The sequence below is a fragment of the Culex quinquefasciatus genome, chromosome 2, assembly GCF_015732765.1.
Source record: "Culex quinquefasciatus strain JHB chromosome 2, VPISU_Cqui_1.0_pri_paternal, whole genome shotgun sequence".
In the NCBI taxonomy this organism is placed as follows: Eukaryota; Metazoa; Arthropoda; class Insecta; order Diptera; family Culicidae; genus Culex; species Culex quinquefasciatus.
The window spans coordinates 210,717,719-211,002,367 of NC_051862.1; the positions used below are offsets into that span (position 1 = coordinate 210,717,719).

The following is a 284,649-nucleotide window of genomic DNA, read 5'->3' on the forward strand; positions in this document are numbered from 1 at the left end:
CCTACAAGTTTGTCTTTGACCACTTTTTGATACGACGCAACGGCTTCGAGATACAGTAATTTTTAAATTGCAAAATACAAAAATATTTAAATACTTTACGCCCTTCTCAAATGTTATTTTCGAGTACTATTGGCTCCATATACACAAAAATGGCTTATATATGCCTATGATAACATGTCTACAAAGTTTCATTGAAATCGGAGAGGGTCGGGTACAAAAGTACCACAAAAAATCCTGATTTAAGCTGGAATTGCTCTATTACCTCTTTAATGATGTAATTTTATCAAAAACATAAAAAAATGTATACAGTAAAAAATGTGTAAATTTGGAAGGTGTAATTATGGATGGTTTAATATTACCTCTTGAATGATGTAATTTCACCTCAATTTAGACTGAAAAAGCGACATTATACCAGAATATTGGTAAAATTATACATTTTTATAGGTAAAATTATACATATTTATAGGTAAAATTACTCATTTTTTCTGACATCTTTCCAGATGTAATATTACCAGGTTTTTTTTTACTGCGTATGTTTATTTGTATTATATTATTTTTGAAATTTTGAACTGTACTTATTTTAGTTAAAGATAACGTAAGATAAAGTTTCTTTTTCTTATAATGTAGGAACATCTTTAAGAATTTTATTACCATGAAGTTTGTAGTTTTGCACATAACATTCTAGTTAGATTAAAAAAACGAACAAAAGACTTTTCCCCAAATCACGCGAACAGACTGTAATTTGTGATGAAGATGACGACGGCGGCGGCGAGGAGGAGTCTGAACTGAACCGAACTGGACCGCGATATGATGGGAGGTTGGTTGGTTGACTGACCGGTCGTCGGCTCTTCTGGCTGTGGGCCGATGACGACGATGTCGATCATAGTCGCATCGTCCGTCGTCGTCTTCATCAGTCTTTACAATTTACCGAGATCCGAGAGAATGGGGTAAGGGGGTTGGGCAGGGAGGCGAAGGGATTTTACACTTCCTGTGTAAATGTTTCCCATAGCAATGATAGCTTTGCCAATCAATCGATGCCGAATCACAACCGTCGTCGGGCTCTGAACATGTGAGACGATTGGCTGGGCAATAAATGCTAATGGGTGAATCTTAGCTTAAGTAGTCGCTTTTAATGATTTTACTCATCTTTTACGTGGCAGTGAAATGAAAAATTGAAAATCACATTGTTTTTGATAATTTAATTAAATAAAAAACTTGTTTGCTAATTTTATACAAAACTTTCAAGTGTATTAAACTATTTTTTGCAATTCCGTCGTGAAACTACTTACTTTTCCTGTCATTCTTGAACGACGAAATAGCCTACTTTTCTGTACCAAAAATAACAGAATCGAATAGCAACACTTTTCAAAATAAATGCTGAAAAGTTCTACTTTTCAGCACTCAAATGGGTGCTGAAAAGTTAAACTTTTCAGCACTTGTTTCGAAAAGTAACACTTTTCAACATTTTTTTTTGATTTAAACGATTTATTGACAAAATACATGAAAATTTGACATAAAATTTCACTCAGTGTGTGTTTTTTGGAATTGCAAAAAATGTTGTATGGAACTCGTTGCAAAACTTGATTTTTTCAGCACTCTTCGTATTTATCCAACTCGGTGAACCTCGTTGGATAAATGTACGACTCGTGCTGAAAAAATCCTCTTGGCGGCCATTTTTGTTATAGAAAAACATTTAAATCTTGATTCATAATGTTTCAATCAAAAAATGGTTGTTTTGTGTTGTTTTTAGAAGCATTTTACATATAGTGATTATTTTTAATTTAAATTTACTATTTCTGGACCCTTAATTCAGAACCATCATTGACAGTCATTGCCCCAAAAGTGAAGGACACCATCTACCACCTTAATTAATGATGAATTGAATATAGGGTATTTGTGGTAAGTAATGACTTGAACCCAGTCTTTTTAATTTTATTGAATAAAAAAGAAAATATTTAAAGCGCTGGGCAAAAATCTAAATCTACTAAGTCTGAATTTCGAGACCAAAATTTGATTTTTTGTCGATTTCGGGAATCAACGACATACAATATAAAAAATCCCGGAATTCGGGAACTCCCGGTTTTGGAAAAATCGCGGGAATTTTGTTCCGGGAATGGACGCACTTAAATTGATTCAGAAGTTCCAAAGTTATCATTTTTTTGAAAATTGTGGATTTAACGAAATTTTTTCAAAACGCGATTATTTGGATAGGACCACCCTAATTGAAAACCAAAATATATGCTTAATCGTTTTGACCATGGAACTCCAATGAAAAATTTAAGCCAAATCAAGAGCCAAATCGGAGCAATTTTGATCTGGATCCTACTGGTTTGACGTGGAATTGATGATAAATAAATATATTTTTGATTTCATCTATAGCTACACTCAAAACTGGGCAGTGCCCGTCCGAGAGAATAATGGCATCGAGCTGAGAGAATAGTGGTACCATTTACAGACACAAAAACACAGCTCGAGATAGGCGAGAGGATTATTCCTTCGAGGTTAATTTCTAGAGTTTTTTTTAATAGTTCCTGTAGGCATAAGAAACACAATAGCTTATAGGACCTTTAAAAAAACTCTAGATTTGCAAAACAAAAGATCATCCGCTAAAAAAAATAACTAAAAGTGTCGACTACGGGAATCGAACCAGAGACCTTCGACAGTCCAACCCAATGACTGAACAGCCTCGGCCACTACAGTTTGATGAACAAGGAGGAGTGGTCGGAAGTCGATGCATGTCACTTGTTGAAGATTTTTTGTTTCAGTTTACGAACGATTCTCTCGGCTCTGAATTGTGGGTGTAGAAGATCTCTTAAATTTTTCATTAAAGATGGATAATCTATGTTTGAAACATTCACACAGTCTAAAACAAATTGAATTCATTGCATATTTTCAAGGCATTTCTCAACAATTCAGCATCATTTAATGGAACAATGCCCGGGAAAGGAATCAAATTTATCCCTCTACACAGCGCTCAAATATCATTCAAATTACCATCCTCGATTAACAGCAGTTCCATGATTATTCAACTGCCGCCGGTCCAGCTCAGTGGTGAAGTTTTCGCGTCCCGCGTGCTGAAAAGACTGAACAGCCCGCACCGGCCATCAAAAGCCAGAAGTCCGTAGAACCATGAAGCCTCAGCCTCAAACCCCGAAAAGTCTTTTGTTTTCCGACCGAGCCCCTTCCGTTTGCATCTCCCGAAGGGCCCCATGTTTGGATGAGCTTTTACTGCTTCTGCACATTTTTCTGTAAGATGTAATTTTGTGCCCCCTTGCCCCCCCCCCCCCTCCCTACCAACCAAACTCTTTTTTTATGCCAAATCGTTCAAAGATGGGTTTTTATGCACCGCCGGCCGGCCGACCTCAGAAAACGGCAGCAGCAGCAAATGCAGCAGCCCCGGGTGCGGTTTGGTTTGCAGTTTGGCTCTGGCCATGGCATCATCATCATCATCGTCGTCGTCGTCGTCGCGGTCGAGAACGAAGGAAGCAGAAGCGCACAAGTTAGGGCCCGGGGTGAGGCCCCCTCGAGGAGTCCGATCGCGGTCAGGTTCGCGGCTATAAAAGAAGGAAGGAACCACACGGAAATCATTTCGGGAGGAGATTGCCTTGGCCGTTTTTTTGTTCTTTCTTGCTTTTCTGTCTGGGCTTAAACCCGCCAGCTTGATGCACAATTCTGCATTGCACTTTTGTTAAGTGAGAGACGGTACCGCGGTGAGGTGGTTGCTACTGGCTTAAGTTGTGTTCTTCTTGGTGATGAATACAGTATTGTGAATTATTTGATGATTGTTTTATGGAAAAATAAATAAAATAAATAATAGTTGATTCGAATTAGTTGCTTAAAAAACGAAACTTTAGAAGTAGGCTTAGTGATTTTTCACGCTAAAAAATGCAATTTTCACGAGGACCCCTATCCGAAAACACAAAATTTCACGGAAATGTCTCGGAGCGTGAAAGAAGCTTAAATATGATGACTTTTGTATATTTAATTCTATATTTAGCATAAAATCTAAGTGTTTTTTCAAGCTGAAAATGTCCAGTTTTAACGAGGACCATCAAATCAAATCAGCAAGTTTCGTGGAAATATCTCGGGATTAAGAAAAAACTAAAATATTCCAAAAAAACAATGAAATTAATGATTAAATAATATTGGAAAGCCGTGTTTTAATCTTCAACATTTTGAATTAAATGGTTATCAAATTGTTACTGCACTGAATTTACTTTGCACATTAAACATTATCATCATTATTCAAAAAGATTTCACAAAAAGGGGAAAAACACTTTACCAACTTTACATTCAATTTCACTCATATTATAAATGATTTTTAGAGAACCCTATCGTGCTAAAATTGACAATAAATACAGGAAAAAACATTTGTACCCAGTTAATTGCACATCTACTTTTACTAAACGTTTCAAAGTATTTTGAATAAATATTGTTTTCATCCCTGACAATAAAATAAAAACAACTAAACATAGAATTGAAAGCTATTTTTAATTTAAAGCAAAAAACATCCATAAATGATTTATATTTTCTACACATAGATGATAATGTGAAAAAATTAGAGCGTCCAATTTCCCGGGGTTACAAAATTCCCGGGAAACGGGAAATTTGCAACAAATTTCCCGGGAAATCCCGGAAATTCCCGGGAAATTTGACATTTAACGAAAATTATTCTATTCCTGTTTCTGATTAATCTTTTGCAACGAAATTGTATAGAACAGCAACTTTAATGGTCAAATGAGTGTTAGGATCAATTAATGGCTTGACTGCTTGTAAAAAATCATGCATCTAAATATATAAACTGCATTCTTTGGGTAAATTTCATATGATACGAAGTTGTTTTTGATAGTTTTTCATGGTTTTATGATATGATTTTAGTTATATGGTATTCAGCCTAATAAATTAATTAGATTAAAATAATTTTGAGTATTTAAAAGTGGTTGTAATTCAACAATATTTTTTAATATATAACCCTCTTACGCCCTTGGTAGCTCACGTGCTTCATAAATTTATTACTTTAATCTGTAATTTCTCGAATACTTAGAAACAAATTCTTCTCACACAAACCTTTTTTAAAAATTTAATTATATCAGTTAAATTTCCATCCAACATGTTCAAGGTAAAAAAAAGTCAAACAAATCTCCATGTTGATCTTGGCCGAAAGATGTAAATATCTTATTTTCAAATGATATTACAAAAAAAAAACATTAAAAGAGGTTGTCAAAAATAAAATAGTTTATATTCATTCCATAACAGCGTATGTTTTGTGGTCCAACATATAAGCAAACAATATTCCTAGTGGTGAATGTTCAGAAATAAATATTATCTGAATTTAACCTTGACATGAAATAAACAGAAATAAATAAAATCAAATCAGGTTCTCCAATAACTTTTTTTTGTATAATTTCAGAACATTGGTGCCAAACAGGTAGGAAAATGTATACTTCTGCTTGTATTTCGGGAATTCCTGGGAAATTTACAAATTTCCTACTTTACTGGACAATTTTGAAGGGGAGAGACAAAAACATTAAATTTACATTAGCCTAACTGCCATCTGACTTTTTTTATTTTGGTGTCATTTGATGGTTCTAAAAATAAAATATGTTTTTTATTAGAATATTTATTAGCCATTCATTTCATATCAAATGTGATAACAATTATACTATAATATTTGCGTGCCTTTCAAAAATTAGATTTGAATCCAAAAGTTCAAAAAGTAAATATCATGTTTTTCAATTGAAAAATGTCTAAAGTTACGCAAAAAATCATTGTGGATAAAATATTTGATAATTTTTTATTTTCATGCTTTGATTTACAAAAATCCTTGAATTTTCGTGGAAATTGTGGAATTTCACGAATTTTACGCCGTCCGCGAAATCGTGAAAATTCACTGACCCTACTTATAAGCCTCGATTGCATGCAGGATTACCAGGTTTGGACCGAAAAAAACTCCTGCATAGCCATCTAGAAAAATCAGGCAAGCCACTTTCCTTAAAGCCATGAGTGTTCCATTTTACACGATGAAAATAAATATGAATTATGGGAGTTATTACGAACAAACGTATTTTTTGCATTTTGATTAATATTAAAACCAGGTTCGCAAAAAGCTTGAAACTCGAAAAGGTGCTCATCAGTTTTCTTAAGAAAATACATACGAGAATTTCTCCTAACTTGTTTGAAGCTGGTGTAAAATGTTTGTTTGCACTAAAATCAAGTTTTACTCTGTTTTGATGCAAAAAATATAACTTTTCATCTAAAAATATCTGAATCGGTTGTTAGCTGTTTGGAGTAAATTTTACAAAGTAGGGGAAAGTGGGGCAAGTGTAACAAGCTAAGGAAATCCTCATTAAAACCCATTAAAGCGTTAAAACATCTGTCAGATTTTTCATAATCACCTTATTTCAGGTCTTGACTAAGACTTTGACAGAACAAATTTTGAAAAAATCCTGTTTTTCAATGTTAAAAATTGATTTTAAAATTTCTGATTTTCCGTACGTTCTACTCAACTAGTGGGGCAAGACGAACAACCCGTTGGGGCAAGAGGAACGATGCATGAAACAACATGTTAATTTGCTAACAAGTGAACTGCTATCACTTTGAAACATCAGATTAGAATGTATTTAAAACGTTTCTTTCACTTTTAGGTTTAATAATAATATTTTACTAAAAATTTGATCGTTTTTACGAAAACAAATTATTGCTTAGATGATAAATAGTAAATTTTCATAGTATCACTTTATTTTGTAGGAACTTTTTTAAACAATTGTTTATCAGTTTTTAAGAACTTTTTGTATTTATTTCCCAATAAAATATGTTGTTGCAGAAATTCGTATTTTTCCATACTAAAAATCCATATGGTACACTTGCCCCACCTGAACAAGATTTCTAAAAGCTCTCAACAAAAAAACCAAAAGTTAAATCATACTTTCTAATAGGTGCAAATCATTGGTTGGAACACTACTGATCTAGGAAAAATAGGATTTTGATAAAATGAGCCTTAAAACGAACCGTAAGCCTTATTTTGTACTTTCCAAATATTATAAGAAAACAAAGGTTTTTAAAAAACTTCATTAAATCTTATGCTCCGTGGCGTTTACGTCGTTTTGGCGGTTACGTGGTAGTAGAATTAGTTAATTGCACTGCTAGCAACAATTCCTCATACTGGAAATAATCAAAATTGTAAAAATTACGGCCGTACGAGCGATTGTTCCTCTTGCCCCATATGGTCGTCTTGCCCCACCTTCCCCTATGTAATTCATAGTTTTTAAGCGGTTTTATCCCTTATCCCCGAATCCCACTTTCCCGAATCCCATATCCCCGAAAATCATTTCACCGAAAATTCCACATCCCCGAAAATCATTTCCCCGAAAGTGCCACTTCCCCGAAAATCATTTTCCCGAAAATTCCACATCCCCGAAAATCATTTTCCCGAAAATTCCACATCCCCGAAAATCATTTTCCCGAAAATTCCACATCCCCGAAAATCATTTTCCCGAAAATTCCATATCCCCGAATGTCATTTACCTGAATGGTAATTTTACCGAACTGCCGTGTTCCCGAATTTACATATACCCGAATGGTTACTTCACCAAAAAATCATTTTTTCCGAATGATGACCTAGATATAAACTAAATTGTTATTTAGGGATTTTTTTTTATAAAAGTATGACGTTAATATTAAATTTTCCTACGTGTTTTGTAAGATAAAAAAAAAACAAATAACCGTAGAAGGCCATTAATTAACCACGCGGACACTTCAAGAGTGCGGGGTATTGAGATCATCCACGTTCCATAAAAAAAGATTTTTTTTTTGTAGCGGCCATTTTCAGCAAAGGACAATTTTCCAAAACGGTATCTACACTCAAAGTAAAAAGTACCCTTTTTTAAGTTCACCCGTCGTCACCCTTTAAAAGGGTATCGAAAATGTACTGAATTTGACATACCCTTTTCAAAGGGTGACGCCGGGTGAACTTTAAAAAAAGGATGGAAAGTATCCTTTTTGAGGATTGAAAGTACCCTTTTGAGGGATACTTCTGACTTTGAGTGTACGTGGTAAGGATAGAACAGCAACGATAGCTTCATGCGACGACTCGATGCGCAGGATTCAGTTTGTTCTAGATTTTGTTTAACTGAACTAATTTGTCTTTATCAATTTTGGCTGGATGAAGGCTTTGAACAATTATTTTTATTTTTTACGTTCAATTCGAGTTCTGCGACCAACACTTTTAATCAAATCTAAATAGTTGATTATTGAATTACAAAAGCATTTTTGAATATTTCATCACCGTTATTTTAGATTCAAAATTACTAAATCACTTTAAAGTAGTTTAGGGACTATACTTAAGCTCGACAGTTGATTTTGGTTGCCAAGATCCCGAGTAACAATTACAAATTTTTGCGGTAGTCGGGTCTGAACGTGTGTCAAACACGTTCTGACCTGAAATCCCTTTGGCCAGTTGTCGCACTTACATCAATTTGAATATTCAAAATTCAAGTGAAGCTCGGTTTTTTTTGAACGTTCAATAGAGTAATCTACGTTCTTTCGTATTGCGTGTACGTACACAAAAATTAAGTGAGGTTAAATTTTGTCAGCCAGCAAAATCAAATGGTGCACTAGTGTGCGTACGCGAAACGTCATAAAGCTCTATTGTGAACATGATACTTTATTGATCGCTACTTCCCCGAACCCGGTCAGGCGGGTATGGCCGTTGCCCAGAACCGGGTTCGGGGAAGTGGCGTTCGGGGAAATGGCCGTTCGGGATTATGGTCATTCGGGAAAATGATTTTCAGGGATGTGGAAAATTAGGGGAAGTGGCCATTCGGGAAAATGGTTTTTAGGGGAAGTCGCCATTCGGGGATGTAGCCGTTCGGGGAAATGGATCGTTCGGGGAAATGATTTTCGGGCAAATGACATTTCGGGAAAGTGTCTTTTCGGAGATGTGGCATTCGGGGAAATGTCTCTTCGGGAATGTGGGTTTCGGGGAAATGTCATAGATTCTTTTTAAGCAAATCTGACACTATAAAGCAGGCCTGACCAACCTTTTTGGTTCAATATTCACAATTTACATTTGATTTACATTGAAGAAGCTGGCTCTTAGATGACCTAAGAACATAACCTTTGCAAAAGTTTGCCAACAAATCTTTGCAGGTTATTTATATCTGAATCTTACGTCAACAAAGATCAACTCAAGCTATTATGTGCAGTGGGATCTGATAAGCGATTTCATCAATGAAATTATGAAATTTTCAAATCGTGTTCTTAATGCCATTTTGAGAATCCACAGAACTTCACTGTCATAAATTGCTCACAAAGTATCAAAATCGACCGCACACACACACACACACAGGACAATCGCGCCTTTTTGCCGTCGTTGCGGCTAATCGCAAAAGATCGCACCACCAAGGCTAGTTGGCCGGCTGCCTGGCTGTTGCAAGTCATTTTATTCAATAAAGTGAAGGAAAACCTCAAATATCTGATCCGCGTTGAACCCAGTGGTGTGACAGTGCAACTGCAATTGAGGAGGAGGAGGGCGGTCGGAGAAGCGAGAGGGCAAAACTGCACATTGCCGCGGTAATTGAACGGGGCGAAAAAACAAAATCGCTCTCTTCAACTCGGGAGGCAGCAGGATGACAGGACAGGACCATGGGGAAAGAAACAGATGAATTCGATTCGATTCCCGGGCGCGAACTTGCCAGGATTCCGTCCAGTCCAAGGGCTGGAAACTCTTAGAGCTATAATTATTATGTTAACCAGTATATCAAAATATATGTTAGTATACTTATTATTTCCTTCACATATCGCCAGTATACTTACCAATATACTGAGAGTATCTTAATATACTGACAGTTTATTGCTTTTCGGTTAGTGTACTAATAAGTATACTGGAATATCGTTAGTATACTCAGTATTCTTAAGTAATATTAGAGTTTCCAGCCCCTTGGTCCAGTCACAAAGGGTGATAATCGTGGCATCGAAAAAGGAGCGAGCTCCGGCGAGAAAACGCGCGCGCCCGCAATCCGCGAAAGAAGGAGTCCCAGTGTGTGAGAGAGAGAAAGAGAGAGAGAGCGTAGAGGAGAAGAAGAGTTACGACGACGACGGCGACTGTTATGCTGTGAAGACAGTTCCTCCAAGAGATAGGTCATGGGCAGCGGTGTACTTAGGGATCAAGCTTTTATTCTAGGACTAAAGAAGACATTTTGTACATTAGTTGGTCCATACAAGGCTCCATACCATATCGACAGCTGTCCATACCGCTATCTGTATTTGTAGAACTTTTGATAATGAGAACTATACTCGAGTTATAGAAAGTTCAAATTTCAAATTTGACCATGATAATGTTTGTTTCGAGAAGATCGGAAAATAATCCTATAAATTTGCTTATAGAACATTCAAGATTGGACCATTGCAATTTTTGATGACATACAGGGGTATTCCCACCTGCCCGGGATTTAGCCCACAAGCTTATATGAAACGAAACTATTGGCACTACGCCCCCCGGGGCATGGCCTTCCTCTAACGTGGGATTTCTGCTCCAGCGCCTCTGACGAGACAGGAGAAACCGGGACCAACGTTTTACTTCACCATCCGATAGAAGCTCAGTGGATAAGGCGGGAATCGAACCCGCGTCTCATAGCATCATCGGGATCGGCAGCCGAAGCCGCTACCCCTGCGCCACGAGACCCACAAGCTTATATGTGATCAAATTTGACCCGCAACTCAAAAACTTTGAGCACTCCTGACATAGATTCATTTACAGCCAGTAGTCATGCGGATCGCATTACATTTAATTTTGTTTTTAAGAGGAAATTTAACATGGAGTTGAACCAGTTATCTCATGATATCTGCGCAAGATCACAACTTTTTTCTTACAAAGTGCACATATGTTCGACATACGTTCTCTTAGTCGTTTCTGGTTGGCCATGCTGAATCTGGTGTTCCGGGACCAACAGAATATGCAACTATTACTTTTTTTTACTATATATTTATTACTGAAACCATGACTTTGAACTGTCAGGTATAACGATTGCAAGTTTACGTTGATAATTTGCTAAATTAATTTTCAAAAAATTTCCATAATTTTTTGTTAAACCCCCTGCTACAGATCTGGCGCGAGTACCAGCCAGCATCCTCGACGGAGCCCCGTGTAGACCCCATCAGTATCAATAGAATGAACTGAATATCATTGCTTCGTGCAACTTCGTGGCCTTCATGGTATCAGAACGAGAGAAAAACGTCTGTTCAAGGAGGAAAAACTGGGAGTAATCGCACTAAAGTGCGATTTCAAATGTGTTTATCTCCATAGAAAATTTATAAAAATTACGGTGATTTTGTGAAGAATCATTGATATTTGATGAATAATTTTGAAATTTGAACATAAAAACCAAAAACATTTTTCGCTGGATTCTGGCAAGAAAGACAACCGCGCACGGTTCCTTCACTCTGAATGATATTCCGTTTTCATCTCCCGTCCGTCCGTCCGATCCGAGATCCATCCAACTGTCGTCAGTCGTTCTTTAGTTCGTCTTGAGAGGATATTTTCCCGGCCAAGCCGCGATGGAAATGGAGGCTGCTGCCGCCGCCGCTCTAGAATCAACGTCGTTTCCCCTTCTCCTCTCATCGTCATCAACAACGGGTCCAAGTTGGCGTGGGGAAAAGGTGCTCCAGGTTCGTCATCGACTCTTCTCGTCTTTTCGCGGTGTAAACTGATGGGTTTTTACTCCAGCTTCGTTGCAGCAGTTCGTTTTCACCAGGGTGGTGGAAGAGGTGATAGTGGAAGTGTTGGCAGATCGTTTGCTTAATTTACAGTGATAGAAATCTAAAATAATTAAGGTCCAAAACATGAAATAAATTCATAAATTCATGAACATTCAAAGAAATGTTGAGCAGTTTCGTTTAATTTGTTATTATTTGAATTTGTTAATTTTTTCGAATTTGTCTTAGAGTTACATCTGTGTTGTACAATCTGGCAACCTTGAGCTCTTCGCTATCAACGCCTTTGATTCTTCCCTCAATGCCCGCTGTCGAGGTTCTCCCGGATAGTACAACCTCAGCCTCGCTGCTGCAATCCCGTAAAGACGCAAAGAACAAAATAAATAGCAGCAATGATTGAATATTGGCTTTCTTCTCAACTCTTCCTTCATTTTCTTCCTTACTTAAAATACTTAAAATATTTAAAATACTTAAAATACTTAAAATACTTAAAATACTTAAAATACTTAAAATACTTAAAAACTTAAAATACTTAAAATACTTAAAATACTTAAAATACTTAAAATACTTAAAATACTTAAAATACTTAAAATACTTAAAATACTTAAAAACTTAAAATACTTAAAATACTTAAAATACTTAAAATACTTAAAATACTTAAAATACCTAAAATACCTAAAATACTTAAAATACTTAAAATACTTAAAATAATTAAAATACTTAAAATACCTAAAATACCTAAAATACCTAACATACTTAAAATACTTAACATACTTAAAATACTAAAAATACTAAAATACTAAAAATACTAAAATACTAAAAATACTAAAAATACTAAAATACTAAAAATACTAAAATACTAAAAATACTAAAAATACTAAAAATACTAAAATACTAAAATACTAAAAATACTAAAATACTAAAATACTAAAAACTTAAAATACTAAAATACCTAAAATACTTAGAATACTTAAAAATTAAAATACTTAAAATACTTAAAATACTTAAAATACTTAAAATACTACTTAAAATACTTAAAATACTTAAAATACTTAAAATACTTAAAATACTTAAAATACTTAAAATACTTAAATACTTAAATACTTAAAATACTTAAAATACTTAAAATACTTAAAATACTTAAAATACTTAAAATACTTAAAATACTTAAAATACCTAAAATACCTAAAATACTTAAAATACTTAAAATACTTAAAATAATTAAAATACTTAAAATGCCTAAAATACTTAAAATACTAAACATACTTAAAATACTCAAAATACTTAAAATACTTAAAATACTAAAAATACTAAAAATACTAAAAATACTAAAAATACTAAAAATACTAAAAATACTTAAAATACTTAAAATACTTAAAATACTTAAAATACTTAAAATACTTAAAATACTTAAAATACTTAAAATACTTAAAATACTTAAAATACTTAAAATACTTAAAATACTTAAAATACTTAAAATACTTAAAATACTTAAAATACTTAAAATACTTAAAATACTTAAAATACTTAAAATACTTAAAATACTTAAAATACTTAAAATACTTAAAATACTTAAAATATGTGTAATTTGAATTTCGGATGTATTTTGTGATGCTTTTCATTACTTTCATGTTTGTTTGGTTTCCTGAAATCAGCATTTATTTCTAAATGGAGAACTATTTTTATGAAAAAGAAACATGAATTCCGTGGTTTGTTCGATTTGCTAAAGCAAAATCCAAATCTTCTAGAGGAAAATTGAAGAAAAAAATAATTGAAAATTGGAAGAAGCTTTTATTCTTATTGAAATTGTTCCCCTTAAAATCTAGTCGATTTCTACTCCCATAATTAGATCCAACCATGCCGTGTCACTTTGATCGCATTCAAAGTTGCATGATTCGTCCCAATTAATGCGGTGTCTCCGAAATTCTGTGAGTCCCGGCCCCGTTAGCTCCAAGCCTTCAAAAACCTGTAATTTGTCGGTTTTAGTTTCGTCTAAGACCTGTTGCATATTTGTTGTGTACGAAACGACATAAAAAAGCTAAAGCAACAGTTTTTTCTTGCTGGTTCATAACAGCTATAAGAAGTGTGAGAGAGAAAAAACTTGGTGGAGGCGATCAAATTCGTTCATTGTTGATGTCCATCTGTATCATCATCATGCAATTATTCCATGCCAACGCCGTCAAACAACCCCTTTTGGAGGGTTCTAATTTTTCATGCAGTGATGTTAAAGTGTCCTGCAAAATGTTCAAATTAATTTATTTTTCAAAGCTTGAAGAGATTTTTTTGAAAAAGAATGTTCGTCCTTTTCAAAGAAACTTCTTGTATTCTTCTGCAACTTTCTGAATAAGCCGTCTAAGTCAGCTTGTTTGCTGCGCTCCGGTTCGATTATTAGGTCTATTCCCGTACTTGCAGAATTGCAGAATTTCTGCAGCTTCTGCAGAATTCTGCAGCCAGCATAAGTCACTTTTTTGCAGCACGTTCCCGTATACGTGTATACTTTTCAGCTCGCTCTCTTCATCTCTCTCTTTGCAGAAGTTCTGCAAGGAGAGAAGCCATAAAACTTTTGCCTGGATGGGTAGCGCGTTCCAGTACTTTTCTGCAATATGGTACACAGTTGAGTGGATTTACTCAAATTGGGTATTGAAGTTTTTTTTAATTATTTCAAAACAATTAAAAAAATGGATTGACAAAAATTGTAATTGAAAGAAGTTTACCTCTAGAACGGGGACTTATTTTTTATGCAAATCAACATTTTATCTAAAAAATCAAGCATGTACCATTTATTAAACTAGAAATTAATAATGCTTAGGTAGACATTTTATATTAGAAACAACTCAAAACTTTACATTAGGTAAACAATTTAAGAAATGAGATTGGCAGATACGTTTAAAAACATGATTAAAAAAGAAAAGGTTAAATATAGAAGGTATATTTATATAGACCATAAATACACGTTTTAATAGCAAAATGTTTGAAAGATAACATAAATAAATAATGATTGGATTTCACATCGAAGAACAACGGTGACGCAGCGAAATTGACAAATAAAAAAAATGAATCACAAACTCTACAATTTTGAAACTCATAAATTTCTAAATCTGAAAATTAAGAAATTCGTGATTAAAAATATAAAAAGAACTATTTTCAAATTGAGGAACTTGAAAAAAAATCGGATATTAGGGAAATTTAAAAATGCAAATATTTATTTCAGAAAAATAACAATAAATCAGAAATTCAAAGCTTGAAAATTCAAATAATTTAAAATTAAACATTGAAAATTTAAAAAAAAACTTAATTTTCAAAATTTGATATAAAAAAATAAAGGTTTCTAACTTAAAAGTTCCTAAACTTAAAAATTCAAATATTTTTAAATTCTAAATAAATGAATCAAAAGTTTTCAATATTTCAAAGTTCAGAACACCAAAAATACAAAAGCTACAGTTTAAAAAAATAATAAAAAATTTAAAATTATGTACATAAAAAAATGAAAACTCAAATATTAAAAAAATAGAAACAGAAACGTACTCTATTTTCCGAAGAACTCGTCAAAATGTTCAATCTCTAAATCCTCTAAACCTGATTTTCTAACGACTCCAAAAAAATGTACTTTTTGTGATTCAAGATGGCGCATTTAAGAATTTCCGAATTTTACAATTTAAACTTCCTAAAATTTAAGAATTCGACTTAATTACATCACATTTATTGGTTCAAATAAGAATACAAATTGGTAGCACCGTTAAAGGTACAATTTATTATTTGGCAATTAAATTTACCTATTATTTATACAAACATATTTAGTCTATTCAAAATGTTATCATTTTGACACTAAAAAAATATCGCTATTTCATTTACATTAATGAACTAAGCATGAAATCGTTAACACAAAAAATCGTTCTCAATAAAACCAGACATAAAAAAAACTAACTACCCAAAAAATCCATCAATTCAAAATATACAAACGTCTCTTCAAAAGACTAATTCAATTTAGTAATAATAAAACAAAAAAAAATATTACAGCTAATAATAAAATGCTTGATTTCACCCAAATTGCAAACTTTATGTAAGCGTGTACTCAACATCCATCACACCAACTTGCAGTCACTTTTCAACAAGAAAGAGAAGAGAGCTTGCAGAAAAGTACGGGAACGGTTTTGCTGCAAGTTCTGTCTCTCTCATTGCAGAAGTTCTGCCTGGGAAAAAGTTACTTATGTTGCAGAAAAGTACGGGAACGCTCTGCTGCCGATTTCGTGCAGAATTGCAGAATTCTGCAGTACGGGAATAGACCTATTGTCTCTGTTTGTGCTTATTTTTGGTATCATTTTCCACTCCTTCTGCCGGTGCTGATGTTTGCACTAGTCTCTATTCGCAGAAAAGCCATGCACAACATGGAGCCTAATCAACTGTAATTTGGTCAAAACGCACCTCCGCCAACAGCATGCTAATGTTCACGTGTTATGCGAAATTGATGAGCATGATTGGGGTGTGACTGTGGAGTGGAAGCGCCCCATTGGCCCCAGGAGAGGAGTTATGGTCAACAATTTGCTCAAAACCAAAGGAAGAATTTGCTAAGCTGGATGATGTGTTGGAGGGTGGTTCTCAAAAAAAAAAAAAAAAATTCTGAAAAAACGAAAGAATCTTAGGCGAGTGTGCGTGAGCGAGAAAAAGAGAAGGAGTGATAGAAAGAGAATGCTCCTGCTGGCAATCAAGAGAGAACTCATAAGCTATGTCGCTGTGCGGCTGTACCCTTTGATATCTTGGTGCAGGAATCATCAAATGATAGTTTTTTCTATCACTCATTTTCAGCACTTGTTGGCGTTATGATTTTTTGTAAAAACATGTCATAATTTCTAGTATATTTTCCTAACATTTTACCAAAAAATTATCGGCCATAATTAAATTGTAATTTTATTGAAAACTCTTTGTACCATTACCAACCCTAACCACGAAATTTGAAACGATCGAGAAAAGCAAAACCCACAAAACCAAACAAACCAACATCTATTCAAGGAAACGTCCGAAGAATCAACTGCGATAACAACTGTGCACGGCCTGCTGGCCATTTGATTCCACGAGAAGTGGGCAACAAATTAGAAAATGAGAGCACGCCACGTCCCTGAGTCACAAGAAGAGGGGAAAGGGGCTAAATAAAAGTTTATCCATATAATCAGAGTGATACGGAGTGGCAAAACAGGGAAAGGACGAAGTAGGGGGTAGTCAAAAACCAAAAATTACGATTGCATGTTTTCTGCCTCGAAACCACGACGACGACTTCTCGAAAGATGATGGTGGTTGATGGTGAAGACCTGGTGGTTGGCCCCTTGGGAGATGTCTTTCCGCCGGTCTGCTCTATCGGTGCCAGAGGGAGGTTTAGTCGTTTTGAGGTTAGGCTAGGCAATTGGTGGTTTAGAGCATTCTTCCTGCAGCTTTTTGTTTTATTTAGAAAGTATTGACGCAAATGGGCGATAACGCCCTCCGGTGGATATCGTGTCAAATGCGTTGCAATTTTTGTGTTGTTTTTGCTAAGTAATTAATTCAAATTCCAGGAATCTGAGCCTGCTTCCAAACATGCCACCATAAAAGCATCCCTAAAAATTTGAAAATTAAAAGGTGTGAAATTCTTCCAGAAGCTGTTCTACCATCGTATTCTTAAGGTGGCGGCACCTTCTGAACTTTTCCAAATCTGACTTCTTAAAGCCGACTGTTCGACTTCTTGGCTGTCTGCTTACCCACTTCTAGGATATCCCACCACCTTTGGGTATAAGTTTACCGGCTAAGCCAATCCCATTCATGTAGTACAAACTCGCGCTTTACTTTCCAGTCTTACATTCCCCTGTCTTCACTGGAACTTGCTGGGCTGGTGGCTTACTTAAACAATTCCCCTGTGGAAGAAGTTTGCTTAGTTTGTCTCTGCACATCGTCGTCGTCGTTGTTTGAGTAAGCAGCAGCATCTAGGTTTGTTGTTTTGTGTACTCAACCTGTCCTGGCGCGTTCAAACCTTTCACGGTGTGCCGGCCGTGCATCAGCCACTAGAGCAGGTCGTGTTTATGCTGGCGGTGCAAACATGGACATGTTGGACTTGTAGCGAATGTTGGGTTTTTTGGAAAAGTGCTGGTTATTTTTATTTAGAAATTTGTTTTATTCTTTTATCAAACTTTGCCATGGCCTTCCCGTTTTTAATCTTGTTTAGATAATATTTTATTCAAAAAATTATAAAAGTTTTTGTCACCCCTTCAAAATTAACCCAAAAATCAAGAGGAAACAATATTTTTTCAAAAAACTTAAAACAAGAATAGAGTTTTGGGTGCAACCAGCTGAAAATGATTTAAAATGCATTTCCCATCATTCAGAATCATTTTTAAGCATGTTTGGGCTTTTTCAGAAATCTTTTGAATGTTTGAAACTTTCGATGTACAGTACCACAAAATATTTTTTTTGCTATTTTTTTGTTTTCGTAACAATTGAACTAATGTAAAATGTATTTTAAAACACTTTTTCATTCAAATATTGAAACAATAACTTGCCATTTTTTTTAAATGTTATGAACTTCTGAATGATTGATACAGAATTTTCCAAAAGTAAAAAAATGTGTTTTCTCAAATACCTTACTTTAAAAGGCACATTGTCATTTACAATTTATATACGTTATCATTTATTTAAATTCATTAGTTTTTTTTATTTATTCATATAAATTTATCAATAGGCCATTATGTTTTAAATAAAAATTAATCTATATGTCCTTTTAAAGCTATAGCATATCATATCAGAAATGTTGCCAAAATAAGAAAGAAGGTGTTGCCAAAATTGGTGGTAGACAAAATCGACTGTTGCTTAAACAAAGGCACTGTATAACAATTTGTGGTTTAAATTCTCATAATAAGTTACAAATGATTTTGTTCAATCTGGTCTGAACTGAACAACAACAAAAAAATCGTTGTTTTTTTTAAAAATAGAATTAAAAGCAGATATAATTCTAAAAAAAAAACATGTTGTTTATCTATTTGGTGTTATCTTTTACGGATAAAACACTAATTAAAAAGAAAAATAACATTAACAAAAAGTCAAACAAAAAAAACTAAGAATAAAATAAAAAAAAAATAATCAAGTTATCACGTTATAGGGACACTGTGAAAATAAATGTAAGCAATAATCTAATTACTCAATTTGGACAATTTATCTAACGATTCGATTATCTAATAACTATATAGAAATCTTCAGATCATCCAATTTCGATAAATCGATCGTTTTTAAAAACTCAGTTTTGGGGAATTTCAATGTCAATCAAAATGTACCAATTTTAGATTTAAAATGGGAAATTATGATGAAATACCAATCAATTTATTAAATTAAAATGTTCAACACGTTTGAAATGATTTTTTAAGTTTTTTCTTAAGCTATCATTGTCTTTAAAATAGCAAACAATTCCAGACTTTTTTTTATTAGGTTTTTTCAACAAATATAAACATTGAGTGTAAAAAAATGGAGAAAACCCATTTGGTCCAGCCTATCTATAAAAAAATTCAAATAGCACTGTTTTTTTGTAATTTTATAAAAAAACGTTACTTAATCCACCTTTAGGTGGTTGGTACCTTCCTCACATTCATAAAGTGAACACACGGCCTCAAAAAAGTCTAAAATACCACTTAAGTGCTTAGAACTTCTGATAGGGTTGTCAGATCTTCAATAATTTGGGTTCGTTGGAAAGGTCTCTTGATTACCCATCCAGCTATGGGTCGCATGATGGATTCGGACATCATGTTTATCAAAATATCTAAGAACCGGCCTCTGAAAAGTGTACAAAATACACTGTGCTTATAACTTTTGATAGGGTTGTCAGATTTTCAATCTTTTTGACTCTTTGGGAAGGTCCTTTCATTACACATCAAACGATGGGTCGCATGGTTGATCCGGACAACGTTTTCATCAAAATATCTGAGATCCGGCCTCAAAAACTCAGACTTTCAATGTCTTGGATTCGTTGGAAAGGTCTTTTAAATACCTTTCTAAAAATGTATAGCATGACGGTGTTTCTTACAAAAACCACCCTTTTTACAATCTTCCGGACTTTAGCCTGAATCATTTTTTAGCATAACTTTTAAAGTACTTTACTAAACTTCACAATTTATAGATAGTGACTTATGGGACTACAAGAAGGATCGAATGAGAACAAAATGGTCAAAATCGGTCCAGCCAGTACCGAGATAATCAAGTGCAATTATTTTGATCAACATCCAACCACACGCTCAGAATTTGATTCTGAGTCGATATGTATAGGTGGGTCTACGAGGTCAAATAACGAAGTTCATTTTTCGAGTGATTTTATAGCCTTTCCTCATTGAGGTGAGGAAGGCAAAACAAAAAAAAACAGTGCTGCTAGTTTCTCTGTGCCAATTTTGGGCGAATTTGGTAATGATTAACCCATTGATAGCCGTAGGTGAAAAATGATGTTCATTCATAAATTACTTTTTTATTCGCGAATATATCTTTAGGATCAAGCTGCACAGCTTCGGTCTCTTCTACTAAGTTAAAAGAATTTCTATGAGAATCTCACCGTGGAATGGAAACATAAATAATATAACTATATAGCTAGTTTTTCTCCGAGGTTAGCAGCATGTTTATTAATAAAACTATATAACTAGATTTTCTCCGATTTTAGCAGCATATTGATTAAATATGCTGCTAAAATCGGAGAAAACTAGTTTCTCCATACTTTTTGGTTTTTCTCATGCAAACTTTTCCCTCGAGAATCAATGGAGAAATATTGACCAATACTGAGACTTAAAATAGCCCAGGTAACAGTATGCAACTTGTGGAGCGAGATTTTGAACAAAAGTCTGGGAACCCTAATGTGCATTCATGTTTGTTATTATTAGTTACTTAATGATTATTATTGAATTGAAAATTTTGAATTGGTAATGGTTTTGGTTTTGCTAATTTTTCCCCCATTCCCCCTATTGAAGTCTCTCTCGAAGAGCTGTAACCCAATAGTTCGGCAGCACTTGTTTGATCCTGCTGCTTCTGCTTCAGATGCCACCAACTGTTCAGAACACACACTCACACATGTGCAATGCGCTGCATGGAATCAAAGTGCACTTTGACTTTGGTATCTAGTCTGGCCGCGGTCTGACTGCGACTGCTGACTGGCAGGGTCTAGAAACAACAGCAACCCGGTTGGAAAATCCATCAAAGTAACCCCACTCTCTAGACCGCATGTCATGTTTACCGAAGACCCCGGAACGCGGTCCAACTCAAAGAGCGAGGATAAAACGCTGTAATTTGGTTTGTTGTTTAATTACAGCGCTATGCTGCTGGGCTGGGGACTAGGACGGACAGATTGCACCGGGGAGATCCGGGAGATCAATCAATCTGCGCACTACATGGAAAGTGCAATCCTCGCCGACGTTCGGAAATGAAAAAGTGCACGACGCGTGAAGGAAAAATGAGCTTTTAAGTGGACTAAACCGCAGTGGAATCCAACTCTGCAACTCCCTCGCAACAAGGGGGTTCAAGTCGATGACAGAAGAAGGACGGAATTGAGAGGGTACGGAGGCAGCGCTGAAACCGCGTCGATTCCGAGAGCCTGATCATGTCAATGTGCACAGTGGTAAGAGATTATTTGAAGAAAGGTAATAAATTCAAGTTTGTATTATATCTGGTTCTCTCCCACCGCGAGCGCGCGCGATCCAACGCGAACAAGCGACGAACTCGGGAACCCAAGGACCGAAGAAGTGCTGTTGCTGCTGCTGCGGCCCGTGAAGTGACACCCGCGAGGAAGATCGAAGGATCTCGCGCCCGGGTGGGGTTGAAGAGGACGGACGGAGCGTTTTTTGTCCGCGTACCTTGCGGGCGACTCTCTTACACTTCGCCACATATGCAAGATCGTTGTTGTGATAAATTTTATACTTTTTTACATATCTTTGGAAAATGTGTAGTGGTTTCTCTTTCTCTGTCTGTCTGTCTCTCTCTCCTCCTGACTTTGTGAGTATACGAGCTGTCTCTCTGCCTTCTTTTCTCTCTCCCCCCCCCAGAGGACAACGCGACTGTAGTGTAGTGCACAGTGAGTTTTAGTGAAAAACGTAATTGCACTAGTTTAAAAAGTCTAGTACAAATATTTTTCAAAAAATAAAACTTCGGGATATTTTTCATAATTTCACAGGTTTTCCGGAGATTTCTAAAATTTTGTATTTTTTATTTGTATGAAACTTTGTTCATGCATTTACAAAAGAAGCCGATTGGTTTTTCGAAAAAGGCTTCATTAAATATTGCGAGCTAATCATACTAAATGGGTTGTGAATATTCAATAATCTGTAACTTGAGAAGAGACTTTCTGATCGTTTTGGCTTCTTCGGCAAATTTGATGGATAAATTAGGACTTTTCTGGCAAATACAGGCAATAAAAAATCTCTGACTTAAAAAAAGCATCTTTTACCCATTGTTGGAAAAGAGTGAGGAAGGTACCAACCACATAGGTGGATTAAGTTTGTTTTTAATGTTAAGATCGATTTTGATTTTTTTTATTGAGAAGAACAGGATTTTTTTGTACATTGTTAAATATATAAAATTATTGGATTTTTTTCCCCAGCTAACCGAAAGTATTTTAAATTGCAAAAAATTATCTTTATTTCATAAAAATTACATTGAAATGCCCACTAGCCCGTTGCAAATATATTTAAAAGTTTATGTCGCTCCCCCTTTCAAAATCGGTCTGAAAATCAGGTACACAGAAAAAAATAATGTAAATTTGGAAGCTTTAATTTTGGAAGGTTGAATATTACCTCTTTTGTGATGTAATTTTACCTCAATTTAGACTGAAAAAGTAACATTACATCAGAAAAGTGGTAAAATTACACATTTCAGAGGTAAAATTACACCTTTTTCTGACATAAAAGATGTACCCCTTCCCAGATGTAATATTACCATGATTTTTTTCTGTGTAGAAAAACATATTTTTCAAAAAACTTCAAAATGTTATTGGAAATAGAAGTATAACCAACTGAAAACAATTTGAAATGCATTTTCCTGCTTTTAAAATCTGGGATCGATTACAAATATTTTTGTTGAATTCAATTCTACAGTGTTTCTTATCGATACTGGTACTGAAGTTCTTTATTGTTCATTGTACATCCGAAATTCGGTAAAATTTTGTGCATTTTGACAGATGGTTTACTGATCTTAACTTTACCGAATTTTCAACTACCGAATTCGGTAATGGAGTTCATTATTGTTCATCTTACTACCGAATTTCGGTTAAATTTTGTTCATTTTAATAAACGCTTTTGCCGATTTTCAACTAACGAATTTGGTAAAGAAATTTAATTGTGAAGCAGTGATATATCTTAAAAAATCCAAAGCTTAAAGTTTCAACCCAACCTTTAGCCTAAAAAGACATTGAAAGTTGAATTTCAAGTGCAATCGCATTTTATGTTAAGAATATATCATTTTTTTTATCATACCAATATCCGAGTTTCTTTAGACCTCGGCTGCTCGAAACATTGATTATTCGATTTTTTGAATAATCAAGACCCAAGTGTGACGTAGTTTTCGTCTATTCTAATTAAAAATATCCGTTTTCTTATTAAAAATATGTTTGATAAAAAGATATTCAGGTAAATGGATACGCAAACTTCAGTAAAATTTTTTTTTCCACCCCAGGATGCCACAAAGGATGCCACTGTGCACCTTTAAACAATGTTGAAGGTGCGGTGCCAGTGTGCCAGCAAAAACAAGGAGCCGAGAGGTGACTCTACCGGGGGCGCGAGAAGCTGGCACGCAAGAGCCTGCGACCAAACCTAACAAACTAACGACGATGACGACAAAAACTGCAAGCTCTCCGAACCCGAACTCGAACGCATCGTGCAACTAAGTAGGCGCACGAGGGATTCTGCTCCTGGACGAGTGTGTCACATGGGCGCAGCAGTGAAGGGAACTTCTCTACGCACATGTGTCTGTATTTGAGGAGAGAGAGGGTCCTCGCAGCATGCCATGAGTCGCGATCGGAAATTGGCTCTCAGCAGCAGCAGGCTTTGAGTGATCAACTGATTTGAAGCCACCGATCTGGCCAGCGCTGGTTGATGTGCTTTCGTCAGCTTGCTGAACTTGCTGTGTTTGTGTGTGTATGTGGGTTGGATTGAGGATCACTGTTGAAGAGAAGGGGAAAGAGGTGCGGTATTGTCAAGTGGAAGACAAAATTATCCGAATTATAGGAAATCATCAAGACTACACAAATTTTCAATTCTGGAGTTTTTTTTGAAAAGGACCAATAAACAAAATTTTCAGTTTTTGCTTTTTGGGTGTTTTTTAATACCCCTGACTCAAGGCGGTTCTAAAAACACCCAAAAAGCAAAAACTGGAAATTTGGTTTATTGGACCTTTTCAAAAAAAACTCCAGAATTAGTTTCGATTTAGTCTGAAACTCTAAAAATGTAAAAAATAAATAAATGACAAATTCAATTGTACAACACTACATCTTTGAAGTTGGACTTTGTTGCATTTTAGTGTTTTAGTGTGTTTTAAATATTTTTGTAATTCGGAATTTAAATATTTCTGTATTTCGAAGCCGTTGCATCGTATCAAAAAGTGGTCAAAGACAAACTTGTAGGAAATTTTACGGGCTTTTCGATAAAAATACACTGAAAGAAAAAAACACCCAACTTTTATGAGATTTTTTGATTTTTAAGTTTAAAAGTCAAATTTGAGGAGGAGCCCACGATTTTTTCGTTCAAAATTTTTGTGAAGATAGCCTAAGATGTTACAAAAGACTCATGAAAAATGCAGGATGGAGCAACTCACCTAAAAAAATACAAAAATCATTTACTGAAACTGTTTTTTTTTGAAAAGTGCTCTAAACGTCAAAATTTTCAAAAACCGAATACGGGAATCGATTCTTCAGACAATTTTACATAAAAGTCTCCATATTGACCATTGTCCTAAGTCCAATCCTTGTGAAGTTACAGCGGCTTTAAAAATAAAAATGTAGAAAAAATAGGTTTTTTGATGGTTTTTGGCAATTTCTATGTGACAGACTTGATTTTTCAGTCTCGTAAATATTTTTACCGGAAAGCTCGTCCAATTTCCCATAAGTTTGTCTTTGACCAAATTTCAATTGGATGTATGGGCTTACAGATATAAGCTAATTTACTATCCAGGTTACTATACTACACTGAAAAAATATGATGTTTTCAATTATGAGCAATGTAATTAGCTTATATCTGAAAGCTCATACATCCAATTTAAATGTTGTCAAAGACAAACTTATGGGAAATTAGACGAGCTTTCCGGTAAAAATATTTACGAGACTGAAAAATTAAGTCTGTCATATAGAAATTGCCAAAACCATCAAAAACCTATTTTTTCAACATTTTTATTTTTAAACCGCTGTAACTTTACAAGGATTGGACTTAGGACAATGGTCAATATGGAGACTTTTATGTAAAATTGTCTGAAGAATCGTTTCCCGTATTCGGTTTTTGAAAATTTTGACGTTTAGAGCACTTTTCAAAAAAACAGTTTCAGTAAATGATTTTTGTATTTTTTTAGGTGAGTTGCTCCATCCTGCATTTTTCGTGAGTCTTTTTGTAACATCTTAGGCTATCTTCACAAAAATTTTGAACGAAAAAAAATCGTGGGCTCCCCCTCAAATTTGACTTTTAAACTTAAAAATCAAAAAATCTTATAAAAGTTGGGTGTTTTTTTCTTTCAGTGAATTTTTATCGAAAAGCCCGTAAAATTTCCTACAAGTTTGTCTTTGACCACTTTTTGATACGATGCAACGGCTTCGAGATACAGAAATATTTAAATTCCGTATTACAAAAATATTTAAAACACTTACGCCCTTCTCAAATGTCATTATCGTGTGGAACTGGCTCCATATACACAAAAATGGCTTATATAAGCGTAGGATAACATGTCTACAAAGTTTCATTGAAATCGGAGAGGGTCGAGAAAAAAGTACCTGAAAAATTCCTGTTTTGGGCTGGAATTGCTCATTGACATTTGCATAAGCAAAACATAGTGCAAACAAGAAAAAACGGAAAAACTACCGGAAGAATATTAAAACTACTAAAAACAGACATACGATAACAATTTCAGGTTTACATTTAGGACTTTTATTACTAAAAAAATTACTAAAAACCAAACAAATAAAAAACAAGGTTGAAAAATGGTCCGAAAGTGTCAAAATCACTTTAAATACGTTTTGAAAATGATTTCAAAATTTCTTTAAATTTGTAATAGGTTATTCTCCGCCAACTCACACAGCAGTTGCCATTTGTCTGGAATCTGAGGTCCTTTTTTGATATCTCGTGACGGAGAGGCGATACGACCCCTTCCATGTTTGAACATGTTAAAAAATACGTGTTGTATCAAAGGGTCTTTTATGTAAAATTGAACGCCCGATTTGATGGCTTACCGTCATCAGGAGTGACATTGGGTCTAGGGGGTAAGATTGGGTTAACAAAAATGCGGAAATATGTATGGCCCAATCTCACCCCCTAGACCATTTTCCGTTACTCAAATGTATTTTTTAAAATGTAATTTCAAGAGCAATTTAATATATTACTAGGATCATTTTTTCATTCGGAACTAAATTTTTCTAATTTTATGTATTGTTTTTATTTCAAAAGTTCTAAATTATTTAAAATTAAAGATTCAAACAAAAACGCTGTAAAATGTGCTAGGGCGATTCTCATTATTAAAAACGTAGTATTTTATTTGCTAGATAGTAATCTTTCGTAATCTCAACAATCGAGTTCCTAAAGATTTAACTCTGACACCATCCAACTCGGGATTAATATTGCGCATTTTGCCGTGGTGTCTCTTTTTGTTTTGCGCAAATGCATTTTTCTCCCTTCGTCAACCCTTCCTCGTACCCTCTTCCGGTCCCAGTCCCATCCTTCGATCAAACTTTATTTTTATACTTTTATACGTTTTTTTCTCTCTCTCTCTCTCTCTCTGAATTGATTGCACTTTGCGCGATCCTCGAACGGCGTCTGTCTGTATGTGTGTACCACGTAGTGTACGTGTGCACACGGCGCACATGCACACATCGACTCGGTGCGGTGACGGGGTTTCGTCCCCGTCGTAATCGGATCTGATACCACCTGAAATTCAATTTGTGAACTGCGATTATCATCATGAAAGAGCTAATAAAGGCGATTACTTATTGACTGTTGAATGGATATCGGCTTTTAAAAACATCGCTTAGCCGCGCGATGGCTTTGTGACGGGTCGCGCGATGCGCCCTCAAGGCAGGCTGGCAGTCAGCTATGCGCTGAACTTCAGCGCAACGCAACGCGAAGGAAGGAGGAAGATGGCGCGCAGGAATTTCATGTCTACTTTGATGAACTGTAATAAAAAGGCAAGAGCTCGGGCTGGCTGCCAGGGCCTACTAGATCGCCAGAGGGTCACTTGCCTGTGGCAAGACCCGTTGCCGCGGTGGCAAAAATGAAGGTTCTTCTTCCTATTGGTGGGGAACTTGGTAGTACGTACACGCAGAAAAAAGTTTTGTAGAATCAGCCTGTACGAGGTTTGAATCAACAAAATTTTTGTTGAATATAATCAACGCCGATTTTGCGTTGAAACAAACCGTTGATTTTCTCGATTCCACAAAAGTCTTTTGTTGTTTTGAAAAAGCTGCTTTGACGTTTAGCGTTGATTCAACAAAAATTATGATTTTCAAATCAACAAAACGTTTTGTTGATTCAAATATGCCTTATTTTTCTGCGTGTATACAGCATGATTATAATATGCTCCAAGTCTTCTGCTAAAAAGTTGCATTCTGACGAAACGGCCTGGTCGTCCGCTTCCTCAGTTGCACTCTTTAAAGTTGGAGCAATTTTTATAATAATGATATGGGTTCATTTATTATAATATTTTGTATGTATTGTTTGCGAGAGAGCGAAGATATTTCGTTAATATCTACCTGTATTTCTGGTGGATGTCAAACCTGTTTTTTCTTCGGCAACCACCTCAGCAGCAGCATACGTACACATTCTTTCCAAGTCCGAATGCTGCTCTGTTTGTTGCCCACAGAAAGGAGTGCAAGTGAGACGGCAGAATCACCAATACAAACTAATCAAGTGGAGTTGAGGAGTTGTTGGGCATCAACAAACGCACACAGTTGTGCAGGAGGAAAAAAAACTTGGTTGGAATGAAAACTTCTTCTCACTTTGTACGATCATACGGGACAGGCGCAGCGAACAGCAGCAGGCTGTGCTGTGTTGCGCTGTTGATGGCATCGCGAGCTAGTGATCTTGCGCGTCGTCGTCGTCGACGACGGTGGAGGCATGCTCACACGGAGAAAAAAGAGTTCCCAAAATCGTGAACAAGCGTTCATGAAAATTGGAACTTCGAACAAAGTGTTCAAATCCCATGGTACGATTCTGAAAAACGTACCATGAAATTTGAACACTTTGTTCGTGGTTCCCATTTTCATGAACGCTTGTTCACAATTTTAGGAACTCTTTTTTCTCCGTGCAGGTAAAAGACACCAGTCCAAGAGTTGGACACAGGGTAGAATTTAAGGGTTTAATGCCAATTTCGAATATGTTGATTTTATCTTCAAACCCGATCGATGTTTAAAACATTTTGCAAAATTCAATTTGTTCTTCAACTTTAACTCGTGCAAAAAACAAAAACACAACTCTTTTCTTCGAAGGTAATTTTTTATGTTGATTTCTCGTCCCGATCTGTATGAATTTGGCTTCCTGAATATTTAACTACTATAAATGCCTGGCTTTTGAGGTTGAAATCTGGAATTATTTTTATATTCCTTTTTTGTTTTTTTAAGATTAAAGGTTCTCAAAAGCACACAAAACGCAAAAAATAGTTCATTGGAACTATTTAAAAAAAACTTCAGAATTATGTATATAGTCAAGGCACGAAATCGAAAAAGGGCTCATTTTCGTGTGTCTAACGGCAAATCATGTAACAGGCCAGGTTTTGATGGATCTAGACTAAATCGACCCCGCTGAGTCCGAAAATCGCGGTCACGAAGCCGAATTCCTTAAGGGAAGCGAGATATTCAAGATGGCGACCAATATGGCGGCTATATACAGAAGTTAACAATATCACAGTATAAAGGTTGTTGACGTGTCGATTTTAACTAATTTTGGGCCGCTTAACTCGAATATGACCATGAAAATCGGTCACGGCGACCCAGTAGCGTGTAATCCAAGATGGCGTCCAATATGGCGAAGAGAGAATCTTCAAGTATTTTTAAACAAGATGTAACAGGCTTGTGACCGATCAAATTTAACTAATTTGGGGTCGCTGAACCCGAATATGACCATAAAAATCGGTCACGGTGATCCAGGAGCGTGTAATCCAAGATGGCGTCCAATGTGGCGAATAATGAATCTTCAAGTATTTTTAAACAACATGTAACAGGCTTGTGACCGATCAAATTTAACTAATTTGGGGTTAATTTTAGCCTTGACTAATACAGTCGACTCTCTGGTTGTCAATATCCAAGGGACCGTCGAGGAAGAGAATCATCAGTTTACAGAAGGATGCAAGATGAAGACTCGATTGAAAATATTTTTTTCTTGATACCCAGCTGTGGGAGAGAATCATGGCAACGTCCATCAAACAAAAACAAACTAATGTCAAAAGCCCTTCAACGCTTCGTTTCGCCAAGAAAATGTCTATGCAAGCCATGAGAAAGTGAAATTATTGACAACCGGAAGACATTTTTAAAGCAAACTGAATCCAAGGGACCGTCGAGGAAAAGATCCTTCAAGCAAGGGAAAATATCGAGGAACGAAGATAATTGAAGTATGCAGATTGAATGGACTGAAGAATTCATCGATAGATGGAGAATTATTGATATCGAGAAAATCGACAGCCAGAGAGCCGACTGTATATGTATTTTTTTTTTAATTTGACGGGTAATAAACAATTCAAATTTGTCTAAAATGAGATTGCAGAGTCTTAGTTTGATATTTGAAGTAAAAAAGTAAAACTAAATGCGAGTTTGTTCTTCATTCGATTATCCAAAGTCTGTTATAAACCTTCGAATAATCGAAACTTCGGACAACTGAGGCTTCGAATTATTGAGTCTAGACTGTACTCAATAGGATGTAACAAAAATGACTTTTTGGTGGACATTCAGGGGTTTGTGTCGGTGGGCATACTGAAGCCAAATCCCAAATATGAGCTTGATTGGACGTAACAGGAGCTGGCGCTTTGCATTTGAATTTTAAATGGGATTTAACCGGCAAAAAAAGATTTTTTTAAAGCGTTTATTTTCAACATCACTGGTGCGTTGGCCAGATCCTTGCGCATCTTTCGGTATGTATTACATTGATGTTTGGAGCACCCTGGAGCTCAGTACAGACCTTCAAAGTTTGGCATTTTTCGAAAAATTGTCCCCGGCAAAAAAGATATGCGTCGCAACTCGTGACTCCCGAGACGCTATTTGATTTTGCTGGGACCGATTTTTCGAAAAAATGATAAACTTTGAAGGTCTGTACTGAGGTCCAGGGTCCTCAAACATGGACATTTTTGAAAAAATCTTTTTTACGGGTTAAATCCCGTTTAAAATTGAAGGGCGGAGAGCCAGCTCCTGTTACGTTCAATCAAGCTCATATTTGGGATTTGGGCTCAATATGCCCACCGGAACAAACCCCTGAATGCCCCCCAAAAAGTCATTTTTGTTACACTTTAGTACTCAATATCACTCCCACTCCAATAAACTTCTAAGACTGGGTTATTTTTCATCTGTGAGTTAAAAAATGTAATTTTATTCAAAACATTCCTTAAATATTTAAAACCTTACTCTTGTAGATACTGCCTTTTTCAAATTCTTAAACATATATAAAAAACGATAGTATTCAAACACTCAAACAATATTTCGGAGATGTTATTGAGCTGCTATTTTGTATGAAACTTCTGATGCCAAAAAAATGCAAAACACAGAAAAGATTCAAAATAAAAGCCATCTCTTTAAATTATTAACAGAATTATTGATGTTTAAAAGAATGCAACAACACTTAGAAATTATTTTATCAAAAACCAAATTGTTTTCAAAGAATTGGGTCTGTTTCAAAGAATGATAAAACTCATAGATTTTTTTTACAATTGATTAGAAATACTTTTTTCAAAATAAATTCATCTTTAATAAACTTGAAAATGTTTGAAAAGTTTTCAAACTCAACTAATTTTCTTAAACGAATGATATTCAAAGAAATTGTTTTGAAAATAATGCAAAGACTCCTAGAAATGAATAAAATCATCTTTCAAATTGTTTAAACAACTGATCATACAGTGGAACCTCTTTTTACGCGGTGCGTTACGTTTTCTAATTTGTCAATTCCTCATTAATGAAGCATTATTTTTGAAATCTTTTAAAAGCAATTTGTAAGTTTTGTTCACATCTACAAAACACTTTTTGAAGCTTGCAAAGATATTGTATGGTTTTAGAGAAATCGACGAAATAAAAACCATAACGCCACCGCGTAAAAAGAGGTTTCTCTGTATTTGAAAGAATGTAAGAACTACAGAAATTATTTTTTTGAGAAACCAATTTATCCTCAAAGAACTTGTAATGTTTGAAAGAATACAAAAACTTTCAGAAATAAATAAATTATCATTTTATCAATTCTGAATACAAGACAAGCCTTGTTTAAAATAAATGTTAAAACTCACATAAATGTTTCTTTTATTTTTATAAGTACTGATTTATTCTTCACAATTTCTATTCACGTTTTCTATCATTCGGCAAAATGTCCACTCGGCAAAACGTTACATTCGGTGAAATGGCCACGTGGTGAAACAACTTTAGGCAAAATATCCCGGACCCTTTGAGTGATCTATGCACGATAAAAAAAAATGGAAAGAAATAAAAAAAATAAATATTAAAATAAGGAGCTACAATTTCAACACTTCGACGTCGTCGTGCTATCTTGTCGCACCCGCCATTTTGACGTTCCGAGAAAAACGCGTTTTAATGTTTGACCTTGAATATTCAAAAACGAGAGCACGCAATGTAAACAATAACAAACACGTTTTGTTTGGCTCACCATTCTGTGCATTGTCCCGAAGTTTGGTTGAAGTTGGTTGCTGGAGTCCCGAGTTATATTTACAAATGTTTACGGTAGTTTAGCTTGTACGTGTGACAAACGCATCCGAACTTTCCTGGCCTGAAATCCCTTTGGCCTTTTGTCGCACTTACATCAATTTTCATGGAGTGACAAGATAGCACGACAATATTGAAACTACTTTCATATGTAAAGTGACAAAAATGCACGGAGTTTTTCGGTTTTTGTTGAATATCTCAGGATTGAAATCGAATTTCGGGGATCTGTGAAGGTCAAAAGGTGAGGCATTGTGAGCTGCACAAAATGGCGTTCTTAACTCAATTTGGCCCAAAATGCACGTACGACAAGTTAGCACGATGGCGACGACTTAACACTTCACAAAATATGAAAATGGTTGAAAAATGCTTCCGTTCAGTTGATTTTCAATAATTAGTTTTGATTACAAAAAAAAACAGATTCGACGAAAAATAATTGCGGAAAATTACATTTCGTAGTAATTGTTCATAGAAAATTAACTAAAATTAAAATGATTTTGGAATAAATCCAAAAAGGCTGAAGATGATTTATAACGCAGGGGACTTGGTGCTACATTGATTTCAGTAGATCTCACTAAATTTCCAATGAAATTTTGAGTTTTTTTTAATGTTCAAAAGTAATTTAGACATTTTAAATCCAAGGTGGCGATCAAAATGACCGTGAGAGAAAATAAGCTGCTAACTTTTGTAACAATTAAGCTCTACAAAGCTGATCCAGTCGTGAAGAAAGTTTAGACCTCCCGCTTCGTATTTTTTTTCCTTACGAAAATCAATTATTTAATATGGATCGTCTCACAAGCTCCAAAATGTTGGAACTTTTAATATAACTCCCAGCCGCCCCTGATCGGCTCACAACAGCATCAAGCCAACCTCGCAGCAGTCCAGCACTCACACCATCCTGGCAGGCCCCCAGATCGTCGTCCAAAACGATCGACGACGTTGCCACGAAAAATCAGCAGCCGCGGCCAGAGCCAGATCCCGAGCCCAAGGAGCGATTGAACTTTTCGCAGAAGGAATAAAAACCGTACGGCCGTACTCTGTAACCTATACTTAAGGTACCAACACAGCGAGCAAGCGAACTGGTCGGACCTCGCACGAACTCCGAGCGCTGGTGGTTTCGAGTTGCGCGCCGTCGCGAGATCGCGGAGTTGAGAGGCAAAAAAGAGCAGCCTCTCGTGTATACGTATACGAAAGCATTAAAGTCAAAGTAATGACCGCATTTCAGTGTTCTCTCGCCAGGCCAAAGGGTTTCGGATCCACACACTCACCACTACCAACCAAGTAGTCGAGCATCCAAGTTGGCAGTGACTTGAACGAGTTGAGCGACCAACTCGGCAAGAGATGAAACTCCTGGGCCAAGATGATCGAGCAGGCCATGATCACCAACTCCACCACCAATACTGCCGTAGTTTAAGGTGGGCGCACAACAGTACCAACACCAACGTGTTGTGAGGCTTGAAAAAGTGGATGGAAAGCACACGGTAGAAAATTGCTTTAATAACAAGTTGATTTGAAGCTTTTTTTTTTCTCTGCGCGGCCTTTCGGACACTCGCTCAGCGCAGAGGTTCACCTTTTTTTGTTTTTTCCTCAGATGTTGGCGGTTCTTACGGGGAAAAGGATATGTGTTCAAGTATGCGTACAAATTTTAAGGTTGTCCATAGACAAAGTTCTTGTAGTCCTCTTGCTTGGTACGGCAGTATACCCTCAGGTCTTGACTCCTGGGAGTCCCTGGAAGGTCCAGGAATTTTCTTTGTATCGACAAGATAGTCACCATACCCACTAAAACTTTATGAATCTGGTCTGAGATCAAAATCCGATGACCCCTTACTTGTTACGGCGGAAGATCCTCTTCTTAACTCCAAAAATTCTTTAGATGTTGTTTAATGAGTCCTTCAAGGAGGATTAATCCAACTTCCCAAGCACCGTGTGTTTTTTCGATCATGAATATTACATTCATCTCATCACAGCCACCAACACCACTCCACCAGGTTGATCATTCATACGAGAGAAGAAGTTTCGTTCAGGTACCCAACTCCGGTTGTATACCAAAACACCACCTCTTCATCTCTGCTGCTGCGTTGTACAACAACCCGTTCGCACACACCATCACGAGACCTGAAGAATTCCTTCAGTCCCAAGTTCCCAACCCACCAAGATCTTCGGAGTCTACCTGCACGATCACTTCTCTGTGTTATTCTCCTGGTCTTCTATACCCAGGCCGTCGTCGTGTTCCTTTTGCGCAAGTGGCTTAGGCCGAACCGCAGGTAACTTGGATCGCACGCACACGTTCAGCTCTCGTTGAGCAGGTATTTGTACGATCTGCGCGGAGTTTTCCGGAGTTGCTCGCGAGAGTGTTTGGAGAAATATTTTCCTCCACCTTGGGTTTAGTTCTTTAAACGCCGAGCTCAAGTGCTGAAGTGCCGCTGTGTGTCCGTTCCGTGCCGTTCGCGTTTTGTGTCCCCGTATTTTGAGAGACTGAGTCCGTGAAGAGTTGAAACTGAATATTGTGTGGACACTTTCGGGAAAACGTGACATCTGTACGCGTGTGATTGTGTGTTTGGACTTTAAGGAGATCTTCAGCGCTACTGATTAACACTGCTCGCGAGGAATTTGGAGATCGCAGTAGGCCGAGTGAGCAGCTCATAACTTTGGAACGAGCGGCACAGTGCAAAGTCGTCGCCAAAAGCAGCGAAAAGTTGAATGTTTGCTCAAAAAACGCTCCGACGTGTAGTGCGGTGAACAGCTCGACACACGTAGAAAGAAATTTATTTATTTTCATTTACAATTACAAACGTGTGCTCGCGGAAAGTGTGTTCCTCGCGGGAAGCTGGGAGCTCCCCCCAATCCCTCGGCCCTCAATCGAATCCTCTGGCAAGGATGGTTATTTTTTGCCTGCTTTCATGAGAAATATCTCATTATATTGTTTTACGCTCGCGGTGGAGCGAACGGGTGCGAGCGCTCGCGAGTGAGCGAGACACGAAGAGCCGAAGGAGCCGCGCGAAGAGACCTGTGTGGCGACGAATACACGGGAGGGAAGAGAGCAAGAAAGAGTGCGCGCAGCAAAGCAGCAGCGAGCCCAGAGTGTGTGGATGTAATACAAAGTGAAATACAAAAATATTTTTATAATAAAATAAAGCCAAAAGGCCCTGCAGAGCGGTGCGGCGAGAGAAGTGAAGCGAGGGGCTCGCGCAAGGTGAAGAGAAGAAACGGCGAGCGGAGAGCGAGCGATCGCAGGAGGCTGCGGAAGAAAGCGCTCGCGTGAAGAGCGCAGAAGAAAAAAGTACGAGAAAGAATTTTTTAAAAGGAAATTTTTGTAGCTGCAAATAAGAATTTTAATCACAAAATTTTTCGGATACATTTTGATTTTGCGTATATGATTAAAACAAAGTGAGATTAAATTTATTTTTAGTATTCCTCCTCGCACTCAGCTTCGCGCGAGTGGAAAAGCTGAAAGAGTTTTGCGCGATCAAAAAGAAAAAAAAAAAGCAAAAAAGAGGAAGGTTTTGTGACCGCACCGCGAAACTGAAGTCAATTTTCGGTGGAGTTTCTGCGGAAGAAAGTTTGTGTGTTTGTGTGGTGAGCTAATGGAGAGAAGAAAAAAAAGTAGCCGTGCCAGTTTGTTTGGATGGTCCCTTCGGCCAGCTATGATGAAGTGTTGATTTGTTTCGATACACAAACGAAACCCCACCAGTCAAAGTAGGCAAAAGAAGATTATAAGGAAGTGAAGATTTCAACGGAGAGAAAAAGTCAAGGCAACCCAGATCGAGCGCAATACTAGAAAGAAAAAGAGGAGAGAGGCAGCAACAGTCGAAAGAAGAAAACGAAGCAATAGAAAAGGGCACACACAAAAGAGCGGAGAAAAGGAAGAAAGTGCAACACCGAACGACCGAAGAGCTCGAGCGGAGCTCGAGAACAAAAGGCCGGCGCAGCTCAGCGCGCAAAATTGAGCGGGATTAAGGGATTATACGCCTCTTCTCACAGAGAGACAGAGCGCTGTAAAAGAAGGTAATTATCGACAGTTTTTCCTAGCAAGTGTGCCGGGAGGGTAATTGGAAGGCGCAGGGGCTTAAAAATGCCGGGATTGTAAAGATTTCCACGGAAAGGGACTTGAGCGCGGCAAGTGACGAACCTGTTGATGCTTGGCAGAGTTTTGAAAACTTTTCGGGACGATTGAATGAAGAATTTTGAAGGAGTCATGTCAGAGCGCATTTATTGCGAAATGAAAGGACTTTTCATTGGTTTGGGATACCGTCCTTTTTTGGGCGGTAATTGGTTTAAGGTTTATGTGGTTTTGAAAGTGAGCTTTCTGACGAGCATAATTTTCGACTTTTTGCAACGTTTCCTTTTGTTTGGGAGGCATAAATTACAGCGTAACTTGTTTTCTAAATACAAAATACTCAGTTTCAAATTTCGCTCATCTTTTATTACCAATTTCTGCTAGATTTTTTTTTTAAATCAACTGTCGAAACTTGTTACATTTTATCGTTGATATTAACGGTGAACCTCGTTGGATAAATGTACGACTCGTGCCTCTGTTTTGCAACTTGTTGCATAAACTACTATTTCAGCATCCATTTTAGCGATGACAAGCTCACTTGTATTGAAAAGTAATTTCTTTCGATACTGTTTTTTAATTTGACACTTTATCGGAGAAACAAAAGTTTCACTGAAAAAATCCAATTCAAAGAATGTACTCAACTAGTTGTTAAATTTTAATCTTTTGCCTTCCTCACTGAGGTAAGGCTATAATCCTGCTCTAAAAATGAACTTTTCATAGAAAGCTCGTAGACCCACCTTCATGTATACCTATCGTCTCGAGTTATGACCACTTACGTGATATTTATGTACTTTTTTGAGGCCGGATGTCACTCTTATGACCACTTAAGTAATATTTATGTACTTTTTTGAGGTAGGATCTCACTTAAATGTATTAAAACTATGTCCATAATCATAAAACCTTTCCAACGAGACCAAAACATTAAAGATCTGGCAACCCTGTGTCGAGTTATGACCACTTAAGTGATATTATTTGTGTACTTTTTTGGCGGACTTTAAGAAAAACTGGATGAAATTTGTGTCCAAGCCCATCTAATCACCAATTATTGTTAAAGACTGAGGAAGGCACCAACCACTTAGGTGGATTAAGTTAGTTTTTTTTTGATACTTGTTGCATAAAGTGCTATTTGCAGTTCCGTCGTGAAACTACTGACTATCTGAAACGACCTACTTGTCTTTAACAAAAATAACAGAATCGAAAATCGATACTTTTCGATACAAGAGCTGAAAAGTTATTCTATTTAGCACTAAAATGGGTGCTGAAAAGTTGAACTTTTCAGCATTTAAGACAGCATTTAAGCATTATACGAGTGCGTCTAAAACAAAATCTTAAATTTTCATCTAGTTCTACCTCCATGGTTTCTCCGTGATTTTTACTAAAAATTTAAACGTTTTGAGTTAAATGTGACATTTATTTAAAGGCAAAACTAAGTTTTGTGCTTTCAAAATCAAATATGTTGGTGCTTGAGAAAGTTAATGTAATAAGTTAATAAATATAATGAATTGATTGCATTTTGTTTTTGAGGAATTTGGGAAAGATTTGCCTCATAGCTTTTTCAGCACATTCCTCATTTTTATTGCTATTGTAGAATAGAATTTTGAGATAGGTTCATCACTTGATGTGAAAAAGGGGAAAATTCAATTTTGGAAGTCAAAAAAAGTTTAACATGGCTCTTTCTAATTCTTTCCGATGAAATATGTTAATCCGATTAATTAGAGGTTTGTTAAACAAGATCTGTTTATCATCTAGCGATATGCACAAAACACAGAAAAAGAGCCGACATCCAGCGAGCTAAAATTACTATTTCGGCTTTAGGCTAGATGGTTTGTGTAATTTCATATTTCCCAAGGGTCAAAAACACTAGAATCACTCTTGCATTCAAGATTGAACTACAGCTCAGACTTTATTGTGATTGTTCACGTGAATAGCATTATTACACTCAAGTTTCATACCAAAGAGTTGGCGCTACAATCAAGCTTCCACTGCTGTAATGAACCCATCTTTAAGTGTTCTTCCTTCAACTAAAAAAAACCTCTTTTATGATTATTTGCTGGCATGATCCTCACCCCCCTTGTCAGCAGCTCTTCCTTTATATAGTGCAATTAAGGGTGCAAACTTTGGACCACTTTTAGTACACCTCAAAAAACAATCCCCAAACTCAACAACACTATAAATTGAACCCCGCGTAATTGTTCATTCTAGACCTTTTGATGGTCCTCCTGCCCGAACCTGCCTCGACAATGATGGAAGCTCGATCCCCATAATTAAGCTCGAATCTCGAAGCCGCTTCAATGCAGGCAAGCTGGGGGTCGTATAACTCATATAAAACTTTATTCTTATAGACCGAAACAGTATAAAATCAATTAGGCGACCATAATAAAGTCAAAGTCCTAACCCCGCGTGCGGGTGCCCGGCTGTAGCTTGGTGCAGCAGGTTTGCTCCGGAGGGGCTGCAAAAGGCCACCTCGCGGGATTGGGTTTCAGACCGCAACAACAACAACACCAACTATGTTGTCAAATCGATGTGCGCTCAGCCAACAACAAAAAATCAAGCAAAACGAGATCAGTACAACTCTACGTACAGTGGAGGTCGGTTTAAGGTTTTAAGTCAACGAAACTAGCCACCTTACGCGGCCAACTCAACGCTATCGTAAAATTTACGATTATTTTAATTTGTGTAGCTAGGCCGCAGTTTGGCTGCAAGTCCTGTCGAGGGACGACGGCGAAAATAAAATGTGGCACTCATTAAACAGACGGCTTTGTAAGGAAACAACACGTTGGTGGGTACGTGCTCAAGTCCGAGCTAGAGATTCAAGTGTTGAGCTGGTGAAGATTTCCATACTTTAGAATCTCTTAGTTTCAAAAGAGTCCAAAATCATGAAAATCTACCAGAGATTTTACCGAGTTTCACCTTAAAATTCAGACCGTCTGTTGCGTGTCTTGCTCCTCATGTCCAACAAGTAGGTGACTTACCCTATAGATAGGCAACCTCTGCTCTGCATGTTTTCCCCAAGTCGGAACAGGTTCATCACCAGCAACATCCCATGTTGTGTCGAGCAAAAGAAACACAACTCTTTAGCACACTTACTCTCATTCACTGGCTGGTTGGTGAACATACCGACACACACACACACGTGAGGTGGGCCCCCTCGAGCTATTTGGCAATAATAGTAATAATAACAGTGCGAGCGCGCGCGGGACCAACAACTACCACGTGAGCGAGAGTGTGGTGTGTGAATACATTGTAAGAGCCGCACAGCCTCCAGTGGCTGAAAAGTACACAACTTCGGGCGCGCGCGCGCTATCCAGGTAGGCTCTGGACTTGGTAGGCTTTGGCAAAGTACTTATGAACTATTATCCTGGATTAGCGACAGCCAGTCAGTCTCGGCGGCAGCTGGCTGGGCGGGGTGTGGTGTGTGGCGTAAAAAATACAGATTTAGAGGCCTACTTTGTGGCAGGTTCGTCGCCTGCTGGCGTTGAAGTCACTACGCGTTATTTTGCTTGGGTGCACGTGGGAAACGTTGGGAGGCCTTGACTCTTGGCTAGCATTTAAAAGCAGTATTTAAACGAAACAAGTTTTTCATGAATCTGAGCCTTTGCCTTCCTCACTGAGGTAAGGCTATAATCCTGCTCCAAAATTGAACTTTTTATTTTAAGCTCGAAAACCCACCTTGATGTAACATATCGACTCAGAATTGAAAACTGAACAAATGTCTGTGTGTATGTGTGTGTGTATGTGTGTGTGTATGTGTGTGTGTATGTGACCAATAATGTCACGCAGTTTTCTCAGCACTGGCTGAACCGATTTTGACCAAACCAGTCGCATTCGACTTAGTTTAGGGTCCCATACGGTGCTATTGAATTGTTTGAAGTTTCGATAAGTAGTTCAAAAGTTATGTATAAAAATGTGTTTTCGCATATTTTTGGAAGTTGAATAAATGGCAGTAAACTGAACCAAACATCATCATGCTATACATCGTTAGTTAGGTAATTGTAAGACCTTTCCAACGAGTCCAAAACATTGATAATCTGGCAACCCTGTCTCGAGTTATAACCACTTAAGTGATATTTATGTAATTTTTTGTAGCCGGATCTCACTTAAATGTATGTAAACAATGTCCAGATCCATCATCCAACCCATCGTTGGTTGGGTAATCGAAAGACCTTTCCAACGAGTCTACAACATTGATAATCTGGCAACCCTGTCTCGTGTTCTGACCACTTAAGTGATATTTATGCACTATTTTTGTAGCCGGATCTCGCTTAAATGTATGTAAACAATGTCCGGATCCATCATCCGACCCATCGTTGGTTAGGAAATCAAAAGACCTTTCCAACGAGTATAAAACATTGAAGATCTGGCAACCCTGTCTCGAGTTCTGACCACTTAAGTGATATTTATGCACTTTTTTGTATCTGGATCTCACTTAAATGTATGTAAACAATGTCCGGATCCATCATCCGACCCATCGTTGGTAAGGTGATTGAAAGGCCGAGTCTAAAACATTGAAGATCTGGCAACCCTATCTCGAGTTCTGACCACTTATGATGCAACTTATGAGCCCTTGAGTGATATGTGTGTTTTTTTGTGTTCCGGAACTTAACGAAATTAGACGAAATTTGTGTCCAAACCCATCATATCACATATCACCCATTGTTGGAAAAGAGTGAGGAAGGCACCAACCACATAGGTGGATTAAGTTAGTTTTTTAGGATCTTTTCTCACTCTTTTCAAAGTACAGATTTGGTCCAAATTTTTAGCAACGTTCATTCGAAATGCTTATAATAAATATGTAAATTGCATTTTTTTATGCTTTCATTAGGTAGGTTTGTTGACCTCCAGCGATATTTCACATTATATATTGACAACTTTGAAAAAGGCTAAAAAAAATCATCCATGGTTTCGTAATTAAAAAATGTCCAGTATTTTCTGTCATGCGTCAGATTTTTAATATTGAGCGTATGTTTCAAAATTTCAATAAAACGCAACTCGAAACTGTTTCAAATAATTTTTAATAGTTTCGAGGTACGTTACATTTCAATTTTGAAATTGAATTATTAATTTAATTGTTTTATTATATCAAATCTAGACATTAGTTTTAAATCAGTGGTAAAATTTTCATTCTAATACTTTCGTCTCAGCAACGAATTCCTGCCAGACTGTTCAACTTTTAAATTAGAGATTATTATGATTCGATAGTTTTCAAATTTAAACAGCTTTTTAAAATGTTCCTAAAACTATGAAACAGAAGTAATATTATTCCATCTTGTATTTTTTTTTGTTGATTACTTTAGAATATTGGATTCACAATAGTAATTGAAATTTTAAGCAGTTCATGACGTGTTTTAATATTGAATTATATGCTTTTAAAGTGATTTGAGTGTTAATTATTAAAGGTATGGTTCTCCAATATTCTTAAAAGTCGTTTTTGTGATATTTAAGCAGACGTTGTTTTGTCAAGTTTAGTTTTTTTGAAAAGTACCAATTTTACCGATTTTCACAAATATATTTAAAATATTTTTTTAGCTTCTTAATTCTCCTTTACTTAACAACAATGTACTAAATGTTAATTAATTCGAATTATCGAAATCTATGATTTTTTTCTTCAATTAAACAATATTGTTCGTTGTCTTACAAAGGCAGTGGTAAGATAAGGTAAAATTTTAGTCAGGAATTTTGCAACAAATCTCACAAATTCCGTGAGAACAACCTAACCTCAATCCTCCCAAATTATTCATTAGAATCAGCAGAAAATCACCTACCAATCAGCCCATATGTTTGCCCAAAATATCCCTGCGCGCACAATTACAACCTGGGCTACCGTTTCTGGCTGCAATCATCATCTCCAGAGAGCATGAGAGAGCATCAATTTCACCGTATTAATTCACGTTCATCAAGAATCAAAACCACGAGTGAACTTTCAACAGAGCAACGTCTTCCAAATCTTCTAGCGTGGAGAGGTGAACCGGGACCTCCTTCGAAATTGTGGGATGCGCGCGAACCTGCTCTCTATAATCACCTGGAATTTCGACTAGGCCAATCAAAGGTCCAATTGAGAGAGCTCCCCTCCCCCTCCACCCGCCCTTGCGGTGAGGGAATCCCTGTGAATGACAGAATGGTGGCAAATGCCTAGTTCTACGAAGCGTATACTTTGAGGAATCTGGCGCAAGTTCATACCTTCGCGCTGAAACACGAAGAAGGTATGCGCCGCCGCGCTCACGTTGAGCTGAAATTAAAGTTGACTTGTCTCCCGCGACGACGACCCCGAGGTCCCCGATGGTCCTCACCACCCCGTTTTCGAAGGTGTTATTTCGTCTGCTGTGCGTTCATGAATCAACAGATGTAATGCACACACACAACACACACTTCGTTGAGACCCTCGCATACACACAGAGACTCGTAAAAGCAATTCAAATGTGACGCCATCATGGGCGAAGAAGAAGGTGTACTCCGAAAAATAAAACAGACAGAGGAAAAATTTTACACCGGCGAAACCATGCCACAGGTAACCATTAGGGTGTCGGCTTATGGCTCGGAGCGCAGCGAGAGAGACCCCCGGGGGAAGAGGACAACCGAGAGTTGATTTACAGATAAAAATGTAAAGCGAGGTTCGGAGCGAAGAAGGTTGAGGCTGTCTAAGCAGGAGTAAACATTCGATGTTTTAGAAGGGTTAATTTGGTTGAAGTTATTTCAGCGTAATTTTATTTCAACCAACTGAATATAAAGTCAATAATTTCATCCCGTGTTTGGCAACACGATTATTTCAAAGATTTCTGCTTGCCAAAAATCAACTATTCTCAAAAGTAGAGGGTGACTTGAATCTCGGAAATTATATATGTACTAGCTATTGTTCAACTCAACAAAAATCTAATAACAAGTCTATGCAACAAAATTGTGCCACTTTTGAAAAATCACTCAGAGCGAATAAAGATTCTTAAACATGTTTAACTATAATTTTGAGTTCAAAAAAGCTCAAAAAACGACCCTGTATTTGCAGATTCAGAAAAAACCATAAGGTAGAAAAAGTTCCTCACAAAAATTAGGCTACTTAAATTAACGTTTCATTGAATAAATATTTATTGATTGTAATTTAATTCATTGAAAAGAAATAAATTTATTACTTTTCTTTTTAAATTATTGGCACTATTGGCATAGTTAAAATAAATCCCGGGTCCAGGTAATTCCAGGGAAATTACAAAATTTAACTCTCGATTCCCGGGAAATTGAAAATCTCGAGAATTGTCACCCTCTACTCAAAAGTTATTTTTCGTCAATACTTAGATATTTTAATTTGCAATGGTTGCAAAGCAACTGGAATTGTGTAAAACGCATTTTAAAGCAATTTTTTCATTCAAATTTTTAAACCTTGGCTTGCTATAAATTGTTTTGTACCTCCCTCTTCTTTTACAATTATCATAGTCGAGGGACATAAATAAAAAATAAAAAATTGCTGCGACCTAAATGTTTTTTTAATTTTAAGTAAATTTTCACAATTCATCATTTTCATTCGGTACCAGTATCTGGAGCGAATCAGGACAAATGTTCCGAATTGGAACAGCTATTGAAACCATATTTCTGAAATTATTGATATTGACCAAAAACCCATATAGGACGGCCGAGGAATCCGGAATATCTCCGGCAAAGGTAGACCGTATTTGTCCCCCACCTGACAATTAAAAATATAGACAAATTTGGATCTTTTGCAGTTGGAAGCATCCAAATTGGTCAATTCTACCAAAAGTTACGAGATTTTAAAGAAAAAATAGGGGTCAAATTAATACCCGAACGTTTGAGTTTTAAAATCGGTTAAAACCGTTAAAACAGGATTAGAACAGTAAACTAGTTTGCCAAATTTAAAGCTGTAAAATCGTTGTCGTTAATAAAAATGTAGTCCTGATTTTCAAAGTTGGCAGTACTCAGTGGTTAAAAGGCTGTTTTGACGAACTTAATTGATTAGAGCAAAAAATAAGCATTTTCGTGCTTCGACATGTTCTACAACTTTGTTCAGCGTTGTCATGGCCTACTTTTGATGCAATTTGTTTCTCAAAGTACTCATCACAGTAGGCTATGAAATTTCTAACTTTTGACAGTTGAAAGATAGAGCTTTGGAGTCTTTGGCAAAGTTGTAGGGCTGAAAATTTCCACAAACTTTGTCGAAGACGCCAAAGCTCTATCTTTGCGTTAAATACCAGTTTTGGAACCTTTTTCATGAATCCCTACCAAAAAACAGTTTTTTGACAAAAACTATGTTGAACTTTGATTTTAGACGATTACAATGTTCAGAAGAGTTGTCAGTAATATCAAAACAAACAACTTTGTCGAAGACTCCAAATTGATCGGAGCTATATGTGATGAGTTCTAGCAAGATTTCGTGATAATTTAGTTAGTTTTTGAGCTCGGTATACAAAGCCTCGGGCAAATTTTCACAAGAGTCTGGCCTACACGTCTCGTGTGTCCGAATAAATCGCAAAAATGGCTTATGTGCCTAAAATGTGTCCTAAATGCATTTAAATAGTCATCAAAAATAAAATAAATTAAAATGCTTGGAAATCTATGACCGTAAACCTTCGGACGAATGATTCACCCGACATTTTGTAGTGGAATAATCATACCTGAAGCCTTTTGTATGGGTTTTTGCCCAAATTTGCCCGAGGCTTTGTATACCGAGCTCAAAAACTAACTAAATTATCACGAAATCTTGCTATAACTCATCACATATAGCTCCGATCAATTTGGAATCTTCGACAAAGTTGTTTGTTTTGATATTACTGACAACTCTTCTGAACATTGTAATCGTCTAAAATCAAAGTTCAACATAGTTTTAGTCTTTTTGAATATCTATCTCTTAACTGTCAAAACAAATTGCATCAAAAGTAGGCCATGACAACGCTGAACAAAGTTGTAGAACATGTCGAAGCACGAAAATACTTATTTTTTGCTCTAATCAATTAAGTTCGTCAAAACAGCCTTTTGAACCACTGTGCAGTAGCGACTTGAAAGGAAATAATGAATAATTTGAAAAATAATTGTTATTCGAAACGAAAAATACTTAAATTTTTAAAATATTATTTGATTGGATTTTATTTTTTTTGTTTCCGTTCTGTTTCTTATTTTGTGTTTTTTGAACATTATCAAATACAGTTTTTTTTAGTTTTTGCAGTCATATAAAATAAATCAAAAAAGGATTTAATGAACATGATACTTTGCTTAATTAGATTCACATTTAATAAAGAATAATGGCTGATTTAAAATCCCACTCATCAACTAATTCTATGATTCCGGGTTTAAAAAACTTGGAAAATGCATTGAAAAAGGTTTTTTTTACATTTTAAAAGAGGAGGTTCTAAGAGGAGATTCTAAGCCCGGAAAAATCAGACGCTTTAAAAAAATATTTTTTTCTGAATCACGCTGAAGCTTGTATTTTAATAATTAAATCAGAAGAAATTTTTTTTTGAATGTGGAGGAACCGATTTGGGCCACACGCGATTGTGTTTGGGTTCTCCTTTCTTAAGTTTAAGTTATTTAAGAAATATTTAATCATTATTTTGAAAATAATATCTGAATCTGATAGATTCCTCAAATATCGTTGAAAAGTCACTAAATTTGGTGACTCTGTCCCAGTGAAATTAAAATTAATTGTTTTTAATAGCCTGATCTGCTTCGAAATAGTTTTGGCTTACATAAAATGTATGCATTTTGTGGAGCCCAATCACTGTAATTTAGATGAAAATAATCAGACTGTCGGTATCATCGTAAGAAATGTAATTGGAAGATTGAAATCGATTTTTTTTTATTTCTAGAATCTTTTCAATGAAGATCGCCCTTTTGTTTAAAAAATTGCGAATTATTGAGAAATGGATTGAGTTTCGGGTCCCAATGTTCTCAACTAATCAGCAATGATTTTATTCCTTTGAATCAGATAAAGAAGTTTGCCCAAATCCATACCACATTTCACATATTTCCGTATTGATCATCCCAAAAAGAAAATAAAAATCTCCCAGATGGTATTTCCATGCCAACGCTCCAAACCGCTAGCTCTGCCTCCCCCCAAAGGTCGTAACTCATCTGGGGGAAAAAAAGGGGGAGGTCGAAGGCACGCATCGGCGAAATGGTGTGCGGTGCCCGAAAAAAGGGCCCTGGCGAAGAAAAAGGTCAACATTCGACATAATTTGTTTTGAATTTTTAGCATAATTTAATTCTACGAGAAATCGGCCCACAAAAATCTTGAGCTCGCTCGAATTCGTTCTCTGAAAAACAGTTTTTTTTCGTTCCTTTTTTTTCCTGAGTCAGAGAAAGAGAAAGAAAGAAGCGCGCGAGTCAGAGCGCAAGGAAGAGCCCATAAAATATTACACTGACATTTGTTATTTACTGTCTGGGATTAAATATTTTATTTATAACTCTCAGCAGCTTGGAGCGCGAGCGAGCGAGCGAACGGGCTCGAACCGTCGTCGTCGTCGTTGACTGTTTCGCGGTCGTCCCTTGCCCTAGACAGTCGGCCATGGTCCCGCAACATCAACAACAACAGGAACCATCCCGGCCTTCCTCCGGCCAATTTTCAAACGGTTTCGTTTCGTTCTGGGGACTATCTCCATCGAACTGTTGACCAACATTTGAAATTGACCTATTTTGTGTGAAAAAAGTAAATTTTACAGTCAGTTATTTGAAATAAAAGAACAATAAAGATTCTTTCTCAATTCGCCCTTTTCAAAAGCTAGACCAGCTTGCTCGCCACAAAGCCTTTTCCGTTTGTATCGCGCACATTTTTGCTGTTGCTGTTGTTGCTGCTGCTGGTCCATTGCCTGGAGTGTGGAACCCCTTTCGGACCGGCTGTTGAGACTCGTTGACTGGACTGGCTGGCCGTACTACTCCAATTCAGAGAGCTTCGTGCTCATTTCCATTTTTCTTCATTTCGATTTGCCGCGTGCTGGCTGCTGGCTGACTGATATGATACCAAACGAAACGAAACCAATCGAACTCGACGCTGGCGGCTGGTGGCGTGGACGTGGACCCATTCGCAGCATCAACGGAAGTGGTGGATGGGACTGGGATGAGGAGGAGGAGGTTTGAGGTCTGACTCGTCCGCCGCGATGGTCGGAATGCAACATGACAGATTTTTCCCCGCTCGTGAGGGCACTCTCTGGGCGCACATGTTTTGGGTTTGGGTTGATGCATTTCTTTGATCTGAAGCTTGAGAAAAGACTCTAAATTTGACCATTTTTGGAGTGGAACTGGAACTTTGAAGCAAGGCTCATCAGCAAACCTCAAAAGTCACGCAAACTGTGGTAACTGGTATAAAATCTACTTATTGTTGACATCTTAACAGTAACATGTAATATGTTTTCCGACAAAACTCGTAGAAAGTTAGTTTTTGTTTGTGATTTTTGGGAACAGTTTCGTCACCTAGAATTATTGAAGTCTCTTCGTGAAACTTAACTTGATTGAACGTTTAAACGTTGTTCTCGATAAGAAACGCCTACATTACATGGTGATTTGCTGATGTTGTTTTTAAAATTGTAGATTTTTATAAATTTTAACTTAAATCCATGATTTAATTGAAACATCTTTTGAACCTTGGTTTATGAATTTGCAGCTGCTTTATCAGCTCTAAATACAATTTATTTTGAGATTAAATGTTAATTTCTCTTCAATTTAAAATTTGCTTTATTTGTAGAGCCGATACTAAAATATAAATCACAGATTCTACTGAAATAATAATACATTTTAAAGTATTCTGTTTTCCTGTTTCACGAACACGTTAATTATTTAATGTGAACAACGAGTTTAATCAATGTGCTTTGTTTTTCGATTTGATTTTATTTTAAAGAATCTGATTTAATAACATTCTATTTATTTATGTTTAGTAAATTGCTTAACTTGAACACCTTCAATAATACGAAAAATCAAGAAACAAATCATAAATAGAAACAATTAATGCATACAATTGTTAGCTATACATTTGACCTCATGGTTGTAAATCTTCACTTTTTCACTATTGTTTCATCCATCGATGGTTTTGTTCAGTTCCTTCAAACTGCATACATGTTCTCCTTGTTTCGATATTTTTGCCAGCTCGATGAATACTTCCTTTGATTGATTTTATTTGCTTTATAAAACACATTCCGATTGTCGATATTTTTTCTTTCTCTCGGCTTGTGTAGATATTTTTATGGGCAAAACGGAGCTTTAAAAGAAGTTTGAAATACATTTGTTTTCGTTTGCTAGACGTCATGATGATTTTCCTGATGATTTTCCTCAGCTGGTTGCAAAAAGATTTTTTTTAGAACGAGTTAGGGCGTCCAATTTTCCCGGGTTTTGAATTTCTCGGGAAACGGGAAAAATATTTTTGAAATCCTGGAATTGCCGGGATCCCGGATTTTTTAAACAGTCATAAAATCTGCGTTTTTATTAAATTTGTTATGTTTTGCCTTCCTCACTGAGGTAAGGCTATAATCCTGCTCTAAAAATGAACTTTTCATAAAAGCTGAATTCCCACCTTCATGTATACATATCGACTCAGAATCGAAAACTGAACAAATGTCTGTGTGTGTGTATGTGTGTGTGTGTGTATGTATGTATGTGTTCAAAAATCTCTTTCTTGTGCTTGAAAAGGCAAAATTTTTGTTTAACAAGAAGAATGCCAATGTCAATGGTGGATTTATTAATCGTTAAAAGAACTTTCCAATAGGTTTTACAATTTGATATACCATGTATCAAATTATACCTGATTTTTTTGTGCCGTTTGTGAATTTAGGTTTTCTGAAATTTTGATGAATTAACATTCATATACAGAGTTTTTTTTTAAAAGGTCCTATAAGCTAGTGTCTTTCTTATGTTTATAGGACCTAATAAAAAAAATTAGATATGGACTCATAAATCGGAGTATTTGGCATCCTAATGGTATGACCAAAACGAACTAAGAAGTTTTAATTAGATCAACAAATAACTGATGACTGTTTACAGATTTAAAAACAGGGAAACAATCATCATGTTAGTGAAAGAATCATGGATGGTTTTTTTTTGTTAAGTTTAAAAATATGTTGTTCAATTAGTTAAACTATTTTATGTTTAAGCAAACTACATTTCACATAATGTATAAATGTGCTAAATGATGTCATACTCTTCTATTTCTTTGTTCTTCCTGAATCTTTCAAATATCCCGTAACATTCCACCCTGTTTTTGCCATCTAACTTTAATTTTCTGTTTGACATTTGCTTTCTAAATTAACAACAACGCCGCTCCAGTCTGCGATACCTTTCCCAGCAGCTAGCAGCGTGTTGTTCCTTGTATTGCGTCACCTTCATTAGAAGAAGCCCCGAGACCAGCGGCCGCGGCGGGAGAGTTTTATTACCACGCGCCGGCCGCGATCGTGTACACATAAAAAACAATGCGAAAGGTCATACGACCAAACCTCGAGGAGGCCCACGAAACGAGAAGAACCTCCGTGCAAACAACCTGCCATTACCTGGTAGGCCGACTCGGTCTTTTCAGGTAGGCGATCCTATTGAAGAGTCTGGTAGATTCGATCCCTCTCTTTCTCTGGGCAGGGCAGCGTGGTATGAGCTCAGGTGACTTGAATTTTTCTCATCTTTTTCGACAGCTCATTACATCGCGCGCGCGAGTTTGATTCTCTTCGTTTAGGTTCGGTTTTCTAACGGTGCTTGACCAAATGTCGAACTGTTCGTAAAAATAAACCTACAAGAAAACATGGCCACGGAGGGAAGACGAAAAAAAATTCTCAGGCTCAACCCAATTATTTTCGTTTATTAGCGACATGTACACTCTCGGGGCCGAGCCAGCACCGGCGACGACTTCGGAGTGGCCGCGGCCGGAAACACTCCGAAACCCCATCCCATCAAATGGCGCGCCGCGGCCAAAAGTGGCCATAAAAAAAAGCGCGGGCTCGAAATGATGGACGACGGCTGGCTTCTGGCTTTGGCCGCGAACACTTTTCGAAAACTAGTAATTAGCGGCCGTGTAGCTACTTATTTCCGACAGTTTTTCCCCCTCGCCGATTTGCTGCCGGCTTTTGGTCAGTTTGTGTGAGTGTGCTCCATTTGTTCGATTGGGAACTCGGAGCGAAATTTCTATTTCCTAGAAACAAAAAAATAAAAGTGTCGACAAAAGCAAAAAGAAAAAAAAACACGACGACACGAAACGGAAAATTCGACAATCACTGGGGCTAGTTTTTGGCGGTTTGACCACCGTGGCTGAAAAGGCCGCAGGGAAAATGACATCCCATTTTCGGTTAATTGGAAAAATTGAGCGGCACCCCGCAGGGGGAAATGGAGGACCGCCGAATGGGAAGTTCTGAATGAATTCAAAATCAAAAATCGGAAAATTACAAAAACGTTTTTTTCAAAAAAAGTGAAGAAAAAAAGTCTACTTCTCCAATTTTTTTCTTGATACAAATTCTTTGATCAAAGCTCAAAAAAACTGTGATGAAATTACTTTATTAGAAGCAGCCAGATTATTTTAGTTTGGTTCACATTTTCCAATATTTTTTTTTAAATGGTCTACAATGTCTCGGAACAACAATTCAATTACAATTTTATATTTCAAGTTGCTATTGCAAACGTGATAACCATCATTTCCATGTTTCGATCGATTACGATAGTCAAATAAGGATGATTAATTTAAAAACAAAATATTTAATTGTTTATCTGAACGTCCTGCAAATGCTGTTTACTTAAACATAATAAAAAAGTTTATTTTTGAGAAAATGCAAATGAGTGCTGGAGGTTGTGATGGCTGAATGAATCTTTTGCATACTAGGGGAACTATACCCTTTCTCAGCCTATTTCTATTATCGGCCTATCAGCACTTTGATCATGAATTGCAGCTTATATAAAGTGTTTTTGACTGTTCCAAAGTAATAAATAGCTCAAATAAAAGTGAGCAAGCAACTCTCCATTGTTGAAACATCTGAAAATGTTGATTTAATAGCAGAAACGGCAAAAGTGATGAGAATTGGTTGAACGGCTTAGTGTGATTAAAATGGGTATATTTCCCCTAACTCGTGATTTAAAATTTTGAACAAAAAAATAAAGGCATATTGATGTTATTTTTATAAAACTGTACTGCTTAAACCTCGAAAAAACAATGAAAAACACATAAATCTTCGTAAAGAGTTTGCTTTAATTTTGAATGTTAAAAAACTAATGATAACATTTATTGGTTTAAAATGTTCAAACCAGAGCACAATTTTAAGGAAAAAGGGCCAATTTATAATAAAAGAAGATAAAGCATTTATCAAGGTATGATTTATGATTTTCGTGTGGGGTAACGGAAAGCATTTCCGTTTGGTTCCAGCCGTTCCGACCATGCCGGAAGTTGTTCTTAACCTGCGGATTCCTGGATTCGATGATGTTTAAGTGAAGCAACAGCATCGTATTCTTTGAAGAATCTTGGTGAGATCTTTCCATGCTTTTTTTTTGCTAGATAATTTATATTATAATCTATTTATCAAATAAAATATCCTTCATTCCCCACCTCATCTTCCATGTCCTTAATCCAAATTCGACCTCCCCCCCACCCTCCTAAAGAAAATAATAATTACTTACCAAATTTACAATTACACACCCAACCACAACTCATTCGAAACGATTGGTACGGTATGTCCACGCATCCTTCTTCCCCTGTTGATTCTGTGAAATGTGATCCGTTCTCAGAATCTGTCTCTGCTGTTAATGCAACGCAGTAGGCCTGGCCGGTTACACTCAACCTCGGTAGTTGGTCACTTTTTCGTTTGACTCTCTTTTAGTTTGTACCCCGTTGGTTGGTCAAAGTCAAACTAAAAAGTGAAGAACTGTCACTTTTTTACACGGCGCTCACGCACTTTATCAAAACAAACGTTTGGTAGTGTGTGTGAACTCCATGTAAAAGGTGTGTCAAACTAAAACGTGACCCCGTACGTTTGACAACTGTTGGTGTCAAACCATCGGAGTTTGAGTGTACTCGGATGTAATGCAATCATTAACCCTCTACCGCCCAATTTTTTTTTCGAAAACATTTATTTTTCCCGAGGTCATTTTGAGCAACTTTTGTTCTACGAAAAACTTTACTTCTCTTGTTTAATGTTTTTCTTGTTTAATTTTTAGTATTTTAATTTGCATTTATCTTGTTTAGTTTATGTTTGTTTTTGGTCGTATTTGGCCTATTCTACCACTTAATTGAATTACATTTTGCCTATTTAATTTTTTCATGTTTTTATAGTCACTTTTTCAATGTTTTGCATGTTTTTCACATTTTCTGCTATAGAATGGCACCATCATCATTTAAATTGCAAAAAAAAATGCGTAGAGGCATAGTCTGGGACACTACAAAAATTACTGCATAGGGGAGAGTGGGGAGACTTGATCCCCTTTTTTTGTATCGCATATAACTCTTTCAATTTTTCACAAAACTATGATCTTTTTGCATGAATTGAAAGCTTAAACATTCAACTATGTTTGGCTGATAATGGTATTTCATCAGATAAACTCTTCGAATCATGCCAAGCGTTTTAAAAAAATATTATAAACCGGCATTTTCAAAATGTTGGGGGTAGTTTGATCCCCCTTTCAACATTTTGAAGAAATCATAAGGAAAATGTTTTTTATTCATTCAAACTTTTAATTTTCTATAAGTTACAGCAATTTCACATTAAACCTGTACGTTTGTGTTCAAAATTTAACAAGTTTAGCATGCAAATTATTTAAAAACTTAAAATTTTCTTTTTTAGACCAAAATTGAGCATGTTTACAAAAGCTGGTAATTTTTTATTACAAAACTTATGAAAATGGTTCAAACTGCAGTAAGTTATGTACAACTATACTAAAGGAAACTATGTACGAAACCCCAGCCCAATTATTTAATCTTGAGGCTGATTCTAGTGACTGTAAAAATGCAGGGATCAAGTCTCCCTAAACGCACTTGATTGTAAAAATAGTATGACGATAAATTTAACGTCAAATACGTAAGGGTTTTGGAGTTGATATGTTTATCAAACAATTCATGTTTAAACAGTATTTTTTTGAATATTTTTGAGTGTTTTCTTTACTTATCAAAACAAAGAAAAGAGATCTCTTGGAATTTTTTTGGAGCACTTGTTAGAAAAATGTGTAACTCTATCTAAACATTTTTTAATTTTTTTCTTAGTTTTCTACAATGAGTTTTAGTCAATTTCGCACAACTTTCTAGAACAAAGCTAATTGTTTTACCCGCATACTGACGAGATACAGGCTTGGGATCAAGTGTCCCTGGGATCAAGTCTCCCACTCTCCCTACTTCATTTTACTGAAAAGGGAATGTAGGAAATGTTAGTAAAAACACAGCCAAAGTTGACCCCAAAAATAACATTTTTAAAAACATTGGCAAAGTCACATAAAACAAGTTAAACTTCCAACCCTGAAATTTTCTAAAATTTTAAAAGTTCTTCTTTCTAATGCTTTTCGAAGATCAAAAATCGGTTGGGAAATTGATTTTTGGCGATTTTTTAGATCGAACCCCGTCTAAAGGCGGGGTTAGGTTGTAGAGGGTTAATATTGACAAGAAAGGACTTGGGGCGTAATCTAACCACAAGTTCTTCCAGGGTGCTTTCTTCGGATTTTCTGCGCTTGTGTTCGATTAGATTAATGGTGCTTACGTCACTTAAACAAAATTGTTCAGAAAGAATTTGCGTACAAAATGATAGAATTGGTTTTGGCGGTAATTTTTTTTAATTGGTATTTAGAGACAAAAATGCAGGCGAAATACATCCCTTTTTCAATTCAAAAAAAATGTTCAAACCAGATTGCCAATGAAAACTGACGACTTAATGGGGCAATTTGAACGCATTTTGCAATGTTTTAGAACAAAAAAAAAATATTTTCAGTGAAAACTGACATTTTTTATTTTTTTTTTTCAATTTTTTTAATACTATGTTGTTTATTATTATCATGAGACTATTTTTCTTTTATAGTACTTTTAGTAAAAGTCACCAGAAATTCTTTAATAAAATAATTAAAAAATATTCGACAACTCTACCAATTCTCTTAAGTTGAAGTAAAACTTTTTTATGTTTTATGTTTATGGACGATTTTTTCAAGGAAATTGTTGATACTGAACCAAAAATGGCAACTTTTATTTCTGTCCAATTTTTTCCTTTAATCCTAATGGCACAACTTATTATCCTGATGTCCTTCAATTTACTCGCACCGACACCCGGGCTGTATCAATTTCCATCTGCCGCGAATCGAGATATAATTCCCCTCTCAGCTATAATAACATGCATTATGATATCCCCGCTCGTAATGACATCCGTCCGTCCCGTCAATCGTCAGGACACACACACACACACACACACACACCCAATTCAAGGACAATCATCTCGTCAAAAACTTCAAATGATTCCGCAACGTAACAAAAAAATGGCGCTCATGTCACGGGCGATCCTCCCTCAACCGTTGATGGGGTAATTTGCCACGGCACCGCCACCGACCGGTGATCATTTTCAAGGTTGCGTGCAAACCCCCGTAAGGCTCGAAAATAGACGAAACAGGAAAAAAAAACGTTGTTTTTCTCTGCACGAAATTATCAATTTCCGAGAAAAAAGGACAATCATTTGTGCGGGGTTCGCTCGTTTCGATCAGCCGGGGTCTATCAAATTTGTTGTGTGTTTTTTTATTGTTATTATTTATATTCACTGACGGATGGTTCCTTTCGTGTCAATAACGAGGGAAAAAAATTTTATGTGTCGTGGAAAGGGTCTCTGGACCACCTAAACGAACGAACGCACTGTGAAAAATCGCTTGCTTTGTTATTAGCGAGCGCAGCGTACTCGGTAAAGGCGCGCTACCAAACGTAACTTTTTTGACACATTTTTTCACTGTGCATCTCAATAAAAAATTAACAGAAAAAAAATATTTCAACTCATAACGGCGACGACTCTTCCTGTCCTGTCAGGGTCCCGATTTTTTTTTTGGTGCGGGGTGAGCGCCTCCAGAATGACAAGTGGAAATAAGAATGGGAAATTGATATGGCCACAGAATGACAGAAACCGGCTATTTGCTGTTTGGTTAGATAATTCATGACAAAATGATGGACCTTTGAGTATTATTTTTTTCGGTTACGGAACCCGTCAGCGATGTGCATAGTCACACAGTCGTCGATGGAAAGTCGTCTGCGCGCCTCAGATGAGTGCTTTTTTTCTCACACGAAAAATTTGATGCGATTCAGGGTGTGTGCTCCGCCGCGAACCCTATCATTAGTGAAATAAGTTCTGTTTCTTTCTTCATTTACTTACTTTTTACTGCCGTATTTTTTTTCGGCCCAGCCCAGCCCGGATTCGAGCCCGGGTTCTCGCCGGGTTGAAGGTGCAGACGCGTCTCGTAGCTTATCTGATCTTACTTACCCGAAAAAACAGGGTCAATTATGGTGTATCTCTGTTGAGAATTGGAACAATTAATCGTCCGGCGCTCACTCTCTTTGGAAAGTGGATGAAATTCTGTTTTTTTTAAAGAAACAATTATTACACCTGCTTACCCTATTCTTGTGGTTCCCCCCAATCAAAAAAAGGGAACAGCAGGCGTTGCCACTTTCCGGAAAATTGCACAGTACCTGACAATTTGTTGTTCTCAGTCCCCGATAGATGTTATCGCGGCGAAGAAATTCCTTCACTTCGTTCGTCACGAAGCGGGGTGGAATTACTTCCTTGAGTTTTTTTTTTCGTTCTGTTCTTTTCTTGGGCCCCAACCCGTAGTAGGCGATGGAGGTTTCTAGGAAACTGAAAGATTTTTATAGTTTTGCTCATCAAAGCAGGCTCGTAAACGCTTTTTATTGTTCTTAGTTGTTTTTTGTGTATCTCTTTGTTTTTATATTTGAATTTTATATTTTCGAGCTGGAAATTGCAAGGGACCCAAGGGACCAGATTATTTGACCTTTGATACCACTTGTTAGATACATTATAAAAAAAAGTTTCAAATACAGGGACGAACCGGGACATATGGGGCGAATAGGGACAGCTGATTTGGCCTTGTTACTGAACAATATATGGACGATATTTTAAAAATATTTCTAATTAGTTTTGTGTAGCACAGACAAAAGTAGTGCATCGATTTCTAAATTTAAAGTACAACAAAAAAAATCTAAATTTTGCATGGAACAACTATGCATTTATGAACAATTCTAAAGAATTATAAAATAGTGTCCGGTTAATGTTTAGAAACGTTGAAAAAATTTTGGAGTTTTTTTAAAGGCCTTCCCTTCTTTCAATATCGGCCGAAAAATCGGAGGGCAAAAACATTTTTTTCATAAAACTATAAAATTTCAATGGAAATGCAGGCGAAATCAGCCGAAATCAATTTATTTACATATTTCTGCATTTAAAATCATTTCTAGCATGTTTGTTTCTTTCCTTCTCTCACTCTGCATCACTCTTACTCACACAAGAATTCTCTTCAAAAGTTTAATTCAACATTTTATTTTTCCAGAATTCCGATGCGAAGATTGCGCCGGATGTTTTCAACAGAGTGAACATTAGATTTTTTATTATTGACTTTGAACATAACCTTTTTTTGTGGGTTTTGTCTCCCTTTACCTTCTGTTTCTTTTTTTTTTTTTTGCTGCAAGTTTGTGACCCTTGGAATGGAATACTGGGAGGATGTGGGAGAGGGTTTTTATTTGACATTGTTAGAGTCGACATTAAATCATCAACAAAGTAATGGTTTTATTGTAAAGTGAGAGAGAGAGAAAACGGGGGTGGAATAAAATATTAACTAAACCCTCAAATTTGAAGTACACGCTTGAGAGGTAATTAAAGGAAGACAATTTATTGTTTACATTGTTAGAATTTTATTGTATTTGTTCAAGTCTAAGTTCACGGTCAACTTTAAGTGTAAAGTTCGTATTTTGTAGAGGGGATTTCTCACGTTGCTTCGTGAACTTGAACCTTGAGCTAACAATGAAGTTTAGTTATCTAACTATGAAACTTTTAAGAGAAAGTTTCACGCAAATGAAATGTGTAAATTTTCAAAAAAAAACTCTAAATTTAAATCAATCTATGGTTTTCCTAGCAACTTTATTTTTCGCCATGAACTAATTAGCCTAACTTTTGATTGGTTTCGGCACACTTTGCGGGCTAGCCCGCATGTGATCTCTCAAGAAAAAAAACTCCCTCGCAAAGCCGCACACACACCCCGAAACTAGCTGACCGATCCAAGCAGGCCGGTCCAGACCCGAATCGAATCTCTTGAAAAAACTCCGGCTCTCACCTCGCCACGTGAGACGTGGCCTGCTTTTATGGTGCTTTTGGCCTCCATTTTCTAGGCTTCACCTCCTGCGCTCGCTCTCTTTCCTCCATGTTTTTGTCTATCCTCGGCCTTCTACGATCATTCCCGATTTGTTTCAGTGTTTGTGGTTTGGAGTGTGTGTGTGTGTGTGCGTGTGTTTTGTTGGTCGATAAATAGCTTCTATTCGGCCGCCACTGTTTGGGGGTCTAATGTCTACGGTGTGGATAGGGGCCAAATCACTCACACTGGCGAAAGAGGGAACAACACACAAAAAGTGTTCCAAACTGGGACAGGAATCTAGCTTTTACTGATGGATTATAGTTTAAAAAAAGATAGAAAATGGGAGCTTTTGCTGTAGGTGACATTTTTGTCATAAATTATAAGACAATTGTTTGATAACATTCGTTTCACAATTCTGAATCTATTCAGGTAATTTATAAACGTTACAAAGGATTTGAATCAAATCGAGACAAATAATTTATTTGTGTTTGACTAACAACAAACGTTAATAAATTTAAACTTTATTTGTATCTTGAATTATGAAAACGCACCTTGGTTTTGAACTGTTTGTACAGTATGGCCCATAAAAAATGCGACGTTGTTATTTGGTGAAAATCGGCCCTGTTTTCACTATTTAAGATGTTTGTAGCATGTGTTCATGTTAAATGGGACCCAAACAAACGAATAATGCGTTGAAACCCTTTTCTTTAGCTTTAAAAAATGTCACAACACATTTATACTTAAAATTCTCCAATTTACTCCCAGCCCAGGCCATATAAAGGAAAAATGACTTTTCTATGTTGGTCGTTCTGAAGAGCCACCTCTGAATTTTTGTATGGATTAAAAAGTAAACAGCCTCCAAGGTTACTGTTTTTGAGACGTATCACAATTAGTTTCATCGAATTTTACACATTCTATTTACCAGTTATACTAAAAAAAAAAGATCTTTTCAAAAATATCCCGATTCTGAAAATGCTTCAATTTTAAGGAGTTTTTGGAGCCTGCAATGATTCAAGGGGAAAAAATAATTCAACAAATGATGTTTATTGACTCTTACAGATGCCCTAATATGACTTTTAACAGTATAGAGCCTTTGGGCACTCTTTAAAGCCATTCGTCATAGGTTTTAAGTTATTCATTTATTTAGACCGAATCACTCAAGATGATAACCCAAATGGCATTTTCCTCTAAAATGACTGATTCTATCAAAATGTATGAACTTTTTCGATTGGGCGTATTTAAGAGGGACTTCTAACGATGCTTTGGACACAGGATTGGATATTTTAACCTGTTTCGTTTTGAAGATTTGTACCAAAAATACATAAATGTATTTATTATTTAGCCCACCAATACCCAATTTTGGCGAACTGCAAAAAACTGTCATGAAAATATCTTCAAAACATACCAAACTAGCACCATGATACATAACAAAATAAGTTTGTTAAATACATTTTAGAATGGAACAATTTTTCGGTGAAAAAATACACATGTCGCATTTTTTATGGGCCATACTGTATCTAAGGTTAGGTAAATACAAATCTAGTTTTTTTTTAAGCTTTTTCAAACTATAGAATCTCCTATGTTTATAGGACGAATAAAAATTTAGAATATTTAGAACATTGTTCAACAAAATTGCAGGAAATCCTGTTTGCCGTAATGGCAAACAGACAAAGGATAGTGATCGGAGGTTTTAGAATAAACCTGATACTACCCTCAAAAATCGAAACAAGATATAAAAATTTAAAATAAATCAAGAAAAAAATTAACGAGAATATTAAATACTAGAGCGTCATATTTCTCGTCCCGGGAAAATAATCTCGATATTTCTAGAAAAAGAATATTTCCCGTTTCCCGGGAAATTTGCAAATATTTCGGAAATTTCCGAAATTCAAGCAGAAGTATACATTTTCTAAACTTTTTGGAAAATTTTTTTTTTGAAAATGCTCTGGAAAAAAATATGTTGGCTGACATATCAGGCGGTCTATAAAAAAAACAGCTAGAAATCGCATGACAAAAAACTTTTGCTAAAAAGAGATAGCAAATCTGAAGCAAACAAACCCGCAGCTGCCATGTAAATATTCTTTTAATGTGTTGGTATGTTTCTGATAAAAATTCAGGTAGGCTTTTAAAAGAATAATTGGTGTTTTTTTTATTTATAAAAACATTTAAACTCCTTACCGCCAAAGTAAAATTGATATTTTTAACGATTGCAATTACCATCATAAAATGGGATGAAAATCGGTGCCGCTAAACATTTCAAATAGATGTGTTCAAGAAGACTTTCTTCAATATGTTTTGTTCCTAGTATTCAAGATTTTTTTAAGACAGGTTATTTGTCATGAAAAACATAATTTCTGCATGTTTTTTTATTTCAACTTTATGTGTCAAACCACACTCTCTCAAAGTTTGGGAGAAAAAAAACAGGTCACAGAGGTAAGTTTAATAGAAAATTTATAGTTGTGGAGTATCGATTCATTTTAGTAACCTTGATAAAAAATACTTCTCATCGAAAAATACCTGAGATAGTTATTAGATTTTTTGTACAATTAAGCTTATAAAATTAGCTAAAATTAAACATTTTCTTGTAGTTGTATGATTTTTTAAGTGCAGTAAAACTGTTAACTGATCTACACACTTATTTTATCCAATAAAGTCAGATCAGATCCAAAATTAGAGTAGTTTTTGATAAATTCTTGGAAAGTTGGGTGAAAATTTCCCGTTTCCCGGGAAATTTTTAACCCCAGGAAATTGAACGTTTTATTAATTACATCAGTAAACACTGCAAGATACAGGTATAATCGAAGTTACGTTAACTCAATTTTTGTAGAATGTATGAAGTCACGAAAAGGTGTTATTTTAACAAACTCGGTCTACGTTCTTTAATAGATATAACCTACATACTGTGTATCGAATCCAAATTTCATCGTCAAACATAACCTAGCATAGAGACCTGAAATATTGTGCAACACGGTTTAAGCTCCCCGGCTAATATCTGAGATCATGCTTGCAATGCACTTAGGCTGATGGCCCCCCAACAACCTTGCCAAATCATACGTCCCAAGCCTTATTTTCGATTATTGGCCGCGGTGGAGGCTCTCAAAATGATACATCTCCAACACTGATCATCGGACCCCTAAATGGACACTTGAGACGATCATCGCTCGCGAAATGCGACCTAATGTTTATTTGTGACGCAAGCCATGTGAACCCCCCAAAAGTGCAATTATTAGCGTAGTTTTTTTTTTGTTTCTGTAGTGTGATTTTCCCTCCAAAAAGAAGCCCGTTTTGTAAGGGGAGAAGGGGGAGGGGATTGCGCAATCTCCTCGGTGGCGGCGGATCGCAACGAATCGCAAATCGACTTCAACACTTCAAAGGTGATGATCCTGGCCGTCCGACCGACTTTGGCCTCGTGCAATGATAGATTTTTATGGTTCGAAACGCGCGCGCAGCCATTAAACGAAACTCGAATTGATACATCATTTCTTTTATTTTTGGCTGTTAATTTTTTTCCGTTTTACCTCGCTCGCTCTGCGTGTGATTGTGTGCGTTTGTGTTTGTTTGCTGGAATCCGGCAATCGTGATGACGAGGTTGGTTTTTCGGAAGGTGGTGGATGTTTGTTCGATCTACCGCCAAAGTACCCATCCGGAACACCCCGTCCCAACCCGCTGTGGGTGCTGCACGTGGAAAGCACTTTACCCACACCGAATGAGTTGTGAGAAATGGTGGAAAAACATCAAACGTGAACTGTCAATTGGAGTTAATTTGAGAATAATTTCATTTTCTGATACCCGAAAGTGCACTTCTTCGAATTTAACATTGAAACAATTTTTATTTGTTAAATTCAATAAATTTATAGTTTTGTTCACGACTGATCATTGTGGTAGAGTGAAAACTTGATTTCAGTTAAATTTAAATCGCTTTCATAGTTTACCATGAAAGTAGTTTTGAGTTAACAGTATCTGATAATTATAAATTTCAGAATAATTCAACCGAAATTCGGTAGTAAATTATGTTTAAATTTGTTTATTGGTTTTTGAGATGTTTACAAAACTTCCAATAAAAATAATTTGAAAAGAAATTCAAAATTCAAGTGAAGATTTCTTTATGAAAAAATAAATAAAATAAAACATTGGATTTTTAAGCTTGATAGCACATAAATCAATTTAAAAAAGAAAGGTTTTTGTTTGAGTACTGTTCAATTTTCATCCATGGATGGTACACGTGTCTCCTCATCCCAGCCCGGCATCGGCAGCAGTTTGGAAAATTGAATCGAACTGATTCGACGGTGGCGGCGGCGAGTAATCTTTAATTTTAGAGAAGCCGACCACCTCACCGCTCCCACTTCCACCCCTCTTAATCTCCCACACTCTGCTCGGGGGAATATCCCGAAAAGCGCGCTCGCGCTCAGATTAATGCATATCTGTTTTTTTTTTTTTCTTAGTGCTCACTCACGGCTCACCAGCTACGAGTGCGAGCAAGTAAGAGAGAATGTTTCTCCTCCCTTCTCTCCCCATGAAAAAAAAAGGTTGAAATTAATTTTAATGAAACCTTTTTTTTCTCTTTCTCTCCGTGCTCTTCTTTCATTATTGTTATTAAAAATGAAGTGAAAAATCACTTTGCACGCTTTTAGCCATCTTTATTTCACTTTTACTCCCCTTTCCTCTCCCCACCTAAATTCAAATTTCCCCTCGAGTAGGAGAGCTTTTCTTCGGGCCTAGGCTTTGGCCGCCACATTCCGGTTCGAAGCGCGTGGAAGCTCCCTGGGGGAAGGAAAGAGGAAGGAGGAAAACCTAGCCGCCACGAAAAGTGAATGAAATGAAACCAAATAAATTTTAAACGCTTCCAAATTACAGCCAATTGCTGGACCGAGCTAGAGAAGGAGAGAGAGAGTTGGGGGATGTATTTTTTTTGGGATAGGAATTTTGTAATCTGTTTTTTGGCTTGACGAGATTAGCTTACGGGGAGTCAATTCCCAAGGGGCAACATGAAGTTTGCCAATTTTTTCTGGGACTTTTGCCATTTTTTCTGATCTAATCTAATCTAATCTAATCTAATCTAATCTAATCTAATCTAATCTAATCTAATCTAATCTAATCTAATCTAATCTAATCTAATCTAATCTAATCTAATCTAATCTAATCTAATCTAATCTAATCTAATCTAATCTAATCTAATCTAATCTAATCCAATCTAATCTAATCTAATCTAATCTAATCTAATCTAATCTAATCTAATCTAATCTAATCTAGACTAATCTAATCTAATCTAATCTAATCTAATCTAATCTAATCTAATCTAATCTAATCTAATCTAATCTAACACAAATGCAGCCAGTCCGATGAAAGCATGCTGGAAAGTCTTGTGATTAGATTACGCCCCAAGCACTTTTCTTGTCAATATTAATAATTGCAGTACATCCGAGAATACCCGAAAATGTAATACAAAAATCAAAGCGGCCAGCCCTACTGTTTACTGTTGCGTTGTGTTTACCGCAGGGAGGATTCTGTGAACGGATCACATTTCACAGAATCTACAGGGGAGGAAGGATGCGTGGGCATACCGTACCAAACGCTCCGAATCAGTTAGGTGTGGTGTGTTAGTGTAAATTTGGCAGATATTATATTTTTAGGGTGGAAGGGGAATTGAGCAAATTGGGATTGAGGAACCGGAGAGTGGGTAGGAGGGTTATTTATTTTATTTTATAATAATATAAGAGAAAATAATCATCTAGCAAATAGTGATGAAAAGATCTCACCAAAAATCTGCATATCGTCAAAAGACACAGCCAGATTGTGCCCCAATCGCCAGCTCCTAAATCCGTATCCTTTTCAACGGCCGCATCAAATCAGGCAAAATTTCCATGGCGCGATTGAGGCTCTTACTCAGCTAAGCGATTTTTAATACATTTAATACGAAAAATAAATTAAAGATTTCCCTTCCGCGCAAAATGCAATTTTCTCCATCTCCCCAACCTGATGATGATCCTTTTTTTCGGTAGGGGCCCTCAAAACCTTTCTTTGCTGCCAAAGAAAAGCCGTTGATCAATTTCCCCCCTCTTTCATCCCACCAAAAATCCCCGTGAATTGCACCCCTTTTGTTGTTGTATTAATGCCCACACAATGAAATAGTCACGGTTGCCAATTATGTCCAAAATCATTTCCCATGAGAGATCGGTAATAAGATTCCAAATTGTTGCCCCCGAAAGTAAAAGAAAGCCAGCAACAACAAAAAGCCAAAAAAAAACAGCGGCTTTTCTTCCCTCCGTGCTCCCCACAGTGCGATGGGTTCTTGCAGATGCTTGGGATGGTGCTGATGAACATTCGACGTTTTTGCGCTGCTGCTGCCTCACTCACTGGCGATTATTTTGAGGAATTCATGCAACGAAATTGGTCTCGCGCGCGCGATCGTCGTTCTCGTTCTTGGCCGGCGTTGCTGAGGAATTGACCTCGCCAAAACTGCACTCAGTTGCGTTGAAAAGTTAAATTTAGTTTGAGCATTGCTTCAATTTTTGCTCGTGGAATGATAGTAAGCAAAAGGATAACTCTCTTTTTACCTTAAAAACGGGTGCATTAAGACAGAGAGTGAGACAGGAACTCTCTTTTCTCCAGCTTCGTCTCACTTTTTAGCTGCAAAAAGAGAGTTGCTCTCTTGCTCACTGTCATGTTGTATTCGTTTTCTGTGGGAAAAAGAGAGTTACTCTCTTGCTCACTTTCTTGCTGTTTTACAATCATTCATACATATTGATTTTTAATCTAAATAGTTTCTTTCAAAAATTATCATTAATATAATAGTTGTTTTGAAAAATATATTTTTCAAACTTTTAACTCTGCTGATAAGAAAACTGAGTGTAAAACCCCCCGTCAAATGACGAGATGACCCAAGAAGCTCCCGCTGGAGCAACAAAAACGAGCAGGTTGCGCCAAGAAAGTGATTTGGGCCTGATTGTTGTGTGTTCTTGCGACCATCAGAGCGGGAAGGGGGTGGGGGGTCAAGAAACCATCATCCGAAGGCTCCCACCACCGAAAAGGGTCCCCAAGATGAGCTTTTCGAGCACAAAAAAAAAACTTACCCACCGAACAAAGAGAGAGAGAGACCCCTTTGTGGCGGGGGAACCACAGAAGCGGGGTCCGGTAGCAGCTCAGGGACCACATCACATCACAAGGAGCAAAGTGCCCTTTGTGCGGTGGCCGATAATAATGTGCATTCAGGTTGAAGGCACTCGGGACCGGAGATCCTGGTGAGAGGGATTGGTTTTTTTAGTTGCTGGGTGAATCGTTCCGGAATATGGTCCATTCAGTAAATGGGATTTTTTTGGTGTTGTGGATTACCAAGGTCCAAAAGAAAGATTGAGGAAGATTGATTTTTCCTTCAAAACTTCTTCTCATGAGTACAAAGTTTCATACTGAGCAATATACAACTTTTATTAGAACGCCCTTAATTGTGGGTCCGTAATTTTACCCACGAATTATGAATTACGAATAACGATACATCTGGCATAACATATTGAAACTTGAACAAATCGATAAAAATCACTTCGTTTAAAATCTTAACTAATTCCTCATAGTAGCACAGAAATGACTTATGAGCGCCATGGGAAAATGTGTTTCATTCCAACCAGATAAGCATGATTTATGTCCAAACAAATGATCCCCATCCCGATATTAACGATATTTACCTCTCTAAAACACTGCACACACTATCTTCTGAACAAACATTTCAATCAGCGTTCATCTCTCACGTGTACCACTCTACAAAAAAACTCAAACGGCTCCCGAAATAGCCACATAGCCCCACAACCACCCAACTTTCCTAATAAATTCATAAACATTTGGTTCGCGATCGATCGATAGGCTAATTAAAATACACATAAAAATTCCGGACAAATTAACGACAGCGCGACAGCGAACGCTTAGCCCCTTTTTACCTCCTCTTCCATCCACGGGTTCAATCCTCTCCAACGACGACGTGCGACAAAAAAAAACAATTTGAAGACTTGGCTGCTCACGCAAAGTTGATACCGCTCTTCGCCCCCTTTTTCTTATCAGTGCGATAACACTCAACATTTTTTTAAAGCAAATTCGCGATGTCTTAATCAGGAATTAGAGCAAAAAGTTTCATTTAAAAAGCAGATAAAAAATTTTTAAACTTTGTTTTGATGATTTAAAAAAAAAATATCTTCCATTGATTATTGAACTATCACCAACAATTTTCGAAAGAAAAACTCATATCAGATTTTTTTTCAAATCTTGGCAATACTGGGATCAGCATCACCTGCTTCACACTACCTTGGCCGTGCGCACTGACAGCTGAGCTGGCACGCAACCAACAACAACAACAACAACAACAACAACATCTGCTATTCCACCAGCAGCAGCCAGCAGAAGGAACATCAACGTGCCTAGTGTTTATGCTACATATGCTACTTCGACATTGGCCCATTTACATTGCTTTGCTTGAAGTTTAAGCTCATCCTCCTGTCATTTGACAATTCGTGTGCACTAAAGCACACAGGAACAAACATTTTCACAGACACACGTGGAAAAGTGTAAACTGTGAACGCGAACTGCGAAAATTCTATCTGAAATGAAGTGGCGGGACACAGTGATTGTTTAAATGATGATTTCTTGAAGAAAAGATTATTTTTGACTGGAAAGTACTGCAAAAGTGATGAAAATAGGACTCTTAGCTTAGTAGGCTGAAGGACGTATTAGACTATGAGAAACAAACAAACTCGCATTTTTGACAGTTTGTCTGCTATAGTTTGTCCTATAGGATTGCTAGCCTGCATTTCTTGGCTGAAACGCCAGCTTTGTTTGTCGCAAACAAGTTTGCGAATTGGGCAAACTGTCAAAACGAAAAAGTGCTGGTTTGTTTGTCATACTTGAATACTTCCTTGAAAATTACAAAATTTCCTACTTTTCGTCCAAAAACCAAATCCTACTGAAGCATGCAAAAGTGAAAGATCAGTTCGCACTCACACTTGCTCACAGCCTACCACCACCGTGTGGCAGCCTACTGCGCGACCGACAGCTCGACTTTGAGAAATTTGGTTTAAAACTTTACAATCATCATGCTTCGCTAATTATAGCATCCACACTAAACATACACTCATGGTCCACCGCTCTCTTCGTGGTCGTGGTCCACCAAAAGCAGAAACTCTCCACGACGGGGTCGAGCTGGAATCTTCATCACGACATCACACCAACACACACGCACGCACCAAACACAGATGTGCGCGCGGACGGAGAAAAGTCGTGAGCTGCATCGACATGGAAATGAAGACGGCATCGGATGCTGTGTAGTGGTCCAGATGGGTGTGTTGGTGGGATCTCCAGACCAGATGCAAAGTGGTTTGTTATGGTCAGCGACTCGGCGAAATAGAGTTATCTAAGCCCGTTCTCACGAACACTAGCACGCCATTTGTTTTGCTGGCGGGTACAAAATTTAACCTCACTTTATTTCGTGTACGTACACGCAATACATGCGCACGTAGATAACTCTATGGGGAGAATGGAGAGCCACTATGACTTGTTTTTAATTGCAGATGCTCCTGGTTTAATTATAATTAGCCAATATTTGAAGTAATGAGCTGGAACAGAACGCAAACTGCGACGCAACTTGAATGCAAACTGGTACAAGTGAAACGAAAACAAGTTGAAACAAACTAAAACGTAAAGTGAAACGCAAAATTAGAACTTGTGCACTATCAATGCAAACTGAATGAACACAAATCGCAGATAGATCGTCAGTCAAAACGAACGCAGATTGGAACGCAAAGTAAAACGCAGACCGTAACGCAACGTGGAACGCAAACAGAAAAAAACAATAAAACCGCAACTGATCAAAATACAATGCAAACCTAACTGAAACGCATTCTGGAACGCAAATTGATACCCAGGTTATGGTAACCTAAATGAACCATGCAGAATCAAATCGCACTTTTTCTAACCAACTCAATCGCATTAATTGTCGCCAGATTGCGGGATTAGGGCTTCCTTCCGATAAAAACCTTAACTTGATCCTCACCTCTTGCCGCTAATCACTTTTTAACGGTTCCTGGCATGGCCTGCTTCTCGGTGTGCTGTGCAGATGTACCCTGCGTCCAGCACAAATTACTGCCTACTCCGACTACTGCGAGTGCAATGAATGCACTTTCTGACTCTGCGCTGAACCCTCTGCTCTCTGCAGGTCTATCACCAACAAATAATGGCTTAGTCATTTGCGTCCGTCCATCGGCGTAGAACTCAGCAAGCTTCAATCGAAGCCGCCGCCGATAAGAGCACCGATGTAAGCTCACACGGATTTCCTCCATGGTCCATAAAATGCCGAACCGAATTACGTTTTCGATTGCTGCCGCTCCGTACCGGGAACGGTTCTTTTGACGGCCGGGGAGAAGATGACGCCGGTGAACTCGTTTCTTCGTCACTCATACGGCGTCGGGGGAGTGGTCTCGTGGTGCAATTGACTTTTTTTTTCAATCTATGCGAATTCAGAACGCAACTAAAAACGCATTCAAAACGCAAGCAGAAACGCAAACTTACACCTGCATGTGCCATGCCAAACGCAGGCTAATCAAAACAAACTAAACGCTTACCAAAATGCACACTGACGTAAGCAAAACCTAAACGCAAAAAATGTCGTTTGCGACACGAAAGCACGATCGGTGGCGTGAAGTCGTCGTGGTCATCTCGCAAAACCTTTGAAATTCTCGTTTCTTCTCTCGATTTTGCTGGGAAGAACCTAACCTAACAGCGAGTACCATCACAAACATGGACTTCTGGAGGTTCCCCCACCCCACGACCACTCCAACCTCCCCGGGCCTCCCCGGGGTAATTACGAATTAAAATAAGTATAAATTGTATGTTTTTAATATAGACTTGATTAGTCAGCAGAATTTCAATCAAAATTACTTTTTCCCCAACCCCGCTGCTTCCTCAAATCTCAGAGTCGAGAGCGGCGGTGGGCAAACCACCACCACACGGCATTGTTCAACGAATTTCTTTGTGCGCGAGCCTTGATAAGTTGGCCGCGCCGGGGCCAGCTACCGTGGGCTGACCACCTGGTACCGAGCCACACGGAACCGTATCTGATACCGATGCCGATGAGAGTGGCTCAACTCTGCAGCAGCAGCTTCGCGCAATCATCATGATCATCATTACAAATACACCGGAGTTTCGGTGAAATGTTTGAGCGGGGCGTGCGGAATTCGGTGCAGTTTACCATTGCAAATAATGGAAGTCGAGTGAGCACTCTTTTTTGTTGGGAGGTTATTTGACTGAAAATGTACACCACAATTGTTGGGTTAATTGACGCTGGAAAGAAATTGCAGTTTTTTTTTGAGACTTCCTTGAAGATAAATTAGGTTTGTAATTGAAACAAAATTTCAAATTTGAACCCATAAGTTGTAGTTATGCATGAAAAAAAAAATTCAATATATTTGAAATTTGATTATCATTATTAGTTCTATAACCAAGCGCAAAATACTTTCAATTCTAAAAAGGTGCAGGTGGTTATGTCACACATGACCAACATGACAAAGAACTTTGCATTAAGCTCTTGGAAAAATAATCCATTTCAAATTTTAATCATCTAAAACTAAAACCCGATTTAATCCCACCTGGGGTGAGATAGAGCCTTTCTTACAAAAGGAAGTTAACGGCAGTTGATTCTTTTTAATTTTTTTTTTTCACAGAAATAGCAATATAAAGAATGGTCCATTCATAATACAATTCGAAACTCAACCATATTTTTTCATATAACTGAAAAGCGCTGGTTTTTGCCCCATTTGCCATGGCCGGTTGTAAACTGTGCTCGCACACAAGCATTTTCGATTTTTAAATCAGAACACATTGTTTTGAGACAGAGAATTAGCTCACAATTTGCGATGCTCGTAATGTTTTCTGCATATCGCTAAATTGTTCGTATTCTCTGAGTGTTTTTTTGCACTTTTCAAAATATTAAAAATTAACGAGAAAACAAAATAATTCCGTCTTGCTCCAATGCGTTAAAGTGGTTACAAAATAACTGGCAGAAAGTGTTTCAGCACCCGAGAATTTGCCGTGTTGTAAACAACGATGTAACGGTAAAGCCGCATAAATGTTCTTGAAAGCTTTGAAACGCCTACTGTAATTCACTAAACTGTCATTTAGGCGTTAGGCAAAATTGAGAGCTTTCAATAAGCAAGCATTTAGGCGTTTTGGGATTGGGAAGCATACAACGACTGAGCGCTCGGTGGGACTTCACTACGACAAACGCAAACGTACCGAATAAACCACCGTGGTGCGCTGGTACGATGAACAAAAATACTAATACACAAAAAGGCTAGTACCGAAGCTAGAAAACCAAACCCGCGATGTGCGTTGTCACTGGCACTTGGGAAGCTTGAACGCTTCCCAGAAATTCGTTCGCTCAGAGTTCGATCAGAGAATGAGCAAAACAAAAAAGAAAGGCAAAAGAATGAGCATGAGGCTTCAGAACAGATAGCTGCTTGCGTCTAGTTTGCGTTAACTGAAGCTTAGCATAGAAAATAATGATAGGCGATGTGTGATGAACGAGCAATCGATAAAGCAACTTGCACTAAAAGGGGGTAATCTAGTATCAAAACTCTATACGCGCCAGCATCACGCGCCAGCATTGCTCGCGTCTGCATGTGAAGCTCAACTTGGCAACTTGTCGACGAAGCGACGAGAATCGATCGTCCATGATTTTTTGCAGATTTTTCGAATGAATATTTCTCGAGAAATGATTTGGGAACGAAGCTTGATTTGGCGTCGGAGCCAAAAGCAAACACTATACCTTTCTTTAGTAAGAAAGGCAAAAATGGAAATTTTCTAAAATCTGAACGGTAAATCCATATGAGGTCAAATTTGTTTCAGAACATCGAGTATGGTCTAGATTATGATGTGGAGAAAAAAAATTAGATAAAATGCCAAAGGAATAGTTTTGGCATTTGGTGAAAATTGGCTTTTACCTTTTTTAGGGGTTTTTCCCCCTCACAGTGAATTAGTCCACAAGCTGTAAATCAAAAACCACATTACCGACATGGATGAAAATTTGGGAGGATGTAGGGCTGGAAAAATGCAATTTTTTGGACAAATAAACGATTTCAATACTTCAATTTTCGACCGAATTTTCATTTGAAAACCGCCTGATTTGGTGAAAACACACTCCGAGTCCCCATAAAAAATGGATAAATTCAAATTTGGTATGGAACTGGTTCAGGTTCAGCACATCCCCTTTCAAATGCGCCCAAGAGAGCTCAAATCCATAATGTGGGCTCTGAGAAACCCCCTACCACAAAATTGAGCACTTTTTTACCACACACGGACGTCACGCGTGCTCTACAGTAAATTAAGCGCCAAAATTCGGATATTGGAGGTAGACGAATTCTGTCATTGTCAATCGATCGGGCGTCGAAAATCGATCGTCCATGATTTTTTGCAGATTTTTCGAATGAATATTTCTCGAGACATGATTTGGGAACGAAGCTTGATTTGGCGTCGGAGCCAAAAGCAAACACTATACCTTTCTTTAGTAAGAAAGGCAAAACCATAAAGTTCGATACCCACATTGCCCAAACATTGACGGATCAGTACATGTCTTCACGTCGGAACACTCCTGAGGGCTTGTGAGGGCTCTGATCAATATGCTACCAAATATGGTCAAAATCGTACCACGGAAGCAGGGAGTTTAAAACTAAAAAACTTGGTAAAAACTGGTAAAATTATCACTTTTTCGAAAAATTCTGAAAACTCGTAAAAAACACATGAAATTAGGTTTACCCATCAAAATTTTAGTTTTTGTATGTTCTAGAACATTGGTACATTCTAAAATGTATCCCTGCAAAGTTACAAAAAACACGTAATTTTATTTTATGTTTTGTTCTAGATGAGAAAATGACCTGTCTGGATTATGCAAGATTAGAAAGGTACAATAAATTTCCAATTAAACATGCCCCTCGATTTTTGACATTTGAATAACGGAAAATGGCAGCGAATTATAAACTATTTTTGAACTTGTTTTTTGATGAAAAATGTTTGCTCGGAATTTTGAATACGCCATCCAATTTTATGCAAAAGTTCCAAACCAAAATTACCCCAAAGTTTCACAGAAATCGAAGAGGGGACTTTTTCCCATTTCGCGTAAGTTGGTGGAGAATGAATGCTCATTAGTGTGCCCAGAATATGGAACTTTTTTTTTTAAAAAAAAAAACCTCGCTCCACAAGCTGAATATTGTTCCTTGAGCTATTTTAGGACTCTGGGCCAAATATGAGCAAAATCGGGGGAAAAATTGTAAAAACTGTATGAAAACCCATCTAAATATTCCCAAAAGTGAGATTCTCATAGAAAATTTAATGCTCTAAAAAAATTTACAACATACCAAAGCTGTAAAACTCGATCCTGAAAAGTTTTGAGCGATTTAAAAAAGTCACTATGAAAACCTTTTTTTTCACCAACTTTAGGCTCGGGTATCAATTTCGCTCAAAATTTACACAGATGCTTTAAATAACCCAAAAAACCGTTTTCCGCTGGACCCCATAATACCCATATACATTTCCAGATTTTGTCATTAATTCTTCAGGGTACTATTTGCTTCTAGATATTAAAAAAAAAAACAATTTTCCCTACACCCAAAGTTAAAGAACGAGGGGATAGTCCTCACGAAAAGAAACGTGAGGAAAGTGCTATTTTGCGAGAGTATAGTCCTCTCGCGTGTTCATTCGTTCATTGGAACAGTTCATCCTATTGAGTGGCTTATATGGACAAATGACCGCCACTTAGTCACCGAACCATCGTGGCCCATACGGCAAAGGCACGGTTCAAAATGCCGAAGGTCTTTGGTTCGAGTCTCGGTACCGGTATTTTTATTTATGATAGATGAACTTTTTTTGAAGATGAACCCATGAGTAAAGTACTCTCGGTAATTTCGGGATTTATCCTCTCAGTCCGCACACAGTACCATTTTACTACCGAATGCTCTTTATCCTCTCGTATGCCGATGTCCAGTTCTGGGTGTAGAATGCACCTTTTAAATTTCATTAGAAATTTTAAGTTTAAATAAAGTTTTTTGTTTCTTTTTTACTTGTGGGGGTCATGAGCAAGCTTGCTTTTTTTTCGAAGAGATTTCATATGAAATTTCTTCAAGGACATTAAAGATGGGACAAATGCATATAACCAATATAGCGTCGAATTTTGAATTCACTAATTCGGCAACAATGCGTCCGATTTTTAATGTCAAAACCTAAGACTATCGTATTCCGATCTTCCGAATAGATTTTTTTCCATATTTCAAATCATCCTTAATATTTGATGTATTGTTGGTTGAAAATTCTAATCTAATCTAATCTAATCAGACCCTAGCGCAGCCAATCTTTCGAAGGGATCCTGGAGAGTGCCTTAGGTTAGATGACGCCAAGCACTCTTCTTGTCATTTATTAACATTTGCAGTGCGCCATTGCATCGGAATGCATTGAAACATCACAAGCGTTAAAGCGGCCAGGCCTACTGCGTAAAGCCGTATCGCAGAGATGACTCGTAATTGGGTTGAGTTTGAGCACTGAGTGTTCGAACAACAACACAATTCTGAATCAACAGGGGAGGAAGAAGCGTGGGGACACACCACCATACGCTCCGAGATTTTGGTTGTATTCGTTGGGAGCACCATGCTAAGAAGGCTTGGTACTCCGGGACCCTCTGGGATGGGACATTGTATTTCCACAAATGCCCTGGACACTATTTGCCGTGGTTATAGCGCCACAACTCGCTCTCTGTAACAGTATTCCTAATTCCAGTCCAAGTTCACCAAGTCGTCATGGCCTAGTAGTTAGCATTTTTGCTTACCAATCCAAAGAACGGGGGTTCGAACCCCGCCTCGAACGACTTTGATTTTTCGTTCATATTTATCATTTCTAATTTCTGTGTTCTAATCTTTCTCGCTGGGAGCAGATGGGCATCGAACCCAAAACCATTCGCTTATAAAGCGAACACCGTAACCAGTCAGCCACGGCCGCTCCTCCCAATGTATTGTTGGTTGAAAATTCGTACTCAAACTCAATCTACTTCAACGAATCATGGTAAACTTTACGCAGTTGGCCTGGCCCGGATCTGATGTCACTAATATAGTGTTCGCTAATTTAGCATTTTTTTCGCTAAATCAACAACTTAATTCTTCTGGTTTATTTTTTTAGTTTGATTTTTTACTACTATGACGGAAATTTGTTAGATATCAGCAGCTTTTTTTGCATTTTCCATAATGACCAGTTTGTTTAAAATAAATGAATTATCAATAAAATAATTTTCATGCATACAAAACAAGAAACACACCGCGCAAATTCACACAACAGCAGCAGGCAGCGTTGAATAAATCTTTTGTGTCCCGTTGATGGGTAGCAATTTTATTTTCATTTCACATCCAGCAACTGTGTGTCCAACCAAACACACTCACACGTCTGTATGTGCCGTCGTCCAGGAGGCTGCTGGACCAAACCTGGGTCCGAATGTTTGGCTGGTGGTAGCAGGCCCTGGGCAAAGCCCGTATACACACGACAAAACATAGCCGCCGCCGTCGCCGCCAACTATGGTTTGACCATGGGACTTCTCTGGACTCAGGGCGCGCAGCTACCGTCCGTCCGTCGGTGGTCGTCGTCCACGACCTCGCGGTTTTATGGCGCTCCTGAGGGTCTCCTCGAGGTTTGGGTCAGCCTCCAGAAGGGGTGACTAAGGCCCGCTGGCGGCGTGGTGGTGTGGTGATAGAAAACGGCAAGATCACGATTATCGCGGGTATAGAGTTAGTAATGTGGTGCAAAATGATTTTGAATAGCTAACTATCCGTTGAACTTTTCCTATTCTCCCCCCGCGGCTTCGCTAGCCACTTGGAGCGTTAGAAAACGTGAAGAAGTGGTGTCTTGTTTTATTTTCGGGTCGTTTGGCTCAAGTTCCACACCACACCACTTGGGGCTGCTTGGTTGATTCAGTTGGTTGGTTGGAACTGCCGCATGAAGAGACGGAGCCCCCAAGAACGGCGTATAATGAGGCGAAATTTATTCATCCCCAGCTCGAAACAGTAAACGAACCCCGCGCGGAGAGTTTGCCATTCGAGGCGCGAGCAGCTGCGTCTTGAGCGGGTATCGATCCCGGACGGACAGACCCCGAGTCACACGGTCCCGCGGAATCGTGCATTTCTGCGCTGATGAAGAATCTGGGAGAAATTGGTGGAAAGCGTTTAGAAAAGTACTCGACTCCATTTCCGGATTTTTTTAACTCTGACTTCACAAAAAATGCTGACTTTATCCAGATTCAAACTTAAGAGTCCTGAAGGAGATATTACAATTTTTCAATTTCAATCATCTGTTTCAAAAATGGCCCCAAGAAGGCAAAACGCCTGTAGAAGCAGTCGTGCCTTCCTGCTGTTTGCGCAGTCCCAACTCCACGACTATCGCGATGTTCTAAGGTTTCAACCGACCACCGGCAGCACCACCGAGTACGTGAGATATCTGCTAATAATTGTATATTCAGGAGAGGTGGTCCCCTCATTAAGATGCAACCCAAGAAACTATACTCTGCGACCATTTTGGATAGATTGTCGTCCTTCGAACGGCGCCAATCGCAGTAGCTCGCGAGTTCCTGCCCAAGTCTTGGAATTCACACGGCCAAATCTGGGAGGGAGGATCGCTTTGATCGCACAGCACAGCCTGCTATTATCGGGCTCCAAGTGATGAGAATGGAACGGCACAGCACAACAAAAAAAGCTCTCGGAGGTTCAATAAATGCTGCCTAATGGAATGGTAATTGCTGCCGCCGCCACCGCGCTAATCCAACCTAACCTTGAACAGGCTCGCCGGCCGGATCGTCCTGAACTCGCAAGGAAACACTGCGCGGGGGGAAATCGTAAACAATTATTCGTAATTTATAATTTATTTCATTATTCCTGCCTTTAGGAGGTTTAGGGTATACCGCAGAAACTCCACGCACACACACACTCGGAGCCACATTTTTGCGAGAGATTTTTTTTTTCGTTTTATTTTCGGCACTCAGCTTCCAAATTGGGCGCGCTCCAAGTTCACGCTGAAGAAGGTAATTTTCCTGCCGTAGGGGCACGAAGATTCCAGCCACCAAAAAAAATCAAGCATGGAAAAAGAGCGCGCTTCGCTAATGTTCAATTAGGCCCGGGATGGTCCACTTCCAAGACACCCCGCTATAGAGTGGGAAGAAATGGCCATTTGTTGTGGTGGGGGGAGGGGGTGTTGAGGTGCCGAAAGCGGTGCTTTTAGCACACCAACAATAATTTTTGATAAACTATCTCCCCCATCGCACTTTTTTTGTTCGTTGTTGATGGGTTGATGTGCCTAAATAGCCAGTAGCAGCAGCAAAAAAGTGAGCCGATTTGCTGAGGGTTCGTATTAGCCTACATATTTTGGGGCTGATCGATGGGAAAGTGCTTCCAGGCATCGCGCGCGATCGTTTAGCGTCGGCAATGAGGAGGAGGAGGTGGTTTCACCTGTTCAGACGAGGGGAGAGCAAGAAAATTGAACATTTTCCCATTAGCACCCAAGCGCCACTCTAGTGAAAGCATGGAATTTGGCCTAATCGATAGCAACTTTCTGGCGGGGAGAAATTGTGACCCTGAAAGCATCAGCTTCCTGTGTGTGTGCCAAATAGGAAAGTGTGAAAAATGATTTTCCGGTTGATGAATTGGTCGTTTTGGTGGTTTGTACTTTCTAAACCAAAATCATATTTATTTCCGCTTTGCTGTCCAGTTCTCTATCGAAAACTTTATATTCCCTATTTAATTCCCTGCCCGGTGTTCTAAGCGTTATTTTGGGCAATATTTTTATGCAAAAAATATAATTTCATTGCTTTATGTTTTGAAATTGCATAACGTTTAGTCGAACGTGCAAAGGTGCTTTTTCAAAAAACTTGGGCTGCAGGCCATCGAAAAGTTCGTCCGAGTTCAATCTCTTATAGTTTCAATTCAATTCAATTTCAATCAATTTTTATGCATTATATTGTTTAGTTACAATATTTGCTTACATTAGTGAGGCTTATATTGCAACCTTTTATTATATATTTTGGCCAATTTCGTGTTTTAATTGTTTTTCATTAATTTTTTACATTTTTGAGTTGTCAATATTTATTTTGAGTTATAATGAAGAGTTTAATCAAAAACCAGGGTGGTCACTGAAACCCATTTTAAAATTTTAAACTCTTCGCTACCTCTCGGGAACCAGGCATTTTATTCCCAAAGAGTATGTTGTTGTTAATTCATTTATTTCTGGAAGTTTTGACCATCTTGGTCATTCGCTGCCCTTCCCAAAGAATAATCGTGACGAACATTTAAACAATCAGTGCTAAGAAAAGTCATGCATAAAATTACTATTTTAATTTTAAAATTCACCAAACATAACATCTAATTCCAACTACTTTGATTGAGAAGAAAAGGGATTTTCAAAAAGTTGAAAATAAGGCATTAAGCAATTTTATTTTTACTATGCCGATGCAAATATTTTTCAAAGTTTTTGTCCCTCGGTTCTGGTCGTGGTCAAAGAGAGAGGGATGAAAAAAGTTTGTTTTAAATGCATTGTATACTAGGTGAGTTGTTTAGCAATCACTAGTTTTTAAAATATGTAAGATGTGACGAACATGTAAATTTCAGCGAAAAAAAACTCAGGACTGTACAAAAAATCACCAAAAAAAAACATTTTTTTTTAAGATAGCTTAGCTGATTTAGGGGAATGCATTTTAAATGACTGATGACTGCCCTTTGAATATAATTTGTACCATCTTCAATTGTTTAGTTTACAAAAAGCCGAAGTCATGATAACTGTTCTAATTATACCATAAAAATGTTGAAATATCAAACAATTTGTTTAAAAACATCTTTTTATCAAGCTTCCTTTTCAATTTTGTACATTATGAATTTAGGCTTAGTTATTTGTCACGCTCCCTATTCAAAATTTAAATTTTAAATCAATATGCAAAAATAATATATTTGTAACGAAATCGACATATTTATTCAAAATGAAAACAAAAACAGAAAAAATATTATTATTTTTAACTTTCACGGGAATCATCCACCAAAATAATCAAATATCGTTAAAATTAAACAGGACTCATAAAAATCTGAAATGTTTTTAAAAGTTGGTTTCAAAGATAAAAAGTACCCTTCATTTTTATTTGAATAAAACAAAGCTTGATTCTTGTAATTTCTCAAAAATCTATACCGTTAAAAAACAGAGGTAAATTTTTTATTACGGCAAATGAAAATATTACTAAAAAAAGTTTAAAAAAACTTAACAATTCTTCAAATGGTTCATTACAAGCTTTTCAGTTTTAAACAAATAAAATTTACTTAAATAGTCTGTATGGATGAAATATTTATTATGTTGTTATTTAAAAAAAAACAGATTTGAGAAAATTGATAAATTTTACGAATTTTACGGCGTCCACAAAATCGTAAAAAATTACTAACTCTATGTTTATGTTTTTATGCAAAAGGCAGTTCATGCATTATCTTTCATATTAAGCGAAATTTTCAAAATTGTTTTTATTTTTTGATTCTGACAATTTAATTCTTTTTTTAATTTCAAATAAATGTTAAAATTGAGAAAAATGATAGCAAAAAAATGATTTGAAATTTATTGCCAAACTAGGAAGCGTTTTTCAAACATTGGTTGTTGTTTAAAGTACACCGTTACGATTTCATTTTAATAAAAATGAAAAAAAAAATCATTACAATTTTTCGAAAAAATTGTCTCAAGTTCTTGCAAAAATGTTTTTTATCATTGTTTTTATTGCCATGATCATTCCGGTACGATAAGCGAACCCACGACCTCTGTGTATTTAAATTTTTTTTTTTTGCATTTTTGTGAAGTTTTTTTAAGCTGAAAAATGGGCTTTGATTTGGGTGACTTTCTGTAAACTCACAAGAAATTGGAAATAGTAGCCCCCGACCCCTCTTCGATTTGAGTAAAACTATGTCTCATGAGCCAACTTTGGTCCTTAATTACGAATTCGAGGTCCATTTTCCGATATCTCGTGAGGGAGGGGTGGCAAAAAAATAAATAATAGTATGACAATCCATAGTTTCACCTTGGAATTTAAAAAAGAGTTTATAATGCCTTAAAAATTCCCGTTTAGGTTTTTTTTCTAAAAATAAAAAAAGAAGGGTTGCAATAACTATTTAAAATATTTGTAATTGCCTAATTATTTTTGCTCATAAATTTAATTTGGGACATACATTTATTTTTGCTAACAAATTTAAAAAATCATTTCTTCAAATTTCAAGGCTTACTCTAACGTTTTATATTGTAGAAAATGGATGGATTAGATAAACACTTGCTAAGCAAACTTAAAAATGTGATATCTCGAAAAATATTTAAACTACCCTGAGCTTTTAATTTAATTTAATGCAAAATTGCAGATAATGTTTAAAAAATTGAAATATGTTCAAAAAAGCATTGTATGCTCTCCACTTGCAAGAAATCATCAAGACATACAATAAAAATAAGGGACCCTGCATCCCTGACGATCAATCCCAGCGAAGCAGTCCCGACTCCAAAACCGCCCAAAAAGAAAGAGGGCAACCGCTTGCTCGCTGCAACCGATCAGCGTTTCATTCTACATCACGACACAAAAAACAATGCAAGACATGTGTCACTGCGGTATTCCGTTCCGTTTTTTTTTTTTTGGTACTCGCAAATGAAAACCGCCAAAATGTCCCCAACCAGCAAAAAAATAAAGAACCTCGCGCACCCGAAAGGACCCCGGAAGGGGTCCCGGGTCGCCAGTCGTCGAATCGAAAATATCTGTCAATTTAACAATTAAGTGTATTCCCGTGAGATGGATCGCGTCTCGCGCATTTACCGCACAAATGTCCTCACTCCTCACGCCTCAGCTTCACCTGGTTGGAACCTTGGAACGGATGTCGAGAGGTGGTCAACAGCAGCAGGCTGAGTGACGTGCGTAAAGGGAGAACGACGACGGGCGCACACGAGTTCATCCAAGCAGGCTGTGTGTACGCGATGCACAAGTGCGCGCAACGCAAGAACGCGCGCAAGGCCTGCTACGTACGCAACAACAACACCAACAACAACCCGTCGCCGAGGATCGTGAAAACGATAATGATCGCTGCAGGCGAAAATATCAATTTCCAAATAATACATATCAGCGAGCTTCAATCTCTGCTTCTGCTTCTGCTGGTGCCGCGGTGGAAGCTGCTGCAGGTCGTCGTTTTATAGACCGTATTACGCACACTCTCTCTCGCGCGCGTTGGGGTGCGTTGGTCATCCGTTCATCCTCTGTCCACTCATCAATCTTTCTCTCTGCGGTGATCTTCGTCGCAGCAGCAGCGTCGTCTTGGACGACTCTTTGATTTTGATGGCTGATCGCCAGCAGATGATATTGATGATGATGATGATGCTGATGTTGATGAACGGCTTTGCGCTGTTTTGTCGCGCTTTCGTCGTCGTCGTCGGATAGCGGCTTCCGATCGTTGTTTTTCCTGAACTACTGTTCGTATAGCTGATGGCGATAAGAGGACGGATCGGGGTGCTAGTTTTTCGTTTGGGCGCAGTTTCGAATTGTGACGTTTTTTTTTCGGACTCTAGTTCCACCCTTCTGCCTCGTCAGTGCCACGAAGAAGGTAGGCCACTGCTCGCTGCTGGCTATCATCAACTCGGTCCATCCGTCTCACTCTCTCACTCCGTTGAGATGAGCTCGACATGCATTTTCACATAAATAGCTCGGCGATCGCTGAAAGTGGCGCACAGCTTCTCTCATTCCGTCTGTTTTTGCCGTGTGCTGCTCCTCATTTTATGGAGATGACCGAATCCCGGAGGGTTCGTATAACCTACTGAGTTTTATTGAATCGAAATGAAATCAATCGGGGCAGCAGCAGTGCGATCGTTTGATGCTACTTTATTTGATTTGATCGCTAAACGATCGCTCGCGATCCTAGCAGGTCGTGAGCTTTCCATCCAAGTTAGCGCTTGTGTTTTATAAATCAATATTTGAGTCACGCCAAGCTCTCCAGCTTTCTCGCACACTTGGATCGGATCGTGCGAGATCTCGCGTGCGATTTAAAATGTCGCGAGCGAAATATCATTTAAATTTATTCATATTTTAAGGGGTGTTTATGGACACAAGACGCTCCTTCTGGTTGGATGGACAGACATCGCGGATTTCGCTGACAATGCGCGCGGAATGTTTTGCACGCGAGAGATGACTAATAACGAATATAATTATCGAATGGGGGAAAAGTAGGAAAAAAAACGCCGGCCAGAAAACCAACACGAAACGGTAATTTGTATTATTCTTGTACGCGCTTGTCAAACTTGAGGCGGTAGCTGCCGTTGAAGAAGCCAGAGTTGAACGCCCCCGGTTCGAGTCTTGAGAGAGCAAACAGAGATCTTTTTTTGTTGGTTGAAGGAGGTGCTTTCGGGAATCGATCAACCCGTGCGGTTTTGGCGGGACAAAAAAGTTGGCAAACTGCAATAAAATTTAGTCATTTGACCACTTTTCAGCGGGTTCGAGCTGACCGAGCACTAATGAGATTGGCGGATATGATTAAGATGCAAAGTGGTTCTTGGATGCTGGCAATTAACTTGTGCAAGGGCATTTGTTTATGTAATCAGGGGGGCTACGATCTTGAAAGACTAGGTGTAATACGATACTATTGCTAAGCAATATAAATAGAACGTAATTTGGAGGACACGTTTTATGATCAAAAAGCTTAAAATAAATATTCAAAAAAAGGCGTCTATGTGAACTAACAAAACTCTTTCTCCTCTTCCAACAGGCCATCCCTTTGCGGGAAACCACCACAATAGCCAACCTGCCACCACCGCCGCCACACGCCCCAGAACGATGGAACCTGCCCCGGCGCAACGCGTGTCGAGCCGGCCCTGCCTCCGTCAACGATCCACAGTCGCGAGTCGCCGGTGATGATAGCCAGACTGCCGACCGCACAGAACCCGCAGCCGCAGCGCAAGCTAGCACTAGTCAATTCACATTGTCCACCGGGATGGCCTCGATCAGCGGCTGCTTCCGGTTTCGCCACAGAAAGATGTCCCTGCTGTGGTTGCTGCTTATGATATGTGCTTTTACGGGCGATCGAGGAGGAGGAGGAAGAGGGGGAATTCGGTTAGTGCGGGGGGAGCACGTGCGAGAACTGGAAGTGTCCGAGGGGGTGCAGATCGGGCACCAGATTGGGTTCATCGGGGAGTTTCTGCACGGGGTGGACAGTGGGCCACCGTACTTGATCGTGCCGGTGCCGGGCAGTGCCGTGGATACGGATTTGGCGATCGATCATACTACGGGGGAGATCCGGACGAAGATCGCGCTGGACCGGGAGAAGCGGGCGTCGTACTCGCTGGTGGCGATACCGCTGAGCGGGGAGAACGTCCGCGTTGTGATACGGGTGCTGGACGAGAACGACAATGCGCCGACCTTCCCGACGGCACTGATGAACATCGAGTTCCCGGAGAATACGCCGCGGGACGTGAAGCGGACGTTGAATCCGGCGCGGGATTTGGACCTGGGGAGGTACAACACCCAGCGGTACAATATCGTGTCCGGAAATGTAAATAATGCGTTCCGGTTATCGTCGCACCGGGAACGGGATGGCGTGTTGTATCTGGACCTGCAGATCAACGGGTTCCTCGATCGGGAAACAACCCCTGCTTATAGTCTCGTTGTAGAGGCACTGGACGGGGGAAATCCACCGCTGCGGGGGTTGATGACGGTGAACATAACGATCCAGGACGTGAACGATAACCAGCCGATCTTCAACCAGAGTCGGTACTTTGCGACCGTCCCGGAAAACGCCACGATCGGGACGACGGTTCTGCAGGTGTACGCGACGGATCAGGACGCAACGGAGAACGGGATGGTCGAATACGCGATCAACCGAAGGCAAAGTGACAAGGATCAGATGTTCCGGATAGATCCGCTGACGGGGCTGATCTCGGTCAACAAACCGCTCGATTTTGAGACCAAGGAACTGCACGAACTGGTTGTGGTGGCGAAGGATCGAGGACTGCAGCCGTTGGAGACTACGGCTTTTGTGTCGATACGAGTGACCGATGTGAACGACAATCAGCCGATAATAAATGTGATATTTTTGAGTGACGATGCAACTCCCAAGATTTCCGAATCGGCTCAGCCGGGGGAGTTTGTGGCGCGCATTTCAGTGAATGATCCCGACTCGAAGACGGAATACTCGAACGTGAATGTGACGCTGTCCGGGGGTGAGGGCCACTTTGGGTTAACCACGCGGGATAATATTATCTATCTGGTGATTGTGTCGCTTCCGTTGGATCGTGAAATTAAACCGAATTATACGTTGAGTGTTGTGGCTACGGATACGGGGAATCCGCCGTTGCACGCGGCCAAAACGATCTTCCTGACCGTGACGGACATCAACGATAACGCGCCCGAGTTCGAGAAGGAAATCTATCACGCGAACGTGATGGAGGTGGCCGATCCGGGCACGTCGGTGATCCAGGTGACGGCCATCGACAAGGACGAGGGCAACAACTCGGCGATCGCGTACTCCCTTCTGGATACGCCCGATACGCACTCGCAGTGGTTCCAGATCGATGCCAACTCGGGCCTAATCACGACCCGGGCCCACATCGACTGCGAAACCGATCCGGTGCCGCAGCTGATCATCCTGGCCAAAGATAATGGCTACCCGCCGCTCTCGTCCACCGGAACCGTCCTGGTCACCATCCACGACGTCAACGATAACGAGCCCATCTTCGACCAGAGCTTCTACAACGTCTCCGTGGCCGAGAACGAACCCAAAGGACGCTGCATTCTAAAGGTAAGTGTTTAATTTTAAATTACTTGTCCCGATCTCCCGGATCGCCGGTTCTCCCTCTCTCGCGGTCGATTATAACGCGATTTTCTTATCTCGAGAATTTTATTATATTCAATTTCAACAAATATTAATATTCATCTCCACGAGAGCCGTGCCGCGGATGCTGCGAGCTGGACCAGCTACCCGTCGATCTTTGCGTGTTTCCTCCCCTCCTCAACCATTTCACGCACACCTCTGCCCCATCCAGTGCTATGCCATTCAAACTTTCGCCTGTGTTGGTGAGGAGAAAAATTAGCCCATTGAACCCATGGAATTCCGATCTACTCTACGCGGTCTACGGGCCCCAGTCACGTCGATTTCCTTTTTGTTCTCTCCGTGCGCGCGCGCGTCTATTTCGCGCTGACATGGTTTCTTCTCCGCCTGAGTTCTTGGGTCCAAGTAGTCGTCGTCTTCGTCACCGCGCGGTCAATCTCTAGCTCGCACACTCACACAGTTGCGCAAACGAGTTCTTCTCTTCCCTCTCCCCTCTCGCGCGCGCGCATACTTTCGTGTACCTGCTGCGTCCCTCGGACCGCCTCGGCTCTCGGTGGGTCCAAACGAGCGATTCCTCATCAATTATGTGTACCTTCTTTGCCGCATTCTCTTCACACTTGGTTTACGGTTCAACACCAGGGCTCCCCGAGACAGAGAGAGAGTGAGTGAGGGGAGCAAGACACCTAGGAGGGAGGATTTAACCCTTAATAATTTACTATGACAAAAATTATGAAATTACTGTTTTCCAATTTCCTTGTGAAAAATACTGACTTGACTTGAAATTCTTGATTGAAGAAGCGGCCTACTTTTCATATCTACAAAAATAACAGAACTGAACAGTAAATTCAGCATCCATTTGAGTGCTGCAAAGATCAACATTTTAGCACTAGCATCGAAAGTAATACTTGTCGGAATTGTTTTTGATACTTGTCGCAATTGCTTACGACTATCAATAGGTTCCGGATGGAATTACGTTTTGTTCCACTTATTGGATATTATAAAAAGTTATTTTTTTTGGATTAAATGTATTTGTTGATTGTGTATAAACAACTGAGATTAATAAGAATTCTACAAAATTATTAAGATCATATTCATCGAATTCTGAGGCAGTTGAGCGAAGTAGATTGCATTTTTTTTAAATTGAATTATATTCTTTGAAATCGGATGATTTTTTTATAAGTCGATTGTTGAAATTCATCGGCAAGGTTTAAACTTTTAGAAACTTTTTTAAAATTTTCCCATATTTATCCATTGATTGATATTCATAGAAATTGATTGAACTTAAAATCATTTTTTTAGCGAGAAATCAAAATTGGCTAGTCTTATTTTTTTATTTATTTATTTTTTTCAAATAAAATAATTACACGGGGTTTATTAAATTTGATGGAAGTTGATTGATGATTTCTGGAGTTTTTTTTTGAAAAGGCCCAATAAACCAAATTTTCAGTTTTTGCTTTTTGGGTGTTTTTCAAGACCCCTGACTCAAGGCGGTTTCAAAAACACCCAAAAAGCAAAAACTGAAAATTTGGTTTATTGGGCCTTTAAAAAAAAAATCCAGATTTTGATAATTTAATTTGATTTCTAAGTTGATTTAATGTTATTGATTAGAATTTTATAATTTGTAATTGTAGTTGATTCATATTTTTCAGATTTGATATAACTTTATTGAAAATAATAAAAGAGATTATTAGTTACAAATCAACTAAAGCTATTTTTAAAGATAAAAATTTGATGAAAAATGTGATGTAAAAATTGAGATAAATAATAAAAAAGTTCGAACACATTTAGAAACATTTAAAACGGTAAACTATTGACATCAAAAAAGGAGTTGTCTCAAAACTAAAATATAAAAAAATGTCGAAACTTTCAAATATTATTGATTTCAAAATCCAAAACTGTATCCAGAATCTGAGGCTCACCTAATGATGTACCGACAATCCCTTGTTAAATATTTTCAAATTCCTCGCAATCTAGACAAAAAAAAATACAAACAACTTCTCCAGCAATCCATCACCGCAAAGATAACAACACACCAAACTACAAACTTGTCGATCGCGTTCCAGAGGGAAGAGACACCGACCGAGAGACAGCAACTTCCAGCCAACCAACAACCCAAGACAGTCCCGGGAAATCAGCATAACACGACACGACGATCGAAGACTTCAACGCTTTGACGACGACGACGACGACGAACCCAACCAAACCAAACCAACTCAACCAGCAGAGGAGGTCCGATCCGATCGTCACAGTATGCTGTGTGTGAGAACTGAGACCAAAAACACACACACCTTCACACCCAGCTGCTCCAGCGCCTACTCATGTATGCGTTAGTGCGTGTGTATTGGTGTGATCGTGGCTCTAACATCTACAAACCAGCATAGCCTACTTGGTGTTAGTTAGTCCCCCTTTACCTCACGGGACTCTCTTTTCCCCCAATTTCTTTGGAACCGAAAACGGAAAAACGGGGGAATGGGAAAGTCGGTTCAGTTCTTCGTTTGGTACAGATAAATTACCTTTTATAACAAACCTAAAGAAAACGTGTAACACGTAATTCTTTCGGCAGCGGCGACCGACGGCAAAACGCGCGGCTTGGACGATCAGACGGACGGACGGATGGGCTGTCCAGGTCTACTTGGATCTGTTGCGGGAAATGAAAGATGGAACTGTTTGTCTGCAAAAAGATGTGGGGATGTTTTGGAAACCTTAGATGAATTGAAGTTATGCGGATTATGCAAAATAACTTTAAATAAATCAAAAATAAACAAATTTTGATATTGCATATGACACTGATTTTCTCTTAACTACTGAAAGGAAAACAAGGAAGATTAAAAATGAATCGTCAACGTTGAGATATTTTTTTTTCTGTACAAACAAACTGTTTTCAAGATGCAGATAAAATGTTCCGTAAACCGATTTCAATTTATTTTTGAAATATTTTCAAACTATTAAGGTTTTTCTCAAGATTATTATTTTTGAAACATGTAGTGGAGCAGGCCACACGAAGTCCATGCACTATTTTTGAAAAACAGTTTTTTTAATAGTGCCTAAAAAATTGTTACGTTGAAAATTCTTATTTTGAATTCTGGGGTGATCAACATAGTTTTTCTTGTTGAAATAAGATTTAAGGTGATGAAAATTTATTTTTACGACAAATTTACCATCACAAAAGTTGCTAATGTAGTTTTTAAGAAAAAAATGAAATTAATATTTAGTTAAAGTTAGTTTTATTTACAAAATTATCGATTAATATTGCATTTTAAACTGAATTTTTAGCACGAATCAAAAGTTATCACATTTTATACGAAATTTAATCTATTGAAAATGTCTATAAATTTGAATATTTCATTGAATTATATTTCAAAAACTTATAAAATAAAATGCATTTCGTTTTCGTTTCATTGAGAAAATCATGACACTTATTCAAATAATGCTATTCATCGACATTTTCTTAATTATAGTTAACTATTTAATTTTTTTTAATTTTATGAAAATTTCTTCTTGAAGTGAAAACTTCTCTTTAAACATTTCTCTATCATGGTCTGTATGATTCCGTAGCATTCCGTACGTATTTAATTTCTACTTTTCATTTTGTAGAAAAATCTGAAACCTATCAAAGTGTCCCCGGCTATCAAAGTAACCCCGTTTTACGGTACCTTAAAGTCAGTGTTTTATCCAATAAATACAATCTCAATAATGACTTTTCCTGTATTATTTATGTTGAAAATCTAAACATACAATTTGTTTTTGTAAGAATTATGCAATTATTACAAATCAAAAAATTGATATCACATACGTTTTATTTAAGGTTAAAATTACCACCATTTAGTTATTTCGAAAGAAAAGAACATTTTCTTTAATTTGAATAGTTAATAAAATTCCTTTGAAATATCAGCAGCAGGGATGAAAATGAGTCTTGGGGATCATTTCAACAAATTTGTATAACCAAATCATACATATTATTTGAATCTTAAACTGATCTTCATATATATGTTGCCATTTGGGCCAAGTTTCAAAGAATAACATACATTTGAAAGTGAATTATTTGATTAAAAAAAAATAAACGTTAAATATTGCGTTTTAAATGGGTAATTCTCTACCAACTCACACGAAATCGGGAAAAGTTGCCCCGACCCCTCTTCGATTTGCGTGAAACTTTGTCCTAAGGGGTAACTTTTGTCCCTGATCACGAAACCGAGGTCCGTTTTTTGATATCTCGTGACGGAGGGGCGGTACGACCCCTTCCATTTTTGAACATGCGAAAAAAGAGGTGTTTTTCAACAATTTGCAGCCTGAAACGGTGATGAGATAGAAATTTGGTGTCAAAGGGACTTTTATGTAAAATTAGACGCCCGATTTGATGGCGTACTCAGAATTCCGAATAAACGTATTTTTCATCGAAAACAACACTAAAAAAGTTTTAAAAATTCTCCCATTTTCCGTTACTCGACTTTAAAAATTTTTGGAACATGTCATTTTATGGGAAATTTAATGTACTTTTCGAATCTACATTGTCCCAGAAGGGTCATTTTTTCATTTAGAACAAAATTTTTCATTTTAAAATTTCGTGTTTTTTCTAACTTTGCAGGGTTTTTTTTTAGAGTGTAACAATGTTCTACAAAGTTGTAGAGCAGACAATTACAAAAATTTTGATATATAGACATAAGGGGTTTGCTTATAAACATCACGAGTTATCGCGATTTTACGAAAAAAAGTTTTGAAAAAGTTACTTTTTGCGTATTTCTTCGTTTCGTCGTCCGTGTCTGTCGCGGGTGACTATGAACGGCCATGATCGATGACGACCAACTTTTTCAAAACTTTTTTTCGTAAAATCGCGATAACTCGTGATGTTTATAAGCAAACCCCTTATGTCTATATATCAAATTTTTTGTAATTGTCTGCTCTACAACTTTGTAGAACATTGTTACACTCTAAAAATAACCCTGCAAAGTTAGAAAAACACGAAATTTTAAAATGAAAAATTTTGTTCTAAATGAAAAATGACCCTTCTGGGACAATGTAGATTCGAAAAGTACATTAAATTTCCCATAAAATGACATGTTCCAAAATTTTTACAGTCGAGTAACGGTAAATGGGAGAATTTTAAAACTTTTTAATGTTTTTCGATGAAAATACGTTTATTCGGAATTCTGAGTACGCCATCAAATCGGGCGTCTAATTTTACACAAAAGTCCCTTTGACACCAAATTTCTATCTCATCACCGTTTCAGGCTGCAAATTATTGAAAAACACCTCTTTTTTCACATGTTCAAAAATGGAAGGGGTCGTGCCGCCCCTCCGTCACGAGATATCAAAAAACGGACCTCGGATTCGTGATCAGGGACAAAAGTTACCCCTTAGGACAAAGTTTCACGCAAATCGAAGAGGGGTCGGGGCAACTGCTGTGTGAGTTGGCGGAGAATTACCCAAATAGTTTACAAATAATTGTAGCAGTATTTTCAATGACAATTTAATTTTAATCAATAATTTTGGTTTGTCCCCCTGGATTTTGAGGAATTTTTGGAATAGAGGGAAAATTGAAATAAAATTTTAAATGTCCTAAAGTGTATAAAAAACTACCTAAATCAAATTTAATACAAGTCGTGTCAATTTTTATGAGCCCTAAAATGTATTCAAATACAAACAAAATGGCACACCATCATTATTTTCATTCAGTGTTTTGCCAGCCCATTAAAAACCTTCAAAAAACATTTAAACAAAAACACGATTTGCCATTGTTTTCCCTCGCACTTAAAATTTCTTCCTCCCGGAGGCTCTTTTCATCACGGGTAATTAGAAAACGAGCCTTATCATTAAAATATTTATTTCGGATGCAACTGAGCTGACTGGCTGACTACCACGACTCTGTTCGATGTTTTACGATTTGACGAACCAACACAGCTCAGCTCGTTGCTAATGAGTCTCTCTAGTCCAAGTTGAACAAAGGCACTCTTTCCAGAGAGAATGCGAAACTTCAATCGTCATCCGCGGCGGCGGTGGCGGCCGCGGCGCACTTTTAATTGAAACATAAACCTTAATTAGGACCGACCGCGGCCAAAAACCCCAAACATGGCGCTGGGAATTGTTCGACGGTATTTTCGGCCGGCCCCGCGGACATTTCTAGCTATTTTCACTTTAATCGTGCTACCGAAATGAAACTGCGGCCGTCAACGCACTTTTTTTTCTGCGGACTTTTTACGAGCTTTCCCACAATCGGATTAAACGATGATGGCCGGCGATCATGCTGGCAAGGGTTTATGCATTCCTGGAAGTGTGCAGCTTGGCTTCGCTTCGGTATGGAAATAGTGGTCTTTAACTACAAAACGTGGTTTAGCGGAAGTTTCGGGACTTGTAATGAACGGCCGTAAACGTTATGGCAACAGGTTCGGCCCGGAGTTTCATTGTTTGTTTTCTAAGTGTACAGGGCTAAATCGGGTCAACGGATTTGTGGGAATGATGATGAAGCTGATTTAACTTTACTGGTTTTGGGGTTTGTATCAGGTTGAGATGTGGGTCATTTTGAACCTTGAAGGTAATGGGTTGCATTACAAGCAATTGACTACTGCACTTCTACTCAAGTGCGCAGCCGAGATGAGCTTTCTAAGCATGTTCAGTGACAATGTTCATAGAACATCGTTATTTGTCTTTTTCTCATAAAAGCAATAGCACTAAAATGTATAAAATTGCACCATTCACCCTACTAGACCAACCAGAACCACTCTCAAGACTGTCAACCCCCAACCCTTAGACAGCGCCAAAGTGATGGAAACAGTCAACCGATCGCCGCAGCCGCCTTCGATGCCTTCATGCTTACGGGCCATTTCCTTTTACAAATGGATCAGCCAGCCAGATCAATGACTTGAAACGCTCACTCGATCTGTCCTTCACCTTCTCCCCTCGCTGGTTGATGATGACCGTCGATTGATCTTTTTGATCTGCAAAACCCAACGACGACGACGACGACGGCAGAATGCAAGTGATGCATCACTTCTTGCCGCGATTTCGCCATCCATCAAACATTGACCGCAACATCATCTGGTGGAAGAAGAAGACGACGATGACGAGAAAGGTAGATTTGTGTGGGCAATCGGATCTCTAATCGAAAGAAGTCGGGGATGAATCCCAGATGAGCTGCTGCCCCTTTGTGGATTGTCAACTACTCTTCTGGTGAGGTGGTGGCGAAAGAACTTGAGTGATAGCAGCAGCAGCAGCTCCAAAGGGGCGAAGGCTGCTGAAGCGTCGTCGTCCGGGAGATGCATTTCTGATATGCTTCCATGGACCAAGAAGACGACAGCTTTTCTGCAGCTTCTCACCCTAAGAATAGATTGATCCTAGGCGACAACGATGTCAATTGAGCGAGCAGCGATGAAATGTGAAACTCTTCTTCTTCCTCTCGTCTCGAGGTTTGGATGCGAAGGGAAATGAACATTCACGATTTCCGCCGTTGAGGAGGATGGAGTTTCAATGAGCAGCGATCAATACCGAGGTCTCTCGTCACGTCACGTGGAGACGCGCGCGCGGAGATGCACACGAGATAGGAACTGACTCGGGGTGTCATTGTTCCGGCCGTGGTGCCTTCATCTGCAGATTTGCTGTAGCGAATCCCGTGGGATCGATTTATTATCGTTTGCGGTCATCATTAACGTTTTTGGGAAGACGATCGACGAGAGATTGGAAATCGCGGGTTTGGAGTGATTTAGATTATGGGGAATCAGATTGGCAATCTTCAATTTTTATCCAAACTCATTTCCTAATTATAAATATTTGCATTTCCACGATAATTCTCACTATAAAAAGGCATCAATAGAGAGATAAATTTATTTATTTCATACATCCAAAGCAGGGCAGCTATCAAGCGAGAGGAAATGCTCTTAAATTAGTAGTAAAACGGCAAATTAGATTAGAAAATAAAGCACAGACTGTGTACAAAGTTCGAGATGATTAAGGGGATTTTCTTCTAAATTTTATTCTGTAGATGCAAAAAATAAACACATAGATATCAAAAATATATCTCGAAACCTAGAACAGACATATTCTGATCGTTAAAGTATCAACCAAATGTGCGTCTTGTTGTGATTTTACAAAAAAAAACACAATGGAAAAACGATAAAAGATGAACAGATTGATGAACTAGGTTAACCGTGCACATTAAAGCAGGTATTAGACTATGGCAAACAAAATCGCACTTTTTGACAGTTTGGCAGTTTGCCTGTTTTGATTTTTGCCTGCATTCGTTTGCAGAAATGTCAGTCTGCATACATTTTGATTGGTTTGCGTGTTTGCTGGTATTATTATGCGTAAAAAGTTGTAGAGAATTAAATTTTCAATAAGAATCTCACTTTTGGGAATATTTGGGTCGAAGTAACGCACCGTGCAGACCAAACCGTAAGAAACTTGGGTTTTCCATACATTTTTTTTCGATTTTTCCCATACAAACTTCACCTCCGAGTATCAGTGGGTAGATGATGATCGATTTTGCTCATATTTGGCCCAGACGTAGAGCGTCCAATTTCCCGGGGTTGCAAATTTCCCGGGAAACGGGAATTTTTCAACCATTTTCCCGGGAAATCCCGGGAAATTTTAAATTTATTGAAAATTGTTATGATTTTGGTTCTGATCAATATTTTGCTACAAAATTGTATAGGACAGCAACTTTAATGGTTAAAATAAGTCTGAAGATCAATTGACAGCTTGACTGCATGTAAAAATCAAAGAAAATTGATACAGCCATGCCTCGGTTTTGCACGCCTCGGTTTTGCACTGCCCCGGTTTTGATTCGTACAGCTGCCTCGGTTAAGCACGCCCCAGTGCTTAACTGAAGCACAGAGCTTATGGGATTTTGACTATATGGGAGACATTAGCTTTAAACGTATGAAAAATCATGCAAATCATGCAAAATTTAGTGTTTTGGAATCGGGATGATGTCAGCTATACATTAAAATTATAATTTCATGAAAATTTTCACAAAATACGTATTTTTTCTGTATTTTGAAAATGCAACGTTTCTCGAAAAATTACTCAACATTTCAGTTTTTACAATATGGGTATCAAATGATCAGGATTTTTTCCTACATTTCGAATGTAATAACAACATTTTTCGAAAATACTCAAAATTTTCACAAAACTACGAATTTTCGAAAAATTACTCAAAATTTCTGTTTTTACAATATTGGTATCAAACGTTCGGGATTTTTTTTCATACATTTCGAATGTAATAATAACTTTTTTTAAAATTCTCATTTTTTAACAACTCTACGTATTTTCGAAAAAAATGCTCAAAATTTAGATTTTTACAGTGTGGGTATCAAACGATCAAGAATTTTTCATGCATTTCGAATGTAATAACAACATTTTTTGAAAATATTCAAAATTTTCACAAAACTACTTACAAATGTATGAACAAATCCCGATCGTTTGATACCCATATTGTTAAAACTGAAATTCTGAGTATTTTTTCAAAAATACGTAGTTTAGTGAAAATTTTAAGTATTTTAAAAAAATGTTATTGTTACATTAGAAATGTATGAAAAAATGCTGATCGTTTGATACCAATATTGTAAAAACTGAAGTTTTGACAATTTTTTTCGAAAATACGTATTTTTGTGAAAATTTTGAATGTTTTCAAAAAATGGTTTTATTACATTCGAAATGTATGAAAAAATCTCGTAAAAAAAAATCTTATATTTTTTTCGAAAATACGTGGGTAATTCTCTACCAACTCACACGAAATCGGGAAAAGTTGCCCCGACCCCTCTTCGATTTGCGTGAAACTTTGTCCTAAGGGCTAACTTTTGTCCCTGATCACGAATCCGAGGTCCGTTTTTTGATATCTCGTGACGGAGGGGCGGTACGACCCCTTCCATTTTTGAACATGTGAAAAAAGAGGTGTTTTTCAATAATTTGCAGCCTGAAACGGTGATGAGATAGAAATTTGGTGTCAAAGGGACTTTTGTGTAAAATTAGACGCCCGATTTGATGGCGTACTCAGAATTCCGAATAAACGTATTTTTCATCGAAAAAAACACTAAAAAAGTTTTAAAAATTCTCCCATTTTCCGTTACTCGACTGTAAAAAATTTTGGAACATGTCATTTTATGGGAAATTTAATGTACTTTTCGAATCTACATTGCCCCAGAAGGGTCATTTTTTCATTTAGAACAAAAATTTTCATTTTAAAATTTCGTGTTTTTTCTAACTTTGCAGGGTTATTTTTTAGAGTGTATCAATGTTTTACAAAGTTGTAGAGCAGACAATTACAAAAAATTTGATATATAGACATAAGGGGTTTGCTTATAAACATCACGAGTTATCGCGATTTTACGAAAAAAAGTTTTGAAAAAGTTACTTTTTGCGTTTCTCTTTGTTTCGTCGTCCGTGTCTGTCGCGGGTCATTGTTATCCGAGCATTCGTTGGTGAAGGTTGTCTGAATCAACATGACTCGTCGCGTCCCGGCGCAAAACGCCGGCAATATTGCCCTACCTGCGGCTCAAGCAGGCAAAAAAGTGGGAATTTCCAAAAGGAAGGTTGAGGCCTCAACTGATGGCCAAAAACCGGGGATTTCCAAGAGGAAGGTGCTTTTGGAAGTGACATCGAACAGCAAAAAGACGAAAAAGAGCGACGGTACTGTACCGATGGATGAGGAGGAGGAGAACTCTTCGTCGCACGAGGAGCAGCTATTGAAGAACAACAAGTTTGCTGGACTGCCTGACGAGGACCAGGTAGCGGAAGCAAAGGAGAATGAAGTGAAACAGCGAAAGGAGAAACTGCCTCCTTTTTATGTGCGGCAATCAGCAGCAACGATCGACTTTCGTGCGGGGCTGGTTGAACTCATCAAGTCTGGGAAAGTCCTAGGCAACATTCGTCTGTGTCAGGACGGATTTAAGGTGCTGGTGCAATCCAGGCAGCACTATCAACTGGTCAAGGATTACTTGACCGAAAACGAGGCGGAGTACTTTACCCATGATGTCGTCATGGATAAGCCGTACAAAATCGTCGTCAGAGGTCTGTACGACATGCCAGTGGAGGAATTAGCTGCCGAGCTAAAAGTTTTGAAACTGGATGTGTTGGCCGTGCACAAAATGAGCCGACGCAACAAAGACATCAAGTACCGTGACCAGCTCTACCTGCTGCATTTGGCTAAGGGATCGACGACGCTTCCTGAGCTGAAGGCAATCCGAGCGGTTTTCAACATTATCGTGTCGTGGGAGCGATACCGACCAGTGCATCGTGACGTCACACAATGCTTCAACTGCCTGGGCTTCGGGCACGGAGGTAAGAACTGCCACCTGAAGCGTCGTTGCGCCAAATGTGGTACTGATGCGCACATCACATCCCAGTGCATCCAAGATTCGCTGGTGAAGTGCCTCAACTGCAACGGTGAGCACTCGTCAACCGACCGAAAGTGCCCCAAGAGAGCTGAGTTCGTGAAAATTCGGCAGCAAGCATCGACGAAGAATCAGCCTCAGCGTCGTAGAACTCCTCCAGCCCTGGTGGAGCAAAATTTTCCACCTCTTCAACCGCGACGCCAGGTCCCGAACTTGGCACCGTTGCCGTTGGATCCCAGGAAGAGAGCTGAGATGAATCATCCACGGCCGGGTTCCAGCCAGGAGCCGAGACCGCCACCACCGGGCTTCAGCCAGGAGCCAAGACCAACCCAAGAACCAGCAGTTGAGGAAAATGGTAATGATCTTTACACCTCAACCGAACTCCTCAATATTTTCAAACAGATGTCCGCTGCACTGCGTGGATGCAAAACCAAGACCCAGCAGATTGAAGTGCTGACCTCGTTCGTCATCCAGTATGGATCGTAGGTCCCTCAAGCTGCTGAATTGGAACGCTTGCTCCATTAGGAGGAAGAATTTAGAGCTGGTGGATTTTCTTCGCGAGAAGGAGATCGACGTAGCTGCCATCACGGAAACTCATCTGAAGCCCGGTGAAAAAGTTTATCTGCAAAACTACAAGATCGCGACGCAGCTCGATAGGACCACCTCTGGAGGAGGAGGTGTGCTTGTCGCTGTTCATCGTGATCTCAAGCCACGCCGGCTGCCACACTTCAAGCTGGACATCATCGAGGCCGTTGGGGTGGAAATTCCCACTTCGGTTGGCCCAGTACTCTTCATTGCTGCATACTGCCCACGTCAGGTGAATGCCAGAGATGGTTCAGCAGCAAAACTGAAGAGCGATATCCAGAAGCTGACACGGCGGAGCGCAAAGTACATCATCGCTGGTGACCTCAACGCGAAGCATGAAGTTTGGGGCAACAGCAGGAGGAATCGGAACGGAGTGATTCTGCACAACGATCTGCAAAACGGATACTACAACGTTGTGAGTCCGGATCGTCCAACGAGGGTGGCTCGGTCTGGGAATCACTCAATCATCGACTTCTTCATTACCAATATGGCTGAGAACGTGGCTCATCCTGAGGTGTTTGAAGAGTTGAGTTCTGATCACTATCCGGTGGTTGTGGAGGTTGGAGCTTCCGTTACTCCGCAGCGGCAACCAACCCGGAAAGATTACCACAACGTTGACTGGCAGCAGTTTCAGCAAGTGGTAGACAGCAACATCGACTATGATCAACACCCGGAAACTTCTGCTGATATTGATCGTTCGCTGGAGGTGATCCAGCAGGCTATCAACCAAGCAGAGGCTGCCAACGTTCGGGAGGTTCCTGTTAATTTTAAGGTAACTGATATTGACGTAGATACTAAACACTTGATTAGACTTAGGAATGTTTATAGGAGACAATATCAACGGACTGGGGACTATGACAAAAGATTTCAGTGAACAATTTGAACAAAATCATACAAGACCGACTTGACAATATCAGAAATCAAGAATTTTCAAAACATGTAAGCCAGCTTGGGAATTATTCAAAACCATTTTGGAAACTTTCAAAAGTTCTTAAAAACAAACCAAAGCCTATTCCTCCTCTTATTGTTGAGGATTCTCCTTTGATTACATCCGAGGAAAAGGCAAATGCACTTGGGCTTCATTTTGTTAGTTCTCATAATCTTGGCGCTTCCATGACCAGCCGTAAAGAAACATCAGTTGCCAATAGTATTTCAACAATCAATGACTCTACCTTTGAATTTCCTGCAGATTCCCATGTTTCTGGTGAGGAAGTCAAAGTTGCAGTTAAACAAATGAAAAATATGAAAGCTCCTGGCTTTGATAACATTTTAATCTAGTGTTGAAAAAACAGAGTGATCAGTTCTTTCAACATCTAGCCAATATTTTCAATAAATGTTTGCAACTTGGTTACTTCCCCACCAATTGGAAACTGGGCAAAGTCATACCAATTTTGAAGCCTCAAAAGATCCAACATCGCCAACAAGTTATCGTCCCATTAGTCTTTTGAGTAGTCTGTCCAAACTCTTTGAGAAGGTCATCTATTCAAGGCTTTTGGATTTTACCAACGATAATAATATAATTTTGAATGAGCAGTTTGGCTTCCGAAAGGGCATAATACTGCTCATCAGCTTACGAGAGTAACTAAAATCATCAAGCAGAACAAGCTTGAGTCTAAATCAACTGCTATGGCTTTGTTGGATGTTGAGAAGGCTTTTGACAATGTTTGGCATGATGGTTTGATACATAAACTGTATTTATACGGTTTTCCAATGTATCTTATCAAAATTATCCAGCACTATCTTTCGGAGAGATCGTTCAGGTTTTTCTGAATGGGATTGCTTCTGGATTATTCAACATTGATGCTGGGGTTCCCCAAGGAAGTATTCTTGGCCCACTTCTGTACAATATTTTTACATCTGATTTGCCTACTCTTCCTGGTAATGGTGTGTTGTCACTTTTTGCTGATGACACTGCCGTTATTTATAAGGGTAAAATAACCAGATATTTAGTTGGCCGTCTTCAGAAGGGTCTTGACGTTCTTTCCGAATACTTTGGCGACTGGAAAATTCGCATAAATGCAGCCAAAACTCAAACCATCATTTTTCCACTTTCCAAATCGGCCAGATTTGTCCCAAAGGATGATGTTTTGATTAAAATGAATGATGTTTCGATACCCTGGTCAAAGGAAGTTGTCTATTTAGGTCTCATACTTGACTCGAAACTATTGTTTCGGCAGCATGTAGATAAAATATTGAACAAGTGCAGCATTCTCATCAGGTGTTTGTATCCTTTAATTAACAGAAAATCAAAGCTATCTTTGAAAAATAAGCTAGCAGTTTACAAACAAATAATTTACCCCGTTATTGAGTATGCAGTACCTGTTTGGGAGTGTTGCGCTAGAACTCATAAATTGAAGCTCCAGCGTGTCCAAAACAAGGTACTCAAAATGGTTTTGAATGTTCCTGGCTGGACAAGATCAAGTGAGGTTCATGAATTAGCAGAAGTAAAAATGTTGGATCAGAAGATTCAAGAAAAATGTTTGAAATTCAGGGAAAAATGTGCTATATCTGAATACCCCTTGATTCAAGGATTGGTTTAGTTTATGGTAAGATTAAGTTAGTTTTAGGTTAGGTTATGTTTTCTTAAATTTTTTTTCCTCATTGTACCTAGTGTTACAAAAATGATAAATCATATACTTTTAAAGTTAAGAAAATGAACAGTGTTTAAATCACGAAAAGCAAACTAAAGCTGAAGAGCCACAGCTGACCACTTATTATGTAAACCAAATGTAATAATTATAAGAAAGATTCAATAAAGTATATTTAATTAAATTAATTAAATTGTCTGTCGCGGGTGACCATGAACGGCCATGATCAACGACCACCAACATTTTCAAAACTTTTTTTCGTAAAATCGCGATAATTCGTGATAGTTGTAAGCAAACCCCTTATGTCTATATATCAAAATTTTTGTAATTGTCTGCTCTACAACTTTGTAGAACATTGTTACACTCTAAAAAATAACCCTGCAAAGTTAGAAAAAACACGAAATTTTAAAATGAAAAAATTTGTTCTAAATGAAAAAATGACCCTTCTGGGACAATGTAGATTCGAAAAGTACATTAAATTTCCCATAAAATGACATGTTCCAAAATTTTTTACAGTCGAGTAACGGAAAATGGGAGAATTTTTAAAACTTTTTTAGTGTTTTTTTCGATGAAAAATACGTTTATTCGGAATTCTGAGTACGCCATCAAATCGGGCGTCTAATTTTACACAAAAGTCCTTTTGACACCAAATTTCAATCTCATCACCGTTTCAGGCTGCAAATTATTGAAAAACACCTCTTTTTTCACATGTTCAAAAATGGAAGGAGTCGTACCGCCCCTCCGTCACGAGATATCAAAAAACGGACCTCGGATTCGTGATCAGGGACAAAAGTTACCCCTTAGGACACAGTTTCACGAAAATCGAAGAGGGGTCGGGGCAACTGCTGTGTGAGTTGGCGGAGAATTACCCACGTAGTTTTGTGAAAATTTTGAGTATTTTCAAAAAAATGTTATAACATTCGAAATGTATGAAAAATCCTGATCGTTTAATACCCATATTGTAAAAACTGAAATTTTGGGTATTTTTTCCGAAAATACGTAGTTTTGTGAAAATTTTGAGTATTTTAAAAAAAATTGTTATTACAATCAAAATGTATGTAAAAATCCTGATCATTTGATACCCATATAGCAATAACAATATATTTTTGGTTTCTTCAGAGAAAAAAATCCATTTTCAAAATACAGGAAAAATACGTATTTTTGTGAAAGTTTTCACGAAATTATAATTTTAATGGATAGTTGACATCATCCCGATTATAAAACACTATATTTTTTTTATGTTTGCATGATTTTTCATACGATTATAGCCAATGTCTCCCATATAGCCCGATACCCATAAGCTCTGTGCCTCGGTTATGCACGCCCCCATATGAGGTGCTAAACCGAGGCATGTCTGTATTTTTTCTGATTTTATAAGTTAAATCGTACGATAAATAAAAAAAATATCTCAGGTATTTTTTGATGAGAAGTATTTTTTATCACAGTTTTCTGAAAGTGAGTAAAAGAATCCATACTCCACAATCATAAAATTTATTTTTAACATGTCTCCGTGATCAGTTTGAGAGAGTGTCTTTTGACACTTCAAGTTAAAATGAAAAAAAAACATGCAGAAATAATGTTTTACGTGACAAATAACTTTTCTAAAACAAATCTTACTGGATTCAGCCCTTCAGGCTTTTTAGTTTTCCTTAAAATCTAACTTCTCGTGTTTATTTTTCTTCAAACAACTCAATGTTTTCAAAGTTTCAAAGTTTCAAAAAAAAATTGTATTTTTAGGCACCTCTCAAACAACACAAAGCAATTTTTCAATGATTTGTTTATGTTTTTTAATGTCACATGATTTTCAGGTTTATAATTGACTTCGGTTGAAACTTTTCTACAGCACATAACCATGATTTAAATTCTACGATAAATTTACAACATTATACAAGCAGTCTTTTATTTTTTTCAAATTTAACCCTCTTACACCCATTTTTGCAGCAATGCTCCATAATTCTTTCATTTCAAATGGTAATTTCTTTAAAACTAGGTATTAAACAAATTAAAGTAATTCTTCATGCCCAAACCTATTTGAAATATTTAGCGATACCTATTCGATTTCATCTCATTTGATCATGGTAAACAAAAACGAAAAAAAATCTCAATTTTACTTTGGCGGTATGGATTAATATACTTTTTAATTAAATAACACCAATTATTCTTTAAAAAAGCTTACCAAAATCGAAAAGTTTATTTCTATTCGGCAAGATCTATTTCCAGTTGCTTCCGAAATAAATCTTGCTATCAACATTTCTGATCATCTGGTTAAATCTATATGGACCATAAGCAAATAAGCAATAAATTTATTTGAACAAGCATTTTCAAAAAATCCCGGGAAACGGGAAATAATTTTTTTCGGTAAATCCCGGGAATTCCCGGGAATTTTTTTACCGGGACGGGAAATTGGACGCTCTAGCCCAGAGTCCTCAAAAAGCTCAAGGAACAATATACAGCTTGTGGAGCGAGGTTTTAAAAAATAGTCCCATATTCTGGGCACCCTATTGTGCATCCTTAACACATCAATTGAAGGTTTGAAACCTACAAAAAAGTCAACATCCCGCTCGACTTCAACCAAACCCGAGTGGACAATAACTATCATTTAAAAATTGTTATGGCCTCCTGTTTTAACTAAAATAGTTTACTAAAGATTTCAAAAGCCATTTTTAAAAATCTATGAAAATCTTCGTCAAAAATTGCCCTCCTTACCCTACCATCAACGCACAGAACTATTCGTCCTCGTCGCCACTTGCGCCCGTCAACACTCTATGAACACGAAATGTGCGTCTTGTTGTGGCATAAGACTCTCTCCGGTCCTGCGCACTTCCCATCCCCCCCTCACACCAAACAGCTCTTCAAGAAGTAGCCGCCCCAAGTTCCAATATCTACTACAACCGCGATCTCTCCAGTTGGCGGGGAAGAAACTCCGGGAATGAGGTAACACACTGCTGGAAATGTACCGATTCCAAAATATGTCATCGAGACCTGTCATTTAAAAGCGAATATGGTACACAGGCCGGGGGCGCGGGGCCTATCATATAGATGAAATGCTATAAGCTCCATTTCATACTCCTCCGGAGATCGGGCCGCGGCGCGGGTTCGTCGTCTATGGCCTGCGCCGCGCCGCAACAAGTCACCAGTGTCGCCTGGTTGGTTGTACCTGTTTTTCGCTCGATCTCCCTCCCCGCAGCGGGGACAGACAATGTCCACTTGGGTTGGCTTGGGGGACCCTCGAGGAGCTTGAGGAGGAGGCAAAAAACAGAGACACAATTTATCCGCAAGTATAAATTTATATTCCGTTTCATAAGTTTAATATTGCCACAATCGATTCGATCGACGAGTCGAGACTGGATATTGGAAGGCGATTACTCCGGGATTGGTGGAATAAATGAGTCATGATGGGAATATACGATATGTGGCGGGGAGCGGCGGGTGGTGGGGAATAAGGGACAAGAAGTGGTTTTTTCTTAACTTCATAAGTATTCCATCAAGAGAGTTTAAAACAATGTTTACTAGAGTGGGCGCACTAACATGGGACCGCCAGCTAGTTGACCGTGGCGACAAGTGATTGATGTGTGTGATTTTGGTACTGAATTGAGGTTATTTTTGAGCTTTATTTTAATCAGCGTTTCTTGGCAGGTTAGTCAGTAAGCAAACATGTTTATTCTTACCTTTTTTTTAAATCCACTTGATATTACAGATAAAAATGTGCACAGTAAGTTTTATAAAACCAACTTTTCAGGACAATTTTGGAATAATTCCCACATATTCAGAAATTCAGTTTGTTTTTTTAAATTAAATATGTCTTTATTAAATTTTCTTATAACAATTACATTTCTTTTACATGCTAAGTGGTATGACTTATTGCTCTTCAACTTTGTTGTATTTTTCGTTTCAATATTAACTGTTCACATTCATTTACTAAATATTTTCAAGATTGTTCAGGTGCATACCGAAAACCCGATCAAAAATTAAAGTGGACGAATAAGGCTCTTAACTGCTTATTTAATTGTCGGTGTATAGAACGCCGCACTATTCAATCATTTTATGGCGTTCATTTAATTTTGCAGCCCAAATCCAGTTATTGAATTGAAAAAATAAAATTCTTTTTCAAATTTTCTTTTATTGATTTGTGTGCACCTACGTCAAAGACCAAGATCGTTTACTTTTTACTCTTTGGTCTGACAGCTTTATCATAGATTTTTGTCTGGTCTAGGCGAGGGATAGGACACAGCACCCTCCTGGTTTTAACATAATTTCCAAAATTTTTAGGGATTTGCAATCTTCCAGAAAGTTGTTTCTTGTCTTATTTTGCACATTTTGATAAGTAATTGGTACATAAAGCACTTTATTTGTCAAATTAAATGCACTATTATTAAAAAATTTCCAATAAATAATGAAAAAATAAAAATAAAAAATTCGAAATCGTTCTATGCATAGAAAAGCTGAGATATTTTCCAATTTTGAAAGTTACGATGACTATATTTTTCTTCTTAAGATTGCCAAGAAAACACGACGTGGTGTTTTTTGAATCCTTTCAAAACCTAAACAAAAAGTGATTAGTGATTTGTACTTCGTTTTTTTCATGAGAGCCAGATAATTTTTGACAAATATTTATGAGGTTCTTCTTTAGGAACGAAAAATGTTATATTTAAATTAAATTTCAGAATAAAGAACATTTTTGAGCAGAATTCAATGAAGTAATGACAGAGTTTCAAGATCACTGAAATATTTCTATTCTTTTTTCCAGTTTTCAAAGTGATTTTGTTTATTGTTTTTATTTATAAAGCTTGAATTTAAAACGGCATAACGAATGTTTCAAGTTTTTTATAACTGAAACAAATTTGCCAAAAATATGTCCCTCCACTACAAATTTTGCTTGTTTGTGACTCTGCTCCCAAAACCCGCGATACCGATTTCAATCAATTCCCGAAATTCCCACCAATAATGAGCAGCAAAAATCGATACATATCTGCTGGGGCTGCTGCCGCAGATCATTGACATTCCCTCCCCCCCTCTGCGGGCGGTGCAAATGTTTGCTCGGCAAAAATGAAACATTCCTGCGCTGGTCAACCTGTTTTCCCTGAAGGTCACTCACCATCGCCGAATCCTCACACCGAAATGTTCGCGACAGTGCGAGCCCGCAGTCATTAACGATAACAGCCATTAAAACCAGCCAACCAAAACTTTTTCCTTCTTTTTTCTTTTTGATTTATTTAAATTAATTAATTAACATTTTCTGAATGGTAATGATGTCCGCGCGCGTCTTTTTTTTCTGAGCAAATCCCCTCGTGCCAGGGCAGGTCCAGGGGGGAGCAGGTCGAACAAAAAATGAACGACAGCAAAACGCAACAGGGGAGTCGTCTTGGTCGTCGAGGAACCCAAAAAAAAAAAGTAGCAACATCATCATCATCTTCATCTTCGAAATAAACCCGCGGGAGAACCGAAGAAGCTGTGAAGCTCGCTGGACCACGCATAATCAGAAGCATCTCAGCACATCACTCAAAGAAGAGGGGGGGGGGGGGCTAGTAGGGTTGGGGGCTGGAATCAGCAAGCAAGCTCCAGATCACATCATCACCACTTATCTTCAGCATCGTCCAGGCCATCCCGCAAAAAAAAAAACGAAACGAAAAAAGTTAAAAATTAATGCCGGAATGGAGCCCGCGAAAAAAAAATAACACAAACAGATCTGCACACTGCACAGTGTACAACACTCCCCTGATTAAAATCTGCGCAGGCATCAGTCACAGGGGCAGCAACAAACACACAAAAATAAAAATAAAATAAAACATTTCGAGGTTTAGCGAGAGAGGGGAGTTCTTCTGTTTGGACTTGCGCTGAAAGCACAATAATATAAAAGGATATAAAACCCAACGGGGGAGGCTCCCATCCTTTGGCTACTTCCCGCGCAGCGGAAGTTGTTAAGGGACCCTCCTCGTCCTTCCTGTTGCGCGGTCACCTGCAGTGCGTGGTGGTGGTGCAACCCACCTTTTCTTGGGCACGATTTTTTTCGGAAAAGAGTACTAGATATGAAATTGAATCAATATGGAGTGAAATTTGAGCTATAAATAATACAAGTGCCTGATTGTTGTCTGAAATTTAAATTTGTTTGGATAATGTTCATTTAGAAAAATCTTGTTTTAAAACTCGGATAAGGTTGAAAATAATGATGTCAAAAAAGTGATGAGTAAAAAGTAAGATTTCGTCTGCTGTGTGCTATCTTGTGACATAGACCATTTTGGTCGAAAATGAGTTAGTGATGACGTTTTACTATACTTAACAAACACTCAAGATGCTTTCACCCATAACGGTGACCTACACCACGCTAGGGTGGTACCAAAAATGGCAATTTAAAAGATTTTTTTCGTTTTCGTAAATTTTCGCAAAAACCACATTTAAAAAAAATCATAACTCCACGCCATTTCAACCGGATTTAGCTGTCTTAGACGTTAATGAAAAGTGATTAGGTGGCCTATGGGAGCATTTTTTTATTACGTACACAAAAAACCTGATTTTTAGACCCCCTCCCCCTCCCTCGTAACAAAATTTCCATACAAATTTTAAAATTTTTGTATGGAGCGTAACACAGCCATCGACCCCTCCCCCCCCCCTACCGTGTTACGTAATAAAAAAACGCTCCCTATCAAAGAAAAATAGATTGAGGACCGAAAAGTCCAGCCTACACAGCTAAAAATGTAGTAATCCAGCTGCGTGTAAAAAGCCTGGGTGTAAAATAAATATTGCACTATTTCATGCAATTCTATGTAATTTTACACCCCGAAATATGTAGCCCATCAGTATGGGAAACCTACTTGACCGAAATGTCAAACTCATATATGCGTTTATCCCTACAGCTTTTCATCGGTCTGATGGCCGAGTGGGCTAAGGCGCCAGTCCTTACTGTTGGTGCTAGGTTTAAATCCCGTCGGTTGCAACTTTTTTTTTGTGTTTGCAAAAACTGTACATGCAGTGTGTAATATTAAGTGTTTATTTTGACGAAGGTGGTGTGCATGCTTTTGCATGCGATTTTACCATCGGATTTTTTGCTGTGTAACATTTGAATTGGTTGTATGATAATCTAAAATTCTGTTTTCACAGTGTCTGGACCAAAAGGGCCAATGTCTGGAAATGTTTAAATCGGATTCCTTATATAATTTTTCGTAATATACACAGAAAAAAAATCATGGTAATATTACATCTAGGAAGGGGTACATCTTTTATGTCAGAAAAAAGGTGTATTTTTACCTCTGGAAATGTGTAATTTTACCACTTTTCTGGTGTAATGTCACTTTTTCAGTCTAAATTGAGGTAAAATTACATCATAAAAGAGGTAATATTCAACCTTCAAAAATTACAGCTTCCAAATTTACATTATTTTTTTCTGTGCACCAAAAAATTTGAGGTGTTTATTAACAAGATTCCGAGATATGATTTTTTAAACGTAAAAACTGGATTTTTCGGCGCACCGTGGCAAAATCGGAAAAATACAAAATCGATTAAAAAACAACTTTTCAATAAAACTTTGACAGCTTTTAAATTTCAGCGATGACCTATAGTTTTTTGGGTACCAAAAGTTGCGTCTTTAAATTACGAATCTCAACATATTTTTGTTTGAAAGGCCAAATAATCACCTTTCATTTAGAGCTGGGACTTCGGATCGGATATTTTCGGACTCCGGACGGATATCCGGATATCCGGATACATTCAAAGTCCCAGCTCTATTTCATATGCGTCTATAACAACTCAAATCGGTGAAAATGGAGCAGAGTTATGATGTTTACGAAAAATGTGAGTTTTGAGAACATTGAAGAAAATTTATTTTTTTGGGACCACAAACAAAAAAAATTAGTCTAATTATGTTAGCCAAGGAACCCCCAGAAAAAAATGAGCTTAATCGGAGAAGTTTTTTTTGGTTTATGCTCTTTTCAAATGACAAAAAAAATTGCTGCATAATAAATTAAAAATTCAATCAGCTCCCTCCGTGTACGCACGAGAGCATGCAGCTAGTGCTCAGTTCTCCATCGTTTTTCCGATTTTTTTCGCCGTAATTGATTGTGGTTACCCGCGAGTTTGCTTCTCCAGCATGCCAAAGGCCGGCCGTGGCCGTGGCAGTTCGAGTGCGGCCTCGAAAAACCCGCGAAGTTCGTCTACCGGCCGTGTGCAAAAAGGTAAACAAACCAACGCCGTGTCGGCCGCCATCGCGCAGGGGAGCGTCAGCGCAGATGGAATCGATAAAAAGTTACTACATCCCGGATATGTTCCGAGATCACCAGTGCGAACCCGTTCCGGTACTTCCGGTGCCACGACCAGTGGCACATCAACATCCGCCAACATCCCCATCAGGAACGAGTTCCAGATGCTGAGCGACGACGAAGAAAATAACAACTCTGACGGTAGCAGCACTACCGACGACGACGACGACGATGATGGTCGTGCACGGAAAAAAGTGCCGACGTCAAAAAGAACAACTCTCCAGCGGAACGTAGACCACCTCAATTTTTGTTTTGGACACGTTAGCGGACGATGTTGACGAGTTGCTGGAAGGCCTCGGATATTGTCTGAAAATCGGTAAGTCGGCAGTGCAAGTGATCACACTGACCAAAAGAATTTCGACCTGGTGTTTGAAGAATTGAAGCGTAGCAACTTCAACTTCTACACATTCAACCCGAGAAGCCCCTGTTAAGGTCGTCTTGCAGGGTTATCAAGACCGTCCGATCTCCGACCTGAAGGGTCACCTTTCGGACGCCGGAATAAAACCGCGGGAGATTAAAGTGCTCTCGCGCAAGACAACGGTGACAGGTACACACACACTGTACCTGTTGTACTTCGACCGCGGCACCGTCAAGATCCAAGACCTGCGGCGGACTAAAACGTTGGACGGTTTTTGGGTAAACTGGCGGTTTTACACCAAGAACCCGACGGACGTAGTGCAATGCCACCGTTGCCAGAAATTCGGCCACGGCTCGCGGAACTGCAACCTCCGGCCCCGCTGCGTGAAGTGCGGTGAGTCACACCTCTCGGAGGCGTGCGCACTGCCACGAAAGGCGGACTTGGGGACAAGGCAGAACAAACCAAGCCGCGCGTAAAGTGCGCGAACTGTGACGGCAACCATACCGGCAATTACCGCGGATGCGTTGCGCGCAAGGCCTACCTCGAGGAGCAGGAAAAGAGGAAGAAGAAAGCGTCCCACCCTCCTCAGCGAAGTACGAGCGCAGCCGTTCCTGCAGCTGGACAGCGTACGGTTCCAGCTGAAAACTCAGCGTTCCCTCCTGGTTGGGGGCGTTCGTTCGCCAGCGTGGTCGCTGCCGGTAGCGGCAGTACGGCCCAGCAAGAAGTCACCGGGGAAGATCTCTTCACCCTGCCGGAGTTCTTTGCTCTCGCGGGGGAGATGATGACGCGGTTTCGGAGCTGCCGGAACAAGGCAGAACAATTTCTGGCCCTTGGGGAACTGATGATCAAACACATCTACAAAGGATAAATTACCTGTGATCTAGATATAAGCTTTCTCTTCCTCTATCCCCTTTCCTTTGCAATTTCTGTAAGTTTTTTTTATAGTTTTTTCTTACTCTTGCTAGTGCCTTAGTTAAAGAAATAATTGTTCCTAAATGGATTATGATGCAACACACAGCTGTAAGGAACTCCAAAACTCTGTTATGCACTTCAAAATAACTCATTGTATCTTGATTATTCACCAATAAAACCGAATTGAATTGAAAAAATTCAATAATGTATTTTTGTCCATTGAGGCTCTTTTGAAAGTATTAAAAATAATCTTGAAATCACGTAAAAGCACGGCAAAAACTTTTTTCTTGAAAAAAAAGAACTGTCAATACTTTGATATTTTGGAAACTATTGAATGCAAAACAACTGGATAAGTGTGTTATTTTAAATCAATTTTGTCATTAAAATGTTTTACTATTTGACTTTGACTTTGACTCAACATGACTTTTTCTTCATAATACAGCATCTGAAAATCGTCTTCAATTGAAATCGAGCAATAAATAGCTAATAAGTGCATTAAACAAGTGTGTTTCCATCAAAAGATAAGCAAAATATTTTTTTTAAGTGGACCGTTTTAAAGGACAATAACATGACCGAATGATATAAGAATTTTGACTACACTCTAAAAAAAAACTCTACTGTTGATGATCAAGCAAAAATCCTCACCTCACTGAGCCAAAAATTCACAAAGAAAGGGCAGCACACTCATGCAGTTGAATTTAAAAAAAAACAGTCCGCGCGCACCAAACTGATGGCAGAATAAACAATATAATTGAAATGATATATGCACCGCCAATACCCTAATTGGCATGATTGAATAAGAATACGGTGCAAAAGCAGCAGCAGCAGCAGCGACTTTAGCAGAAGGACATTTTTTGGTTCGTGCACGCCACTGCCAGTGGCGTAGCCATGCAAAGGACCCTTAAAGGGGGAGGGAAAGGGGCGGCGCAGTTGCTAATTTTCCTACCGATTTTCTGCTTCGAGACCCTTTCGAGGATGGTGGTGCCATCTACATAGGGCGCGGACACTTCTTTTCTCGAAGGTCTACCCGAGTAGGCTCGTATAATGGATTTCGTACTTTTTTTTCGGTACGTTTTCGCGAAACAATTGAGCCCCCCTTTGGGGGTTTCAAGCGGAACGGGGGGATCTCCCGATGAAAGTGATCCAAGAAAGAAATATTTAAATAGGACTCAAACCGCTGCGCGGTTCGTGTCTTGGGAACGATTTATTTAATTGTTTCAAAATTCGGCATAACTTTGGTCGGTTGGGGCGGCTCTGCTTTGAGGTTTCGCGCGGGACAGGTTCGCACGGATCTAATGACACGCGGGTGAATTTACTCCCACTTCCGTTGGTGTCCACCCCCACAAAACTTCCCTTTCGTTCCGCGCCCCGGTTTGATGCCGGTGACAAGCAGCAGCCGAAACAAGAGCACTTCTTTTTTTGCATTTCTTTTCTCGAGCCCGCTTTTTGACGGAACAAAGCGAAAATACCGACGTCGACGAAAACTGTCTGTCGACACGTCGTCGGCGTCCCCCCCCCCCTCCCTTGTCGTGGGGTCAGGTGAGGGGATGACCGTAGAGTAGCATAGGTTATTTCTTGAGATTTTATTTTTATTTATTTTTTGCATACGACATTTCAAGACTCGCTGGTAGCTTCGCTCCGTTTGTCGGAGGCCGCGTCTTTTATTGTGCCAATTTTACTTTTCTTACTGGGGAATGCAGAAAATTTACAACAAGCTAAGCTTTAGAGTTATAAAGCTTAGTTAGAGCTGATATAATGCTATTAGAACACTTGTTTGCAATAATTCATGAAACATGAAATACTATTTGCGGAGCAAACTATCAATTCAAATCAACTTCAACATCCAAAACTTAAGGTGTAAATGAGCGAAACTCCTGCTAGGTGGATTCTCCCCCAGACATTCTCGCCGTTGTTTCCTGTGTGTGTTTGTCTGCATTTGCGCGAATTCGAGCCGGCCAATTTCTGCAAATGCATGGACCACGAACGAGTCGCGCGAAGGTTGATCTCGGCTTCTCTGGACTCGACGTGCAATGTGCATGTTCTTTTGCTGTTTTGTTTGCATTTTCTTATAATTTAATTTATATTCTCTGGGGAGGAAAATTTGTACTCATTTAAATTGAGTTGATTTGGCTGGGCTGGGGAGAGGGAACGACCTCGGCTCAACTCGCTGGAAATCGATTAAATATGCGTCCGTTTCAGGCGGGCTTGAGCGCACGGGAGACATGATAGTTCCTGACTGCGCTGGAGTGTGGTTTTGCATCTCCGAGAACCTAGGAATCGAACGAACTCATCCAAGGTTAGGCCGTTTTCATGATTGTGGACCGATTTGCATGCGCGCGCTTCTGCAGCTCGAGGTACTGGGTTGGGTTCATTGCAATTGACTGTAGTTGGGACTTTCAACTCACAAGACTTGAATTAATTTCAAGTTTTCCTTCAAGTTGGAAAAATGATATCCGTAGAAACTTTTCAATAAGATAGAAACTAGCCTGGTTTCGACCAAGGTAGCTTCCTATTGAAAATTTATTATTCAAGGCTACTTTTTAATAAGCACTTGGTACGGTATGTCACCGTCTTCATCATCTCCTCGAGGTTTGCTTTGAACAATCCAGTTATTTATTATAATTTGATTTCAATTCGTGTTTTATCGCTTTTAAATTTTCCACAGCTAAACTTGACATTTTTGCATTGTATTAGGCAAATTACGTGAACAAAACTAGTTTCAATAAATAGTTGTTTAATACGCTTGAAAGAGCCATCTATTTTTAAAAAAATCTTCCTAAATATTTTTAAACACAAAAAGCCTGCTTCGATGCCACTCGTTGACATTTTTACGAACCTCTCAAACCACCAACCACATTGAATACTTTGCATACGTCCGTTTACTTTAGTTTTGTTTGTCCACCTCTGGGACCGAAATCTTTTTGTATGTAAAGTATTTCTTCTCCCGTCCCGCAAACATCCACCTTACCCGCTCTCTAATCTCTTGTTGGTTGGTTTTGGTGGTGACCAAGTGCAAACAAACCCCGCACCAAAAAAAAATCTTCACCCATCGAACCGAAAAGACACCCGGCCAAGTTTGAAATTTCGCATTTTTTTTTCTTTTCGCTGCACCAAAAAAATGTCAAGAATTGTCTTGTCTCGTTTCGAGTCTTTTGTTTTTTTTTTATTTGGTTAATTTTTTCTGCATGCCGCAACTGCGGCCCACAATCGGGTCCAATTTTATCCCCCACCCCCCCCTTTCCAAAACCACCCCGAGCATGGGCGGCGGTTGCGAAATAAAGTCGAAAAGAATTCCAGTTTTAATTTATTTATGCATATGCGCGCTGCTATTTTTCTCCATTATTATAGTTATTACAGTTGAATGTGTACACAATTTAGATTGGCCCAATGATTTTCCCTTTCTTATTATTTTTACGTTGCATTTCGTCGAATTTCGTTGGTTTTTTCGTTTCGTTTTTTTTTCTTTCTTTTTGTTCCTTCTGTCAAAAGAAAAGCAAAATCAACAAACGTCAACCTCGAACGAACGAACGAGGCCTGCTACGCGAATCAATGAGCAGAAATCATCTCGACGACGACAGATCAGCAAAAGGTACACAAACTGTGACAAAAGTGCACCACAAACACACAAACAAACGAACACGAGCGAGATTGCTGCTGCTGCTGCGGGAAAGAAATCGACAGAAAGAACGAGTTGACAAGCCGAATATGCATAATAAGCAATATTATCAAAAAGCAAAAAAAATGCCCGAAAAAAAGCCTCAAAAGGTCGCGCATGAAAATGGGAAAGGGAAACTGAGAGAGAGAGGGGAAGGGGGGGCTGTGACAGCGCACGTTCTTTCAGTTTTGCGCGATCACAGACGGACGAACTATTCGAGCAAACAAAATAAAAACAACAACAGAAAGGAAAAACAAAAACGAAGCAAGCGAACTTTTTGAAATCTATCTTCAACGTCAATCGTAAATTGAGAAAAAACGACATGTAAATGTAGCACTAAATCTTATTTTCAGATTTTCGCAAACACACTGGACGTCGATTTTTTCCCTTTTTATTTTCTTCTTTTTAACCGCTTCGTTTGTCTGTTTGTTCACTTTTTCTTCATCTTTGCGCATTCTTCCTCTGAGGAGTCCCTCCTGGGTTGGGTTTTGTCTCGGCCTGCTGCTGCCCCCTTGACGGGGATTGTTTGCAAAGGGTTTCGGGCCGAAGGTTTCGACTGCTTCTACGACCGACGTTCTTGAACCTGGTTCAGCAGATATCGGACCAGACGCTGGCCAGACCACGGATAAGGCTGGGGATAGTTGGCCATGAAATGGAACGTTGGGAAACACTAGGCTGAAGGGATTTGGAACTATCAATGGACAGGACTTAATTAAATTATTTAATCCGGTTTTATTGAATCTTGTTTGTACTAAATAATAAACATTGCCAACCATCAAAAAATTGATGAGTTGAAAGCATCATTAAATTTCTTAAATTAAGATAATCATTTTATGTAACTTTCGACTAACCTATTTTCTTTCTTTTCTTTCCAGGTAACCAACATTTCTTCAATAAACTCAAAAATGGCAAAATTGACACATGTTAAGTATGAATAACCCAATCAACTGAATATCATAATAATATGATACTGATTTTTGAACCTAACAGATAAGGGTGATGGTTCCTACCATTATAAAAACATTGATTTTATCAAATATAATCGATATCAAAAAAACATTCATTCTCAAATAAATTGCATTTTTTGTATTTTTTTTGTTTGACTCAAACTTTGTGGGAGATTTCCTTTGACAAAGAAGCTTTGTTGTATTATTTATTCACCCATAGAAGTTTTTATACAATTTTGGCAGCTTTTCATACAAAAATGATACGTACATTCTCAAAAATCTGTAAGTTATGAAGGAATTATCTGGACGATTTGGTGTTTAGGGGAAAATTGCAAGTATTGATGAGGACTATTCATAAAAAAATAGGAACACGGAAATTTGTTTTTGCTTATTTTTAAGCTATTTGTTCGTGCAAGACGGTATTTGTGTCCGTTCCATGTGTTTACTTCTGTACATTTTCGAGAACAATAAACTTATATTCTGCCTCTTCGCGCTCTGACCACCGTCCGAGACGGTTGGCTCAGCAGCCACACAAACGAGTTGTTTTATTCTTTTATTTGAAAGATTCTACGCGCCTGGATCAATTGAAGACACAACGTAGGGAATTCGAAGTCAGCCCCTGGCTGAACACTATTTTTTCATAAAAAAATCAATTTTCTGAAATCCTTATTTAGGAAATTTTTAACATTTTTTTATATGATTTAAGACAAAAACCCGCAACTTTGTGAGCCATAGAAAAAAATAGAAATTTTAGCCAACAAATTTTGTTGACATCAATTAATAATGTAAAATTTAATTTGCAATCGATGTTTTGATAAAGGGCACCATTTTCAAGATGTAGCCACTTAAAGCTTAAATTAAGCTGAAAAAATCTCGTTTTTAAATTTAAAAAAATAATGTTCATGGTTGTCCATCACCGATTTTTTTTTTCGAAATTTTATGAAAATTTTAAATTAAATTTCTTAAGAGACATTTGATCTCTGGTTATTGGAATACAGCGAATAAACAATCAGACAATATGAAAAACAACGCTATTTAAATCTCATCCAAACATTCCAACATTTTCTAATGCCAATATCTCAGAAACTGATGATTCAATTTTTAATGTTGGAAAATGAAATACTTGTGAAATTTCATGATCTTTTATAAAAAAATCTTTGAACATTTTAATTCAAGACTTACATTTTAAAAGGACACACATTCAATATTACATCCTTTTGAAATGATAGTGTTGATTCCAACATTTTCAAATATAAAGCTTTTCTAAAAGATCATTTAGTTTCAAATATGTTTAATTTTTCAACATTGAAAATTCCAGTTGCTTTTAATATTTCTTGGCAAAATGAAATTTACTTGTTTATTATTTAATGGTACACATCAACCAGACCTTTTGCACCAAGATTTGTGTTATAGACATTTTAGTATCTTTAAAACTACGGGAACTATCGACATATTTTTTTATTCATCCCCTAAATTATTGTTTACAACTTAATTTATGACAAAATTTGACTTTTTTCACAATCAGATTGTTACAGGATTGGGTCTGTAAGTTTGAACATTTTGAAATAAGAAGACAACAACTTCCTTCGTTGCTGTGCACCCTTAACTTGGTTTACAAATTTCATATTGATAAAAAAAAGTCTTTCCCAAAGTTATTCTATAAAAAAAAATCATAATTATTAAGCAAATTAATCTTGAAAAATCAGTATTGACATTAAATATAAAATTTGTTTGACTTAAAATAGTTATTAGTTTTTCAATAATTAGTATCCAAAAAAAATTAGTTGTAATCATTACATTTTAATTTCACAAAAAAAATGCATTTCGACTTATTTACAATTCACTGCACGTTTATTTTATGTGAAATGATGAAGTTTTCTAAACAATTATAATTTTATCCCCTGATTTAACTTCGTTTACGGTTCATAAACGTGTATAAATTAGCTTTGAGAAATCTTCATTTAAACCACCTTAAGGCAACCTTATAAACTTTTGAAACTGTTTTCATCGAATACCTTTGAAACCTAAATTTGATTCAAAACAAGCTTAGTTTAACTTGAACACACTTTTTCAAAAATGTAGTTCATCATTAAAAGTTGTTACATCCATGCTTTGGAGATCTTTTTTTCGAAAATTACCATAAATTGCTCGCGCTGCGCTCTGTTAAATTCATTTTCAATGTTATTCCGGCAATGCCAGCCACTTTTCCCACATTTCAACAGAACTACAAACTCAAACTCTACAAGCGAGCCAAACCCTTTGAGATTCTGGCAAGGATCGCTCGCCTGCTTGGATGGTGGTATGGAAATTTTACTTCTACTTTGCTGCTTCTTAACTCTGCTCTTTTACTTGTTTTATTTTAACTTTTTTTTCGTTTGTTCCTCCTGCACTCTGTGTTACCTTCGCGCGTTCTTCTTATGCAAATCTTATTATCTATAAAAGAATTGAACTGAAATTGTATATCTCTTTTTTTTTGCTTTCTTGCTTGTTGCTGCACTCTTTTGCTTTTGTTTTGTCTTGCAAGAGCGATTCTTTTTTTTTTCGTTCGTCTGCTGCATCCTTGCGCGAGTCCAAATTCAGAGTTTGCGCTGCGATCTTGGGCGATTCTTCCTGCGCCGTCACCGGCCGCGATTCGAGTTGATCCGCAGAAAATTTCCCCCCGTTTCCGCTGAAAATATATTTAATTTGAAGGTTGCGCGCTGGTTTGCAATCAATTCCTCAAGTCTTGTCTTGCCGACGACGACGACGGCCAGATCGAAGCAGGCGTGTATTCAAATTTTGCGCCGCCGCGAAGAACGCGAACGCGCGGGTACATAAATTATCGTCAATTGGAAAATATCGTCAAATCTTGAGACTTTGGACACATTCTGGGGTGGTGTCTCCGAAGCAATCCTTTTGTTTCGAGTATTTTTGGGGAATCGAGTGGGACCGGAGGGGTTGGGGACACATTTTTTCGTTTGTTAACGAAAAGAAGGACAATTTGACGGGCGTGTGATTTGATCTGAGGTCCCGAAGAATTGCTACGGTCGGAGCAGAAGCCCAAATTTGATGCACGTCCGAAAATAAAAAAGTGTGCTGAAAGGATTGGAAAATTTCGGACACGCTTATCTGGCAGCTCTAATCTCTGTACCGCTGTTTTCGAAACCCCAATTAAGAATAATTGGACGGAATGGAAATCCTTCCACGACTCCAGACGGATTTGACTATTGACGTTCGACGACGATTTCCCAGAAGGGCCGCCACCGCGCCCGCACCGGCTGTCAACGGGCCATCCGAACCCTGGCGGTCATTAATTGAAGTTACTTTCCATTCGCAATTCCATCAATTACGACCTGCTAATTATCTCATTTTGCCCTGCAAATCGCCCAGTGCGCGCGCACTCTTGTTTGAGTAATCGGCCACTTTCTATCAAAACTGACCGACCAACCCTAGGCGCACCATGGCGACACTATCGCGCTGTGGACAACTTCTTCAACCGGGTGACGCCATGCGGCGCGACCGGGAACTACACACACACTCTGCACTGAGACAAGATCGATGCAACCTATCATTGAGCAAATCCTTCTCGCAGCGCCTCTCCTCCTCGAAGTTAATCACGAAAAATGTATCGCTCTTTTGCCTAGAGTCGCCACTCAGCTGGAGTTGGTGCACACCGTGCAAAATTACATGCGTTTCATGTAACGAGCAATTTCATGGGATTGCAATGCACACTTTTTACAGTGTAGTGATTCGATGGTTAGGCGCACTTGCGCGCAAAAAGAAATAGAAAGTAAACTTTGTCATCGTTAGCGCACGTTGCGCATTGAAAACTGGGTAATATCAGCGTGATGAGGAAAGCACGTGTGAGTTTTAATTTTATAGGGTAATATAAAAAAAGGTTCAAATATTGTGAACAACTTTTTTTTTAATTTACGCTTGAAAATATGGTTACAAAATAAAAAAACACCATTGGGCTTAGACAAAAAAAAAAGTTCTATTTCCGACAGACACAATGGTGACAAAACTTTATCTCCGAATTCTGGATCCTTTACCCTATGTTGACGAATGCTTGCCAACAGTTCCCTGCAGGAACATTTTCCCGCCCCATTTGGTCCAAGATGGTGACGATGTCAAGCGCCGTTTCCTGTTCCTTGAATTATTTACCCGTCTGTGGAAAGACAGTGTTACAACAATTTGAAAACGCTATCTGCAAACGTGAAATAGAGCAGATTTCCTTTTGTTATTTACTTAGTGAGTCCAGAGAATACCCCTTTGTTAAGAACGTCTTTTGGACCTCACCAATCTGCCAGAAATTTTCAGAGGTTGTTTGGACATATATAACTAGCATCTGGGTCAAAATGTCTGTACACAGTAAAAAATATGTGAATTTGGAAGGTGTAATTGTGGAATATTGAAGAAAAGTGGTAAAATTACACATTTTCAGTGGTATAATTACACATTTTTTTCTCACACAAAAAATGTACCCCTTCCCAGATGTAATATTATCATAAAATCAAAATTTCCTAAACTGGCCTCTAATTTTCGTATGGTCATAAGTAGGGTTAGTGAAATTTCACGATTTCGCGGACAGCGTAAAATCCGCGAAATTTGACTTTTTTCCGCGAAATCCCGTGAAATTTTATGTTTGTGTAAAAATGTAACGATTTTTCCCAAAATAATTTATCAAACTCAAAAAGGAATAAAAATAATCTTATGAACTATTGTAGAATTAAGCGAGTGAATACCCTGGTTTATTTACTAATATATGATTAGTGATTTTTGACGATTTCGTGGACGGCGTGAAATTCGTGAAATTTGCGTGAAATTTGGTGATTTGAAATTGAGCTCACCGAGAAATTTGCGATTTTCGGGCGTGAAAAATCACTTACACTACTTTTCCCGTCATAAACATAAAAATTTTAAAAAAATATATCTGAAAAAAATAAAACTTTTAATATTTTTACAAATTTTATATTTTTTACCAAAGATGTGTTAGACGTAAAATTGAGGACTTTCGATATTTTTTGTTTCAAATTTTTTAAAATCCAGCTAGAAATTTTGTTTATGTTCACAGTAAAAAATAAAGTAAATTTTGAAGCTGTAATTTTGGAAGGTTCAATATTACCTATTTTATGATGTACTTTTAACTTTTTTGCTGTGTTCCAGTATTCTAGAATTCATCATTATTTTTCTGTTATAAAGGTGAAAATCTCAGAGCCTAACCTCAAAAAGCAATAAATCGTAGACAGCTGTAATATCTTAGCTTAAGGCGTTAGATTTTTTTTTTTTGCCTTCCTCACTGAGGTAAGGCTATAATCCTGCTCTAAAAATGAACTTTCTATTAAAAGCTCCTAGACCCACCTTCATGTATACATATCGACTCAGAATCGAAAACTGAACAAATGTCTGTGTGTGTGTATGTGTGTGTGTATGTGTGTGTGTATGTGTGTGTGTATGTGTGTGTATGTATGTATGTGACCAAAATTCTCACTGAGTTTTCTCAGCACTGGCTGAACCGATTTTGACCAAACCAGTTGCATTCGACTTGGTTTAGGGTCCCATACATCGCTATTGAATTGTTTGAAGTTTCGATAAGTAGTTCAAAAGTTATGTATAAAAATGTGTTTTCATAAATATCCGGATCTCAATTATATGCATGTAAACGATGTCCGGATCCATCATCCGACCCACCGTTGGTTAGGTAATTGAAAGGGCTTTCCAATGAGTCCAAAACATTGAAGATCTGGCAACCCTGTCTCGAGTTATTACCACATAAGTTATATTTATGTACTTTTTTGAAGCCGGATCTCACTTAAATGTGTGTAAACGATGTCCTGATCCATCATCCGACCCATCGTTGATTAGGTAATTGAAAGGGCTTTCCAATGAGTCCAAAACATTGATGATCTGGCAACCCTGTCTCGAGTTATTATCACATAAGTTATATTTATGTACTTTTTTGAAGCCGGATCTCACTTAAATGTGTGTAAACGATGTCCTGATCCATCATCCGACCCATCGTTGGTTAGATAATTGAAAGGCCTTTCCAATGAGTACAAAACATTGAAGATCTGGCAACCCTGCCTCGAGTTATTACAACATAAGTGATATTTATGTACTTTTTTGAAGCCGGATCTCACTTAAATGTATGTGAACTATGTCCGGATCCATCATCCGACCCATCGTTGGTTGGGTAATTGAAAGGGCTTTCCAATGAGTCAAAAACATTGAAGATCTGGCAACCCTGTCTCGTGTTGTTACCACTTCAGTGAAATTTATGTACTTTTTGAAGCCGGATCTCACTTAAATGTATGTAAACTATGTCCGGATCTATCATCCGACCCATCGTTGGTTAGGCAATTGAAAGGGCTTTCCAAAGAGTCCAAAACATTGAAAATCTGGCATCCCTGTCTCGAGTTATTACCACATAAGTGATATTTATGTACTTTTTTGAAGCCGGATCTCACTTAAATGTATGTAAACGATGTCCGGATCCATCATCCGACCCATCGTTGGTTAGGCAATTGAAAGGGCTTTCCAAAGAGTCCAAATCATTGAAGATCTGGCAACCCTGTCTCGAGTTATTACCACATAAGTGATATTTATGTACTTTTTTGAAGCCGGATCTCACTTAAATGTATGTAAACGATGTCCGGATCCATCATACGACCCATCGTTGGTTAGGTTATTGAAAAGGCTTTCCAATGAGTCAAAAACATTGAAGATCTGGCAGCCCTGTCTCGAGTTATTACCACTTCAGTGAAATTTATGTACTTTTTTGAAGCCGGATCTCACTTAAATGTATGTAAACGATGTCCGGATCCATCATACGACCCATCGTTGGTTAGGTTATTGAAAAGGCTTTCCAATGAGTCCAAGACATTGAAGATCTGACAACCCTGTCTCGAGTTATTACCACTTCAGTGAAATTTATGTACTTTTTTGTAGCCGGATCTCACTTAAATGTATGTAAATGATGTCCGGATCCATCATCCGACCCATCGTTGGTTAGGCAATTGAAAGGGCTTTTCAAAGAGTCCAAAACATTGAAGATCTGGCAACCCTGTCTCGAGTTATTACCACATAAGTTATATCTGTGTTCTTTTTTCCTGGATCTAAAAAAATGCTGAAATGTGTGTCCAAACCACTCATATTACCCATTTTTGGTAAAAAGTGAGGAAGGCATCAACCACATAGGTGGATTAAGTTAGTTTTGTAATTTAAAATCATAACTTATGTTTCCATTACCGGTTCTTAGCCTAATATATCGGTTCATTATCATACTGGTTGTTGAAAACATTTCAAAACAATAAAAAAAAGTCCCGGTAATAGCTATGGCAGCTGTCAAACCACTCAAAAGCCATAGAAATACTATCAAACTAAACCAATAACGGAAAAAGTCTTAAAACGAAAAAAAAATCTCGATTTGTTCAAGTTCAATGTCCATGGCCAAATTTTGTGTCAGGAAAGGTAGCTAGGCTTAAGAATGATTTAAATTAAAAAAAAATGATATTATTCAAAAAGTTTGTTTTTATATCTTAAAGGAAACATAGGTACTTTAGCATACTTTACCTTAAGACAATTGAATTTCATGAATTTGATATTATCCAAAAATCATTCAAAATCATATCTTAGCTTTTTCAAAAAATTAAGTTGAAGTTGTATCCAAATTTTTTTATCTAATTGCTAATCACGTTCCAAAATTATGTCTAAAAAAAATATTAGTTTTAAAGATGCGTTGAAAAAATGTTTCAAATTTGTTTAAATATTTAAAAATCAGTATTGAATTTTCAATCTTGTCAAAATCTACCAATTTCCCAGCATCCGTTTCAGCTCCCCCATAAGCGCAACGTCTTCAACTTAAAGGGAAGCTGGCTGATCGGTACTTTGCTGGCTGGAATCGACGTAATCATCATCGTCACGGGCACATGAGCTCATGGGCGGAGGAGTCCTTTTGCAAAATGAACCCTGAGGACGAGGGGGAGGGGGGCACTAAGAGCATATATTTAAGAGCTTTGCGCAAAATACGAGAGCACATCTCATCGGGAACGGGCGAAAAACAACAGTACAAAAGGGCCCCCAGAAGAGAGGCTCGTACGGCCCTTTTGGACGGTGGCGGCCACTGTGCGGTAGCGAAGGGGGGAAATTGTTGCTTCCACTTTCCCGTAGCCCCGCGTAAGATCTCGACGACGATCGTGCGGTCATCGAGCTCGGGACCGGGACCGGGAACCAATCAAAATCAATGAGCATTGATTGCAAGGGATGAAATATTAAATATTTGAGAAATTATTGGATAAAAAAAAGATGGCGGCCGGCCGCGCAGGTCGGTAGCCAAGGGTGGTGGTTAAGGAGGGGGCAAAATTTGCTGATGTCTGAGAAGAGATATTTTTTCCATTTTGGCTCACATCCTGCTACTGCTGCTGCCAGGTTGTGTGTGAGGTTATGTTTTCATCCTTTATTTTTCGCGATGGCGATCAGCAGCAGCAGCAGCAAGGAAAAGGTTATTTTCGTTTGGTCAGTAATTTTTCTCCTCCGTCCTCCGAAACCGAACAACGACGACGATCATGATCATGTGGAGGATCATGTGGAAGGATGCGTCGCCGTTATCCAGATGTGAGCTGCAAAAGTTTTGAGCGGTAGAGCGCGATGGGCCCTTTTCGATTGCTGGGCTCTGTGCAGTGTTTCGGTTTCTTGCGGAGGAACCCTTTGGTGGAAAGGATCAATTTAAAGGCAGGGAAGCGCCTACTGAGATGATTGCTTTAATCAGTGTGTGTGCTTGTGTGTCTGAGTTTCCTCACAGATGGCGAAATGAGTTTTTTGGTGAGATGAAATCAGTGAAATTGTTTTTGCTGTGTATTAAATAGATTATTTTTGAAAATGGATACATGTAATGACCTAAAGCAACCACGAAAACAAGCACGGATGTGCAATTTAGGACATAGTCGTGACAATGTGAAGCTCCTTTGAACTCTACAGGAAAATCAATTGATCAAGAAACATTTCCCCACAGCTTACAATAGAGATAATTGAACAACTAACACACAAACCAACTTCGTTCGCCACAAGTTCATAGATTAATCCAGCTGATGTTTCCTCCCACGCCACGTCCAACAGAGGTAACACGTTCGCACGTGTAGTGAAAGGAATTTCCTGCTGAGGAGCGCTCTATCCACCAATGGGGCAACAGTGTTGCCCAGGTTTTCACGAATTGACACCGTTTCGACGACGATCGAGCAGCGATCGAGCGTGGTAATTAATTATAGCTGAGCGCGTAGTACACAGTCCACAGCCGAGTAGTAGTCCCAACATCAGCCGAAAAGATCAACCCAGGAGGAACATGTTAATCGTGTGCGAAGAGAGCTTTCACTATTCCCAGCGACCGCCGGGGACCCCGCAAAAGGCGGAAGAGATCGACCCTATCGACAGCTCAACGCGCCGCACTCTGATGATGCTGATTGCTACCTGGTGACTACTGGCTGTCGTGTCGTAGCTAGGTTTTGTCCACACCAGCATCTCTCTAGGAAACCCTTTTGGGAAATCGAAATCACGTCGTCTGAGATACACACCTGCAAAATTGTGTGTGTGCTGCTGGGCTGGAAGTTCAACGAGCAAAGAGTGAAAGTTCAAAGGAAATTTAATTTGAAGCAGAATTTCAAAAGAATTTACAATCGAAATACAGTCGACACTCTGGCTGCAATCTTCTCGATGTCAATATTGCTCAAGCCGTCTACAATTTTTTGAGTCCCTTCAAGAAGATTGCTATGATTTTTCGTTCTATAATTTGATGTCTCGCGCTCTCGACGGTCCCTTTAGTATCGACATAGAGAGAGTCCACCATATTTCTAAATGTTGTTGTTGTTAATTCATTTATTTCTGGCAGCTTTAACCTTCTTGGTCAATCGCTGCCTTATATTTCTAAATGATTTTCAAAATAATCGATGTTTGCAAAAAACAGTCATCTTTCTGCTTGTAAATCTTTGCTCTATCAATATTTCTCCATCTGTCGATGTTTCTTGCAGTCTATTCTGTGAAAGATATGGTTTGATTAATTTGGAAGTGCGTTTTTGAAAATATTTGAGAGATGAATTTTTGAAAATCTCCTTTCCTCAACATCCTTTCTAGTTTGATGCCTCCTTTTCTCGATAGTCTCATGTTTTTGTTTAAATTGTTTAAAAAAATCACTTATAAAGGTTGATTTTTTTCAATGGATTGAAAAGACAATTTTCTTTGCAAAGCCAAACTTTGAAGTGAATGTGTCGATGCTTGGATTCTTTTTTCAAGCTGGGTATGCCCGGGCAGACGGTAATAACATAATTCATGCCATTTCAATAACAAATGCTGTTAAAATAACAGAAAGTGTTATGGAATCTTCTTGAAAAATCCATTTTTGCATAAGAGTTTAATAACAAATTATGTTATTATAACGAAATTTGTTATTGGTCTGATATTGGTTGAAAGCCTCGGGAATAACATTTTTTGTTATGGAAGAATACCGCCAACTGTTATTGGGATGATCGGATTAGTTGTTAAAATAACAAAAAATAATATCAAAGATTTGTTCGAAGAATAACTAAAAGTATCATTAGTCTGTTATTACAATAACAATCCAATAACAAAAAAAAAAACCTAACGAAGAATAACACATCTTGTTATAAATAACATAAAATGTTATTAGCTTAGTATTTTTAAATATCAAAAAATGTTATTCCCAAGTTATTTCCGTCTGCTCGGGTGGGCTCATCCATTAGTGTGATCCGTTTTGCAAAAAGTTTTGCGGATCGATCTGAACATTTGATGGTCGATTCAAAAAATAGGCACAAATAGGCCGATGGCTGTAATTCGAGCAAAATGCATACAGGGGAACTAATCAGCCAAAGGGTTTTAAGTTTTAGATCTTTTTGGAAATTGAAAAAAAAATTGCAAAGATTTTTGGTTTAATATCTGCGCAGGCGTCTTTGCCAATTGAAAAAAGGCCCTGTTGAAAAGCGAAATCGCCGCAGATGATGAATGATTATTTCTAAAGTAAATTTTCAAAATAACCTATGAGTCATGGGTTTCCTATGCAGAAAGGACCTTTTGAAAATTTAATCTAGATTTGTTTTCTGAATTCCGGTATAAATTAGTTTTATTTAATATTTATCATATTTTTTTTTACAAAATCGCCAAATTTTCTCCGATATCTCTGAAAATTTTAGCAAGGTTATGTTTTGAAACCCAAAAACGACTAGTTACTTTGATTGGAAATTAAAACTATAAATATACGATTTTCATTCAAGGAATTTTTTGTTTATTGGACCTTTTAAATTCTAGAATCATTCTATTCCGTTGTACATTTTGATCATATGCAGCACCAACTAAAACATTAGTTCATTTTTTCAATAAAACATTTTATTAAATGCAAAAAAATATATATGCGGGATTCAACGAAATATTTTGTTAGGGGGTCTAGAGTAACTTTTTTTTGAAGATTTTTTTCAATTTTATTGGATATTTCGTTAGAGGAAGGCCATGCCCCGGGGGGCGTAGTGCCAATAGTTTCGTTTCGGATATTTCTTTAGAATAGTTGCTGAAAATTGATGGGTTCATATACATATCTGAAACTATTGGCACTACGCCCCCCGGGGCATGGCCTTCCTCTAACGTGGGATTTCTGCTCCAGCGCCTCTGACGAGACAGGAGAAACCGGGACCGACGTTTTACTTCACCATCCGATAGAAGCTCAGTGGATAAGGCGGGAATCGAACCCGCGTCTCATAGCATCATCGGGATCGGCAGCCGAAGCCGCTACCCCTGCGCCACGAGACCCACTATACATATCTAGAGTTTTTTAATAAAAGGTTCTATAAATATATGGAATAGGGTGGGTCATTTTTTTCGAAAGAGCTTGCGCAAAGCCGAAACAATCCTTTAAAATCTCAGTTTTGATGGTCAGCGCATACTACGAAACTAAGATTGCATCGTGTGACAGAATGGCTTTGCGCAAGCTCAGGGTTGAACGGATGACCATGAACCCTTAGAGAAAAATGTTCCTTAGACCACCCCCGACACGGCTACCTAGTGTAAGTGTGGGTTAAAGTTTGTCGCTTAGCTTGTAGGAGCGTTTGAAGTAAAATCACGCATTTCCCATAGTAATTTCCATGTAAACTTTAACCCCCGAGCGACAAGCCAGTTTTCAACCAAATGAGCTCAAATTTGGTATGAGAGCCCCTATGGGTCCCCTCTACAAGATGGTCTTTATTTCAGCCGGATCCGAGCACTTTCGAAAAAAATGACCCACCCTAATATGGAACAAAATAGCTTATGAGACCTTTCAGCAAAAAAAAAACGTTAGATACCGTCAGTGGGGGTGACTATGGGTCAAAAAACGATACACCTCTCGTATTTTCTTAATAACAAAAACAATTCAAATAACATCGAAAATCATTCAACGCAGATTTGTTCTTAGATATTTTACTAAGACATTACCAAAATATGGTGGATTTTGATGAATACAACGATATGGTAAAAACAGTTCATCCAGCAGTGTTTCTTGTTCGAGGGAATCGTATTGACATGCTACAATGTTTGAAGTGGAGATTTTCAAACATTTGGATAGTTTTCGAGCAATTCCAACAAAAATATTAGAAAAATGATTTTTCGAGAGGTAATTTTTGACCAAAAACGTACCTCAACTTTAGACAGCTGCCTAAAAAACAGGATTTGTTCTAGGAACAAGATTTTTTCAGCAAAGTCCCCTACACAACCCTTCAAACAGAATTAAGTTTTATTGAGAAGAATCTGAGAAATGGTAGAATCCGTAAAAAATCACTTTGACCCAATTTCACCCCCAGACCCAATGTCACCCCCACTGACGGTATCTATCAAATTTATTATAATTTTATATTTTTTACACACTGTGCATCACATATTTGACCAATATTTGCAAACCAAATTTACCAGAAATCTATCTTTCTTTGAAGTTACCCCAAAATCGAAGTTTAAAGAGCCAAGACGACCGAATATAAATCTTTTCTTTGTTCAATTTGTCATCAAAATACAACAACATATTGCCCGGATACAAATTTGAGCATTAAACAATGCAAAATTCAGATTATTTCACAAAAAAAAGCTGTGTATTACTTATATTTTAAAATTTCGTAAACGTCATGATTCGAATTCCCGGACTCTTCGAAACCCGGACACTTTATCTTGTGTTATCAATTATTTGGATATAAGTTCGCATCAGGATTGTCAAAACTGTGTTATGTGATGAATTCTAACATCAACTTTCATTTTAGGTTTGTTTGAACGCTGTAGTTAATGTTAAAACAATTAAATAAAATAAAATTATAAGTTCTTCAAAAATGCGAAACATTTCACTAGAAATATTTCATACGCGTCCGAAGCACCGGGAAGGCAAAGCAGAAATTTATGGTTTTGATTACCATTAATTCTAGCAATTTTTTTATATAAAATATCGGTTGTTTTAATGTTAACAACTCATTTGAGGCCTAAAGAATGCCATTCACTAACATTTCAGTCCAAATTTGTGCGATTCATTAGAAAAATCGAGTGTCCGGAATTCGAAGCAAAAGTGTCCGGATTTCGAATCAGCCATTAACAGTGTCCGGGATTCGAAGCACAAAAAGTCATTTTAATTTTCAAATGCTGATGAAAAATTGCTAGAAAAGACATATTTTGCATCAATTCTCTTAAAAGTGACTGTTTATACAACATCCTGATGATATTTCAACATTTCCAACTTATTACATGATTTTTTGCCAGCTTAAACAAAAATGATACTCCAAAATTTCTGGATTTAATTACCTTTCAATTGATTGACACCGACATTTTAGATCTGATATTTCCAATGATTTTTAAAGATATTTTCCATTTGTAATTTTGAGAAACTAATGTTTTAGCTTTATTTTTCAACATGCAGAAAGAATTGTTAAAGCCTTACAAAACATTTTTTAAATATTTGCTTATTCTAAATTTAGTAATAATCCTTTCACATGAACGAGTTTCTCATTTGAGAAATGTGTGTGATGTGAGGAATGACTGTTTACAGCAAATCCAACAATCGATATGATAAATATCGTAATGACTAACATATTAGCAGAGTTTGCTTAAACTTTGGCAGCATTTTTCAACTTTTGAGTTAAAATGAGTCATGATTGAAACAGAAAAAAATGACCAGGACGCTCCAATCGTTAAAATTGCCCCAAAAGGTCTCTTCGTGAAGAATCTCACTGTCCTAAAATATTATGAATTCGAAAAACTTCACCCCACCCTCCCCTATTTGCACCAAAACCCATTTCCCATGACGAGCTTCGCTGCACTCTGCCTTCGGAATGATGATCTACTATGCATCACCACAACCCGCCAACCCCCCTCTTCATCGTCATCCTGAGCTGAGCCGAGGATAGGATGTTGTTGATCCACGATCACGATGACGGACGACGGACGGACGGTGAAGTGTGGGCATATAAGTATATTATCAAGAAGCACATTTCATGTTTCCCGAGTTCCATCCCAAGGAAGGTGGGGGGATCAGGGCACGATCCGCCATTGCTGCAATGCACCAGTGCACTTGCATTTCCTTGGCGTTTTTTTTTTCCTTCACTCTTGCTGGTGGGATGTCGATGGTGGTGGATCGATCTATCCCATCCCATTTGCTTCTTCGAATGGAAGGGAAGAAAAAAAAATTAAAAGTGCAAAATAATTCTTCGTCATTATAAACTTTTAATATTATACTTTATTGGATAGATAATCGATAAAAACAAAAAAAAAGAATGGAAAAATATTAATTTTATGATAACATGCATCCACTCCTCCCTGTTTCTTTGGGCTCGATATTCTTGAAGCAGCAGCAGCAGCAGCAGTTTGCATGCCTCGGCCAGAGAGTGCGTGGAAATCATGATGATGATGATGGGGAGAAGCACAAAAATGGAGTATTACCTGGAAACCTCTCCCCTTTCTTCTGATATCAAAGGAGGGAGGGGGGGAGATATTCCGAGGAGGGGGAGGGCACTTGCGCACTTGCGGCTTTTGATGGGTGTACCTCTCTATTTGAGCTACTCGCCTTGCGCCTGGGACCCTCCCCCTTTTGGGGCCATCATCGCCGAGCCGAGCCAGCCGCCATCGACCGAGACCTCATTATTACTATGTGCCAGCCCTGTTTATGTAGCGAGGCACGCAAAGAAGGTAGTGGCAACGGCGGTGGCGGCGGGAAAAAAATGCAATGTATGAAAGACACCGGGCAGCCAGCAACAATGATTATGACGATGATGATGGCCAGGGCACGAAATGCATTCGTTCTGTTGCATGTGCGTACCGTGATGTTGGGTGAAATTTGATTAGGAAATTCTTCCCATGGAGTTTTAATCTAAAATCTAGCATTGTTGTTGAAGATTTAATCAACCTTTAATCCAGCATTACTGAGAAAATATGGTAATGAAATAATTTCCAGACAAAACTGTAAGAAAGGAACAACGAAAAATACCGTTCAATAAAAAATATAAAATTAAAATCAAATTCAGTTTAAGCTATTTTTTCACTTAAACTTGATTCCTGGCCACAACTTTCGGGTTGAAATGCTACGAAATTGTTCTTTTAAAAAACAAGCGCCCTATTGAATTGATTTCGCTAGCGTGCACCGGGAGGGGCAGTTGCCCCACCATCCTCAGAAGTTTCTTCTGAAATTGGGCCTGGGTGTCCAAAGACGACAATATTTTTAAAATTCTCATATTTTTGCCCCACGTTTCTTGACGATCTGGGCAAATGATTTTCATCTAAAATTAAAGCATTTTTTATAAATGCATTATTTTTAATTTATCAATTTTTTTCAAATGTTTTTCGTTATTAACTGATGAATCAACACGTTTTACCCTATTTTAGCCGTATGGTTGTAATCTAGATTTTTTATTTGTATTGGTCAGAAACATTCAGGACGCACATAAGACGCAATAAGAAATGCTTTCAAGTGTTTCAATAAAATATGAACCAAATCAAATCAATTCGACATTGAATTTTGTAAACCAACAAAAAAAACTGATTTTTGCTTTAGTTGTGAGAAAAATGATTTATTTTTTTGTACCCTTTCAGGCCTGAATTTTCCAAAAAATATTTTTTTTATTTAATGATGGAAAAATGATTGTTTTGACCATACGAAAATTATAGGGTAGTTTTGGAAATTTCGATACTTGGGTCATATATGACCCATTAGGCCTGAAAGGGTTAATGGATCTGAAATCATTACTTGATAAATAAAAAATTGGAAATAAAAATGCAGATTCACATTAAATTTAATTCTAAAAAGTTAAATAAAAGCTTAAACAAATTTTTGAGTAGAAATTCGTCATACTTTTATGACGAATTTCTACTAATCAAAATCATAAGTTGAAAAAAAATCTGCGTAAAATCTTTTATACTAAGAAATAAAACAAAATCAAGCTAAGAATACAAAATTTAAAATGAATACAATTTTAGGTTTAGGTTTAGGCCGCAAAATATTTAAAAATGATTAAAAATACTTCAAAGTTTCGAATTCAATATTGCCCTAATTGATCAAACGATGGAAATCTTTAATTTCTGATATGTCTAAACTTTCGAGGAAATGAAAATAACAAGATTGATTAAATTTTCCATATTCCTGTAAGACCGTTGAAAATACTTTTTAAAGTTTATATCGTCTTCAATTGGTCCAAAAAATCAGGGGGGAAAAATAAATTTTCTAAAAACATCAAAATTTTAATGAAAATAGAAGTCTCAATCGCATTTTTCTGCATTGATAATCATATTCAACATGTTTGGGGTGGTTTAAAATTATTTTGATTTTTTTTTTAAATTTCGATGTACAGCACTGCAAAAACTTTGTTTTCGCAAAGAAAAATTGTTTCGCCAATATTCAAATATTTTGGAAACTACACGGAGAAAAAGAGTTCCCAAAATCGTGAACAAGCGTTCATGAAAATGGGAACCTCGAACAAAGTGTTCAAATTCCATGGTACGATTTTGAAAAACGTACCATGAAATTTGAACACTTTGTTCGAGGTTCCCATTTTCATGAACGCTTGTTCACGATTTTGGGAACTCTTTTTTCTCCGTGTAAGGAACGCATTTTAAAACACTTTTTACATTTAAATGTTAAAACCATGGCTCGTAATTTCATCTTTCATACATTTTTTTGATTTTTCCAATTCAAATTACTCGCTTTTCTATGAAGAGTAATCAAAATGCAACCCTGATACTAATTTAAGCGCAAAATTGTTTATAAATGGGGAAGTTCGATATTTTGGTGAAAATAATTATTTCGAACTTGAGAAACAGGCCCAAGAACAAGTTATATCAATAAAATATGAATACATATGCAATATAAATCGAGTAATAAAAAAATGAGGTTGAGAATGAATTCTCTCCATTTTCTTGAGTTCTCAAAATCGTGAACAAGCGTTCATGAAATTCAGAACCACGAACAAAGTGTTCAAAATAGTTGCATGAAGTTTTAGCACTTTGTTTGTGGTCCCGAATTTAATCAACGCTGGTTAACGATTTTAAGTACTTCGTTTATTCTGTCTACAATCCTGCATGGTTTAATATCGTATATTTGTGTAATTCTTTTTAATTTTAAAATAAATTGTTGATTGATCAATATTTTTTCTTCTCTATTTCAGGTAAACATCTTTAACCAATAATTGTATGTAGTGAAGCGTTAAGTATACATTTTTCAAATATCAGCCTAAAATCACCCCACGTAACGTTAAAGTGCGTCCCTCGCACCAATCTTATAGACCGAGCAGTCCCAGCAACCCCAACCCCAACGACGACGACAATGTGATAAGATTTTTCTTGCGCACTGCAATTAATAGAGGGGTATGTTTGCAGCAAGTAAGCAACACACGCACGCACGCATCGCTGCTGCATTCCGAGAAGCGGCTTATCCTGATGAAGTGTTTTTCCTTCATTTTGCTGACTGCTGCTGCTGCTACTACCCCCTTTCTGCTGTTGTTGTTGTTGTTGTTGCTGGCGAACATGGCGGCAGCGACGACTTCCCAACTTCGAAGAAACAGGTTGAGCTGGATTGGATCGCATACTGGAGGAGTGGGAACTCCATATTTGAGTCGATTCATCATACATCGGCGCACGTAAGCTGACAAATTCAATGAAATTTTGCCCCCTGCTGTTTGCTGCCTTGATGGGGTCTAGTTTTTGATAGCGAGACCCTGGCGTTTAAAAGCCAATCCGTGTTATAATGTCCTTGACCATTGTGCAATCACACCTGACCAGTTCTGGAAAAGATGGAGTCGGGACACGGCCACAGGAAGCTTCTTATCGGGGTGGAATTGTACGCGTCGAAGGTTCGTCGCTTATTGGCATTGAAGTCACTTTTCAAAGCATAGTTGTTTTTGACCTTTTTATATTGGATTTTTACAAATTAAATGATTAAAACGTTTCTAAATTCAGATTTCATTGTTTGAGTTGTTTATGAAGTGTCAATGAAATTTCAAGGCTGAGCTTTAATGCCGATATATTTGAGTTACAAAGTAACCAGTCACGAACGTCCATACATTGTCAAACCTCATTCCAGTTATCCTGATCGTTCGACCTTAATGAAACATTTTCTCTCTAAAGCCATTGCCTCGGTAATCTTAGTACCTTTAGCTTCATCCCTCCCAGATCGTTCGCCCTGAGATGCTCATCTGATTATAAATTACACACGTTCCCATTCCTGAACCCCCTCTTTCCCCCTTAACACACTTTGGACAGCCGATTCACCGATCGATTCTCGATCGAACAGCCATCATTTCATTTTTTCAATTATGACTGCGCTTGGGTTGCAATCAATGCGCGCGTTGATGATGGTTCGGAAATCGATTTTCTCACAAGATCATCCGTGATCGTAGCAGGCCTTAACCTAGAAGATGGTGCGTTCTGCGCCGCAGAGTGTAGCGAAGCATCGCGGCCTACTCTATTCTGTACGGTCGGTGAAAGAATCCGGAGCGTTTCGATACAAAAATAGAAGGAAAATCGAACCGATTTTTTCTCAATTTAATCACAATCGCTGGGCTGGGGAATCGCGGAGAACGACGGGGTGAAGTTGGTCCGAAATTACTGCGGTTGTAACGAAGAATCGAAGAGGTCGAGAAAAACGGGGTGGAGCAAAGAGCCCGGAATGATCCGCTGCTGGACATGCCGGGGATAGCATACAACACACAGAGTTAAGAACAAAGCCTTCGGAGAGGAACAAATAATGGACCGCATTCTCCAGGGTTCCGAACCCGCGAGGTTCCTCTCGCCTAGACGCACACAAGTCAATAAAACTGTTAGATTCTAACTGATTTCCTCCTCTGCTTCTTCAACGGTTTAAAGAGCTTTCCGAAACATCTTCGTTCGTTCGTTCGCTCGCTTTTATTGTTTTGCTTGTGAAAGCACTCTCTGTCCCGGGAATGTGCCCACCGCGGAATGTTTGTGGCCCGGGGTCCGGCGAACGCGAGAGAGTTCCCCCCTCATAAATTGGCTTAAAATAATCGCACAGCAGCTCCAGCTCCAGCAGCAGCAGCAGGCTCTGGTGATCGAATTTGACAAGCAATGAAAATTGCTAATGAAATGCCTCCTTCGATGGCGGCGGCGGATGCGCTCGCGCAAACCCCACCCGGCCTGCTTCGACGGGCAGCAAATTCCGCTGGCCCCCTTTTTCGGCGCGGCAATAATTTTCTCGAACTTATTCTTCGTGCTGGCTGCTCTCGATGAGCTTTGGCAGTGCGCGCGTTTTGGCTTTTTACCTTTTTTGGTCAAAGTTGATTGCGCGGCGGCGGCGGTGGCCACGGCCGGGTGTTGCGAATTGGTCCGGCAGGGCCCCAAAAGTGTGAAGCTCAGGGTCCCGCGGGATCGGCTGGATTTCGACGATGGTGAAGGGATGGGAGGAACGTGTTTGGGGTCATCAGCGCGCCTGGAACAATTGACCAGGGCGATGAGCTTTCGCAGGGATGATGTTGATGAAGGAACTTGGCCAGCAAAAAAAAAGAGTTTGCGGCGTCAAAATTGGGCTCCCAAAATTATCATTAAGCTGTGAAACATTGTCAAATGGGTAGCAGATTTTTGTTACTTTCAGTAAAACTAACTTCCGCTAGATGCTTCTACAGAACTTCAATGTTGGTTCGGGACCATCCATAAACCACGTGGACACTTTTTGGAAATCTCAACCCCCCCCCCCTCCTCCCCCTTGGTGGACAATTGTCCATACAAAAAAAATACATTTTGTATGGATCGTGGACAATTGCCATACCTCCCCCAGGGTTCACGTGGTTTATGGATGGTCCCTTCAAAATCTTATAAAATGTATTATTTTTATGCGCTAAAACGCAACTGATATTGTCAGTATTCAAAAGTGATGAATGTGAAATGGGAATGGTGCCCATACATTTTTGAATCAAATAAAGAAAATGGCAATCTTAAGAGGTTTAAATAATTTTTATATGAAAGTGAATTCTGTCTGATTTTCAAAATATCCTAAACACTGTTCTAGGTAAGTTTATGTCGTTTTCATCAATTATACCAATACGAGCAAGCCATTAAAAATCCAAAATTAACTTCCTTTTAAATCATCTGAGCGCAACTAATTACATTTATGATGATATCCCAAGTAACATTTTTTCTAGGAGTTCTACAAGAGCTCTTCAAGATAGCTACAGCATAGCAGTTTGGATTGCGGTAGGATAAAATTCTCTTCAAAACTTCTTCAGGAGTTTGGAAGAGTACTTGAAGAGAGTTTTATCCTACCGTGGTCCAAACTGCTATGCTGTAGCTATCTTGAAGAGCTCTTGTAGAACTCCTGGAAAAAAATGTTACATGGGATATTACATATGGGTAATTCTCCGCCAACTCACACAGCAGTTGCCCCGACCCCTCTTCGATTTGCGTGAAACTTTGTCCTAAGGGGTAACTTTTGTCCCTGATCACGAATCCGAGGTCCGTTTTTTGATATCTCGTGACGGAGGGGCGGTACGACCCCTTCCATTTTTGAACATGTGAAAAAGAGGTGTTTTTCAATAATTTGCAGCCTGAAACGGTGATGAGATAGAAATTTGGTGTCAAAGGGACTTTTGTGTAAAATTAGACGCCCGATTTGATGGCGTACTCAGAATTCGAATAAACGTATTTTTATCGAAAAACACTAAAAAGTTTTAAAATTCTCCCATTTTCCGTTACTCGACTGTAAAAAATTTTGGAACATGTCATTTTATGGGAAATTTAATGTACTTTTCGAATCTACATTGTCCCAGAAGGGTCATTTTTTCATTTAGAACAAAATTTTTCATTTTAAAATTTCGTGTTTTTTCTAACTTTGCAGGGTTATTTTTTAGAGTGTAACAATGTTCCACAAAGTTGTAGAGCAGACAATTGCAAAAATTTTGATATATAGACATAAGGGGTTTGCTTATAACCATCACGAGTTATCGCGATTTTACGAAAAAAAGTTTTGAAAAAGTTGGTCGTCATCGATCATGGCCATTCATGGTCACCCGCGACAGACACGGACGACGAAACAAAGAGAAACGCAAAAATTAACTTTTTCAAAACTTTTTTTCGTAAAATCGCGATAACTCGTGATGTTTATAAGCAAACCCCTTATGTCTATACATCAAAATTTTTGTAATTGTCTGCTCTACAACTTTGTACAACATTGTTACACTCTAAAAAATAACCCTGCAAAGTTAGAAAAACACGAAATTTTAAAATGAAAAATTTTGTTCTAAATGAAAAATGACCCTTCTGGGACAATGTAGATTCGAAAAGTACATTAAATTTCCCATAAAATGACATGTTCCAAAATTTTTTACAGTCGAGTAACGGAAAATGGGAGAATTTTTAAAACTTTTTTAGTGTTTTTTTCGATGAAAAATACGTTTTTTCGGAATTCTGAGTACGCCATCAAATCGGGCGTCTAATTTTACATAAAAGTCCCTTTGACACCAAATTTCTATCTCATCACCGTTTCAGGCTGCAAATTGTTGAAAAACACCTCTTTTTCGCATGTTCAAAAATGGAAGGGGTCGTACCGCCCCTCCGTCACGAGATATCAAAAAACGGACCTCGGATTCGTGATCAGGGACAAAAGTTACCCCTTAGGACAAAGTTTCACGCAAATCGAAGAGGGGTCGGGGCAACTTTTCCCGATTTCGTGTGAGTTGGTAGAGAATTACCCATATGGCCAAACATGAAAATAAAACTATACTAATAAAATCGAGAAGAAATAAATTCCAATTTTATTTCACAAAATGCAGGATTACACTACATGATGCTTTGCAACATAGTTTTTTATGCTTAATTTTGTTTTGCTTTTAGAACACAAAGCAAAAAAAACGGACTTTTATTTGGGTCAAATAATTATGCATTGTTGCAAAAATTGTATTTTTTAAAAAAGTTCTGAAAAACACTCGAAAATTTCATTGCATTTTAAATTAATTTTCAAGCTTTTATTTTTCAAATTTCAATTTCTCTAAAAAATTAATTAAATATTGATCTGATTTTTAATGACAAAAAAAAACAAAATCTTCGACATCCCTTTCATAACAATATTCTCAAAATCTCAAATTCGAACATTTCAATAATAAATATATTTTAAGTATTTTCCTGTTGCCGAAAATACCAAATCGATCAGAAAATCCTTTCTCATGATACTGATTTTTGAACGTTTTCGTTGCACTTTTATATGGATAGCTCCCAAGTTTGCATGAAGGACATAAGGAATCGAAAGACAAAGTTTTATCCAAATCAAAAAGGCAAAAATTAGAAAGAAAAAGCAAAAAGCTAGAGAATTGCTCTATACAGAATAATGAAGGCCTGAGAAGTAAATTCCTGCTGAATTTTATCCCTTTGTAGATATACTTGATCATCAGCTGACCAAAAATTTCATTTTTCAAATTAAAAAAAAGAGAAAAGCAAACTTGTTTGAAGAAAAAACTACATAAAAATGTATATCGAATTTAATTTTGAAATATTTGTTTCTTAGATCAAATATATAAAAAAATAAAAGAACAATGTTTTCTTTAAATCTTATTGTATTCTAACGCCAAGCCGATCATCATGCAGATAGTTTACTGAAAGTGAATGAACTTACTAGAAACAGCCTATAGAAATAATGAATTAATAACTAATTTTTTGTTGTCGTTTTTGTAAAGGCTATTATTTTTTATAAGATTTTAATATTTGAAGATAACGCCATAGACCAGTATAGCAAATACAATAGCTTATTGGGCTATGACTCAATCAACGTAAAAGGTGACCATTTTGAAGTACATTTTGTTTACATTTTGTTTCATTGATTTACGTTTGAAAAATCAATAAATTAATTAAAATTCGCCAAATATACGAAAAAACTCAATTTAGTCCGGTTTTATCTCAAACATTCAATCCTGGTAGCCCTACACGGAGAAAAATGAGTTCCCAAAACCGTGAACAAGCGTTCATGAAAATGGGAACCACGAACAAAGTGTTCAACCCCTTGTTCGTGGTTCCCATTTTCATGAACGCTTGCTCACGGTTTTAGGAACTCTTTTTTTCTCCGTGTACCAACTTCAAAATATAACTTATTTCCACCGCCATCTCTCCCATAAATGTCCACACCCCAATCACCAAGGCCTCCCCTGATGGATGGATGATGAATTACCTTCGGTTGCTGTGACAATCTCACGCAGCAGCAACTCCCGCGGAGGCCTATAATTTTCTAAATTTCGGTTGACAAAATTAGAGAGCCCTCAAGTGGCCGTGGCGCGATATCTTTGACACATTTTTTCGTCGTCGTCGTCTCTTTTTTTCTTGGAGTGACTGACGGACGGAATTGGGAAAGGGGAAAAGTCCGTTAATTTGCCGAAAATGGCTTCTTCACACCTTTTCTGACGTCAATTCGACCCCGACGAACGTGCTCGCGTTCCACCGAGGTCGGTGCGGGGTGGGGAGCTGGGGGGAACCCTTTGATTCTTTAATGGATGCATTTTCCTAGAAAATGGATAAATATTTTCCTTTCGCGCCCCATTGTGCGTCAAAGTCGGTAATTTTTTATTTTCTCTGCTACCGGTTAAAATTGGATGAAACCAATTGGAGAGTGAGCACTTGTTTTTTTACCCTTCTCTACTGCCGAGTGGTAAGGGGAAGCAGCCCACTAATTGAACGACGCGTTATTTTCAAAGTGTGACAAATTGGGCGCCCCCATTAACGGGGGTCCGAAATAATGATCGATCGATTATAGTTTGTTAACAACTGGTTTGGGAGGGGGGGGGGGAGTGCGCTGGGAAATAACTGTTTGTTGCGCCCAGAGTTTGACCTCCAAGTTCAGCTTCTAGCCCCGCCTGGAATGGAGGTTTCGATCGCAGGAAACCATTTTTATTGAAAATTTATTTTTTAATTTCCTACCTCGATAAGGTATAGGGACTGCAGCGCCGTAATGCAGAAGTAGGCGATGGTTAGGCACGATGCGTTACGGCCTACTAGAGCAGGGGTTCTCAATTTCATATGTGATGCTTATGACACGAAAAAGTAACGTTACAGCTTGGAAGGCACGCCGACGGTGTCGTTGATTTCACTCAACAAACTTTACTTATTTGACAACTTGTTTGTCTTTATTGATCAACAAGGTGTTCCCATTGTGTGCGGCTTGTAAGGCACGGCGACAGGTATGATTTTGAAACGCGATTATTTTAGTCCCTCTAAACCAACGTTTGTACTTTGGAACCCCCGACCTAGGTTATGATACGTCTTTACCATAAAACGCTCTCGCAAAAGTACCCATTTCTCCATCTATCGGCAACGCATGAGAAATCGCAACCCCCTTCTTCTTTCTTTCTTGCTGGATGCTGGTTCATTACAATCATCAGCGGGTTCCGTCCGCCGCCGATCGATGGCGATCGATCGTTGATCGTTGGGCCCGTCGTCGATGAAAATCATGTAATAAATATTTGCCATATTATGTGGCTTTTAGCGCACACTGCTGGCTGCGGTGAATATATGCTCAAGTTGCCTTGCCTCGTGATGAGAACGCGGTCCGCGACCGCTTCTCGGAAAAAATGGGAGTTCGTGGTTGATTAAAGGAGGACACGCGGAGCGAGCTGGGTGCAATAACAATATTCTACATACCCATACTTTGCTTTGACCTACCCGTAGGCGCGCCAGCCAGAACCTGCAGCAGAACTCTTTCCATCGTGAAGAGACGGACCCCGCCAACTGATGATAGTGATGATGCGGAAGCCTGTTTTATGCACATGCCATGCTGATGTTGCCTCAACAGGTCCGCAATTCATCTTGAACGGGAGGAAAACCAATCAATGACCTGGGTAACGGATCAAACTGGATCGTTTCTTGAACGCAAAAAAAAGCGAGGCTCGAACTCGCGAAGTCCGTATTGACAATCTGCGACCTTACCGACTGAGCTGCGCTTACCACTATCAACAAGCATGCTAGATCGAATCCCCCCAAGTTGGCTCTCAACACGCAGGATCGCCTCGAAAATCGAGGGCGTTTCGACCTCGCGACCTCGACGCATAGATCCAAGTTGTTCACGTTGAGCTCAAAGGCTTGATTTGATACAGCTTGACCTCCGTGCTCACCGCTTAATCAGCAACCCGACAACCCCCTGTTGAAAGCGGGGAGGTTCCATCGGAAACTTTACTACCAGATTTACCGGGGTCGAGGTTGCACCAGAACGACGCGAGATGCGCGATTTTACTAGCGATAGCTTCTGCCGATCGGCTAATGGATGTCTAGTGATTGATGCGCGCGTCGTAATTCATCCAAGCCGGCTTTGAACGGTCGGATTGATCCTGTGCTTGCGCGAAATATATCTGTCATGGCTTGCTGTGAAATCGGACGTAATTGACGATTTTTATGACCGATAGCTGCGGCGCAGCCGCCGCCAGGTCATAGAAAGCGTTGACCTTTCCGGTTTGTTCTCCCTGTCGGTCAACTTCAATGGCCTGCCCGGGGGTGTACCGTAGAGCGGAGGGCGACTACCGCGCCACCAACTTCCGTACATGCGTGTGAGAAAAAAAAACAGAGCAAACACAAACCGTTGCCCACCATTAACCGAACTCGCGCAGATAATTGGATTAATTCGAGCTAATCCAAAGGTATCGAATTGATCGTGAAATGAATCTTCTCTCCCCTCTCACTCTTCCCACTACCCGTCTCCGACGGATTTCATTGACGGATGGACCGAATTCTGGTAGTTCGGGCAAAACAATCACTGGCATTATCGTTCGACCCTCTTCTTCGGCCGCGCCGAAGAGTCGGTCATTATTTTCGGGGAGGTTCGTGCAAGGCAAAAAGGTTTGAGAGAGCAGCGAAAAAAAAATCTGGCAGCAGTAGCATAACCGCGAACCGGGCACATAAAAATGAAGTATAGAATTATGCACACGGCAAATAATTACCAAGCCAGATGGTCAGATTTCAAAATATTTTTCTCAACGCGAATCCGTCCGGAACAATAGAGACTGAGACGAACCGGTCATCCGAGAAATGCCAAGTAGCTGTGCGGAGAGGGAGTCTCTCACGGTTGAGGATAGTTCACCTAGAAGTGCGAACCTTTGACCAAATGAACACTTTGACAGAAGAAGTCAAAACCTCCCAATTTGTGAAGGTCATGGATTGGTCAAACAAATGCCACATAACGTAGGTATTACATTAACGGCCACTTTGCTTGAAAAGGTGAGCCTTGACTTGTTTTCAAATAAAGTTTCCCGTAAAAGAATACCTTCTTAACTAACTGACTTAACTAACTGACACCAAAATAAGTCAGTATTTTTGACAGCTAAAAGTCACAACCTTTCCCATGGAAGATCCTCCAAAGGTTAGTCAAACAAACGCAGCATAAAGTAGGTTTTTACATTGTTGTGAAAACTAGACAACCTAACAAAGTGTTATCCGGACCTGCTTTTAAACGAAGTTTCCGACAATTTACATTTAGCCAAAAAATCCTGTCAGCAAAAAATTACAAGGTTGGTCAAACGAATGCAGCATTAATGACAGCTAACTTTTGCCGTAATGAAACTCTGACAGTTAGAAGCATCATTTTTGTGCAAGTCCTGTCAAGATAAGTCAAACGGGCCCATACAACCGATGATACTAATCATTACGAAACTCTTATAAAAAATATTGAGTGTCCTATTTCCCTAGAATTTCACTATTGCTTTTACTTGCTGAACAAAATTTTGAATTTTTAAGATTTTTTTCTGTTTACAAACAGTTATAAACTAACAAAAACTTCTGACGTTCACTTGTGAGAGAAGGTTTTTTCAACCTCTTTCAATATTTTTTGTTCATTGCAGCGATGGAACTCTATCTCACCGACGAAAGTGAGATGTTTTAAAACATAGTGATGAATGTCGCTCCAGAATTTTCAAATAGTAGTTTATGCAACAAGTTGCAAAAAGACGATTTTTTCAGCACGAGTCGTACATTTATCCAACGAGGTTCACCGAGTTGGATAAATACGAAGAGTGCTGAAAAAAACAAGTTTTGCAACGAGTTCCATACAACATTTTTTGCAATTCCAAAAAACACACACTGAGTGAAATTTTATGTAAAATTTTCATGTATTTTGTCAATAAATCGTTTAAATCAAAAAAAATGTTGAAAAGTGTTACTTTTCAGCATTTATTTTGAAAAGTGTTGCTATTCGATTCTGTTATTTTTGGTACAGAAAAGTAGGCTATTTCGTCGTTCAAGAATGACAGGAAAAGTAAGCAGTTTCACGACGGAATTGCAAAAAGATAGTTTTGATTTTTCCCATTTGTTTACAAACATTGATCATTTTTGAAAAGTGGCAGCACAATGGAACACTTCCATTCGAACAGTTTTTTTCTACAATGTATTTCTTATGAGAGAACTTAATGTTTACTTCTCCAATCTGATACTCCATTAGAAGCATAATTTTATCCGCTTATATATTACATAGTGAGGTCGAAAATCTCCAAAGAATCGTGAAGTGATATTTCAAGCTCTCATTTTAACGATATTTCACGCATGAGAGAAGAGCGGATCGCTCTCTTGCGAATTTCTCCGACTCTTACTGCTAGGTGAAACCCTGCTGATGAAGATTTTTCTATACATGATTTAGTGATGATGACTTTTGTTATGACATCTTTATTTGCATTCATGAATGTATTTTTTCCCAAAAATATTTACAAAAATATCACAAAAAATTCGAAACACTCTTAAAAATCACAACTTGCCGATCAGATAATGGTTTCAAATAAAAGAGAACAAAAGATTGAGCGAACGAGAGAGGAGTGGTATTAAAATTACATGTTTTTTGCTCCGAAGACGTTCGCTCCTCGTGATCGTGATGATTCGTCTTATTCCTGGGATTGATTCGCTCTCGTCGTCGTCGTCGCTCCTTCTTCCTGAAAATGATGATGATGGCGGCGAAGTTTGCAGCGCTAATGAGAAAGTTCTTTCGTGACGTCCCTGCAATTGTGTTTCGTGGAACTTGCAAGTTTTCATTAGGGTGCGCTTTTTTCTGCGGAAAAACTTACTTTTTTTTACGTCGCAATGACAATCGCCGCATTTCCGAGTAAAATTAGGTCGGCTGGGGCTGCCAAATTAGCACCGAAATTATCCGCTGTCTATTATTAAGGCAAATAAATCCCTTCGTCGATTCTTCTTTTGTGTTTCAGACTCGAGAAGGAAAAACCACCTCTTCTAATTTCGGCAAGAAATGGCCATGTGTACGGGTCAGCTGCCCACACCCCACGCTCTCTCTCTCTCATCACTCACAGTATAATGAGCAATAATTGAATTACAATAGACAGAGAGAGAGCAGATCCCGAGCGCGCGCGCAAAAGTTGGGTTCTCCGGGAAGAAACTGGGCGATAACCTGAATCATTGGCTAACGGTTCCTAATTGTATGATGGCCACCTGCGCGCCACCCGCCCCCACCTCCCTCATCGCAGCAGGCGCCACGGAACACCACGTGTGTGTGCGAGGGTGTACTATGCCGCCTTCTTGGATGGAGCTGGTCAATTATTTTATGGTTGGTGAAAGTTACTTCTTAATAAGTAAAACACACCGTGAGGTATGAAATTAAACGATAATCGGAAATTATGGACAGCGAATAGATTAAATTAGTTAGATTAATTGAAATTCTGTATCAGTTAAATCTATTTGTTTTCTATATTTCATCAAAATTTCAGAAAATTGTATGAATTTGGATGGAGTAGAAAAAGTGTCAATACACAACATATTTTTATAATTGAACATCGAGCTCTGCATTTGAATATCCACAAATAAAGTGAATTAAACTGAATTCTATTGCTTTTGTTCAGTTCACCAAAAAAATATGATCAAAAAGCGAAATTGAAAACCTGTTCCCAAATCGACTGAAATTACGCACTATTCCCAGAAATTTCAGAAAATCGCCAAATTCAAACCCAACTCCACCCGGTAAAGTGGTCGAACCACGACCAAGGGGGTTTATGAACACACGGACTTCCCTCGCGAGCCCGGGTATAGGTTTTATGGCAATTTCGTTGCTCGTGATCACTTTAATGGCTCATCGCCGCGCGCTGGACTTCTGTCCTCGCGCTGGGCCATCATGGTTTCACATCAACGTTACCCTGCGCGCAGCTCATCACTTTGGGTCCCGTTCCCGGGGATGAGAGCACCGACGGCAGCAGCGAAACCACATCGTAAAAACGACGAACCTTCTCCTCTCTCACGTGTTAACCCCATTAGAGGAGTCATGCGGACACACACACACACACACACACATCAAGCCTTGAAAGAAAAAAGAGTAGTTGGCGGCGACTTTGGAGCCCAAGAATGTCCAAAGAATTGGGCACAGTTAAAAAAACGAAGTTACGCGAGCGGGATTTGAACCCTGACCTTCAGATGACAAGGCAAAAGGGACGCGCGCTAACAGGCGAGGCTACGAGCGTCGCTTGAAAGTGAAAAAGCTTTTCTTACTGTGCTTCAGAGTAGGCTGAGAACGGTGGAGATAAGAAGGGACGGGAGAAAAGAGTTGTATTTCGGAAATGAGATTTCCACAAGCTATAATCGAACTTCTTGGCGGCGTCTTCTTGAGACTGCTCAAAATGAACTTTTCTGCAGTTTAAAAAACAACAACCAGTTAAACGATTTTTTTTCTAACCAAAAAGTGCACATCCACTCGAAAGCTAGCAATCACGAAACAATTGTTAGTCCGGTGGTGGAGGGGAAACGGGCAGTTGATGGAACGAAATTAAAAGTAACTAAGCGACGCCTGAAAAGAAGGCCTGAACGAATCAAACTTTCAACAAAAGATCGCGCGCGAAACCAGCGGGACTTGAACCACTGGGGTAAAGAGAAAGAAATTTCGTGTAGTACAAATCGAAAACAAGCAAAAACACCTTTTCGGTCTAGAACAATACACTCTTAATGTAGAGGAGCGAAAATCTCTCACTGAGCTTGGATAGTAAAACTAACCAACACACAAGAAACCCCAAGCGAAACCCCTCTAAACTCTAAAGTGGCAATAAAATGAGGAAAGGAAAAAAATGGCGGGAGTCTCGAAATTAACCAGGCCACGCATGGTGTTAATGCCTTGTTAGAGGAGCACCAAGCTGGGGCGTCTGCTAAACTGCTGATCGGTCGAGTAACGAGAGTAGCCCTGAGATGATCCACAACCGCGGTGTGCACAAAAAAAAGCCCTGTGCCAAAGTCATTAACCTCCTATCATCATCAAACTACTGCTGCTGGTTCACGGACTGGGGCCACTGGTCATGGCAGGCTGGGACCGGACTCCAATCGCTCCGCAGGTATCTCGGCTCTTCAATGTCGCGCGCACATCGCAGTAGCCATCGAACGGATTTCGGTTGGATCAACGGGATGATCCAGCGGCCTACTACCGGGAACTTACAGCCGGAGCATGAACAAAAAATGAAACTTGAAATCTTAAGTCTTTCACTTTTGGGGCAATGACTGTTAATGATGGTTCTGAATTCATTGTCCAGTCGCTACATGTAAAATGTTTCTACAAACAACACAAAGAAAACCATTTTTTGATTGAAACATTCTGATTCAAGATTTGATTGATAAACCACCATGTTAAAATGAACAACAATGAAGATGAAAAATAATAAACTTTTAAAGAATTTCTATTAGTTTTTACCGAAATTGGTTAGTTTTAGTCTATCGAAAAAAAACAGTACAAAATTTGCCACTGTTAAAATGTTTGGAAAAGTAAAAATAATTGAATTTGAAAAAAAAATCCGTTGAAGGTTTTGAGTTTTATCCGTCTTTTTTCAATTCATAAAAAAGTACATCTAAATGAACTACAGTATAAATAATAAAATAAACTTTTTTTGTGTTGTAAAAAGAATGGTATCGTGCATTGATTATTTACTAATAAAAATAATGAAAAAACGTTATTGTCTGATTTTTGTTCATTTACAAAACCGATGTCTGAATTATGGCATTGCTAATTTATGTCAAGTTTTTATTCCCACCCTCAACCTCTTTCAAAAAATCCCCCAAAAATCCAGGGATAAAAAAATGATTAATGCTGAAAATTATATTTCTCATTAAAAAAAACCTTGTACGATTGTTTGTAAACAATTCAAAAACATTGTTTAACGTTTATTTCGTATTTTTGTTGGATTGGGTCATTTAAGACTTTTTGAAACAAAATTATTTTGTGGACAGCAAACCAAAAAAGACCAACAACTTTAGAAAAAAACGTTACTTAATCCACCCTTTGGTGGTTGGCGCCTTCCTCACATTTTAAGGGTGCTATCCAAAATGCAAAAAGTGCATAAATAACTCTGAAGTGCTTATAACTTTTGATAGGGTTGTCAGATCTTCAATGTTTTGGATGTTTGCGTTGGAAAGCTCCTTTGAATACCTATCCAACGATAGGTCGCATGAGAGATCCGGACAACGTTTTCATCAACATATCTGAGATCCGGCCTCCAAAAAGCGTATGAATAACACTTAAGTGCTTATAACTTTTGATAGATTTGTCAGATCTTCAATGTCTTGGACACGTTGGAAAGGTCTTTTAAATACCTTTCTGAAAATGTATAGCATGACGGGGTTTCTTACAAAAACCACTCTTTTTACAATCTTCCGGACTTTTGTTAAAATCGTTTTTTTAGCATAACTTTTGAAGTACTTATCTAAACTGCATAATTTTTAATAGCGACTTATAGGACCCCAAGACGGATCGAATGACGAGAAAACGGACAAAATCGGTTCAGCCAATGTCGAGATAATCGAGTGACAATTTTTTGATCAACATCCCACCACACACACAGACATTTGCTCAGAATTTGATTCTGAGTCGATAGGTATACATGAAGGTGGGTCTAGGACGTCAAATTAAGAAGTTTAATTTCCGAGTGATTTTATAGCCTTTCCTCAGTAAGGTGAGGAAGGCAAAAAATCATGAATTTATTGATATTTTTCAAATTTTGAATGCTGGGCTTGAAATTTTAAAATAAGTTTATTTTTGATCCTGGAAAAAAAACCCATAGGAAAAAAATCATGAATTTGTTGATATTTTGCAAAATTTGAATATTATTGGGCTTGAAAATTGAAAATAAGTCTTTTTTTATATTCTAATTTCTAATTTAATTCTATTTCTATTCTATTCTATTCAAACAACGTGGATTCATCAGAAAGATAAGGGAATATTACGATGGTTGAGTTTGAAATATCCAAAAAGTGGCTGCATGGTTTTTCGGTGACCCCTAAGATACATAATACTCATAAGATTAATTTTATAAAAGATGTATAAGATTCAACAGATTCATAATATTCATATGGTTAGTTTTTATTAATATTACAAAATATTTTTTTCGAGGGAATCACAAAAAAATTCAAATGCTACATTGTTTTAACATTGATATTTGGATAGTAAGTTTATGAGATGGATTAGAAAAAAGAAGGCAAAAAAATAAATTTTCCTGTTTGTTTCTTTTATCCACTGTAACTCTGCAACCAGATGTCCTTAAATGTTTTGTTAGGAAATTATCTGAACTTCTCGAAAAAAATACTTTCAGAAATGGTTAACAGTGGACACTATTTCACAAAAATCAGCAGTAAAAAAAGAGGTAAGATTTGTATTGTTCCAAAATAATGGAAAACCCAATGGTTGTGATAAAAAGTTTATTTCTGAATCGGCAATTATTTTCGTGTTTCTTTATCTCACCACCTTCAACTTTGCTAAAGGCACCAAACCGATCAGAAAACTCCATCAAAAAATTCGATTTTCAAATATTTACGTACTATTTTTGTACGGACAGCTGCCAAAATTGTATGGAGAATTGTGTGGGAGGACTAATAATTCAAGGTCCTCACAAAGTTTGAGTCAAACATAAAAAAATGCACAATATCAGTCTATTTCGTAGGACATAAAACAAGTTCTATGTACGATTCAAAGCCCTTGCTTGCTCGAGCAGACGGAAATAACTTGGGAAGGTCAGTTTTTGATATTGTGAGAAGATCGAAATATGTTATTGGGAATCAATAACAAAGATTTGTTCGAAGAATAACTTAAACTGTTATTATGTTGTTATTGCAATAACAAACCAATAACACAGAAGGAATCATGAAGGAATAACAAGATTTGTTATTTTGTGCGGAGAGGTGGAGCAGCATAATAACAAAAAATGTTATTGAACTGGTATGCAAATAAACCTGCAGTTGCCATAACTCCTCTGTACTAATCAGGGCTGCAGAGTCGGGTACCTCCAAGCGACTTTGAATTCATACTTTGATGACAACTCCGACTCTGGATGCAGGATATGACGTCAACGACGACTTCAGCTCTCCAAAAATACCCGACTTCACAGATCCCGACTCCAAGTAAAAGTTGCTGAAAATTAGCTGAATCCGATGCCGTCTCCGAGGTCTCACTCCAGCTCGAACTTCAACGTCAGCTCCGACTTCCTGGCTCTGTGAAAATAATAACAGTTTTTGTTATTCACACTTCAAAAATTCTCAATAAATAAATCAATTCCGTTAGGGAATATATCAAAATTTAAAAAAATGAACTTGAATGAAGTTAATTTTATCGGATTAATTTTAGCTTGAAACCCCATTTCATGATGAAATAAATGACCCCGATGAAATTGGTCAAAATTATTGCATAGTTCTTGCCAGTTTTAGTAAAATCCCTTAGGGGGAATATCAAAAAGTAAAAAAAATCAACTTTCAAAATTTCAACTTTTTAGAATAATTTTAGCTTAAGAACCCCATTTCATGGCCAAAATAATGACCCTGACGAAATTGGTCAAAATTATCCCATAGTTCTAACCATTTTAAACAAAGTCCCTTAGGGGGTATATCAAATAATTAAAAAAAATCAACTTCCAAAATTTCTACTTTTTAGAATAATTTTAGCTTAAGGACCCCATTTCATGGCCAAAACAATGACCCCGACGAAATTAAACAAAATTATCCAAAAGATCTAAACATATTTAACAAAAGAAAAAATAATAACAGATTGTCTTATGGACACTTAGAAACTTTTCCATTTGTGCGATTTATGGTAATTTTATTTCTAAGTCAGTATACCGAACGAATAACAAGTTTTGTTATTAGGAGAGTTTTTGAAATGTATAACATTTCCTCTTATTAGCGAGTTATTAAACATTTTCAATATAATATCACTTCAATACCAAATTTGGTTATTTTATCAGAAACTGTTATTATTTTTTCTTCTTGAAGTTGAACTTCAGGATAAAATAATAACACTTTTTGTTATTTTAACGGGATTTGTTATTGAAATATTATTAATTTTGTTATTACCGTCTGCCCGGGTGGAGCGTATTCTAAACAATGTTTTTTTTTCTCATCTGAATATTTTGTTTTTTTTTTCAACTTTTCGTGTTTCGGGTGATTTTGGTAAAATTCTTTTCAAGATAGATTTGACTCAAAAATAACTAAAAGAAAAATATCGTGTAGAAGTTTAAAGATGAGCAAAATTAAAAAGTTTGAAAGTAAAATTTTGAACTGAACAGTAAATTGAGCAAATGAAAAATATGAAAGATGAACCAAAAACAGGAGCTTACTTAAAACATGTTCTGTGCAAATACGCTGTACATTTATTTTCCCAGAGGACAGCTTCTAGATAAGCTCAAATTACATCATGAAAGCATATTTAGATAATCTTGCAACATTCAAAAATGTATATACGTTCCACTACCTTATCCCACACACCGATCGTTCACCCCGGCTCAGAAAATAAGTATAATAACAAATTCCTTTCTCTTGTTTTTAATTACAGGTAACGCTAAATCTGGCGAAATCTTCCCCAAAATCGGTTATCGTCGTGAGTAGCAAGCAACAGCATCAGCAGCAAGGATATTATTAATTTTCGCGAAAAACATGAACCCAGAGGCGTCCCCTCACGTCCACTTGGGAAAAGAGAGGGGGGGGGGAGAGTTAAAAAGTGGGAGATTTCACGGGTGGCGATAATCATCTCTGCAACTGCAATTTCTTCCCCCATCCGTTGCCAACAACTCGCACAGAAAATATTGAATTATAGCGGCAGAAGCTAAAATAATTCCGCAGCATCCCGCCCAGGTTCATCTTTCATCTGGTGGGGAGTGATTCGCGCAGAGGTCCCAGGACTTACACGTACGCGAAGATTTATTCGTGGCCGGGGACCCGGGCTTATCTACTCATTTCGGTTTCATAAATTAAATTTGGGACCGACCGACCGACGGAGTGTGAAGTTGCGAGATTCTTTTTCCTTCCTGCCTTCCTCCGGATTTTAAATATTACCTTTTCGCGCTCGCGCGCAACTTCGTTCCCGTTTTCGGTTTTGTACCCTTTTTGTTTCCGGGAGCGCGCAAATTTGCAACAAGAGAGGGAAAAAAGCCCCTCGTGGACGCGGACTCTGAAATCCTGTCGTCGCTTTCAAATATGGACACACCAATGGGACCGGGATGACAGTCGTCGTCGTCGTCGTCGTCGTAGCAGTCGTTGAGAAGGGGACGAAAGTGCAACCTCCATCAGTAAGGCTCTCGGTGGGTGAAAGCCATGGGGGATGAACTCACTTAGTGGGAAATTTCGGAATTGAAACCAACAAGTTTAAGAACAAGTTGTATAAAAGTTATGTTGACCCTTTCTTGCATAAGATGGCGTGAGTATTTCTCGTAAAACTGATACGGAGCGTTTGGTACGGTATGTCCACGCATCCTGTCTCGCCTGTAGAATCTGTGAAATATGATCCGTTCACAGAGTCCTCTCTGCGGTAAATGCAACGCAGTAGGCCTGGCCGCTTTATTGAGTGTAATACAGCTCCGGGATTCTCGAATATACTACTATCATTAACAATGACAGGAAAGGACAAGGTGCTTAGATAATTGTTGACCCTTTTTTCGCATCAAAAATTAAATCCTATCTTAAATTTAGTTTAATTGCAATACCCCGAAAAATCACACTTTTTCAGTAAATATCGAAAAATTTACCAAAAGTTCAACTGCAAATTCAAGGCCTTCTACGTGAACTAAACAAACCCAGCAAAAATCAACCAAGGAACCAATCCAATTAATGGTTAAATATGTACACATGGTAATGACAACTGGCGAAATCGGTCCCACCTTTGTGCTAACCGGGGACGGAGGAATCTTCGACGAGCCACAGTTGTAATACACTTTTTCATCCCAGAGCGAGGGACTCCCAGAGCCTCGACGACTTCAACGAAACGACACACGGCATGCTGTGTGCTGCTATCTATGTCTGCTATCAGACAGAGCGAGAGTTTGGACGAATATTTATGCAAAATCTGCGCGAGCTAGGGATGTTCACAACTCTTGTGTGTGAACATCCGGTTGAAGCAGCGCGATCTGTCAAATTGTGTGCACGGTAACGTGACGTTACTCAAGTTTGAGTTGAAATGGGCTGTTTTGCTGCATGGAATGCCAACATCCAAGTAGGCATCCCTACCTTAAAGGATCGCAGTAACCTGCTTTCTTTTCGGGGTGGATCACCACAGAAAACTGTATCACTCGAGAGGTCCAGTGTTTTTGCGAGGGTCCACAATGGCACGGATCACTCAAATTATGCGCGCACCAAATCCGAGTCGCAACAGGCCGCGGCGCGGCGCGAAATTCTTCCACGACCCGGCCACCTTGGATCGCTTCAGTTTGTGCTGAAGAGGCTTATCAACACCGTGTGGTCGCACAACACGAAAAACGCGTGTCGCCAAATTCGTGATCCGTTTGTTTTCTTCGCTTTGTTGTCTTCGTTGTCGAGTCTTTCCTCAGATTGACCCCGAAATTTGAGCGCAAATCGAACTCGATCTCACGGGAATTGTAGCGTTTCGTTTCGCGCGGGGTGACATTGCCAACTGTACAAATTGCCAACTTGACGGTATTGATTACGCGGCATGGCATACTGGATCACTTCCAACTGCCCGATATGCTGTCCAAACAGGACACAAATTGCGCGGTGGGACTCGGGCCGAAATAAAAGCAAAATAAATAATCTCAAAATACGTGACCGGACGAAAAGTAATTTACTTCCAACCATGATTATGATATCATTCTGGGGGCCCTTGCTTTCTGCAGAGCTTTTTTTTAATTTCTACCCTCATTATTATTATGACGATGATGATAAAAAGAGCTGGGTCCTCATCATCCGTCCAGAACAACAACACAACCTCGACGGAGGTTGAGTCCGGTGTGTCGCATGCGGCACAGGAAGAAGGTCTCGGCGCAGAGGAAACGAAATAAATTTCCAAACGAAATGAAGAGGCGCACAACTCCAGTCCGTCGACCGGGAGAGACCCCATAGAGTTGCCCGGTTCGGATGAAAATTGACCGCAAATGAGATAATATCGTAATCATAATGCACTTTTGCCCGGTTCTGGTCTTGGAATGAGAAACCACAACACGGCAGCAGCTCATCTCTCGAACACTTCTGCGGAGGATGTCCATCATGTTCTTCTTCCAGGCGGGTTTTCAGCTTTCGACGACGGGTCCCCGGAAAAGATGAGTGATTAGACCGGGTTGCTGATGGACACGGCGACTGTGTATAGACCCCAGACCCCGTTAATGGGATCGACCCAATTGCCGTGCTGCCCACACTGCCGTGGTTCCCAGTCGATGTTGACACACACGCAAGTCACGGGGCAAGTCACGCCAAGTCAGGTGAATCAATCGCAGCAGACCGTGCGCGGTCGTACAACATATAATCCTATTATAGTGCGGCGGCACATGGCACTCTCGGAGACACGTCAGGCAGCTGTCGTCACCTACTTGGCTGGGAAGTGTTTGTCTGGGTCTGTTGACGGAACGGCCTGCTTGGATTTGTGACCTGCCTGCATTGATTTCCTGGGGAGTGGGGGGGGGTGTGGGGCGCCCAGTTGCCATAGTTCTCCAAACAAGACAAAGCTCGCGCCGGACCGACCGTCTCCAGCCGTCACGGTCAAAGGCATTCGAGCGAAATCTGCCCGGCATTCGAGCGAAAATGATTGATGACTCGCAATTCCGGGGCTAATTATATTTTAATAACGCCACACTATCATCATTATTTCAATACACCCCGACTTGCCTTCACCACCTCCTCCTCATAGATGCTGTTCATGGCCTACTGTACCGCGCAACACACTTGTCCGCGAGCCATTGATCTTTGGCCTGCTGAAGCGCGCAGCGCTTGGCCTGCTATGTGACGAAACGTCAACGAAATCTGGATCATAGACAAAGACGCGCGGGTTGACCTATACACACATTCCTGCGCGGGGTGTGCTCCCACATTGTGCGTCCGTCCGCAGGCTTAGTTTCGGGGTCACCAGCTCCTTTTACTGCGCGCTGCTATTAGGGCCGTAAAACGTTCTATTTAAGGCCACGCACCAGAGAGAGAAAAACAAATAGTGCCAAAAAAACCCACACCGCGAGGTTCGTCGAGTTCCTGGGATCGAGCCCCGATGAGAGATTACTTTTTACGATTATTGCTGCAAGCGTCGCTTGCCCAGTCGTAGAAGCTTGATGGAATCTCTCGTAGTCGTAGTAGGCCTCGATGTAGCGGGACATTGCTCGCGCGCTCCTTAATTCCGCGAGCTCAACGCGAGATGCCATTGCACGTGATAGTACAGCACGTCTAGTGAAAGCAATAAAAAGACTTACTTTTGAAAACATCGCTCAGCGCAAACGCTTCAGTGACACACACATTGCTGCTGGAAAGCTTGGCCAGCATGGATCCATGGGAGAGTTGGGCTTGGGAACCCCCTGCCGGTGTGGTTACTTGGATTCATCTTCACAATGCTGAATTTTCTTCGGAAGAATCGGGCGCTCGCGTCGGCGTTTGACGTTTGAAGCGCTGGATTTCGTTTTGTTGCGTGAGATTCTTGCTTTTTTCCCCCTCACAAACGTAATTAGCGAAGATGTAACTATTATTTACGTTTGCTTTTAAATTGTTGCCAGCGCCTCTTTGTGGTGGCTGGTGTACGCCAAATTGTAAAATTGTAGCTTTAAATTGGTTTCAACCACGTAACGACCCTTCGGGCGAGCTAACCCCACGGAAAAGGGCTAATTGCACGCGCAGCGCGCGCGTACCGATATCGTAAACCGATCTCTTAATGAGTGAAAGTTACAGATACAGAGTGCGGCCCCGTGTACAGTTCCAATGGGCCACCCGGGTCATTAAAATGTGACCCTTAACCCTGGGCTTGAGGAGGTGCGGTTTTTTGGAGATTTCATTTGTTGTGGTATCGCGATCGTGAAAGCGAAAGGTTTATTTTTGTTTTGTTTTTGGAAACTTTATTGAACAATTGAGTTGTAATTGCGCAGGAAAATTATTTTGAAGTTGGACTGAACGATAGACTCTATTATCTCCCGTCAAAACCGAACCTACCAATATATATTTTGAGAAAAAAGTCAGATCAGGACAATTTTATTCTGAATTTACAAAACTAAATGATTTTTTTTCTAATCTGACAAATGGCCTCAAAATTAGGATAGCAACTCCATTTCTAGCTTCTGAAAATTTAGCGACTCCAACTGCAGCTCTCCAAAATAAACATGAACCCATCGACTCCGACTTTAACAACATCTCACATTCAAAGTTGTTGAAAATTCAGCCAACTCTGACTCAAACTTCTACATTTAAAGAATTCGACTCGAACTCCGACTTCGGCTCAAAACTCACTCTTGTGTAATTTAAATTTTGACGAAAATTGAGAATTTAGCGACTCAGTTTGGAAATTTAGTTACTTCGATTCTGAATCCAGCTCTTCAAAAATATTCGACTCCATCGACTTCGACTTTGACTCTGACTCAAGCATCATCTTCAATACAAATTAGGTTTTACGCCGATTCGATTTTTAGGTTAGAATTTTGACAGCTTGCCTGCACTGTTTACATTTTTACACGTGAGTCTCAGTAAATATGTGTGTGCGTGCGCACTCGTAACATCACGCTGTAAAACCTACAAGTTCTGGAATTAATCTTTGTTTACATTCTTCCATCAGCTATCAAATCAGCTTACCAAGGTTCATCAACGTTATAGGTAGAGCGTATGTTGGTTATTCAAAAAACTTTGCATTAGACTTCAAATTTAAGTTTTATGTAAAGAGTAAGACATATTGTGCTACCATCCAAACTGTATCTCACATAAGAACAGGGTAATACCTAACTTCAGTGATTCGATAATTTGAGTTTAAAAAACAAATTAATTACCCTTTTCCCAGTCACAGCCTGCCAAGATCCAAGGATGCACCTCACACACGTGTGCCCACGCAACCGTTTGATAAATGTTACCTAAATTACATTCTCCCTCTCGACACAAGCAAGGGGACTCTTTCATCGATCGCACGGGGACCATGTTCGCGTTGGACGTGTGATTTTTTATCGCCAAACTTTCACACCGGCCGCCGCCGTTCGTCCTCCAGCGCCTCTATCGCTTCTTAATCAAATCAGGTGCACCGCACACGCGGATGGGGGGAATATTTTTATCATTTAAATTCAACACCAAAGATTAACAGGTTGAGCTTCCATAAATCAATGTGGGGACTGTGGGGAGAGCCTTTCCGGAGCTGCCGGGTTTTGCGCTACCTTCTCTCCGTGCGGAATCTGCGAGGAAGTCAGCGAGCGTCAGCTCGAGGAAGAGGACGGTTTTGTGGTTATATCATCGCAATCTCATCGCGTCTAAAGTTCGCCATCGCACGCAGTATGCCATGGAGACGGAACAGCCGCGTGGAACTGGTTCTTCGCGCAGTTGCGCGAGCAAATCTTAGGGGAGACTTGGGTCACATTTCGGACTACACTCGGGAAAATGAGCGGGCGTTTCCGGAGGGGGTTAATTTACAATCAAAGTGATGCCAATTTAATTAAAATTGTTACCTTTACAACCTGCGGTTGACCACACAACTGCCTAGGGACCACCTCCGGAGAAAGCACCTTGTGGAACCATCTTCAACAACAGCGACGAGCTCGCAATGTCCCAGGTCGTCGTCGCAAAACCGCAAAACAGTGAAATACCATTCAGCATTCTTACGCTTATTTTCTTCATTCTTTTGTTAATTGAATTTTTATGTTTGAACACTAAAAACTATGTTGCTGATGCACGCGCTGCCGCGGGTTTGGCCGAGCAGCGAGGGGGTGGAGGAAAATGTTTATGTCCTTTTTGGAATACAGGCTGGCTGGCTGGAAGAGTCTGGTTGGCGTCGAACAGCACTTTGCACCATTCGTCATGGTGGGTGGATCGGAACATCGAGGCGCGATCGCGCGATGTCGTCGATTATGTATGAGTCTTCTCGCGGGGTTGTGTTGGCTGGTGTCATTGATACCCTTCAGAAAGAGATTTTAACGCTGAGTCGTGCAAAGAAATTGATGCAATTCAAGTTACAATTTTCCCCAGTGTATGACTATCCCAAAAACCAGCCTACTTCGTGCACGGATGACCCACACGTGCGAACCTCCCAATTTTCGCTACGGCCTACTTCGGCGCGGTTTCCACACACACTCGAGATTGTCCAAAACTAATGGCGGTCATTATTCTGTGCGCTCCACGACTTGGGAGGGAGGTCGGTTTGCTACAAGTGTCCCTGCGCCGGGAGGCGTCGGTGAAGCCGGGTACGACGTGTTTTCGATTATCGCACCCGGAGTCGCGGGACGTGCCGGATTACGACGATAAATTTTCGGGACACGATTGCAAATCTTTTGTTTTTTTTTTTTTTCTGCACTCTCCTCTGGCGGAGCATCGTTGAACCTGGACCACGTACTCGGTCGGAAGAGGTGAGGCTCGCGCTATCTAAGGATTGCATCTCCGCGCGCGCACGCAGGTGATGAAATATTGACCGAACGGCTCTGTTTGTGAGTGTGTTTGTGTGTGGTTGGCCCAAAACGGGACATTTCAGGACATGCGGGATTTTTGGGGGCCGTTTGTCTCCGAGGAGGTCCGCCACTAATTGGCATGACGGGTGTCGAGTGAGTAAATCGAACTGGGTGAGTAATTTGTCCAAAAAACAGGCTACATTTGTCCAGCCTGGTTGGTTGAGAGTCTTGAAAAAAAAGAAGTTTATCTGAGGCTGAAAAGTAAAGTGGACAATTTATGATGTTGATATTACGTAATATACCTGTTAAATTTTCTCAGTGCCAAAATGCTACCAGTGTACTATGACATCGTTTGACATCCTGGACTTGACAGACCAGAAACGCATACTTGGACCACGTAAAAATGTCATGAAGATGAGTAGAGTCTGTCCATTTTTCAAAAAAGGTAACACAAATCGCTTACATTTTACCACCCATGCTTGTCGAAAGTTTGATAGTAAATCAATCAGTGAAATTATTTCCACCCAAATCATTCCACAACTTTACGAGGGCCACCCCGTCAAAAATCAACGAAACTGGACCAATTGGCCGGTTCTCCAAAAACCAGCCAGGCCAGTAAAACCATTCAAAGTTCGAACCACACCGCGGCATCAATTTATTCCCTCTGCCAACAAAAAAATGTGCGCGACACAAAACTCAAAACAGAAAAAGGAAAAAAGCTCCCCACTCTGCCATGGGAATATATTTATTTAATTAGAATACGCGCCGCAGTTCATTACGATATTTCTTTTCATTAATTATAACATTTATGTTACTTTCGTTCGACGTCGCCCGGGTTCGTCGCTTGTTGTGAATTTGGTGACCAAGTCTCCCTAATGAATTGCGATATTTCTTCGCGGTTTCGGGACCGCTCGTTTTGCCCTGTGCGGCCCAAATTAGCGGTGGTATCTCCGCCGAGATCAGGTCGTCGACACAGAATCGATGGTTCACGTGAAAAGTACCAAGCTGATCTCACCCCTCCTCGGTACTGAAGTGGCATGTTAGGGTGGTTTGGTAGAAGAAAGTTTTTTTGTGCTGATTGAAGCATATCAACAATTCAAAAATACACAGCTAGAATACTAAATTTAAAATTTCTTAGTATTTTTTTTTTTTTTTTTGTCATAAAAGAAAAAATAAGAAAAGTCATGACATACTACCCTAAGAAGCTAAAATTACCGACCACTACAAGAAAAGTGTGACTCCCTTCGGTTAAGCAAACCGTGCTCAAGTTCCTCCTAAATCACAGCCTACTGTGAGTCGCTCGCGCTCGCAGATTAATAGATTTAGCGGGAGATTTAGATAAAAACTTTAATTACATTTAGATTACAACCGTGTGTGTGTGTGTGTGAGCGTGTACTCTGGTGGTAACTTAAATGCGCTGCAAGCTTAAACGAACGGTTAAAGTCTCGGTCTTTTTTTTTGCTGCTGCTAAATCAACGTTGGAATTCGAGCCTTAGCAGCGTGTGAGGTGACACAACAGCGACGACGACGACGACGAGGGGTCTCTCGAGATGTTGAGTCATATATGCTAAATAATGGTGGTTCTCAGGCGCGTTCGAAAGGCTGAATTATTTATATTTTGCAATTCGGAATATGTGCTAATGCGCGACGACGACGACGACGACGAAATTGATACGGCTTACTCGAAGGATATGCAGAGGTGTATGTGCAGTAACAGAGCGATTGATTGCAGTTGAATAACGGATTTTTGGCAAGCAGACATAAAATTATTATTGATGGTTTGGTGAAGCTGTTGTGAATGATGCGTTTACCAATTCCCGTAAAAATCTTTATATAATTCGAAATAAATTTGTTGCTTTTCCCTACATTATTTTTTACCAACGCACAGTAAAAAACAAATTCCGAAAAGTTGAAAATCGTGAAAGTCGGTGAAATTTACATAACTTTCTATTAAATTTCACGTTTTCTAAAAATCAAGCTTCCAAAATTCAACTTTTTCAATGTGCGGTAGGCAATATAAATTTTACTTAATGGCTCGCTAAATAAGTTGTACATCAACGCAAGCGTTAGAATAATATCTGGAGTTTTTTTTGAAAAGGTCCAATAAACCGAATTTCCAGTTTTTGCTTTTTGGGTGTTTTTGAAACCGCCTTGAGTCAGGGGTATTAAAAAACACCCAAAAAGCAAAAACTTAAAATTTGGTTTATTGGACCTTTTCAAAAAAAACTCCAGATATATTCATTTTTATCACCAGTGCAAAATAAAAAAATAATTGTCTTATTTTGAATTGTTGAGCTTAAGGTGGCGACTTCTATTATTGCCATGATTTTAAGTTAGACAATATCTGGAGTTTTTTTTTGAAACGGTCCAATCAACCAAATTTTCAGCATTTGCTTTTTGGGTGTTTTTGAAACCGCCTTGAGTCAGGGGTATTAAAAAAGCAAAAGCTGAAAATTTGGTTTATTGGACATTTTCAAAAAAAAACTCAAGATTTTGCTTGATTTACAATACTTTCCCAAAATTTCTTCTACAAGTTGTTCGAAATAATGCCCCACACGTGTTGATTTTTTTGGGAAAGATTTTCTTCTTCCTTGTTAAGTTTTGAAAATTATCATTAATCAATGATTGTCAACCAGGAAGACATTGAAAAAAAATATATATAACTTTTTGGACACTTTTGATTTACATCCACATTAAATACAGAGATTTTTGGAGTGATGATCAATTTTCTTTGAAAATGATTGACAGCTTCAACCTAAGTATGCCTCTAAAACTAAATATTGAAAAATTGCTTTTGGTTTTCTAGTAAGCAATCAACCATGCTAATTTGACTAAAATGGGGTTTTAGAACTTAAATTTGATGTTTTAAGCAAGAAAACAATTAAAAATGATTCCATTTTCCGAAGTCTCATACAAATCTTCGAATAATCCAACTTCAGATAATCGAAACTTCGGATAATCGAGTTTGGACTGTACCTTAAGAATACATTTATAAGCCATTTATCAATATTTACATTCGATATTAAATATGTTTTCATGACATTTTTTCAAATTTTCATTCAATTTGGCTAAAATTATAACTTTCTACATGAATGTCTATGACCACTTTTTGAAACGATGCAATACAGTCCAAATTTAATTTTTCAAAAAACTTCAAAATTTCAATGAAAATTGAAGTGCAAATCAGCTGAAACCGATTTAAAATGCATTCCCCTATCTTTAGATTTTTTGGAAATTTTCGATGTTTTGTATCGCAAAAACACTTTTTGCATTGAAATGTTGGGACTATGGCTTGTTATTTCAATTTTAATATTTTTTTAGGCCGTTGCAAATATTTTTTGAAGTTTATGTCCCTCGACTCTGACCAAAGTCGTAGGTAGGGGATTCAACATTTTAATGAAAAAAGTGGTGTAAAATGCATCATAACCTGTCCAGTCGTTTTGCCATCATTAATTTCCAAAATATCTAAGTATTGACGAAAATATTAATTTTTGCGAAAAATATTTTTTTTGTGGTGCTGTACATTGGGATTTCATACAAATTCAAAACATTTTTAAACAAGCCCAAACATGCTAAATATGATTATCAATGCAGAAAAATTTTTACATTGTTTTCAGTTCATGGAAATTTTGAAGTTTTTGGGAAAAAAAATTTTGCCCTCTGATTTTTCAGACCAATTTTTAAGGGGTGGGGGGGGCGACATAAACTTTGAAAAATATTTGCTTCGGCCTTATTTTGATGTATTTAAATTATGAAAAACAACTACATATAAATAGCTTATGCCCTCCTCAAATAACATTCTCGAATGTGACTTCATTTGCACAAAAAATGGAGTAAAAACAACAGATTTTTTTGTTGTTTTAGGCTGAATTGCTCATTCATGCAGAAAAATATTTTAGAATCAGCCTGTACGAGGTTTAATTCAACAAATTTTTTGATGAATTTTATCAACGCCGATTTTGCGTTGAAACAAACCTTGATTTTCTCAATTCCACAAAAATATTTTGATGTTTTGAAAAAGTTGCTTTGACGTTTAGCGTTGATTCAACAAAAATTTTGATTTTCAAATCATCAAAACGTTTTGTTTATTCAAATATGCCTTATTTTTCTGCGTGTTAAACTAGAGCATGTTTGAGATCTCCGTTGATTTTTTTTCAGTGTAATAATTGTTTATTTGAAATTTATTTCAAATATGTTTTGTAATTTCCAATCATGTTTTCCCAATTTGTTGAAAATTCATCTAAGCATTTCTTATTTGAATTTTTTATTCTGCCAAAACTTACTGTTTTGGGTTTGATTTATATTTTTCACAAAAAAAAAATCACAACTCCCTATGCCTCAAAAGTTTTGAGCTTTTGTCTCCAAACACATAAAAAAAAAACAAATATGAATTTTGAAGATTTTTTTTGTGAAAAAAGTTATTTTAGAAACCGGCAAAACAAAATCCCTATTTTTAACTATTTTTTCTGAACCAATTTCACAAAATGGCAGTCAAGATTGATTGATTGATTGAAGATTGAGCCATTCAAAAATACCAAAAATAAAAATGCACAAAATACAAAAGTACTCTGTTTGCAGGCACATCATACATCATTTATATCAGAAGTGTAACTTTTCTGGTGTAATGCCACTTTTTCAGAATAAAATGATGTAATATTCAATCTTCCAAATTTTCATTATTTTTTTTACTGTGTAGAAGTAAAAAATTGTTTAAGGAGTTTGCACATTTTTGTAAAATTCTAGAAAAACCCCTTCCGCAAAATTGTCCTCCACGTGGTTTATGGCTGGCCCATTTCTTTAAAAATCGTAGATTGTTTACATCTAAAATAGAAAAGTCTTTAGACTCATTATTAATGGATTCAATAATCCGTTTCCTTCTAAGCTCAATGTTTTATTCAAAAAGCTGTCAAAAAGTGATATGTAAAATAAATTATTTTGTTTATATATTGATTTGATATATTTTTTTAATAAAAGAGACTAGAAGCAGTTTTGAATATGAGACTGAATGGTCAGATAACTGATTCGTCGATACTACAAACTTCAGGAAACTGAGAATACGGGTAACCTTCACCTTATGTTCTGTGCTTGCAATGTTATAGATCTTTATAAAAGGCAAACGTTTTCCAAAACGGTAAAACAAAATTGTATAAAAAGAATCATGTTTTCTCATGATCGACATTGTTTTCTTAAGTCTGCTTTTTGAAAGCCAAGAATTCAATAACAATAGCATAATTATTCACGAATTGTAATACTTACCAGATCGCAAATCTCACAAGAATTACAGTCTTGTTTTGCATGATAAGAAAACAAAACATTCCAACGTTTCCAGGTGAAATGTGAACCTACAATTGTCCATAATTATAGCCTTGGCGCGTCAGCCCAAGTACGTTCCAAATTCCCCTGTCGTCGTCGCCTGCGTCCAATTCGGGGTGACCCTAAATCTCGCGCCCCCTTCGGTGAGTGGCCCAGCAGCGGAAACAATTTTTATGGCGTTTCGACGCCCATAAATTTCATCGAATGAATTGATTAAATCTTAGAGAGCCAGAGAAAGAGGCAAAATCGGCCTCCCGAAAAAAAAACTGATCGCGCGTTCTGCGGTTCAAATTTGGAAAAATTTCTCTAGTCGCGGTGCTGGCGGAGGGTTCTCGGAAAAAATACCTTCACCTTAACGAGATGTGGCCTTAACCCGAAGCTGCGGGAGGCAGCAGTGGCGTCCGGAAAGAGGGGGGGGGGCGCGCGCGGACAGTAATTGAGCTTAATCCAGGCCGAAATCCGTCGTAATTCGGTGCGCGGCAAACAAAAGAAAAAACAGGTCGTCATGCCTATTGTTGAACAAAAAGGAGAGGTCCTTCCGTCCGTCCGTCCGTCAAGAATCGGTTGGATCGAAAGAGGGGTAGGGTCGAGTGGGGTAAAAAATTCGACATATTTCCCGCGCCCGCGGTGGATAAAGGATGATTACCCGGGACCCATGTACATATATTATAAAGCAATAAATTGAAAGTAGCTTTCCCCCTTCCCCAGTGCAGAAGGTCCGCGGACCAATTGGCCATGGCCAAAAAATTATCCGCGCCCCGTCGATCCCGCTCTCCCCACAGACGACCCAGCTTGAAATGTCGTTTCGTGTGGACACACACAAAACGGGGCGAAAAGACCGAAAATAACCAGAAAAAATTTCCGCCAGTCAAGCACACATCTCGGGTCGTAATAAATCTTCCTTTCAGTATGAATGTCGAAATAAGTTTAATTAAAAAAAATGTCTTGATATTTCGCTTTGCGCTCTTTCTTCCCTCGCGGTCGAGTCGCGGGCCAAGTTCGGAAGAATTGGACCTGGAGATTGGGGGGTGAAAGGGGGGAAACTCCTGTCGAGAGAGTCAGAACTGGACATGTGCGGCGCACCAGATCCGTTTTGTTAGATTTCCTGCGGCTTCCCGGAGCGTTCAGGACTACCAACTACCTTCTTATTTCGGTGGATCAAAATAATATTGATGGCTTTGGGACGATTACGTGACCTGATGAGAACATAAGAAAACGGGGAAAGATATCCTTGTTTCAGTTTTTTAAACATTTATAGTTAAAAATGAAACATTTAAAACCCAAATATAAGTTAATACTTATTTCTTTATTTTCGTAAAATTTAAGTTTTTAGATTGATGATTTATTTGATTATTTGTTTCTTCCCGACAACTTTATCTCAGTTTTAATTTTAACAGTTTTCTGGTTGATGGATATTTGATAAGCCTGCTGAAAATACACTGAAATAAAAATACTATCAGATTTATAGATTTTGACAAGTTACTCACTGAATTGCCCTTGGATTTTGATGTTTGAAAGTAGAATACTGGAGCAACATTTGAAGAAGGGATCATAAGCATTTTGGCAACTAACCCGCAGTGTAAGACGCCAGCTATTGTTTAAAACTTCGAATTCTGAGCAATTCTCTGAGATTTCGGTCATTCGTTTTTTTCTGTATTTTTGTTTCCTTCGGTATGCCAAAAAAAGCCATTTTGCATCATAAGTTTGTCCATATAATTTTCCATACAAATTTGGCAGCTGTCCATACAAAAATGATATTTGAGGACATCAAATGGCAACTTTTCAGAAATTTCTAGAATGGGCAAAAAATCTTTGACCGAGTTATGATTTTTTAAATCAATACAATTTTTTCAAAAATCGGAATATTGGTCGCATTTTTTCAAGTTATAGCCATTTTTATGTAACTTTTTTCAAAATAGTCGCAGTTTAAAAAAAAATTATGAAGAGCTGAGAAAATTCTCTATATTTTGCTTTTTTGGTCTTTGTTGATACGACCCTAAGTTGCTGAGATATTGCCATGCAAAGGTTTAAAAACAAGAGAATTGATGTTTTCTAAGTCTCACCCAAACAACCCACCATTTTCTAATGTCGATATCTCAGCAAGTAATGGTCCATTTACAATTTTAAAATATGAAACATTCGTGAAATTTTCCGATCTTTTCGAAAAAAAAAATCAAAATTTTTAAATCAAGACTAACATTTTAAAAAGACCAAACATTCAATTTTACGCCCTTTTGGTATGCTAGTCTGGATTTAATTTTTTTTTAAATATTTCATGTTTTAACATTGTAAATCGGACCATTAGTTGCTGAGATATCGACATTAGAAAATGGTGAGTTGTTTGGGTGAGACTTAGAAAACATCAATTCTCTTGTTTTTAAACCTTTGCATGGAAATATCTCAGCAACTAAATGTCGTATCAACAAAGTCCGAATAAGCAAAATATAGATAATTTTCTCAGCTTTTCAAAAAAAAATTAAAGTGGGCAAACATGGGCACTACTTTTAAAAAATAAATAACTGTGACTATTTTAAAAAAAGTTACATGAAAATACCTATAACTTGAAAACGATGAACTTTATTAAAATTTTACTAAAGTAAAGATTGCGAATTCAATTTTACATCGAAAAATGAAATTGAAAAATTTGTACGACCAATATTTCGATTTTTTGAAAAAATTGTATTGATTCAAAAAATCATAACTCGGTCAAAGATTTTTTGCCCATTCTGGAAATTTCTGAAAAGTTGCCATTTAATGTCCTCTAAAACATATCAAAAAATAAAAGAAATATAAATAGAGTTTTTTTGCAAATCAAGTTTTAAGGACAAAAAGTGAAATTAATTTGTTTTACCGTGTATCATTTTTTTCAGTGTAGTCCATATCCATACCTACAACTTTGCCGAAGATACCAAATCGATCAAAAAATTCCTTCAAAAGATACAGATTTTTGAATTTTCACATATCATTTTTGTATGGACAGCTGCCATATTTGTATGAAAAATTATATGGACAAACTAATGATGCAAAATGGTTTCTTTGGGCATACCGAAGGCACCAAAAAAGTTTCAGCCGGATTAAAAAAATACAAAAATTAAAGAAAAAATACCGATTCCGTAGAAAACTGCTCTTCTGCGAAAAAGTTAAAATTACCCTGAGAATTAGCAAAACAATTCAAACTGTCAAAATGCTTACCCGCCCATTTCTCGTTTTGCTCCAGAATTACAAGGTACAAGAGAAAAAAATGTTGAAACAACAGGGTTTTATGTTTTTTTGGTATGATTTTTTTGTCATTAATATATGTGAGACTTGATTTTTCAGTCTCGAAAATATGTTTACCGGAAGCTGGCCAATTTTACTGATTTTTATCTTTATTAAATCCATGATAAAATACCTAACAAAATTGGGCGCTTACCATGTAATTTGACTTTTAAACCTTAAAATCATAAAATCTCATAAAAATAGCGTGTATTTTTATTTCAGTGTAAAATAGTACCTGGAAAATCTCTGTTTGGGCTGGAATTGCTCATTTGTCAGAAGTCATGATGGCAAAATTTAGATGGCACTGAAACATTTATGCAAAAAAAATGGTACCATCGTCTGGGGCGAATCGGAACACACGGACGAATTTGGACAGCTGTTTTTGCTAGGTTCTTGCTCTATATTTTGATATTTTTGATTGATTTCGGTTAAAACAGATACAGATCAACTAAATTAGTACCGGCATGTGTGGTGAAACGAGAAACATAGGACGAATTGTGACAACTGTTTCAGCCGAGTTACTGCATTTTTTTTTAATTTTTGATAAGTTTCGGCTAGAACAGACACAGAACAACAAACAGTGTTTTCCAAATTTCGAGATTTGAAGTGCTCTAAAAATGTATTCCCTATTTAGATTGTAATTCCGATTCGCCCCTGTTCACGGTATCCAAATTAAGCTCTTTTAAATATATTTTTGCAATTCCGTTCTGAATATTAATACTTTTTCTATCATTCTATAGTTATTAAATGGTCTAATTATCTATATAAATGTACGATTCGTGCTGGAAAAAACATCATTTTGCAACTTGTTGCAAAAACCACTGTTTCATTTTGTATGATATTTGAAGTATTTTTTTTTTAAATTTTGAAAGTGTTTTTTTTTGTACAAATTTTTACATTTTAACCTGTAAAAGTCACAGGCAAAATCAGCTTATTCGCTGCAAATTTGAAATAAATTCAACCTGCACTGAGTAATCGAATTTTCTCCTCAAAACACCAAAATTACACCTTTCCCTCCCCTTTCAATTCATGCGTACGCAATGGATTACCGGCCACATTTCGTCATATGTGCACGCCAGAGTAAACCCAGTAACCACCAACCACCCAGCCAAAACAGCTCATAAAAAATACCAGAAGGCAACAGACAAAATTGATAAAGATTGATCGTAACTGATCCGGCGCGCAAAATTGAAGCCCCGGCCTACTGCGCGAGCGGGGCGCAATTTCAATATAATTAGAACCGATTTGCATACAACATTTGCTACCGGTCCTCGATCCTCGATCTTTGATGCGCGTTTCTTCCTTCTGTTTTTGTTTTTTTTTTTTGTTTTGGCGGGTGTTATGTCTCACCTGGCGCGCGGACATGATCCGGCCGGACGATGATTTGGGGGTGCGCTCGGTGCAACACATGCTAATTTAGCCGCTAGGGATTTTCGGAACGACCTGGGCCGCCGTAACTCATCCAAAGTCTTGGACAACTCTCCCGAAAGTTCTCGAGGTGTAGGTATATGGCACAAAACGAACAAAAAAAAATCGATGAAAATTTAATGCTGATCGTTGGCTACTGATCGCGCGGGGTCTCTCTCTCCTGTCTTCACCAGGGGAGGTAGGTACAAAGCCCCCTTTTCGAGCGGACTCCTTCCTTTTTGATGGACGGGAAGAGGATGATGCATGAAATTACGTTGTTTTCTTGCGCCGATCGATCGGCCGAGGATCGTGTGTAAATAAGTTGTGCGATCATCGAAGTTTACGTAATTACAACGGCCAGATAAAGGTAGCCCCAAAGAGCTTTTAAGGTGGCCCCTCGGGAGGTAGCACACACACACAAGGTGTGTGCACGCTTAATCTTGATGAATTATTACGCGGGGATTTAAGCTCCCTGACCTGAGATGGAAGGGAACGACGGGGGCCAATCCAAAATTACGTACTTAGCGCGAGAGCTATTAATTTGCTCACACATATCAAGTTCTGGCGGACTCGCCCGGTGACATAACCTCAACCAACTGGGCTGGAAATCCGAAATTCACGCGGCAACATTTTTGGGCAACGAGAAACAAAACCAAAAACAAAAAAGACTCGTACAGCATTAAACTGGCTGACCCCCGATTTGGTCGGGGATTTGGGAAGGGATAAAATAAAAAGACACGTCGATCTTTACATGTTATCACTTGGCAATCTCGAAGTGGCGAGTTTCCCCTCCCCCTGCTCGGAAAACCCCCCGAGACGTGGAAGTCAAGCAGGCAGCAGCCTTCGTTTGCAATCCAAATAAATTTATTTATACATTCGCATAATCGCTGGGGTTTTTTTTTTCGCTGCAGCCAACGACACATTGCACTGCACTGTTGCTATGAAGTTTGGAGCTGTTGGCCACATTTTGAGAACTTGGGAGGGCATTACGTCTTTGTTTGCTCAAAAATCGAGAAGAGTTTCTGTTTGGAGTTGGGAATGACATTTTGTGAAATGAACTGCTTTAATATTTTTTCAGATTTTTGAAATTATTGATTGTTGTTGTCAAACCTTCAAATCTGGAACAAATATTTTACAAATTCCCGAACAACAGATAACTTTGTAAAAAAAATTAAGTGGTAAAAAAACTGGCCTAACCAAGCTGGAGGAGGCCGTTACCTGAGAGGAACTGATCGCCATCAAATCAATAGGAGGATATGGCGGATGCCTTTTAAAGAGACTGTGGTAGAGTCTATTCAATCATCCTGGATGAATAAATATTTGTTGGGAGTTGACATATTTGGTGCTAAAGGAACGCTTCCACTTCATCCGACCGGCCTGTGTCCTGTCAAGATCCTGGGGTCAGACTATCGGGACACCACCTTGCTGTGTTTTTGAAGATTTGCTGTTTCTTGGTGAGAGCTTTCCATCATTATTTGATATTTGATTATATTTCCCTATATTAAATATTATAAATTAAATTAACCCTCCTCCCCTCTTCCCACTTTTCCATTCCTCAATTCCTATTTTCCAATTTCCTCCCCCTCCCACCACCCTCCCCCCCTCACCCAAATATAATAATTTGCCAATTTGCACTTACACACCACACCTAACTGATTCGGAGCGTTTGGTACGGTATGTCCACGCATCCTTCTTCCCCTGATGATTCTGTGAAATGTGATCCGTTCACAGAATCTGTCTCTGCGGTTAATGCAACGCAGTAGGCCTGGCCGCTTTAATTTTTGCTATACATTTTCGGGGGTAACTCGGATGTACTGCAATTATATTGCAGAAAGGACTTGGGGAGTAATCTAACCGCAAGTTCTTCCAGGATGCTTTCTTCGGACTGGCTGCGCTTATGTTCGATTAGATTAGATTAGATTAAAAAAACTGGCCACTTCAGCAACCATTTGACACTTTGGATTTTGTAATTAGATACTTTTTTCAAAATGCTCTTTTCAAATGTTGCGTCAGAAATTTTCAATTCTAAAAAAAATAGAAATCTTGTAGAAAGGAAGGTTGAATTTCGATGAACTTAATTATTCTAGTAAAAATTTACGTATTTTTTTAGATCTTGAAGATCTAAAAAAAGGGTCTTGTAAATTTTTGTTTATGTCTTAAATAAAAAGGAGGGTGAATCTCTACGAATTTCATATTTGTTGTACAAAAATATCTAAGTTTTGAAAACAAATTTAATTTCTGCAAAAAAACACTTTTTTGCGGTACTGTACATCGACATTTCATAAAAAATCTGAATATTTTTGAACTGATTCAATCACCCATAACAAGATGATCAACGCAGGAAATTGAATTTTCAATCTTTTTCAGTTGATTTGCCTAACTTCATCAAAAAATTTAGATTCTGTGATTTTTTTTGCCCCCTGATTTTTCATATCAAAGGAGACTAAAAATACTTTGAAAATTTGCAACAGCTTTATGTGAATTTCAATATATATATTTTCTTTAAAAAAAAAAACTTTTTTATTTATATGAAAATAGACCATTGTTTCTACTACTAAAAATGTTTAATTTAAAGAATAAAAAAGGCTCTTTATTTTCATTTTTTGTTGTTGACTTATTGCTTGACAAGGGCACATGATCAATAATTGTTGATTGCATACTTAAAGTTATGCCTTTAAGGTTCATACTGCCATTTTTAGATCATTTTTAAGCATTCTGAAATATTTAAATGTAAGGGCAATTCTCCAAAGTACAAAATCTACTTCAAAATATTTTTAAGTAAGACCAATCAAATTAAATTTGTTTTTTTTTGTCTTATTCCTTCAACTCAACAATATCAAAGAATAAAAAATACTTAACATAAGCTTATAAAATTGAGTGTAAATATTTAGAATAGATTTAATACTGAGATCCATCTTAGAATAGAGATCGGGAAAAAATCCAATGATTTTTGAGATATTTTTGATTTATGGAAGCAGCACTCTACTCATGACGAAGGCCATTTTTAAAATGTGAATTATGAATTTGATACTTTTTAAATAGATACGAAATGATTCTTAATTTATAATCAACAATAAACATTATTATTAGAAATATATTATCATATCCTAAATCGAACATTTCAACCATTACAACGAGTTGATGATGTCCATTTACTCCAACTCTTGTGTTCTGGATCAATCTTAGAACTCTACAAACCAACGCGCCACCACTGCCTTACTACACCCTCACTTCCATCTTCACACCCCTTTTTCGTCGGAATAGATCAATGCAATAATTGTTATTAATTTAATTACACATTAAGACCAGCGCGGTGCGGCAAAGATCAAAGCCAGTCCCAGGACAGGACGCACGCGGTCGTGGTCGGTTCATTTGAAACGGATCTAGCACCACCACCGCCACCTTCACGATTCATTCTGTATTTGATCTGCACATTACCACCGTGAGCTTAAGCTGTACGCAGCAGCGATAGCGATCTCCTTCTGTTTTTGTACGCGCGGCGTTCTTCGCGCCCAGGAAGCTTATGCGTATGGCGGGCGCGCGCGTTCGCTCAAATTGATCCTTTTGAAACCCTCTACTCTACGACGATGACCAGCAGCAGTAGCAGCTCAACTCAACTCCTTGCCTAAGCCGAGATTGAACCATTACTAATATATGTTTCTCCCTCTACCTCTTCTCACCCCGCACGGTGCTAATTATAGGTATCCGCTACCGATCCGGACTGTGGCGTCAATGCGATGGTAAATTACACCCTCGGCGAAGGCTACAAGAAGATCACCGAGTTCGAGGTGCGATCGAGCACCGGCGAGGTTTGCATTGCGGCCGAACTGGACTACGAGACGCGCAACTCGTACGAGTTTCCGATCATCGCCACCGATCGAGGTGAGTAATTTGAGCTGAGGCGTGGAGAAAGTTTTCTGTTTTTTTCGGATGATCATGGCTTTTCTCCTTCTCGTACAGGGGGTCTAAGTACCACGGCAATGGTCAAGATCCAGCTGACCGATGTCAACGATAACCGGCCGACGTTCTACCCGCGAGAGTACAACGTGTCCCTGAGGGAATCGATGCCGACGAATTCACTGCTGTCCACGCCGGTAGTTGTTGTGGTCGCAACCGACTCTGACTCGGGTAACTTTGGCACGATCAGCTATCGGATCGTGGCGGGGAATGAAGCCGGGATCTTCCGGATGGATCGACTTACCGGGGAGATCTTCGTAGCACGACCCAACATGCTGTCCAGCCGAAGTCAACCGTACCATCGGTTGAACATCTCGGCTAGTGATGGCGGAGGGCTACGATCAACGCACGATGCTGAGGTTTTCATTAGCGTGATCGATGCTACGCAGCGACCTCCGATCTTTGACAAGCCTCGCTATACGTACTACGTAAAGGAGGACGTCAAGAAGAACACGGTCGTCGGTACGGTATCTGCTAGCAGTAGCAACTCAGGTTTGTATGACTCTGATCCCCCTTAGACCTATATATGACCCTGAAACCTACCCAACAGGAAGTCGCAGCTCGATCAGGTACTTTATCTACTCTGGAGATCCGGACGGGTACTTCGCGATCGATCCCGTCTCCGGTAACATCCGGGTTGCCAGCACGCTGGATCACGAAACGAAGCCGCAAGTCTTGCTGAATATCCAAGCGACCAGTGGTGATCCTCCCGCGTACGGTCACACCCAGGTCAACATCGACATCGAGGACGTCAACGACAACCCGCCAGAGTTCGAATCCAGCACTGTTCGGATCTCGGTTCCGGAAAACGTCGAAATAGGGTCACCCCTGTACGCTGCTAACGCTCACGACAAAGACTCCGGAATGAGTGGTGTGATCACGTACCGACTGAGCAACAACGGACCGTCCACGAGTAGCCTATTTGCCGTAGACAGCCGCTCAGGTCATCTGAGTCTGGCTCGACCGCTGGACTACGAAACCACGCAGCGACACATGCTGATCGTGACCGCTTCCGACTCGGGCATCCCACTTCTCTCAACAAACCTCACGATCATGGTCGAGGTGCAGGACGTCAACGACAACCCACCGATCTTCGAGAAGACCGAATACTCGATCAAGGTGATCGAATCGACTCCCAGTAACTCACAGGTAAGCGTTCAACCTTATTCTCAATCTTCTCATACTAACCCCAAACCCCCTCCACCAGATCGTCCAAGTCACGGCGGTTGACGCCGACACCGGTAACAACGCTCGCCTCACCTACCGCATCCTTGGAGACGACCAGCGGCAACGCTCCGGCAAGTCCACGTCTTCCGACGAGCACGTCCCGGACATCTTCGGCATCTTCCCCAACAGCGGTTGGATCTACCTCCGAACGAAGCTCGATCGCGAACTTCAAGAACGCTACAACATCACCGTGATCGTCAGCGACAACGGAGTCCCGACGCTGACGGCCACCACCCACGTGATCGTGACCGTGCTGGACGCGAACGACAACAGCCCAATCTTCCCGAAGCAGCTGTACGAGTTCGAGATCGAGGAGAACATGCGACGCGGGTCGGTCATCGGGCAGGTTACCGCCAGCGATGCCGACACCGGCATCAACGCGGTCGTTCGGTACAGCTTGATCCCGAGCAACAGCAGCTTCCAGATCAATCCGGTGTCAGGTAAGTTGCGATCACCGGTAAAGACCTTCAAACCATTCAACACTTCTTTATTCAAACAGGCGAAATCACCACCCGGGACAGCCTCGATCGCGAAACCAAGTCCGACTACGACCTCGTGGTGGAAGCTCGCGATCAGGGGACGCCCTACCGCAGCTCGCGCATCTCGATCAAGGTGAAAATCCTGGACGTCAACGACAACGCACCGGACATTGTGGACCCGCAGGAGGATGTGGTTAGTGTGCGCGAGGAGCAACCGATTGGAACGGAGGTGGTACGCGTTAGGGCGATCGATCGCGACAACGGAGCCAACGCCTCGATCACGTACTCAATTCTGAAGGGTCGCGACTCGGACGGGTACGGAATGTTCTCGATCGATCCGATTTCCGGTGTTCTTCGAACGAAGGTATCGCTGGATCACGAAGAAAAGACGATCTACCGGTTAGCGGTGGCAGCTACGGATAATGGGAAACCTCCACGACAAACGGTGCGCGTGTTGAGGATCGAAGTCCTGGACCTGAACGACAATCGGCCAACCTTCACCAGTTCTAGTTTGGTCTTCAGGGTAAGTCAAACCTCATTCATAGAAGAGCTTAACACTAATTAAAAATTTACCCCCAACAGCTTCGCGAGGACGTCGGCGTAGGTCACGTGATTGGTTCGATCAGTGGCAGCGAGCAGTCCGACCTGGACAACCTGATAACCGCCACCAACGATCTGCACATCACGTACACGCTGACTCCGCTGACGAACGACATCACCGAGGGCGCGTTCGATATCGATCGCAACTCGGGCAAGCTGGTCGTGGCACGATCACTCGATCGCGAGCAACAAAGTGAGTACCGGATGGAGATCCGTGCGTTGGACACCAGCGCAAGCAACAACCCGCAAAGTTCGGCCGTAACGGTGAAAATCGAGATCGCCGACGTGAACGACAATCCGCCAAAGTGGCCTAGCGATCCCATCAACGTGTACATCTCGGAAGATAGCCCGGTGGGTGCGATCGTGTTCAACTTCACGGCAACGGACAGTGACTCCGGTACGAACGCTGAGCTCAAGTACAACCTCTCCAAACCGGCAATTCCGCAGAAGGAGTTCTTCTCAATCGACTCACTAACCGGATCGTTGACCTTGTTGGCACCACTGGACTACGAGGAAACCAAAGAGTTCTTGCTGATCGTACAGGCCACCGATCAATCTTCGAACGCAACCGAACGAATGACCACCTCTGCTACGGCTCGGATCATGGTCACCGACGTAAACGACAACTCGCCTAGTTTTGTCGTTCCGCAGGCCCAGGATACGGTCGTTTACATCAGCGATTCGCTCGAAGTGAACCAGATCGTTGCGCATACCGTAGCAATTGATCGCGATAGTGGAGAGAACGGGAGGATCGTGTACAAGATCGTAAGTGGGAATGATGACGAACGGTTTGTGATTGACCCCGACAGTGGGTTTGTCAAGCTGGCGAAACCATTCAGCAGTAATTTCATTGCGGATAGTACGAAGAACTCGGTGACTGGCAGGTACAATCTCGTCATCAGTGCATCCGATCAGGGAGTTCCACGTTCGAAGGAAACCAAGATCAACATCCAGATTGTTATCCAGAATACCACCAACAACCCACCGAGATTCCTGGAGTCGGTGTACCACGTGAACATCAGTGAAAGTGTACCAACGGGTAGTTTTGTGGTTCGAGTCTCCGCCAAGTCATCCAACGACAACGGTAATGCCAACCTAACCTATGAAATCCCGAAGGGCGTTGGCGAGGATCACTTTGTGGTGGACTCGGTGCGTGGCATCGTAACGACACGGGGAACGTTCGATCGCGAGTCCAAGGACATGTACACGATCCCAATTTACGTGACGGAACAGAACCGCTTCAAGAGTGCCGGTTCCGGCACATCCAAGGACATCAGCCAGTTTGACATCGCAACGCTTGTGGTTCGCGTCACGGACGTCAACGATCATGCCCCAGAGTTTCTGCCCGGGTCGTGTTATCCTCTGGCCGTGCCGGAGAATAGTGATCTGTCGGTGATTCACACCGTTGCTGCCAGCGACGCCGACGAGGGATTAAACGGAGAGATTACGTACAGCATTTCTGGTAAGTTATACAACGGTAACCCTGAGGGTCATTTCTCTAACGATCGTCTCTCAACAGGTGGCAACATTGGCAACAAGTTCAGCATCGACATCAACACGGGAGCGATCACGGCTCGACCGCTGGATCGTGAGGTTCACGCGAGGTACGTTCTGCAGATTACCGCCCAAGATCGGGGATCTCCAACGTCGCAGCAGGGTCACTGTAACATAACGATCCGCGTCGAGGACGAGAACGACAATGATCCTAAGTTTGAGCTGCAGAAGTACATCGCAACCGTTGACGAGGATGCCCAGCTGGGTACGACGGTCCTTACGGTGAAGGCGGTTGACGCAGATATTGGAATCAATGCGAGGATCGTGTACTCGTTGGCTAACGTAACCGAGTGGCTGTTCGATATCGACAGCAAAAGTGGTGTCATCACTACGGCAGGGTAAGTTGATCAAATCTGGAAAGTGATCTTCAATTGCTAAGAATTTTAATCTCCTTGCAGAAACTTCGATCGCGAGCGTCAAAGCATCTACCACTTTATGGTGGTTGCGACGGACGGAGGTCGGTACAACGCCCGCTCGCAGAGCGTTGCCGTCCAGGTGATCATCGCCGACGTCAACGACAACAAGCCGGTGTTTGACAAATATCCGTTCAAGGAGCAAATCGGAGCGCTGGTACAACCAGGTCAAACACTGCTACACATTTCGGCAACGGACGCCGATCAGGGCAGCAACGGGGAGATCGTGTACAGTCTGAACGACAACCCGAACAACTCCAAGTTCCGGATCAATCCCAGTACGGGTGCGTTGAGTGCCACGCAGTCGTTGGCGAGCGAGAATGGTCGACTGTTGCACATCGAGGTCACGGCTAGGGATAAGGGCAATCCACCCCAGGTCGCTACCGGCTTGATCGAGCTAAGGATTGGTGATCTTCAGCAAGAATTGCCGGCGCTGAGATTCCAGAACAATTCGTACAAGGTCAACCTAGTTGAGAATACACCAATTGGACAAACCGTGCTGCACCTGAATGCCGTTCGTAGTGACGGCAGACGTCAGAAGATCATCTACAGCTTCGGCTCGGGTAATGAAGACGGTACTTTCTCGATCGATGCGGTGACTGGGGAGATCAAGATTCGCAACTCACAAAACTTGGATTATGAGCGATTCAGCAGGTTGAAATCTGACGGGATCGAGTTGGTGGTTGTGGCGAGGACCGACGGTAGCCCACTTCTGTACGGATATTGCTCGATCAAGGTCGAACTGCAGGACGAGAATGACAATTCTCCACGGTTCACCCAGCAGCAGTACTCTGCGTCAGTTTGGGAGGGTAACAACAAGGGTGCTTTCGTGATCAAGGTCGGAGCGTTTGACGCCGACCAGGGTTCGAACGCCCACATCCTGTACCACATCGTCGACGGAAACCACGACAATGCGTTCATCATCGAGCCCGCTTTCAGCGGCATTGTCAAGACGAACATCGTGCTCGATCGCGAAATTCGAGACAAGTACAAACTGAAAGTGATTGCTACCGACGAGGGTGTGCCGCAGATGACCGGAACGGCTACGATCAACGTCAACATTGTGGATGTGAACGACAACCAACCGACGTTCCCTCCCAACAGCGTTATCAGCGTGAGCGAAGGTAGGTGTTTAGGGGTGCTTGATCGTGTGATCATCGTTTAATCTTCAATTTTTTTTCTACTTCCTCACAGCAACCAACCTGGGTACCGTGCTGACGACCATCACCGCCAACGACGTCGACACAAACCCCCCGCTGACGTACAGCTTCGGCGACAGTCTGGACGACGATGCGGCGGCGTACTTTGCGATCGATCGCTACAGCGGCAAGGTGATCCTCATCAAACCGCTGGACTACGAGGAACGCCACGAGTACCAGCTGAGGATCCTCGCGTCGGATTCGGCCCACGTAGCGCGAACAACGCTGACGGTGCGCGTAACCGACGTTAACGACAACCCGCCGGTGTTCCAGCAGATCACGTACCACGCTATGCTGAATGGTGAGTTTGACAGGTTAATGATCGTGAAGCAGTTACTTATGGCTTCTTTGTTCACAGACGACTCCGAAAGCAACACCAACATCGCGATCATCGCCGTTAACGCGACGGACGTGGACAGCGAGGGTAACGCCGCCATTCGGTACGCGATCAGTCCACCGTCGCCAGGGTTTGCAATCGACGAGCTGACAGGGCAGTTGTTTGTCAACATGAGTCAGGTGAACCGGGCGCGATCGGGAACGCTGTACCTGACGGTCGTCGCAACGGACTCGGGTCGGCCGCAGCTCAGCAGCTCAACGACGGTTAGGTTAGAGTTGAAGTCCAAGAGTAAGGCGAATCCACACTTTATCCAGAATCAGTACAGGTTATCGGTTAATGAAGACGCCCCAACGGGTACGGTCATTACGAATCTCATCCCAAAGGCGATCGCTGATCAGCCGGACGTAAGCTCGAGCATCGCGTTCGAAATCATCGATGGCAATGAGGATGGAGCGTTTGAGATATCGTATCCGTCGGGAGCGATCCTGCTTGTGAAACCGCTCGATAGGGAGAAGATCGACTATTACGAACTGCGACTGGTCGTTACCGAACCGGGTGCTCGGATGGTGTACAAGGGTATGAACATGACCTCGGCCATCCGGGTTACGATTACGGTGGAAGACGCAAACGACAACGCTCCAGAATTCCAACCGGGTCCGTACGAGGTCTCGATCAGTGAGTCTGCCGCGATCAAGTACTCGATCGCGATGATTTCTGCCGTCGATGCTGACCTGGTAAACTCTCCCAACTCGGAAGTGGTTTACCAGATCATATCTGGCAATGATGGTGGCATGTTTTCGATCGATCTGATCACCGGTTTGCTGTACATTAACAACAACCTGGACTACGATCGTGGTCAAATCCAGTACAACCTGGTGATCCGGGCTTGTGACAGCTATGTTGTTCCGAAGTGTAGCATCCACCCGTTCATTATAAATCTGACCGATGAGAACGATAACGAGCCGCAATTCCCGGTGCCGGAATATCTCGAGTTTGTCGGAGAGAACGAACCAGTTGGGATCAGTATCTTCACGGCTCGGGCGACCGACATGGATCGAGGCATGTATGGTAACGTCAACTACTCGATCGAGAACGCGCTGGCCAGTGGATACTCCGCCATTGACGATGGCTGGAAGTTGTTCAAGGTCGATTCGATTAGTGGGGTTATCAACTCGAACGCTGTGTTTGACTACGAAGAGAAGAATCGGTACTCGTTCACGCTGAAGGCAACGGACTCGGGGGGTAAATCGAAAACCGTCAAGGTTAAGATCTTGATCGAGAGTCGCGACGAGTTCAGTCCTCAGTTCACGGAGCGTACGTATAGGTTCGTGTTGAAAACGCCGGACACGGGTCATCTACCCGTTGGTTACGTAGTTGGTCACGTTACGGCGACTGATCGCGATCGTGGCCCGGACGGGCGGATCGTGTACCAGCTGACTACGCAACATCCGTACTTTAAGATGAACCGAACGACGGGTGCGATCTTGATCAAGAAGAAGTTGGACAACTTGGCGGCAACGCTGGAGTCGGGACGGGACATAAGCCTTGTGGTTACGGCGAGTTCCGGACGGCAGGGATCGTTGACCAACATGACGGTGGTGGAGATTTCGATCGACGCGTTAGGACACAACAAGATTGATGGTGCCGGTGGAGACTACGGAAGCTCGGAGTCGGTTTCCGCGAGCAATGGTTTGGCTAATTGGGCTCTCGGGTTACTGATCTCGATCTTGCTAGTGGTCATTACGGCCGCGTCAATCTTCCTCTTTTTGCACATGCGAAATCGTCAGCAAAAGCACGTGAATAAAAGTGGTCTGAGTTCGGAGTCGGTTGGTCACTCGAACAACTACGTTGACCCGAGCGCATTCGATACGATCCCAATTCGGGGCAGTTCGAGTGGGGCGAATAACGCCGGACAGTTTGCGCCGCCAAAGTACGACGAGATTCCTCCGTACGGGGCGAGTTCGAACTCGGGAGCAGCGACCACGTCGGAACTGTCTGGGTCTGAGCAGTCGGGATCGAGTGGACGTGGGTCGGCTGAGGATGACGGTGAAGATGAAGAGATTCGTATGATCAATGAGGGAGGTCCGCTGCAACGCGACGGACTTCAGCTCGACGGTCGACTGTCGGATGTTTCCGTGCAGAACACGCAGGAGTATTTGGCAAGGTTGGGCATCGTTGATAACGCTACGACCGGGAATGCCTCGAATTCTTCCAGAAGGTGTTCCGAGAGTATAGGACTGGGGAGTTCCAAGGACGCAATGCTTCATCATACGCTGCCAATTGATACGTTGCACATGTTCGACGACGAGCATCGGGAGTCGGATTTGACCAACTTGATCTACGCCAAGTTGAACGACGTTACGAACAACAGTGATCGTGCCAGTAGTGTGGACGAGACGGTTACGAACGCCGGTAGTATAGGGGCCGCGGTTGATCATGTCATGATGGGTAACTACGGTGACGTACCAGTCGTGGGTGGCCAACAGGGCATCTCTATGAACGGTTCCCTTAGCTCGATTGTACATAGTGAGGAGGAACTGACGGGCAGTTACAACTGGGACTACCTGCTCGACTGGGGTCCCCAGTATCAACCGCTGGCGCACGTGTTCTCGGAGATTGCTCGGCTCAAGGACGATACCCTGTCGGTCCACAGTGGCAACAGTGGCACGTCCAGTGCCAAGAGTAAAAACTCCCTTCACCACACCGTGAAGAACGTCCCACCGCCACTGCTTACCAACGTGGCACCCCGGTCCATCAACGTGCCCGGGTTCTCCGCACGGGGCACCAGTGGCCACCACGGTCAAGCCCCCAACCAGTACCTGCTACCGCGGTCACCCATCAGTCACGACTCGGCGGCCGGCTTCAGCACCTCCTCCGCCATGTCCCCGAGCTTCTCCCCGTCCCTGTCCCCGCTGGCCACGCGGTCACCCTCGATATCGCCCCACGTGGTGTCGACCGGTGTTCCGGGCTCGCACCACATGGTCTCACTGCCACGACCTCCACAGCAGCGCGGCCAGCGGAAGCCCTACTAAAAACCGTCGACGCTTACTGTGATTACTACATCCCTTACCCCTACACAAAACATAAAAACACAAACAAGACTGTAAATAAGAGACGCTCAGTACGTTCCATGGCAAGCTACGATAAATGTACAGATTTTATTGTACAGTTTCCGCGTTTAGACAAAATTTTAATTAAAGCAAATTGTTAGCCCGTAAGTTTTAAAAACACTCCAACTCAAAACGAAAGTGCCTTTCAAGTACGCAGATAACTGAACTGTACATAAAGATTTTAATATAAACTATTAAATGAATTGTAAAAAAAAGAATATGTATTTTAGTAGAGCATTTGGTTCCAACGGAACCAGCCAGTGTTTTAAATCGCGAAGACAGTTTAGGGAACAAAATGTGTAAACCAACGATTTTAATCAATTTTTATCATACTTGTAAGACTGTAAATAAATACTCTCCTGTTAATATTAGCCGAAAATGAACAAAAAATAAAACGAAAAAGCAAACAGAATTTATGTAAAATATTAACAGAGATATCGTCAGCATTTTAAGTTTGTTTTTCGAGGAAAAGACTGTTAAGCATGTATAGCTTTTCGTTAAAGAAAATAGTGTGTATTCTAATAAAACAAAAGTAAGCGTTCGCCGAACAATTAAGCATTTGCGCGTAGCTCAAAACAAAGTCGCATTTAGCAGATTTTCATACTCATACTGTGAAGAGAACAAAGTACCACCACCATCATCCTGCAAATATATATCGTGTTAGGTAAACCAATTTCTTCCACGCCACTGTTTCAAAATTGTTCTACTGTGTATATTTATATATTTTTCTTTTTTTTTTTTGCATAAAGGCCATATGTAAGCAGCTGAAGCGATACAAGTTTTAAAAATAAATGTATTTTAAAAATATCAAAGAAACCAGTGTTTTTTTTCTTTATTTTCACTATTTTTTATTGTAACTTTCATTTCTAATCACATTTATCACTAGTATGAGTAAACAGGTAATAATATCACATTCTCTGACCAGGTCAGGCAAATCTACAGACTATGCTTTAAATCTTCTTCTTTTTTTTTGGTTTAGTTCAATTCACATGTTTGAATTCGCTACGGACTGTTGCAACAAGAGAGAGTGTGTGTGCACTAAATTCGGTCGGTTAGTTCTGCTTCTAAGTCTACTTCTGAAAGAGGTTGGTCCCTCCAGAGAGCTCTGTTATAGACATCGTTTTCTTTTTTAGTAAATCTGTGTGTTTTGTTGTGTATGGTGTATGGCAAATTGGTAATAGTTGTATAACATTTTTTTCAGGTGGATTATTTCATAGAAAATTTGGTTTCATTTACTTTGCAAAAAGAAAGACAAACAAACAACCTCCCTAAACATCCAATGTGGACCGTCCAGGGATTTTTCCCTCTCCGTCCAGCGTTAGCTCGTCGTCCTCGCGGTACGATTGCGGTTGGTCCGAGGCGTCGGTCTGCTTCAGCTCCTCCCGGGACAGGTGCTCCACGATGGCGGCACAGTAGCAGTCGCCCAGGAAGTTGTTGGTCGTGCGGATGCGGTCACTAATGTTGGAAATTGGTAGAATTTTTGGATTTTTTTAGTTTTATAAACAAACTATATTCAAAGAAATGAATTCCATATTTATTTAAGTTTTATCTATGCCAAACTTTGTTTAAGCAAAATGTTTGATACTTGAACATTATTGTTATAAATGAAAACCAAAAAGCACCATGCGCCACCATCAAAATCACCAAAAAATCATCGAAGGAGACGCATGGCTATTTAATAAAGTTAAATGTGCCTCAGATAAAATTTCAAAATATACTGTCTGGACTATTTGTTTTCTATTTGGTTGAAAAATACCCATTTCTAAACTTAGCCAAAAAATCGGGAAGCAAAAAAAAACAACTGGATTCTACCCCATTTGTCATAAAGACGTTTGACAAAATCAATCGATAAAAAAAAGTAAATGATAATTATGTCAGGTTTCAAACAAGGAATTACTGTATTTATTTCATAAACCTTAGATGTTATCAAGATATCCAGAGTTTTTTAAAGGTCCAGTAAGTTTTTGAGTTTCATATGTTCATAGGAGCTATTAAGGCTCTGAAAAGCATAATTCCCGATCGGCCATTTGGTGGCCATGTTTGATTCAGAAATACATTCAAATCTTGAACCAGAATGTTTCAATCAAAAAATGGGTTTCTTTGTGTTGTCTGTAGAAGCATTTTACATATCGTGATTAGTTTTTCATTTCAATTTACTATTTCTGGACCCTAAATTCAAAACAATCATTGATAGTCATTGCCTCAAAAGTGAAAGACAACATCTAACACCTTAAAAAAAATCTAGATATCCTCCATACATTTGAATATTTATTTACATTTTTTATCTGTTTAAACAGAAGATTATTCTTTTAAAAAGAGTGGCGCTGTTAAAAATTTAAACACCAATAAAGAAATCATTTTGCATGAGCTGTAAATTTTCTTCTTTTCAAAATATTCAAGAAGTAAACCAGAAAGGCAATTCTCTACGGAATCGTTTTTTTTATTTTAATTTTTGTATTTTTTTAATCCGGCTGAAACTTTTTATGTGCCTCCGGTTTGCACAAAGAAGCCATTTTGCATCATTAGTTTGTCCATAAAAATTTTTATACAAATTTTGCAGCTGTCCATACAATAATGATACATGAAAATTCAAAAATCTGTATCTTTTGAAGAAATTTTTGGATCGATTTGGAGTCTTTTTGCAAAGTTGTAGGCATGGATAAGGACTACACTGAAAAAAAATTAAACAAGGTAAAAAAAAATATCCCTTTTTGTCACTAAAACTTGGCATCTGGATTTTTTTTTTTTTGAAAAGGTCCTAAAACATTTTTTTTCTTTTTTTTGCTTTTTGGGTTTTTTAGAACCGCCTTGAGTCAGGGGTATTTGAAAACACCCAAAAAGCAAAAAGGAAAATTTGGTTTATAGGACCTTTAAAAAAACTCTAGATTTGCAAAAAAAAACTTTTAAAAATTTCCAGAATAGGTAAAAAATCTTTGACCGAGTTATTCAAAAAATCAAAATATCGGTCGCAAAAATTTTCAACTTCATTTCTCGATGTTAAATCGAATTGCAATCAAAAAGTACTTTAGTGAAATTGTGCCTACAACTTAGCCGAAGACACCAAATCGATCACAAAATTAATTTAAAAGATGCAGATTTTTGAATTATCATAAATCATTTTGTAAGGACAGCTGCCAAGTTTGTATGGAAGATTATATGGACAAACTAATGATGCAAAATGGCTTTTTTGGACATACCAAAGGCAACAAAAATGCTTCAGACGGATTATAAATTACAAAAAGAAATCGAATGGCCGAAATCTCAGAGAATTGCTCAGAAGCACAAAAAAAACAAAAGAACACTTGCCAATTGCAGAGGACTTATATTTGAAAAGGGCTGTAAACGCACAACTTCAAAATCTTGATAACATTTTTATTAGAAAAGTCTGAAAATTCCATAAAATGTTTAATTTTTTTACATTGAAAATCGATTAAATTACTCATGTTACAAAAAAAACAATTTTTCAAAATAAACACGATTTTTTACAGTTGAGTATCGAAAAATTGTACACATTTTAATGAATGTTTTTTTCGGAATTTTGAATATGCCATCAAATTAGACGTCCAATTTACATAAAAGTTCCTCTAAAACAAAATTTCCAAATTAATACCAATTCAAGATGCAAATTATAAGAGAAATACGTCCTATCGATTGTTAAAAATCGACGTCAGATTTGTGATAAGTGACGCCTTAGGACAAAATTTCATGACAGGGGTCATGAACTGCCGTTCTACGCATAATTGTCCCATTAGGGTGTAATATGGTTGTATGGAAAAAAATAAAGTTGTCCAAATTTGGCTAGCACAGCAACTTTTTGGTTCCTTATAGGGTCCTTAACAACTTCCCAAAGTTTGGGAACGATTGGTTTAGTCCTCACTTTGCGCAAAGCAATTCAATTTTCCATACAAACTTGTATGGGAAAAATCATTTGTTTGAATTTTGATATTTAAAAAATAAAAAGATACAGCGTCCTCAAAACTCGTCTAAAACGTGATTTTCGATCAAAAAACACGTTTTAGACGAGTTTTGAACACGCTATATCTTTTTATAGGAGCAAGTTAGCACCATACTCTCTTCGGGAAAGTTGTAGAGCACATTCCGGAGCATGCGAATATGAATCCGGTTTTAGTATAGCGTGAAACTTGGATTTTTTAAATATGAAAATTCAAAAAAATGATTTTTCCCATACAAATTTGTAGAGAAAATTGAATTGCTTTGCGCAAAGTGAGGACTAAACCAATCGTTCCCAAACTTTGGGGAGTTGTTTAGGATCCCCAAAGGAACTAAAATAATACTGTGCTGGAAAATCGATTTTGATATTACACCCTATTGTCCCATGTCAGTTTTTGACGATTTTGACTTTATGCCATTTTTAAGTTTAGTCTGATGTGTACTTTAAGAAAAACACATAAAATCTGGTACTTTGTTCGGAAACTCATCAAAAACAACACCAAGTCTGTTTGTCCCATCGTTGAACTTCTACGCATAATTGTCCCACCAAGTATTTTCTTACACGGAATCATTAGTTTTACTAAGCATTATGCCTTGTTTGCCTGTTGTATAGCAAGAGAATCACAAATAAGGGTTTATCCTAACTGGGGCGACTAGGGACACATAGGGTGAATACTGCCCATAATTGAAAATTCGGCTATTATGCCAAATCAAGTATTCCGAGAAAAACGCGTTTTAATGTTTGTCACAAAATCTCTGTCAAGGCAACTTCCCATAAGAGTGGCATATTAGCCGTTTGGTTTCTCACATCGGCAGCCAAGTCTAAATACTATTTCAGTGAAATTCAAGTTCCAGAAGATGCGTTGGAACATCCTCTACCACCTGGTGCTAATATCTCGTTTTTGTCAAAAGTGGATATTAGCCGTTTTTTCAATGGTGGGCAGAATAGGAACCCACGGGACAATTATGCGTAGAAACACAGAAATCGGTCGAAAAATTTCAATCGCGTATTTCTCAGTTGCACTTTTTTGAACATGGGACAATTATGCGTAGAACGGCAGTAAAGGGGTTAGGGGAAAAAATCCTAGATCGTGTGAGCTGACTCATTTAGCATTACAATTTTACTAAATTAAACATGAAAATATCAAGAAAACCAAATTTTTGAACATGTTGATGCTCTCATTTTTTTTATATGGTTATGAAATACTATAAAAAACCCGATTTAATATCACCAGAGGTGAAATAGAGCCTTTCTTACAAAATGATGAAACTCCGACAAATATATTGGTGCAATTTTTCAAAAACAAAATGATGCCACCCAGTGATAATTTGACCTAAAGCTTCGAATATTTTTAGGCTAAACCTCGAATATCTTTTTTTAAATTTCAGAGGTGGGTCGCAAGGTATTAAAAATTAATTAAGAAAAACATATTGGATTGACATTATTAGAAAAAGATAAAGGGTACTCAGTCTTTAATGTTAGTCTATGATTAACTTAAAAAATATGTATCGCTATTGGACTTTGTCGATCTATTATGAGTAGCCAAAAAGAACACTTTCACGCGCAGCGTAAAACGCGCAAGCGTAAATGTGCTGGCGTTTATGCTTGGACTTGACGATCTTTTGAGCGAGAACGGGTCGGGACTTCGAATTTGATGTTCTGTATATGATTCTGTATAAAACCAACAATGTAATAGGAAAAAATAGGGTAAAAATAAGACGAAAAAAAACACTAATATGGCTATATCTCTGGAAATACATTTTGGAAAAGCTTCAAATTTTGGGCCCAAGCAGTTTATGGCGCATGTTTTCGAATGGCTTTTTGTTTGAAACTGAATTCTTGTAATTTGATAGTGTTATCTGTAAAATAGTCCAAAAAATACCTCTAAAAATGGCTTTGACCACATTTATTGGTCGAAAATTGTGAATCGAAAAATAACTTATAAAAATTGTGGGTTTTACGAGCGGTTTTCCAGTGATGGAAGTCACAAATTTTTAAGAGCGGATACAGACATCGCTCATGTATTTCAGAAAAAGAGCTCTCAAAAATCAGACTTTGAGTTCCGGGTTTCGGGCCAAAATTCAATCGAAAGAGCGCATCTAAACCTTCAATTTAGTTATAGGATTTTTCCTGGGACGAATCCTCGCCGTGCACGAATTTTTTAAGATTTCTGAAAAAAACGTTTTTCCAAAAGCAAACCTTAAACCTTTCTTTTGTAAGAAAGGCAAAAAACTTAATAAGAAAATATTACGAACTCCTAGCTTAGTAACCCTGTAAGTGTTGAAAAAGACCACGCGTCTCCACGATACTCACACAAACCAGTCCACGGCAAAGAGCAGCGTCACGTTGTGCATCGGTGCGTCGATCGCCGTCAGGACCACTAGCAGCAACACCAACGCCGCACTCGGGATGCTGGCCGAGCTCATCGAAGCCGCCGTCGAAGTCAGCACCACCGTCAAAATCTGTCCAAAGTTCAGCTGCATTCCACTCATTTGAGCAATAAAAATGGACGCGATCGAGATGAACAGCGCCGTTCCGTCCATGTTGATGTTGGCCCCGATGGGAAGCACAAATCGCGTAATCCGGGTGTCGACCTTCACCTTCTCGTTCATGGTACGGAACGTGACCGGCAGGGCGGCGGCAGTTGAAGCCGTTGCGAATGCGGTCAGCATTGGTTGGATGAGGGCCAGGTAGAACTTGAGCGGGTTCTTTCTTAGGAATAGGAAGTAGATGACCTGCACGATGATCCACTGGTACAGAAGAACTCCAAACAGTACGGTGAAGATAAACCAAGCCAGTTGAGTCATCACCAAGCTTATGTCAGCCACGGCTAAAATCTTCCCGGCGATCACACTCCCAATCCCAATCGGCGTTAGCCACATTACACCCGTGACCATCTTCATAATGACGTCGAAGATCGCCGAGAAAAATTGAATGACCACGTATCCCTTACTGCCAATCGTTCCCAACAGAGTTCCAAACACCAAACAGAAAAACACAATTCCAAGCGTGTTCGTCCCCGGTCGATACTCAACGATCCGAATCAACTCATCTTCGTCATCCCAGCTGAAGGTGCTTCGAGCCGCCGGCGGATTGGTATTAGCCACCGGTAGCAAACTTCCATTGTTGGCACTCTCCTTCGGAACGTACACCGTGTGGGCCTGCTGCAGAGCCGCTTGAAATATATTGTCCGGAAAGATGTTTCTTGAAATAAAATATATCAAATTAGTTCAACGTTCCTCCCGAATACATCTCAATGAAAAACCTACCGTCCCAAATCCAAAATGCTGTCCATCAGCGTAACGGTCCGCCCGCCCACCGTCGAGTACTCGGCCATCGATTCGCTCATCTGCGGGTCCCCCGGATGGATCAACAGCACCAAAAACGTCCCCAAAACGGCGTTCAGCAGCGAAGTCAACGCAAAGTACACGAACGTACGCAGCGCGATCTTTCCGTTCAACTTGGCGTTCAAGCTGGAAGAACCGCTGATCAGGCTGGCAATCACCAGCGGAAGGATCATCAACTTTAGCACGCGCATAAACAGCTCCCCCGGGTAGGCGATCAGCATGACGGTGTCCGCCGAGAGTTCCAGCGGACGGAGGGCGAAACCTGGTGGAGAGTTTGAGGATTAGTGTTGGTGTGCCATGTGTCTCCATCGAAAGGACTCGATTACAATATTTTGATGCAGGTGCACGATCAATTTTGAGCGCTCATTCGCTCATGAGCGAGCAATTTTCGCTCATTCGTGAGGAGGAGTGCTACGCGAGCTGGCACACGTTTGCTCCTGCTCATGTTTGCTCATAAATTTTATGAGCAAAAATGCTCATCGCTCGCGCTCGCACTCATTTTTTGCTCATTGAGCAAAATGAGCGGTATTTTTTTACATGTAGCGAGGCTGGAATAGGCTAATCTCAATAATATTGGGTGAAATATTTTTTCAAAAAAATTTGTTTTGACGCTGGTTTAGGAGTCAGAGTTGAGATGACAAATTAGGATTATCGTTATTTGAAGAAATAATCCGATTTATATAAATAATGTTGATAAAACAGTAACACGTGAAGGTCAACGGTATTTATTTAAACTTAAAAGTATCTTTAAAGAACACAAAATTGCTTTCTAGGTAATACATCACGTCAATTTTTTTTCAAGTCGTAAACATTTTGAAGTAAACGTTTTGAAGTCTGGGCACCTCATCTTGTTTAATCAATTATTTGTAAATAATTTATCATAATGAATGTCAAATCTGTGTCTTAGATGAATTTGAATAAACTATGTTATTCATAGGAGTCTATTCCAAATAAATAAATAAATAAATAAATGAGAAATGAGCCTGCCCATAAGTAAAATTATGTGGTAATATAAAAAAAAATCGATTGCTCTCCTGTTAACAGCCTATTTAAGGTGAAGCCGTTGATCATTTTGGAAGAAATTTGATCATCACTATAAAATATTCTGTGTTAAATTCAATTTAACGAATTTCAGCACCTAAAGGAATCAGCATGTGCCGGTTGTTGCCATCTTGAAGCCACTGAAAGAATTTCGATCTAAATCAATTGTGCTTCAAAATTTATATAATTTTGTGGCACAGTCATTGACGTCCTAGTTGGCAATCATTGATTAATGACGATTTCCATAACTTTACAAGGAAGGAGCGGCTGTGGCTGAATGGTTACGGTGTTCGCTTTGTAAGCGAATGGTTCTGGGTTCGATTCCCATCTGCTCCTATCGAGAAAGTTAAGGACATAGAAAAACTTGAAAATGCTGAATATGAACGAAAAATCAAAGTCGCTTGTGGCGGGGTTCGAACCCCCGTCCTTTGGATTGGTAAGCAAAAATGCTAACCACTAGGCCATGGCGACTTGGTGAGCCTAAACTGGAATTAGGAATACTGTTACAACCAACCCGCAACGCCTTTCGAGGTGTATCCTAGGGTTTTACCTCTCCTACTAACATTGAGTCCAAAACCTCCCTACTAACATCTATACCACTAAGGTGACGTAGGGGTCCTTGCGCACTTTAGATAGGTGTTTACTAACGATCCTCCCCTTCCCTGAGGATAGCTTGGACCCGGCCTGGACCCCCTTATGCCCTGGGCTGTATTACACACTCATCAAAAGATGAAGACATGGTATCTCCCGTGTTGGATTATTATTCCGGATGAGGGTCTAACACAACCAGACCAAACAGTGGGATAAGCGTTGTGGAGCCTTCCGGTGGTGGGGCGTCCTCCAAATGCTAATGCTAATGCTAATTTCCATAACTTTACAAGGAATGGAATAATCGTTACCAAAAGGAATCAGCATGTATAGGGCACTATTCTAAACAACTTGTTGAAGGTCAAAATATTGAAAGCGACGCAAAATTTATATCTTTAAACGAAAAATCATGACAATGATGGAAGTCTTCACGTTAAGACATAAAAAATCCTTTCCTTGTCAGTTTACTCTAAATATGAAAGTTAATTAAAAAGTAAAAAGAGTGTATGAAATTCTAAGCAAATGTGTCTTGATTGCAAATCAGCAACTTTTCATTGATCGGGAATTTAATAAAAACTAGTTTTAATTATAAAGCTCTGAAAAAAAACTAAGCTGACAATATAACATGAGTACATCGTGTTGAAATTATCTCAGGAATATGAAATAAGCTTCAAAAGTGGCAATCCAATTGTCCTGTGCTAGATTCATCAACAATACAAAAAATCTACCTATTTTGCTGATGAGCGCTCATTGAGCGCGAGCGCATGCTATGAGCATGAGCGAGCACGAGCTACCTGATAAGTCCTCATGCTCATCAATGAGCGAGCACGGTTTTTAGCTCGCTCGCTCATTCGCAATCCTGCAATAGGGTGACGTTTAAAAAAATATCTTTAAGACACTACGTTATTCGATTCATTAGATAAAATTAAATATCTGGTGCCAATTGTGAATCAAATCAAAGTTAGTTAGTTACACAGCAAAAATTCCGATGGTAATTTCGTATGCAAAAGCATGCACATCACCTTCGTCAAAATAGACACTTATTATTACACACTGCATGTACGATTTTTTCAAACACAAAAAAAAATGGTGCTGCCGACGGGACGCAAACCCTGCACCAACAGTAAGGACTGGCGCCTTAGCCCACTCGGCCATCAGACCGATGAAAAACTGGAAGGATAAACATAAAAATAATGCAATATTTATTTTACAACCAGGCCTTTTACACGCATCAGGATTACTACTTTGTTAGCTGTGTAGTTAGCATTAAAATTAGTTAGATTTTGTTTGAGCGAAACTGTGCCACTTGCCGGTGAAATCCCATACAAACATCAACGCTCAACAATGGCTCTTAAACCTTAACCGGTCTCTCAAATTTTAACAGAACCTTAATTTTGCCTACGGAATCGAAAAAAATAGTATCACCTAAGCTTTTTGTTAATTTTGCATTTTCTTGTAATCCCAATGAACAATCAAACCATTTCTTCTTAAGGTAATACTTTTCCCTAATTTTTTGCTTATTTTTTGGTTGCCATGTCTATCTCATAAGATGACATTTTGAAAAATTATGTTTTCTCATTTTGCGTGACTTATTTTTTTGTATTTCGATTTTTAAAATTCTTATTTTGAATCAAATTTCAAAAACAAAACGATTAAATTTGACAAAAATTTCAAACAAATTTTAGGAACGCTATACCTTTTGACAGGAGAGCAATTCTCTGAGATTTCGGTCATTCGATTTTTTTGTATTTTTTATTCTGGCTGAAACTTTTTTGCTACCTTCAGTTTGCCCAAAAAAATTATTTTGCATCATTAGACTGTCCATATAATTTTCCATACAAATTTGGCAGCTGTCCATACAAAAAAGATGAATGAAAATTCAAAAATGTTTGAAGGAACTTTTAGATCGATTTGATGTATTTGGCAAAGTTGTAGGTGTAGGACTAAACCGAAAAAATTATAAACGGTAAAAAAAATTCAGGGGACATAAAAAGCCAAGTTTTCAGTAATCAAATAAATTTCAGCTGGGTGAAAAATACAAAAAATTAAATTAAACAAAAAATACCGATTTAGTACAGAATTGCTCAAGAGCAAAATAGCTTAACTTTTTCATCGGAAAACTTTAAGAGAATTTAAACATGAAAAGACGGTATGTGGTACGTGGTACCCAACTGAAAAAGAAGAAACTAAAATGGTGTTTGAAGTTCTTCACGCGCAAACTTCTTTGTTTGCAGTATGTTTTGATAAAAAAAATCAAATGATTTAAATTTGCTTATTAGAATGCTACTGAAAGTTAGAAACGATTAAATAAAGTTGTACTCGATAAAATATTAATAAAAATCTAGAACTGGCTCATGAGGCTGAATCTCGAAACGCAGAATATTTAATTTCCGAAAATTTAAAGGACGTATTTTGTTTTTGAGCTCATTATGAAGTAAACCAGGGGAAAAAGGAATATCAATAATCATTACATTTTCTGGCAATCAATTTTAAAATTAGAAATTTTAATCTCAAAAAACGATAAAATTGAAAAACATATAAAAAAAATAAAAGTATGAAAAAAAATATTTCTTCAAATATAAAATAAGGAAATCTAAAAACTTGAATATTTTTTAAACTAAAAATTCAAAAAAAAACAGAAAAATTTAAACTTAAAAAAAAAACACAATAAAAAATTCCATTAAAATTTAAGGATTTCATAACGTAACATTATTCAAGAATTCAAACATTTCAAAATTCATAAATTCAAAAGATCATAATATTATAATCACAGAAATCTAAAAATTACTAAATACAAAAAACAGCCAGACTTGATTATCCGAAGGCCTTTTGGAAAAAAAATTCACTGCAGATAAACGAAACGCGAAAAAAAAGTTAACGTTGTCTTATTTTTAATTAGTGAGATGCCGGCCGAAATGGCGATGTAAAAATATTGAGAAAATGCATTTGGTTATTTAATAGGCAGTCAACCATTCAAATTTGACTAAACCGGAGTCGCAGAACTCGATTTGATAACAATAAAAATACAGAAAACATTTTTTGATCCTTATTCGATTATCAGAAGACTAATATGAACAACCTTCAAACAATCAAACTTCGGATAATCGATGCAATTTAAAATTAAAACTAAATAAATCTGATCCATTCATATAAAAATGAAAAATCAGTTGAAAATTGAAAAAAAAATCATTTAAGAAATTGATGATCTTTGATATTTTGATGTTGGAAATCGAATTAAAAATCATATCCAGTTCATCTAAACCAATTCTTTGAGTTGTTAAGTCATGTAGAAACCCAATCAGCATCGAATTAAAGCACAATACAATACGTCACCAACCCACCACCACAATTACTTACCGAGCACGACGCCCAAAATGACCCCGCTCAACGTGACCAGGATCAGCTTGTTCTCGGCGACGAACCGCCTCCAGGCCGGCCCCGGCGGCTTCACCGCCGTCGGCGTGTTCCGTTTGCTTTCGTTGCGCAAAAACTGCTGCTCACTTTGTGCCATCCCGTTGACCGAACACGACTCCGGATAGTAGTTAAACTGCGGATTTAGAGAGAGAATGCGATACAAAAGTTACTCAGATATCATCATAGGCAAATAAATCGTAGTAGACAACGTGTAGTGGAGAGTGTGAACACCATCAACACCCATTGTGGCCCCGCTAAACTGGCCAATCAAAATGGGGACAATCTAGGCAGGCCACGCGACAAACTGATCCATCTCTCAAGTCTCTGCAGCATCCAAGACGGCGACGGCGTGCAGTTTGCAAACGGTAAAATTAAATTAGACGTAATAAAACGAAATGTACGCGACTCCACCACAATTGCAATCAATCAAAGCAGGCAGGCTGGCAAACGAGCAACGCGTGCTCAATATTAAGGGAGCGAGCAAAACTTTGCCGCCAACTAGGATTGATTGACACCACGCCGGAAAGAGTAGCAACTTTGAAAGGTCACGGCTGAGCCACAATTGAACTTGAACTCACTGAACCTCCGGTCTCGAATCGAATCGATGATTGATCAATAAAAACTAGAAGAAAAATGATGAGTTTAATTTCATTACCGCACGCTATCATTTTTGTGCTTATTGAAGAAAGTTTGTTCAATTGTTCGTGGGACAAAAATATCTCATAATCATAATCAACTTGTTTATCAAACACTGTTCAAGTCGTGCTTTCGAAGCAAACAACAATCGCCGTCCCCTTCTGTCCCCGATGTCCTCCTCACTGCTTGGGCTTAAGGGCCAAAGTAGGAATGCCAACACCCGTGCTTCGAAAAAATAAGGGTTATTGATTTTCCATGGGGTTTTACAGTTTACACTGCATAATGCACCCACCGTTACCACGGCAGGCTATAATGAGAGTTCATCGATACAGAACTATTGCAAGAGGCAGGGTTTCCTGAAATTTCCGTTCAAATTGGGCTCCAAGATGAGCTGAGCCTAGATATCACCTAATTTGGTTTAATTAAATTTTTTAAGAGTGAGTCCCTTTAAGATTCGACATTTTGAATTTTCACACACTTTGCTGTGATTTAAAAGCTAAAGGTTCATTTATAAAATTGACTAGAACATAAAGAAAATCAGCAACTATTGAAAAGATAATCATTGGAGGTTGTAGAATACTCCTAAAACCACAAATAAAAAGATAAATGCCTAAATAAACACTACAAAATGAAGAAAAACTTAAAAAGACAATCGATGGCCTCCTGAACACGAGGAAAATAAGAAATAAATATTGTTGTTAAAACTAACAACAAAATGCTTCATAAACATTAACAGTTAGGGTAGAAGGCCTCGTATCGCGGCTTCGGGTGCCGATCCCTAAGTTGCTATGGGGTGGGGGTTCGATTCCCGCCGAATCCCTCTTGAGCTTTTCGTTAAATGTTTGTCCCGTTTAATATTAGTACACCCAAAACTGGCAGCGCTAGTCCGAGAGAATGATGGTCTCGAGTCGAGAGAATAGTGGTACCATTCACGGACGCAGAGAACACAGCTCGAGATGGGCGATAGAACTATTCTCTCGAGGTTCATTTGCAAAAAAAGTTCATCCGTCAAACAAAAAACCAAAAGTGTCGACAACGGGAATCGAACCAGAGACCTTTGACAAACCAATCCAATGACTTAGCTGCCTCGGCCACCACAGCTTGGTGACCATGGAGAAGTCAGAAGTCGATGTATGACACTTGTTGGAGATTTATTGATTCAACTAACGAATGAACTCATTTGTTATGATGGTGTGAGTTGGTACCATTATTCTATCGATTTTGGCACTGAGCCCTCAATAAATTATGAGAGAACGATTATCTCGATTCTGAATTTTGGGTGTATTCAGTCTGCAAAGACGGTGTGATTGTCTTTTTTTAGAGTAGTCCAACAAAGTTTGTTGGAAATTTAGCTGGAAATTAAAAAAAACCTACCCATCAGAACCCCTGCCCAATAAGCATCCTTCACGAAACGACGACGTTCAAAGGTTGCACCAAGTCCCAATAGGCAACGTGCGCGCCTCCTCCACCGCCGTCATCGCGGCTGTTCAACGGGCATCACAACCCTTAGCTCAAAGGTGGCGCAATAACCCAACCCCGAAAGTGTCTCAACATAATCGCCACAGCCAACCATTCAGCCAGCCATAGGCTAATTTCGGCAGGAAGGTTAAGGACGCTAGGAAAAGTACTGAGTAAAATATAAAGGTGGGAAAAACAAACAGACAGAGTAGGCTAAGGAAGGTTTTTCGAGGAAAGTCGGGGAACGGTGGTGGCTGTGACGTTGGCACGTGATAACAACAGTTGCTTTGGCGACAATTCGTTTTCTAGCTGAGAGCACAATTTCTCATGACTATAACCGCGCACAGAGCATCGTAGTAAGCGGGTATATACGGTGTGCACCCTTAAGAACAGTCTCTTCAAACTGAGTGCATCCTGTTATGTTAAGGGTCCACTATACAGTGCTTACGGCCGCCGGCATCGCAATTGTTTTGTGACAGCCAACAATTACCTTCTCCTCGAGGCAAAGAGAGAGAGCAGGAGGTAGATGGCACGTGGGTGCCTTATTGCACATCAGACTACTAGATTCATTCGCCCCTGCCCCGAGTGATACAGGGGAGGCAATCAAGATTCAGCCCAGACCCAGACCATCAACTATACTCTGTTCTTGAGCGATATTCATACACTATTTTTAGAAAGTTATACAGAATAGGAGGGAGAAAGTACATGTGTAATTAGCGTAACCATCATAGAAGTGACACAGTGTCTCTAACGATGGTGTTAGTAAACAATAATTATGGTAATCAAATTTCTCAGTAACTTCTTCCGGTGCTCTCGTTGGTTGTGAAGAAACAATAAATTATAGTTATAATTCAGCAGTTCCATATGAAAGTTAAAGAAAAAAAAGAAAAGTGCTTCGATTTGGCTAAAAAAATTTCTGGGGGATCCTTGGCCAAAATTACTAGACCCGTATTTTATTTGTTTGGCCAAAAACATAAAAAAAATCCTAACTTCGCTCCATTTCAACCGATGTTAGCTGTTATGGGAGCAAATGAAAGATGATAAGTTTGACGTTCAAGAAAAAATAATGTGGAGTTTCAAAAATCTAGCCTCACATTTGAAAAAGTCCTATGAAAACATCAAATGCCATTTTGACGGTGTTTGGACCAAAGAACCTATATCTGAAAATATTTTTAACGGATTCCTCGGACAATTTTACATTACATATCAAAAATTGGGCGAGGTTCATTAACTGGATTCAGAGATATGATTTTTTGAAAATAACGGGAAATTGACGAAATCGGCAAAAAATCTGCGGTAACTCAAAAATTTCAACGATGACCTATACATGTTAGGGTACCGTATGCGTATTTCCATTACGAAAATTTTGGTACCCAGACATGTAATTTTCGAGTTATCGCAGTTTTTATGGAAAAAGTTGATTTTTTGCCGAATTCGTCAATTTTCCGTTTTCGCGCGAGGCGCGTCGAAAAACCCGGATTTTATTTTTTTAAATCATATCTCTGAATCCTGTTAATGAACCTCGCCCATTTTTATTATGTAAAATTGTCCGAGGAATCCGTTAAAAAAAATTCAGATAAAAGCTCTTTGGCCCAGACACCGTCAAAATGGCATTTGATGTTTTCATAAAAGTTTTTCAAATGTTTGGCTGGATTTTTGAAACTCCACATTATTTTTTCTTGGAAGTTTTTGTGAAAATCGACGAAACGGTTTAGGCCACCCTAATGGCCAAACAAAAAAATACGGGTCGAATTATTTTGGTCAAGGAACCCACAGAATTTTTTTAGCCAAATCGAAACACTTTTATTTTTTTCTTTAACTTTCATATGGAATGCTGAATTGTTATGGATTGGTACTGTCATCACCAAAAAAGCACTGTTATCTTACATTATTCAATTTATTTTGATAAAGAACTGTACTGAACAGCTATACAACACTGAAATTTTTACAACCCTGATTTAATTTGCAATTAATTCAAGTAATAAATGGCTAACAAAACTAAACTTTTTAAGGGCAAAATTAAAAAAAAAATGATCAATTTCAACAATCATTTAAGTATTCTTCCAAAAAAAAAAAATTATAAAAATATATTTTTTAAATCCTCTGCAGCCTACATTTTGTTTGTTTTATTTTTTCCCGTGTTTAGGAGGTCATTTTGAGCAACTTTTGTTCTACGAAAAACCTTTACTTACAGTCATCCCACATATTCGGAACACCCACAAATTCGGAACACTTTTATGATAATTTGTCAATAGCATGCCAAAAGTAGCTCTTCTGTAGATCTTACTATTTTTAGAACCTTCATTTGGATATTCTCTTGCTATTTCACTAGTAAAAGTAGTACTTTTTGAACAAAAAACTTCATTCCAAGACTAATTTGTCCAGAGCAGCAAAACACTGCCTCCAAATGGCCTGTTTCATGATTGTGGGATGTTATTGTGCCTCCCACAATTGTGGAACACCTGAATTTAACTGATATTTTCACAAAAAAAGTTATCAAACCATGTATAAAACATCACTAAGCTTGAGTTTCATTGGTTTCAGTGTGTGAAGTCATTATTTGATAATAAATATGTACTCCTGGAGAGATCCAAAGTTTGTTTACATTCGTAAGAAAAAAGTGTTCCGAATTTGTGGATTTCAAGGGTCAAAGTAATTCTTCAAAAACTTCATATAAAAGTTATAATTTGTAAATGTTCGATACATCATTCGAAAGATCGCAAGAAAAGCTTTCAAATGAAGGTAAAAGCGAGTCATTAAGTTCAATTATCGATTTGCTATGATTTTTTGAACATTGGCCGATCTGGAAACCGTTCCGAATATGTGGGATGACTGTATCTTGTTTTTGTTTTTTCTTGCTCCATTTTTAGTATTTTTATTTGCATTTACCATATCTACAGTTTTTTTTCATGTTTTTACAGCCACTTTTTCATTTTTATGCTTTTTCACATTTACTGCTATAGAACTAAAATTATTACCATTATTACCAATATCATTTAAATTGTAGAAAAATGCGTGAAGGACATTTCAAAAATTACTGCATACTTGTTATATTGTTAGTGAAAAACACAGCCAAAGATGACATATTTAAAAACATTGGCAAAGTCATATAACACAAACGATACTTCCAAACAACAAATGCTGAAAATGGGGTTTTGGCGATTTTTAGATCGAAACATCATGGCGGGGTTGAGTTTTATTTTAAATATTGTTCAAATCGTTTTCCAGTTAAACTTGACCCTTTAATAAGTCACAATTCCACTCAAATCCTCAAGAAATTATTTATAACAGTTTTTAGTTTTTAGTTTTTAGTTTTTAGTTTTTAGTTTTTAGTTTTTAGTTTTTAGTTTTTAGTTTTTAGTTTTTAGTTTTTAGTTTTTAGTTTTTAGTTTTTAGTTTTTAGTTTTTAGTTTTTAGTTTTTAGTTTTTAGTTTTTAGTTTTTAGTTTTTAGTTTTTAGTTTTTAGTTTTAACCGATCAATGGTTTAAAATTTTCAAAATTTGTTGAATGGTTAAAAAGCTTTTACATGATAAAAGAAAAATGATTGAAAAATAGGTATTGGTTGTTTTTACACCTTAACTATAGCTAACTATATTTTGAGTAAAAAAGAAAAGTGCAAAACAGTTATCCACCTTGTTTGCAAATAAAACCACCGCCACCCATCCATCTAGAAACAGAAACATTCAACAGCTGTGCTATTTTAGTTAGTTCTCGCGCTTCCGTTTTCCTGTACATTTTAACCTTTAAGGTTGCAAAATGTAAAATAAAATCAAATCGAAAAACAGCACGTCATCCAAGCAGGCAACTCGGAGTGTAGTTGGTGTAGTTTGTGAAGATACCTATTGATCAGTTTTTACACTTCAGCGCTTACTTTAATGCAATTCGTCACAGCATCCTTTGATGCATACTAGTTACATGAATAAGTTTAACAGAAGAACCACGCGTCTCCGCCTTGTCTCACTCCTTACATAATAAAAATTCTTACAAAATGCAATCACCTTCATTTTCAGCATCCACCGCTGCGTATAGTAATCCACTTTCCGGGCGGAAGGGCGCCTCCCCCGCTGTAATATCTCTCCAATCGATCCAAGGGGAGGACAAACAACAAACGGGTGGAAAACGCAAGAGGAAAATTGCAATCCTTGCCTCTCGCTCACTCACACGCACGCACGCACGCACTCACACACGCCCCACTGACACTAAATGTGTGAGTAACAATAGTAACAACAACAACGACAACCAACTGTGGTAACGCGACTAATCCACTTAGGAGGGACCGTAGAACCGCTGCTGCTGACGAAGAAGACGAAGGAATCGGTCGTCGTTTCCATTGACACGCCGGGCGCGGGTTACAACACCAGGCTGCTCTTCCACCACCACCACCGTCGCGTCGCCGTCTTTAGTGGGAAATGCTCCGGCGGGGGGACACACGCGCAACACAATAAATCGAACCGTTCCGAACGGAGTGCAACCACGGAATGAGAGACCAAGCCGGGGAACCCTTTTTTGTCTCACCAGGTCCCTGTGACGTCGTCCCGGCGTCGTCGTCGTTACACCAGAGTCCCCGCCGGGAGAAAATGGGTGGCCACTTGAGTTGTTTTATGAGAGAGCGCGAGCGGTGCATTTCCTTGCAGTTACAATTTTCGGGGAAATGGCTCATAAGTCAGTCTGTTATCCATCTAGTTATTATTTTGGGACAGTTTTGCTATTATTTCACAATTTTCAAGGTATGCTGTTCACTCTCAATTTATGCTTTTATCATTCTATTGCACAGTGTACGAAAATTGCAAAAAATATGAATGATGTTATCACGAAATGAACATAAAAAATACTTTTTTTATAATATTGAAAACTTGTTTTTCTCTTTTCAGCATATAAAAAAATCTAAAGTCAAAAATCAAAGTTACAACTGTTAGACTAAAAGAGAATGAGAGTGACTAAAGCATGAGAGCGAGAACGGCTTCGCGAATAGTTAGTTGGAACGTGCACCTGTTTGGATCATTTTAGATGTGCACGATTGGCCACATTGAAATCGCATAATGTGCGATTCACATATCCATATGTAACCCGTGAATTATTTGATGGCGGGGAAAACTCCTAAAAATAAACACCCGGCAGTGAGTAATGGGCAAATTATGCACGTGACACGGCCAAAACTGGTCAAGGAAGCAGGTGTAATATGCATGGGAACTGAATGAGGAGAATATTGTTTTATTAACTGAAGTTGAACCAATTGATTGACTTGGGTGCTCGACCGTATGGCCCATTAGGCAAAACATGATTGGTGGTCCGGATAGCTTTTTCGTATGAATATTTTCACATTTTTTTCTAAATTCAAAGAAATTGACGACTGGACTACATATTTGCAGCAATGACCAACAATTAAATTGCAAAAAAAACATACATTTTTAATTATTTGCCATTAATGTCTACAAAAAACTGGTAAATTAAATGTATTGCAACCATATATTTTTAACTTTTTAACTGTTAAATCAAGCAAACACCTGTGAACTGGACCGAGCCTCCGGCGGGCATGAGAATTATTCATTCATTCATTTAACTGTTTATCAAACTTAGGTTAGGATTAGTCTAGAAATGTGTACAGTAGGTTTGGAGGTTTGGAGGGACCAAAGAGCTCACAGCTAAAAATTTCGGATTTTTTGACGTAACATTACCAAAAATGGTGAATATCCATAACAGTTTTGCGAGATATTATTTGTAAAAAGGACGTAATTTTTATTACACCCTACTTAGCAACACGACAATTGAAAAAAGTGATTTGATTATCTGAAGATACGATTAACCGAAATGAAATTTGTCTAAAGCCTTGGAAAAAACAAGTCTGGACTGTACTTAGACTGTTACTTTTGAAAAATAATTATTACAAACAACTGAACTAGTTTAAATGCATTTTAAAACACTTTTTTTTATTCAAATTCTGAAATCTTGGTTTGTAACCTCATTTTTTTTTGCCCCCCTTGACTTTGGTCAGAGTCGAAGGAAATAAATTGCAAAAAATATTTGCAACAGTCTGGATATTCACCATTTTTGGTTATGTTAAGGAGCTATTACACTACGGCAAACAAACGAACAAACTCGCACATTTTGACAGTTTGCCAGTTTGCCTGCTTTGTTTGTTTGCTTGGATTCCCCGTAAAAAATTTGACAGTTCTCGACCTGACGAAACACCATACGAAATCGGGTAGTCAAAAACAACCAACCAGTTGCCAATTTAGTCGGGATGCGTCAGGAGTAAGATTTTTAGTTGCCCTACGAATAGACCGACTAAATTGGGTTGAGTCAGATTTTCTTTTTTTCACAGATTAAATCGGTAAAAAATCGGATGTTTTTATAACCGATTCCGTCGGCCGATTTCGACTACCGATTTTCCACCAGACGCTTATGTAAAGATTACACAGAATCTGTTGCCCGGTCGGCCGATTAGTTGGCTAACGAATCGGCCGAAACCACCCGACTAGACCCGACTAAGTTATGTGAATTGTCGGATTTTTTTTTACGGGGGTTGTTTGTACAAACGTCAGCCTGCATAAATTTTGCCTTGTTTGTGAGTTTGCCGCAAACAACCCCGTAAAAAAATTGACAGTTCTCGACCTAACGAAACACCCTTCCAAATCGGCTAATCAAAAACAACCAACCAGTTAGCCGATTTAGGCGGGATTCGTCAGGAGTAAGATTTTTAGTCGCTCTACGAATAGACAGATTAAATTGGGTTGAGTCAGATTTTATTTTATTCACAGACTAAATCGGTAAAAAATCGGTTGTTTTTGTAACCGATTTCGTCGGCCGATTTCAACAACCGATTTACCACCAGACGCTTATGTAAAGATCACACAGAAGTCTGTTGCCCGGTCGGCCGATTCGTTGGCCAACGAATCGGCCGAAACCACCCGACTAGACCCGACTTAGTTATGCGAATAGTCGGATTTTTTTTTACGGGGAAGTTTGCAAGTTTGGCAAACTGTCAAACAAGAAAAAGTGCGAGTTTGTTTGTTTGTTTGACATAGTGTAATAGAATGTTATTCTGAAAAATCATAAAAAAAATTTAGATGTGAGCCGGTTGGACCTGAATAAAATTTACATTGACTAAATCACATCATGTTGCACAACCAGTTATTGGCCACAAGATGTGATTATTATAGGTACAAGAGGGCAAAAAAAGAGCGGTCTTTTGGAAGAACCGTTTCAAGATCGAAAGATTTTTAAACATGTGTCTTGTTTCTAGTTTTAAACATACAATTAACACTTGTAGCCCAAAAAGGTTGGAAATGCAACTGCACCGGCTCTTTGAATCCTTGGAAAAAAAGTTGGAAATGCCTTTTTCATTGTGACTTAGGGTACACGCATCTGTGTTGGAACTACCTTGTAGTAGGTGATTCTTGACATTCTTCCGGATCGAATGCAACAAGAATGATCCAAATCGGTTGAGTTTTCGCCGAGATACAGCCGGTTGAACTTGTATTTCCAACTTTTTTGAAAAGTGGTAAAATTACACATTTCTAGAGGTAAAATTACACCTCTTTTCTGACATGAAAGATGTACCCCTTCCCAGATATAGAATTTGAAAAAAAAAAAGCAACACTAAATTTGTTTTTGAGGATTGAAAATGTGCTTTCAAATATTTCAATGCTTATAAACAAAAGAGTGCTAAATTAGTCCAAATTGGTCAATGGTGTACTGTTGTACACAGAAAAAAATCAATTCCCGTAATCGTGAATTAAGTTCACGAATGTGAGATCCACGAAGGAATTTATTCATGAGTATGGTGCATTTGCACCATAAACGTGAATATATTCCTTCGTGGTTCTCATAATCGTGAACTGACTTCATGGTTTCGAGAATTGATTTTTTTCTGTGTACATAAGAATAAAAAAACGGCAAGTTAAAGAGAGACTGTCTCCCGAAATTTTTAGAGCTGAATTGACATATTTCATTGGGGTGGTTCCATTGCAACTTTCTCATCAATATACATTGAAAAACTTTGCATTTTTGCCAATATTTGAACATCACTTAAATGTGTTCAAACCTCGGTTCAAACCCATATTTTCAGATTTCTAGTTTTCCAGTCTTCTTTGAAATAACTCCAAAAGTAAAGCTGAATGAACAAAACAAAACAAAAAACTTTTCATTGCACAATTGATTGTAAAGTTACATCAAAATATTATCCGAATACAAATTTAAGCATTTCAAAATGATTAATTTGGAAAACTTCACTATTAAACTTTTTTATTTTGTAAAAAAATAATCCTGTTACCTGATTAAACTTTACCATTTCGAGATTCTATGGAAGAATTTCGAAAATTTTAGCAGAAAAAAACGCAATTTCGTAACTTTCTCTAAATGTTCGTAAGTTTAGGTTCGAATAGAAATCATGACAAAAAGACCGCCAAGACCTATGGTTTGCAAGCGAATGCTGCCGTTTTCTCAAATAATTTATTACAATCCAACCAAGTACACAAAAATCACACAATGCTTCAAAACAGCCTTTTCATTAAAATTCAGAAAAAGGAGCGAAAGAGTCGCTCTTTTTAACGGGCGAGCAAAAATTTGCGACTCCTAAAAAAGCGATTTTGCCCCCCTCTAGATTTTTATGTTTCCAAAATCAGGAAATCTTTAAAAATTATGTTTTAAAGCGGTATATGCACTTCGGAAGGAACCGGTCAAAAAAGAAAATCAAATGGGCAGCAGCGGCAGCTAAAGCAAGCCAGAGAGGGTGAAGAAAAGCCCCAAGAAATCGCTCCCTCTCTTTTGTTCTGCTGTTCGTTAAGCTGTTTCTTGACCCTTTTCCTTCAGATCTGCATACTAGCCTTAAAGAAAGAACAACTATACGCAAGCTTTAGGAGACCAAAAATATCAAATAAATTTGGTTATTGCCAAAACCGGGGAAAAAATGTTGCCAAAATCATAGGTAGACAAAATCGGGTGTTGCCAAAAGTTATTTTTTAGTATTTTTGATTAAAATTCCAACTAACAACACTTTTTTTTGCTGCGTTGAAAACTGAAATTGGTTCCGCCTTGGGTTCAGCCGTTCCGGAGATGATTTTTTGAAAATTGTGCTTTTTACGATAATCGTTAAAAAAAACGCAAATTTTTGGACCAGCTGAGCGAACAACCAAAAAATACGGGTCTTATTATTTTGTCCAAGGAACTCCTATTCCAAATTTGAGCCAAATCGGAGCACTTACGATGGTTTTAGTTTGACGTGTATTCGCTGCATAAATGTTTTGATCTCAAAATACACGCAAAAAATCTGAATATTTTTTATTGCAGTAAAAATCACGTTTTTTTTCATTAGCATTCGTTACAATACTTCTAGGAAAAACATTTTTTTAAATGGACAATTGGGTCCTAAAATTAAGATGAAATTTGTGATACTATTGTTCACAACAATAAAGCTTATTTTTCTAAGTACAATGATTCTTTGTTCGACCGCAAACGATTAAAAAAGGATTTTTAAATCAACTTTAAAAAAATTAACTTCACTGCCCTTCTGGACAGAAAAGAATTATCTTGACAGCTTGTCCCAATGGGACCATAGTTAATCAATCGAAAAAATGTTGTATTGTCAATTTATTTATTTTTTGCATTAAAGTAAAAAAAAATATTAGAAATGGTTTTTAATCGTGATTTTTACCGTTGTACATACAAATTTGCATTGAGCTTTAGGACCCAACTGAGTATTTTTTTTCTGCATGAACATTAAAAACAATATCAGAAATGGTTTTAAAGCATGTTTTTAACGGTTCTATCTGCATGAATCCAATGTCTTGAAAATTTAATCTAGAATTTGTAATGCTTCAAAATCTTAAAATTAAAAAAAAATATCATCATTTTGGAACATCCCCTAATCTAGTACTTCCTAAACTAAAACAAAACTGGATTGTGACAGTGCTGCCAGTTGAACTACTGGAGAAGTCTGCAATTTGTTTAAAAAACATCTGTGAAAAATTACATGTTTCGTTGAGCACGATCAGGCCATCTTTGAAGCAATCAGATTGAAATTCTTGTTATAAAAATTATCAAAACTAATAAAAAAAACTATAAATCCCATTGCAATGCCAGTATAAATAAGCAGAAACCCTCGTTCAAGAGACTAAAATATCTATATAGTCGTTCAAAAATCTGCAAACATCAAACTTATCTACACACCATCACCTAACCATTCCCAAAGGGCACACGCGCTTTCAAGCTGTCAAAGCACACAAAAATTTCAGTGAAGAAAGCGACCACACACAAAAGTTTCCGCAGAAAGAAAAATCCAATTTCCACCGTAAAATCGGGCCCCGTCGCCGCCCAGAACCGTGCACGATGGAGGCTTCCGGCGACATGCTGACGATCAACAACTTTTTCGAGAACGACATGCTGGATGTAAGTGTCGGGAGAGGATTGAACACACTCTTGAACGGACCACGGCTGAAAATATGTCTGCTCCGAGGAAAATCGATCGTGTGGCAGAGCGCCCTTCCCCCTGGTGGTGGGTGGTTGTGGGAGGGGAAAAGGATCGATTTTGCTTGACAGCTGATGTTTTGTTTTGGTTTTTGCGAGTGGGTGGTGATGGGGAGGGAGAGTGGGAGTGAGTTTGTTGTTGTTTACATTTGGAGAGGGAAACGTATTGAGTTTTTTTCGTTGATTGAAGTGAATTTAGTTAAACTTTTTGGTGATATTTTCAGCCGTGACCGCTCCGTTACCAAGTCTTGAGTTACGATAATAATACTATGCTACCGTTTTACTAGTTTGATGTAAGTGACCTGAAATCAACCCAAACTAAGCGCGATCGAGGCGCCGCAGCATCTGTCCCTTCCGCAAGCCGCACTTCGCTGCGAATCTTCCTCACTATTTTGAGTTGCCAAAAACCAAACAAATCAAACCTACTGAAAACTTATCAAACAAACGAAAAATAGCATTTTGACCAACTACTACTAAGTCGAGTCACAGAAAGCGATGAGTACCTTCTTCCCTACTGTTACTTGTACAACTCTACTAAACTAATCAACATACAAGCTTCAGTTTAACACCTTCATTATGTGTATTTAACTAGATCGCCATCCAGAACGTTGTTTAGTTTCTTTCATAAGCTCTCCTGTTAGTTGTTCAAACTTCTGTGTTACTTTATCCAACCCGAGTTCAACCAGATATTCCCCCGCTAGAAATAGTCCCACTCGTTTCATTCTTGTTATGTTTCGTTCCTACATGATCCCCCCACCACAAACATACACCCCTCGTTTATGTGTAAAAAGACTGCTTCTTTGCATTTTTATATGTTTCTCATTTAATCCATTGAATTGGCTGGCAAAGCATTTCCCGCTCGACCAAATTGACACCCACACTCGTTGCACCGTGCATTTGTTTTCACAGGGAAGCAGCGGCTTAGAGTTTCCCGATTTAGACTTTGTGTACGCGGACGCCGACTCGCACGCCAACGAGATCGCGGAACTGTACAGCTACACCGAGCAGGCCGAATTTCAGCACAATGTTAAGGTAAGAGCCAACCTCCCTCTTGAATAAAAACTCAATCTAAAAGCTGATTTTCGCAGGCCTTCGAGGACCAGATGGAGTACTACAAGCTGCCGCCGAGCTGGCAGAAGCTCACCGACCGCGAGCAGCGCGGCATCATCCTCAAGCTGCTCGACCAGCTGGACATGTCCAAGAAGAGCCTGCGCATGAAGGCGGCGCGCTGCATCCTGTACCTGGCGCAGGGCTGCTGGGCCGAGATCCAGTGCGACCAGGAGCAGCAGGTGATTGCGCGGCGCAACGTGATGCTGCTGTACGAGGCGGGCGTGTTTGGCGCGTTCGTCGAGCTGTTGAACCTGGAGATTGAGTGAGGGCGCGCTAAGGCTCAACTTACAATTCTTAAAATTTAACAAAATTCCATTTTTTTTAGCAACTCATCCACGGCGAGCATTGCGATTCGCAAGGTGGCGGTTTCGCTGGCCGATTCCGTCGATTTGCGCGTCATCCTGTCGGTGCTGTACATCATTACCGAGGTGATGCGCACCGAGAAGGAGGGGGGCAGCGAAGAGTACGCCCAGCTGGTGGTCAACTTTACCAATGAGATTAGTGAGTATCGGGTTTTGATGTTCGAGGGGCGGTCTCATAACTGTCAATGCTCTGTCTGGATCTATCCAACAAGTGAAAGAGTTAAAAAAACGATTTAGCACGAACTATAACATTTCAAAAGGGCACAAAACTTTCGTAAACAATAGTGTATCCCTTTCACTCAAATGACAGTTTGCATTAGGTGTGAGAGGGATACAGTCTTGTTTACAAAAGTTGTGTGCCCTAATGAAATGGAAAGCACGAATTCAAAGATGGGCTAGATTTCCGTCAACATTATACATACATTCTAGGTACTAGACCTTCCTGTCGGTGTTAGGAAAGTGCTCATTTTGCTTGCAAATTCTCCGCATTTTTTCCCCCAAATTTTTAGAAAACTGAAATTTCGATCTTTGATTATCCGGAGCGACATTTTGGCCTGGACTTCGAACATTCGAGTACGAACTCTGAAGTTTTTTTTTTTGTTTAATAATGTAGAACGGAACGAAACGGAATCGACGTAACACCTTATAATGTGGCCCTCTTAAACCTTGCGGTTTCGTCAACGGATCCACAGGCGTGTATCGTTCTTTTTGCGACAAGACTCCGCCTCCCGGGTCTCCTAAGTGTGAAGGTATGGGCACGGGGAGAGGGCACCGAATACCTATACAGCAATTCCATTTGAAAAGAGCCTAAACCAAAAAAAAAGTTCTCCGATCGGGCTCAAAATTTTTCTGGGGGTTCCTTGGCCAAAATAATTAGACCCGTATTTTTTTGTTTGGCCATTAGGGTGGCCTACATCGTGCTAGGGTGGTTCAAAAATGGCAATTTTCGTCATTTTCGCAAAAACCACTTTTTCTAAAATCATATCTCCGCGCCATTTCATCCGATTTTAGCTGTCTTAGACGCAAAGAAAGGTGATGAGTTTGGCTATTTGGGAAAAATAGTAAAGTTCCAAAAATCTAGCTTAACTATTGAAAAGTCGTATGAAAACTTAAAATGGCGTTTTGACCGTGTCTGGACCAAAGAGCCTATGTCTGAAAATATTTTTATCGGATTCCTCGGAAAATTTCACATAACATATCAAAAAATTGGCGATGTCGAACCGTACGTTTTGGAGATACGATTTTTGAAAATAAAACTGCGTTTTCGACGCGCCACGCGCAAAAACGGGAAAATGACGAAATCGGCAAAAATCAACTTTTTCACTAAAACTGCGATAACTTTAAAATTTCAGCGATGACCTATACATGTCTGGGTACCAAAATTTTCGTAATTGAGAGACGCAACTTTTGGTACCATAACATCTATAGGTCATCGCTGAAATTTTAAAGTTATCGCAGTTTTAGTGGAAAAAGTTTTTTGCCGATTTCGTCATTTTCCGTTTTTGCGCGTGGCGCGTCGAAAACGCAGTTTTTTCAAAAAATCATATCTCGGAAACGTACGGTTCGACATCGCCAATTTTTTGATATGTTATGTGAAATTTTCCGAGGAATCCGATAAAAATATTTTCAGACATAGGCTCTTTGGTCCAGACACGGTCAAAACGCCATTTTAAGTTTTCATACGACTTTTCAATAGTTAAGCTAGATTTTTGGAACTTTTACTATTTTTCCCAAATAGCCAAACTCATCACCTTTCTTTGCGTCTAAGACAGCTAAAATCGGATGAAATGGCGCGGAGATATGATTTTAGAAAAAGTGGTTTTTGCGAAAATGACGAAAATTGCCATTTTTTGAACCACCCTAGCACGATGTAGGCCACCCTAATGGCCAAACAAAAAAATACGGGTCTAATTATTTTGGCCAAGGAACCCCCAGAAAAATTTTGAGCCCGATCGGAGAACTTTTTTTTGGTTTAGGCTCTTTTCAAATGGAATTGCTGTATATTTACACTTAGAATTTTTTGCGTCCGCCCCGGGATTCGAACCGGCAACCTCTGGATTGTGAGTCCAGTGCGCGGTCCGATTGATCTACACAGGCAGAACTGTTTGTATTTTATTTATTTTTTTGCTTTTTGGATATTTTAAAACCACCTTGACTGCCGTTCTACGCATAATTGTCCCATGTCATTTTTGAACGATTCTGACTTTTTATCATTTTTAAGCATAGTTTTACGTATACTTTCAGAAAAACACATAAAATCTAGTATTTTGTTCAGAAAATCATTTAAAACAACACCAAGTCTGTTTGTCCCATCGTTGAACTTCTACGCATAATTGTCCCACCAAGTATTTTCTGTCACGAAATCATGAGTTTTACGAAGCATTTTATCTTGTTTACCTGTTTACCTGCAAGAGGATTACAAATAAGGGTGATAAAATGTTAATCGGAGTAATTTGGGAGTTATAGGGTGAACAGGAACCCACGGGACAATTATGCGTAGAAACAAAGATATCGATTGAAAAATTTCAATCGCGTTTTTCTCAGTGGCCATTTTTTGAACATGGGACAATTATGCGTAGAACGGCAGTTTCTACACTGTAACTGAAAATCGCACTTTGCTGAGTTCGTTTTCGCACCTCCACATTGATTTTTTCAGTTTAACTACGATTACACTTTTTTGTGAAATCGCAGTCGAACTGAAAAAATAGTATGGAAAAGTGCGAACACGAACTCAGCTAAGTGCGATTTTCAATTACAGTGTAGTCAGAAATTTACTAACTCATTCAAAGTATGTTTACATGGCACCTGGATGTTTGTTTGCATTAGGTTTCCTATCTCTTTCTGGAGTTTTTTGTCAGGGAACTTCTAGCTGGTTTTGTTGACTGACCGCTCGATATGTCAGCCAACATACAGCTCGAGCTCGATCATTGTTTGCATCAAGACACTGGGACGAGAAGTTCGTCATTTTTGGGTAAAATTATATTTTCTAACACTGCTCACAGCTTTATAGTTTATACCCAAAAAGCAATAAAAATATAGGAAAAAAAAACTACAGAACTCTTTTTAAATTTTTAGATCGCATGATTTTTCATCTGTTTTTTTAAAATACTTTCTTTTGATTTTAAAATTTTCAATGTTTCAAGATTTTAAATTTTTTTGATTTTAAAATTTCTTGATTTTAACGTTTTTTGAACTTTTTATTTCGCATGTTAAAATTTTATTTTTGAAATATTCAATATTTTCAAGTTGTTATTTCCCTAATCTTGATTTTTTTTGTTTTTCAATATTTATTAACTTTAGAATTTTTGAACTCTTACATTTTAGAATTTTTGATTTTCTAAATGTTTTTTTGCCCATGGATTAGTATTTTATTTCGCATGTAAAAATTTTAGAATTTTATTTTTGAAATATTGAATATTTTCAAGTAGTTATTTCCGTATTTTGATTTTTTTGTTTTTCAATAAAAGTTTAAAAAAATTTAATTGTAGAATTTTAAAAGTTTAAATGTTTAAGATTTAATTATTTGTATTTTTATTTATTTTTATTTTTTTGATTTTCTAAATATTTTTTTCACATGGATTAAATGATAATTGTTATGGCTTTTCCCTCTTTTTTACTCCTCGTGGAACACGTGGACACTTTTTTGGAAATTCCAATAACACTATAATTGAGAGGACTTAAACCTCTACTGCCCAATTTTGAGCAACTCTTGTATTTTTTTTCTTTTTGAATTTTTTTTAAGTATTTTAATTTGCATTTATCTTGTTTAGTTTATGTTTGTTTTTGATAGTTTTTGGCCTATTCTACCACCTACTATCTTTACATTTTGCCTATCTAATTTATTCATGTTTTTACAGACACTTTTTCAAGTTTTTACATGTTTTCACATTTTCTGCTATATAATGGCACCATAATCATTTAAATTGTTAGAAAATGCGTAGAGGCATAGTCTGGGATTCTACAAAAATTACTGCATATTTATTTTCACTTAAAATGTAGGAAAATTTTAATGATAGTAAAAAATTACATTTTATAAACATTGGCATAGTCTTTCGATAGTTTTTCTTTCCAATGCTTTTTAAAGAACAAAAATTGGATGAAAAATTAATTTTTGGCGATTTTTCAGATCGAAGCCCGTCTAAAGGCGGGGTTGAGTTGTAGAGGGTTAAATTAATGTGGACCCTAAATTTTACCTTAAAGCATACTTAGCAGTTCTTTCAAGCATAGCAATCTCTATAATCTAGTTTTTTTTATTTCTTATTAATTTAATTTCGCTGTATCAAGGTTATTTCCTTTTTTGATGTCAATAAGTCATTTTGTGTTTCGCAACCTCAATACTAAATTATATTTTCGAAGAAAAAACCTCTGGCAATCTTTGTTAATTCAAGGTCCGCCAAATGTGAACATTAGGATTTTCTTGATTACTATTTCTTCAATTAATATTTAAAGTTGACCCCTTAAAAAATAAAAAATAAAACAATTTTAACAATTTTAAATTGTTGTTTTGAGTCGTTATTTATCATATTGCAAAAATCCCGATAATGGGAAATTATATATTAGCTATTTTTTACTTCACAAAAATCTAATAACAAGTTCGTACAACATGTTCTATTTGCAGATTCAGGAAAAAAATCAAAAGGTAGATCATAGTTCCCAAAAATAATGAGGCTGCCAATGAACGTTTCATATTTATAACTTTTCTTTACACATTTTTGGCACTATTGGCATAGTTAAGAACACTCCCGGGTCCCGGGAATTCCCGGAAAATTTCCAAATTCAATTCTTGCAGCAATAAAGCAATACTTTTCGATACTGTTTTTATTTTTGAGTTGGACAAACACACCGACACCAAACTATAGCGAAAAATCCCATTCAAAAGATTTTTTTCGGAATTGCGAAAAATGTTGTGAATTGCAAAAATCATAAATCATTATTTTGCAACTTGTATCTTCTTCCCAATTTCCAGCGAATCCCATCGGCGACGAGCTGCTCTCGGTGAAGCTGCTCGGCATGATTACGAAATTTTGCAGCGGCCTCGCGCCGCACTTCCCCATGAAGAAGGTTCTGCTTCTTCTGTGGAAGGTGTCCCTTGTATCGCTGGGCGGCATGGAAACGCTCAAGGAGCTTAAAGGTAAGGAAAATGGTTTGAAAAAAACAACTATGACTAATTATTGTCTTGCAATTTTAGATAAATACCGCGCCTCGGCCGGTCTGCCCCAGAACAAGGAGGACACGCTCGAAATTTCCAAAATCATGCGGGCCAGCTCGCCCCCGATCACCGCACCCTCAAACGAGGACAATCAGAACCCGAAGCGGAGCAAGCCTTTCCGAAGAGTATGTACGAACACTACTAGTCAGTTGCAAGAGGTAGTAAAGCTTTCTTGAGTACCCTTTTTTTTTCTCGATTCCTTCTTTTTTAAAAATTCCCCACTTTTTTGCCGAAAATTTGTCAAATCAACAGTTTTCCTTTTTCTTGCCAAATTTTATTCCATTTTTTTACTCCACAATTTATCGAAATGAAAACAAACAAAACAATCGAATCGCTCACATCGTTTAAGCCAAAATGAAGAGTATTGTTCTTCTTCCAAGTCCAAGTCCAAGCCGCCAGCGAGCGAGAAGAGCGATTAAATCAGTACACTTCAGCATCGAAACAGCCCACGAAAAAAAACCGTCTTCAAAATGGCTTCAGAAAAAAAAGCTTCAGTCGGAATGTTTTACCGTTTGTTTTTGGTTTTCTAGTACCACGACACGCTGCTGCTGCTGCTGCTGTTTGAACGGTTCCAATTCGCGGTGGCCGTTCACGACACACCGCCAACCCCACTATGTTTTTAAGTCCACTACAGTATCGAGTTGCGCAATGTTTGATTAATTTTGCTCAGTTTATTTGTTCTTTCAAATTTTCTTCAGTTTTCTCAAAATTATCACCCAGCCAACAACACTCAGGAGAGCCGTTTTGCTACCTTTTACTATATATTACATATATATTAGCTCAGGAAAAAAAAAACAATTAAACAAAGCTTCCGGCGCATAATGCCACTTTTTTCACGTGACTTTCTCAAAACACACATACGTAGCTCTCATCACACTATTTCGCTCTCCCTCTTTTCTAGTTAGTTTTGCATTCTATGTATAATTAAAAAAAAACATTCCTGAAGCATAAACTCTCTATCGCTCTGTCTCATACTATCGTTAGATTACTCTTCTTGTCGTCTGTCTTGAGTAGTTTTGTACAATGTCACGTCACACACAAAAGCACGCCAACACTGTAGTCGTTGTTTTACAAAGCAAATAATGTTCTGTCCAATTTATTCAAATAACAATCTCATTCGCGAAATCAAGCATCCGTCATCTGCTCATTCAATATCATAGATTTTTTTTCTCTTTATTGAAAATCTTCACTGTTCAAACTAATACAAAAAAAGAAAAGCATCGATCAAACTTTAAAAAAAATACATATTCTTAATCAAAATTTATTGTTCTCTGTTGATTGATTGTTGCACTGTTCAGTAAAAATTAAACGTTGTCATGTCGCCAATGTTTCTAACATTCATAGGAAAAGTGGCAAAAATGCACGGAGAGTTTTTTTTCGGTTTTGGTTTTTAATGAATATCTCAGGATTGAAATCGTGAGCGTTTGTGAGCTGCACAAAATGGCGTTCTCGCCTCAATTTGCGACAAGTTAGCCCGACAACGACGATATGCCGTTTAAATGTTGACATACATTTGGAAGACAAAAAAACTTAACGATAAGCTTTTTTGCAAACAAATAGCATTTTTCATTAGTACGTCTATAAGTTAAGTACGGAGCTCAGAAGAAAGTTGCGGCATCTTTCCGTGACAATTCTCAAAAAAAGTTGACAGTTCGGTTTTGGCCCGTGAAGGAGCGTGTGCTTGGGATTGTTGAAAAAATAAAAGCGATTGAAATTAAAAAATCAAATTGTTAAATTGAAGAAAATAAATCAAATATTTAAAAATTCATGATTTTTTATCAAAAAAATTAGAAAATCACAAATTTTAAAATTTCGAAATTTTAGGAATTTATAATTTTTGAAATGTTACATTTTTTAATCATAAAATATACTAATCCTCTAAATTTCAAAATTCGCTTGATTTTATATTTTCTTAGTTCTTTAATTTTCTAAATTGTGTAAATTTTTTGAAAACTTGTTCTTACTCTTAGCTAATCAATAATGCCTTTGATTGAATTACATTATAATACACAGCTGAAAAGAACTCCAAAACTCTGTTATATACCTAAATGAACTTAATGTACAAGTAAAACCGAATTGAATTGAATTAAATTTTCTAAATTATTAAACTTTCCAAATTCTTAAAATTTGTAAATTCATCAATTTTTTTAATTCTTAATATTTTTAAATTCTTATTTTTTTTCTAGTTTTTTTTTTCTTAAATTCTTCAATTCTTCAATTCTGCAATTCTTCAATTCTTCAATTCTTCAATTCTTCAATTCTTAAATTCTTTAATTCTTCAATTCTTAAATTTTTAAATTCCTAAATTCCAAAATTCTTAAATTCTTGAATTTTTAAATTCTTGAATTCTTATTGAATTCTTAAATTCTTAAATTCTTAAATTCTTAAATTCTTAAATTCTTAAATTCTTAAATTCTTAAATTCTTAAATTCTTAAATTCTTACATTCTTAAATTCTTAAATTCTTAAATTCTTAAATTCTTAAATTCTTAAATTCTTAAATTCTTAAATTCTTAAATTCTTAAATTCTTAAATTCTTAAATTCTTAAATTCTTAAATTCTCAAATTCTTAAATTCTTAAATTCTTAAATTCTTAAATTCTTAAATTCTTAAATTCTTAAATTCTTAAATTCTTAAATTCTTAAATTCTTAAATTCTTAAATTCTTAAATTCTTAAATTCTTAAATTCTTAAATTCTTGAATTCTTAAATTCTTAAATTCTTAAATTCTTAAATTCTTAAATTCTTAAATTCTTAAATTCTTAAATTCTTAAATTCTTAAATTCTTAAATTCTTAAATTCTTAAATTCTTGAATTCCCGAAAGGAACTCCAAAACTCTGTTATATACCTAAAGTAAAACCGAATTGAATTGAATTAAATTTTCTAAATTCTTAAACTTTCCAAATTCGTAAAATTTGTAAATTCATATAATTTCTTATTTCCTCATGTTTTTAAATTCTTATTTTTTCTAGTTTTTTTCAGTTGTCAATTTTTTTTAAATTCTGAATTCCTGAATTTTTAAATTCTTAAGTTTAGGAAACTGTAAATATTTGAAATTCTTAAATTTTGTAAAGTTATAACATTTATCAATTCCTAATTTTTTCTTTTTTTTTAATTCTAAAATTCTTAGATTCTTAAATTCTTAAATTCTTCAATTCACAAATTATTAAATTCCTAAATTCATATAATCTTAAATTCTTAAATATTTACAAATTTAAATACTTAAATTCTTGAAATCTTAAATTTTTAAATTAAATTAAATTCTTGAATTAACGTCATGATTCGAAATCCGGACACTTAGTACCATATTATTTTTGTTATAGCTGGCAAAAAATCATGTAATTAGTTGGAAATGAAGAAATTTCATCAGGATTTAGTATAAACAGTCAGTTTTAAGAGAATGTATGCAAAATATGTCTTTTCTAATAATTTTTCATCAGAATTTGATATTTAAAATGACTTGTTGTGCTTCGAAACCCGGACACTGTTAAAACTGATTCGAAATCCGGACACTTTTGCTTCGAATTCCGGACACTCGATTTTGCTTATGAATCGCACAAATTTGGACTTAAATGTTAGTGAATGGCATTCTTTAGGTCTCAAATATGCTGTTAACATCTAAACAATCGATAGATTATATAAAAAATGGCTAGAATTTAAGAAAATCAAAAACATAAATTTCTGCTTTGCCTTCCCGATGCTTCGGACGCCTATGAAATATTTCAGTTGAAATGTTTCGCATTTTTGGTAAACTTATACTTTTATTTTATTTAATTGTTTTGGCATTATTTACAGCGTTCAAACTAGTTTTAAATGAAAGTTGATGTTGGAGTTCATCAAATAACACAGTTTTGACATTCATAATGTGAACTTGTAACCAAATAATTGATAAAACAAGTTGAAGTGTCCGGGTTTCGAAGCGTCCGGGAATTCGAATCATGACGTTACAAAACTCATTAAGTTCCGCCATTTTAATTTACCAAAAATCAGATAAGTATGAAGCATTTTTAGAGACATATTTTGGATTTTAAAAATATATTAAAATATAAATAAGAATTTCGGATAGTCGAGTACGATCTGTTTTTTTTTTTCTTCAAATTTTCAAATCCCTAGTTTTTGGTTTTTTCGTGCATAAATCTTTTCCCTTTTTCAGTTTTGTTTTTCTTTCATTTAATTTTAGAATTCTGTGATATTTTTTTAAATTTCTGGATGTTTAAATTGATGATTTCAAAACATCAGATTTATTTTATATAGTGATTTTTAGAAACAAAGGAATAAATAGAAAAAAAAACAAAAATTACGGCTAGTCACAACATAATCAGGATTGGAAAACAGTTGTTAAAATTAGATTTTAAAAATTAATTAATTTCATGTGAGATTTGAGAAATATATGTATCAAAAACAGCATTTAAATGGCAAGAAAAGTCAAATCTGAAACACCAGTAACAATTGCTGAATCTTCAACAAATGATCTGTCAAACTGGCGCAAGAAAATTACTGAATTTTCAGCAAAATAATTTGACATTTCTTTTGCTTAAATTTCAGTTGTTTTGACAACTATTTTACTGAAATTTAATTAAATCATCTGTCAAAGTGACAAATATTAATTAACTGAGAATTCAGTAAAAAAATACTGAATCGTTTACTGAAATTTCAGATGATGAAAATTCAATAAAACTTCACTGAATTTCAGCGAAAAAATTTGAAGTTGAGCGTTTTTTTTATATGGAGTATTGCGTTACTTCCAAGCCTATAAAAAACTCTATACAGTTTTGGCAAGGCATTCTTACAAAAAAACCTTCTCAAATCGCATCGCTTCGCTTGGAGAAGGAGATTTTAGCGGATTGCAGACTGGATGTCGTTATGTTTTTGTGGCGCTTATCTAAGCTTAGAATGCATAGAAATTAGCAATTGAGAATTGTACCGATTTCACCAAAAAAGACACCCTATAAGAATTTTAGCTCTATATCTAGCCTACAACTTTGTCGAAGAGTGCAAAGCGATCCGAATTGATCTTGATTTTTGGTGTTTTTTCGTAATTTATTTTCTTCTAAACTTGCTATTTACCTCTTATATACGTTCAAGTATATACAGTATGTAAAAAAAGTATTTACACCCCTTGGGCACTATGCACATTTTGTGATGAAACATGTAAACAATTTAATGTTGACATAAACCTAGTACTACGTTTTGTTCAGAAACTCATGCCGAACATTTTGCTGCAAAAAGCTCATGAAAATATGTTTTCTATAAAAAGTTATATAACAAATACTATTACAAAAATAAAAAAGGTGCAAAAAAAGTTTGTACACCTTTCGAAAAATTAACATAAATAATGTTATTTGTTGACAAATCACCATAAATCCAGTCTCCCAACTCCAAATAGGCATCCTTGACTGATTAAAAATATAATTTGGATTGAATATAAAGTTTACTAATTACTTAGTATAAAAGTTTATATAACTCTGGAAATTCTAAATAAAACTTATCTAAACTTAATTTTGCAAACTTTCAATTTAACTAAATGTCAATATATTACCATAGAATTGCTAAATAAACATTCTGGAGTGGGTATAACACCGTTTTGGGGGTCTTTGTATCGCTAGAATAGATTTTTCGTTGGAATTTCGTACCAACCCGGAATTACGTCGTCGGAAAATCCGCCGGCATTCGAACCGGTCCACAATTAACAAGTCAACCTATGTGGCATCGGAAAGGCCATACAATTTCCGATCTTTTGATACCCAGACATCTAGGTTTTCTATAAAACCCACGTTTTTAAATACCTAGACAAAAACGTTGTTATGGTTTTGTTTGAGCAATCTAACAAAAATGTATGGAATTTCGTAATTTTTGTTCTCGTGGATCAAACTTACTTTTTGCCCAGGTATTTAAAAACGTGGGTTTTATAGAAAACCTAGATGTATGGGTATCAAAAGATCGGAAATTTTATGCCCTTTCCGATGCCACATAGGTTAACTTGTGAATTGTGGACCGGTTCGGATGCCGGCGGATTTTTCGACGACGTAATTCCGGGTTGGTACGAAATTCCAACGAAAAATCTATTCTAGCGATACAAAGACCCCCAAAACAGTGTTATACCCACTCCAAAATGTTTATTTAGCAATTCTATGGTAATATATTGACATTTAGTTAAATTGAAAGTTTGCAAAATAAAGTTTAGATAAGTTTTATATAGAATTTCCAGAGTTATATAAACTTTTATACTAAGTAATTAGTAAACTTTATAATCAATCCAAATTATTTTTTTAATCAGTCAAGGATGCCTATTTGGAGTTGGGAGACAGGATTTATGGTGATTTGTCAACAAATAACTTTATTTATGTTAATTTTTCGAAAAGTGTACAAACTTTTTGCACCATTTTTATTTTTGTAATAGTATTTGTTATATAACTTTTTATAGAAAACATCTTTTCATGAGCTTTTTGCAGCAAAATGTTCGGCATGAGTTTCTGAACAAAACGTAGTACTAGGTTTATGTCAACATTAAATTGTTTACATGTTTCATCACAAAATGTGCATAGTGCCCAAGGGGTGTAATAGTAGTTTATGCAACAAGTTGCAAAAAGAGGATTTTTTCAGCACGAGTCGTACATTTATCCAACGAGGTTCACCGAGTTGGATAAATACGAAGAGTGCTGAAAAAATCAAGTTTTGCAACGAGTTCCATACAACATTTTTTGCAATTCCGAAAAACACCCATTGAGTGAAATTTTATGTCAAATTTTCATGTATTTTGTCAATAAATCGTTTGAATCAAGAAAATGTTGAAAAGTGTTACTTTTCGAAACAAGTGCTGAAAAGTTCAACTTTTCAGCACCCATTTCAGTGCTGAAAAGTAGAACTTTTCAGCATTTATTTTGAAAAGTGTTGCTATTCGATTCTGTTATTTTTGGTACAGAAAAGTAGGCTATTTCGTCGTTCAAGAATGACAGGAAAAGTAAGTAGTTTCACGACGGAATTGCAAAAATACTTTTTTTACATACTGTAAACCGAGCACATCTCATCGCATTGCTAATCTTGTATTACATGTTCCCAGATCATATCCCATTTTGATTATATTTGATTTCAACGACTCAACATAAGACAACGACAAAAAAATCGATTATCCATCTTAAGTTTGAACGAGGACTTCAGATATTGAAGTCTTAGCTGCTCGAAGAAAACCTGTATTGATGAGAATTTTCCTGATATGTGTGTTCATACCATTTCAACATATTGAAGTGGCCAGACCTACTGCATCAAGTTTACTGTAGAGAGGAATTGTTGATTCAAATTGAGCGTTTTGAGCAAATTGGAAAGGCAAATGATTTTGATTTCATTTTTGATTTGAAACAGCAAGTTTTTCAACAAAAAGTAATGATTTTTTGATATTAAATGTACAATTAAAATAATGAAGGTAACATTGCATACTTCTCTCAAAATAAATAAAATAGATGTTTATTTTAACTATAACTCGTGCCTAGAATCTATATCTTCTTTTCGAACAGTAAAAAATTATATTCACTGCATCTCATTGTTACTTTTCCTGTATACAATACCATAATCACCATCAATATCGCTGTTTCATATTACCATACCCAACCATAACATTACCATACCACTAACTGTTAACCATAATCACCACCACCCCTCTATAAGAAATAATCCCACACTTTCCGACCCACCCGGGAGCTCGGTCCCCGCTTCTGTCCATTGCTAATCTTTCTTCCGGATTCCATGACGACCTGTTGCCGCCGCCGAAACCATCCAGGGTCTCATCAAGCAAAGCTCGCTCGACGAGCAGGAACAGATCGGGCTGGAGATGGAAACGCCCTCGACGGAGAACGAGGAAGAGCTGTCCGAGTACTTTCGCCAGTACGAGGATCCGTCGGGGCTGAACGGGTCCAACGTGCCGGCCGATGCCCCCGCCGAAGGTAGTAGGAAGGTCGAGTTTTGAGCTTGGAGGTTTGAAAAGTAAACTTTTCTTGGGTTTTTAGCGGAGACGACGCCTCCGGCGGAGGTCCAGGAGCCGGAACCGGAACAGCTGACCAACAAGCTGCCCTGGGCGCCGAAGATTCGCCGCAAGGACATTGACATCTTTCTGAACACGTCCCGGAGCAAGTTCATCGGGTACATCCTGAAGGACGACCAGCAAACGTTGGCCGGACTGCCGCAGCCCATCCAGGAGGGCTTCCACACGCTGAAGAAGCACATGTACGTGAGTCTGGCCGATGTGCAGATCAAGAAGGAGGAGGAAATTACGCGCAATCCGATCTCGACGTCGGAGGGCGAGATTGCGCAGACGCCGACGGAGATTCTGTACCAGGCGATTCTGCCCAATCTGCCGCAGTACATGATTTCGCTGTTGAAGATTCTGCTGGCGGCGGCGCCCACGTCCAAGGCCAAGACGGAGAGCATCAACATTATGGCCGATGTGCTGCCGGAGGATATGCCGTAAGATTGACACTTTTATTATTGGTCATAGTTTAATGTTTCTCTTCCCCACAGAATGACCGTCACGCAGTCGACCAAGCTCGGAATCGACGTGAGTCGCCACAAGGAAATCACGGTCAAGGCCGTCTCGGCGATCCTCCTGCTCTACCTGAAGCATTTCAAGATCAACCACATTTACCAGTTTGAGTTCATGTCGCAGCATTTGGTCTTTGCAAACTGCATCCCGCTCGTCCTTAAATTCTTCAACCAGAACATTATGAGCTACGTCGGCTCGAAGAACGTCATCCCCATCATGGACTTCCCCTCCTGCGTAATCGGCGAACAGCCCGAACTCACGTCCGAGTCGCTCATCATCGGCGATTCCGCGCCGTACTCGTGGCGGAACGTGTTCTCCTGCATCAACCTGTTGCGCATCCTCAACAAGCTAACCAAGTGGAAGCACTCGCGCATCATGATGCTGGTCGTGTTCAAATCATCGCCGATTCTCAAGCGCACCCTCAAGGTCCGGCACGCCCTCATGCAGCTGTACGTCCTCAAGCTGCTCAAAATGCAGACCAAATATCTCGGCCGGCAGTGGCGCAAGTCCAACATGAAAACCATCAGCGCCATCTACGCCAAGGTCCGCCACCGACTCAACGACGACTGGGCCTTCGGCAACGATCTGGACGCGCGTCCGTGGGACTTCCAAGCGGAAGAGTGCGCCCTGCGCAACTGCGTCGATCGGTTCAACAATCGCCGTTATCTGCAAATCAACGCCCCAGACCTAATCGCCAGCGAGTTTGACGAGCCGCTCGAACCGGACACGGTCAACGGTGGAGGAGGTGGCGTCGGAGGTCCCGGTGGAAATGGAGGCGGTCAACCCAACTCGGCCAACGGCGGAGGTGGCGTCAACGGCGGTTCGAATGGAGCCCGCAAACCGGACGAGATTGAGCTGAGCGAGGAGTTTAAGCAGAACTACGAACTGTGGCTGCAGCAGGAAGTGTACAACAACAACGTCGACTGGGACTCGCTGCTGTCGGCGAGTGAGGACTTTTGTTGAATCGTGCACGTGTTTTTTTGTGGACAAACAGCAACGTAGAGCAGCAATTTGAACAACAAAAAAGTGACAATTGAAAAAAAAAAGCTAAACTGTTACGCATAATATATGAGATCAAATAGATTTGTTATGTAACGCCAGTGCAAGTGCTTTTTCTAGTAATGTCCGAACAACCTGATTTGCTTCTATTTATATTCACAAAAAAAAAAACATTATTTTTGTATGTTAAGTTTAAACAGATGTCCGACGAACCAATGGAGCTTGGCTCGGCCACGCAAGCCGAAATTTTCGATGTGGAACGTTCTCTCGACGACTGCGATGAAGATGATACAACGCAAATTTTCCTGCGAACGGAACAGAAGTTGAAACACTCCAAGGTCCATGGCAAAGCCTTGCAAGACGCCCAACGAATGAAAGACGTGAGGAGGATCGAACACCTCAAAGTTTCATGCTGCAGCCAGAGGCTCAGAACAGAATGCTCCACAACGCAACGCTCCTGCCACAAGGGTGATTTCACTTTGCAACAGAAAAACATGTTCAGAACTACATTCGTTGACGAGGCAGACAAGCCTTTCAGTCACAAAGACAGAACGCAGCATCCGGAGATCTATGGGACCGCACATGAACGATATTACGATATTTTCATCCGAAAATGTCTGTTTGTAATTTCTAAATAAGAAACGTCGAAATAATCTTCAAGAAGATTGTATTTTTGTTGAAGAATTCTTAATTAAATTTGATCTTACACTCGACGCATTTTTAACATCTGCGGTTTTATAGATTTAATTTCTTTTGAGTTTTGAGTGATGTTTTTTTAACGTTATTTATTTTTTATTTTATACTGGATACATTCAATTGAGCACCCGATTCGAGTGGTAGAAATAACAGTTCTCCCATAAGGAATACATTGTAGAAAAAAGCAAAAACTGCTCGAATGGAAGTGCTACATTTATAATCTTGTGAACCGTTTTTCCCGAAGATCTAGACCAGGTCTGCCCAACGTCCGGCCCGCGGGCCGGATCCGGCCCGTAATGCCATTCCATCCGGCCCGCGATGGCTTTTCAAAATAGTTCTATGACCGGCCGTTAAGGCTGTTAATGAAATATTAAATAAATAAAATTATTGTTTGTATTAAAAAATAAACTTGAGATCAAATTTTAACATATACTAAGAACATTCTTCATGTTTAAATTTAATCCTTATAATTTTTATATTGATGTTTTTTAATTGAAAAATTGTGCAGGAAAACAAAGCTATCGATTTCGTAAAATTATGAAAAAACTTGTATTGTTGTCTTAAAATTTACAAAAAGAGACTAAATGTTATTTCTTTCAGTTTCAACTGAGTTTACTTCAAATTGAAGTTTATTTTCTAGTATTTTCAAATAAATAAGTAAGCAAAAATAATGTATTTTTCCAGAACAACTTTTTATTGATAAAGTTTTTTTTAAAAAAGCTTAAAAAATCAAATTATTCATACTGAAAATAGATCGCTGCAAATATTTTAAAAATATTACAAAATTTATCAAAAAATTCATAAAATTTCAATGATTGAAATTTGAATGTTTTTTATAAACAATATATCAAGGTATTTAAATGCAATTGCCAAAAAAATCTATGCAATTTTAAACAATTAAACAAAAAAAAAAATAAGTCAAATAAACACATTTTTAATGTTATCTTTGTTTTTCATTCTAAAAATCAAGATATATGAATCATATTTGCATCACTAGTTCTTTTATGTATTTACTTTAAAAAGAACTCAATCATAAGAAAATTGAAAAAAATGTGTTTACTTTTTCAACTTTTATCAAATATTAGTTCCGGCCCGCCACTGCTTCAGAAAAATTAGATCTGGCCCACAGAGCCAAAAGGTTGGGCACCCCTGATTCGGATGGGCGTACTGTCAAATTCCAAATATGAGCTTGATGTTACACACTCATTTTAGATTTTTGAGCTCGGCAGAATTCTTTCGAAAACAGAACATCTGTGTTTTTGTCATTTTTCGCACAGAATTTTGGTAGAATGACTTTTGAAGAGACTCGGCATATAGTTCTAACGAGCAATAAGTTTTTCTGATTTCAGCAGAATTCTGCCTTAGTTCGGCGTACAAATCTGAAGCTGACTTTTCACCTTTGATTTTAGTTGGGATATTACCCACAGAAAGATTTTTTTTTAATTTAGACAATCTTGGTAAAAAAATAATACATCTATTCAAAACTGAAAGCTATTCAGAAATTAAAAAAAAAACGAAACTTTTATGATTATTATATTGATTATCACAAAATAAAAAAAAAATCAATAATTTATGAAATCCGAAATTTATAAATTTAAATCTTTAATTCAAATTCAGTAATTCAAAAATTTTAGAATTTAAAAAGACAAAATTAAAAGAAAAAAGAAATTCTTAAATTCTTAAATTCTTAAATTCTTAAATTCTTAAATTCTTAAATTCTTAAATTCTTAAATTCCTCAATTCTTAAATTCTTAAATTCTTAAATTCTTAAATTCTTAAATTCTTAAATTCTTAAATTCTTAAATTCTTAAATTCTTAAATTCTTAAATTCTTAAATTCTTAAATTCTTAAATTCTTAAATTCTTAAATTCTTAAATTCTTAAATTCTTAGATTCTTAAATTCTTACATTCTTTAATTCTTTAATTCTTAAATTCTTGAATTCTTAAATTCTTAAATTCTTAAATTCTTAAATTCTTAAATTCTTAAATTCTCAAATTCTTAAATTCTCAAATTCTTAAACTCTTAAATTCTTAAATTCTTAAATTCTTAAATTCTTAAATTCTTAAATTCTTAAATTCTTAAATTCTTAAATTCTTAAATTCTTAAATTCTTAAATTCTTAAATTCTTAAATTCTTAAATTCTTAAATTCTTAAATTCTTAAATTCTTAAATTCTTAAATTCCTAAATTCTTAAGCTCTTAAATTCTTTAATTCTAACATTCTTAAATTTTTAAATTCTTTAATTCTAACATTCTTAAATTTTTAAATTCTTAAATTCTTGAAATCTTAAATTCTTCAACTCTTAAATTCTTAAATTTCTTTAAAAAAGAAACTTCAGAATTCCTAAGTTCTTAATTGTTCTTGACAATTTGACCATTTCTTTCATTTCTACGCCAGTGAAAGCCTAGATTTGATGTACAATGTTTATTTACTTCTTTCAAATTTCTTTTAATGACTTAACCTCTCCAGTGTCCTCAAATTATGTATTTCCTCCTCACCAATGTGTATGTGTGTGTGTGTTTTTTTTTTTTGTTTCTTAATGTATGTCCTTGTTGTGTTGTGTTTTGAAGCTTTTTTTGTTGTAATTCTTATTCTTCTTGTTTTGTTTGTCACTAATTTCAATTCGATTCATGTGTGTTAAAAAAGGAATGTCGGTTATTTGAAACGATTTACTGTTTTTTTTCTGCTGGTAATTGCAATTTTTGCTTAAATCTCTTTTTTTATTATTTTGTTACAATTTAACACTACACAAGAAGATAAGGGAACGGCGAAAATTAAACGTTTGCCGCGTGCGAACCAAATTCGTTTTTTTTTCTGGGGACAAATGTTGAGACGGTCAGATAATGAAGACTTTTTGACGTTTGCATTATTCATATACTTTAAATATTTGATCATAGTTTTTTTTTATTTCTTTCCTCTCTCATTAATTACTGAAAACATATTTATATAGAAAAAGATCACTTTATCAACTTGTTTTATACTCGCTCATCACACCGATTGATATCGTTTTTCTGGGGTATTTTTTCTCTCTCTTTCTCTGCGCAATCTTTCAAAAGTGGCGAACGTGTTTTTGTCCGATTTTTCAAAAATACAGTGCAGCACAATTTAATTGTTTCATTTTTTTGCCATCGTCTTGACCAAAGAGTTTGGCGTGTGTTTTTTTCTGTTACGTGTAAATGCTATAGTAGAACTCATTGAAAGTTACGGTATTTTCCTCCGGTTTGCCTCGCCAGTAATTTCATACAAATGGTTACGAACAATCATAAAATAAAAACGTTTCTTTGCGTGACGAAAAATAAACATTTTCATAACAAATATAGGGGAGAACGGGGCGGGAATCTTATCCTTTCGATAACTCTACAGATGCACAAATTGTGTAAGTTTAGTTTGTTTGTTTTTCATCTATTGTTTTCCTTTTCACCGAATTCGTTTGGTGGTATTTTTTCTTCTAGTTTTTTGTTTTGTTTTCTCTAAATACCATTTTCACACTTCGTCGTAGCTCTTGGTTGGTTGGTTTCCTTTTTTTCTGTATTTTATTGATATCGTAATGTTGTTTTTTTTTTTGTTTCATTAAATATATTCATATATTTAAGGATTTGTTTTACTTGTTTAGTTTAGCAATAAATATATTTCCACGAAGAATTGATTACATTAGAGCGTTTGTAAGGAAGGAGCGAAAAAACGTATTTATCTATCAGAGGGGGGTAGGAGGAAGGGTCAGTTTGGTTGTTTGGTGCGGAGTGGGAGTGGCAAATGAGAAAAGCAACCTCTAGAGCGGATTTGTGACTGTGTGAGTGCGGAGTGGGGGCGGGGCTAACGGAAACGGAAAAAATATCTCTCTATTCATAGAAGAAGAACGAGAACGGGAGGGAGGGGCTTGCAGCTGTCTGGCGCTGATTCTAAGTTGTTTTCAGTTGAATGAGTTGCACTATTTTTTGTTTTGTTTGTTGTTTTGTTTTATTACAATTGTTGGTAAAGTTATATTTATAAACTTTTGTTTTGCATGCCTTTGCTATTGTTGTGTTCGACACATCATCTTCTCAAACAAAGCACTAATGCTTTGCATTTGTTTTTACAATTATCCGATGATGTGAGTGTGTGTGTTGTGTATTTTTAGATTAGTGTCTAAAAGTAATGTATCTGCTTGAAAAAGGGGTTCAAATAATGTTTCAATCTTAACTTTTGCTGCAATCCACTAAAGATCTGTGTTTGTTTCTTCTGTTGTTTGTGTGAGTGTGTTCTGTGTAAATGTCTGAAATATTTAGTTGTTGTTGTTTTACTGTTGTTCTTGGTATAGCATAACTAGTTTGGAATCGGTCTTAAATCCTACTGCCAACGACGACGACGACGCCAACATCGCCATAACCACCATCATGACGATAATTTCTCCTCTCAAACATTCCTCCTTCGTGTTGGGTTTGTTGCTAACTGGTTCTACAGTTAACAAGACGGGTTCTGTCACAACAAATTTAAATTAACACGATAACAAATGAAGTGGAGATCAATTTCACTCACCAGCTGAATAACATCACTTGCTGCAGCATCCGCTGTTCTGTCGGCTCTGTTCGTTCTGAGTAGGTCTTATGTTTTGCTGTGGTCCAGTGCCCTCGTTCTTAGGCAATTTTTTAGCTGAAAGCGATTTATTTTTTGTTAGGCTTTTAGTTTCACAAAACTATTTATTTGATTTTTTATTTTTTTATTTTCTTCAATTGAAATCAAAATATCCTCTGAATATTTGTTTATCTGCTCAATTTACAACAGTGGTGACCAAAGTAAGTATGAATCCATTTTGATTGATCATGAAATATGGCTTTTTGATCAGTGATTTTGTATTTTTTTAAATGAAGGTTTTTTTTTACTTTTTAAAGCTAATAAAAATATTTTAATAATGTTTCTGATTGAAAAAATACAGTAGTTGTTCGATAACTGGGCTGCGAACGTAGCCCAGTCATCGAATGTTGCTCGTTAACTGGGCTGAACAAAAAATAACGAGGGGACCACCGATGAATAATATTTTCCAGATGAAATATAAAAATAAAAGTTACTCAAATTTATTTACAATTCTTACTTTTCATAATTCTTTAATTGTAACTTGAAATTAAACAAAAGTTTTTTTATTTATTGAATATGATTTTTGCATCCATTAACCCCTCGGTCATTTTGGTTGTTTTGGTTTTTTGACGTTTGTCTGCTTTTTAACTGGGCTACGGCCCAGCTATCGAGCGCCCAGTTAAACAACGCCCAGTTACCGAACAACTACTGTATCACACGATTCAATGTGAGTGAAAATAGTAAATTTAGTCAAAACATTCATCAAACATTTTCGGAAATATTTTTCTGAACTGAGCCTCAAACTTACTTTGCACATAGAAACCTTCCACCTCGGGATTCGAACTCATGGCAGATTAATTACCATCTGATTCATCAGTCACAAATTTGTTAAAATCGGAAGTATAAAGCTGTTGCAAATGTTTTGTCACCCTCCTTCACAATCGGACATCGGAAATCAAGGACAATATTTTTCTTCCAAAAATTTACTGAAATTTAAGTCCAATCAACTGAAATCAGTTTTAAATGCATTTCTTAACGTTTAGAATCATTTTAATGTTTTTTTTGTCAAATCTTACATTTTTTGAAACTAATGGTTCAGATCTGTACGGGCGTAATACATTTTCCTACATTTTTTTTATTGAATTGTTGAAGTTTAATACAATCATTTTCAGGTATCTAAAACAATAGTATCAACATAACTATTCAAAATTGTAATTTTCTGTTTTCTTTTATTTTCAAAATTACGAACATTTTCGCTAAAAAACTAAATTTCGAAAAACTTTGACTGGTAGATGTATTTTTGGTCTTTTAAATTAAAATATCGTAATTTCATTTTTCAAATAAACTATTTTGTACATTTGACCCGGCATCCAAAAACTTTGAGTACCCCTGATTTAAACCCAAAAACCACACAACTGTATTGGAGCGTTTGGTACGGTATGTCCACGCCTCCTTTCTTTCTTGCTGATTATATTGAATGTGATCCGTTCACAGAATCTGTCTCCGCGGCAAATGCAACGCAGTAGGCTTGGCCGCTTTAATTTTAAAGCCATTTTCAATGTTATTATTGATAAGAAAGGACTTGGATTTGAAAAACATCTGAACAGGTGTATCCAGGTTTTTAAGCGAAGATGGCGTTCGAATGTTGAACGTCCTAAATGTCAAAATCGCGCAGTAGCACCAACATTAGAAAAAAATGCAGCTGTCATGCCATGGCACACTTTTTTCGTAATGTTGGTACCGCTGCGTGATTTTGACATTTCAAGCGTTCGCCATTCGAACGCCATTTTTGCTTAAAAAAACTTCTTTCATTCAAATGTTGAAACCATGGCTCGTAATTCTAATTTTCATACTTAAGGAGGTTTTAGACTATGAAAAACAAACTCGCCCTTTTTGTGTTTGACAGTTTGCCAAACTCGCAAACAAAGCCAAATGTATGCAGACTGCCGTTTCTGCAAACAAAGGCAGACAAACTTAAAAAAAAACTAACTTAATCCACCTATGTGGTTGGAGCCTTCCTCATTCATTACCAACAATGGCTGATTTGATGGGGTTGTACACAAATTTCATCTATTTTTAGATCCGGAATAAAAAAGTACAAAAATATCACTTAAGTGACCATATCTCGAGACAGGATTGCCATATTTTCAATGTTTTAGACTCGTTGGAAAGGTCTTTTGAGAACCTATCCAACGATGGGTCGGATGGTGGATCCGGACATAGTTTACATACATTTAAGTGAGATCCGGCTACAAAAAAGTACATAAATATCACTTAAGTGACCATATCTCGAGACAGAGTTGCCATATTTTCAATGTTGTGGACTCGTTGGAAAGGTTTTTTAATAACCTATCCAACGATGGGTCGGACGGTGGATCCGGACATAGTTTACATACATTTAAGTGAGATCCGGCTACAAAAAAGTACATAAATATCACTTAAGTGACTATGTCTCGAGACAGGGTTGCCAGATCTTCAATGTTTTGGACTCGTTGGAAAGGTCTTTTGAAACCTATCCAACGATGGGTCGGATGGTGGATCCGGACATAGTTTACATACATTTAAGTGAGATCCGGCTACAAAAAAGTACATAAATATCACTTAAGTGACCATATCTCGAGACAGGGTTGCCAGATCTTCAATGTTTTGTACTCGTTGGAAAGGTCTTTTGATAACCTATCCAACGATGGGTCGGATGGTGGATCCGGACATAGTTTACATACATTTAAGTGAGATCTGGATATATGTGAAAACACATTTTTATACATAACTTTTGAACTACTTATCGAATCTTCAATCTGTATAAAACTCGATCTATGGGACCCCAAACCAAGTCGAATGCAACAGGTTCGGGTCAAATCGGTTCAGCCAGTGCCGAGAAACATAAGCTAGTTTGTTGGTCACATACATACATACACACACACATACACACACATACACACAGACATTTGTTCAGTTTTCGATGCTGAGTCGATATGTATACATGAAGGTGGGTCTACGACGTTTTTTTACAAAGTTCATTTTTAGAGCAGGATTATAGCCTTACCTCAGTGAGGAAGGCAAAAGTGCGAGTTTGTTTGTTTGTAAACTTAGTTTAATTCATAATGTACGTGTTTAATAAAAAAAACATCTTTGCGTGATGGTGCAAAATCTGGTTACGGAGATTTGATTTTTAGAAAAAAAAATCAATATTTTGTAAAATATCGAAAATACAAAAAAAATATTAAAAATAATTTTTGAAAGCAAAATAGCAATGTAGCAATACAGTAAAAGTACATCATAAGTTTTATTTTATTTGTTTAGGCCAAATATTTTTCAAAGTTTATGTCCCTCGGCTCTGGCCGGTGTCAAGTGGGGGAATATAAAATACCTATATAGGTTACGGAAATTGCTTTCCGCAAAATTGATCGACGCCACCAACAAGGTGGCTGTGCCCAGTGATTCAAGCGATCGTTCTCGAAAATCTCTTTAAATAAAATTTGTAAAAGCCTCAAGTTAAAGCTTCTTTAAGGTAAGGTTTTTTGATCTAAAAAAATATTTGAAATTTTGTATGATTTGGTCTAAATTATATATTTGAGGGCCTTTTTGATAGCAAAAATGGCCCGCCTAAGTAAAATGCGCCAAAAACCATAGAAAAACATACAAATTTGTAAATGCATTTTAGTAGGCTAATGCTTTGGGATGTTCCCTTCAATGTTGTATACTTAGTTGATGAAAACTTTTAGCTGAAAACTATTTTTGAGCAACCTAAAAAAAGTTTTTTTCGGCTACTTTTCCTGGGTGTCCCTGCGGGGCAGAATGGGTGACCTTAGAAAACAAGCCATTTTGTCTAATAAAACGTTGAATGGAGATATAATAAATGATTAAATGGACCTTTCTTACATAGTTTCCATGAAGTTAGACCACTTTTATGAAAACAGTCACTTACCTAAACAAACATTTTTGAAAATAGTTTTAATATGTTGAAATAAGACACTATTTATACAACTAAGCATCAAAACAACTAAAAAATCAACTAATGTTGCATTAAACGTGATTTGTGAACATACCAGGAGCGACATAATCCATTTAACCAAAATTTCATAACTTTTGATTGTTTGTATAAGGCAGGAAAAGGGTGGTCCATTCTGCCCCCAAGTGGATTTTAATTTAACACTTCCACCACTAAGCCTCTAAATTGATTTGAGGTTCCGATGTTGTTTGATTACCTTTGTAATAGCTCCTGGTAACATTATAAACATTGAACAAACTTTTTCAAACAATCTAACTTTCGATAAAGCTTATTTAAGAACCTCGAAATAAACAACATTTGCGTGGTTTTGTCAATAAATTGACATTTACATGCTCATAATTCGAAAAATACAATGAATTTAAACGGCGTTTTCGGTGTGGTGATATTATTTGACGTCCTTTATAAGACCCTTGCCTTACAGTTGGTTTAAATTCATTCTAAAGCCCAAAACCAAGGGTGGCCCATTCTGCCCCCATTAGCCATTCTGCCCCCTCTGCCCCTAATTGATTGTTTGTGCCAATTTTTACAAACACTTTTTAAAAATAATTGTAATCAATGAAATGTTGAAAGTTCGCATCACACCACATATATATAACGTCACCGATCCACACAAATTAGCATGAATTACATGCACCCTTTACACTGTGCGACCGTGAGCCCGCCATGAATGACTGAACTACGACCAACAACAACAAACGTAGTAGGATGGAGAGGATGAACGAAACAAAAAAAAAAACAAAAACAAAAACATTTTTGCACCTCTTCAGCACACACGCTCGCACGATGGTCGATACAGTCGCATCCACGATTGACCATCGCCGCGAAAAGAAGTCTCGCGAATGAAATCGCAAGGGGGGTTGAGAGCAAAAAATCGATTGTAACTGGCCACAGCCAGCAGCAGGTGGCAACGCGGGTTCATGTAATTTTGCAGTGCACCAATATGCCAAACGGGTGAGGGAGGGAGGGAGGCAACAAAAAACATTCCATCGATAAACCAATTATAACCGCGCAGCCAAAGCAAACTGACATTGATTCGGTCTTCCAACCCCCCCTTCTTGTGACGTCGGCAGTGAATCATACAAACAAGCAGAGAAACAGCTGTTTCTGTCGAGAAATAAAAGCACTCACCTATTGCAAGAAAGATGTCGTTCACGTTCACGGCGGTCTTGGCCGACGTCTCCATAAACAGCAGCCCGTTGTCGTCCGCGTATTGCTTAGCCTCCTCGTAGTCGACGACGCGACTGTTGGCGAGATCGGCCTTGTTGCCGGCCAGCGCAATCACAATGTTCGGCGATGCCTTCAAACAATTAACCAGAATTAGAATCATCATGATCCTGAGTAGACTGAAGTCTGGGGGAATCTCTCACCTGTCGCTGAAGCTCTTTGACCCACGTTTTGGCACGTGCAAAGCTGTCCTGGTTCTGAATATCGTAGACAACGATAGCTGCCTGAGCACCTCGGTAATACATTGGGGCGAGACTGTGGTACCTGTTTTGGGGGAAAGCAATTCATTAGTAAGGAGACTCCAGGACAACCACCCCAGCAACTCACCGTTCCTGTCCGGCCGTGTCCCAGATCTCGAACTTGACCGTCGTGTCGTCGATGCAGACTGTCTGCGTGAGAAACGCGGCCCCGATCGTGCTCTCCTGGTACTCGTGGAACTGACCCTTGACGAACCGTAACACCAGCGAGGACTTGCCGACCGCCGACTCGCCCAGCAGGACCAGCTTGAACTGGCAGATTTTGTTCTGTGTGGCGCCGTTCGGTCGCTGTGCACCACCGCCACCGGCTCGCGGACTGGACGCCATGCTGCTGCTGGTTCTAGGTCACAAAAAAACGGTTGGATGTGGACACACCGGATTCCGGATTCGGTGGAGAGGGGTTGCCGCTCTGCGTGCAACTCAAAATAAAATAAACTTAAAACAAAGCAACAAGATGTCCGTCCTTCTTCGTTTGTTCCCGTAGATCCGCGGGACGACTACGACAGCAGCAACTCTGTAAACAAAGGAAAAGGCACGACATTAACAACTCGATCGCAACGCTAATTAATTAAACAATCAGTTGGATTAGCACTCGTTATCGATTGTGTATCGCGAAATAGTAGCATCAACGACGACAACCCACCAGAACACGAAATCTCATCCACGTAAGCAGCACCTCGCACTAAGAATTGACCACGCTGGAAAGCTCGGTGATTCAGTAGTATCAATGCTGCTAGATAGATAGACGGCGAAAGAAGACACCACCCCAAGAAAGCCTGCCTGAGAGTTTATAATATTGGAGCTGCACAATTTATTATGCGCACTTCGGCGCTAATGGGCGATTATCAATTAGGTTAGGTATCACAATATTCACAATCGACACCGCACGTTGCACGTTTTCGTTGGCTGAAGGAGGCCACTTTGAACGAGCAGCAGCGGCGATTGATGCCGGCTGGAATGACTTTACAACAATTTTAGTTGAATCTAAGAATTGCTTCCCGCAATTTGACTAAAATGGGGTCGTAGTACTCCAATTCGATGTTAAAAATAAACAAATATACAAGCAAAAAACAATTTATGTTCTTGCTTCGATTTGATTTATGGTGGTGAGAATCCTGTTCATGAAGATTGGTTCTATTCCCAACTATTAATGTCTAGGCAACTTGGGGTTACACAAATTACATGGCGAAATCCAGTCTGCGAATTATTATTAAATTATTAAATTTCAAAACATTGATTTTTTTTGTCCTGCCGGTTAAACAAGGGCGTCTGTGTGATGTGTCCCTACACCTGTTACAAATTTCCGTTGCTTTGCTTTGGGGGGATGGGAAATTTCTGTTGATATAAGCACTGGTATTTGCAACAACAAAACACGCACAAAAAAAAACTTAAGTCACGTACGTGTCCAGATACTGAACATAAGATGACGAACTGTTTGATCAAGCAAACACCTGTGTACTGGACCAAGCTGCTGGTGGGTATGAGAATTGTTCATTTATTCATTCATTCAAAAATTTTGTTTTTTATATCAATATGAAATTTTTAAATTGCCGAAGTTATTTTCACTTGAATTTTGGAAATTTCGTATTTTTTTATTATGGGATTTTGAAATATTAATAATTTTTAAAATTATAAATTGGCAAATTCCGAAAGCATTTTTAGCTTAGAATGATAAAATTTCTAATTTAGTTTTTTTGATTTTCTTATTTTTTGTTTCAATTTTTGAGTTTTTGTTTTCAACTTCTAATTTGCTGATTTTCTTTTCAGCTATCAAAACAAGGAATTTCGGAATTTTTATTTTCATGATTTTTAAAATTAAGTTTCTTATTTTCTAATATCGGAATTTGGAATTTTGAAACAATGAATTTTTAAATCATTTCATTACATTGGGAACATCCAAAAACCACGTGGACACTTTTTTGGGAATCTTTTTTTTATATAGAATTCAAAAGTTTTACATTTCATTTTTTTTAATTTTAAACTTTTGAATTTTTTTTTAATTTGAGTTTTTTTTTGTAAATTTTAAATTTATGAATTAAAAAAATAAATAATTTTGGATTCTGATTGGTATTTTTAAATTTAAAATTTTTAAATCACATATTTCACATACATTTAGATTTTTGAATTATCGATTTTTTGAAAATATGAGTATGTGTATGTTAGAATTTATATATTTCAGAAAGAATTTTCATAAATTTCCTTTATTTGCATTTAACATTTTTAAATGCTGTTTTTTTTAATTTTTTATTGCCAAAAATAAAATAAAAACTATTACGAAAAAAGTAAGTGCATTTTCATCACTTTGAGTTATTGGCACTTTGGCTTGAAATCGTGTGCTCTTTCAGAAAAGCCTACAGCATCCAGTAGGTACTTTGTTCTAGAAATCAGGAGGAAATCCAGTTATGCAAACATGGGCAGTTTTATACTATAATAGAGAAATTCCAGCTCAAATCGGGTATTTTTCTGGTACTTTTATACCCGACCCTCTCCGTTTTCAAAGAAACTTTCTAGACATGTTGTCCGAGGCCTATATAAGCCATTGTTGTGTATATGAAGCCAATTGTACTCGAAAATGACATTTGAGAAGGGCGTAAGCTATTTTTTTTTTGGATGGTGATCCAGTCGCACATCGTTGATGTTGAAACCTCTAAACTGGGCCCTCGTCCTGTCACGTCCGTTAGTAGTCTTGTCGTACATTACAACTAGAATCAGATTTGCCAATGAATTAGTACACTTCGACCAAATAAACACTGACGCTTTATGGATCTGACTCTAGAATAAATGCACAGTTGTGTGTTATTCATAAGTCCAACTTATTCAATTATTCATTTAAGTCCAAATATTCATTTGCTGACTACTTTGGATTGAAAATCTAAATTTTAATCTAAAATCCTCTAAACTTAATGTTCAAAACTAAACGTTCCTGTTGCATACTACTTCTATCAAAAACAATACAAATTAATGAACTGATATACAAATAGGATAGAAATCGCTATTATAAAAACAAATTACCATTTACGTCAAAAGATCCGTAGTTCCTCGATTCGCCACAATGGTCAATACAACCATAATCCGAAAACCGTTAGTTCAACAGATCAGCGAATTTTGTCCGATATCATAACATTATTGATTGATCGAGACTCTATGGACAATTTGACATAAAAGAATGCCTAGTATTCTACATCAATCAAAGTTTGTTGACAGCATTACTCTAACTTAACAATTGCAACTAAATTTATCATCAAATAGATTTGGAAAGCATACAGATTTATTTTAAATGCTAATTCTAAGCAACAAATCAATTGTACTATCCTAAAGTCCCACCTAAATTCCACATTGTGATAGTGAAAAAGTCACAGAAGCAGCGGTGTCTTGTGCAATTGTGATATTTTCACTATCGGAGAACTACCTAGTTCACGAAGACAGCTTAACGGTCAACGCTTAAGCCCTGGGGCTACGCCAAAGCGAGTTCTCGTAGCATGAAGTGGTGTCCATAGTGCTTATAAAAAGAAAGTATACCCAAATTTTAACTAATGCACTAGGATCAAATCATGGCCCTTGACCTTACAAGGCCCAGGGAGAAGGGGAAGTGGGGCAAATTGGGACACAAAATTTAAAGGTTCAAAAACGTAAAAAATCTTAAAAAGGCTATAACTTAGGCAAAATTCAATTTAATTTCAAAATTCAAAATGCATCTTAAAGGGCTTCAAAAATGCAACAAAATGCAGGGTAGAGCATTCAAATTGGTTGATTCTAAAGCGAGTTATTGGCATTTTAGTGAAAAAATAGCATAATTTTCAAACTGAAATAAAAAAGTGTTCCATCCAGATATCAACTCGGATCGACCTACAGCTTGTAGGGGACATCTGGGACTGCCATCTGAGACTGAGACCGCTTTGGGTAAGGCAGTTTAACATATTGAATAGACACTTTTACTTTTAGTGAATTTTTTGGTTGTAAATTTTTGCTCGGGGGACCCCTTAGATCCCATTTTATGGTGATAATTTTATCATATTCTTGTTCCTGAGACAATTTCACAATAGAAACATACATAAAAATGTATATTATCACCAATTTAAACCCTTTAAAAAATGAAAGATAAAAAAAAATTAAGAAGCTGCTTTTTTTCTGGTGTCATCTAGTATCCTTGGAAACGAACTTGATTTTCAATAAATGTGAATCAAAGTTTTTTTTAACTTTCATTTTTTAAAGGGTTAAAATGAATGAAAACAAACATTTTTATGCATGTTTCTAATGTGAAATTGTCTCAGAAACACGATCATGATAAAATTATCACCAGTAAATGGGATCTTAGGGGTCCTCCGAGCAAAAATTTACTACCAAAAAATTCACTAAAAGTAAAAGTGTCTATTCAATATGTTAAACTGCCTTACCCAAAGCGGTCTCAGTCTCAGATGGCAGTCCCAGATGTCCCCTACAAGCTGCAGGTCGATCCGAGTTGATATCTGGATGGAACACTTTTTTATTTCAGTTTGAAAATTATGCTATTTTTTCACTAAAATGCCAATAACTCCCTTTAGATTCAACCAATTGTGATGCTTCTCCCTGCATTTTGTTGCATTTTTGAAGCCCTTTAAGATGCATTTTGAATTTTGAAATTAAATTGAATTTTGCCTAAGTTATAGCCTTTTTAAGATTTTTTACGTTTTTGAACCTTCAAACTTTGTGTCCCGATTTGCCCCACTTCCCGTTGACCTAGAGTGCTCATATTTTGGCCAGATGCTAGTTATATATGTATAAACACCCCCTGAAAATTTCAAACAGATTGGTGAGATCGATGCGAGATGGGTATGCTTTGCTCGTGGACTCGCTCTTAAATATTGTTGTATTTTGTAATTTAAAAATGTCTATATCTCGAAGCCGTTGCATCGTATTAAAAAGTGGTCAAAGACAAACTTGTAGGAAATTGGACGGGCTTTCTGAAAAAATACACTGCAAGAAAAATACACGCCTCTTCCATGAGATTTTTTTCAATTTTTAAGTTTAAAAGTTAAATTTGAAGGTGATGTCACGATTTTTTTTTTCGTTAAATTTTTTTGAGGAAATAGCCTAAAATGTTACAAAAAGACTCACGAAAAATGCAGGATGGTATGTCTCTCCTAAAAAAAAATACAAAAATCATTTACTAAAACTGTTTTTTTTTTTAAGTAGTCTAAACGTCCAAATTTTAAAAAACCAGTAGTGGGGATCGATTTTCCAGACAATTTTACATAAAAGTCACCATATTGACCATTGTCCTATGTCCAATCCTTGGGAAGATACAGCGGTTTTAAAAATAAAAATGTTGAAAAAACGTTTTTTTTTTTGTGGTTTTTGGCAAAAAACCTTTAAATTTAAGTTTTAGACTTTAAAATCAAAAAATCTCAGAAATGTGGCGTGTATTTTTCTTTAAGTATATTTTTTTTAGAAAGCCCTCCAATTTCCTACAAGTTTGTTTTTGACCACTTTTTGATTCGACGCAACGACTTCGAGATACAGTAATTTTTAAATTGCAAAATACAAAAATATTTTAATACTTTACGCCCTTCTTAAATGTTACTTTCGAGTACTATTGGCTCCATATACACAAAAATGGCTTATATAGGCCCAGGATAACATGTCTACAAAGTTTCATTGAAATCGGAGAGGGTCGGGTACAAAAGTACCAGAAAAATTCCTGATTTGAGCTGTAATTGCTCTTAAGACAAATCTTTTCGTGATCCTTTCCTTGACCTTTCCTTCCGAGCTCCAAACTAGCCCTCATCATATTATTTTTTTTTTATTTTTTGAATATTTGAGCCTTTAAATTTTTAATAACTTTAATTTTTGAATGATTGGATCAAAATTTGTTGAATACTGGACGTAAAAAATTTACAAATTTTAAAATTTGTATTTTTTAATTCCTCATCATAATGAAATTTTAAATTTTAGAATTTTTTTTTTCAATTTTAAATTTCTGAATATTGGGACTTTTTCAATCAAGTAAGGCTCAACATTTTTTGCTATCTTGGCTTTTTAAATTTTAACAAAAAAAAAAAACTGTGACGAAAAATTCAACAAACAACAATGCCTTGATTTTTTAGTTTACCAGTTTCCGTTGAATTCTAATAGCGAGTAAGAACTTTGAAATTAAACAACTAGTTCATATTCAAACGATATCGTCTCATCGAGTAGAAAGGTAGTTCCCCGCACTTTCATCCCACCATGAACCGTGCGCCGTTCCGATTGTAAACTTTGGCGGGGCCATCGACCAGAGCGCTCTGGCGGTGCCATAAAACAAAAACCCATCTCGCTTGCACTAGGTAGGTACCGTGCTGTTTGCAGTGAGCAAATCCAGCCCGAGCCGACCTTCATCGCCATCACAGCCAAAGCACAAAGAACCGTTGTGTTTATTCTGCAACGCCGTTCACATGGCGTGCGTGTGTCCTTAAACTTGTTGGATTCAGTGAGCCGTAACAAAAAAGAGGCTACTAGTTTTAGAACGGATCCTTCGGTTCGTGACTACGTCATCAACCGGAAGGCGGCGTTCCGAAAATGCTAATGCAGCGCTCAATTTTGCTAATGTTGCGGCGGCGACGACGACTCCGACACGAGGACGCCAGCCCAGCAATAACAACACAAATCTGTTGCGTCGCGCGGCTCGTTATCAGCTAATTCGATCGAACTCCGTGCGGCATGACTCATCCAGCTATGGTGAACGTCTATTCCTTTTCGTTCCTGATGGCGCGGTTTTAAAGTTGTATTCGCCAGAGTAACACAAGCCAAGAAACGCCCACATTGAAGAGCGCCTTGTGATAATGGTTCAATCAAGTGGGACAACAATTAGAAACGAGAGCAAAATGTGGTCGAGTTGAGATGCATCTTTATCAGGTCAATCTTAGTGAGTGACAATCGACCCACTTTAATCCAGATCTTCAGGTTGAAACTCTCGTACGGGACGGAGAAGTTCGCTGAGATTATTCACTTATCTGGCAAACTTGTCCCCTCCTCCTGCTCACAATAGCAGGGGGAATTATTCTGACTTGCGATAGTGATACGGGCCAACGGGACTCTCTCTCTCTCTGTAGTTAGACTGCAAATGTCTCTACCCTGAACTTCTACACTAATAGTCGTTTCTCCGGGTTGTCGTTGTTGCTACTGGTCTGGTTCCACCAAGGGGCAGATATCTTCTTCGTTTTACTCTTCCTCTCTTCACACTGCACTACCAAAAGCAGATTTCAGCACTAAAATCACCTTTTTTTTGTCTACTTTTTTGTTCGCAGCTAGATTGTGTCACTAAGTGGCGGCCTTCTCGGCCGTTCCAGATAACGATGACGAGACGACGAGTTTTGGACGGCGGGTGTTCCAAAACAAAGAGGCTTTTTCCTGCCGTTGCAGCTCGCCGACGATAATTTAATAATAATTTCTCAAGTGCGCACTACACAACACAACACATCAACACAGCCTGCTTTACTCCATTCATGAAAGTGTCATTTTCCTTTCTCTTCGGTTCGATTTGCTGCCACTGACACTCTGACGGCGGCTGTCTTTCTCTTTCTTTCTTTGGCACACAGACAGGGCAGGTTCCCGTCTTCCTCTAGCTTGCAGTTATGATGATGATGGTGGTCACGGAGAACCCCGCTGCTGCGTTGGAGTTTGAGTTTGGTCTTGGACTTTTTTTTGCGTTTGACGTTTTGCATTGTGCACCATATACACACACGCACGGTGGGTTTGGGGTTCCGGATAAAAGAAGATTGTTTAAATAGTTGAAGAGTGATTCATCGTTGCGAGTTTTGTTCTGTGGAATGGTACACATGTCGCCGATATCGGGCTGTGTATGAGAACATGACACACCATTGGCGGTCTCTGTTGCAAGATTGTTTCGTCTTTTGCCTAGAACCCTTTTCCCTCGGGACATGAGCTGAAGGCCTTTGGAATGCAAGTCTAATCGCTAACTTAAGCTTTGCTTAGATTTGGACGACTTTGGGCTTATAAACGGTGTAGGATTCGCTATAAGCAAGCGCCATGACCATTGATATGCCGATTAGTGTAGTAGATCGAAGCATAGTGTTTAAAATCATAGTTCTATGTCCAGGAAAGGGCAACGAATGACCAAGATGGTTAAAGCTGCCAGAAATAAATAAATTAACAACAACATGTCCAGGAAGCACAATCGAAATGTTCAACCCATTTGGATTGTTTGAAAATTTCAACGTTTTACTTGATATCTTAGTCAATGATAAAAAATCAAACCTTAAGATTTATAAACATTAAGGTATGAGGATCAACTTTATTGAACATCACACTTTGATCTGATCTTATCTGGTTGTAACATGATAACGGTAATCTTATCGATTTGACATCTTTGGAATATTACTCTTTAAACAATTTTTTTTTTCAATAAATCATTAAATGAATTTTTTTTAAAGCTACGAAAAATAGTCAATGCCTTCACCAAGCTCATCCATCTCCGGACATGTTTTTTTAAGATCGGATAAGTTGCTGGCAGTGCGTGGCCGAATGGTTACGCTGTCCGCTTTGTAAGCGGATGATTCTGGGTTCGATTCCCATCTGCTGCAACCTTCCATCGGATGAGGAAGTAAAATGTCGGTCCCGGCATTGGTTGTTAGGCCGTTTTAGTCATTCCAGGTGTAGGAGTCGTCTCCATGCCATAAGTACAAACAACACACCAAACCAAGCCTACTCCGGTGGAATCGCTGGCGGCGGTTGGACTCGCAATCCGAAGGTCGTCAGTTCAAACACTGGGGTGGAAGGTTCCTTGTAGTAGAAAGAGGTTTGGGTGCTCTCCCCATTCAAGCCTTCGGACTCCTAGGTTCGAGCAGAAACTTGCAATAGAGACCACAAAAGACCCGGGGGTCGTTAATGTGGATGGTTTGTGTTTGTTGTAAGTTGCTTTAATTTTGCCTTTAAAACATTGCAGGTGGCACTTACGGTTGCCAAAAAAACTGTTTCTGAAAGAAAAACAAACATTGAAAACGCTATTTTCAGCGCGTCAAAAAAATAACGTCTAATTTTTAGATGACGACACATTATTCGGAAAATAGCTGAGACATTCCGAAAAAGGAAAGCTCTTTAAAAAAAGGACCATTATTATGAACTTTTCCACAAAAATATAAATTTCCGTTAAAAAGTAAGTTTACAAATAATTCGATTTAAAATACTTTTCATATGATTCTTCATCACAGAAATCTAAATGGATTTTAAGTATAATATCGTTATGTGCTAATTATTAAAAACAGGTTTCAACCTGAAAATATCATGACTTCGATTTTTTTTAATTTGGTTTTATTTTCAGTGCAATTTTTAATATAAATCAGAATTTCGGTGGCTATATCTTGAATACGGGGCACCTTATTAAAAAATCTGTTAGGTACTTTTGGTTTGCAAATTTAATTTTGAATAAAAAAAATGATTTAATAAAATTATGAATTTCATGCATGAAATATTGATTTTTTTTTTCCAAAAGTAATTTTTTTTCAAAAGTTCATACTCGGCGGCAAAATGTATGGTCATACTTGTCTATGACTCTTAAGATCCGGGTTTTATATTTTTTAACATATAAAACATATTAAATTCTAGCAAAAAAAAAAATGCACTCTCAAAGTATGTCAAAAAGTGTTCGATTACATGGCGCGAAAGATTTTTGGAAGCTTTTTCCTCGTACTTTAAATTTTATGTGCTAATTTCCTGATAGTATTTTTATGAAAAGGTATAAAAAAAATATTTACTAAACTAACACAAGCAACATCCTCGGACGCCATTTCGCTTATGCAAGACAAAAAGTATTATCATTGAATTGGGATGAAAACTAGCATAAAGTACAACTAAGAAAGCAAAAGATAGCGAGAGGATGTCTGTACTCTTATCAGTGGCTTATCATAAAGTTTCAAGTTCATTAAACAACACTTCAAGTGAAGCAAAGAAAAAAAAACGCCTTTTTAGCTACAGGAATCTTCTCCGTGTTTTGCGTTATCAGATCCGAATCAATAGGACAATGGACAAATTTACCCCAAAAACGGGGTAAACAAAAATCTTCACCCACCCAACCCACCGTGCACACGCCCTGTCTCTCCATCAGACACGACTCCGCGATCGCCTCCTCATCATCCGTCCCACTTGCACCTACACGTCGTCCACTACACCACATTCCGTCATGTTTTCTGGTACTGCCTTCTTCTTGTTCGTTAGCTGCACACACACACAAACACACTTCACTCTTCCGTCCCTTTCGCACCAACACACCATCACCACCCCCTTTACGATTCGTTCCAGAAAGTTGATCTTCTTCTTTGTCTGCCTCTGATTACGACGAGACGTTCCTTGTCGCTCCTACGACGACGATCAATTAGTGATCCGCTGGAATTGGCCAAACCCGATTGCATGTTCCGGTCGCCGAACCAGTCCAGATTGTGGCCATTTAATTACTATCGATTGCATTAGAAATAGGAGGGGAGGTGGGGATTTTTCCCTGTGCAAAAAAAACACTTCCTGTCAGCCCCTTCGGGGCCAACCTTGAAAGTTACCACTTCGTCCCACCAACCGCCCCCCTGAGGGGGGAGGAATCTCTTATCTTTTAAGGGTCACATCCCGCCTCTCTAACCTTCCCCACCCACCCTAAGGAGTGGAGTATTAGGAAGATCTGTTTTTTTCCTTTGTGTGGACCACGTACCGCAATGATTGCTGGGATGAGTTCCGTGTTGTCGTAGCTCTGTGGTCGTAGAGTGGCCTGCTGCCAGGGGCTCCCGCGAGGAGAAAATTTTAAATTTTGATCACGAGAACGCGACTTTGCACAGTTTGAGAGCTGTTGTGCATAGGAAAATCACGACCTACTACTGCGACTGGCAAATATTGTACACACTCAACCAGCCAGCAGCAGCCAAAGTGCAAAATATGGAGATTACGACTACGACTTGGACTGTGACGACGACGATCTGCTGGGAAATCCACACACAACAGCAGAACCCATCACAAAACACACCAGAAAGAGAAAATACTGCTGATTGTGGTTCAGGTAGTCGGCAGGGTGCATCAATCTTGAGGTACAACGGTTGTATCGCAGTGAGCAAAACAACGGAGTTAGTGCCTCTTAAAATGAAGCAATGTCAAAGGACCTATGTCGTCTTGTAAACAATCTGTGTATCCTGCTCATACTTAATGTAAACAACCACTAAAGTGAGTTGGAAATCCCAGTTATCCAAACCCAAATTGATTTTAATCCCCCGTGTGGGAATCCATCACACCCCGCCAATCGAACAACCTTGGCGAACCTGCACACCAACACAACCAAACCCAAACGTCGTACGCACACGAAAACGTCACGCACACAGCCGCGCGCACGCTTTTCACTAAACTATTTTTTCTCCGTCGAACTTGTTCGCGAAATATCATCCCGTACTTTCCAACCACGGCTAATCCAAGTAATCCATCTCGAACGCGATAATCACCTTGCGCGAATACTCCGAATGCGATTGCTGCGGTACACGGAGAGGGTAATTCGCTCCTAAACTGCAGTTTTTTTCTCTTGCCCTGGTGGCTCTGCTCCGCCTGCTGATGATGACTCTTTCTTTCGACTACTTTTTTGTGTTTGACGAGCTGGATGAGTGTCGACGTCCGCCCCTGGCTCGGTTCGTGCACACCAATACAGGAAGATAACACTGAAGCGCACACACACATTGGTGTGTTCCTAATGACAGATAGGATAGGTAGAGCTGTGCTGCGGTAGTTGTCAAAAATGCCAAAATACGAAAATGTTAGGTAGCACGGGGTGAAAAATACCTTATTTCGAGAATATCTTTTGACACTTTAAACCAGAATTGCACTTAGTTTTTTTAATAGTCTTGTACTTTGCTGTGAGAAAAATACCTTGAAAAAATATGTTTTCTATATGAATATATCTCACGTTTGTCTAAATTAACTGTATTCTATTCAAAAATGCGTTGCCATCAAGAGTATGTTGAACATTACATCTCGAATTAGTTTTCAAAAAGACGTAAGAGTCATTAGTAAACAAAGCTCTTTTTGCATCCTTGTTCGACCTATTTACGAGTAACCAATTTCAAAAATGCTTCAGATTGTTCATTTACACGTCCTTCAAGTGCTCTAAACTAAAAACAAAATTGTTTCAATTTGGAGAAAAACGAAAATTAGTGTCGGAGGTCACGGAGGCTCTTACGGCTTTTTGAAAACTCACCCGAGAAGTAAACTAGGGCTGCGGAATCGAGTAGCTTTTAAGGCTACTCCGACACCAGTTCTCTAATGGTACATTCGTTTCAAGAGCCGCACTCCTTGGAGCCAGTTTTGGTTCGATAGATAAATAAATTACTCACACTGATAAAATCTAGTTTTGCATCCAATGCACATACTCCTTTTTTTATCAAATATTGAAATCTTTAACTTTGTCTAATAATATGAGACGATATCCTTACGAAAAAATGTTATATTTTCGAGTTTTTACAGTCTCACAAATGAATATTTTGTTATCTTGGGGCAAATCCACTAAGTTCAATTACAATGGGTTTAGCAATTTGCAATTTATGTGCTTCTTTGGCCTGTAAGCAACTAGTAATTGTAATTCGTAAAATTTAATATTTTCATAAGGAATAGATCAACTCTTGTTGAATCCGGGATATCTTTCAAAAGTCAACATGTATTTAATGTTAAATAATATTTATTCACTATCTGTAAAGATGAAGAATTTCATAATTCAATATGAAATGAAATCAAATAATCTACTTATATGATAAACATAATAACAATATGGCCTCTTTTGATCACAGTTATTGGTCCAACTCCGCCCAGTAGCCATGCTCTCTAATCCTTCTGAAAATGGTAATATACTTTGCCACCGTCCTCGTTTTAGGGACAATAAATTCCGTGGAAAATCGTTCCCTAAAAATACGTAAGATCTAAATATTTCAAAGCGTAACGGATTTAAAGGTCAAAATCTCACCTACTGTCCGCATACTTCCAGTAATCTCCGTACCGCAAAAACCTCAAAAACTCCAACACAAAGCTGAAGCAGTTCAGCCGGTTCTCGTCATACTCCCGGTGACGCCAGCCCCGTTCCTCGACCACGTGGTGCAACTGCTGCTCCCACTCGTACTGCCACGACTCCGGCACCTGCAGGATCAGCAAACACTGACCCCACCGGCTGCGGTCCACCCGTCGCGCGACCGTTCGCGTTAGACCGGGCTGGTCAAACTCCACGATCGATCCGTCCGCGTCGGTCAGCGCAATGTGCAGGTTCGTCGTGTTGTGGAAATCACTCCAAAAGTCACCGGTTGAGGGGCGCAGGATAACGGCGCACGGGGTTTGGGTGGCGTTTACGAAAATTGGCGGTAAACTGAGGAAATTTCAGGGGGAAAGTTGGTTGAAATTGTTCGGGAACTACACTGTTTGATTGAGATCTTACGCAAAAGGACACAAATTCTCAGCTTCGGTCAACGGCTGGTTGCATTTTGGACAGTGATTGGGCACGGTAAAGGTAAAGATGTTGCTTTTACAGTGTTTGAAACATATAATGTCAGGATCAATGTCAGGTGGCATACCTAGAAGAGAAATTAAATGTCAAGAAATAAACAATTTAGCCCGTTGAAATTAATAACATGTCAATCAAATAACAAAGTCAAAGGTTAATTAGAGAATCCTTGATTCCCCTGCTCTACAAAATATACCAGCATTGACCATCTTTGCGACAGCGTGAAAACCGCAAGTACTGAACCGTAAAACCCCACACCAAATTGGCCCCGCAGGAAAATGATTAATTATGACTGCTCAACAGCTTTCCCGACGAGGACCACGTGCGAAGGGTTTGGTTTGGGTTTGGTACAACACATGCGCCTACACAACCCCTCCCTGTATACCGGTTCCTCAATCGCAGTAAGCCGACGCCGAAGCAGAGTTGTTGCATGTTCTACACCTATAAACAGGGGCGCCGACTAGTCCAAAATGTTGGGGGGCACGGATTTTTTCCGAAATCGATAGGTAAGAGTGGCGATTAGATGTTAAAGTTTTATGTATATTACGAATTTCAAGAATTTTATTACGATGTGCTACGATTTTTTTCATCCGGAATCATTTTTCCTTAGAAAAAAATAATTTATTAAAACGTGATTGAGAATGTTGATTAAGGGGAATTTTTTATATGTTTGGAAGGCGAATTCCTTCTCATTGGCATATTCTCACTTATTTTCTAGAAGTAACAGTCAATAGTAAAAATAATCAGATATTTAGTAATTCAACAATACAAATATTCTAAAAATAAAAACAAAAGTAAAAAGCAAAAAATTTAACTTCAGAAATTTAAGAATACATTTAAAAAAACATACATTTAAAAAACATCCATTTTTCAAATCTGCAATTTAGAAAAAAATAACAGATACACCAAATTCAATATGGGTCATTCCATCTCAACTGTGCACGAAAAAGTGCAAATTTGAAAATTACCCTCTCCGATCCTGCTCAAATTTGGCAGGGCTGTTGATACTATCAAAACATGCAAGAATCCCGAATTTCATTCAAATCGGACCACCCCCTCCATTTTTGTACCTCCCCAAAATATCGACTTTTTGGCGATTTTTGAGCAAAACCCCTATTTTTAAACGGCGATAGCTCAGGAACCACAAATCATGGAAGGTCGGCCTTAGACTCAATTTTGAAGGAAATTGGACGTAGAATCCATTTCCGTGATCAAAATTTTGATTAATTTATTTTTTCTACCTGTATTGCGCAATTGAAAACTTTAAACGGCCGTATCTCAAAACACCCCAACTTATTTTTTTTATTTGACCTCACCATCGTATTCCCCGGCCAATTTTACATAAGAATCACTTATCGACAGAAATGAATATGTTTCGTTCCAGAGATATCGAATTTTAAAGTTTTGAGTTTTTGAGATTACCTACATCACCTTCATTCGCCGCATCTGCTGGAAGCACACAGGCGGGTTGATCAATAACTGCTACCTGGTCATTTATTAAAATAATAATTCATCATAAATAATCTTCTTGAGCAAAAATTAACAGTATAACTGTAGGAAACTGGAGTTTAATCGCGAATGTTTATCTGCTCAAAAAAAAAAACTAAATGAATTTCTGTGCTAACCCACAGGACAGAGCAATAACGACACACAGGTAAATGCAGAATTGGATTACGCCGGAGCGAGCAGGAAAATGCAATTGGGTCCTAAAGTTAAGCTTAAATTTGTGATGTTATTGTTCAAAACGATAAAGCTTATTTTGCTAAGTACAATGACCCTTTGATCGACCGCAAATAACTTAAAATTGATTTTTAATTCAATTTGAAAAAATATAACTTCACGGCCCTTCTTGACAGTAAAGGTCCTACTTGACAGCTCGTTCCAAGGGGACCATAGTTGATCCATCAAAAAATGTTGTCTTGTGAATATTTTTTTTGCATTGAAATGAAAAAAAGTGATCAGAAATGGGTTTTAATCGTGTTTTTTTTACCGTTGTACATAAAAAATTGACATAGTGCTTTAGTACTCAATTGATCTTTTAAGTAACACTGAACAATACGATACATTATTGAGTAAAAAATATGAATTAAAATGAATAAAATTTGTTGATACGTTGGATTCTAGTGAAGGATCGCAAGGAGTAGGAAAAGGATTTCTGGAAAGTATAAAACTGAAAAATGTTAGAAAATTACAAAGTTTGATCTGATGCGAAGCGGCTAATTCCCCAAATTTAGTTGCGGTGATTTCGACACCGTCCGAACAACAATGTTTTTTTTTCTTCTATCATTCTTGGATTCTTGGAACACAATGCGGCTGCTGTTCACACGTATAAGGATTTTTTAATTAAATGTATCTTGACCAAAATCATCTTTCAATCAAATGGAGCTTGCTCACAATATAAATATCGATTTAATATGATCAAACCTTTAATCCTTAAATCAGATTTTGGAGGTTTTGCTGAATGGCACTATTTTGCTACCGCCCATGACAAAGGCCCTAGTCATGGCCTCGGGGGTACTCTAAAACGGTTAGCAACACGTAAAAAAACGGTGCATTCAAAATAACCCAGTAAATATTCCTTACACAAAAAAATATTGATCAAGGTATTATCTATTTGAAAAAATATTTGCGTAAAATTATAAAAACAAAAATAAAATTAATCATCTCCCAGAACACCAGGTAGCAGTTATTAATCAGCCCGCCTGTGTGCTTCTAGCAGATGCGGCGAATGAAGCTGATGTAGGTAATCTCAAAAACTCAAAACTTTAAAATTCGATATCTCTGGAACGAAACATATTCATTTCTGTCGATAAGTGATTCTTATGTAAAATTGGCCGGGGAATACGATGGTGAGGTCAAATTAAAAAAATAAGATGGGGTGTTTTGAGATACGGCCGTTTAAAGTTTTCAATTGCGCAATACAGGTAGAAAAAAATAAATTAATCAAAATTTTGATCACGGAAATGGATTCTACGTCCAATTTCCTTCAAAATTGAATCTAAGACCGACCTTCTATGATTTGTGGTTCCTGAGCTATCGCCGTTTGAAGATAGGGGTTTTGCTCAAAAATCGCCAAAAAGTCGATTTTTTGGGGAGGTACAAAAATGGAGGGGGTGGTCCGATTTGGATGAAATTCGGGATTCTTGCATGATTTGATAGTATCAACAGCCCTGCCAAATTTGAGCAGGATCGGAGAGGGTAATTTTCAAATGCTGTTCCGCTTCAGATGGAATGACCCATATTCCAAAATTAAAAAAAAATAATACAGAGAAACCACTTTTTACGCGGTGGCGTTAAGATTTCTCTTAAACCCTACAATATTTTTGAAAGCTTTAAAAAGCGTTTTATAGATCTGAACAAAACCTACAAATTGCTTTTTAAAAGATTGCAAAAATGTTGATACATTAATTATTTTTCAAGAATTTAAGAATTTAAGAATTTAAGAATTTAAGAATTTAAGAATTTAAGAATTTAAGAATTTAAGAATTTAAGAATTTAAGAATTTAAGAATTTAAGAATTTAAGAATTTAAGAATTTAAGAATTTAAGAATTTAAGAATTTAAGAATTTAAGAATTTAAGAATTTAAGAATTTAAGAATTTAAGAATTTAAGAATTTAAGAATTTAAGAATTTAAGAATTTAAGAATTTAAGAATTTAAGAATTTAAGAATTTAAGAATTTAAGAATTTAAGAATTTAAGAATTTAAGAATTTAAGAATTTAAGAATTTAAGAATTTAAGAATTTAAGAATTTAAGAATTTAAGAATTTAAGAATTTAAGAATTTAAGAATTTAAGAATTTAAGAATTTAAGAATTTAAGAATTTAAGAATTTAAGAATTTAAGAATTTAAGAATTTAAGAATTTAAAAATTTAAGAATTTAAGAATTTAAGAATTTAAGAATTTATGAATTTAAGAATTTAAGAATTTAATCATCTTTTTTAGTAAGATTTTCTACTCCCTGATTTTTTGGCATATTTTTTTAGGGTGCAGTTGAAATTTCTATAGCCTTTATTTTTTTTTTTAAATCGATCATAAATTGCAGAAGGCGACGATACACTTGTGTTTTTTTAAGATTATAATGTGGAATTGTCTCAGATCATGTTTTGATTTGTCGGTTTCTCAGTAAAGCGGTGCGCTAGTTTTCAAAAATTTACTTTTTTTGAAACAATTGTATTTTTTGGCTTAAATTAGTATAGAACGGTTAACAAATGTTTTTGAAATCTTTTCAAATCCTTTCTTAAATTACCCAAAAAATAATTGAATTTGTCAGCATTTTTGAAAATGTAAAGCAGCCAACAAATGACCGTTTTGAAAAGTGTTTCAGTTTATATTCGCTAAATCCTGATCTACAATGGCAAATCGCCGAATGTTGCGTTGAAAACTTGATGATTGTTTTCGTAAGAGTTTGCGTAAGTTTGATTGTAGGTAAGGTGCTATGGAAAAAGTACATTGGTTTTGTTTTTGGAACAACATGCACAGATAAAAATCTTATGAGCAAATCCGTAAAATCTATGTTGACGACATCTCTCAAATCATATAAAGATGCCTCTGTGCTCTTGTAGTAAGCTTACTGATTTTCCTAGAGAGCACAGTGGTATAGATAAAACGTTGTCGATTTAGAAAAAAATGCATCTAAATCCAGAAAATTGTAAACGATTTTGTTCGAAAAATTTCAGCGATTTCGAAAACAACAAATGTTTTTGAGCTATTTTACGGATTCGCTTACAAGAATTCTATTCGTGTGTACAAACAATGTTCCATTTAAGTTTTAGATATTATTTTCAATTATTTTTGTATTTTTTTACAATTGAAAAAAAAATATTTTTCTTCCAAAATTTCTGGGGGGGCACAATATATGGGCTGCCCCCCAGCCAAATTTTAAGGGGGGCAAAAAGTACCGTGCCCCCCCAGGGTCGGCGCCCCTGCCTATAAAGTATATCAACAAAACCCGCCCCGTCCCCTCCTCGGACAATCCGCCCACCTGGGCTACTATGTTCCAGAAGTGCCCAATTTCAACGGCGTACTTCGGCAGCGATCAGCTGAAGTTGGTTGTTATTTCCGGTAACCATGGGTTACCGAACCCGAATGCTCGAGCTCCTCCTGCGCTAGGGTGTGTGGGTGAGTCACCCCTCGCCGGTCGTTGTGGTGCCCGGTAGGGTGACGGAATAAATAAACTTACTAAACGTCGTTGCAAATTGATGACTCAAATCTAGAGTTTTCGAAAGTTCCTATAAGCTATGGGATTTCCTATGTTTATACGACTTTTTCAAAGAAGAATTTAGTTAGTATTTATACATCTGACTCTGTTTTTATTAAGACTTCATAAGAAATCGGGTTAAAAGTCAAATAAAAAGATTTTGTTTACAGATTTTCTAAGGAAATGTTACTGCTAGAGGGTGACGAGCGGGAATTCCCGGGAAAAATTTCCAGGGAAATCGATCATTTTTGGACCTCTCGATTCCCGGGAAATTTGGTCGAGACTCCCGGGAAATTTTATGCTTATAAATATTGAACCAAAATTAATAATTATATCAGAAAAACATTTGAAACATTCGAAATTGTTTAGAACATTAGATGTTCAATGTTCGATTTTAAAGTTTAGATAAAGCAATGCTTCTCTAATCTTCATATTCTAAAAGTGTGAATTTTAACTTTTCAAAATTCTAATACAGTCGACTCTCTTGCTGTCGATCTTCTCGATATCAATAATTCTCCATCTATCGATGAATTCTTCAGTCCCTTCAATCTGCATACTTCAATTATCTTCATTCCTCGATATTTTCCCTTGCTTGATGGATCTCTTCCTCGACTGTCCCTTGGATTCTGTTTGCTTTAAAAATCTCTTCCGGTTGTCAATAATTTCAGTTTTCATGGCTTGCATAGACATTTTTTTTTTGGCGAAACGAAGCTTTAAAGGGTGTTTGACATTAGTTTGTTTTTGTTTGATGGACGTTGCCATGATTCTCTCCCATAGCTGGGTATCAAGAAAAAAATATTTTCAATCGAGTCTTCATTTTGCATCGTTCTGTAAACTGATGATTCTCTTCCTCGACGGTCCCTTGGATATTGACAACCAGAGAGTCGACTGTATATTGAATGCTGTTATTGGTTTGATCAACGGTCACCCTAGTGGTACCGTCGTGATTCCTTCTTCTTCGGGAACCCGGTAACACGGAGTAGGAATTTACGCACTTTTTCCGAAACCTAGCGCACCGTTGTCGACTGGGGTGTTTACGGCCAGTACATAGTTTCCTTCAATACCGTCCGGACGTGAAGAAAAGCGGACCTTTTCTTCCAACGGGAAAGAAAAATTTCTTAGTGCAATAAAAAATGGATAAATTTTAAGTTATTTTAACATTGGAAAGGAAGAACTTTTGTGCAATAGTGGTAATGCCTTGGTAGGGCACGTGGAAAACGTTAAACTAAAGCGCACAACTTCAAGTGAAAATGGGTCACGTCAAGAAGAAAAATTACACAACGGTTCAACGCACAAATGGCCGCTGGTCATTTCTGGGGGTGTGGAATGATCCGGCGATTCGGATACGCACAAATCTGTTCCTGCTGCTGTTTGGGATTATTTCCGTGTCCGTTTTGAGTTACAGCGAAGCAGGCTACGCCTGTCTCAGCAATCCTTGCGTCTACGGAGTCTGCATAGACGACCTAAATAGGTGAGGATCCCTCTCTCCGTAGTAGGCGCCGCCATCATGGATTTTCCGACGCCTACTTTGCGCGGTTAAGGAGCAGTAAATGCGCTCCCATTAAAATCTCATCAATCTAATGGAGTGTTCGCCTCGAAAGTCCAATTATTTCAACGTAATCACCTTCCAACACAGATCAATCGACGTTAAGTAATACGAATGTTCCGTGCTCTACTTCCAAAGCCGAAAAAATGACTGTATAATCGATATTGATGGTTCGCTCATAAAGCATATACTTCTAACGTAATTTACATCCACCGAGTTTCTCTGACAGCGTGTGTAACGTCTTGTTTTGCGTGCTGCATACCTTGCAGGCGGCGCAACTTCATTATCATACCGTAACGCAAAAGTGACGATGAGGGAAACAACTTTCCTTGAGCTATGCCCTCTAATCCGGGGTTCATGGAACTATCAGTTCAAGCACCCCTCCCCTCTCATTGTTTAATGATGAACTACAACCCCCCGAAAAAAAAAGAAAAATGAAAAGCTAATACAAACAGCGTGAAAACAACACGAAAACATTTTGCACCTGTGTTGGTTGGTGCACGAAATGATCCAGTCACGATAGCGTGTCAGCGAAGAATTCCGCCACTTATCACAAAACTTTGTCTTTTCCCTTCCGTATATTTTTTATTTCACAGCACATACTCCTGCTACTGTATCGATGGTTACACCGGAATACACTGCCAAACCAACTGGGACGAGTGCTGGTCGAACCCGTGCCGGAACGGGGGCACCTGCGTGGACGGGATTGCGGCCTACAACTGCACCTGCCCGGACGGGTTTATCGGTAAGGGACCATCCATAAACCACGTGGACACTTTAGGGGGTATGGCGATTGTCCACGATCCATACAAAAAAGATTTTTTTTGTATGGACAATTGTCCACGAAGGGGGGGGGGGGTAATAGATTCCCAAAAAAGTGTCCACGTGGTTTATGGATGGTCCCTAAGAATACCTCTAGATTTTTTTTTTTTTTAGAAGGTTTTGTAATTTCAGTATTCTCTAGATAAAGTTTCAAATTGTATTTCAAATTATGTTTTTCAACTATTTTATTTTGAAAATGAGTTCAATAAGAAGTGTCGTATCGGTACGTTTTGGTCAAATCTTTTAATATTTGTTTAGTTAAAATAGAAAAGCTATACTCATTTTCAAATGACTTTTTTTTCTCGACCCTTAACGCCCAGATTTTATTTACATTTCTCTTCTAAGTTTCATGCAAAAACATTCCTAGAATCTTAGAAAAAAAAGGTTTAATAAGACAATTGCAAATTTTATTTCAAGTTTATGCCCCACAAAAAATCAGGAGGTAAAAAAATATTGACTCAAATTGAAATTGGGTAATTCTCCGCCAACTCACACAGCAGTTGCCCCGACCCCTCTTCGATTTTCGTGAAACTTTGTCCTAAGGGGTAACTTTTGTTCCTGATCACGAATCCGAGGTCCGTTTTTTGATATCTCGTGACGGAGGGGCGGTACGACCCCTTCCATTTTTGAACATGTGAAAAAAGAGGTGTTTTTCAATAATTTACAGCCTGAAACGGTGATGAGATAGAAATTTGGTGTCAAAGGGACTTTTATGTAAAATTAGACGCCCGATTTGATGGCGTACTCAGAATTCCGAATAAACGTATTTTTCATCGAAAAAAACACTAAAAAAGTTTTAAAAATTCTCCCATTTTCCGTTACTCGACTGTAAAAAATTTTGGAACATTTCATTATATGGGAAATTTATTGTACTTTTCGAATCTACATTGTCCCAAATGGGTCCTTTTTTCATTTAGAACAAAATTTTTCATTTTAAAATTTCGTGTTTTTTCTAACTTTGCAGGGTTATTTTTTAGAGTGTAACAATGTTCTACAAAGTTGTAGAGCAGACAATTACAAAAATTTTGATATATAGACATAAGGGGTTTGCTTATAAACATCACGAGTTATCGCGATTTTACGAAAAAAAGTTTTGAAAAAGTTTCTTTTTGCGTTCCTCTTTGTTTCGTCGTCCGTGTCTGTCGCGGGTGACCATGAATGGCCATGATCGATGACGACCAACTTTTTCAAAACTTTTTTTCGTAAAATCGTGATAACTCGTGATGTTTATAAGCAAACCCCTTATGTCTATATATCAAAATTTTTGTAATTGTCTGCTCTACAACTTTGTAAAACATTGTTACACTCTAAAAAATAACCCTGCAAAGTTAGAAAAAACACGAAATTTTAAAATGAAAAATTTTGTTCTAAATGAAAAAATGACCCTTCTGGGACAATGTAGATTCGAAAAGTACATTAAATTTCCCATAAAATGACAAGTTCCAAAATTTTTTACAGTCGAGTAACGGAAAATGGGAGAATTTTTAAAACTTTTTTAGTGTTTTTTTCGATGAAAAATACGTTTATTCGGAATTCTGAGTACGCCATCAAATCGGGCGTCTAATTTTACATAAAAGTCCCTTTGACACCAAATTTCTATTTCATCACCGTTTCAGGCTGCAAATTGTTGAAAAACACCTCTTTTTTCGCATGTTCAAAAATGGAAGGGGTCGTACCGCCCCTCCGTCACGAGATATCAAAAAACGGACCTCGGTTTCGTGATCAGGGACAAAAGTTACCCCTTAGGACAAAGTTTCACGCAAATCGAAGAGGGGTCGGGGCAACTTTTCCCGATTTCGTGTGAGTTGGTAGAGAATTACCCAATTGTCATTGATTTTGTAAATCGATTGTGAACTAATCAGAAAACATTGTATAACGCTTATTAATGCATTTTTATTCAAACAAAGACTTTTAATTTTTCTGACATATTTTGTATTTTGGGACCACAGATCGGCAACAATATTTCCATAAAAATAAATAAGTTTTAAAAACTGAAATTACAGGACATTTGTATAAAAAAGTATTTTATTTTAAAGTGAATTTTACACCTGTCCAGTTGTTTTGCAATCATTTATTTCCAAAATTTCTAAATACTGACAAAAATTTTATTTTTGCGAGAAAATAAAAGTTTTTGTGGTGCTGTACATTGTAATTTCATTTAAGTTCAAAATATTTGTTAACGAGCCCAAACATGCTTAATATGATTATCAATGCAGAAATAGTAGTTTATGCAACAAGTTGCAAAAAGAGGATTTTTTCAGCACGAGTCGTACATTTATCCAACGAGGTTCACCGAGTTGGATAAATACGAAGAGTGCTGAAAAAATCAAGTTTTGCAACGAGTTCCATACAACATATTTTGCAATTCCAAAAAACACACAATTTTAAGTCAAATTTTCATGTATTTTGTCAATAAATCGTTTAAATAAAAAAAATGTTGAAATATGTTACTTTTCAAAATAAATGCTGAAAAGTTCTACTTTTCAGCACTCAAATGGGTGCTGAAAAGTTGAACTTTTCAGCACTTGTTTTGAAAAGTAACATATTTCAACATTTTTTTTTATTTAAACGATTTATTGACAAAATACATGAAAATTTGACTTAAAATTGTGTGTTTTTTGGAATTGCAAAAAATGTTGTATGGAACTCGTTGCAAAACTTGATTTTTTCAGCACTCTTCGTATTTATCCAACTCGGTGAACCTCGTTGGATAAATGTACGACTCGTGCTGAAAAAATCCTCTTTTTGCAACTTGTTGCATAAACTACTATTTCAAAACAAGTGCTGAAAAGTTCAACTTTTCAGCACCCATTTGAGTGCTGAAAAGTAGAACTTTTCAGCATTTATTTTGAAAAGTGCTGCTATTCGATTCTGTTATTTTTGGTACAGAAAAGTAGGCTATTCTGTAGTTCAAGAATGACAGGAAAAGTAAGTAGTTTCACGACGGAATTGCAAAAAAGGCATTTTAGATTTTTCTCAGTTGATTAGACTTTTATTTCCATTGATGTTTTTTAATTTTTTTTTTGCCCTCTGATTTTTCAAACCTTTTGAAGAGGGAGGGGGGGATTATATATTTCTTTTTAATATTTGCAATGGCTTATTGGCATAACTGTAATGAAGTGTAAAACGTTTTGTTATACTTTTTGTTTGGAAATTTCAAAAATCGGGCCTGGAATTTTAAATCAAATTTTAAAATAAAAATATAATTTTGATTATTGAATATATATCCCTTCAAAGAAAAATATGGTCGTTGGAAAAAAAAAATAAAAATTTCTTAACTTTTTTTTATCTTCAAAACATTTCAAATGATGTATTTAATGTAAAATTTTCAATGTTCAGAAAAATTACATTTTTGGCTTTTATTTTACGATGTGAAAACTGAATTTGAGGCAATTTAGTTTATCATTTTTTTCTAAATTTTAAGGAGATTGTATTTGCCAAATCAAATCATTTTAAGCATGATTAGGTTAATTCAAAAATCGTTTGAATTTTGTGGAATTTGAGATGTACAAAACCGCAAACATATTTTTTTCGCATTTTTTTGAAGGCTGGTAGGCTGGTTTTATTTAAAGTTTTTGCTGGTCCGAAAAATCAGGGGGCAAAAAACTTCAAAATTTTAATAGAAATTTAAGTGCAATCAGCTAAGAAAGAGTATGGACAAAAAAATCACGGATATTTAAGCATAAAAATTTACTCAAAATTAATCCTAAAACTATCTTTATGAAACAAAACAATTTTGTTTTTTTTTTAATGTTTTTATTTTTCGAAGAGCTTTGATATTTTCAGCTTATTTCTGGCTGGCGTACTGTATGGATGAGGCCTTATGACAGTGTTGCCAAATCATCAAATATAATGATTCATCGGAAATATATTAGAAATTTCCTTCCAATAATGCAATGAAAGGTTGAAACTGTTTCACATATTTGATAGCAACAAGCTCAAAAACGATACTTAATCCACCTTAGGTGGTTGGTGCCTTCCTCACATTCATAAAGTCAATACATTCAGTAAAAATAGCAACATTCCCTTAACATGTTTAACAAATCAATTTTATTACTGATTTCTTTTGATAGGGTTCGCAGACCATCAATTTTTCTGGCTCATCGGCAAGGTCTCAAAAAAAACCTATCCAACGAAAGTTCACATGGAAGATTCAGACAATATTTTTATCACAATATCTCAGATCCGGCCTCCAGAAAGTATATAAATAACACTTAAGTGCCAATAACTTTTGATAGGGTTGTCAGATCTTCAATGTTTTGGGCTCATTAGAAAGGTCTTTTTAATACCTTTCTGAAAATGTATAACATGATGATCTTGCATAAATCACCCTTTTTACAATCTTCCGGACATACGCCAAAATCGTTTTTTTAGCATAACTTTTGAAGTACTTAACTAAACTTGCTGATTTTAAATAGAGACCTATGGGACCCCAAGACGGATCGAATGAGACTAATACGGTCAAAACCCGTTCATCCAGTCTGGAGATAATCGAGTGACAATTTTTTTGTCCACCCACCTACACACATCCACACAGACATTTGCTCAGAACATGATTCTGAGTCGATAGGTATACGTGAAGGTGGGTCTACGAGGTCGAATTAAGAAGTTCATTTTTCGAGTGATTTTATAGCCTTTCCTCAGTAAGGTGAGGAAGGAAAAAAACATTCAATTCACCTAAGTGTTCACAACCCTATACAGTGTTGCCAGATCTTTAATATCTCATTTTAGGCTTGCTTGTTTTTAACTTCAGTTCTACTTTTTTCTATATTTTTTTTAAATATTTTTGATCGAAATTTTGATGTCGCGGAGAGCAAAGTTTGATAAAAAGGAACAATTTAACCTTCCAGGTCTCAACTGCGAGGAAAACTTCAACGAATGTCTCTCGAATCCGTGCCAAAACGGCGGCAGCTGCCACGACCAGGACAACGCGTTCGTGTGCGCCTGTGCGCCGGGCTTCATCGGCGAGTTCTGCGAGGTGGACATTGCCGTGTGCGATACCGGAGATCGCTGCCACAACGGTGGTCAATGTCTGGAGGGACCGGGACTGGAATTTACCTGCCAATGCGCGGAGGGTTACGAGGGTCGGTTCTGCGACCAGGAAACGGACGAGTGCGAGTCTTCGCCGTGCCAGAATGGGGGCATTTGCATCGACAAGTTTGCGAGTTACGTTTGCGCGTGTACGATGGGATTCACGGGGACGAACTGCGAGGAGGAGATCATGCTGTGCGAGAATTCGCCTTGTGCCAACCAGGCGTTGTGCTTGATCGAGGAGAGTGAGCCTACCTGTTACTGTGTTCCGGATTTTCATGGGGAACGCTGCGAGTATCAGTACGACGAGTGTCAGCTTGGGCCGTATCCGAGATGTGTCAACGGAGGAACTTGCGTCGATGGGGTTGATGAGTACTTTTGTACGTGTGCTCCGAGCTTTACTGGGATTAACTGCGAGTGTTTGGTGTTGGAGGACTCGTCGCTGGATTGTAACTATACCGCTCCGGAGATGACCACGCTGGAGTACGTTTCTACGACGGGATTCTTCGAAGAGCGGTTCAGCACTCGCTATAGCAGTTTGGGAGTTGGTGAAGAAGAGGACGGTACGACATCAGCATCAATGTATCCCGAGGTATCAATGACCACGTATCAACCCCCACTAGCGAATGCCTCGATTTCGTACACAACCGTTGGGCAGGGAACTTCCGAGTTTGAGGGTGAAACTACCAAGTATCAGGCTGAGGTAACGACTGGTCCGTACTCGACGCAACCCTCCGTTGTAATCCCGGGCGATGGAACAACAACGTCAAGAGATTTGCCATCAAGTTCAGATCAAGGAACGACAATTGAATCTGAAGTTCGTACAGAAGCTGGAGTCACTGCTGGAGTAACTGGAGATCGAACAACCCAACCGGGTGAGCTTACGACCTTGGGATCCGATGATCAGGCAACCAGCGCGAAGCCAGATGAAGTAACATTGGTTACCTCCGAGCCCGGTGAAGCTCCAATGACAGTGAAGGAAGATTCCACGACTGCATCTAGTGGAGGAGTAACTGAATCGCTTGAAGTGGGATCGCAGACTACTGGATCCGGACCAACCATTCCTTCGCGAGACCTCAGTTCCTCAACACCAGAGTCGGTAACGGTTCCCGAACCAGACCGATCTACCGAGGTCCCCGCCATAGACGCTACCTTGACTCCGTTCTTCACGGAAACACCTGGCAACGCTTCCTCACCACCGATTCCCACCGAAGATCTGATCACTAAATACGGAACCTCGCCAACTCCAAGCTACGAAACAACCTTCCCGTCAGCTGTTGATCCGCTGTCTTCCACGTCTACCACCACATCCACCACAACCACAACAACGACCCGCTCACCGGACGTGATCATCACCGAGTGCGACGACACGGTGTGCTCCAACGGTGGAACCTGCTCGATGACCCCGAACGGCGTCAAGTGTCACTGCGATTTCCGCTTCATCGGAACGTACTGCGACGTCCCGGTAAGCATCCAGAACGCGGCGTTTTCGAGGGACTCGTTCCTGCGACACGTCATCTACAAGAAGAATGAAAACGGCTCCATCAATGTGACAATCGGACAGGTGCTGGCGATGAGCGTGCGGTTCAAGGCGAAGATGACCTCGCGGGAGGGACTGATTTTGCTGGCGGCGGCCGAAGGGAACGAGGGGAGTCACTACGTGGCGCTGTTCCTGCACAAGGGTCTGCTGCAGTTCCAGTTCTCGTGCGGGCTGCAGACGATGCTGCTGAGCGAGATCGAGGGGCCGGTCAACAACGGTTACGAGTTGAACATCAAAGTGGAGTTGAACTTCAACGATCGGTACAGCCACTGCAACGCTTCGCTGCACGTGAACGAAACGCTGGCGATGAGCGGTGAGCAGCCGACCTGGTTGAGGAGTGTAGATCCGTTTGCCGACTATGGCAGCACGATTCCGATCAAGCAGAGCTGGTTGCACCTGGGAGGACGACCGATTAAGACGATGTACACGCTGAGTCACAACATCTCGCGGTATCAGGGATTTACCGGGTGTATCTACGAGCTGGAGGTCAACCGGAAGCCGGTAGCGATCTTTGAGTAAGGTTAAGGTTGGATTCAATGGTGGTTTGATGTACTAACGATCTCTTTCTTCCAGCAATGCAGAGGACGCCTACCGGATCTACGAGTGTACGTCGCTTGCGTGCCTCTCCAGTCCGTGTCGTAACGGCGCAGTCTGCGTCGAGGAGGACGGATTCAGCTTGGAGAAGCGCTACAAACCAAATGGTCAGTCCAACTGGAGCTGCAAGTGTGCGTTTGGATACATGGGGAAAACCTGCGAGCGATCGATCTGTGACAACAATCCGTGCAGGTTTGGAGGAACGTGCGTTACCTTCCCGGAGAGTGGATACCTGTGCCTGTGTCCGTACGGAAAGCACGGTCACTTCTGCGAACACGATCTGGACATTCTACAGCCATCGTTCTTCGGTAGTATCAAGGGACTGTCTTCGTACGTAGCGTACCCGATATCGTTCCCACTGGAGGATCGGTTCGAGTTTAGCTTCAAGATCATTCCGACAACCACGTCGCAGATTTCTCTGCTGGCATTTATGGGCCAGATGGACGATCATACCGAGCGAGGTGATCACTTTTCCGTGAGCTTCATTCAAGGTGAGTTTGGAATACTACGGTATACCTCAATCAGTATAAGAAATCTCTTGCTTTGTAGGATTCATCTTGGTTACATGGAATCTGGGAAGTGGCCCTCGAAGGATCTTCACGCAGCAACCGGTTCAAGTGCAAGCGGCACGTCCCACCACGATCAACGTGGGACGGAACGGCCGCATGGCCTGGCTGTCGATTGACGGAAAGGTCAACATATCCGGGAACTCCCCCGGAAGCAGCAGCAAGCTGAACGTCGCCCCATACCTGTACATCGGAGGTCACGAGCATACCAACTTCTCCAACCTACCCCACGATCTACCGCTGCATTCTGGCTTCCAGGGATGTCTGTTCGACATCCACATCATCGCCGGTCCGGTACATATCCCACTGCAGCACATCGGAGGAATGCGTGGACGCAGCGTAGGTCAGTGCGGCACCAAGGAGTGTCATCGGCACGCTTGCCAGAACAACGGAGCATGTCTCCAGCACGGATCAACGTTCACCTGTATCTGTCAGGAGGACTGGAACGGTTTGCTGTGCTCGCAGAAGAACAACCCGTGTGACGAAAGCAACAAGTGTTCAGCGGAAGCGCAGTGTTTCCCGCTGATATCCGGGTACGAGTGCGACTGTGCGTTCGGGAAGATCGGCAAGCGCTGTGAAGCGAATCTAAAGTACCTGAGCGACGTTTCGTTTTCCGGCCGACGGAGCTACCTTGCGCTCAAGTGGCCCGCGATGGGCAGTGACTACAACTATCTGGAAAACGAGGTTCGCTACGAGAAAATCATTCAACCTACAAGTTTGATGTCGCAGAATCAGTCGATCCTGCTCAAGTCGATCAACGAGCTGGACAAGCTCAACGACGTGCTTAAAATCAGTGCCAACGAATCCGCTACAAACCTACTGTACGCCCACACGATGACCGCTCGATCCGGGAACTACCGTCAGTTGAAGATCCGCTACCTAGCGATCGAGCTACAGGTGCGACCCCTCTCCGAGAAGGGACTGCTCATGTTCGTCCGTACGTTTGACTCAAACGAGCAAAAGCAAGGATTCATCAGCTTAAGCTTACAAGGAGGCGTCATCGAGTACCGCGTATCCTCCGCTCAGTCCCAAACCTCCGTCGTCCGTAGCAACCACGTACTCGCGATCGGCGAGTGGCACACCATCAAGATCGTCAAGTTCGGCAAACGACTAACCTTGTGGGTCGAAGGAAAAAGCAGCTCCATCATGGGCTCCGTCCGCGAAGAGTTCATCAACCCAAACACCAAGGTTTACTTCGGCGGACTACCGGATCTCTCCCAGGTTCCGTTCGACGCAATGTCCGGGTTCCCAATCCCGTTCCGGGGTTGCATCCGAAGTGTCAACCTCAACGGAACTCGCATCACGTTGAACGATACCAACATACTGGAAGCGCGCAACATCAACGACTGCGACGGAACGCCTTGCGGTGGGGACCTCTGTGCCAAGGGTGGACTGTGCTGGTTGGACGAGTACTCCCAGCCGCACTGCAAGTGTCCGGAATACTCGAAAGGGGTAAACTGTGAAATCCAAGAATCGTGTGAAATCATAAAGTGTCACAACAATGGGCAGTGCTTGAAGAGTGGACGGTGCAGTTGTGGGATCGGTTGGACCGGGTATTACTGTGAAATCGCTACGACCAAGTTTTCCGCACTCGGGTTCAACGATCGAAGTTACATCCTAATTCCGTCGCAGAAGATCAAGATGAAGGATAAGCGGCAGGGTGAAACGGGTAGTTTTAGTGCTCGGTTGGAGTTGCAGATATCGTTCAACATCTCGACGCTGGACGATGGAGTGATCTTCTGGACGACGGATAAAAACAGTCGATACTTTGGTCTGGGTGTTCAAAACGGGTTCGTTACGGTGGCGAGTAATATGGTGGAAGAGGAAACGAATCTAACAGCTTATGTAGCAGATGGGGATTGGCATAACATTCGATTGGAAACGGATAACGGGCTGGTGCACGTACTGGTGGATGAATATCCGCTGTTTTCCGAGTTGAGACTTGCGGCGGAAGTGAAGAACGTTGAGCTGAACACGCGATACTCTTCGGATGAGGCGACCTATCTGGGTGAGTACTTCTAAATCGTATCCAAGTATGCTTGAGCTATTAGTCCTGACAGTCCTGAGTCTGAGATGAATTTTCTAAGTATTTTAAAACTTAATGTTTGGTAGAAATTAACAGCTATCGCTTGATTCGGAACGGTCAGTTTTCAATTTCCATACAATTTAAGTAGCTGTCCATACAAAAATGTAATTATTTGAAAATTTGGGGTCTAGCTCATTTCCCCGAATGACATTTCCCCGAATGCCATTTCCCCGAAAATCATTTCCCCTAAATGGCCACATCCCCGAATACCACTTCCCCTAATTAGCTACATCCCCGAATGCCATTTCCCGGAATATCATTTCCCCTAATCGGCTATATCCCCGAATATCATTTCCCCTAATCGGCCATTTTCCCGAATGCCATTTCCCCGAAGTGACACTTACCCCAATTGCCGTTTATTTAAATTTAAACTTTCATATCCCCTAATGATCATTTTCGCTAAAGCCTTTTCCATGACTAACAGTTATTTTCTTTCTCAATTTTACCAAACAAACAGCTTTTTGGGTATGCTGTTGATTAAATGTTGTAAATTGGGTAGTAAAGCTCTTTGTCAATTTTTATGAACAACGGTAAAAAACAAAATTAAAAACCATTTCTGATAACTTTTTTTTCATTTTTATGCAAATAAAAAGTTATTGACAAGACAACATTTTTTCGATGGATCAACTATGGTCCTCTTGGAACGAGCTGTCAAGTAGAAGCTTTTATGCCAAGAAGGGCTGTGAAGTGATTTTTTTAAAATTGAATTAAAAATCCATTTTAAATCCTTTGCGGTCGTTCAAAGGGTCATTGTACTTAGAAATATAAGCCTTATCGTTGTGAACAATAATACAATACTAAATTATAGCGGAATTAAAAGGAACAACTCGTCTCTTTGTATTCATAGTAATGCATTCTGCTAAAACGCTCAACCAAACCACAACAAATTTAAGCTTAATTTTAGGACCCAATTACAGTCCAGACTCGATTATCCGAAGTTCGATTATCCGAAGGTTTGTATGGGACTTCGAATAATCGAATCAAATACAAAATTTTGTTTTCGTTTTTTTTTTCTTCTTTTTCTTGTTTGTTTTAAACATCAAATTTGAGTTCTGCAACGCCATTTTAGTCAAATTTGAATAGTTGATTGCCTATTAAATAATAAAATACTTTTTTTCAATATTTCAACACCGCCATATTGGCCTTGGATTTAAAAGTTCTAAATCACTTTAACGTAGTTTAGGGGACGTACGCTCGGCAATAAAAAACAGGCATAACATTTTTTTTCGTGATTCGATTATCCGAAGTTTCGATTATCCGAAGTGAAATTTTTCCGAAGCCTTCGGATAATCAAGTCTGGACTGTACTAGATTTTTTTTTGTTCAATTAACATTTGTATTCAACCGCATAATTAGATGTTGTTTTTGAGAAATTTGCAAGGAAATTTGTCTTTTTTCGAATTTTGTCAAAGAACCCAAAAATCGGACAAATAGGTACATAAGGCCGGTTCAAATTTTATTTAAAGTTTTTGTTGATTATACTTTTTGCCAAATCCCAAACCAGCAATGTGAATAAAATGATCAGTGTGTACGGGGTTCTGTACTACGAAAATCGCAGGGTATGTTTTTTGAATCATAAAAAATAACAAAACTTCTATTGCATTATTGTTATCATGTCTATAAGAAAAAAATATTTGTTTTGAGAATATATGTATAAAAAAAGGTCTGTAACAATATTCATTGTATTTGAATTTGTATTGAATCCCCCCTAAAATGCTACGTCTGTTCTGAATGAAGCCAAAAAGAAAGTTGATCATTCAAGTCCAATACGAACCTTTAAATATGTTGTTTGATGTGATAAAAAATTGTCATATTTTTTTTTCTTTTAAAATGCCATTTCCCCGAACGCGCGCGCGCTCCGGGGCACCGGGAATTTTCGCTTGACCGCGTTCGGGGAAATGGCATTCCGGGAAATGACTATTCAGGGATATGACTAATCGGGTAAGTGGCATTCGGGATTGTGGCCCATTCGGGAAAATGGCATTCGGGGATGTGGACGATTAGGGGAAATGGGAAATTCGGGTAAATGGAATTCGGTGAAATGACTATTAGGGGAAGTGTCTTTTCGGGGAAGTGGCATTCGGGGAAATGTCCCTTTGGTAATATGGATTTCGGGGAAATGTCATAGATTCGAAAATTTGTACCTATCTTGGGGAAGGATTTTCATCGATATGATGTCTTCAGCGAAGTTGAAGTGTTTTAGAAAGTCAAAAAATGCAATTTTGGAGCCAAAGTGGAGCGTGACCATTCTTGCAGATTCATTTTTTTAAATTGATTTATTGTTTTGAAAAATATAGAAAATGTCTAAGTTATAATTTAATATTAAAAAAAAGCAGATCAAATTTGCAATCAAAAAGTTCTTCAAGGGTTCAGGTGAAACTTAAAAAATATTTTCAACGAACGATTCTCGGCAACTGATTTTTATTGGTCTCGAGAATCTGATTTGTAATGTTAAAAATGAAATCTGAGAGAAATTTATAACAAAAATGTCAAAATTTTAAAAATCAAGCCTGATAGAGGTCATAGAGGTCAAAATTTGTGTTTAATTAGAGTACGTTTTAATTTTTTTTTATTTCTAGATTTTTTTTCCAAAATGCGTTTATTTTTCAAAAGGTGTACAAACTTTTTTTGCACCTTTTTTGATTTTTGTAATAGTGTTTGTTATAGAACTTTTCATAGAAATCATTTTTTCATGAGTTTTTTGTAGCAGTACTAGGTTTCTATCAAACTTTAAATTGTTTTTATGTTTCATCACAAAACGTGCATAATGCTTAAGGGGTGTAAATACTTTTTTTACATACTGTATGTACTTTTTCTAAAACTAAAGTATACATTATGCATCATTAGTTTTATACATTATGCATCATTAATTTTAGCCGCTAATTTTTTTCAAAGAGATCTAATTTTTCTTCATATACTTGCTTCAAAGACATCGTATAGCATTTCAACAACTATGCGTCCGATTTTCGATCTCTCGAATAAACTAAAAAAAAAAAATACTAGATGTATCCATCATTTTCAAATCAGCCCTAACATTTGATATGAACGAGATATTGAGGTTTTAAAAATATGCATTTTAACAGTTATTTGCAAAAGCTATGAGAAAAGTTAAACCAATCTCGAATCTTTATGGGACATTTTAAAGTATGTGCTTCAAAAGACTTTTCAAATGCAACAAAGAGAAGAGTTTAATTAAGTTTTACTAAAATGCAAATAGGCATTGAACTATTTTACCGTTTTCTGTATAAAGTCTAGTTTTCAATTCTAACGCATTGTAAACGATAGGGTTGTAAGATTTTCTTTATTCCATACCTTTATGATATAATTGATTTGAATGCCATTTAAAAATTGTATAGCAAACTTTCTGAAAAAGAATCTCTCACGACACCAAATTCCACTCCATTCCCAGGTGGCTTCCCCGAGGAGAACGTTTTCAACCGAACGCACGGCCGCTTCCGAAACGCTTTCAGCGGCTGCATCCAGAGCATATATCTGGCCAACAATCCGGAAGAGCTGGACTACACGGCGTACGAGGGGGCCAACATAAACGAGTGCGAAGTTTGAAACAACGTTTGACCACTTTAACCTGCACTGTTGGTGAAATGCTAGTCATGGTCCCGGGTAAGGAATTCGAACTTCGGATCTTAAATACTGTAATTAGTTCAAGTAGCGTAGTGTAATAAATCGACAAAAAACGGGCGAAAATTTCTCTAATTTATTTTCACATTCTGAGGTATTTGGAAGTATTAAACATCATTTCGACAAAATCATCGTTTCGTTGCAAGGAAACCCACACTATGTACTAAATGTAATTATAAGTTAATGTAACAGTTAGTGACTATCGTTTTCAAGTTTACCGTGAGTAATAAATAAAACATAAAGAAAACCCTCTTATCTTACATTTTGTTTAATTCATAAACTAGCCTCACTATCACTCACCTGAGCAGGTTAAAAGTCCAGCTTTCCTAACTTTCTTCAATCACCAAAAAACCCGTCCGGAATGCCTCTGGTCCCTCCGGGCCAAAACGCCACACCTTTGTGTAACGGAATTCCAAGCGTATACGCGCGCGCCAACCTCAAGGGACAATCTAACGGTGCTTCGTGTAAGTGATTTGGAATTTGGCCAATAAGCACACACTCAACGAATGGTTTTTGTTTATCAATCAACCCGAAAAGCGTCAAACAAGTCAAACGATCATGCGCAACTGCTGCTGCCCCGAGTCGCCGCGTATGCAATGTAAACAAAACAAGACGGTAAACAACGCAGGTCGGGGGAAATGTCAAGTTAAGAAAGTGACGTTTCTGTTTCAATGGGGGTGATTCAAAGATTTGGAAGAAATAAAGGACGCGGCTGGAAACACCGAATGGTGGTTTGAAGAATGAAATTTTCGAGAGATGTTTTGGTTTCAAACTGAACAACCATTTGAGAAAATTACGGTTGTATTTTATCAATCAAATTGTTTTAATATGTACCGTAAACCGGGGTGACTTTGATAGGATTTCAATTTGTTTTTAGAATATTTTCCAACAGGTAAGGTTTTTCTCAAGATTATTATTTTTAAAACATGTTCTGGGGTAGGCCACACAAAGTCCATGCCCTATTTTGGAAAAAAAAAGTTTTTTCAATAGTGTTTAGAAAAATAGTTACGTTAAAAATTCTTGGTTTTAATTCCGGAGTGACTTTGATAGTCATAGTTTTTCTTGTTAAAATCATATTTAATGGCCTATCTACAATCACTTAACTTAGAAAATTTCACTTAGCTTAGGAGTTTGAATCAATGGAAAAGAATCTGATCTTCTACAATGAAAAGGAATAAAATTAGAAACTTGACGTATGGTTTGGAAAATTTCAAAATCTACGGTAAGTTGACGTTTCCATATCAAAGGTAAACAAACAACTGCATAGCAACGTATATCAGCCCAGCAAATTTTCTAAGTTGATTGTGGATGACGGCCGTAAGTTGTGTACATTTTCTAAGTTTTACTTTACTTAACTATTCTAAGCTAAGTGATTGTAGATAGGCCATAAGATGTTCAAACTTTACCATCACTAAAGTAGTTGATATAGTTTGTAAGAAAAAAAAATCAATGTTTATATTAAGTTAACTAAGTTTATAAGCTTTTTAACAAAATACATATAAATTTTGGGTAAAATCGTTAAAAAGTCGGAATTTTGCCTGAAATTTGTTAAAAATAGTTTTGTTTATAAAATTATCGATTTATATTGCATTTAAACTGAATTCGAAACACGAATCACAAGTTTTCACATTTTACATGAAATTTGTTCAACTGAATTTGCCTATAAATTTGGAGATTTTTTTTTAATTGTGTTTCAAAAACACATATTTTTTTATTATTTACAAACTTATTTAACCTTCTCTTAGTGGAAAATTGTCCAAAGAATCCGAAAATGCATTCCGTTTTCCGATTAAAAATCATGTTCATTGAGAAAATCATGACACTTTGAGAAGTTTAAAATAATGACTTTCATCCACATTTTCTTAACTATAGTTAACTAACTTTATAAACTTTTCAAAAATTTATGAAAAGTTCTTCATGAGGCACTTTGAACACTTCTCTACCACGGTCAGTATGTTTCTGAACCATTCCTTACGTATTTTAATTGTACTCTTCATTTTGCGGAAAAATCGCAAACCTATCAAAGTCACCCCGTTTTACGGTACTTAAATTTATTGCTTCATACAAAACATTAAAAACTAAAAAGATTTAGAGTTTTTCTTTGTGTGCAATATTTTCAAATGTCATGCCTTAATATGTAAAGGCTAGTACGCAGATCGGAAGGAAAGGGGTCAAGAAACAGCTTTACGAACAGCAGAACAAAGGAGAGGGAGCTATTTCTTGGGGCTTTTCTTCACCCTCTCTGACTTATTCTTAAGAATTTAAGAATTTAAAAATTTAAGAATTTAAGAATTTAAGAACTTAAGAATTTAAGAATTTAAGAATTTAAGAATTTAAGAATTTAAGTTTTTAAGAATTTAAGAATTTAAGAATTTAAGAATTTAAGAATTTAAGGATTTAAGAATTTAAGAATTTAAGAATTTAAGAATTTAAGAATTTAAGAATTTATGAATTTAAGAATTTAAGAATTTAAGAATTTAAGAATTTAAGAATTTAAGAATTTAAGAATTTAAGAATTTAAGAATTTAAGAATTTAAGAATTTAAGAGTTTAAGAATTTAAGAATTTAAGAATTTAAGAATTTAAGAATTAAAGATTTTTGTGGTTGTGTATTAGAATATAATATAGGCTTGGTTTTACGATGCCTTGCGAGCTGCGATGCTATTGGGAGGAGTTAAATTTGATAAAACCTTCATGATGCCCTCCCAGCTACGAAGCTATGGGAACAAAGAGTAGATATTCCTGAAAAAAAAAAACATGGAAAAAACTATTCCGGTTCTGGTTTTTGTAGAATCTGCATTCAGACGAGTTTTGCGAGATATACCATTAAGTAAAATCTTTTTAAGAACTCAACCAGAGAGAACTCTGGTTGACTCAACCATCTCTACAATCCCGATATCACACACTCTCAGCAACGTATCACTTGCACTCTGATTCATAATATTCTTGAGAGAAAGAGAGTGTGAGCTCGAGCATTAGTGGCGAAAACATCAAAGAACGGTATACCGGCATTCTCAAAGCCACCACCAGTAGGAGAGAACGGTACCAATATCTACTCTTCCCTCCCATTTCATCCTTTTACCTACAGCAAGGGGCAGGGCGGCCCGTTTGATGCTTGCCGCCTCAAGGCCTGCTCATCTCTGCCGAAGTCTGGACTCAGTCAGTTCTCCCAAAATAGCCGCCGCGCCGAGGCGCATTCTTCCGCCGCAAATTTGCTGTTCTCCAGCATCCTCCCCGTTGGGAATTAGGGGGTCAGACAAAGAAGATTTTTTTTTCTAAAACAGTGCGTGGGAGGTGTTGTTCACCCGGAATCATGTCCGGAACGATACTGGAAAATTTGAGCGGTCGGAAGCTGAGCATTCTCGTGTCCTGTTTGCTGTTTCTGCAGTTTTTGTGCTTCCTGCTGGGTGGTCTCGTCGGTAAGTATTGATGGCCATAAATTAGCGAATTCAATTGATTGGGAGAGAGATCAAAGAGTGGTTTTTGCTTTCGAACGGCGTCGGCCAGTCACAGACAGACAGGCAGGACCATAAATTTGAACGGGAGAAAAATGGCGTCTCGGCGCTCGGGTTGCTGCGTCTTTGTTTACCTTATCGAATCCACCTGACGCGCGTGTCAGTGTGTGCGTGCTTGATCAATACTAATGCAGGTTGTGTTCTGTTTTTTGCAGCACCGGTTCCGGCCAGCGTGCAGACGATTCTGGCGACGATCTGCAAGGATGTGCCCGGTTCGCACAATGACACCAACATTTGGCTGTACTCGCGGGGGGAGGATCACTGCCAGACGCTGGACCACATCGACATAGAGAATCACGACACGAAGATGGCCAACCAGATTGTGTTTGTGTTCCAGATGCCGTTGCCTCGGGAGGGTCGTCAGCTGGACTATTCCAGGTGGCAGCAGAATCTGATCGGTGTGCTGCAGACAGACATTGCGTACGATGCGAACATTCTGCTCAAGCCGCACACGAAAATGTCTATCGACGCGAGGCTCGCGTATCGGAATAAGGGCGATCACGACCAGGACTGGAAGTATCTGGCCTCGTCGCTGGAGACTCGGGATTTGGACTGCTTCGCGGACAACGTAACCGACGAATATTTGTACAACTGTAACGCCATTCCGTTGTTTGAGCTTGGATCGCTGCATCACGACTACTACCTGCTAAACGTTCGAATCCCGGTTGACAGCGACATGAAAATGAACCTGGATATTGGCCACATCCAGGACCTGCACCTCTCCGTAATCTACCAAAACGGTGGTTTCACCAAGGTCTGGGTTTCGCTCAAAACGGTCTTCCTGCCCTTCATCATTATCATCATGGCCTGGTTCTGGCAACGAGTCCACCTGCTCCAGCGGAAACCTGCCCTACTCGAGTGCATGCTCCTCGCCCTAGGTTGCGCCCTCACCTTCCTGAACCTCCCGCTCGAGTACTTCACGCTCGTCTTCGACATGCCCTTCATGCTGCTCCTCAGCGACATCCGCCAGGGCATCTTCTACGCGTGTCTGCTCTCCTTTTGGCTTGTCTTTGCCGGTGAACACATGCTGATCCAGGAAACGGGCGAGAAATCAACCCTCAAATCGTACTGGAGACATCTGAGCGCAGTGGCCGTGGGCTGCGTCTCGCTGTTCCTGTTCGACATGTGCGAACGTGGCGTCCAGCTGCGCAATCCGTTCTACTCGATCTGGGTGTCCCGAATCGGATCAAACGTTGCAGTAAGTAGAACCACACTCTTGGTTCAAAAAAACCTCAACCCTAATCACCCCATGCTTATTCTTCCAGCTCGGTTTCATCATCCTCGCGGGAATCTCCGCCGGTCTGTACTTCCTCTTCCTGTGCTACATGGTCTGGAAGGTGTTCTGCAACATCAACATTAAGCGCACCTCGCTCCCATCAATGTCCTCCGCCCGGCGTCTCCACTACGAAGGCATCATCTATCGCTTCCAGTTCCTGATGCTGGCGACCCTGCTCTGCGCCGCCCTCACCGTAATCGGCTTCATTATCGGCCAGGTGTCCGAGGGCCGATGGAAATGGGACGAGTCCATCGATCTGGAGTTCACCTCGGCATTCTTCACCGGCGTCTACGGCATGTGGAACATTTACATCTTTGCGCTGATTGTGCTGTACGCACCGAGCCACAAAAAGTGGCCCGCCAACGAAACAACCGAGCACATCATCAGCGAGGAGATCGAGTTCAGCAATCTACCATCCGACTCGAACCCCAGCGAAATCTCATCCCTGACGCAGTTTGCCCGGAAGGCCGCCCTCGACTAAGCAGTATTTTATCACAACCTTCAACAATCCATAACTTATAGACTGTGCAAGTTTTGCGCATAATGCGTGTGTGTGCGTTAATTGAACTTAGTTTGTATCGATATCAAGTCAATTTTGCAAATAAGCATCGAACGAAGAAGAAGAAGCATTTAGGCGTAGAGGAGCCAAAATAGTTCAGTATTATATCGGTGTCATTGTGTAATTTTTAAAATAAATCCCGTTCAAGTGTTTGTAGATTGTTCGCTCGCGGTAATTAGTGACAAGACTCTCTCTTTGTTTTTTTTAATCGGAATCAATAAAGTAACACAATTAACTTATTAAAAGATAATCGACTTCTTTTAATTAAATTGTTATTTTGGGACCATCCATAAACCACGTGGACACTTTTTTGGGAATCTGTTACACCCCCCCCCCCCCCCTTCGTGGACAATTTTCCATACAAAAAAAAACTTTTTTGTATGGATCGTGGACAATCGCCATACCCAAAAAAATAAAAATTAAAAAAAAAATCAATAAAATTGAAAAATATTCAAAAAAAATTAACGTTTTCATTTTAAAAAACATCTAAGATCCAGCCTTTTTTGAATTTATGAATTTTTGAATTTTTGAATTTTAGTATTTTAGAATTTTAGAATTTTAGAATTTTAGAATTTTAGAATTTTAGAATTTTAGAATTTTAGAATTTTAGAATTTTAGAATTTTAGAATTTTAGAATTTTAGAATTTTAGAATTTTAGAATTTTAGAATTTTAGAATTTTAGAATTTTAAATTTTAGATTTTAGAATTTTAGAATTTTAAATTTTAGATTTCAGATTTTTTAAATTTTAGAATTTTAGAATTTTAAATTTTAGAATTTTAGAATTTTAGAATTTTAGAATTTTAGAATTTTAGAATTTTAGAATTTTAGAATTTTAGAATTTTAAATTTTAGATTTTAGAATTTTAGATTTTTAAATTTTAAATTTTAAAATTTTAAATTTTTGAATTTTTGAATTTTAGAATTTTAGAATTTTAGAATTTTAGAATTTTAGAATTTTGAATTTTTTGAATTTTAGAATTTTAGAATTTTAAATTTTAAATTTTAAATTTTAGAATTTTAGAATTTTAAATTTTAGAATTTTAAATTTTAAATTTTAAATTTTAAATTTTAGAATTTTAAATTTTAGAATTTTAAATTTTAAAATTTTAGAATTTTAAATTTTAAATTTTAGAATTTTAAATTTTAAATTTTAGAATTTTAAATTTTAAATTTTAGAATTTTAGAATTTTAGAATTTTAGAATTTTAAATTTTAGAATTTTAGAATTTTAAATTTTAGAATTTTAAATTTTAGAATTTTAAATTTTAGAATTTTAGAATTTTAAATTTTAAATTTTAAATTTTAAATTTTAAATTTTAAATTTTAAAATTTTAAATTTTAATTTTAAATTTTAGAATTTTAGAATTTTTGAATTTTAAATTTTAGAATTTTAGAATTTTAGAATTTTAAATTTTAGAATTTTAGAATTTTAAATTTTAAATTTCAAATTTTAGAATTTTAGAATTTTAAATTTTAGAATTTTAAATTTTAGAATTTTAAATTTTAGAATTTTGGAATTTTGGAATTTTGGAATTTTGGAATTTTGGAATTTTGGAATTTTGGAATTTTGGAATTTTGGAATTTTGGAATTTTGGAATTTTGAATTTTGAATTTTGAATTTTAGAATTTTGAATTTTTGAATTTTAGAATTTTAGAATTTTAGAATTTTAGAATTTTAGAATTTTAGAATTTTAGAATTTTGAATTTTGAATTTTGAATTTTTGAATTTTGAATTTTGAATTTTAGAATTTTAGAATTTTAAATTTTAGAATTTTAAATTTTAGAATTTTAAATTTTAGAATTTTAAATTTAAGAATTTAAAATTTTAAGATTTTAAAATTTTAGAATTTTAAATTTTAAATTTTAGTATTTTAAATTTTAGAATTTTAGAATTTTAGAATTTTAAATTTTAAATTTTAGATTTTAGAATTTTAAATTTTAGAATTTTAAATTTTAGAATTTTAAATTTTAAATTTTAAATTTTAGAATTTTAAATTTTAAATTTTAAATTTTAGAATTTTAAATTTTAGAATTTTAGAATTTTAGAATTTTAAATTTTAGAATTTTAAATTTTAGAATTTTAAATTTTAAATTTTAAATTTTAGAATTTTAGAATTTTAGATTTTAAATTTTAGAATTTTAGAATTTTAAATTTTAGATTTTAGAATTTTAGAATTTTAAATTTTAAAATTTTAGATTTTAAATTTTAGAATTTTAGAATTTTAGAATTTTAAATTTTAAATTTTAAATTTTAGAATTTTAAATTTTAGAATTTTAAATTTTAATTTTAAAATTTTAGAATTTTAAATTTTAGAATTTTAAATTTTAGAATTTTAGATTTTGGAATTTTGGATTTTGGAATTTTGGAATTTTAGATTTTGGAATTTTGGAATTTTAAATTTTAGAATTTTAGAATTTTAGAATTTTAGAATTTTAAATTTTAGAATTTTAGAATTTTAAATTTTAGAATTTTAAATTTTAAATTTTAAATTTTAAATTTTAGAATTTTAGAATTTTAGAATTTTAGAATTTTAAATTTTAAATTTTAAATTTTAAATTTTAGAATTTTAGAATTTTAGAATTTTAAATTTTAAATTTTAGAATTTTAGAATTTTAAATTTTAGAATTTTAGAATTTTAAATTTTAGAATTTTAAATTTTAGAATTTTAAATTTTAGAATTTTAGAATTTTAGAATTTTAGAATTTTAGAATTTTAGAATTTTAGAATTTTAGAATTTTAGAATTTTAGAATTTTAGAATTTTAAATTTTAGAATTTTAGAATTTTAGAATTTTAAATTTTAAATTTTAAATTTTAAATTTTAGAATTTTAAATTTTAGAATTTTAAATTTTAAATTTTAAATTTTAGAATTTTAGATTTTAAATTTTAAATTTTAAATTTTAGAATTTTAAATTTTAGAATTTTAAATTTTAGAATTTTAGAATTTTAAATTTTAAATTTTAAATTTTAGAATTTTAGAATTTTAGAATTTTAAATTTTAAATTTTAGAATTTTAGAATTTTAAATTTTAAATTTTAGAATTTTAGAATTTTAGAATTTTAGAATTTTAGAATTTTAGAATTTTAGAATTTTAGAATTTTAGAATTTTAGAATTTTAGAATTTTAGAATTTTAAAATTTTAGAATTTTAGAATTTTAGAATTTTAGAATTTTTGAATTTTTGAATTTTTGAATTTTAAAATTTTAGAATTTTAGAATTTTAGAATTTTAGAATTTTGGAATTTTGGAATTTTGGAATTTTGGAATTTTGGAATTTTGGAATTTTGGAATTTTGGAATTTTGGAATTTTGGAATTTTGGAATTTTGGAATTTTGGAATTTTGGAATTTTGGAATTTTGGAATTTTGGAATTTTGGAATTTTGGAATTTTGGAATTTTGGAATTTTGGAATTTTGGAATTTTGGAATTTTGGAATTTTGGAATTTTAGAATTTTAGAATTTTAGAATTTTAGAATTTTAGAATTTTTGAATTTTTGAATTTTTGAATTTTTGAATTTTTGAATTTTTGAATTTTTGAATTTTTGAATTTTGAATTTTAGAATTTTAGAATTTTAGAATTTTAAATTTTAAATTTTAAATTTTAGAATTTTAGAATTTTAGAATTTTAAATTTTAAATTTTAAATTTTAGAATTTTAAATTTTAAAATTTTAGATTTTAGAATTTTAAATTTTAGAATTTTAGAATTTTAAATTTTAGAATTTTAAATTTTAGAATTTTAGAATTTTAGAATTTTAGATTTTAATTTTAAATTTTAGAATTTTAGAATTTTAAATTTTAGAATTTTAAATTTTAGAATTTTAGAATTTTAGAAATTTTAAATTTTAAATTTTAAATTTTAGAATTTTAGAATTTTAAATTTTAAATTTTAGAATTTTAGAATTTTAGAATTTTAAATTTTAGAATTTTAGAATTTTAAATTTTAGAATTTTAAATTTTAGAATTTTAGAATTTTAAATTTTAAATTTTAGAATTTTAAATTTTAAATTTTAAATTTTAAATTTTAAATTTTAAATTTTAAATTTTAGAATTTTAAATTTTAAATTTTAAAATTTTAAATTTTAGATTTTAAATTTTAAATTTTAGAATTTTGAATTTTGAATTTTAAAATTTTAGAATTTTAAATTTTAAATTTTAGAATTTTGGAATTTTGGAATTTTGGAATTTTGGAATTTTGGAATTTTGGAATTTTGGAATTTTGGAATTTTGGAATTTTGGAATTTTGGAATTTTGGAATTTTGGAATTTTGGAATTTTGGAATTTTGGAATTTTGGAATTTTGGAATTTTGGAATTTTGGAATTTTGAAATTTTGGAATTTTGGAATTTTGAAATTTTGGAATTTTGGAATTTTGGAATTTTGGAATTTTGGAATTTTGGAATTTTGGAATTTTGGAATTTTGGAATTTTGAATTTTGGAATTTTGAATTTTTGAATTTTTGAATTTTAGAATTTTAGAATTTTAAATTTTAGAATTTTAGAATTTTAGAATTTTAGAATTTTAGAATTTTAAATTTTAAATTTTAAAATTTTAAATTTTAAATTTTAAATTTTAGTATTTTAGAATTTTAAATTTTAGAATTTTAGAATTTTAAATTTTAAATTTTAAATTTTAGAATTTTAGTATTTTAAATTTTAGAATTTTAGAATTTTAAATTTTAGAATTTTAGAATTTTAGAATTTTAGAATTTTAAATTTTAGAATTTTAGAATTTTAGAATTTTAAATTTTAGAATTTTAAATTTTAGAATTTTAGAATTTTAAATTTTAGAATTTTAGAATTTTAGAATTTTAAATTTTAGAATTTTAAATTTTAGAATTTTAGAATTTTAAATTTTAAATTTTAAATTTTAGAATTTTAAATTTTAAATTTTAGAATTTTAAATTTTAAATTTTAGAATTTTAGAATTTTAGAATTTTAGAATTTTAAATTTTAGAATTTTAAATTTTAAATTTTAAATTTTAGAATTTTAGAATTTTAAATTTTAAATTTTAAATTTTAGAATTTTAGAATTTTAAATTTTAAATTTTAAATTTTAGAATTTTAGAATTTTAGAATTTTAAATTTTAGAATTTTAAATTTTAGAATTTTAGAATTTTAAAATTTTAGAATTTTAAATTTTAAATTTTAGAATTTTAAATTTTAGAATTTTAGAATTTTAGAATTTTAAATTTTAGAATTTTAAATTTTAAATTTTAAATTTTAAATTTTAAATTTTAGAATTTTAGAATTTTAGAATTTTAAATTTTAAATTTTAGAATTTTAGAATTTTAAATTTTAGAATTTTAAATTTTAAATTTTAAATTTTAGAATTTTAAATTTTAGAATTTTAGAATTTTAAATTTTAAATTTTAAATTTTAGAATTTTAAATTTTAGAATTTTAGAATTTTAAATTTTAAATTTTAAATTTTAGAATTTTAGAATTTTAGAATTTTTAAATTTTAAATTTTAAATTTTAAATTTTAGAATTTTAAATTTTAGAATTTTAAATTTTAGAATTTTAAATTTTAAATTTTAAATTTTAGAATTTTAAATTTTAGAATTTTAAATTTTAAATTTTAAAATTTTAAATTTAGAATTTTAAATTTTAAATTTTAAATTTTAAATTTTAGAATTTTAGAATTTTAAATTTTAGAATTTTAAATTTTAAATTTTAGAATTTTAAATTTTAAATTTTAGAATTTTAGAATTTTAGAATTTTAAATTTTAGAATTTTAGAATTTTAGAATTTTAGAATTTTAGAATTTTAGAATTTTAAATTTTAAATTTTAGAATTTTAAATTTTAAATTTTAAATTTTAGAATTTTAAATTTTAGAATTTTAGAATTTTAGAATTTTAAATTTTAAATTTTAGAATTTTAGAATTTTAAATTTTAAATTTTAGAATTTTAGAATTTTAGAATTTTAGAATTTTAGAATTTTAGAATTTTAAATTTTAAATTTTAGAATTTTAAATTTTAGAATTTTAAATTTTAGAATTTTAAATTTTAAATTTTAAATTTTAGAATTTTAAATTTTAATTTTAGAATTTTAAATTTTAAATTTTAAATTTTAATTTTAGAATTTTAGAATTTTAGAATTTTGAATTTTGGAATTTTGAATTTTAAATTTTAAATTTTAGAATTTTAAATTTTAGAATTTTAATTTTGAATTTTGGAATTTTAGATTTTAGATTTTAGAATTTTGGAATTTTGGAATTTTGGAATTTGGAATTTTGGATTTTGGAATTTTGAATTTTGGAATTTTGGAATTGAATTTTGAGATTTTTGAATTTTGGAATTTAGATTTTTGGAATTTTGGAATTTTGGAATTTTGGAATTTTGGATTTTGGAATTTTGAATTTTGGAATTTTGGAATTTTGGAATTTTGGAATTTTGGAATTTTGGAATTTTGGAATTTTAGATTTTAGAATTTTAGAATTTTAGAATTTTAAATTTTAGAATTTTAGAATTTTAGAATTTTAAATTTTAGAATTTTAGAATTTTAGAATTTTAAATTTTAGAATTTTAAATTTTAAATTTTAGAATTTTAAATTTTAAATTTTAATTTTGGAATTTTAGAATTTTAATTTTTGAATTTTAAATTTTAAATTTTAGAATTTTAAATTTTAAATTTTAGAATTTTAAATTTTAAATTTTAAATTTTAAATTTTAGAATTTTAGAATTTTAAATTTTAGAATTTTAAATTTTAAATTTTAAATTTTAGAATTTTAAATTTTAAATTTTAAATTTTAGAATTTTAGAATTTTAGAATTTTAGAATTTTAGAATTTTAGAATTTTAAATTTTAGAATTTTAGATTTTTAGAATTTTAGAATTTTAGAATTTTAGATTTTAGAATTTTAGATTTTAAATTTTAGAATTTTAAATTTTAGAATTTTAGAATTTTAAATTTTAAATTTTAAATTTTAAATTTTAAATTTTAGAATTTTAGAATTTTAGAATTTTAAATTTTAAATTTTAAATTTTAGAATTTTAGATTTTAAATTTTAAATTTTAGAATTTTAGAATTTTAAAATTTAGATTTTAAATTTTAAATTTTAGATTTTAAATTTTAGAATTTTAGAATTTTAGATTTTAGAATTTAAATTTTAAATTTTAGAATTTTAAATTTTAGAATTTTAAATTTTAGAATTTTAAATTTTAGAATTTTAGATTTTAGAATTTTAAATTTTAGAATTTTAGAATTTTAAATTTTAAATTTTAAATTTTAGAATTTTAAATTTTAGAATTTTAGAATTTTAAATTTTAAATTTTAAATTTTAAATTTTAAATTTTAAATTTTAGAATTTTAGAATTTTAAATTTTAAATTTTAAATTTTAGAATTTTAGAATTTTAAATTTTAAATTTTAAATTTTAAATTTTAGAATTTTAAATTTTAAATTTTAGAATTTTAGAATTTTAAATTTTAAATTTTAAATTTTAGAATTTTAGAATTTTAAATTTTAAATTTTAGAATTTTAGAATTTTAGAATTTTAGAATTTTAGAATTTTAATTTTTAGAATTTTAAATTTTAGAATTTTAGAATTTTAGAATTTTAGAATTTTAGAATTTTAGAATTTTAGAATTTTAGAATTTTAGAATTTTAGAATTTTAGAATTTTAGAATTTTTGAATTTCTGAATTTTGGAATATTGGAATTTCAAAATTTTAAAATTTTGAAATTTTGAAATTATAAAATTTTAAAATTTTAAAATTTTGAAATTTAGAAATTTTGATTGAAATTTAGAAATTTAGAAACTTTGAAATTTTAAAATTTAGAAATTTTGAAATTTTAAAACTTTAAAATTTTGAAATTTTGAAATTTTGAAATTTAGAAATTTAAAAATTTTGAAATTTTAAAATTTTGAAATTTCTGAATTTTTTAATTTAAGAATTTTTAAATTCTTGATTTTTTAAATTTTCAAATTTTTGACTTTTTGAATTTTTGAATTTTGAAATTTTTGAATATTTGAAAAAATAAGCTATTTAAACGTATTTTTGAATTTTTGCATTTTAAAATTTTCTAATTTTTAACTTTTTGAATTTTCGAATTTTTTAATTTTTAATTTTTTTGAATTAATAATTTTGAAATTTTTATATTTTTTGAATTTTTGATTTTTTTGATTTTTTGAATCATACACAAGTGCACACATACAAAAATCTCCAAAACACGCATTCAAAAATTTGCCCCCGGCTTGCCAGTACTTGTCGGGTATCAGAAAATGAGTACCCGACAGGTACCGACACATATTTTTCTTCTACAGATGAACTTGAGATCAAATTTGATACCTGCTTTGCCTCGCGCGGTGGGAGACTCGGGGGCAAACTCGAGAGCAAATTTGGTGGGAATCAAATCGGGTAGCAAACGGTTTAACTTTCGACATTTTCGAAAAATTAAATTCTTTGAAATTTTCAATAGGATTAAATAGTTTAATAAACTTTTAGCATTTCTAGGCATGAATCAACACATAATTATTGATTTTAAAGGTAAACGAGAGCAAAAAATGATAAAAACCCATATTTGGCCCCCGCGGTGGGCTTGTTTCGGTGGCAAATTTGCTACCCTAGCAATGGGGATGACGGAGTTTTTTCAAGGTGGCAAATTTGATCTCGGTATTCATGAAGTAAAAGTAAATCTTTCCCAGTTCCTGAGGGGAACACCCTTGAAGAGTATCGGGGCCAGCATTTACAAAACGGATTCAGTGGCAGTTTCATTCAAAACTTAATGTTAACATATTAGGGTTAATGATAACATTCCATAGGTCGCCTCCCTAAGGTGTCGTGATAAGATCCAGTTTGTGACGATACACTACCTTCCCTTTACTAAGCAATCGATTCCAGAAGGGAAAAGATCACCAGTTGTGTTGGTCCGAGCCGGGATTTGAACCCCGATCTACCGCTTACGAGGCGGAAGCGTTACCACTGGGCTACGTGGCTCGGTCTCGGTATTCATGAGCCGGGTGCAAATTTGATTTGCACCCCAGCGCTGGAGATGCCCTCAGAAAGCCTTAAAATGTAGGAATGTCAAAAATATCTATTAATCTACTTTTTTAGCCCTCGTGAGCCCTCAAAGCCCTAGAAAATGCTGCCTGATAAAAATGTAGGTATTGAGCTCCCAAAGAAACATCAATCAAACCATCCACAAAGAAACATATAGATTTTTAAGCATAGCAGGCATTTTGTTAATAATTACTTTTTAAAAACTTACCAGGATTGAATACCTGCCTTGCTTAATTTGTGGTTTCCAATGATTAAAATAAAGCTTCACTCTGAAGATTAAGGCAAGCAAAAACTTGTTTTTGTTTTCTTTTCTATCCAAATATTATTCACCGTTCACATTACACCATTCGGAACATTTCTAGAATTTTATTATCGTAAATTACACTTCACTACAACAGTACTTATCAATTTCAAAACTTTACAACACGAAAACCTCACAAATTTACCAAAGATTTCACCACACCTTTTTCCATCGACTTAGAAACTTGCAACGTCGTTTCACTCCGGAAGGAACGACTGGAAACTGAAACGTCAACGGCGTCCCAACTTCTCAATCAAATTCGAAATTTTATCTCAAAATCATCTAAATCGTGATCAAAATCTAACTCTCATTCACCACCGCAACCGAAGCGAGTCCATCGTTAACTTTTCCGCGGAAAATTCGCTTTTCCCACCTTTTAAATCACTCGCGGAAAACGCGAAAACACGCGGTTCGAAACTCGCGACGACGCTCGTGCTGACGTTTTGAATGAAACTGAATCAGTGTTGCCAACAATTCAAATTAACACGTTTGTTGAAGATTACTCTTTTGGCGTTTCACTGAAGGTGAGTCTACCCAAACTTGAGTTTGAGATGGACTTGTTTATTTTACTGGATTTCAGTGAATTTGGTCAAGGATTGGATAACGAACCAGAACAAAAAGTTGACAAAAAGCACATATTTTTGAAGTTTTTAAATGTTTGTTTTTATTATCACCTACAATACAATTACTACTAATTTACAAAATGTTCCATTGTTGTTTGTATTACAAATGTATAGGTCTCTAGAACGGAAATCATGCAAAAATGAAAAAAATAACTAAACGTTAACCGATACTTTCTCCACACATGTCCTGCCTTTGTTCTTCTAACCATTATTAATTTACTGTATAATTATATATTTATATTAACGATACCGTTTAAGCACAAAAGCACAACTGAATGATCTTTTTTTTTTGCGCCCGGAATACTTGTCCCCTCTCTTGCATTACTGATTCTGATTTGTTTTTCAACAAACGATTGCTCCGCGCCGTAATTGCACTTTGAAACTAACGAAAAAAGGTCGGGGAAGAAGTTTGGGGGTCGAGGAGTGTCAAGAAGTCGCGTCACGATCTACCTAATAGAAAGATTTTGTTAAGTTAGATTTACTTTAATTCACTGGGCTTTACGGCTAAGGTTTAGAGCAGCTGCATCTTTTCTGTTTGCACAATCAACAGAGTATTTTGTTTAAAGGTTTTTATTTTGTTGCTTCCATATCGCTTGGTATATATTAAATAGTTTTTTTTTTGTGATTTGTTCTTTCCTTTTTTTGCGGTTTCAATTGGTGGATCTCTCGATATATTTTTTTCTTTCTTTCGTTCATTATTTTAAAGTTAATAATAGCTAATTATTGTCGCTCACGATTTTGTAAGTTCCGCGTACCATCTTATAACAAATAGACGACTTCGCTTAAGTACGATCTTGGAGTTTTGTGTGGGGGGTGGGATTGGGAGAGCATTTTTTTTTTCTGGGGGAATTTGGTAAGACTTGTCACCGCCGCTTGATTCGTGCGGTTCTTTTTTCTGATATGTAGGTGCAAGCGAAAATCCGAGCGGTCCAACTGGGAAAATTTTGTTTCTAGGTTATTCGAATATCAAACTTAGGAGCGAGCGAAACGCGTCTGGCAAGAGATTCTTTAGTAATTTAAGTAGCGACGTTGGAAACGTGGCCGCTCGGCTTTCCCTAAGCGATCTACGCGAAACTAGTTAGAGTGTGTTAAAGTTATAGAACAGGAACGAAGAAATCTTGTAACAGTCTAGAGTGAGCGGCGCGCGCGCGTGCGTGAGGTATAAAAGGTTTAGGTAATGCCCTCAACTGGTGGTCTTGTGAACTTATACAGATATACATGCATTACGATGTACGACGCGACAACAAAGTTATAATAAGAAAAATCTCAACCTCTGAAGAATAAATAACTAACAACTATCGATCCTAGTCCGGATGTGAGCGTGAGACGAAGCACAACAAAAAAGCACGCGGTTCTTGGGATTACTTCCGCGTGATAAAGGGCAGTTGGGTCGCGCAGAAGCACGCCATCACGTACAGGATTCCGAAGAACAGGTTAAGCTTGGCGGTTTGCCGTGGAACGCCGTGCAGGGTCGCTTCGTTGCGGAACTGTTTTTCGATTTTGAACGCCTGCGGCAGCGTCACCATCGGGATGAGAAACGCACCGGAGTATTTGACGCCCAGCACGACGAACATGACGTAGGGCGTGAAGAGCAGGAGCGCGTACAGGATGTACGAGGACGTCTTGCCGATGAGGATTGCTAGGGTCACGATTCCGACGCGTCGATCGGCGTCCGCGTCCCGGGTGTTGTTGCTGTGCAGGATGGCCTCGGTGTTGAGGGCCAGCGGGACAGCGTAGTAGATGGTCATCCACTCGACGTGCCCGGTTTGGGCCATGTACGCGAACAGGACCGAAATTGGCCCGAAGATGATCAAGATCAGCACGTCCCCGAGGGCAATGTACTTCAGACCGATGCCACCGGTGTACAGGAAGCTGGACGACAATCCCCCAAAGTAAACCAGCGCCAAGTGCTCCAGCTTGGCCGGCGAGAGGTAAACCAGAAAGATGAATCCAACACACCCGGCACAATAAAGCAACGCCCCGAGCGTCACGACCTCATCCTTGGTCAGTATGTGGTCCACCAGCGTCCGGTCGTCCGACGACTTCCGATTGTCGATCCCCTTCACAAAGTCAAAGTACGTGTTGACCACGTTGCCCGCGCAGTGAACCGTGACCACCGTGAAAACGGTAAACACAAACGTCAAGAAATTAAACTCCGCAAAGCCAACCGTCCTGTACGCGATCGCCGCTCCCAGCAACGTCGGCACCAAACTCGCCGACAGTGACCACGGCCGCAGCGCCGACAGGTACGTCTTGATCTTCATCAACGGAGCTACAAAAACCGAGAGAAAGAAAGAGAGAAGCAGCGATAAAGCACCGATCGAGGCTTACAAAAGTAAACAAAGGTGCGCGCACCTGACCTACCTTCGACGCTCCTCGCACACTTGTCCTCCTCCGACGACGACTTGGCACAGTTGCCGTTGTTCAACACGCCCTCCGCCGCCGTGTCCATCTCACCCCCGACCGACCGACCGATCGTTTTATAAATAAAGAAATATATTCAGAGATAAATATGTAATCACTTTCGCTTTCACTTTGAACTCTGCGCGTCCGACGCAGGCTGCTGGCTGTCGTCTCGGTAGGCCTTAACCAAATTTTGTCCCAAATTCCAGCCCTTCACCGCCGCCGTCGTCTCGTTTCCTCCTACGCGCCCCCTCGCGATAACCGAACGGGACGAAAACTGGTCCTACGAGTAGCAGCAACCACCAGCGCAAGAGTGATTCCTCGACCACCCGTAACAAAAACTGCACTATTTCAACTGGTTCCTCCAGGATATCTCACTCACGAAACGAGAATCACTTCCAGCGGTTACTTCCAAAGCCGGGGACACTCGCGAATCGGTACTTTAAGCGAGCAAATGGGGTTTTAATCCGAAATTTACACGGTCGCTGCTGCGAGCTGATCAAATTTTGAGCCTGAGCTTGTCACGTCATCCAAAAGTGCGAGAACTGTCAACGGGGAAACAAAAATGTGTACCCGGGGGAGTGCCCGGTGGTAGAAAGTTCTGATTTGAATGCAGGAAGAAGGTGTGCTCGCATGGAGGAGATGAAGCGTTAGCATTAGCGTTAACATCAAACTTTACAGCAAGAAAAATTTAAAAATTCATGAACTGTATTGTTAAACAGATTTTGGCAGATCGTGGTAGATTTTCTTGATCTACCACATTGATCACACAAAAAACTGTGGTAGAAAACTGCCCACCATGATCTACCGCGATCAATTTTTGACAGTCAACGAATTTTTCAAGAAAATCTACCGGGGTTAACCAAAATCACATTATGGGCTATCTACAATCACTTAGCTTAGAACATCTAAGTAAAGTAGTTACTTAGGAAAGTACGCAACTTACGGCCGTCATCCACAATCAACTTAGAAAATTTGCTGGGCTGATATACGTTGCTATGCAGTTGTTTGTTTACCTTTGATATTGAAACATCAACTTACCGTAGATTTTGAAATTTTTCAAACCATACGTCAGTTTCTAATTTGATTACTTTTCCATTGTAGAAGCTCGGCTTCATTTCCATTGATTCAAATTCCTAAGCTAAGTGAAATTTTCTAAGCTAAGTGATTGTAGATAAGCCATTAACCCAAAGCGGCAGTCACGTACGTATACTTTGTAAATACTTTGTAAGGGCACTTATAAGAAAGGCCAAAACACACTACTTCCCGAAGGTGAATACTACAACTAAGGATTCAAATTTCAGTTTTTTTGTAATTTCTTTGAAAAATTCTTTAAAAAATCAGAAATTCTGATTTTTTCAAAAACTAAAATTTGACGATAAAAAAATCCAAATTTTAAATAAATGTATCAGTAGAAAGATTCAAAAGTTGAAAAAAAACACGAGTGAATTATCGCAGAGTGACGTCCCCCTCGAAAAAACACATAATTTTGTTTTAAAAATCTTACAACACAATGCAAATTGGCCAATGAGGGGTTGTAAACCATGAGTGTATCCTGCTCGCTAATATTGTAAATTTCCAAATAAATTACCATGTGATGAATCTTTTATTTTTGTATTTCTGAAATTTTGAAGTTTTGAGACTTTTCAATGTTTTTAACTATGAATTTTGGAATCTCAGGAACTATTTTTTTGTATCTAAAAATTTTTAAAACATAAAGAAAATCACCAATTCAAAAAATCCAAAATTTCAAATAAATAAATCTTGTGATTCAAAAATTGAAAAAAAATCATGTAGTAAAAAAATATTGAAATTTGTCTATAGGTCTATAAATACACTACGCTCGTTGGTTACAAACTCACAGTGGCCTATTTACATTATTTTGCTAAAAATGTACAAAAATGTAAACTTCAAAATAACCAACATACAGAGCAGATTCGCTAATATGGATGGAACTGCATTCGAATGAGCGAATCAAAATTCGCCATTTGGAACGACTGACAGGTGAAAGCTTGAAATTACAACATTAATTTTCTTTGACTAAATCATACCGAGTATCATAACTTTTATCATACCGGCTACAGTACTATTATGTTCTAACAATAGCTGTTTCGAACCATCCTAATCGTATGACGAATAGATACCGTTCATTAAATTGTAGGAAAAAAAATCAACCATTCGAATATGTCAAGATAAGTGTAACAATTCGGGAAATAGTACCATTTTAATTTTGTTATATGGTCGTGACATTATATCAACAATATCACAAATGGTAACCATACCAGAAATAATTTTCTTATGATTTCGACAGTTTCACCTTTGGTATTTGATTATGCGGGTTGCTCTTACGGTCTTTCATTACACGCGTTTAAATGGGACGAAAGGCCGTAAGAGCAATGTCGTACCACCCCTTTCAAATGTTGCTCCAGAAACCATGTGTTTGGAAATAGTCGAACAATGGATAATTAAATAATTTAATAATTTTATAATTTAATAATTTAATAATTTAATAATTTAATAATTTAATAATTTAATAATTTAATAATTTAATAATTTAATAATTTAATAATTTAATAATTTAATAATTTAATAATTTAATAATTTAATAATTTAATAATTTAATAATTTAATAATTTAATAATTTAATAATTTAATAATTTAATAATTTAATAATTTAATAATTTAATAATTTAATAATTTAATAATTTAATAATTTAATAATTTAATAATTTAATAATTTAATAATTTAATAATTTAATAATTTAATAATTTAATAACTTAATAATTTAATAATTTAATAATTTAATAATTTTATAATTTTATAATTTAATAATTTAATAATTTTATAATTTAATAATGTAATAATTTAATAATTTAATAATTTAATAATTTAATAATTTAATAATTTAATAATTTAATAATTTAACAATTTAATAATTTAATAATTTAATAATTTAATAATTTAATAATTTAATAATTTAATAATTTAATAATTTAATAATTTAATAATTTAATAATTTAATAATTTAATAATTTAATAATTTAATAATTTTATAATTTTATAATTTTATAATTTTATAATTTTATAATTTTATAATTTTATAATTTTATAATTTTATAATTTTATAATTTAATAATTTAATAATTTAATAATTTAATAATTAAATAAATAAATAATTAAATGATTAAATAATTAAATAAAACGAAACGAAACGGCACTACGCCCCCCGGGGCATGGCCTTCCTCTAACGTGGGATTTCTGCTCCAGCGCCTCTGACGAGACAGGAGAAACCGGGACCGACGTTTTACTTCACCATCCGATAGAAGCTCAGTGGATAAGGCGGGAATCGAACCCGCGTCTCATAGCATCATCGGGATCGGCAGCCGAAGCCGCTACCCCTGCGCCACGAGACCCACGTAAATAAGTATAAAATTTAATAATTAAATCAGTAAATAATTAAATAATTTAATCTATATGTGCTTTTTGTTGCGTTGGGATCGTATAAGCCAGGGGTGACCAAAGTATGGCCCGCGGGCCAAACGTGGCCCGCGAGGTGATATTTTGTGGCCCGCGGGCTCATTTTGAATGATCATGTACAGGGTTGTTAAAATATCAAAATATCAGCTCTCAGCAACTACAATTATCCCGCCTGAATATTCATGCCTCAAATATAACTGCTCTTCTCTCTTCATTGAAACTCTCAGCACCGAACATAGCCGAACACGTTTTCGTGTTTACACACTCGCGATTGACATTTTCCTTTTCTCTCTCATTCCCGCTTCCACGATCATCCTACCGCAACAGCGTTTAACCACAAAAGCCGCCACAAAACTAATTTCGCAAACGCAGTTTAACGGGACGTCATGCGTGGTCGGCTTCTAATCGCCATCTCGCGATCTCTCATGGCAGTTTTCGGAGAGATTGAGAGACTCAGCGGTGAGAGCGCATAGTCGAGGAAAAGGGGAAGAGTGATAGAGAGAGAATGACATCGCTGGGAATCATGAGACAC

At 37.6% G+C, this 284,649-nt stretch overlaps 8 protein-coding genes across 11 annotated transcripts; 4 read left to right on the plus strand and 4 right to left on the minus strand.

Moving 5' to 3' along the window:
• Positions 1-34,182: 34,182 nt before the first annotated feature.
• LOC6033328 (protein dachsous) lies at positions 34,183-177,412 on the plus strand. The gene is made up of 12 exons (XM_038251453.1): positions 34,183-35,782; positions 80,876-82,903; positions 167,440-167,620; positions 167,699-168,187; positions 168,246-168,844; positions 168,903-169,362; positions 169,422-169,924; positions 169,984-171,463; positions 171,521-171,893; positions 171,954-173,092; positions 173,163-173,468; positions 173,526-177,412. Exons 2-12 carry the CDS (start codon positions 81,101-81,103, stop codon positions 176,534-176,536), a joined length of 10,344 nt encoding a protein of 3,447 aa, XP_038107381.1. The 5' UTR covers positions 34,183-35,782; positions 80,876-81,100; the 3' UTR covers positions 176,537-177,412.
• A 24-nt stretch (positions 177,413-177,436) lies between these two features.
• On the minus strand, positions 177,437-195,540 carry LOC6033329 (excitatory amino acid transporter). The gene is made up of 5 exons (XM_038251454.1): positions 195,049-195,540; positions 188,900-189,089; positions 183,836-184,175; positions 182,880-183,770; positions 177,437-178,069 (listed from the first exon to the last, which is right to left on the minus strand). Exons 1-5 carry the CDS (start codon positions 195,061-195,063, stop codon positions 177,883-177,885), a joined length of 1,623 nt encoding a protein of 540 aa, XP_038107382.1. The 5' UTR covers positions 195,064-195,540; the 3' UTR covers positions 177,437-177,882.
• Positions 195,541-201,253: 5,713 nt separating this feature from the next.
• Positions 201,254-217,827, plus strand: LOC6033330 (striatin-interacting protein 1 homolog). Of its 3 annotated transcripts, none has more exons than XM_038253705.1 (10): positions 201,254-201,436; positions 201,802-201,807; positions 202,424-202,546; positions 202,603-202,886; positions 202,950-203,125; positions 207,953-208,117; positions 208,175-208,353; positions 215,969-216,131; positions 216,195-216,651; positions 216,706-217,827. In XM_038253705.1, the coding sequence occupies exons 1-10, from the start codon at positions 201,377-201,379 to the stop codon at positions 217,688-217,690; spliced, it is 2,598 nt and encodes an 865-aa protein (XP_038109633.1). In that variant the 5' UTR covers positions 201,254-201,376; the 3' UTR covers positions 217,691-217,827. The 3 variants fall into 3 exon arrangements, with proteins under 3 accessions (XP_038109633.1, XP_038109635.1, XP_038109634.1); XM_038253707.1 differs by having other exon boundaries at positions 208,175-208,320; XM_038253706.1 differs by lacking the exon at positions 201,802-201,807.
• Positions 217,828-220,832: 3,005 nt separating this feature from the next.
• On the minus strand, positions 220,833-240,069 carry LOC6033331 (ras-related protein Rab-5B). Of its 2 annotated transcripts, none has more exons than XM_001843744.2 (6): positions 239,912-240,069; positions 228,538-228,981; positions 228,354-228,474; positions 228,115-228,283; positions 222,939-223,052; positions 220,833-222,878 (listed from the first exon to the last, which is right to left on the minus strand). In XM_001843744.2, exons 2-5 carry the CDS (start codon positions 228,792-228,794, stop codon positions 222,952-222,954), a joined length of 648 nt encoding a protein of 215 aa, XP_001843796.1. In that variant the 5' UTR covers positions 228,795-228,981; positions 239,912-240,069; the 3' UTR covers positions 220,833-222,878; positions 222,939-222,951. The 2 variants fall into 2 exon arrangements, with proteins under 2 accessions (XP_001843796.1, XP_038108773.1); XM_038252845.1 differs by lacking the exon at positions 239,912-240,069 and adding an exon at positions 239,137-239,460.
• Positions 240,070-241,151: 1,082 nt separating this feature from the next.
• LOC6033333 (MKRN2 opposite strand protein) lies at positions 241,152-263,544 on the minus strand. The gene is made up of 4 exons (XM_038256213.1): positions 263,267-263,544; positions 241,879-242,014; positions 241,417-241,809; positions 241,152-241,355 (listed from the first exon to the last, which is right to left on the minus strand). The coding sequence occupies exons 2-4, from the start codon at positions 242,010-242,012 to the stop codon at positions 241,244-241,246; spliced, it is 639 nt and encodes a 212-aa protein (XP_038112141.1). The 5' UTR covers positions 242,013-242,014; positions 263,267-263,544; the 3' UTR covers positions 241,152-241,243.
• On the plus strand, positions 248,100-263,213 carry LOC6033334 (protein eyes shut). The gene is made up of 6 exons (XM_038256212.1): positions 248,100-248,614; positions 249,286-249,434; positions 254,362-256,597; positions 256,656-257,167; positions 257,226-259,250; positions 262,737-263,213. Exons 1-6 carry the CDS (start codon positions 248,394-248,396, stop codon positions 262,889-262,891), a joined length of 5,298 nt encoding a protein of 1,765 aa, XP_038112140.1. The 5' UTR covers positions 248,100-248,393; the 3' UTR covers positions 262,892-263,213.
• A 2,372-nt stretch (positions 263,545-265,916) lies between the features above and the next one.
• Positions 265,917-268,565, plus strand: LOC6033335 (protein wntless). The gene is made up of 4 exons (XM_038256513.1): positions 265,917-265,965; positions 266,054-266,384; positions 266,636-267,678; positions 267,746-268,565. The coding sequence occupies exons 2-4, from the start codon at positions 266,279-266,281 to the stop codon at positions 268,235-268,237; spliced, it is 1,641 nt and encodes a 546-aa protein (XP_038112441.1). The 5' UTR covers positions 265,917-265,965; positions 266,054-266,278; the 3' UTR covers positions 268,238-268,565.
• Positions 268,566-278,251: 9,686 nt separating this feature from the next.
• LOC6033336 (ubiA prenyltransferase domain-containing protein 1 homolog) lies at positions 278,252-281,181 on the minus strand. The gene is made up of 2 exons (XM_001843748.2): positions 280,601-281,181; positions 278,252-280,508 (listed from the first exon to the last, which is right to left on the minus strand). The coding sequence occupies exons 1-2, from the start codon at positions 280,686-280,688 to the stop codon at positions 279,598-279,600; spliced, it is 999 nt and encodes a 332-aa protein (XP_001843800.2). The 5' UTR covers positions 280,689-281,181; the 3' UTR covers positions 278,252-279,597.
• Between the last annotated feature and the right edge of the window lie 3,468 nt (positions 281,182-284,649).

Coding starts and splice junctions, on each gene's coding strand:
- LOC6033329 (XM_038251454.1), bottom strand. Junction 184,176..188,899: donor CATTTTGGGCGTCGTGCTCG/GTAAGTAATTGT, acceptor ACTCTCCACCAG/GTTTCGCCCTCCGTCCGCTG. Junction 183,771..183,835: donor AGCATTTTGGATTTGGGACG/GTAGGTTTTTCA, acceptor TTTTATTTCAAG/AAACATCTTTCCGGACAATA.
- LOC6033334 (XM_038256212.1), top strand. CDS start 248,394: ATGGGTCACGTCAAGAAGAAAAATTACACAACGGTTCAACGCACAAAT. Junction 256,598..256,655: donor AAGCCGGTAGCGATCTTTGA/GTAAGGTTAAGG, acceptor TCTTTCTTCCAG/CAATGCAGAGGACGCCTACC. Junction 259,251..262,736: donor GGATGAGGCGACCTATCTGG/GTGAGTACTTCT, acceptor CTCCATTCCCAG/GTGGCTTCCCCGAGGAGAAC.
- LOC6033336 (XM_001843748.2), bottom strand. CDS start 280,688: ATGGACACGGCGGCGGAGGGCGTGTTGAACAACGGCAACTGTGCCAAG. Junction 280,509..280,600: donor GTGTGCGAGGAGCGTCGAAG/GTAGGTCAGGTG, acceptor CGGTTTTTGTAG/CTCCGTTGATGAAGATCAAG.
- LOC6033330 (XM_038253705.1), top strand. CDS start 201,377: ATGGAGGCTTCCGGCGACATGCTGACGATCAACAACTTTTTCGAGAAC. Junction 208,118..208,174: donor AACGCTCAAGGAGCTTAAAG/GTAAGGAAAATG, acceptor TTGCAATTTTAG/ATAAATACCGCGCCTCGGCC. Junction 208,354..215,968: donor CTACTAGTCAGTTGCAAGAG/GTAGTAAAGCTT, acceptor GAAACCATCCAG/GGTCTCATCAAGCAAAGCTC.
- LOC6033333 (XM_038256213.1), bottom strand. CDS start 242,012: ATGCCACCTGACATTGATCCTGACATTATATGTTTCAAACACTGTAAA. Junction 241,810..241,878: donor GAGAATTTGTGTCCTTTTGC/GTAAGATCTCAA, acceptor AAATTTCCTCAG/TTTACCGCCAATTTTCGTAA. Junction 241,356..241,416: donor TGGAAGTATGCGGACAGTAG/GTGAGATTTTGA, acceptor ACGTATTTTTAG/GGAACGATTTTCCACGGAAT.
- LOC6033328 (XM_038251453.1), top strand. CDS start 81,101: ATGGCCTCGATCAGCGGCTGCTTCCGGTTTCGCCACAGAAAGATGTCC. Junction 169,925..169,983: donor GTTCTAGTTTGGTCTTCAGG/GTAAGTCAAACC, acceptor TACCCCCAACAG/CTTCGCGAGGACGTCGGCGT. Junction 173,093..173,162: donor CGTTATCAGCGTGAGCGAAG/GTAGGTGTTTAG, acceptor ACTTCCTCACAG/CAACCAACCTGGGTACCGTG.
- LOC6033331 (XM_001843744.2), bottom strand. CDS start 228,794: ATGGCGTCCAGTCCGCGAGCCGGTGGCGGTGGTGCACAGCGACCGAAC. Junction 228,475..228,537: donor GACACGGCCGGACAGGAACG/GTGAGTTGCTGG, acceptor CCCCCAAAACAG/GTACCACAGTCTCGCCCCAA. Junction 223,053..228,114: donor CGACATCTTTCTTGCAATAG/GTGAGTGCTTTT, acceptor AATCGCTTTCAG/CTAAAAAATTGCCTAAGAAC.
- LOC6033335 (XM_038256513.1), top strand. CDS start 266,279: ATGTCCGGAACGATACTGGAAAATTTGAGCGGTCGGAAGCTGAGCATT. Junction 266,385..266,635: donor CCTGCTGGGTGGTCTCGTCG/GTAAGTATTGAT, acceptor TGTTTTTTGCAG/CACCGGTTCCGGCCAGCGTG. Junction 267,679..267,745: donor GAATCGGATCAAACGTTGCA/GTAAGTAGAACC, acceptor TTATTCTTCCAG/CTCGGTTTCATCATCCTCGC.